At 40.8% G+C, this 288,358-nt stretch overlaps 9 protein-coding genes, 1 long non-coding RNA gene and 1 pseudogene across 23 annotated transcripts in view; 5 read left to right on the plus strand and 6 right to left on the minus strand.

Moving 5' to 3' along the window:
* LOC119495336 (transmembrane protein 26-like) overlaps nucleotides 1-804 on the minus strand; it is a 14,355-nt gene extending 13,551 nt beyond the window's left edge. Inside the window, exon 1 of the mRNA XM_037781697.1 lies at nucleotides 374-804. Within this exon, the coding sequence (XP_037637625.1) occupies nucleotides 374-567 (194 nt within the window). The 5' untranslated portion in view covers nucleotides 568-804. The remainder of the gene's footprint in view (nucleotides 1-373) is intronic.
* A 12,330-nt stretch (nucleotides 805-13,134) lies between these two features.
* On the minus strand, nucleotides 13,135-42,861 carry LOC119495337. The gene is made up of 4 exons (XR_005208450.1): nucleotides 41,229-42,861; nucleotides 25,451-25,454; nucleotides 17,891-17,900; nucleotides 13,135-13,146 (listed from the first exon to the last, which is right to left on the minus strand). It is a non-coding gene; the product is annotated as an uncharacterized LOC119495337 (long non-coding RNA).
* On the plus strand, nucleotides 20,931-121,163 carry arid5b (AT-rich interaction domain 5B). The gene is made up of 10 exons (XM_037781696.1): nucleotides 20,931-21,071; nucleotides 21,407-21,661; nucleotides 35,403-35,637; nucleotides 64,607-64,837; nucleotides 93,086-93,243; nucleotides 94,778-95,057; nucleotides 102,182-102,234; nucleotides 103,287-103,384; nucleotides 116,611-116,821; nucleotides 117,017-121,163. Exons 1-10 carry the CDS (start codon nucleotides 21,051-21,053, stop codon nucleotides 118,997-118,999), a joined length of 3,525 nt encoding a protein of 1,174 aa, XP_037637624.1. The 5' UTR covers nucleotides 20,931-21,050; the 3' UTR covers nucleotides 119,000-121,163.
* Nucleotides 121,164-123,620: 2,457 nt separating this feature from the next.
* On the minus strand, nucleotides 123,621-136,016 carry rtkn2a (rhotekin 2a). Of its 2 annotated transcripts, XM_037781622.1 has the most exons (14): nucleotides 135,724-136,016; nucleotides 134,568-134,669; nucleotides 132,867-133,066; nucleotides 132,494-132,552; nucleotides 131,490-131,543; nucleotides 131,259-131,376; nucleotides 129,837-130,037; nucleotides 129,124-129,218; nucleotides 127,230-127,336; nucleotides 127,016-127,147; nucleotides 126,364-126,532; nucleotides 126,005-126,112; nucleotides 124,367-125,703; nucleotides 123,621-123,813 (listed from the first exon to the last, which is right to left on the minus strand). In XM_037781622.1, exons 1-13 carry the CDS (start codon nucleotides 135,874-135,876, stop codon nucleotides 124,997-124,999), a joined length of 2,205 nt encoding a protein of 734 aa, XP_037637550.1. In that variant the 5' UTR covers nucleotides 135,877-136,016; the 3' UTR covers nucleotides 123,621-123,813; nucleotides 124,367-124,996. The 2 variants fall into 2 exon arrangements, with proteins under 2 accessions (XP_037637550.1, XP_037637551.1); XM_037781623.1 differs by lacking the exon at nucleotides 134,568-134,669 and having other exon boundaries at nucleotides 135,724-135,876.
* Nucleotides 136,017-139,769: 3,753 nt separating this feature from the next.
* Nucleotides 139,770-206,148, plus strand: cep170aa (centrosomal protein 170Aa). 9 transcript variants are annotated; one of them, XM_037781613.1, is made up of 24 exons: nucleotides 139,770-139,939; nucleotides 153,705-153,905; nucleotides 154,208-154,267; nucleotides 155,418-155,554; nucleotides 164,654-164,743; nucleotides 166,948-167,026; nucleotides 168,040-168,098; nucleotides 168,227-168,461; nucleotides 171,088-171,225; nucleotides 178,368-178,532; nucleotides 180,129-180,434; nucleotides 188,782-189,129; nucleotides 190,131-190,411; nucleotides 193,655-193,747; nucleotides 195,444-195,561; nucleotides 195,743-197,287; nucleotides 198,873-198,923; nucleotides 200,528-200,801; nucleotides 200,987-201,218; nucleotides 201,611-201,778; nucleotides 201,900-201,988; nucleotides 202,117-202,210; nucleotides 202,312-202,363; nucleotides 203,331-206,148. In XM_037781613.1, the coding sequence occupies exons 4-24, from the start codon at nucleotides 155,450-155,452 to the stop codon at nucleotides 203,651-203,653; spliced, it is 4,845 nt and encodes a 1,614-aa protein (XP_037637541.1). In that variant the 5' UTR covers nucleotides 139,770-139,939; nucleotides 153,705-153,905; nucleotides 154,208-154,267; nucleotides 155,418-155,449; the 3' UTR covers nucleotides 203,654-206,148. The 9 variants fall into 9 exon arrangements, with proteins under 9 accessions (XP_037637541.1, XP_037637540.1, XP_037637546.1 ...); XM_037781612.1 differs by lacking the exon at nucleotides 153,705-153,905; XM_037781618.1 differs by lacking the exon at nucleotides 153,705-153,905 and having other exon boundaries at nucleotides 200,987-201,167.
* A 5,405-nt stretch (nucleotides 206,149-211,553) lies between these two features.
* hint1 (histidine triad nucleotide binding protein 1) lies at nucleotides 211,554-216,360 on the minus strand. The gene is made up of 3 exons (XM_037783151.1): nucleotides 216,203-216,360; nucleotides 212,116-212,220; nucleotides 211,554-211,878 (listed from the first exon to the last, which is right to left on the minus strand). The coding sequence occupies exons 1-3, from the start codon at nucleotides 216,284-216,286 to the stop codon at nucleotides 211,714-211,716; spliced, it is 354 nt and encodes a 117-aa protein (XP_037639079.1). The 5' UTR covers nucleotides 216,287-216,360; the 3' UTR covers nucleotides 211,554-211,713.
* A 200-nt stretch (nucleotides 216,361-216,560) lies between these two features.
* Nucleotides 216,561-219,748, plus strand: lyrm7 (LYR motif containing 7). The gene is made up of 5 exons (XM_037783152.1): nucleotides 216,561-216,700; nucleotides 217,041-217,113; nucleotides 217,540-217,610; nucleotides 219,040-219,121; nucleotides 219,287-219,748. Exons 1-5 carry the CDS (start codon nucleotides 216,683-216,685, stop codon nucleotides 219,355-219,357), a joined length of 315 nt encoding a protein of 104 aa, XP_037639080.1. The 5' UTR covers nucleotides 216,561-216,682; the 3' UTR covers nucleotides 219,358-219,748.
* A 1,838-nt stretch (nucleotides 219,749-221,586) lies between these two features.
* On the minus strand, nucleotides 221,587-232,568 carry LOC119495316 (peroxisomal N(1)-acetyl-spermine/spermidine oxidase-like). The gene is made up of 10 exons (XM_037781677.1): nucleotides 231,723-232,568; nucleotides 227,717-227,893; nucleotides 227,391-227,521; nucleotides 227,116-227,297; nucleotides 225,037-225,218; nucleotides 223,914-224,110; nucleotides 223,077-223,126; nucleotides 222,835-222,947; nucleotides 221,911-222,065; nucleotides 221,587-221,775 (listed from the first exon to the last, which is right to left on the minus strand). Exons 1-10 carry the CDS (start codon nucleotides 231,898-231,900, stop codon nucleotides 221,623-221,625), a joined length of 1,518 nt encoding a protein of 505 aa, XP_037637605.1. The 5' UTR covers nucleotides 231,901-232,568; the 3' UTR covers nucleotides 221,587-221,622.
* A 7,227-nt stretch (nucleotides 232,569-239,795) lies between these two features.
* On the plus strand, nucleotides 239,796-242,610 carry LOC119495309 (annotated as a pseudogene).
* A 12,027-nt stretch (nucleotides 242,611-254,637) lies between these two features.
* Nucleotides 254,638-270,943, minus strand: LOC119495303 (NLR family CARD domain-containing protein 3-like). Of its 4 annotated transcripts, XM_037781655.1 has the most exons (11): nucleotides 270,906-270,943; nucleotides 268,936-269,026; nucleotides 268,261-268,401; nucleotides 267,165-267,287; nucleotides 265,226-265,304; nucleotides 264,812-265,040; nucleotides 262,767-264,570; nucleotides 262,486-262,659; nucleotides 262,243-262,416; nucleotides 260,623-260,669; nucleotides 254,638-255,482 (listed from the first exon to the last, which is right to left on the minus strand). In XM_037781655.1, the coding sequence occupies exons 2-11, from the start codon at nucleotides 268,992-268,994 to the stop codon at nucleotides 254,881-254,883; spliced, it is 3,432 nt and encodes a 1,143-aa protein (XP_037637583.1). In that variant the 5' UTR covers nucleotides 268,995-269,026; nucleotides 270,906-270,943; the 3' UTR covers nucleotides 254,638-254,880. The 4 variants fall into 4 exon arrangements, with proteins under 4 accessions (XP_037637583.1, XP_037637584.1, XP_037637585.1 ...); XM_037781656.1 differs by lacking the exon at nucleotides 267,165-267,287 and having other exon boundaries at nucleotides 254,670-255,482; nucleotides 270,906-270,942; XM_037781657.1 differs by lacking the exon at nucleotides 262,243-262,416 and having other exon boundaries at nucleotides 254,671-255,482; nucleotides 270,906-270,942.
* An 8,848-nt stretch (nucleotides 270,944-279,791) lies between these two features.
* dync2li1 (dynein, cytoplasmic 2, light intermediate chain 1) overlaps nucleotides 279,792-288,358 on the plus strand; it is an 8,589-nt gene continuing 22 nt past the window's right edge. The window contains exons 1-13 of one of the 2 annotated variants that reach the window (XM_037781665.1): nucleotides 279,792-279,949; nucleotides 280,057-280,165; nucleotides 280,279-280,313; nucleotides 281,132-281,201; nucleotides 281,597-281,685; nucleotides 281,929-282,127; nucleotides 283,003-283,071; nucleotides 283,288-283,365; nucleotides 284,245-284,324; nucleotides 284,417-284,487; nucleotides 284,668-284,765; nucleotides 285,341-285,433; nucleotides 288,139-288,358. The exon at nucleotides 288,139-288,358 is cut by the window's right edge and continues 22 nt beyond it. In XM_037781665.1, the coding sequence (XP_037637593.1) occupies nucleotides 279,807-279,949; nucleotides 280,057-280,165; nucleotides 280,279-280,313; nucleotides 281,132-281,201; nucleotides 281,597-281,685; nucleotides 281,929-282,127; nucleotides 283,003-283,071; nucleotides 283,288-283,365; nucleotides 284,245-284,324; nucleotides 284,417-284,487; nucleotides 284,668-284,765; nucleotides 285,341-285,433; nucleotides 288,139-288,201 (1,197 nt within the window). In that variant the 5' untranslated portion in view covers nucleotides 279,792-279,806 and the 3' untranslated portion in view covers nucleotides 288,202-288,358. The remainder of the gene's footprint in view (nucleotides 279,950-280,056; nucleotides 280,166-280,278; nucleotides 280,314-281,131; nucleotides 281,202-281,596; nucleotides 281,686-281,928; nucleotides 282,128-283,002; nucleotides 283,072-283,287; nucleotides 283,366-284,244; nucleotides 284,325-284,416; nucleotides 284,488-284,667; nucleotides 284,766-285,340; nucleotides 285,434-288,138) is intronic. The other variant, XM_037781666.1, reaches the window with a different exon arrangement.

Consider the following 288,358-nt stretch of genomic DNA (forward strand, 5'->3'; position numbering starts at 1 on the left):
TAAAAAAAAACTAGAATGAAATACAGACTATTGTTTTCAGATTAAATGTAGACATGGAGGAAGGCTGTCTGGGGCAATTAAGGGGGACCACCCCATCCTCACTGTCCCGGAACAGGACCGGTTGAACAATAGCAGAGGAGGGACAAGCAGGATGCAGGGGAGCCTACTGAGGGCGGTGGGGGAAGGGATATATATATATATATATATATATATAAAAAAAGCTTAATTTATTCATGCATTGTACTTTAAATCTATCCAGCAAAGACAATATGTCCAAACCAGGGTGTTGAGATTAGTTTTAAACAACAAATTTAAATTGCCATTCCATTCAAGTTTCCCCCCTTTACCAACACTTCCATGCAGCTCATCTTACCATTTGTAATCTTTTCCCATCCGACTCTTCAGCGTTATTATCATCTCAACGAGCAGCGGCAGAAAGAGGAAAGTGAGGAACCAGTAGTTGTAATCTTTCTTCACCTTTGTGACCCTCCAGACGCTGATGAGAGAGATGAGGAGGAACAGGGCTCTGGTAATGACCGCACACAGAGACTTGAACAGGCACATCATGCTGCTGGCTGCACGGCGGGACAGATGTCCCCGTTAGTCCTGGAAGTTCAGGTCCCAGAGAGAGACAGAGAGAGATAGACGGTGGCTGCTGCCTCAACAGTCAGAAAACTGGATGGACTTTTTCGAACAAAGTCCCCAAACTTTAAGCCCCGCCTAGAGAGACAAGCCGTCCAGTTGTACCTGACAGAGGAGCAGTGAAGAGTGACGGGCTGCAGGACTCAGTGAGCTGCTCTTATACAGCACAAAGCTCAGAGCTCAGTGAGATCATTCACACATTACTCAATGATTTACATTATGGATCCATCAAAACAATCTCTGAATGTACAGGAGAGGGCAGCATCACATCACATCACGAGTTCATTCATTCACCAGGAATAACAACATGAAGCTGCTGACACTGGAATTTACAACATCAAACTGTACCTTGAAGCAGAATGAGTAATCATTAGGGCTGTTTAATCACGATTAAATGTTTTAATCGTGATGAATCGCATGATTGTCCATATTTATTTTCTTTATGGTTTATTTTTTTTAGATTGTTTTTATATATGCAATTTACAGTTCATACTTACAAAAGTTTATACACAAACTTTGAAGTAATGAGCAAAGAGACAAAAGAAGATGTACACAAAAGAAAACATCAGCATAAAAAAAAATAGAAAAAAATAAAAAATAAAAAAGGGGGGCAGAGATATAAAAACTAGGTTAGACGCTGTATTCAAGTTTGTACATTAGATTTCATTTACATATACCATGGATACCGACATATACTGTACATTTCACACTTATACATATACATTTATATTGTATTTGATTGTCCATATTTAATCGCGATTAATCACAAATTAATCATACATTTTTGTATCTTTTCATAATGTACCTTAAAAGGAGATTTGTCAAGTATTTAATACTTTTATCAACATGGGAGTGGACAAATAATAAAAATAATAATAATAATGATAATAATAATAATAATAATAATAATAATAATAATAATAATAAATTGGACTTATATTGCGCCTTTAAAAAAAAAACAAGGACGCTTTACAAAGAGGGCACTCAAAATCATACTTTGCTTGTGCTTTATGCAAATGATTGTATATATTTATTATTGGAAATCAATTAACAACACAAAACAATGACAGATATTGTCCAGAAACCCTCACAGGTACTGCATTTAGCATAAACAAATATGCTCAAATCATAACATGGCAAACTGCAGCCCAACAGACAACAACAGCTGTCAGTGTGTCAGTGTGCTGACTTGACTATGACTTGACCCAAACTGCATGTGATTATCATAAAGTGGACATGTCTGTAAAGGGGAGACTCGTGGGTACCCATAGAACCCATTTACATTCACATATCTGGAGGTCAGAGGTCAAGGGACCCCTTTGAAAATGGCCATGACAGTTTTTCCTCTTCAAAATTTTGCATTGGAGCGTTATTTAAACTCCTTCTCGACAAGCTAGTATGACATGGTACCAATAGATTCCTTAGGTTTTCTAGTTTCATAACTAGAAACTGAGTCCGCTACAACCTAAAAATCGCAACTTTGACAGCCCTACTAATAATAAATAATACCTAATAGGCTGCATGTTAATATTTCTAATGTAGTGCTGATTTATTTTGGTGACATCACGTGGAGGCAGTAATGGGAGAAGTATTTAGATACATTCAAGTGGCAGTAGGCAGTACATTTTTGACATCATTGGGCAAAAATTCCATAATAACCCTTCAGCATATTGTAATTCAGGTGTTCTGAGAGAAAACTAGACTTCTGCTCCTCCTCATGGCTCTGTTTTCAGACTTTAGAAAATCTAGCCCATGACGGGAGACTTTGACCAATCACAGGTCATTTCAGAGAGAGAGCATTCCTATTGACTGTTCATTCCACAGGGGCAGTTGTCAATCATTCGCGTACTCCGATAAAACGGTCAAACTAGGCAGCGCTGATCAAATATGAATCAATATTGATCAGCGCCGCTTAGTTTGACCGTTTGATCAGAGTTTGCGAGTGATTGACAGCTGCTCAGAGACGGCAAGGCTTCAGCTCGGCTCTGATTGGTTGTTTTCCTCCGGTCTGTGAAATCCTGCAAATGCCATTAGGAGCACCGGAGGACACAGAGGAACATGATTTTTTTCAGATTACCTGTCTCATGCACTACTGTCAGGATATAGTGACCATTTAATAAAAATATCTCTTTTAATCATATTTTCTCCATTTCTACCCACTGCAGCTTCAATGGTAAAGATATTACTTGTAAATCTTAAAGAAATTGTTTGTAAAGCATCTATAAACATTACATAGATAGATATTTGTAACACTTGGTTAATATGGTTAATAATTGTTTTTTAAACCATCTATAAACATTATTTGGATGGCTGATGATTATAATACATTGTTAAATGGTTAATAAATATTTTGTAAAGCATCTATAAACGCTATTCAGATAGGTAGTTAATAATTTGTCAATGGTTAATATCTGGTTTTTGGTCCATCTGTCTACGTAATGTTTATAGATGTTTTACAGATGGTTCCTTAAAGGTTTACAAATCATTTTATAATCACTAACAAATACCTAATATAGTATATTATATAAATAGTATAGTAGTATAGTATAACATAGTATATTAAAATGTGTGCAACAATAAACTCATAATAAATATATCAGCTATGATTTCATTTTACGCAAACTAATGTAAAAATAACAGTGTAGCATTACAAATAATTAGTAAACATTATTAATAATCATTGCATTGTTTGTTAACAGTAATATAACTATTAATTAAGTTTAATTAACTATCACTTTGCCATTTATAAATGATGGTTATTATAGCGCCGCTGTGGTCTATTTTATTCTATTCTACGCTACAAAGATCATTTTTTTTGTGCTGACACAGCAAACAGCGCAGCTCCACGTGAGCTTTGTAGCGGTGCTGATTGAAGAGGCAGCGTAGAGGGGAATCACTGTTCTGTGATCAGTGACCAGAGTCCCTCGGCCATCTCTTTCATTATCATCTCCACACAGCCTGAACAGCACCCCTCACACAGACTCAGTCTGGGGTATGATGTTGGATGGCCTTTCTGTCCCAGTCAACAGAGGACGGTTTGTTTCCCTTTATGACCGACTCTCACTCTCTGACAGAGTAAGCTGCTGTTGTCAAGAGGGACCACTCCACGAAAATTGGTTTGATTTTTGTTTCGGTGCCACTTTTGTGTTTATTCTAGACATCAATCACTTGGAAAGCAGGAAACGGGATAAACACCAGGGACATGTTTCACAAATACACCAGTGGTTTCTTAAAAAACTCAACCCGCAATGTTTTTTGACGCAGGATGTAACAGAACTCCTTTTTTCCCCCTGCATGCGGCTGGATACTCTCTCCCCTATTTGTTTCACTGTCTGAAATTCTCATTGTGATTTCACGTGATGCAAACCGAGATGATGATAGACATTTTGGAACAAAGACAGGAAAAGTCTGTCTCCTTTCCAAGGTCACAGGCCTTTCTACTGTTTCCTCCCTCCTGCACTGGCTGGCTAGGTTGATTTGAATAGAAATCTACTCAGTATTCAGCCAAGTAGGGCAAAATGACTCGAGAGAGAGAGACTGTGTGTGTGTGTGTGTGTGTGTGTGTGTGTGTGTGCGTGTGTGTGTGTGTGTGTGTGTGTGTGTTTTAGACAGGGCGGACTTGGTCTGTCGTGTTATTTCCTGCATGGGGAGATAATAAGATATGTGATTAGACTACATGATCTGGGATTTCTGTTGGACAAACCCTAATGACTGATGAGAAAGAACTGAGTTGTGTATATTTATATATGTTATTAGAATGTATTAGTTAGTTCAATTTAAAACACTTTAATTTAAAACCAAAGAATGGATAGACATGTTGGTTAAAATGATACATGTGTTTTTATATTTCATTTAAAGGTGCTAGATACGATATTGAGAGCATTTCTGTTGCCTCTAAATGGCTCTCAACATGGCGACGGCGATCTGTGGCTGGCAGCGAACGGTTCTAATAGCACTAAACAGTGCAAACAACGGCGAAAGTGCTGACAGAGATAACAGTGTTTACCTCAGGGGGAATCGGGGGTTAGGGTGCTACACCAACACGTTCTCACTCCCAACTCGTCAAATACCGCTGCTTGGTCGGTGCCCCTCGGCATCGGAGACCAACGCATGGGGTATCCCTCTTGCATTACTTTTGAATGGACCGGGGGAGGCGTGTCAATATACACACATTACCTGCATAGTATCCTTTCAAAATAAACTTCCGTTTTTACAGGAAGTTAGGTTTAGGCTGCGCAACCACTTAGTTAGGGTTAAGAGACGGTCTTGGTTGACGTTAACTTCACTGACTAGTGACTCACGGAACTGACGATACCGACGAGTCACGTGACCAAGGGCTGACGGGACAAAATAAGTCAATGTTTATTTTTAGTTCACACGGGACACGAACGGCGGTCGCCTGGTTGAAAGTCTTGTGTTTGTTTGACTCATCCACCTCTTACTACTACGTCACTTGCTTCAATAACGCCGCGGGTGGGTTCACATTGGAGTTAGTTAACATACAGTCGCTAAAGGGTGCCTCCGTGTATCGGCATCCGATGCCTCCGGTGCTCCTGATGGCATCTGTAAGATTTCATAGACTGGAGGAAAACAACCAATCAGAGCCGAGCTGGAGCCTTGCCGTCTCTGAACAGCTGTCAATCACTCACAAACTCCGATCAAACTGTCAAACTAGGCAGCGCTGATCAAATATGAATCAATATTCTGTTACTGTAATGCCTATTTCTCACATAAAATGTTTTCAGAATCATCTCATAGTGTACTGTTTAGCTGTAAAATGAGAAAGTTTGTGACCATTAGTCAGAAACATGTTGAGATCAGTTGAGGAAATACCAAGCACCGCCAATCAGTCGGAGCAAACTTTCTAATTTTACAGCTAAACAGTACACTACAAGATGTCTCTGAAAACATTTGAGGTGAGAAATAGGCATTACAGTAACAGAATACTGAATCATATTTGATCAGCACTGCCTAGTTTGACCATTTAATCAGAGTTTGATTGACAGCTGCCTACGTTGAATGAACAGCCAATAGGAACGCTCTCGCTCTCTCTCTCTCTCTGAAATGACCTGTGATTGGCTAAAGTCTCCCGTCACTGGCTAGATTTTCTAAAGCCTGAAAACAGAGCCATGAGGAGGAGCAGAAGTCTAGTTATCTCTCAGAACACTTGAATTACAATATGCTGCAAGGTTATTATGGAAATTTTGCTCAATGATGCTAAAAATATTCCGCCTACTGCCGCTTTAATGTTGCAACGATAAATGTGGAGCTAATTTTAATTGCCTTATAGTAGCTTGTGAATTTACCCCGAGGATCAATAAAGCCTCATCTCAACCTATAATGATACATAATTTTTTTGTTGATTATATTTTGTGTTATTAATCTGAAAAGTAACTAAAGTTATCAAATAAAAGTGGTGCAGTAAAACAGTAATATGTCCCTCTGAAATGTAGTGAAGTAAGTAGCAGAAAATGCAAATATGCAAGTAAAGTCCAAGCATCTAAAAATTATTGAGTAAATGTACTTAGTTACTCGCTCCCCCTGCTTACTTGCACATGCATTTTGTAGAGCAGGAAGCTCCAGTGCAGCTTTTATCAGCAGGCTGTGGCCAACAGCTACACCTCTCCAAAGACTGGCTAATTAATAACTTGGCTATTATGTTACACTGTGAATTACCCTCTGTAATCCTGTTTAATACAGCTGTCACCAGCTCCATGTCATTACTGCTGTATCCCAACAGGTGGCACTCAACACCACAGCTTCCACGCGGAGCCGAGCAGCTCTGGGAGTCGCACCTTTATTAGTCAACCTGACATTTATGCTAATGAACAAAAAGGCTCAGCTCACTATGTAGAGAAGGAGAGGCAGAGACTGAGGAGGTGTTATTAAAATTAGCAGCCATTGCTTCTTGTGTGTCTATTTTTAGGGATGAAAAATGTTTTCACACAGTTGCCACAGCTCAGTGGATATACAGTAACTCATATTTTCCAAAAGAGGGACTCCTTTTAAGGAGAAACCACACAATCCATTCCTCCTTTGTTTATTCATTTAATTTCATGGCAGCTGCGCCTGCTTTAATGCCATGTCAGAAACAACACGAGTGGATTGTTTCCCCAAATATAAACTTTCTTTAAACAGTGCAGGTCACGGGTGAAGCAGGTGGCTAAATGGTCACACAGCTCTGGCCTTGATTCTCTCTCCCCCGTTTCAAAAATACTGTTTCAACTCGGGGCCCTGCAGAGTCACACATGTCAGGCATTTGCATGGGAGAAATTGGACTTAAATGGGTAACACATGACTCATTCTGTCTCAGCCCCAACAGCTGCAACAGGCCAAGCAGTTATTGGACAAATATGATTCGCCTCAGAACAGAGCGAGTCTTCAAAGCTTTTCCAATGTGGAATCTTTGACGTAAGCCGACAAATAAAGAGATATTGAAGGGGATTTAGTGTGAAACATATTGAGTTACGTTCAAACCATATCACGAGTATTCATTTTCCTTTCACTCGCTGGGTTTTTTCTGACCTTAACCTGACAACTGTTATGAATTCTGCATTAGCAATCAAAACAAAAGACTATTATGCAGCGCCGTGCTGGCCCCCGGTTGCTACTTGGCTCATATTCCCCGTACAGTAAACAGCCCACAGATGTTTTACATTGATATTAAGAACCTTAATTTGTCCTGTGCAGAAAAAGGCCAAGCATAGCGTGGGGATTAAGTTCTCAGCCATGTATCACACACAGCACAGACAGCAATCTCATTTAGCTTGAGTGAAGTTTACAGTGAGTGGGTTTTGCATAGGTCATTAGTTGTCTCAAAATACCCCCCTGTCACCATAGCAACTTCAAGTGACTGCTAAATTGCCTTATAAAATGAGATAAATTATTAATGCTGAGAGTTTTTTTTTTCCTCTTTAATATGTGTGCTCAGGCTCTGAGCTCTGAACAAAATACTGTATTTCCTCTCCTGCGCTGCTGTAATGAAACAATTCAGCAGTTGTCAGTCATATTTCAAAACGTATCCATCGTCTCCATTCATGAGCGGGCTGATTGCTGTGTCCCGACTTGCAGATACATCACAGGGATTACACAGATTACAACAGTGTTGCACACATGACAACTGAAGCTGTTATTCAAATAGAATACATTATGACGAATCTTGAAAACTACCAGTGTAAAACAAGCCGATTAGACTGTTGTCAGGCTATTAAATAGGCGTTGTCAGTCGCTATAAGCCCCATAGATGTGGGTCAACAGGGGCCTACTATACACACTAGTAGGTTTTATATTTATATATTCACATGGTAGATCACAGAAAGAAGGTATAAAAGAACACGACAGCGACCTCTAGCGACCGTAGTAATAGGAGCCGAAGCGGAAGTCAGGTGCTGTAGTACAGACAGTGTGAATCTTCATAATGGGTGGACGTCAAAGACGATGGATGGCACACAAAACACAGGGTCTTCACCTAGGAAATCGGAGTTCACATCCCATGTGAAACCAACACTGTGTAGTTGTCTTTGTGTTTCTAGTTATTTTCACCCAAAACACAATGTTTTTCCCTAAACTTAACTAAGTGTTGTTGTTTTTTTGCCTAAACCTAAAGACGTTGTAGTTTTATTACCTAAACCTAAAGAAGTTGTAGTTTTGTTGCCTAAACCTAAACAAGTTGTAGTTTTATTGCCTAAACCTAAAGAAGTTGTAATTTTATTACCTAAACCTAAAGAAGTTGTAGTTTTGCTGCCTAAACCTAAAGAAGTTGTAGTTTTGTGGCCTAAACCTAAACAAGTTGTAGTTTTATTGCCTAAACCTAAAGAAGTTGTAATTTTATTACCTAAACCTAAAGAAGTTGTAGTTTTATTGCCTAAACCTAAAGAAGTTGTAGTTTTATTACTTAAACCTAAAGAAGCCTTTTTGTTTGTGTTCAAAACTTAATGTTTCATTCAGTTTTACAACATGTTAGAAAGTGTTAAGTTTCACTTTCCCTTTTAGAACGTAGTAGGCATAGTAGGTCCATATTGACCCACATCTATATTGCTTATAGCGACTGATAACGCCTATTTAATGGACTGTTATCAGTCGAATCGGGTGGTAAAACGGCTGCATTGTAATTGCCTATACATGCAGTTATTTCACATATACATAATGCCAGGGCCGGCTCTAGCCCTTTTGGAAATTTGGATTCGGAGCCTTCCCCCGCCGCCGCTCTAGGTGACACCGCCAATCTAGAGTTAGGGTTCAACCCCTGAGGACCCTAACCCTAATCCCGTAAACCGCAACACACATCTGACATCGCAATTGTTTTAAGACAAAAATTAAATGGTTTTCTTTTCATAAATAACTGTATTTATTATAAATAGGACTGTCAATCGATAAAAATATTGAATTGCGATTGATCGTTTGAGTGTCCATGATTAATCGTAAATTAATCGTTCATTTTTTTTTTACTTATTTTCATTTCTTTATGCAAATGTATGTACTGTATATATTTATTATTGGAAATCAATTAACAACAAAAAACAATGACAAGTATCGTCACAGGTACTGCATTTAGCATAAAACAATATGCTCAAATCATAACATGGCAAACTGCAGCCCAACAGGCAACAACAGCTGTCAGTGTGCTGACTTGACTATGACTTGCTCCAAACAGCATGTGATTATCATAAAGTGGGCATGTCTGTAAAGGGGAGACTCATGGGTACCCATAGAACCCATTTACATTCACATATCTGGAGTTCAGAGGTCAAGGGACCGCATTGAAAATGGCATGACAGTTTTATCCCGCCAAATTTAGAGCAACTTCATAGCGTTATTTAACCTCCTTGTCGACAAGCTAGTATGACTAGTTGTCTAGTTTCATATGATGCCAGGATCTTCACTCTAGCTTTAAAAATGAGCTTGTTACAACCTCCGAAAGATCGATTGCAATAATGCATTAAAGAAATTAGTGGTGTTAAAATTATTTTGCAATAATAACACATTAACGCATTCATAACGTTGAAAGTCCTAATTTGTTCATTTGCTACTTCTATGCAAAAAATTAGGAATTTATTTCCTATATGGCCTATGCCTTAAACCAGCCCTGCAAAATGCAGTACTCTCAGCCCAGATAGGAGGGAGACACGCACCAGTGAATAATCTGATCATAGATGTCTGCTGACATTTATAGCCATTTTATAACAATTCAGTGTTTGACAGAAAAGACAGTCGGTGATGCATTACCCAGATGATAAATGGTGAGGTCACTCTCCTCAGCGACTTCATAGTCAATGATAGTTTGACCGCTGGGTGTAATAACCTGACTGATGTTTGGAATGCACCGAGAGAAAAAGGTTGCATATTAATGTATTCCTCAGATATAGAGGTGACTCTGTGACCTCTTTGCTTCCAAAATACAGCTTTTTTTTTTTTTTTTAGATTCCTCTCTCTCTCCCTGCACTGAAAACATCCATAACTCACAGGCAGTAACTCAATCTAACAAAATGCCTTTTCAATCACTCTCATCTTTTATAGTTATACCCATCAGACATTTACATAAATACATTATTCATGGTTCTAATCCCGGTTTCAGATGGGGAGATATAAAATGCGAGTCTGTGTGTGTGTGTGTGTGTGTGTGTGTGTTTGTGAGTCTTGATGTGTATGCAGATGGCAGAGGAATGAAGCAGCCTATTTTGTTTGCGGTTTGCACATTTCTGATTCAGCTGAGCACTCTCCATCAATGAGGCAAATTTACATTTGCGGCGGCGGTAATAACCTAAAAACCCATAGTGATATTAACACTTGTATACACTCGAATTCACGTCGCCCTGCCGCATGATTACATTTGCGTGGCGCTTAATAAAATGACTCACTTGACATTATCAAACAATTCAGCTGTAATAGTGGCCCATGAATGTGAAATTGTGTTTTGCAGGCAATTAGTTCATTGTCGTGGCAGTCATTCAGACTGGGCCAACCAATGTTTGCCTCGTGAATTACGGCTCCTAACATACATATAAATATACGATATTAGGTGTGATCAATAGCCGTGGCCATGAATGGATACAATAATTGGCTTGTTGGAACCTCAATGTTGAATATTGGAATTGAATAGATTGATTGCAGGAAGCATAAATTATGCATAAAACATGATGAAGTATGGTAGCTCAGATAAACAAGCGTGATAATAGATAAGAACAAAAAGAGATGAATGTATTCTGCTGTGAACAGTAATATTCCACACAGTTCAGTGCATGCTGCAACTCCTTTGATGTTCTGAAGATATCACTGCATCACAGATATTTATGAGCTAAGTCAGTTAATATTCAGCCAACAGTACACTGGCTGACACCTGCTAATACACACAGAAATCATCTCAAATAGCCTCCAGATGAACATATCAGACTTTAAGTCCTGATTAAAAGCAATCCTTTCACTAAACTAATTGGATTTCTTGTGTGCATGTGCTGTCCACTGTAGGTGGACTCACACGTGATTGAATGAAGAGAAATGTTACACCGCGTTATAATGAGTCTAAGAGGCTAAAATTAGCCCAGCGACATCGCTCAGATCTCCTGTTACCTTTCCTAAAGTCACGCTGCAGACGGGGGCCATTGTCATGTGATTACAGCGGCACAAAGACTCAGGTGTAAAGTTACTATTGAAACGTGTTCCTGTGGACAAATTTATTTGATGGATTATTAATGTCCCAGGGCTTTCCATTGATGATAGATGGATATCCACTGGGTAGTGCAGTTGTGCATGTGGAATGAGCAGGAGACGGAGTGTGTTGCCCTAATTTCTCAGAAGCTTTCTTGCTTTAGTCATCTGTAGATTTTCATAATGCCTGGCAGCGCTATTACAAATGTGGATCCTGATATCACATTGAGAGAGAGAAATGAATGAGGGAGAGAGGTTAAAAACATATCAAAAATATTAAAGTAAAATAAAGTAAAGTACATCTTCCCCCACTGTAGATTTGTTTTACTTAAGACTACTTGATTGAGATATCTCTAGTTTTTGGTTTAAAGGGGAACTATGCCCATTTTAAAATTTCATACATGTTATTCTTATGGTCTAAGACAGTCAAAAAAATATTAGTAAACATGAACAACTCTCTCCCAAATCCAAAAACTAGAGTGCTAAACTCAAACTTGTGATGTCATAAGGTATAAAGTGTGGAGCTGCTCCATAGACGATGAATAGGGAGAGATGTTCTAGATGACACTGAGAGCACCCAGGGGAATGATCTGACTATATGGGAACATTTTCTGTTTCACAGCTGACAACACTACAATGGTATAAAGTTAATTTAGGTATAAAAAGAAATCAAACATTCCGTGGGTCCATAAAATCTTCCATTCATTGTCTACGGAGCAGCTCCAGACTTTATGACATCACAAGTTTGAGGCTTACTTCTCTGGTTTCTGGCTTTGAGAGAGAGGAGCTTATGTTCACAGATATTGATTGACCTTTACTTCAGGCCTTGGAAATAACATATTGGAATTCTTAATTTAGGTGGTGATCCCCTTTAAGTGTGTTAGACCCAAAAACATTCAGGCTCACTGAACAGAATGAGGTACATGAATACCCACAAACAGTCAAATATTTTGTCATAAAAAAGCTCTACCAATTGGTACAAGTGTCCGTTAATGGTACAAAACTGAATATTAGCATAGAAAATATTTTTTTATTGTTTTTGGTTATTGTGATTGTAAATTAATCTTTTTAAAATTTTTGGCGGGTCCAAAATTCATGTTTTGTTTATCTCTTTGGAAGATATCTGACGTTCAGTTCCCACTTCTAACAAGGCTTGTGAGCCAATAGCATAACAACGTTAGTATCACGTGGTATCTCTGTGTCGTCAGCGATCAAGTTGCCAGTCAGTGCGGAAAAAACGGATAAATGTCTGAGTTTGACAGTAAGCGCCCGGCTTCACTCCGGTACCAATCCCGAGTGCTCAGCAATAAAAGGAGGCTGCCTCCATCAGGTTGCAGAATACCTGACTTTTTACCATGGCAACAAGCGACAACTGACGTAGCATAGCACATATTATCTATCATAGCTTAAAGCTTCAGTAGGCAACAATTGTTTGGCATCATTGGGCAAAAAATCATATTATAAAGTGTTCTGAGAGATAACTAGACTTCTGCCCCTCCTCATGGCTATGTTCTCAGGCTTTAGAAAATCTAGCCTATGATGGGAGACTTTGACCAATCACAGGTCATTTCAGAGAGAGAGCGTTCCTATTGGCTGTGCTCTGGCAGGTGGGCGGTGCTTGGTATTCCCTCAAGAGATCTCAACATGGCGGTGGTGTCACAAACTTTCTCATTTTACAGCTAAACCGTGCACTACAAGATGTTTCTGAAAACATTTGAGGAGAGAAATAGGCATTAACGTAACAGAATATTGATTCATATTTGATCAGTGCTGCCTAGTTTGACCATTTGGTCGGAGTTCACGAGTGATTAACAGCCGGCTCTCATAGACGGCAGCTGGACGGCAGACTCCAGATCAGCTCTGATTGGTTGTTTTCCTCCGGTCTGTGAAATCTGTAGATGCCGTTAGGAACACTGGAGGACATCGGAGGACACAGAGGGACATGATTCTTTGTCAAGTTAACTGTTTCATGTACTACTGTCAGGGTATAGCGACCGTTTTATACAAATAACCTTTTTTAATCATATTTGCTCCAGTCTCGCCTACTTCAGCTTTCATCTTCCGAACAACAATAACCCATAAAATTACAATCCAGCATTTTAAAACTAAACCAACAACAACTACTGTACCTACAGTCATAGTCTTATACAACCTTAACTAATGTGTTGTCACCGGTTAGACTGTCGAAATGAGAAAAATAACAGCTTCAATTGCTGAGGACCTACGTTAGCATCTTAGCAATCGGGACGGTTACGCCAGTTATTTAACGTTATAATTCCCTCAAACAATGTATGACGAAGATGCGCATTAGATGGGGGGGAGAGGGTAACCAACACACACACACACACACAAACACACACACCCTGATGTAGGCCTATAGCTACATGTTGAGAAATGACTTCATTACTCCACCACTAAAGATTCATCACTTGACATGACTGTCTGTCTGAGTCACTCCACTTGACCACAAAATATGCCGGTTGTGCAACAAACTGGCAACCACTTGTTGTGAAGTGAATGCAATGGAACGGGGGAGGGAGAATGCGACATCTAGAGGGTGAATGTTATCAATGTTATCGATTGCACCTTTAAACTTGTAATAAATGATTCTGTGTCTACTTGAGGGCAGTGGAAACAAGCTGACATTCTTATTATCACTTTTTCAGTTAATATGACGAACTTGTACTGAACTGTCACCTAATTTCACATCCAGCAGATTTTGAGCAACATTATCATTCATTTGGAGTCGTGTTTCTGGCCACCTGACCAATGTAAGTCCAATATTCTCTGTCTTTTTAGCTCAGTTTTGCTCTTTACTTCTGAGGGAAATTTCTGTCTCTAGCTGCTAAATGCTATGTTCACCAGCTAGTTGCTAACTTTACAGTGGGTTTATCAGACCAAAACACTAGAGTTGTGGGCAGAAAACCAAAAATATTTGCTAAAAGAAGCTAAACGCTCTGTAGAGTTGTGGGGAGCTGCAGAGTCAAGTGATAATTCTCTGTGGGTTTGTCACTACAAGTGACCCCTTTCAAATACACATAGTAATGTTATTCATTGTTGATGTAAAAAAATTGAAAAATATTGCACAATAACAGTTGTAGACATTGACGACTTCACTTTGATGATTGGCCGCGGTGCAGTTTATGTGTCCAGATTTAACTACACAAGAAACACTTTGATTTGTTTTGCTTGAATCAAAGCCAGCAATCTTTGTAGATTGCATGCTTATTTAATGACGTTTGTTGTTTTATTACAATCATTAGTTAATTTAATTTTTTTGTATTTATTCATCTAAAAAAAAAAAAAAGACATGTTTATGTTATATTTTGAATGTTTTATTTATTGGGTTTTGCATATTGGTCTTGTCCATAAAAAGATATGTTAATTTAAAAATATGAAATCCCTCCTTCTGGTGGACCACCATGGGTCCTTATTTCAGAAAACATATGTACAGTAGTCAACGGTGAGAAAGAAATAATGTTTTGATCCCGTTTGAATTGTGGCATGAATCACACATATGATGTTCGCCAATTTAAAAGATCATGTTGCGAGTCAAGAAAGTCTCAGTTTGTCGTAGTATCATTTAGTTTTGTGTGAAACCGCTCAGTGAACTACATCTCTCGTCTCAGACAATATACGTCACCAACACTAGCTAGCTAGCTAACTTAGCTGTGACCACGCACAAACGTAACGTTATCTGACCTGATGTGTTTTATCCAGCGACTTCTGGTCTTTTTATCAGCCGGGAAGAAAAAGAAGGATCAGACCCGTTGCTGGTGTGAGTTCATCCCTGTAGGAAACACACAGGCATCGTAGCTTCAGAGAGAGAGACGACAATAAGGAGACTTTTGGTTGTGTTGTCTTTCTAATTACGTATTTTCACAGTCTGATACTTCAACAGTTTTACAACAAACTGAGACTTTCTTGATTTGCAAAATCCTGTTTTGAATTGTTGTTTTTTCTCATGGTGGTCCACCGGAAGGGGAGGGACTTCGCCTCTTTAAACCGGCTGGTGGGCAGTGCTTGGCTTTGGCTTGACTGTCACAAACTTTCTCATTTTACAACTAAACAGTACACTTAAATATGTTTCTGAAAACATTTGAGGAGAGAAATGGGCATTACAGTAACAGAATCTTGATTCATATTTGATCAGCGCGGCCTAGTTTGACCGTTTGGTCGGAGTTTTATTGTTATTCACAGCTGCCCAGAGACAGCTCGGCTCTGATTGGTTATTTACCTTTGGGCGCGGTGAAATCTTGCAAATACCATTAGGAGCACAGGTAGACACAGAGGAACATGCTTTTTTCGCATATGATTAATCTTATGTACTACTGTCAGGATTTATAAAAGTTTTATAAAAAAAAAAATGTTTTTATAAAAAATAACTTTTATCATATTTGCTCAAAGTTACAGCTTTAATGGGGACTGTTAAAAATGTACTTTTACTGTCAACGTACATTTCTACCGTTGTTGGAGGCTCACGAGCTTAATTAAAAACTGTGTGGTAACTGTTTTTCTGTTCACAGGAACTGAGAAATGCAAATAAATCATTTCCCTTTGCTTTCTTCTGTGCTGGACCATCAAAGGCTTGATTTAAATTGATCTCTGCAGCTCTCTCTCAGTTGATTTCTTACCTGTAGCTCTGCGGTGGTTCTATAAATAAATATTATTTTGAAGCCATTCTAACTAACATTCATATTCATCAGTAAGACATGTCAACATATGGTCAAAATTATGGAGGAATATGCTATTTTAATGGCTTTTGTGTTGCTTTGCTGTGGTTGAAACTGTAAACCCAGCTCTCTATTTTGAGGTGACTTTCCAAACTCATTTGTGGCTCCCTGCTGAGGCTGCCTCATTTCGGAGAATGTGGAACACCTGTGCTTAGAAAAAAGGAAGGTTTTACCACTTATCCACTCATTTCTGCTATAGGCAACAAACAAGCAAGTATCTGCCTCGAGTTTTCCTTCAGAGTATTTCAAGGCCTTTTTAGTGCCTTCATTTGTGGAGATTTTTCAGGCTTCTTGGCTCGCTCATGCAGTCAACACAACACATAAACAGTGGTAAGAACAAGTTTTGTGTCAGAGCTTTGAAAATGAAACAAAGAATATTCATGTAGGGAGTGATCTTATTTAACTCAGCGACTCAGCGAAATGCCCTGATAAACAAATGTGTGTGAGCAGTGATTCCAAATCTGGGAATTGATGAATATAAACTGAATAAAAAGGAAACCCTGAAAGATTCGCAACCTACATACGAGTCTGGACTTAAAGAGGGTTACTTTCAGATTTACTTAAGGGGATTTAAGCTATTACCGGTGTCTGAAATTAATGTTAAACTTCAATATGGCTTACAGTGTATTCCTCAAGCTACTTATTTGTCTATAGACTAATGTAGAACCCATATTATTTAAATTAATTTATGAATTATTTTCATGTTTCATCACTCACAGTGTTAAACCATGTAAATATATCTTATTGATGTCCTTTATTCAAACATATCTAATCTCAGAGACATTGTGAAAAGGTTGCCTCTCTTCCTTTTCACTGGGCCGGTATCATATGAAACTACAAAGCCTAAGGAATCCATCGGTACCAACCGTGTCATACTAGCTTGTCATGAAGGGGGCTAAATAACACTCCAAACTTGTGCTAAATTTCAGCAAGGAAAAACTGGCATGTCCTTTTTCAAAGTTGTCCCTTGACCTCTGACCTCCAGATATGTGAATGTAAATGGGTTCTATGGGTACCCACGAGGCTCCCCTTTACAGACATTTCCACTTTATGATAATCATATGCAGTTTGGGGGCAAGTCATAGTCAAGTCAGCACACTGACACACTGACAGCTGTTGTTGTCTGTTGGGCTGCAGTTTGCCATGTTATGATTTGAGCATGTTTTTTAATGCTAAATGCAGTACCTGTGAGGGTTTCTGGACAATATTTGTTATAGTTTTGTGTTGGTAATTGATTTCCAATAATGAATATATACATATATTTGCATAAAGGAAGCATATTTGCCCACTCCCATGTTGATGCGAGTATTAAATACTTTTTTTTTTTACATTTTGAACAGAAAAAATTTGCGATTAATTTGCAATTAATCATGGACAATCATGCACGATCATAATCGCGATTAAATATTTTAATCGATTGACAGCCCTAATTTTGACATTATGTCATCACATTTGTCCAACGACTCTCTCTTTATTATCAATAAAGATCTCTCAACATGTAGCTCCAGTCACACCGACCCACATCAATATCTGCATCACAACTTTGCAGTCGTCGTGCTGCAGGGGTCTCCGGCTGTTGACAAGCAAACACTTGCAATTGCCAGATAAGAGCTCTAGTGGTGCCATTGATTAACCAGGGACTTCATTATAGTGGCTGCCATTAACAATGCAACCCCATTGATTCAGCCACTGAAATGGCTGGGAGAGAAATCAGGGGAGATAACACTGAGAGCCGCGGTTTATATGAGATTCACTGCAGGATCCCAACACTGCTGCAGTCGCATGTAAGACAACGAGCCTCTGTGCAATGCACCTTTTACTACGAACTGGTGCACTAAACTGGTACTTAAAATATCTGAGTGTCACAGAACATTGCCTCAGCTATTTTAGTATGAATACATCATGTTCTGCTGCTCCTTTGAATAGAGGGCAGCGAAGAGAAACTCTGCTGGTGACATTTAGAGGACTGAAATGATGATCTTGTTACCAACTGTTTTATATTATATTATATTATATCATATTATATTATATTATATTATATTATATTATATTATATTATATTACATTATATTACATTATATTATACTAACCAAATTCAGAAATACTTCATTGGTCCCGGAGGGGAAATTGGGCCATTACAGTTTCTCTTGTATAAACAAAAAGAAATGTAAAAATAGAAATAAAGCAGTATGTAACATGTAAATTAAGTATATAATGATACACTATAAACACAATATATGTAAAGAAATATAAGTAAGTACTAAAATTAAAAATAAGAACATGAGAATATAAGAAATATGAAATATGTGCAAATATTTGCATTAAGACATGCAATATATAACAAATAACCACAGTGCAAATAAGTAAATACAAAATGCTAAGAAGTGGGATCTATTAAGTGTGTTAAATAAATAAATGCCAGAATGGTATAAATAATAAATTAATATGAATATTTTTTTAAAATGTACAGTAGTATTACATTATATTATATTATAATATATTAATCAGAATCAGAAAAAAATGATTGATCCCAAGAGGAAATTGGGGCGTTGCAGTTATTCTTATATAAACATAAAGAAATGTAAGAAAACAAGAAATAAAGGCATATGTAGAATATAAATTGTGTACATAATGCTACAATATAAACACAAAATGTGTAAAGAAATATAAGTACTAAAATTAAAATAAGAAAAGGAGAATATAAGAAATATGAAATATGTACAAATATTTACATTAAATGTGCAATATATAACAAATAACTAAAGTGCAAAAAAGTAAATACAAAATACTTATAAGTGGGATCTATTATAGCAGCAGTAGGCAGATTGGAGCAAATATGATTAAAAAAAAGTATTTTTTTACAAAACTGAGACAGGTAATCTGAAAAAAATCATGTGCCTCTGTGTCCTCCGGCGCTCCTAACGGTATCTGCAAGATTTCACAGACCGGAGGAAAACAACCAATCAAAGCCGAGCTGGAGCCTTGCCATCTCTGAACAGCTGTCAATCACTCGCAAACTCTGATCAAATGGTCAAACAAGGCAGCGCTGATCAAATATGAATCAATATTCTGTTACTATAATATAAATTTCTCGTGTAAAATGTTTTCAGAAAAATCTTGTAATGTACTGTTTAGCTGTAAAATGAGACAGTTTGTGACCCCAGCAGCCATGTTGAGATCAGTAGAGGAAATACCAAGCACCGCCCACCAGCCAGAGCAAACTTTCTCATTTTACAGCTAAACAGTACACTACAAGATGATTCTGAAAACATTTTATGTGAGAAATAGGCATTACAGTAACAGAATATTGATTCATATCAGAGCTGCCTAGTTTGACAGTTTGATCGGAGTTTGTGAGTGATTGACAGCTGCCCCTGTTGAATGAACAGCCAATAGGAACGCTCTCTTTCTCTGAAATGACCTGTGATTGGTCAAAGTCAGAATGCCAGAATGGTATAAATAAGAAATGAATAAGAATAATTCTGGAAATGTACAATAGTAGTAATATTATGTTATATTATATTATATTATATTATATTATTGAACCCCATTGACATAATAGTTAAAAGTCATTGTCTCTGAGCCTTGATGCCACTGTATATGTGTTTAATATATCTACCAGACAGCCATTCATAACAGCAGCAGAACCAGAAGAGAAAGAGAAACATGTCCGTTTCACAGGAAAACACTTTTCTGGCTGTGAATCAATGCGCCTGTATGCTCCGGCCGTCATTTCAGGAAAAGAAAGCGCATTGCGTAATAGTGTACTTGAAATAGCTGGTGTCAGAAGTAGGCCTATGTCGCTGTTTCATGCTCTGTGATCTGAGTAGTGGATAAATGCAGGCCAAAGGCTGCAGGAGGAGGATGATGACAGCAGAGGAGAAACAGCGCAGCGCTGTGGACAGAGCCGGGTACTGCAAGCAACACATTCATGAGTCCAGACAGCCCATAAAATACAGCTGACACATTCAGCAGCCGAGACTGAAGGCACAATGAGTCCACTCATGTAAATAGAAAGCGTGAAGTTTGTGTAACTCCGTATAAATATCACAGCTATTATTAATAATTCAGAGTTTTATATCGGTCTTCCTAATATTTGTGTGATCCGCAGCGTTTATGGCAGCCTAATAAATATTAATCAACATAATTATATAAGAGGCTTTGATCGTGCCAATGTGTTAAACCATGTCACATTATATCCCGCTGTCTTCACAAGGTCAGCGCGGTGTTTCAACATGATTTATGTCTGCGTAATGGACCGCCTCGTGGATTCTGTCTCGTGACGCCCAGCTTTCCAACTCGGCCAATTTTGTCTTTTCATGCTCGCCTCAAAAAAAAAAAAAAAAAAAAAAAAAAAATACATAAAGGCCATTATTATTTTCAGCATTAACGCCAACCCGCGCGTGCCTGAGCCATAAAGCATGGCGCGTTCCGTTCAGAGCCCAACCGGCACCTCACGAGCCCCACATCGCCTTTTGAGGAATCATTTGATAGCCCTATTAACTTTCATGTAACATTGTTTCTTGAAGGCATCCACAGCAGCGCCTCAGTGTCATTACTGTGAGAAATGTGCTTTCATAGTGAACGTCTTTTACACAAGTCCTGGAAGGCACACGGTGTGAGAACAGCACATAAACACAATATATGAGCACAGGTTAAGCTCCTGTTGGCACATCATTCTCCCAAAACAATATTTAGTATTTTTAAACACAACAACTATCTGCTGATAATTCAAAATGTGTATAATTATGATTATATGTCAATATTTTGTCCAAACACACCATTACGCTCGATAGAAATTCGCCGAAAAAATCAAAATCACCGATTTACTCCAATAAATAAATACGCGGATTTACACAATATTTAATCCTGTTTATTCACCGCAAAACATATTTTTCCCATTACTCTTAACCGGCTAATACGCGATGTTTTAAACTCCACAGGAATATGTCCCTTCCAGGACCTTCGTAGATCCATTCAAGCCAGCAAGTTTGGAGAGCGTGTTGAGTTTAATCAATTCATAACGTCGAGATGGAGCCGAACTCACTGAAGGTAACGTTTCTTATCAACCGTCTATATTTGTGTTTTATATTTATCGCATTGCGCTAATCGACACCTCCATGTAAAATGCGCTCACGTGCCTCATCCACAAAAGTTTGACACATTGCATTTAGCGCGAGCACATCTGTGTCATATGTTGAACATCTAAAAATAGTTCCATGATACTGATTGTGTGCAGAAAACCAGAGATCTCCTAATGTGATGTTGGCCAGCCGTGCGTAATTACGCATGGATGGTTGAAATGTTTGTGTCCTCTTAAACGATGATTTGTTTACCAAATGAGTTGATGAGACATACATTAATTTCTCCCATTTCTTCCTCTCCAGTGGGTGGGCTCGTCTTGCGGTTTACATGGACCATATATATTCTATAAAGCCTTTAAATGTCACCGGGACGGTAAACCGAGGATTCTGTCTCTGGGAGACTTCTTCTTCGTCAGATGTAAACCGGAGGATCCTATTTGCATAGCGGAGCTTCAGCTGCTCTGGGAAGAAAGAACAAGCAAGCAACTTTTATCAAGCTCCAAACTTTATTTCCTACCGGAGGATACTCCCCAGGGACGCACGGGCACCCATGGAGAGGTAGGCATGTTAATCTGCTGATGAATAATGAGGAATGATTGCTGTTTATGTCTCTGTGTTCTCGCAGCATTTTTTATTAAGCAGCATCTTGAAGAGTTGGCAGCAGCGGATGTTTTTAGTCTCCGGTGGCGGAAACATTCATATAAACACACCGCATCAATAGTGACATTGATGTGCCAGAGCAGTTATAAATGATTGACCTAGAGCTCTCCAGCTTTACTTCAGCCTATTGTGGTGTCAACTGCTGAATGTGCACTTGTCCAGCTGCGCTCAATCAGGCAGCCGCTGCGCTCTATGAGGTTAATTGTGTTATAAAGAGGGAAAATCCGCAAGAATCCTGCGCCTATATAAGGATCTGTCATTTCATTTCTCGGTAGAAAAGCGTGTCAAATACTGACATACGAGCGGAAATTGCGCAAACGGTACTGACTGCTTGGGGTGAACCAGCTCAGATGGTTCTCTGCGATAGATATTAGATATTTGGTAATGCTGATGTTGAAAGAGGCACAGAGTCATAAAGCGTGTCGGAGCTCAGCCAGCTCTGACACGTTTTAAACTCTCCACCTCTTTGCATCATGTTTCCATGTGGATGTTTCCATCCACAACACAATGAGAGATTGTCGGCTCGCGTTTTTTTGAGGCAGCACTTTATAAAAACGCCTCCGTGTTGCATTACGCTGTTGTTGGCACAGAAAGGCAATAGTTGTGATTGACTGTGGCCATATGTGGCGCTTGTGATCCGGTTCCATCGCTGCTCTGAATGCCATTACTCACAGATATATTGAGAGAGCTTGTTGGGTTTGTGTTTTTTTTTTTTTTGTTCGCACCAGGCTGTAAAACAAATGATGTGTTGTTTTCCCTCTCATATTCCTCAACAGCGCTTTAATTACTCCTCTCTGCTTTTGATCACTTGCGGCTGGATGGAAATGCTCCTCCGCTGCTGTTATATTGTTTATATGGTGAAGGACAAAGCCGTGTTTGTGCTCCACTCTTCTCTTCCGCTCATGCTTTACTTGCATTCTTTCCTCTTGAGTAATAGAGAGGCTATCACGTTTCCCTTTCATGAGAAAAGGTGGCTATTTATGGGCTGCCGCTTAGACAAGCTATCATCTTTTTCTTCTTCTTCCTCTTCTCCTCTGAACGGGTATCATCTCCTGGAGCCCTCTCCCTTTAGCCTTTAACACGCTGCAATTATTTAGTAATTACTTTGAGTGCATGCATCGCCGATTCTGAGGCCACACTTGCGCAACGACATGTCAGCTCCGCCCCTTTACCCAAAGACTTTATTTGCATTGCAAAGTGCTTGCATTCCAGTCCATTGGGCATATCTGGAAAATATTATATTAACTACCAAGAGAGAGGGGCTGCAGCAGTGCCAATGCAAATGTGAGAGAATCAAGGAGACGCAGAGTGATTCGAGAGGAAAAGCAGCTGCTGTAGTTTGTGTATTTAATAACAGAGTACAAGAGGAATAAAAAGCCATTTCCCTGCATGAATTATGCAGCAACTTGCATCAATCCTGCATCGCCAGAGACACATTGCACGTGCTTTGAAGTTGCAAGTCTGCTTGTAGAACAAACCAGACTATGGGATAATATCATTTGAGGATGATGTGTTGAAGGTGTCTGCAGGCTGATCTCAATTAAAGGGCTTGTCAAACCTCCATGCTCTCTGCAAATCGGACTACTTACTGTATTACACAGTGGAAATTGCCCTGACAACTTCAAGTCAGTTTTATGACCTTCGCTTCAGATTCTCGCTGACTTTGCCCCACAACACTAATCTGCACTGTGTGAGTGAGCTAGGAGCGCTTACAGATGCAACCCATAATCCCAAAAACAAACAAGAAGGGTAAACCAGCCTCACAAAAAGAAGCTGTGATATCAAAACTCACTGGCTGAGTGATAGAAGTGTGAAAAGAGGATTTGTGTTTTTTAAAACGTAAACACTAGAGGAGAGTTCATTTTCAGCTCTGCTGGGAAGTGGAGTTCATAAACCGCACATTAGTCATTTTTCTCCGGGACTCTTGAGTTATAAAGGCAGATTAATGACTGTGGAGTAACTCTGAATCTGCAGTTGACTGGCTGAAAATCAGGAGTTCAGATTAGCCCAGTGACTCACACAGATATGAACCTGATAAGCTCTCAGGAAGTGTGCTGTTTTCACAAGGTTTCAGTGCTAAAAGAGCACATCATGAGGTAAAGCCACAACACGGTGTCAACATGGAGGCTCATGACATTTATTCTTCAATTTACTTTTGAATGTTATTCACCAGCCCAGTCTCTCAGCAGTTTGTGAAATGCACACACATTTAATGTATTGATTTGTGTGCATAGGCATAAATTTCAAATTTTTTTTTTCCTGATGGTTTGCATGAAATCAAGTCGTCTCGTGTGAAACCACAAGTCAAAGATGATTTATTTGTCAGGTAACTTCCTTACGTAAGTTACAGCACTTCTGGAGTTATTTTAACCTAAACCACGCTAAGTAGTTTTGTTTCCTAAGCCAAACCAAGTCTATTTTTTCGCACGAAAACGCACGAAAAATACGTTGTTGAAAGTCATGCTGAGCGTCACAAAAAAAGGGAAGTTCGTGTCTATGTACACGAATCAAATCATTTTCGTGACTAATTCACGAACTGCCGTGAGACTGTGTCGTATTCACACAACATAAAAACCAAAGCGCGGTTTGACATTTGACATGTAAACAATCAGTGCTGTGTTTCTCTCTGAGATCACACCTCATGCTGTGTTATCTTAAGCCTGAAGCACAGTATCCTCCAAATACCAAAAACAGCACAACTTTTCCAAGACATCAGAACAGGCTCATATTGAACACAGCTCACTTGGAAATTGGATTACTGATTCACTTGTGTTCTCAGCGCCGAGGCATGATGTAATTTCCTGGTTATTTCTCAGGTATTTGTTTGCTCTCAGCCCCTCCTGCCTGCGCCGTGTTTGCCGTGTTTTGCTGTGCTGTGCGGCGACGTGAGGAACCAACCCCATGACCTACTGTGCTTGTTTTTCTTCTGTCACAGGGTTGGAGGTCAATTCCTTTTTAAACGCTGCCAGCTTTAAATCCAGTCAGGCTTTGGCTGGAAATAGAAATATGATTCATTGAATAAACTCCCCTCTCTGCACTCTGTTTGCTGAATAGTTGATGAGCAGATCCAGAGAAAATGTATTAATCTATTTATTCTGGGTTAATTATTAAGTCCATATGTGGAGGAAGCTGTATTTTTCATTGCATCTCAGCCCCGGCGAGCAGTGTTTACCCCCACCAGTTGAGCTCTGCTGGCTCTTTAAACAGGCTTTGTGTCGAGTTGCTCACCCATTATGACAAACCCTCTATTGGGGCCTCCGCTCTATTTGTCTGCCTGCAAACTGCCACTGACTAAACAGTCACATGTGTTTTAAAACTCATTGAGTGACACATTATTTCTTCTCACTCCAAATGGCCTGCCTCTCCTGCTGGTATACCGCTCGCCGGCTTTAATACTTTGTTTTTTTTGGACCCCACATTTCAGGAGAGAGCTGTTGTAGATAACAGCTCACACCGCGCGCACACACACACAACACCCACTTATTGTATACTCCGCTTCAGGCGCTTAATTGCTTATGCTTATCTTATACTATATATCCCACTTTAGTGCAAATACAGCAAGGCGCTCTTAATGGGAATTCACAACCGCTGAGAATATTTCTGGATCATGTTATATTAATGTGCTATTATCATCACCTCTGATTTCATCTGACCTCTCTTCTCCTCTATTCTGTCCCTCTAGCTGACAGGGCTTTGGCACACACTCACGCATTCATACACACACACACACACACACACATACACACACACTGACAGGCCGGGGACTGCAGCACTAGGCCAGTATTGATTGCTGTGGAAAACACTTTGGCATGCGTCCAGAGCCATTTCTTCAGTACATGGCAGTAGTCCATGCATGTGTTTCAGTGCTTGGGAAGCCAGCTTGTAGGGAAATTAGATTGTATTCATTTGCTGCTTCTTTGATTTTTCCTAAGGGAAAAAACCCTGAATGGGTAATTCAGGCATCTGGGATGCTAGTTGAGTTAAGTGTAAGTGGCTCAGATATGCGAGCAGCATTTTTGATGGATAAGGTCGTCGCGCTGAATGACTCCAGTGCAAATGTGATACGGCGCATTTTTACAGTGATCTTTTTTAAGAACGTCAGTGCTGCTGCCTTGTCTTGGCCAGTCTGTGCATTATACCAAATCTCCCCATTCACACAACAATGGCAGGAATTTAGAGGTGGAGGTGGTGAGGGTGGGGGGGGGGCTTTTAGCGTGCACATGTAGCGTGCGCGCATGTGTGCCTCCTCCTGCCGCAGAACAAGTCATTAACTCTGAACACTGCCCTCCAGTGAATTCCTCACCATTGCTGAAATAGCATGTAAATTATTACCAGCTTTTTAGGATAGTGTAATTTAAAACCTTTAAAACTGAATACCCTGGACTTCAAAAGGCTATAAAAAGCCCCCACTAATATTTCCCATTTGGTTAAGGAGTTGTCATTCTTCTTGATTCTTGATTCCTGTTTTGTGTCTTTGCAGCCCTTAAGTAATGATATGTTACAGCAACGACCGCTTTGTCAACACACAAGAGACTTTTGATGCTCTTTAGCTCGGCTTTTTTTTTCCACTTTGTCATTGACTAACCACTTGAACAGGCAAACATTTGCCTTGATGCATGACTCCAGCGCCCCCAGCTACAGTGGATCGTTACTATAACCTTTGAGGAGAATACAGCCACAGATGAGAGAGCCAATATTTCCCGTTCTCAACCGAGTTTCTTAGCATGTGGAATCGTCATGCATCTCAGTCTGCTTTTTGTCTCCTGTGTGCTATTTGTTAAAATACAAGAGTACAAAAGCTGCTGTGATCCAGAGGGAGCTGACGCAGCTTTATTCGTGTGGTGTCACCTTACATGATGGATGCCTCACCCACTTTCAGAAAGCCTTTGAAAAAACTCCTGTTATCTCGCCATTTTTTTCTCTACGTCGTTATCACTGCGAAAGAATGCTAAGTTCATACATCACCCCGGCTCATGTAAGCGCAATCTCTTAATGGAATCAGTGAATAAAAGATGAGTTCGGCACCCCTGCAGATATTACGGCAACTTTTATGCATATGAATAAACTGCATGCGTTAAGTGGCAGAACATTATGCACCAATAATTCTCACCTTTTAAACGTCGTACCTTGAACTCTTTCTATTCTTGAGTCGCTCTCAAAAAAAAAAACATATTCTAATTCAATTGTGCCTGGCTTACTCCCCAGAGCTCCCTTTTTAATTCCTAGATAAGTTTGTTTTGGGACACTGAAGCCAAGGTCAGTCATGGGGAGGGGAGATAGATAATGAACTCATATTGTGTTTCATACCTCTCTCTCTCCTTCTTTCTCTCTCCTTCCCCTGCTCTGTCTCCTCATTGTCCATGTCACCATGTCCATTACTCAATTACTAATCTCCTTTGGCCTTAGGAATTCCAGTGCTGACCTCTCTGAGGCAGCAGGCTGAAACCTTCCCAGCATGACAGGAGCACTGTGTGTGTGAGTGTACCCACAATATAGAAAGACACCCACCCACCAGGAGCGTGCACCCCTTGACTCCCGAGCTGAAAGTCCTGTCCGAGCGATGAGACGCTCCGCCGCAGAACGCTGACAGTCAGGAATGTCCTCCTCACTGTACGAGCACAGCGGCGTGGATTTCTCGCGGGGCATTGTTCGGAGTGATATGGAATATTTCAGGGTGCATTGTCTCTAATTGGATCACCGAATATAGAATTGGGAATGTCCCTTATGAGCTGTTTTGCCACCACCGCGTCCATATAAATTGAATGATATGGATTTTAATTTCAATGAGAATGCCGGAGTCATGTGTTGCTGGAACAGAGTTATCTACAGTTTCACAGCTGAAGTCTGTTTTTTCCCCCCACTTCCAGTCCATTATGTGCAGTCATAGCCATAAATTCACTCAGTAATGTTTTTGGAGATATCACGCTGCTGCAGTAATAACATGAATTATTGATAGAAGAACGGAGAGAGGATGTAACATTCAGCTGTTAATGTGTCACCTTGCATTTTAACTCAATCATAAAACAAGCAGTTAGAGAGTATGGGCGTTTATTGACGCACCCGAGGTACAATTCTGGCGACACATTAAGACGTTCAGCGTGGGATCCAGAGTGTATAAATGCTCCTAATGCATCTGTGTAGGAAGTGTCAGTGAAATGACACCGGGCTGTTTGGTATGTTGCTGATGTGGAGTGTCACCTCTTGGCTGGGGGCTTGCGGTCCTCCTGACCTATATGATCAAGTGGCCTGCTGGCTGCATCTGCCGCTTTGCTTAACTATCAGCTGCCTAACTGGAAATGACAGGACAGTGTGGATGGGCAGCATTTACAGAGGAGCAGGTTTCTAAAGTGCATCTTTGAAACCGAAAATCCAAGACCCATGCAATGCTGACGAATGCTGCTGGAATGATTGATCTGTGTGTGTCTAAAATAACAACTCGATTAATTGATATTACAGAAAATGAATTGACGACAGTTTTAGTACTAGATGAATCGTTTAATGGTGCAGTGTGTAGGATTCTAGGCTACTGTAGTAACATGGTGGCCGGCTCTGTGAAGAAGACCCGCTCCATATGTACATATAAAACTAGGGCTGTTAATCGATTAAAATATTTAATCACGATTAATCGCATGATTGTCCATAGTTAATTGTGATTCATCACAAATTAATCACACATTTTTTGTACCAAAATGTACCTTAAGGGGAGATTTGTTAAGTATTTAACACTCTTATCAACATGGGAGTTGGCAAATATGCTGCTTTATGCAAATGTATGTATATATTTATTATTGGAAATCAATTAACAACACAAAACAATGACAGATATTGTCCAGAAACCCTCACAGGTACTGCATTTAACATAAAAATATGCTAAAATCATAACATGGCAAACTGCAGCCCAACAGGCAACAACAGCTGTCAGTGTGCTGACTTGACTATGACTTGCCCCAAACTGCATGTGATTATCATAAAGTGGGCATGTCTGTAAAGGGGAGACTCGTGGGTACCCATAGAACCCATTCACATATCTTGAGGTCAGAGGTCAAGGGACCACTTTGAAAATGGCCATGCCAGTTTTCCTTGCCAAAATGTTGTGTAAGTTTGGAGTGTTATTTAACCTCCTATGTGACAAGCTAGTATGACATGGCTGGTACCAATGGATTCCTGAGGTTTATCTAGTTTCATATGATGCCAGTATCAATCAATTTGCATTAATATGTTAAAGAAATTAGTGGCATTGAAACAAATTTGCGCTAACACGTTATTATCGCATTAACTTTCACAGCCCTGATATAAACGGCTCATTCTAAGGTAACGAGAACACAATGATTCTTAGTTTCAGGTGATTATACACTAAAGAAAACATACTTATTAATATTATATTCCATTTCTTCCAATAAATCCCCCTAACAACAAAAATGGGAGACCAGACGAGTTTAAAAATAGTAACAGGCATTTATTTAACAAACTAACAATCAATAACTAAATAAACGTGGAAAGTCAGTAATCAGTAATGTAGGCATGTGTGGGTGTGTGAAAATGTCTGCTGCAAACAAAACCAAAACAGGTGTGCCAGCCAAGGAAGAGAGAGCGACATCTGTTGAAGGGTAGAGAGCTTTTATCCCAACCACACCAAGCCCAGGTGTGGCTCATCAACCTGACGACCCTCTCCTGCAAAACAAAGGAGAACCAGCAAAAAGACACAGGACACCTAGTGGAGTGGAGGGGTCGTCACAATGCTACACACTGTTCCTTTTAAGTCATTTATTAAACAAAAAATGTATGGCTACAATTAACGGTTATTTTGATTATCAATCAATCTGTCTCTTATTTTCTCCCATTTTCATTGATTGGTTTATAAAATACAAGAAAACTGTTAAAATGCCACAATCATATAATAGTTAAGTCCATGTTGATGCCTTTTAAATTTCTTGTTTTTCCAACCAGCAGTCCAAAACCCAAAGATATTCAATTTACTATTACAATGGACTCAGAAAGCTGGCAAATCCTCACATTTGAGAAGTCGCAACCTAGAGAATTATTGTCCCTTCTGATTAAAAAACATATGACTTAAACAATTTACGGACTATCAAAACAGTTGAATTTGCAAATTGACATTTAATGTGATTGTGAATTGAATAGCTTTGAGTTTTTGGATCGTTGTATCGAAGTCTTTGGGCTCATTTTTCACTATGACTCTTCAGACAGAAGGATGATATTGGATCATATAATAATGAAAACAATAATTTGCTGCAGTCATAGTTTTTGTCTGAAGTCTTGGTAGAAATTCTTCTGTTTTGTATTTTTTCATTTCGTGGTGGCAAACCAGGCTGCGATGCTGTTGTTGTGCTGGTTTCTCAATAACCGGTTCTCTGAAACCCTTTCTATGGAAACACATCACATTTCTCAATTCTACAGTATTTGCCTGAACATTTCTCAATCAAATATCGTGATGTATGCAAACCACAAGCCGGTATTCGGCTTCCTGACTGTACATGCTGCATCACACAGCAGCTCAGCCGCTGTAAAGTCGGCTAGTAGGGGAGTAAAAAAAACAAAACAAAAAAGAAGCTAATGGATGTAGCCTGTTGTGGCTCCGTTCATAGACTGATTATATTCTGGACTGTGTTGACAGCTGCTGAATTGCCCTCACCTGTTGTGTTTTGCTCTCGAGCCGAACAAGTCCCCAAACAGGATCTGTTGACACTCACACGAGGCAGCATGTCATTCAGCTGATTGATACAGAGCGAATGGCTGTGTGTTTGTTACGCTTTGCTGTTGCTGTGTGTGAATGCTCTGGTGTGCTATTGAATTACCTGAAGTATTGCTGTTTGACTCATACATCAGCAGCACAACAGTCAGTGCATTATTTCTGTTTCGAACGGAACTGAAATATTTCATGGTTCTGTTTCTCTGTGTGCTGTCAGCAGATTGCATCAAACTACAGTAGCTAATTCTGTAGAGATAAAGTACAATGTGGTTTCTGGCTGCAGGCGGAACGCTATTTACTGTTGCTCTACATTATTCAAATGGCCTGCTTTTTCTGAAGGCAGAAAACAGCAGTCAGTTTTTCATTGCATGGAAAGCCGGTTACAACCACCCGCCACCACTTGACAGCTGAAGACAGCTCATTATAAGGAGACCGAAAACCCATGTTTGATGTTTCTACTTAGTGAGGGAGGCACAGCTATATCAAGCTATCCCTCGCAGGCTTTTCCTTTATAAGGAAATGCTGTCTCCAACTGGTTGGGATTTGATATGCCTGTAGTTGCAGATGATGTGAGAACTGAATGTGGGTAATTGTATAGACAGAGCACTCGGAGAGAGAATCTGAGACGCTGAAAAGTCACGTGCTCGTGTGTTTGTTTTTAGAATATGGCGACAAAATAAGTTGAAGTAATCCATTAAAACACAGCTTAAACACCAAAACTTGACATTTTAAAGCAGCAGCAGCAGTAGGTGGGAGTTAAAAAAAGTTATTTTTATAAAACGGTCACTATATCCTGACAGTAGTGCATGAGACAGTTAATCTAAAAAAAATCATGTGCCTCTGTGTCCTCCGGTGCTCCTAACGGCATCTGCAAGATTTCACAGACCGGAGGAAAACAACCAATCAGAGTCGAGCTGGAGCCTTGCCGTCTCCGAGCAGCTGTCAATCACTCACAAACTCCGATCAAACGGTCAAACTAGGCAGCGCTGATCAAATATGAATTAATATTCTGTTACTGTAATGCCTTTTTTTTCACATAAAATGTCTTAAGAATCATCTTGTAGTGTACTGTTTAGCTGTACAATGAGAAAGTTTGTGACCCAGCAGCCATGTTGAGATCAGTTGAGGAAAATATCAAGTACCGCCCACCAGCCGGAGCAAACTTTCTTATTTTACAGCTCCACAGTACACTACAAGATGTTTCTGCACACAGCATTACAGTAACAGAATATTGATTCATATTTGATCAGCGCTGCCTAGTTTGACCATTTGATCGGAGTTCACGAGTGATTGACAGCTGCTTCCGTTGAATGAACAGCCAATAGGAACGCTCTCTCTCTCTCTGAAATGACATGTGAAGGTCTCCCGTCACTGGCTAGATTTTTTAAAGCCTGAAAACAGAGCCATGAGGAGGTGCAGAAGTCTAGTTTTCTCTCAGAGCACTTGAATTACAATATGCTGAAAGGTTATTATGGAATTTCTGCCCAATGATGCCAAAAACATCTTGCCTACCCGCGCTTTAATCTTCACATTGGAAGGATTTACTGCAGAGTTGTCCTTTTGGATTTTATTAGCTCGTATAGGTTTAGCTTTTATTACGTCCACCCTGTCTGCCTTCATACATAAGGTGCGTCATAAATATGTCGATATAGAGTAAATGAATGTTATTTTAATGTGAGTAATATGCTCTTTGAGGGGAAATGTGTACAGGCAGACTGGTAAATTGGAGATAACCAAGGTAAACATCAGAGACCCACTCAGAGCGTCTGCGTTTCTGCCCTTACACATCTGTCCTCCAGATTTCCCTGTTTCTGTAATAGCCATCTTCGAGCGCACTGCTCCACTCTGTCGGTAACAAGCACTTCAGCCATTAGCCCTTCAAATGGAAACACATTTAAGCATCTCTGCTTCCTTACCTCTCCATTGGACTCGTAGTTCTTCGAGTATGAGAGTTATTAGACGAGGTCATATCAAACTTAGGAAAAAAAAGAAATAGGTTGAAGCACATACTGAGAGAGCAAATCTTATTAAGCAAGCCAACTGAACAGAATAAAGTATGTACACAAAGCCAGCAGCTTACCCATGCACATCACTGCTATAGATTTACATTTATAGTCCTCTGACAGTGTCACATTAGCTTTATTGTGTGTCAGGGAGACCGTTGGCTCACAGCTTCTTCCTGCTCAATCATTACACTCTCACTGTAACAAATTATGTCTCCTCTACTCCTCTACACTTTGAAGGTGTAATCATAGCCGCTGTGTGTGTGACTCGCGATCTAAAAGCTTAAAGATCTCAACATTCAGGGTGAATATCTGGAGCCTGACTTCCTAAATGCTAATCAAAAAGTCTAAAAACATCTATGTCCCCATTGACATTGATTTAACTGCTGGCGTAAATTCAACTCAGCAATCATCCACATCATCCATATTCATGGTGCCGTAATTGACTTACATTAATGTGCATCCACAGCCGTAATGCTACTTGACTCTCATAGCAATTTAGTTGATAAATAAGGACGTCCTGTTGTTCGTCCTGTTTCTTCTGCTGGCTTCTGATTTTGATTCTGATTCTGATCTTTATCCTTATTTTAATCCTGTTTTTTTCTTTTTTTTACCCTGATTTTGTTCACCTTATACCGCCATATGACTTATCAGTGGTGGGATGTAACTAAGTACATTCACTCAAGTAATGAGTATACATTTGAAGTACTTGAACTTCACTTGAGTATTTATTTATGCAACTTTATGCAACTTCTAGTCCACTGTATTTCAGGGAAATAATGTACTTTTTACTCCACTACATTTATTTGACACATATAGTTACTAGTTACTTTGCTGATTAAGGTTTTACATTAAAAAAACATGAGATACACGTATAAACTATACTATTACTACTACTATATATATATATATATATATATATTATGATACAATACAATATATAATATAATACAATATAATAATACAACACTCTGAACGGAATACTTTTACTTTTGATATTTTAAGCACATTTTGCTAATATAATTTCTGTACTTTTATTTAAGTAACATTTTGAATTCAGGACTTTTACTTGTAAGAGAGTATTTTTAGATATTTCTACTTTTAGTTAAGTAAAGGATCTGCATACTTATTCCACCGCTGTTACATACTGTGTGGAAGTGTGGGTAAACACTCATAAAATAAATCCAAGTTTTTTTTTACTTCTAAAGACTATAGGCTATAATTGTAAACAAAACTACTCATTACGAACCACCTAACCCGCTGCTTATTGAATTAAAGGCTCTAAAATTCAGAGACTTGGTAGATTTTAAAACAGCGCAAATCATGTATGAAGTCAAAAAGAAATGACTTCCTGAAAGCATCCAAAAGATGTTTAAAATAGGGAGAAAAAGTCCAAATGATTTGAGAGCAATATGTATGTTTAAGAAACAAAGGGTCGGGACTAATGTAAAAAAAAAAATCACTGTATTTCTGTAAAAGGGGGCACATTTATGGAACTGAAAATATCAGGTACACTTTGTAAGTTTAAAAATGCTTAAAAGAAATAAAATGTATAGATGTAAAAATGTATCAGAATGGCATGTTTGGCATTAGTATGGTATAGAGATAGAGTAAAAATGTGCTCTTTTAATCCCAAATTGTTTGTGAAATAGATTTCCATCATGTATAGCCTACTGTACCTGCAGATGTGGTGTTTTTAGAATATGTGTCTGTATCAGTGGGCTACCTCCGTGTCTGAAAAGTGAAGCCAATGCGGAAGTACCTTAAACTTACATTCTTTCTAACAGCCAGCAGGGGGCGACTCCTCTGGTTGCAAAAAGAAGTCTGATTGTATAGTAGTCTCTGAGAAAATGAGCCTACTTCTCACTTGATTTATTACCTCAGTAAACATTGTAAACAGTTTATGGTCTCAATCGCTAGTTGTCTTCTGCAATACAGCATGATGTTCATTTAGTAAATTATGGTCCCATTTAGAGTCAAATAGACCAAAAAGCAGGGGATGCTTTAGGGCGGGGCTACCGTCGCTACTACGGCTTGTCACAGTGTGTTTTCAGCTCATGAAAGTTAAAGATAGGGTCGACGATGTTGGAAAGCTAGCATAATTTGAAAGTAGCATAGCCTCAGGAGCTCCATCTAAACCCCCCCCCCCCCCCCCCCCCCCTCTCCTCGGGGCTCCTTCCAAGGCAACGCCCCCCCCACACACACATGCACGAGCACCGCCGCATCGTAACTACTTCACAGACACAGAGCGGAGAGAGGACCTCAACTCAACAACGCTACCTCATGACAAGTAACGGCGGCAGTGCTACTGCAGGGCTGACTTTTCTCTTCCATTCTCCAGGAAACTTGCGGTGGCGACGCGCTTTGAGTTCAGGCTGGTGCACGCCAAAGGTAGAATACGAGCAGGGAGGCAGGGAGGCATCCGATTGGTTCTTTCCAAGCGGACCGCGAGGCAGTGATTGGTAGACGTTTTTACAGGATTACAGCAGCTATAGATGACGGTTCTTTTCCGGTCCTTTTTCAGAGCTCATCAGTAATGGATCGCTGTCGGGGTGTAAAGACCATTTCAACCAATAGAACAAATAGTGGAGACTGGAGAACATCGTCAACCCTGCCTTTAATTGTAACATTTTTGGTCACCTAAAAATGTCTTATTCAGCGTTCGGTTGTACTTAGCTCCACACTCTCGTGTCACCTCTGGGTGCAAAAAAACAAGATGGCAACGGCCAAAAAGCCGAACTCCAGGCTTCCAAACGGCAGTCCACTTCTTATATACAGCCTATGATCTGTTCAACAACACTGTTTCAAACATAGTCATAAAATTGTTGCAAAAGTAAACGATCCATGACCTTGATACAGTTGCATTTATGTAACTCCCTTCATGCGCTTCTGATTGTAATTGGGATTGTGCCCCGCTTCCTTTCAGCACGAGGTAATTGCGGTGTCGGAGAAGGTGATTGTGCGGCTGGAGGACTTGGTGAAGTGGACGGTACCAGACTTCTCAGGATGGACCAACTGTCTGAAGGCCGAGCCTCTCAAACCCTCCGTGCTCCGAGAGCTGGGGACCAACGGGAGGCGGGAGGCCCTCCACCGCTACCGGGAGAGCACCCTGACCAGCGGGCTCAACTTCAAGGATGTCCAGCGGGAAAGGGCACAGCTAGGTGAGCGTCAGCAGAAACCTCAATTTCTTTTTTTTTAAGGTTATTTTTAAAGCATTTCTTCCTTCCAAAAGGTTACTGCAGTGTTTCTCTGCGCTGCTGTGTTGAATGTTTATGTATTTGTGTCCTGTCTCTGCCATAAATCAGCTTATGTTTATTGTCCTTTGGTTGGTTTAACAAGTGTTGTCTTGACTGGAGTAATTCATCAGTATGTAGTTGGAATTCCTCCCGCTATAATGAGCTGAGAATCACACTAATAGAGGCAGGATAGAGGTAATGGCAGCGTGTTTGCCAACGCATTAACATCCTACCGTATAACAGCTCTGTTCCGAATGCGACAACAACAAAGGCAGCGTTTGCAAAAATCGCATAATTCAGCTTTAAATAATTGAGTCACATCAAACTGCAGTCTGCGGCACCTCTGACACCTTCTTATCCATCAGTTCAGATCATAATTGGCTGTGTATATCTCCGGAGCTTTAAGGATCATTGCTGTTTTTGTCTGAATGGTTGTCTGGCGTATTCATCACGTATACGGCGCCATTAAGTGTCGGTGATTGTTTGATTCTCGCACCGGGCTCTTGGGGTCTCACGGCAGCGTTACCTATGAATCAGGCCCAACATAAAGCTGGCTGTCTCTGCGGATGACTCATCCGATGCAAATAGGAAACTCTGGCATTTGAGCCTAATAATCAGAAAGAACATAATGTTCCCTTTGAAGCCGTTTCCCAGTTATTTGCCTCCCTCTCACATGGCTGTGATGTAATGCCTAATGCTGATTATAATGGTATAATCAAATATGCTAAAAATACCATCGCGTCTTGTCAGGTTATAAGTATGTATCCGGGTGATTTAAAGCCAGAAATGTAGCTTTATATAATCCTCAATTAATTCATTTTTAATAATCATTTTATGCCTAAAGCCTTTGTGGAAGTGAAACTGCTTTAGGCTTAAAAACACGAGCCTGTTTTTCCTGTAGAAAAGCGTGGTTTATTGATGAGCCTTGTACTGTTTTCTGCTCGGGATCTTCCAGGAAGAGAAGCTGTGCTGTGTTTCTGTGTGATGCCGTAATGCCCTTGATTACCTGATATTGCTTGAATCTCATACGCAAAAAGGACAAGAGGATCAATAATGGATGCTTTGTTGTTATTCCTGTAATCAATACGGTTTGATTGTGCTTGTGCGCGTGTGTGTGATTGCTCGCTTTCACAAATAGATGTGTCAGCCTGCTTCTTAAATGATATTATGTTCCATATCAGGGCTTTCTATAAACGTGCTGCATCGTCGGGATTTTATAGATTTATCTGCTGCCAGAGTAATAACCTGACGGTGACGCTATTGTTACTGAGCGGTTATGTGTGTATGTATGTGTATGTGTGTGTATGCGTGTGTGCGTGTGATTATGTGTGTGTGTGTGTGTGCGTGCGTGCGTGTGTTGCTAATGAGCAGCGCTGCCGTTAATGACTCCATCAGGCTGTTTCTAAATGCACTTGTCACTCCGATGGGACACTCCGCCAGAGAATCTGCCCACTCAGCAGAACGGGCTCAGACTCTGGCAGTGCACCAGAGACACGCACACACACACACACATAGATGGACACGTGCACACGTGCTACACACCGACAATCAGTGGTGTGCACTCACTTATCCATTTGTTTGTTTGCTCGCTACGTCTTTGGCGTGTGTCAGTTGTTGACAGTCTAACAATATGAGCGGGGCAAAGAGTTTGGGGAAAGAGCGAGAGAGATCACTTATTCTTCAAATGCAAATGCACGTTACTCCAAGCAAGGGTTTGCATAGAAATATGAAATATGCCACTGCAATGCTGCTGACTACCGGAATGAAATATTCATGCCACAGCAGCAGCAGATCAGATATAAAAGCACCCGTAAAGCATCCTGTAGCAGAATGTCTGTAATTCTGTGTAATATTGGCTCATTGACTAGACTGACTTTTTTATGATGCAGCTAGTCTATATGCTCTTTTTGTCGGATTGTATTTATGAATAGAACAGCCCGAAGTGGCTGCTCTCTGTTTTTACTTGAATGATGTATTTGCTGATTGTTATTCTCAGGCTGATCTGTAACTATGTCAGAGGAATTGGATTGTTCCCCATAACAGGATACTGCAGCAATACCACAAGCTGCACAGAAAACCATTGTGAGCTAAAGAGCAATAAAGTGTGCCATTGTTATCGAGGGAAACTGTTCTTCTTTTCTTTTTCTTTTTTTTTTCCAAGTGCATATCCTAACTTTTCCTGGCGCGCTGCCAATGTGAATTAAGCGCACTGTTATGTATTTGTGTCTCACAGGCAACATATGAAAAATATTACGAGACAAATGTGTCGGAAATAGCAGAGTGGCAATTGTATTGTTCTTGATCTGCGTTACATGCATGGAGCATTATGGTTTGTGAACAAAGCTCCATTCTGTCCTCGGAAATGCATAAAGAGTGAAACCAAAGATGCCCGCACAAAGTAGAGGAATTAATTAGAGAAACAAGTGACCTTTGCTGCTGTCCTGCAGCATCGACAGCTGTGACTCTGAAACCTGTGAGGCAGAGAGATGATTGGTATCATCATTTATATTCCAGCTTTCGCCAGGCTTTGAAACGCAGTGTTTTAAAAAGTGCGGCTGACCTAAGCGGGCAACATTCCCATAGACCTTTAGAACTAAAAAAATGTTACTCTATAATGTAACAGTCTGTTTTTGCCGCAATTTAGATGAGAAGATTGAGATCACCCTTGTGTCTGTACAGCAAATATGATGCTACCGCCAGTAGCTTAGCTTAGCATAAAGACTGGAAATGGGGGGAAACAGCTAGCTTGGCTCTGTCTATCAAATGTAAAGCAACACAAATGTACGTGTTCTATCCTGTTTGTTTAATCCCTGCAAAATGTGGGGGACAATTTCTTGACTGAGCTCAGTAACGTCTTCCTCTTTGTCGTAACTGTCACAAGCTAAGCTAACCAGCTGCTGGCTGTAGGCTATAGCTCATATCTAACGTACAAACATATAAGTACGTATTGTTTTTCAAGTATCTAAAAATAGAACAATCAAGTCTTCTTGTGGTCTCCATATAACAAACACAAAGGACATTTAATCCCATTGAACACACTGTAGTTTCCCACATACAGCATTCCAAGCCAAGAGGACAGTAATAACACATTTCTACGAGTCCATGAAGAGTGATGTATTGTATTTTTCAGTCCTTACATAATCTGTAATGTGATTCACTTAATCAGGTAATGCAAACTGTCCACTCAGTTTATCTTGTATTGGAGTGAGCATTAGAGCTTCTTTTTTACTGTTCAATCCACCAGGGATGGCTTGCCAGGGAAGTTTACATTCTGCCCCTCTATCTCTCCCCAGAGAACTGGCCTGATTCTTTTTTTTTTTTTTTTTTTCATTGCTGCCTGCCGAAATTGGTTTCTGGTCGTATACTAGGAGGCCGAGCGTCGGAGAGCTGTATCTGCTGATACAGTTTGTTGGCTTTAGCCGGGAGAAACAGAGAGCTGTAGAAAGAAAATAATAAAACAAAAAGCAGAAAAAGAAACACAGGGTTGCTCTTGCTCACAAAATAGCTCAATAGGTTTTCTGTCTTGTCTTTTTTCAATTGGAGCCTTCAGCGCAGAGGCCAGTGAGCAGATTGTGAGTTGAGATGATGTGGAGGATTATACAAGGTCAAAGCTTGTGACTCCTGCATTCAGAGAACATAGATGGTGTTCCTGACTCCTGCCCTCACCTGTAGTATCATCAGTAGATGGTTCATCCCTCAGCACGGCGAGGATCAGCGCTGTCTGAGAAAACATCTCATATAACCATGCAGGCGGAAAATAAATATACAGTGTATTACAAAAGTAGTCAACCCCTCCCCTTGACTTCTGATATTATTTTTGTGCTGCAGCTCATTTGGAAAATTAAAGTAAATGATACCGTAAAATTAAAAAAATAATATCTTATCTCTGACAAATATTTGTTTAAGATATTAGATGCTTTCTGCAGTGCTGCATATTAAAACGGTTGTACCTCTGTCGATTCATCCGACCAATTTATACAGTGAATCACACTAAAGCCCAGGGCGCATGATGGATTAGATAGCTGAAAAAATGTGAGCATTTTCATGGAATATTCAGTTAGTGATGGTAATGAAGGTCAGTTATTATTATTCAAGGAAAGACATGTTATTCATGCATCTCTTTCCGCTATGAAAAGCTAAAAATGGTGTGCTTTGATTGATGATTTCCATCCAGTGTCTCCATCAACGTCCAGAGTCAAATTGTGGTGGACGTGATGGATTTTGAATCCAAATGCACTTGAGTTGAATGTATAAAATGAATGACATTATGGCATTTTCCTCCTTTAATCCACAACTGACCTTTATTACTCTGCATGTTGTATATTTTAGGTGAAGTGCATTACATTCATTTTGTCCAGAGCAACTTATATTTCCATACACATACATCAGGAGCAGTTTGGGATGCAGTGTCTTGCTCAAGGACACGTCAACATGTGGACAGGAGGGGACAGGGATCCATCCACCAACGCTACGATAAATGGCCGACCTTCTCTACCAACTGAGCTGCAAAACTGCATTATAAGCCGTGTCCTAATTCCATAATACATGCTAATTATAGAGTATATAGTTGTGCTATATACTGTAGTTTATATACTGTTTTTGCATATAAAAAGTCAACAAACTACACCAGTTTATACTTAACAGGAATGAATCACACCGCAACTTTGGAATTAATTTGTTTTTTCAAGTCTGTCATTAATTTAAAGGTGCTATCGATAACATTCAACTACTAGATATCACATTCTCCCTTCCTCGTTCCATTGCATTTACTTCACAACAAGTCGTTGCCAGACACTTACCGTCAATCTCAGCCATTTATCTGTTTTTTCCACTCTAAGTGACAACCCAGAGACACCACATGATACCATCGTCTTTTAACTATTGGCTCACAAGCCTTGTTAGAAGTGGGAACCAGACGGTAGATATCTTCCACAGAGATAAACAAAACATTCATATCGGACCCGCCCAACATTTTTAAAATGATTAATTCGCAATCATAATCATTTTTTTAAGGAAAAGCCACACTTTTATTCGGCACCTTTCTAAAGGCTCTGTAGATGTATTATTATTTTGAAAATATTTGCCTACATAAAAATGTTATCAATAAGACCTTTTAAATGTTTTTCAGCTGTGAGCAGCATCACATTTTGACTTGTTGTTACCAATAACACTAACGATGGCTCTGTTCTATTCAAAGTGTGAGTGACAGTGAGCCAGCATGTACAATACCTGAAATCAAAGCAGCCAGATGGAATTCAGCCAACGTTAATATTATTGTTTAGTGCTTTTCCTACTGTGACAAGTCAACATGTCTGATGTGAGAAAGGCCTGTTTCTTTGTGCGTTGCATTGTGGAACAATTAACAGCACACTCCAAAATTAAGCCTTTTTTTTAAAGTCTCAATACTTTAATTTTGTCACGTTTCCATGGCGCACACACTCTACACTGCTCAGAATTATTGTGTTGTCTGGAATTGGGACACAGCAGTACATTACTTTATGTGTTCGGAGCTAAACGAATACAGTGATTGAGCTGGAAGGTGCAGTAGGCCAGTGAGGCACGGAGCGATATCGCCGCATTTCAAGATTCTTTACAGCCTGGCCCGCTCGGGGATAGAACCACTGTATTTCCCTCTGATGCAACATCTGATCTGGATGCCAGGCTTGGCACACATACCCCGAGTTGATATCCCGACAATATTTCAGTCGGAACATTTCAATTTGATGTAGAGGGTAGATTCTGTCCCTTTTCAGAGACTGTTCAGAGCGTCGCTGAATGTTTATGCGGGCAGGAGCTGGTGATAAGGAAACAGACAGATGCTGTCTTCTCACGGCTGATTTGTCTTGGTGACAATACAGAACAATATTTGACTCACTATCACACATGAAAATGTTTTATGTTCCGACTGCTACGTGGGAAGGAGTAAAGCGGTTTCTTGGAAAAGATAAAGAGGAAGTGTCGTGGTGTTACAAGAGTAATGGTATGTTGTGACTCCGGCAGAGAAAGAATGCTTTTGTGAGACACGCCACACTGTACTCCTCCATTCAGAATATGTGGCAGATTGTAGCATTTGCACTTGTTTGCTTTCCGCCCCTCGAACATATTTGCTTCCCCATCTGCTTTTTTTTCCGCAGAACTAATTCTACAAACTGTCCAAAATCCCTTTTTGAAGTAATTTAATGGAGTGTTTGTATTGATTATGTGCCTCTCTCACCACCCTCCCCTCTCTCTCTCCTTCTCTGGTATGTTTTTTTTTTCTTCTTTTTGGTGGTGTTGGGAGGGTTTATGGCAGTATCTTCTTCATTATGCTCAGACCTGTAGGAGAGAGAATCACAAGCTGTTTTTCCTCGCTGATGTGCTCATATCATTAATTCACTTCTGACTGGCCGGAAGCCAGAGAATTCTAAATCTGTAAGCAGTAAATTGTGTGCCGGGGTGGAAAAATCTATTAGATGTTTGAGCATGCCTCGAATTTGAATGGGAGAAAGACACACTGTGAGAGAAAGAGAAAGAGAGAGAGAGACCACCCTACAACCCGAGCCATATCCTGTTATGGCTCGCACCGTAATCAAATTCCGATTCTTCGGATAGCTATATTCATTAATAATTTGTGTTATTTTATTTCTGGAATGTCACATAATGTGTTTTCCGACAGGGAGGGGGCTGAAGGCTGGTGTGGATGGTTAAACAATGAGAATGGCCTCGGAGGAAATGAAGAGCTCCGTCTCTCCATTAGCGAGGTCTGAAACAACAGTTGTGTCTCTCTTCTCTCCATTAGTCAGGTCTGGAACAACAGAGATGCTATTGATGTGACCTCTTCCAGGCATCTTAAATAGACAGAAAGGGAGTGCGCTTCTTTGATAACACGTTAGCTCGTCTGCTTCTAAGACAAATCTCCTGATGGATTTATTTAACGATATTTTTTTATTATTCTTTTATTATGGAAAAGCCTTGACATCGCAATGAATCAGGAGGTTTTTTATCTGAGATAGTGTGTTTCTTTTCTTAAACAAATTGCCTGCTCGTTCCAGTTACACTCTGACTCACATTTAAGTGTTACCCAACCAGCAGCCTTTCTGGAGAGATTTCTATATTCGTCTTTGTCAAAATGATGCTCATTTCAAGTATGACTGCAACATTAATATTTCAGTGCTGAACTGCCTTTTGTACACGTCTCCCTGATATGTTATGTTGACATTCTATGGGTGATTCTGCGTGCTGTGCAGTAGGCCTCCTAGACATCACAGATTGTACAATTAATAACTGCATATTTTATGAGCGTGCCGGCCCATCTGCTTTATGAATGCATGTAAGACTGCATTTGATCTTCTGGACGCCCTGTTGGGCGTATAGGGGGACACGACATAGTGAAATGATCGTGAGCAGTTGTGGAATGTAACTAATTTACTCTGTACTTAAAGCTGCAGTTATTTTTATAAAACTATTACTACATCCTGACAGTAGTGCGTGAGACAGATAATCTATGAAAAAAATCATGTTCCTCTGTGTCCTCCTGTGGTCTTAATGACATTTGCAAGAGTCCACCACTCCTAAAGGAAAACAACCAATCAGAGCGAAGGAGTCTGTAGCCTACAGGAGCTGTCAATCAAACGGTCAAACTAGGCAGCACTGATCAAATATGAATCAATATTCTGTTACTATAATGCAAACTTTCTCATTTTACAGCTAAACTGTGCACTACAAGATGATTCTGGAAACATTTGAGGAGAGAAATAGGCATTACAGTAACAGAATATTGATTCATATTTGATCAGCGCTGCCTAGCTTGACAGTGTGCTCGGAGTTCGCGAGTTTCCCGAGCAGTGATTGACTGCATTAGAGACTGCTCGGCTCTGATTGGTTGTTTTTGTTTGGGCGCTGTGAAATCTTGCAAATGCCATTATAGGCACAGGAAGAGGCAGAGGAACATGTTTTTTTAAGATGACCTGTCTCATGCACTACTGTCAGGATATAGGGACAGTTTTATTCAAAATATTTTTTTTTTATCATATTTGCTCAAAGTTACCAACTGCAGCTTTAAGTGCGGATTTGAGATACTTGTACTTTACGTGAGTATTTTATGCTACTCTATACTTCTAGTTAGGGCTGGGCAATATATTGATATTATATCAATAATGTCGTCTATTTTGGATATCGTAATATGGTATAAGTGTTGTCTTTTACTGGTTTTAAAGGCTGCATTACAGTAAATTGATGTCATTTTCTGAACTTCCCCGACTGTTCTACCTATTCTATTACTTGCCTTTATCCACTTAGTCATTATATCCACATTACTGATGATTATTTATTCAAAAATCTTATTATGTAAATATTTTTTAAAAGCATCAATTTTCAAACCTACAATATCGTCGTAATATCGAGGTATTTGGACAAAAATATCATGATATTTGATTTTCTCCATATCGCCCAGCCCTACTTCTACTCCACTTCCTTTATTTATCAGTTGATTTTACATACACGTCATTAAAACTCAGATATGATGCATTCTTACAGATTACCCAACAGTGTATAAAATAGTTAAAATTAGCTCCTCTTCAAGCAGCTATAGTGAAATGCTACTTATACACTAATGCATCAGTAATCATAATCCATTAATATATGAGTATACTCATAGGAGCAATTTTGAGGACGAGGAGGCCTATGAGTACTTTTCATTGTGATACTTATAATACATTTTGTTCATAATACTTAGGTACTTTTACTTAAGTGACATTTTTGCTTAGACAAAGGACCTGCATGCTTCTTCCAACCGCTGAATATGAACAGCATGGACTCAACTATTTCTGATAATGCGGATCGTGTTCATGTGCCTTTATCTCGGACAAGAGAATCTAGAGAGTGGAGATACATTTTCATTTGATATCAACAATAAACAAAAGATTTACGTAGTCTCAGAAGGGATACTCTGTTGTTGTTGCTCTCTGTGCAGTTGCTTCATATTGTGAGTTTCCAATTAAATGTGAGTGTAAGAGATCCAGTTCCATCTCTTAGAAACTTGAATCGTGGCTCACTTTTTTTACAAGCTTTGTGGGAACATGATTCAATAAGACTGAGCTGCGCACATTGATAATAATAGCCTGAATTCCACAGTATGTGAGGGTGTGTGAACAACTGCGCTCTCACATTAAATACCCATTTAATTCTACCTTAGCATTACAGTGTTGGGAAAACACTTCCAGTCAGACCTGTGCCAAGGTGAAAAATATAGCTCTCGCCGCCGATTGCAGATCAGCTTTCTCAACATCCACTTAATATCTGTCGTAATGTGAAAGGCAGCACTGATGCAAGAGGGTCACGTAGCCAGCTGCAGGATGTACACTGTAGTACACAGTGTGGAAGATCGACTTATGGCCTTGTAGGAATAACATAGCGTTCATTTCACAGCACAGAGGTAATGCGTTTTGCCCGCATTGAAAGGTAATTGCAATGGGGGCTTTGATAGATTCCAGACCTTTGGTGGGAGCAGTGTGTGTGTTTGTGTGTGTGCATGCTCACACATACTTGCTTGGGTACATAACTGCTCTTAATGCTTTTATTAAGCCAAAGAAACACAAATGACGTCATTTGTATTTGTAAAATATCTCGGTGCAGATGGTGTAATATATTTTGGTTCCTTTGATATATCGACTGCCAGAGGAGTTGGAAGGAGCGCCTTGGCTGCAAACAATAGATCATTGATGCCTCTCTCTGTCCTCTTTCTCAACCTGTCAGTCCATTTCCTTGTTATGTACTGGCCTGAGGAGCACTTGGCAAAATGAGAGGCATTCAGCCAGTCTTGTTTTTTTCCCCCTGATTTTCCCCTCAGCCATAACTCAGGGGAAGCTGTTGTTTCATCCGACGTGTCAGAGGATAATATCTAAAGTTAACAATAGCTGAGTCACAGAGTCGCTATGTTCCAATGTCGTAGGTGCAACCTTTACTAATCCTTCTAAAGATTATTATTATGAAATGTGAGAAAGAACAGCTGAGTAGACGAAGATAAATATGCTGTAAACTGATAATTCATTATTCTGCCGTCATGAGGAGCTAATTGATTCCAGTTGTATTTTTGATCCTTTATAGCCTCATCACTATGACTGGCAAGTTTTCAGACAACAGAGAAGAGCGTTGCCAAAGAATTTCTATGATTCATGTTGTTGTCATGAAATGAAATGACAATAACATGCAACTGCGTTATAATACTGTATACAAAAAAACATAATCCGTGGATGGGTTACACAAAATAACGCGATAATAACATGATAATAACACGATAATAACGCGTCAACGCAAATTCGATTTAATGCCACTAATTTCTTTAACGCAACTTGCGATTTTTAGGTTGTAGCGGGCTCAGTTTTAAAGATAGAGTGAAGATCGTGGCATCGTATGAAACTAGAGACCTAAGGAATCCATTGGTACCAACCATGTCATAATAGTTTGTCGAGAAGGAGGCTAAATTACGCTCCAAACTTGCTTTAAATTTTGGTGAGGAAAAACTGGCATGTTTAATTTCAAAGCAGTCCCTTGACCTCTGACCTCCAGATATATGAATGAAAATGGGTTCTATGGGTATCCACAAGTCTCCCCTTTACAGACAGACATGACCACTTTATGATAATCACATGCAGTTTGGGGCAAGTCATAGTCAAGTCAGCACACTGACACACTGACAGCTGTTGTTGCCTGTTGGGCTGCAGTTTGCATGTTATGATTTGAGCATATTTTTAATGCTAAATGCAGTACCTGTGAGGGTTTCTGGACAATATTTGTTACTGTTTTGTGTTAATTGATTTCCAGTAATACATACAGTATATACATAAATTTGCATAAAGCAGCATATTTGCCCACTCCCATGTTGATAAGAGTATTAAATACTTGACAAATCTCCCTTTAAGGTACATTTTGAACAGATACAAATGTGTGATTAATTTGCGCTTAATCACGATTATATATTCTAATCTATTGATAGCCCTAAACATAACCCTAAAAAATATCTCCCACTGTACTTTTCATCTCATATTGGACTTAAAAAAAAAATATTACAGAGAGAAATAAAAAGCGACCAGTGAACATAAAGTTGTTATCGCAGCGAGTAGATATTCTCCACTGGAGTTCATATCTTTCCTGTAAGATGTGAGAGTCAAGCAGCTACAAACACTGCATGTGTGCTGCATTACAGTGATTACAGCTCACTGTTGGTAAAGCGGAGGTTTGCCACATCAGAGGTTGCCTTCTGTAATCTGGAATGAATAAGTTTAGAGCCAGGCTGGTCGCAGTTTATCAGAAATTACCTGCTTGTTTTAGCCAGATACTGTGTGTGTGTGTGTGTGTGTGTGTTTGTCACATGAATAACACTACGGCAGTCTTGTGAAAACAGTTGGTGCAGGAGCGAGCGGGGGAACTTCAAACGGAGATCATTAGGGGTTGCGGAGAGAAAACAATTGTTAGTGGTTGTTTTCTTCTTTTGTGGCGCTGTTAGAATGTGTAATCACAACTAAGTGCTCAGAGAGAATCCTACAGTTTGCATTTCTGGAGATTTTGCGTCTTCAATACGCTTCATATCAATGACGGCACATAAAGAAGAAATGTGAGCAGATGGTTGCTGGTTTTTAATGACATATTGCTATCTGTAAAGTCTCCCTCTAAGCCACAGACTAAAACGTCTCCCCTTGGGGAGCGCACCGCTCTAGTTGTTATCATCCGCTGCTAATGTCACTCTTTTCTTTGCCACATTGTCAAGTCCTCCAGCTAAATAAATGCAATGTAAATTGAGTATTGTGCTGGATGTAATTATTGAAAAGGGTTCCAGTTGGCTTAACTCGACGGGCTGTTTATTTAAAGCCTTCCTCCTCCGCACAGATCTGATGATAGAGAGAGAGAGGTTCTTATATAATGACAGGAATCCACAATGGAGCCATGCTGAATGACAACCCCCCCCCCCCCCCTCTCTCCCCCCAAACATCTCCAACACACCCCCCCCCCCCCCCCCCTTCTCTTCCTCATTACAGTTTTACCATTGGGAAACATGCCTGTCTCAAATAGCCTCTAGTATTATTCCTTTCCCCCCTCCTGCTCTATTTGTGCTTCATTCTTTTACTGAAAACATATTAAATCATGTTTCCTTTTACACAGCATACACCCTGAGAAATAAGTTGATAATGAGGGGCCCTTCTTCTTTTTCGAGGAAATACACACGGCAACTCTGATCTAGAATGGCATGTAATTCCTTCCCTGACCCAATTCCCAATCTCCTGATAAGATGTGTTTTTTTCTCTCTCCCTCTTCCTCTTTTTGCTCCCGCAGAACTCACTCAAATGGGAACTTGCTGTCCCATTAAAGATACATTTAAAGCCAAACATGTCATCCATTTCATTCTGCAAGGAGAGGAGGATATGTGCGGTTGGAAATGCTGTTCTTGCTACAGGCTGAGCCGAGGAAACCTCTCCATGTATCCCTCTTTCTCTCTGTCGCTGACAACCTCTGAGATCTCTGATCACAGCTGCTCAATTGAGTTTGTGTCGGACAGAGCCGCGTGACAAATGAGAGTGGCCGTCATAGCAGATAGAGTATCATCACCTGGGTGTAAAAGCTTTTAAGCTCGTTTTGAGGAGAGGGAGAGAGACATGGAGAGGGGCTTCGCTTGTTTGTGTAGTCAAAAGGCAGCTGTATTGCTGCAACCAAAGATAGTTGATTAAATTTGCTCTCTGTGGTATTTGCACATTTTGGGTTCTTGCAGAGCGACTTGTTTTGTACTTGCAGAATTGACTGCGCCATAAGTGGATTGACCCCCAAAACCCAGCAGTAGTCTTTCATTAGTCAGGATGCAGCCGGGGACCAGACAGCGAGCAGTGTTTAGGGCCGATCCATCACTACACAAAGGGGATCAACACGGCGCAAACTTGTCTTCCTCTTCTTAAGGGACAACGCGGCCTCTAACCCCGTAGTAATTACGGTTTCAACTTCTCTTCATCCAACACAGTCTCACGGCAGTTCGTGAAATAGTCACAAATCTATTTGATTCATGTACATAGACACAAATTTTTCGTGACGCTCAGCACGACTTTCAACAACGTATTTTTTGTGCGTTTTCCTACGAATGTGCAGCAACACGTGACGCATGTGTCAATTTCTGCCCCAGTCTTTTCAAAATAAAACTACTTAGTTACGTTTAGAAAAAGATTGTGGTTTGGGTTTAAACAACATCCAAAGTGGTGTAACTTAAGTACGGAAGTTACGTGACCAATAAATCAACCGTGACTTGTGGTTTCACACCGGACACGCACACCGGTCTTCTGGCCGAAAGTCCTGCGTTTGACGTTCAGCACGACTTTCAACAACGGATTTTAGTGCGTTTTCCTACAAATGTCCAGTAACATCAGCACGCGTCAATTTCGGCTCCAGTCTTTTCAAAATAAAACTACTTTGTTAGGTTTAGGTAAAGATCGACTTGTTTCGGTTTAGGCAACAAAATTACTTAGCTTCAGGAAAAGATCGCAGTTTGGGTTTAAATAACACCGGAAGATCCTTAACTTAAGTACGGAAGTTACGTGACAAATAAATCGACTTTGACTTTCACACGGGACATGGACACTGGTCTCCTGGGCGGAAGTCCTGTGATTTTTTTTGACCCACCCAACTACCCTGACCTACTCCCTACACAGCGTTTCGCCGCTCTCTATACTTTCCGGTTAACAATTACGTAGATTACATACAAATTGATTTCATGCTGACCATCACGAAAAAAAATTTAAATTCGTGGCTACGCACACAAATCTATACATTAAATTTTGAGACTATTTCACAAACTGCTGCGGGACTGGGCTTACTTCCTCATGACTCCGATAATTATGAGGAGCCAAAGCTGTACGTATAATTTCATCCACAAACACAAAAGGGGCCCTTTAGAGCTTTTCCTGATAGCTCATTTGTTACGAGGCCCCTGTTGTTTTTTGATAGTCAAAAGAACCAATTTGGGTTTTTGACAAGGAGCCCCTCTGAATAATTCCTTCATGTATTACAGGACCTATTAAATGCAAACTTTTCAATCTGGCAATCAATAAGGCAGGCAGCTTTCCCTGGCCCCGCGCCAGACACATTAGGGCTGCGAGCGATGGTTGCTAGGGAGCTGAGCCTGCTCAGGGGAAAGAATGTTTAATGTAATAGAATCACATAAATCAACTGGAGGAAAGTGCTTGTGTTGTTTCTTCTTCTCTTCTCTTCTCTTCTCTTCTCTTCTCTTCTCTTCTCTTCTCTCTGTTTAACTGAAAACATTTAATATGGGTGTGTGTTTTTGAAAATGTGGTACGGCATTTTTTTTTCTCCCCCCCTTCTGTCAACCGCAAGAACATCTGGGATGGAATTAAGCTGAGGGAAGTTGAATTTTCTCAGTGTGTGTGTGTGTGTGTGTGTGTGTGCGTGTGCGTGTGCGTGTGCGTGTGCGTGTGCGTGTGCGTGTGTGTGTGTGTGTGTGTGTGCATGCTTGTTTTTGTACGCATAGCTGTGTGTCCTCAATCCCCGCGCCGCACACTTGAATAAATTGAGGTGCAAATTATATAAATGTTTTTTTTTTTCTTTGTCACAGGCCACTGCCCCACCCTGCTGAAATGAATGAGGCACTTTAGTGCTTTACTATAATTAAGAACAGGAGCCAGCATGCATGGAGGGCTCTCTTTCTATGTATTACTGTGTGCGAGTGTTACTCTCCCTCTCCCTCTCTCTGCCCTCTGTACAGTTCCAGTAGAACATTTCCTCTGGGTGTCAGTGCCCTTTTGTGGGAATATGATTATCTTAGAAGAATTAGCGCACAGACATGGCCTGTGAGTGTAGGAGCCAGATCTCTCTTAAAGTCACACTCCGCTCATTGTATCTGATAACTCTGCATCTTTTTAAAAAGTTTGTCCAGCGGATGTGTTCAGCTTGAATCCGTGACAATCTGTAGAAACTCCGCAAACCAGTCCTGCAGCATAAACCACTTCTCCAATTTCCATTTATTTGTAAGCTCAGTGTGTTCCAAACAGTCATATTTTCACCAGAATATGACTAAATACACTGCTAGTGTCCCATTCTTCTGCTCCTGGTTTGCCACTTAAACAGTTATTTTCTCAATAAACTGGAAGTGTCAAAGTTAACGCACATTTGTTTTAACGCCACTAATTTCTTTAAAGCAACTTGCAATTTTTTGGTTGTATCGAGCTCAGTTCAGATACTGGTATCATATGAAACTAAAAAACCTAAGGAATCCATTGGTACCAACCATGTCATACTAGCTTGTCATGAAGGAGGCTAAATAGAAAATTATCATTTTCAAAGGGGTCCCTTGACCTCTGACCTCAATATATGTGAATGTAAATGGTTTCTGTGGGTACCCACGAGTCTCCCCTTTACAGACATGCCCACTTTATGATAATCACATGCAATTTGGGGCAAGTCATAGTCAAGTCAGCACACTGACACACTGACAGCTGTTGTTGCCTGTTGGGCTGCAGTTTGACATGTTATGATTTGAGCATATTGTTTTATGCTAAATGCAGTACCTGTGAGGGTTTCTGGACTATATCTGTCATTATTTTGTGTTGTTAATTGATTTTCAATAATACATATATACATACATTTGCATAAAGCAAGCATATTTGCCCACTCCCATGTTGATATGAGTATTTAATACTTGACAGATCTCCCTTTAAGGCACATTTTGAACAGATACAAAATGTATGAATGATTTGCTATTAATCACGATTAAATATTTTTACAGCCCTAGTATTAATAAGATAAAACTTTATTGATCCCTAGGGGGAAATTCACAAAAATGATGATAATATCATGATGTTGTTTTCAGCCATATCGCCCCATTTGATCCTCAGAAGATATATTTTAGGCGGAGTGTCCCTTTTTAAAGAGCCGTGTGTTGTGTACATTGTGTGTGTTTGTGTGTGTGTGAGAGCACAGCTTGCAGCTGACATGGTGAGCAGCGGAAAGGCGAGTCGGTGTCTGTGACTGATGTGTGATGTTGATGACGGACGGCCACTGAGTCATATTGCAAACGCAGTATGTTGTTCAATGCGGATCCACTAAATACATCTGAAATATTGTTCCAGCTATACTCCCTTTGAGCAAAAACAAGCCGAGTGTTCGTGACACACTGTGTGATCGCTTCTGCTTTGTTTTCCTCCAATACGGCGATTTATTGATGCCGCATCCTCCGCATGATTAATGGGATTTTGTTTACAGCACAGACTAGCTCGCAATTAGCGAAATGTTCTAGCACATTCTGTTTTATCCCAGATAGAGTAGTCATTCACAGATTGGACAAGCGATGAATCATGCAGATTCAATGAATTTATGTCATTGTTTCATTTCATTCGCTCGTCGTTAGGAAACACAAGTTTGCCGCCCTCGCCCCCCCCACGCATCATTTCCATTTGGTGTCACTGACAGATGCTGTTCCCTCTTTATTTGGTCAGGTTTCAATAACATGAAACCAATAGCCAGATCGGGCGCCTGCTGCTGCTTATATGGACCCCTCTCAGTGTCATGTCCCCTCATTGACAAGTGAGAGAGAGAGAGAAGGCGGATGAATCAGAGATGTGTTATATATTATGAGAAGAGTCTAAATGGAAACAGGGCAACCTCGAAGATCAATACAGAGCAGAGAGCCTGCAGGACGGAGTGAGAATACCAAACAAGAACCTTCTCCCTCTTTCTTCCTCTTGTCTCCCACTTTTCTTCACCAATATATTACTTTATGCCTGTTTTTTTTAAAGCTTTTAAATTTGCTTTGGTGTTTAAAAAAAAAAAAAAAAAACATCACATATGAAAGTGACATTATTGGCTCTGGGTTACATGCCTTGCCATTTCTCTCCAACCCCACAAAAGCTGCAGGGGGATCCAGTAAATTCCTTGGCCGAGCAGATAATGTGGAAATGTTGACAACAGCAAATTTGAGCCGAGTGAGTGATTTAAGAACTACAGCGGGTGACAGCGAGCATGAGAGTAATGGTTTTCAGCCTTTTCCTGCTCGTCTGTGACAAGAGAAATGAGCATACTTGCCTGAAAGATCTTGTCAGAGCTTGTGGGCAGCGTGAATATTTTTAAGCTTGGTTGAATGTAAATGACACAGTTTACATGAGTCACATTTGGGTTTTAATTAGCCAGCGCAGATCTGCTTTTAACTGTCAGCAGCAGCCCTCATATTACCACTATACTTTTAGTCCCAGCTTGCAGAGCCGCTGTAGAAATTCTCCCAATAAAAGCAGAGATCTGCAGCAGCGGATCGCCCTTTTTTATTTTTCTGGTTTTGAAATTCAATGATATCAATGATGTTTCATCTAACGTCGCAATAGCTATTCATCCAGCGGAGCAGCTGCTTCAACCACAACTAATGAGTTTCATGTCGTATGCACATTTCTGAGATATGATGAGTGATTTATTATGCTTGTTATGGAAGAGAAACTGATTTTTCTTTTTTTTTATTTGGAGTAATTACACTAAATATCCTTTAATTTTTTCTGGTATAATGCCGTGTCGGAGCTTGTACTCCTGTCTCTCTCATAAACAGCGTGGTTGCATTACTCAGGCTGTTCTCACACACTGTTTGTAGCTTTCTATAATTGGGGGAACATTTTTTTCGCTCACATTAACTACTTTTTTGATATTTTAAGGAAAAGGATATTTACCCATTGATCCCAGTAGGGTCACGTCAACTGTGTTACTCATGAGTTGGCCCTACTCTGGGTAACTTAGTTGACAAGTAACAGTAATAGTGAGATTTCACTATTTTTGCCAATAATTTCAATGGTAGGTATAGCATGGCTAACAACATGCCATTTTCTTTATCAGGTTAACCTTAAATTTACACATATATTTGAAGTAACATAATAAAAGAATTGTAAACCCTGACAATGTAGTTGAGAATGACTCAGCCATACCTACAAAAAGTAATGCACTGTAATTCGTATATTTTCTATAAAATCAATTCGTAGTGTATGTAATCCACGTAATCGTCAATAAGGAAGGGTGGGTAAAAAAGCACCAGACTTTCACCCAGGAGACCGGTGTTCCTATCCTGTGTGAAACGGGAAGTCAATGTTGATTTGTCACGTAACTTTTGTACTTAAATTATGCCACTTCCGGAGTTATTTTAACCCAAACTATGATCTTTTCCTAAACCTCACTGAGACGTTTTGTTGCTTTAACCCAACTAAGCTGTTTCCTGTGAAGTGCATTTTGAAAAGACTGTATTCATGTAATGAGCTGAAATTCACACATGTTGCTGGACATTTATAGGAAAACGCATGAAAAATGAGGAACAACTTTTCGTAAGATATACGAACGTTGCATTACTGTACAGTCTACCCATATCTCTTCCCTTTTGTTCTCAGCTTTCTCCCCTCAAAGGAAGAGCCGGCTCACTGGAATATTTCCCTCAAATATCAAATCCATCCTGCGTTGTATATATAATTCTGTCATATTTATGAACCAAATAGTGTGCGCATATATTACTTTTACTATGTTGGAGTAGATTGAGATCTGTATTTTATTGTGCGGAGTGTCTCGTGACAGCTGCTGTAGCTAATGACTTTACCAGTCTGCTGTGGACCACAGTGTTGCTTTCAGCGTAGTGTGATACAGTAGAGCAATATTTGTGTTTTTTAAAGGACTATATTGTTACTTTTTCATATTTTAGCACATTAACTATGAATCCCCTGGACTTGCCATCTATACCAACAAGATTTAGGTGTATTCTCCTGATTATTGTTTCATTCATCATTCTAGTCTGATGATTATTTTCCACGATTAATTGAACAACCTTTCCGGGCGGCTGTGGCTCAGAGGGTAGAGCAGGTCGTCCACCAATCGGAAGGTCGGTGGTTCGATCCACGGCTGCTCCGGGTCACATGTTGATGTGTCCTTGAGCAAGATACTGAACCCCAAGTTGCTCCCGAAGGCATAGCCATCGATGTGTGAATGAGTATTTAGATTAGATCTGGATGGGCAAAGTTGGCACCTTAGCAGCCTCTGCCTTCAGTGTATGAATGTGTGTGTGAATGGGTGAATGCTGACATGTAGTGTGAAGCGCTTTGAGTGGTCAGAAGACAAGAAAAGCGCTATATAAATGCAAGTCCATTTACCATTCATTAACTGTATGAAATCTCACAAAATAGTGTAAAATGCACTTCATGAGTTCGACTCCAAGTCAATTTGCCTTCTTTGTCTGTCAAAGATATTCAACAGAGGATATTCAATTATGAGAAAAACAGCAAATCTTCTCATTTGAGAAATTGGAAACAGGTGTTTATATATGGAATTTATGCTCAATAAGTGACTTAAACAATCCACAGAATAGTCTGTCAAACAACTAGTTGTTTCAGCACTTTCATTTTCATTGCAGTGCAGTAAGACAATCAACTTACAAAGACTCAAAAACCTGCTTTTATTGATATGCATTTGCAAGTGATTTTGAAATGCGATGATGTGTTCGAGGGAAATTCAGTGTCCAAGATGTCCAAGAAAGAGGAGTCAGCTGCTGAAAGCATCTAATTCATGAGCGGTTTTGAGAGGAAGACAGACAGGAAGCAGACACAGATGTTGCAAAAAAGGATGATTTCATTTCATCATGTTTCGCATTAAACGTTGCTGTTTGGCAGACGGCTCTCAATTTTCCTTGTTTCCTTAAACGCAACAAAGAAGAAAAATGCCCTTTATTCTCTGTGATGTATTACTAAATGTATTATTAGAAACTTTTAAGGTCTCTGCAAGTTGATTTTTAGTATGTTGTGAATAGAAAACAACGGCTGCCTGGAAGTAAATCAATACAATCAGAACTAGCAGTAAGGACTTTGACTTTTTCCTGCTGTACAGTTGTTTTATTTCACATCTTCAAAGATGTGTAGAAACAAAAGCTCTGCACTGTAACTACTCATTTTGTTCTCTGTTAGTGCTTTGCTCTCCATCTCTGCTTGTAAAGTTTTTGATTAAAAGAGGTGCTGGGAGAATAATATTGCTGCACCTGAGTGACAGATGTTTGTATGCTTTAGTCTTTAGAACATCAACAGATATAGCTTTCTTTGAGCTCAGTTCCCTTTCGTTTGTGTGGCATCTGTCTCGTCCCATGGGCCACGATTCATTACAAAGCCCAATCCTACAAAGCCACACCAGTAACATACTGTATTGATTCACTGTAGTTTCTTCAATGCCACCTTTGGTCAAAACAATACCAGAAACATCAGTTTTGTGTCTATGAATAAAGAAAGAAAGCTTTGGATTTTGAAGGTATTCCAGGCCACAGATGACTTTAGCAGACTGTCCATTTTATATAATTGTCTCAGGGGATGGATGGCTCAAACCTTAAGTAGAAACATACTGTTTAAACATCGGTCCTGACCTGTTGCACGAGCAGTTCAATAATTTCTGGTCTCTTGCTCTAGTCATGTAATGCCTGTGTATGAAAATATAAAAATTTGAATCCATGCTTGCATTTCAATTTGCATATTACAAAACTGGTTCAGTCATGCTTCTTTAATCTCGGGAATGTGAGTAAGATCCGCCGCATATCTTGTCATCTCTGAAAGTCATTCATGCCTTTGTCACATCCTGGTTACATTATTGTAATGCACTTTTTACTTGAGAAACTCAGTCACCCTTGAAGTGTCTACAGCTAAGTTCCTCTGCCAGACTCCTAAATAAGACTCGATGTATGCTAATATCCCGCCTGCTATTGTTTCCTTCCACTAACTATCAGTAGATTTTAGAATTGATTTTAGAATGGCATACTGTAAGGCCTCGCATGGCACAGATCCAGCCTACAGTATTTCACTGGAGTCTGGGAGTAGAAGCAGCTAGTAGCACACTGACAATAGCAACAATAATACAAGTTACAAGAAGAAGCAATAACAAGACATAACAAAACTGATCAAGGTCTTTTAGCCGTCTGTCTGACGAAACGCAAATGAAAAGGAGAACAGGCATTTCTATTTCTTAAAAAAAACAAAAAAAACTTGGAAATAAATAAATAGCTAAACATAGTTAAAAAGGACATAGATTTACAATGAAAATATTATCCAATAAATAAATAAATAAAATTAAGAATATGGTCACAAACTTAAAACAGAGGACAGCATACATTCCTCACAATAGGTGAGTCATTTTCACCTTAACTTCACACTTCGGTGCCTCTTCAATGTCATCATTTTTAACAAATTCCATTCCAACATTTCCCAGATGTCATAAAACTCAGAAGCTTTCTTCCCAACTATGTATGTGACTTTCTCAAGAGCCAAACTTGATGTTAAGTTTTTCAAGCAACATTTCTCCAGAACAAGAATTTCTATTTATGGCGCCCAAACTATTCATCAGTTTACTACGCAGTATAATGTCAGAAATCTGTCAGTGCTTTTAAATCATGGTTGAAAACTCACCTGTATAGCACAGGTTGTTTGTCTTCTTAACTTGTTTGTATTGTGTTGCGCTGTTTATTTTAGATGTCTGTATCTATTCTATTCTTTTTGTTCCCTCTTTTGGGGAATTTAAGACAAATTAAAGGGGACATATCATGCCCATTTTCAGGTTCATAGTTGTATTTTGGGTTTCTACTAAGACTTGTTTACATGCTTTAATGTTCAAAACAAACTTTATTTTTCTCATCCTGTCTGTCTGAATATACCTGTATTCACCCTCTGTCTGAAACGCTCCGTTTTAGTACCTGTCTCTATAAGACCCACCTCCCGAAAAAGCCCAGTCTACTCTGATTGGCTTGTGAGAAAAATATGGTGCACCTTTGCAAAGGCAGTTGTGTCAAGCTGTGGGTGGTATATTCTAATGAGCCGGTATATGACATAGGAAGGGGAGCCAAATCTGATTGGCTTGTTGAATCACATGTTTTCTGATCTAGGCAGTCCATAACAAATTGACCGGGTCGTCTTATTTCCCAGTTTGTGGGTTGGTAGGCACTCAGATACCCAAATGTATGTGCACAAGCACTGAAAAAGTGAGTTCTTCATATGTTCCCTTTAAAGGGGATTCCAGCAATCTAGCATTGCACTTACACAAAGTTGGGGAACTCACACGAGACAGATTTAAAAAAAAAAAAAAAAAAAAAAGAACGTTCCAAATTGAAGCAGCAGAGTCTGAAATATTCTGACATCTAACCCTTAGTGTGAGTCAAACTCAAAAAAACGCTGGATCCTACAATTCCCACGATGCAACTTGATAGTGTCTTTTATTAGGGCTCTCTTGGCTCGTAAACCTCCATGTCTTTTATAATCCATACTGCCCCCCACCCACACCCACACAGGCTTTCTGTCATAGAATACATTTTTCAAAGCTCCTCCTGAGGAACAGAACACATTATTGAATTAAATTAGCAGAGTGCCCCTTTAAATCCTTGTAACAGAGCATCATTTATACAGTATAGTACTAAATATTGTGCTTAACTATTAGTATTTCTTTAATGCATTAACACAACATGTCATTTTTAGCTTGTAGCGGGCTCAGTTTTAAAGCTAGAGTGAAGATACTGGTATCATATGAAACTAGAAAACCTAAGGAATCCATTTTCAAAGGGGTCCCCTTGACCTCTGACCTCCAGATATGTGAATGTAAATGGGTTCTATGGGTACCCACGAGTTTCCCCTTTACAGACATGCCCACCTTCAGGTCCTTCTGTACATTATTCCAGGAAGAAGGAGCAGCGTATTTATTAAATACTTGACAAATCTCCCTTTAAGGTACATTTTGAACAGATAAAAAAATGTGCAATTCATTTGCGATTAAATATGGACAACCATGCGATTAATCACTATTAAATATTATAATCGATTGACAGCCCTTATTGTTATATTAAATTAGTGGCGGGCCTCTATAACGCTTGTACAGAGCATCAAATGTGCAGTACAGCACTAAATAGTGTACTTAACTATTAGTTTACTGTATGTTGTATTGTATTAGAGTTTATTGAGTGCTGCACTGACTGAGCGGTTATAACGCCAGCTGTCCTGCAGAGCAGTTATGACCCTGACACTATTGTAGTTTATGAGGTCAGGAGCTTTACAGCGTGTTCTGAAAATAATCTGCCACACCACAGCTGTTTGATCAACACACTGCTCTGAGAGGCCTGACAGACAGACAGACAGACAGACAGAGACAAAATAGAAAAGACACCCTGAGAGAGGGAGAAACAAATTGCATAATGTTCTCCCAGTGTCTTCAAGCTCTCCAGTGATGTAGCCACAGCCCCAACCAATTAGAAAGCTTTCGTGAAGATAAGGACGCCCTTTGTTTTGAAAGGTTGTGCTGTGAGAACAAAAGAAATGTTTAAAGTGTACACTCAATGTACATCGCACGCACTAACGCGCGCACACACACACACACACACACACACACACCGACGTGCGTACTTTACAACGCCTTTGTACAGTTATTAATGCCCTGCGGCTCGCTCTCCAAATTGAATCTAATCAAGTGAAATGCTGTGAGGGTCCTCGGGAGAAAGAGCAGGTCTGACGGTGACCGCTTACAATAAAATCCCTGACATTTGGAAACAAAGCTTGCTCTACCTCTGAGCTGTAATCGCGTATGACAACTGCCGCAATCTTTGATGAATGTGTGTGTCTGCAGTGTGATATGCATGCAGGAATATGTGTGTTTATACATCTGTGGGCTTAATGGCAACTACCTCCGCATATAGGCTGTGTGTGTGTGTGTGTGTGCTGGATGAATGGTTTTAATAATGTCTTTTGAAGTGGTCGTCATATTGGAGCACCGTGGAACTAATTACGCTGATTGTCGGGAAAGCAGCTGCTGTAAATATGTTATGAATGGTGTCCTTCCTGCCCTGTTTCTGCCTCATACTTATCAGCCTCCAGCTTGATAAAATAACACCAAAGAGGGAAAAAATGCATTTTATTAAATGCCTGTTTTGTCTTTAGAGTGGCAAGGTGAAAAGCTCGCTAGTTAGCCACCCCTGAAATATTAACTTACCGGCAGAAATTCCCATGAATGTCATGTCCAAGCCAAGGGCTTTGTAAAAGCAGACAGGACAGTGAATAATTCATGTAGAAATAGTGTTTCAAACTGCCTGACTCTGCTTCATCAACTGTTGAACCGTGTAGTCGGCTTTGTAAGCTAGAAAAATATTAGCACTCTACTTTCAAACAGCAGTCTCAGAGCAAATGAGTGTACAAGGTGTGACATTGACTGAAGCTTTAAGGAACAATGCACCTGCATAATTTGTCTATGTATTATGACTTGGCCAGCTTCCAGTCATTGTGCAGCGCTGTATTGTGTTGCATTACCTCTGCTGAGGTCATGTGTCATTTTATTATCACATAATCACCATAGAAGAAGATTAGAAGCAACACTGCACCCATGGGAGCTTTGGACCGGAGACACCATATCTTATCGTATTGTCTTTTGGGTAACACTTTATCATAACCATCATTTTAAATGGTAACGATAGTTAATTCACCTTAGTCGATAGTTATTTTACTGTTAACAAATGATGAAATGATAATTAATAATGTTTATTATTTATTAGTAATGCTATAGTTTCTGTTATTTTATCAGTAGTTTGTGTAATATGAAATAATTTGTTTATAAATTATATATTGTATCATAGACGATAAGATACGATAACAATTACATTATGATTACATTAGTAAACTAATCATTAACATTTTATTGTTGCACACATTATAACATTTTATACTATATTAAATATTCGTTAGTGATTCCCAAATTATTTGTAAACGTTTATGAAATTGTTTGTCAAACATCTATAAACATTACGTAGTCAATGATTAACCATTGAAGTATTAACTATCAGTCTAAATAGTGTTTATAGATGCTTTACAAAGTATTTATTAACCATTTAACAATGTGTTACAAATATTTGGTATATGTGTGTGTATATATATATATATATATATATATATATATATATATATATATTCATTCATTTATCATGCTATATAAGAGCTCAAACAAGCAACTATTTTTTTTATAAATGTTTAACTATGCAAGTCATTTTTTTAAACAAATAGGCCAAAACATCAGTGGTTTCAGCTTCTCAAATGTCCATATTTGCAGGTTTTCTTATTCTGCTATGATATTAAAAGGAATACTTATGGGTTTTGGACTGTTGGTCAGACAAAACAAAACATCTTTGGGAAATTGTTAGATGTTACAAGTTGTACTATGTAACCCCTTCAGGGCGATGCAAGGGGTCCACATTGCCCGGTCAGGGTTTATTTTCACAACAATGACCCGCTAGCTGTACATTATCCTGCTTATTACACGGCTAATTACTTAAGAAATCTATAATTTGATGCAAAAATTGTCCTCCAGAGTCCGACATGATAATTGCGTCCATAGCAACGGTCTGTTAGACATAGCAACGGTCTGCTATAAATAAATAACAGACCATAGAGCGGCGTGATTGACCAATCAGAATCGAGTATTCAACAAAGCCGTGTAATAATTCCTGATATTTTATGGACTGAACAATTAATCAAAAATAATAATAAATTGCAGACCTATATGATATTATGTAAAAATATCTCTTCATGTATATTGTTACATTTCATGTCAAGTCATAATGCATCATGTCAATACTTGTTCAGATCATTTCCTGTCAGAGTGTTAAACATTATAGACAGATAAAACTGAACGCAACTGAACCGCAACGCAATGGCCCCTGTGAAGTTTTGTGACTGCATCTTACACGGTTGTGGCACTATCGAGGTCCCAAAATGTGTCTGCAGACAGACAGACAGACAGGCAGACATATTATTATATCATATAAACACCTGGCACAGTACTCAAAATTACTTCTGTGGTTGTTCCCGCAACAGTAGGTGTCTCCAGGAACTCATTTTGCTATGATGACACACACAGACTCACAAGGTGAAAACAATACCAGTATCGCTCTCACGGTTAGTGAATAACATTCCAGAGCATGAGTTTATCATCAAGTCCGGTACACCTATCTGGTAGTTTTTAGTGACTTTACAGCAACCTTCACATATTTTAATTCTCTTCTCTAATTTATGACGTCAGTAGTGACTTGTGATATTTTTATCATCTGGTCAAAATTTCTGTTTGTCTAATACTTTTGTTTCATGATCAAATACCTGCAAAACTAATGAGACACACTCCTATCAGCCTACTACAGCTGTACTTTGTGTTCAGTGCTAATTAGCAAATATTAGCATTAGGGCTGTTAATCGATTAAAAATATTTAACCACGATTAATCGCATGATTGTCCATAGTTAATCGCGATTAATCACAAATGAATCACAGATGAATCACAATTTTTCTTTTGTATCTGTTCAAAATGAACCTTAAAGGGAGATTTGTCAAGTATTTAATACTCTTATCAACATGGGAGTGGGCAAATATGCTTGTTTTATGCAAATGTATGTATATATTTATTATTGGAAATCAATTAACAACACTAAACAATAACAAATATTGTCCAGAAACCCTCACAGGTACTGCATTTAGCATAAAAAATATGCTCAAATCATAACATGGCAAACTGCAGCCCAACAGGCAACAACAGCTGTCAGTGTGTCAGTGTGCTGACTTGACTATGACTTGCCCCCAAACTGCATGTGATTATCATAAAGTGGGCATGTCTGTAAAGGGGAGACTCGTTGGTACCCATAGAACCCATTTTCATTCATATAATATCTTAAAGGTCAGAGGTCAATGCAACCCATTGAAAATGGCCATGCCAGTTTTTCCTCGCCAAAATTTAGCGTACGTTTACAGCGTCATTTATCCTCCTTGTTCATTAGATTTTCTAGTTTCATATTTCAGTATCTTCACTCTAGCTTTAAAACCGAGCCCGCTACAACCTAAAAACGCAAGTTGCGTTAATGCATTAAAGAAATGAGTTGCGTTAAAACAAAGTTGGTGAACATGGTATAACAATATACCTGCTAAACATCAGCATGTTGTCATTGTGAGCATGTTAGCAAACTCTGGAGCACTGCACTGCACTGCTGTACCTCAGTAGATGTAGCTAGCCATAGACTCTTAGTCTTTTCTTACATGGTGAAATATTAACAGTTTGATTTGTCTATCAGCATATCCTCCTGGCTTTTATGGCAGTTTATGGTGTCAGCTCAGTCTGTACTTCCTGTCCAGAGGTTCCTTTGCCAGTTGTCACAGGTGATTACGCATCAGTCAGACTTAAATGCTGTCAGTGGAACATTAATTACACACCCACATCAGAAACAACACACCCAATGTGGTGGTGAAGTCTGGCTCTATTGGGAGGTTTAATACTACCTGGGTATAACAATGTGCTTTGTTATCAACTGTGCCAGATCATTATTATCGTCATTATTAGAGGCCATAGATATATTATTAAAACAAACTTCCTCCTGTCACTCCAACAGCGATACATGTCATTTCAAACACGCAGCCCAACAACAGCATTGTACAGTTGACATGAATGAGTGTACTGTCAGTTGGGGGAAATGTGTTTATTACCACAAGGAAAGGGTGTGAAACTTTAATGAACAACTATTTGAAGTCACGGTGATACAGCAAAATTAGAGCATGTTGCTTCCTGATGTGATGCATTTCCTGGAACATGCAGTGAGATCATCGGTATGGGATGTCAGGTAGCAAGAGAGATGAAAATATATATATATATACTAGCGCCGTCAAAGTTAACGCGATATTAATGCATTAACGCAAATTCGTTTAAACGCCACAAATATCTTTAACACATTAACGCAACTTGCGATGTTTTGGTTGTAGCGGGCTCAGTTTCAAAGCTAGAGGGAAAACTGGCATCATAGGAAACTAGAAAACTTTGGCGAGGAAAAACTGGCATGGCCATTTTCAAAGGCTTCCCTTGACCTCTGACCTCAAGATATGATATATCTATGGGTACCCACGAGTCTCCCCTTTACAGACATGCCCACCTTATGATAATCACATGCAGTTTGGGGCAAGTCATAGTCAAGTCAGCACACTGACACACTGACAGCTGTTGTTGTCTGTTGGGCTGCAGTTTGCCATGTTATGATTTGAGCATATTTTTTATGCTAAATGCAGTACCTGTGAGAGTTTCTGGACAATATCTGTCATTGTTTTGTGTTGTTAATTGATTTTCCAATAATAAATATATACATACATTTGCATAAAGCAAGCATATTTGCCCACTCCCTTTAAAGTACATTTTAAATAAATGAATGAATAAATAAGGTGTGATTAATTTGCGATTAATCAGGATTAAATATTCTGATTTGTTGACAGCCATAGTATTAATTATATATATATACAGTGTGTATAGATAGATAGATAGATAGAAAAAAAAATTCAAAAGGTATTGCTTCGTACTGGACAAATAAGCATTTAGCAAAGATGTATTGCTTTCCAGGAATGATTGAAAATTCATGAAAATAAAACAAATGTTTTGGTATCTCTCAAAGCAATATGTTCATGAAAAGGTTTTGTGTTTTTGGATTTTTTGTATCGCGTATTTACCTTCTTCAGATTTATATGTAACTCACCAAAAGTGACAGTACAATAAATGTAAACTGTGAGATCTCAAACATTACAGGCAACCTTGCAATTTAAGGCCAATAGTGAGGAGTAAAAGGATCATATTCACAGCACACTGGCAGTAGATGTGCCAGAATATAATAGTAGCCAAAGAATGATCTATGAGAGGGAATAAAGTCATAAAATCTGAAGAGAAATGGAAGAGTGAATGTGTCATGTAAAATGAAGTGCTGCCATTCTCTATAAATCTTACAGGAGCACTTGGAAAACAAAACATTCTCTATTTCCCTACAAAGATTTCCCTTTTTAAATGTTGAATTTATCTTTGTATCTTCTCTCTTCTAACTTTGTGTCTGTATTTTGTGTGTTTTTCAGGCCAAGAGGAGGATGGGCGGAAGGTTTTGGTCCTCAGTTACCCCCAGTATTGCCGTTTCCGCTCCGTCTTGGCGCGGCTCAGAGAGCAGCCCTCCTCTCTGCTCATAGACCACACGGTGCTCGCGCTGGGCGGCATCGCTGCGTTGGGCGGCAGCACGAGGATCCTGTACTGCCGGGACACCTTCGAAAATCCCGCCCTGCTGCAGAACGAGAGCATCTGTGACGAGTTCGGTGAGTTTGGCAGATGGCGATTTGATTGTAGCCTTTAGATAAGTTATCATATTAGCTAATCTGCGATGCCAACAGCCATTACAATGGCAGTTTATGGCATTTGGAGTGTTGCACATTGAGCCCTGAAACATCAAATGCTCTAGAGCTTGCACTTCAAAGTCATTCTCACCGTACGGTTCATCTCAAACTTTCAATTATGTCATTGTGGTTGCCATGACCGTTTGTTCAAGTCTGCTTTTAGTGGAAAATGGACAGTGTTTGCTTTTTTCGGGCCAAGCCATTTGACAACAGCAAATGTACTTGAGTCCATTTAAAATTCTAATTTGTGTGACGGCTGGCTGTCCAAATGAAGACCATCAAAGGGCAAAGAAAAGGGAGCTACTGTAACATTCGGATCCTGTGAAAAACATGCATCTCCAAAACAACAGCTGAGAAAAACAGCCCTGTTTCCAGTTTTCTGACAATGCATTGAGCACTGATTTTACGCCTCAAAGTATTATTATGGCTAATCAATAAGGTTATGAATAATGTGTACGCTAGCACTAGCTGAGTCACAGTTAGCTGCGCTAAGTTTGGAAATACCTGAAAGGGTTGGTTTGGATTTTTTGAAGTGGGGTTGTGTGTATACCCCCACATTCTGTGATGTAAAATGACTGTTTTTGTGAATGGAGTCTGGTGGCTTTGAAGAGAGCGATGTAACGGCTTCTGTTCCCCATCAGAAAGGGCTGTCAGGGAATTGAAGCCGTCATATCGCTGTCTTCAAAGCCACCAAGAAAACAGTAAGTTTACCTTGCAGAACACAGGAGTTGCTGGTCTACCGCTGCATCGATGGGATAGTTTGTTTGTGTTATTGTGTGACTAACGTGGCGTCCACAGCAGTTTGCTTAGCTTCCATGCCGGTACTCCTGTCTGCTTCTCCAAACTGGGAGCATGCCGACCGCCATCTAAGTTACTGTCTGTAACATTAGTACGGATGTATACTAAATGTATATACTGTACTTGTAGCAGTGTCATCATGGAGAAAACTATGTCAGGTGACGTGGGAAGAAGTTATTAGAAGGAAAAAATAGCATTTTGACGCTATAACATACATACTTTGACCAAAATTTGAATTTTTCTGATTTGAATACATGAAGAACACCACTGTGATGCTACAGAATGATATAAAAACACACCATTTCATTAAGACTAAATTTCAAATTTAAATTAAATACAATTAATCATCATTTCCTTCCAATGTGTTGTTCATTTAGCCTCAGTGTGTTCATCCCCAGAGGGGTCGTTCTGTTTACGAACACAAGTGACCGCCATTCAAACACCCTCACCAGTCACACCTATGAAAAGCATTCTGTGGTTCCAGTGAGGAATTTCGAAGTGCTGGAACATGTCTATTTACCATTCACTGTGCTTTCCCTGCCGCTCATGAATCCACACATTTTATTAACCCCGAGCTGGGCTAAAACAAAGGAGTAATGTGATTCATCTCTCTTTATATTTCCTCTGCTCTGTAGCACGGTGGAGCTCAGCGGGCTCTTGTGCAGCATCAATTTGACATTCACAGTAACGGCTCCTCTGGTCAAAAGTCATTGTTTTTCTTTTCCTGTAAATTTGCCAGTAGGTAATTGCATTTTAAGAGAGCAGCAGAGGTGAGACCAGAAGGGAAAGCGGTTTTGGGCATTGGAAAATAAGTTATGAATAGTAACGCTAACATCCTGTGGCTGCTATTGCTCATTCACTTGGCTGAATAATGCCATTCCTCTGTGAGCCACATTTAAGCTAAAGGTTTATTTTCAGAGCCTAAGGGAGTTTTTTTTTTTTTTGACTAAGGCAACCAGATTTCTAATGTTATTCACATAAAGGTTTACTAGGTTTGAAGCAGGCTTTTATTTCCGCCTGAATTGCTGCTAGGTGATTTGTTTCAAAACAGCAAAGCTAAGTAATTTCCATCACTCTGCCAAGTGAACTAAGGCCTCGGGGGCGTCTTACTTTTAGTCACAAACACACACATGAATGTTTGCACATATGTGCTTAGAAACATAAAATGCTGAGCAAAGTTCTCCAGCCTTTTACAGGCTGCATATGAAAAAAAAGCAGCTATAAACGCCATATTAAATCCACCTTTATTAGGATAAATACCAGCACTGTGGACGCGTTAAGGAGGAATACTGTGCAGCTGTGAGATATTAAAAAGTTCAAATTGATTTGGGGAACAATTTTAGGACTTTCTTCTATGCTTCTTTCGATGCTAATTCTGACCTTTTGGATTCAGCCAAATGTGCTGTGGCGGCTCTAATAGCCGTCCGTCTTGTCTAGGCTAATTCATGAAAGTGTGTCAGGCTACCTCAGGGGGTAGAGAAGACGAGAACGCTCAGGGAGGAAAAAAAAAAAAAAAAAGAAGTGCTGTCGCAGAATTTCAGCATGCCTGTTGGTACAGTATTGTGTGATATGTAGCCATCAGATGAAAGCCTGCTGGGGAAATCCAGTCTATTTTTGATAGTCTGGTTATGGTTTCAACACACTAGTGCAGTAGGTGTACGTACAGCATAATCATGTACAGATTTGTGATATAATCACAACACAGTCTCACGGCAGTTCGTGAAATAGTCACAAAATTAAACCTATTTGATTCATGAACATAGACACGAACATCCCTTTTTTTTTCTCGTGACGCTCAGCACGACTTTCAACAATGTATTTTCCGTGCATTTTCCTACAAATGTCCAGCAACACGTGACGCACGTGTCAATTTCTGCTCCACTCTTTTCAAAATAAAAGTACTTAGTTAGGCTTAGGAAAAGATCAACTTGGTTAGGCTTAGACAACAACCTACTTAGTTAGGTTTAGGAAAAGATTGCGGTTTGGGTTAAAATAACACCGAAAGTGGCGTAACTTAAGTACGGAAGTTATGTAACAAAAACTGCTTCGTTAGGTTTAGGAAAATATAGACTTGGGTAGGCTTAGGCAACAAGTAGGTGTATGTACAGCATAATCACTTACAGATTTATTATAATCTAGATTGTGTCTAATATAGACGCAGTCTCATGGCAGTTTGTGAAATAGTCACAAAATTGTATCTTTTTGATTCGTGTACATAGACACAAATCTCTTCTTTTTTTTCGTGATGCTCAGCAAGACTTTCGACAACGTATTTTTTGTGCGTTTTCCTACGAATGTCCAGCAACACGTGACGTACGTGTCAATTTTCGCTCCAGTCTTTTCAAAATAAAACTACTCATAAGGTTAAGGAAAAGATCACGGTTTGGGTTGAAATAACTCCAGAAGTGCTGTAACCTATCTACGGAAGTTACGTGACAAATAAATCAACTTTGACTTGTTGTTTCACACGGGACACAAACCCCGGTCTGCTTGCTGAAAGTCCTGTTTTTTCCGACACACCCGTCCAACCCGACCTCCTCCCTACGTAGCGATCGCCGATCTCTGTACTTTCCGGGTCACAATTGCGTGGATTACATAGGAATTGATTTCGTGCTGACCATCACGGAAATAATGTGAAATTCGTGTTTATATACACAAATCAATGTATTCAATTTTGTGACTATTAATTAATTCGGGCTGGTAATCAGCAGCATATTTTCATGTGAGCATGTACTCTCATTCTGTATTTTGGAGGTGAGTAATGAAACAGCAGCATGCTCCTGGGTACATAATGACTTTGACATCTTCAGTATTTTGCTCTCACTTTACTGGATGATGTAAGGTGGTTGCTGTTATGACAGCGGCAGTCGTCTGGGCTTGTGCTTCATCCAACTCCATCTATATTCGTGTGTTTTTCGTCCACCGTGCTTTTGAACCAGCTTGAGCAAAACTGCAGTTGCGTCAGATACCAGATCTTGAGTCCTGTGATCCATATTCATGTTCTGCATCGCCTGTCACCCCTGCAGCTGCCGTCCTCGCGGGGAATGACACAGTTTTTGTTTATAATTATCATGCATTCTCCGCCAAGCGTGGATTGATTATACCCATGCTACTTTGTGTCCCCAATATCATTCCTTGCCAGGAGGAATGTAATATTAACCGCTGCACAATCGCAGAAAAAGGAAATGTGAGTTGTGCGGAAGACCTGGCACACAGTGTGCACACTGAATGAAAAACAAGCCCTTATATAAGGACAAAGGTCTTACATACTGTACTGTACTATAATAATATTGGCACTACTGATGTGAGAAAAAGCCAGAAATAGTTTGAGTGGGCCCGGCCTTCGCAGCGCTGAATGACAGATGACAAGGTTCAAGGTTTTGTTATTAGCTGTCGCGGTTCTGTTGGGTATTACTCACATTCATCTGGCACGGATACTACAAAGCAATAGCATCAACATTTGCAAGCTCGACCTGGAGGTGCTGCATATGATATATTTAAACAAGATGTACATCGCGGAGCGTCCTGACAGCTTCTCATTTGGGCGTCTGTTAAGGAAAATATTATGACCAACATATTTTCTCTTATTCTGAAGTTATTCTCCCAAACTGCTGACCTTCCTCTTCCCCCACCCCTTCAGAAACCTGACACTCCTTATGTGCACATTGCTTAAATCAACAGTATTTTGAAAGTTAGTGAGGCAATCATGTTTGAGGCAAAGCAGTTGAGAAGAGCCCCCCCCTCCTCCTCGTCTTGCTCGTTCTCATTTGTCCTATATTCCCCAGGTCTCTCTCCTTGGCACAGAAACTATATATTTCATGCTCAGCTCGGTGTGTTTTGTTTGAAATATCTCTCACTCAGTGCTCGTTTGATTTTTATTAAAAAGAAACATTTTCAGTGCAATCCTTCGGAATCCTTTTTTTGTACTCCTCCAGAGTGGGAGGAGTACAAAAAACACAATTCATTGCTTCAGTATATTAACATTGTCCAGATGCACTGATCATAAACAGAATGATACAGTCTATTTCTGTAATGTGGTGCGTGTGTGCTCGTTCGGTACATCTGTGGCTGCTCTGTGTGTATTTACGAGGGTGTTTCTGTGCGTCAGAGTTAGTTGCATTTGTGTTTGATGGAGAACAAAAAAAAACAGATTTCCTGTTAAGTGAATGAAACTGATACTGAAACATATTTTACTGGAGGTGAGGAAAAGGAAAATCTGAAAACATGCTCAAGTCTGAAACCTGTACTTTGAGATAATATCTTTAAAAACATGCAGTCCTGCTAGCTTGATTGGGCTGGGTCACCAGATGAACGTACTGTATGATGTCATTGTTTCCACAACTTGAACCACTTTCTCGCTCGCTCTTTAAACATGAAATCAGATTAGATGTAATATGCATACGGCAGTGTCGTCCCATGACAGCCCCGTCTGTTAATGTAATAGGCAAACTGCTTGCTAAGCTCGTGTTTTCCCATCTCCTCTGCAGATTTGTGTTAACCACCAGCCCATGAATTTTTCATCGTCCATATGTCGATGGTATACAGAGGCCAGAGAGGAGAAATTTAGAGGAGAAAAGAGCACACGTTGTAGCTATAGTCACATTTCATAATCAGGACATGGACTCTTTATAACAATAAAGTGAACATCTGGTGAAAGGCCGTACATTGTCGTGTACTTACATATCTGTAAAATGATGTTTTTAAACAAAATGAAAGATACATATTTTTACACTCAGCATACAGTATAGCTTAACATGCCATGCCTCAACACACAGTGGGCAGGCAGGATGTGTCTTATGTATTGCTCCATACACTCATGTATCAGTGGTACCCAACCTGGGGTCCGGGCCCCCCTTAAGGCCGTGACACACCAAGCTGACTGTGTGAGTAAAGTCAAAACGAAAATGGTGAAAATGGACGGCAGACGCCGCTTTATTTTATGTACGTATCGTAACACTGGCTTGTATATCCGCCGTCCTCGGTCTTCCAGTTTCCCTTTTTGAATGATGAATACAGACTACCGCCACCTGCTGGTGTGAAGAGTTATTTAATCTGATTAAAGCCAGTATTTGGGCGCAGCTGCAAGATAAAGATCAGGCCACACTAATATTACTAGTATTATACTATTTGTAGATTTAGATTCAAGAGACGGCTGCGTAGGATTGTTTCAGACTCGTGTTATCCAAACATTTCCAATAACCCCAGAGCGTTGTAAAGTCCAAAAGTCAAAATTTATCGAAAAAAGATAGATGTAATCATTTCAAATTCACAACATGTTTTTAATCTAATGAAATATTCTGCTTCAATCCATATTTGTTGTCTTTTAGCCTTTCAAAAACAACATTTTAACTGCGGTAAAAAACTGTTTGCTCTCCTGCTCGCCGCGTGGCACGCACCTATATTAACGGGGCGGTCTAGCAGCAATCTAACAGCACCATAAATTACATTTTTCCAACCACAATAACAAAAAAAAATCTATTTTGGCTTTAAATTAATGTAATTAATTGTAAAATTAATCTTATGTATCTGTATTCACTTGGCGAATCCGTCAAGACGTCATCACTTTATTTATTTTGACAAAACTGATGACTTAAATTCATTAAAGAAAGGTGATTTAATAAAAAAAAAAAAAAATACCCAGAATCAGTGTAATCTCATCTTTTCTTAAATACAAGTAGGGGGGGCTTCAGGGAACCACTGTACTACATGATATATGCACAGGCAGGATTGATGCCACTGTGCTATTTTAACTAAATGCCCTTTCATCAGCAGCATTAGCACGACTCTTGGGCTGAATAAGGTACAATCTTCCTGATTATCCCTATTATGTCATCAGCAACACACCAGCTCTGCACATATTGCTTTACATTGCTGCTTATCTATTTCTAGCCAACAGCGCAGTGAGATAAATAAGCATCTGGCAACAGGAGAAGAGAAGCTTTTCAGAAGTCTGGACCTGTTATTTACAGTGCAAAGGTTAATTGACTAGTAGAGGAAGCAAGAACACCCAGGTATCTTGCTTCAGTTACAGGGTCATAACATGTCGTCTTATTTTTGTCTCCCATAACGGTTTTCACTTTAATTTCCTCACTAAAGTCTCTCCACAGTCCAGCTGTCGAAATCCAGATGAGAGAAATGAGGTGTTGATACTCAAAAAAGTCGCCTTCAATTATATATTACTACCACACGCTCAACAGCAATAAGCTCAACAGCAGCACTGACTCATTTTTTGCCCTGGGTTTTGCCTCTCAGGCTACATACTCTGTACCCTCTGATATGCAGAAGATGTGCCTGCAGCCTGACAGGGAGACTGCAGTCACTGCTCTAGGCTGAAAAAAATATTGCAACCTCCTCAGCTTGTTTTGGGGGGTAAAAAACAATATCATTTGTGTATTTTTATATAGTCAATATTTTTCTAAAAAATATGCTAGAATTGAAAATGCATCAAATATTAGATAAGTCAGTAAAGGACAGTACTCTTTTTAGTGAATATTATGTGTGATTTTAAGTAATGTATTAATGGTACAATAATTTATTAATTAATTTCTATTTCTTTTTTCTTTTATGAGACTATTATTAATGATTTAATCATTTAATCATGGAAAGCTGAGTATTTCCAATGTCATGAAAATGTGTTCCAGATTTATATAATCATGTAAAGTGCAGGAAATAGCATTGGCACACTTTTCATCTGAAACCAAACCTACGCCCTTGAATATTTATTTATAGCCTTTTTTTTTCATTCCACTACAGTATGAAAATCTGTTTTCAATAACATTAAAATCGACTTTATATAGGTGATTCAACACAGTGAAACATTTACTCGCCTTTTTAATGTCACACTATCATCACATGTTATTTCAGCTGGGAGTGTTTTGAAATGTCTCCCTGCTGCTGCATTCAAGGATACTCCGACATGCAAGGTTTAAGAGTCATCTGCCAAACCAACCCGGCCTCACAGGAAGGCATATTAATACCACGACACTACACGGACATTGTGCGTGTCATAAGCACGCTTTAGAGCATTTTTGCGTGTCATTTGACAAACGTCCGCAGTTTAGGCAAGAACATTGCAGTCAGTACAGGATACATAGCATAAAAAGACACATGGAAATCAAGAAAGGCGTACTTATTGCACGCTAAACGCCTTGTGCATTGTTGGGGAATTTATACTCCTTTTTGTGCGAACAGGCTGGCCAAACAGGAACCATTTTAAGGGGACATACTGAGTGATATCTGGAGTACCTACCAACCCACAAACTGTGATATAAGACAACCCAGTCAGCTTTTTGTGGGCTGCCTAGATCAAAAAACATGTGATTCAACAAGCCAATCAGATTTGGCTCCCCTTCGTATGTCACATGTAGCCTCATTAGAATATACCGCCCACAGCTTGACAACTACCTTTGCAAAGGTGCGCCATATTTTTCTCGCAAGCCAATCAGAGCAGACTGGGCTTTTTCAGGAGGGGCGTCTTAAAGAGACAGGCGCTGAACCGGAGCTTTTCAGACAGAGGGTGAATACAGGTATATTCAGACAGACGGTATGAGAAAAATAATGTGTCATTTGAACATTAAAGCATGTGAACATGTTCTTTTAGAAAATACAAGTATGAACCTGAAAATGAGCATAATATATCCCCTTTAAATGAAAGTAACAACCAAATTCCCATTATCTCATTTGATGTGTGGTTTTCTTCAGGGTACGTTTTTCTGTCAACACATTGTAGATCATGAATGAACTCGAGTGTCCTTGAACGCACCACCAAAGAGAGTCTTCAGACTTGCTCTGGCTTGCAACTGAGGTACTGCAAGATGTTAACATTGACAGATAATAATAATAAAGGTGTTAAAATGTTGACTGTGAAGGATAGTTCATCAAGTGCAGTTCACATTTCTGCATGTTGATTTTCACCGCAAACTGAAATGCCTCAAATGAATCCAAGAATTTAGGGCGTAGAAGTTATTGGGTATAGTGACCGTAGCTCCCTGAGAAGGCACAAAGTGATTAACCACTTTGACTTTGCCACGATGGTTACAGATAATCTGACAGGTCATTATCAGGCTCGGAGATAAAAAGCAGTTGTGTAATTTAAAACTCTGATAAACTGCGGAGCATGTTATTAATTACTTTACACTTCAGCTGACCAGGCCAGCTTGACCTCATTCATAATGGCTTAGATGATTATTCCATTAATACACTTGTCAAATATGGAAGAGCCGCTGTTGGTGAGCATGGTTTAAATCAAGCAAGATTATGATTTACACGATAAAAAGTAGTAGAGTAGGGCTGTCAAAGTTAACGATAATAACGCAAATTTGTTTTAACGCCGCTAATTTCTTTAACACATTTTGCAATATTTAGGTTGTAGCAGGCTCAGTTTTAAAGCTAGAGTGAAGATACTGGTATCATATGAAACTAGAAAAACCTAAGGAATCCATTGGTACCAACCATGTCATACTAGCTTGTCACAAAGGAGGCTAAATAACGCAAACTTACGCTAAATTTTGGTGAGGAAAAACTGGCACGGACATTTTCAAAGCGGTCCTTTGACCTCTGACCTCCAGATATGTGAATGTAAATGGGTTCTATGGGTACCCACGAGTCTCCCCTTTACAGACATGCCCACTTTATGATAATCACATGCAGTTTGGGGGCAAGTCATAGTCAAGTCAGCACACAGACACACTGACAGCTGTTGTTGCCTGTTGGGCTGCAGTTTGCCATGTTATGATTTGAGCATATTTTTATGCTAAATGCAGTACCTGTGAGGGTTTCTGGACAATATTTGTCATTGTTTTGTGTTGATAATTGATTTCCAATAATAAATATATACATACATTTGCATAAAGTAGCATATTTGCCCACTCCCCTGTGTATAAGAGTATTAAATACTTGACAAATCTCCCTTTAAGGTACATTTTGAACAGATAAAAAAGTTTGATTAATTTGCAATTAATCATGATTAACTATGGACAATCATGCATATAATCACGATTAAATATATGAATCGATTGAAAGCTCTAATTGAGTCGTGTGTATTTTCCACATAATCCCAGATGTGAGTTGTGATGCAACTCCTGAATGTCCCTGATACAAATGACAGAACAGCATGTTGCAACCTGGAGGGAACGCGTCTGACTCATCAGTGTAACTGTAGATGCTGTTTACAAAGTCTGTCTCTGCCGGTGAGGCTGGTGTAGAAACAGCTCCTGGGTTGCTGGGGTTAAGTGTCGAGCGTCTCTCCAAAACGTCTGCAGGTGGAGGCTTGTACCGGCTGTTGTTCCTGAGAGGAGCTTGTGTAATTTAAGTGACGTCGGAAGTCATTGTTACACCGCTGTTACGTGACGGCAACAAAGTGAAGATTAAACTAGAAGTGATGACTGCGGTTGATGTTTCCAGGGTTTTTTCTCCCAATGTGACGCAGACATTTCTTGGGAAAAACAAAAACAAAAAAACGCCTACAGTGTCACTGCTGGCAGCTGTTTTAGACATGTGTTTAATAAAGTGTTACATATTTTAGAATTTGCAGCTACTTTCGTGTTAATGAAAGTACAAAGAGCAGGAGAGATCTTGTGGTGTTCTTTCAATTATTTCTACATTATTGGAATACAATACATTTGCGTATAAGCAAGAAAAAAAAGAAAGTATCCATTGGCCTATTTTGTTATGGGAATGATGATTACTTATAATCACCGTGGCTTATTGCTGTGTAGCTTTTCAAAAAAATGATAAAGTCCCTATGATTGGGCTCATTGGCCGACTCAATCCCATCAAGTGTAACTAGAGCGTGATCTATTAGAATACATATGTTTTATTGATGTATGGGCTTCGTGTTTATCCTGGCATTCATTTATTTATAGGTCGATGCTGTGATTTTTTTTTTCTTTCCTTCAGTAATGAATAGGATAAGCCTTGAAGCTTATCCACTGCTCCCTTTCATCTCTCCCTCCCTCTCTCTCTCTCCCCCCATTCTCTCCCTCTATCTATCCCTCCTCCCTCCCTCCATCTCTCTCTGTCTCTCTCTCTCTCTCTCTCCAAAAGCCAAATTGAAATACTGTATTTTTAAAGCCCCGGCCCTACTGAGTTGTTGCTGCAGTCTGTCAGTATCAATGATGTGGAAGCGTTTGAAGGTTATCCCGTTTTTAGCAAATCCTCCACATTATGTAACTTTGACGATGTTTTACATTTGGCACTCTTGGAACAACAGGGCGTGTATCTGGGACAGTCCCTCTGCGTGCTCTTAACATTTCTTTTTGCAAAATGAGATTTATTTTTCAACGTCCTCTCCTGGAACAATAGCCATTAAGAGCTACTTGCCAACACTCGGGCACGAGCGAAAGCTGGAGGGACGTGTTCACTTGTCAGATATTTACAGCCCGTATTGTGTTGCAGCGTATTCGTTTATTTTTGTCTTGACAGCAAAGCTGAGTTATTAAATACACACAGAGAGATATTGTGCCTTGTTGGACTTTAGCCAACACAAAAGATTTTTTTTTCCCTGTGCATGTGTGTGTGTGTGTCTTGAGGGTGATGTTATGAAGTTCTCCAGGGGTCAGAGGTCATTGCATTCCTCAGTGTGTGTGTCAGTCAGTGGATCTGGGTTAAGCTTAAACCCGGGTCATGTCTCGATGTGATGTGTGTTAATAAGTACTTAACAGGCGTCGCTACCATCATGAGGCGATCACATGAGGCGGACAGAATGAGAAAAAAAGAAAGAAATGATTTTCTCCCCCTTTTAAAAATGGAAGCAACGCGCTCCTGCGTCCTTTTCTCACTGGGTTAAGATGTCATGTATTTTTTAACGCTAGAGAAAATGAAATATACACTTAACAGAAGGGTCCTCTCAAACCTTTAAGATATGGAAGCCCTTTCTGGATTTTTTACGACTCTCTGCAAGAACCCCTCGATAAAGAGCAGGGTGGGACCCCTCCATTTTATTTTACATTATTTTATTTTACATTATTTTATTTTATTTTATTTTATTTTACATTATTTTATTTTATTTTATTTATTTATTATTAATATTATTGTAATTATTATTATTATTATTATTATTATTATTCCTTTTACTTTGTTTGAGTAATCAATCTAATTATTTGGTAATCTTTTGTTTTTCCGTCCGTCACCTGAATGTGTTCTGTGACCTGTAATCCTACGGGTGGGTGGGTGAGTGGGTGGTCGGGATGGTAATGAGGACTTCAGTTTGTCAGTGTATTTTCTGAATGGTGCCTCTTTGTAGTTGGGGGTTGACTAAGTGAATTGAAATTGAAGTCAAATATCTCTGTTTTGTTTGTTCTACTCTTGTGGGATAAAAACTTTGAAAATCAACTGAATATATTTACAAAAAAATAATAAATAAATGATTGTCACCCTATAATCACAGCATATTTTGACTATAAATGAAGTTTGTGGAAATTCTCTTGTAAAACATGTGGCACTGTGTCTGCGTACCATAATTTTCTATTTACTCTGCAAATGGAAAGCTGATGTCGACAGCCTTTATGAGTTTGCGCAGTGTGGTAAAGCACACACATTCACACCCCTGTCGAAACGCACAAACCCCGATGAATCCGATGAGAATGATTTCATAATCCGTCGCAATAATAAACTTCTTTGAACAGTTTAATTGGCTCTTCCTGGAACGGCACGGCTTCGCTTCATTTGATCTGATGAAAGAGTAATGTTGCTTCTCCCCAGGGGGAGCATGCACAACGGCGCACAAATAATGAATTAAGAACACTACCCATTTTCTTTTTTTCTCCAAATGACTGCTGTAATAAAGCAGCAAAATTCATGCAGCACTTACACCACTTTCCCCCTAAATTGCTTTCATGTTTACTTGCTTATGTATTTAATTTGCAGGGCTTGTTTTAAGTGAAAATAATCCTGATTCCTGGAAGGGTAATGGATTGAGGTCACATGGAAATTGATTGTCATCTGAAAGCACCGTTGTCGTCAGAAGCATTTGGAAACGTTCCAGAAACATTCCTCATGTGTGATTCTGTGAAAAGTCACACTTACTGTACGCTGCTCTGGAAATACTTTGAATAGCCTGTATGGCAAGGAGTGAAATGTGATTTGAAGGCATCTGGTGTGTGTAAAAAACGAAACTAAAGTAGTCTATGCAAAGGAGGAAAAAGGAATATGTCAAATTGAAAGTGACAAAGTCAGGATGGTTTCTGAGAATGTCCTCTTTCCTCGGCTGAGGAGTATTAACAGTGACAGTGTGAATGGAGAGTCTGTGTACAGCAACAGTGTGGTCACAGAAATGAGCTCATTACTGGCAAATACATTATGTATGTGCACACATTTATCTTAATATTATTATGGTGAGAATATTCCATCTACATAACCATCTGCTAATTGTAACCCCTAACGCGCCTGATCCTGAAGGAGGAAATCGGTGTAAAACCAAAACCATAACCTCAACCAAAATTATCCTCAACTCTATCCCTGAAAAATCTCTCTCACATACACACACACACACACACACACGCACACGCACACGCACACGCACACGCACACGCACACACACACACAAATATACAAACATAGAGTAGATATTAACAGTGCTCATAGTCAAAGAAACTGAAAGAACGATTGATATTATAAGTGCGTGAAACAAATTCGGGAGAGTATTTTTAATTTCCTGGTAAACAACACACACTTGCTGAGATGTGGGCTTGTCTCCATGGCAACGCCAGTCAGAGCGTGCCCGGCGTAGCGTTGTGACAGGTTCTCCTGATGATGATTGATAATTACTACCTGACTTGTTGTCCCCGTCTCCACAAACATATGGCGGGAGCTGCCCTCCGCCATATATCTGCCAAAAATGTTCCCTTTTCTGATAATAGCTTTTTAATGTTGCGTTTTGTTGTGCATGCATAGCAATCGCCCCCCCAACCCTGCTTACACACACGAAACCCCCCCCCAACCCCACCCCTTTGTAATTACATTTACCGCCGCTCACATAGTTGTTACAGAAAGGAAAGAGAAATAGATAGCAGAAGCAAGAGAGTGGGAGAAAGTCATTTATTTCACTTTGAATTGATGTGTTCCTCCCAGTGCTGCTGGATTTAAATTTGACAAATTGTCAGGATTAACACAAAGAAGCAGCATCTTTTTTTTTTTTTTACAGCACAGTCACATATTAGAATATAAACAGCAGATAATAGCGCCGGTGTGGGGGGCTGTAGTTTAAAATGGCAAGCGAGACTCTTTATTCTATATCCATGCGCGCGGTATTTTATTATGCGGCGTGTTCGCGTGCATAAAGCTCATATTTAGATGCAATTGGAAGCAATCTTGTTATATTCACAGAGGCCATAGAGGAGGACATCAATCTATAAACATGATTTATCTACTGCGCACTATGTACCAAGGCATTAGCATAGACTCTCTACAGTGGATCTTATTACCTGACTGTATGCTGAAACGTCACACCTGAGCAGCATTTTAAACATGGAGCCAACTCAAATTAAAGATTAAAGGGAATTAGTATTCGTCTTATGGTTTTACTGAACTGCACCTGTAAATGCAACATGAGTACGGTACAGTAATGCACAGTTTAGATGACGAAGAAAAGATAGTGACTCCTGTTTTTCTTGTTATGTAAAGTGGATGAGTACATTTACATTCTAGGGGTGTCAAAGTTAATGCGATAATAACACGTTAATGCAAATTCGTTCCAACGGCACTAATTTCTTTAACGCAACTTGTGATTTTTAGGTTGAAACAGGTTCAGTTTTAAAGCTAGAGTAAAGATACTGGCACCATATGAAACTACAAACTACCCGAGGAATCCATTGGTACCAACCATGTCATAGCTTGTCACGAAGGAGGTTAAATAACGCTCCAAATTTACGCTAAATTTTGGCGAGGAAAAACTTTACCTTTGACCTCCAGATATATGAATAAAGATGGGTTCTATGGGTACCCACGAGTCTCCCCTTTACAGACATTTTCCCCTGTGAAATATTGCCAAATGGCTAACATTTTCCTCACTTTGACTACCGTTCACCGGCCGTACACTCTCCACTAGCACCGCACTGTTGCTGTTTGCTATCGTCACGTGACAAACTACCTGCAATCAGTTCTTCTTCGCTGCTCTAAAACAGTAATAGCCAGTGGCAGCCATGATACATCCAGGGCGACAACAGCACAGTGAAGGCTACCGTTTTGGAGTGGCGAAGAAAAATGTATTTCCGGTTATACAATTTTTGATTTTTTTGTTAAATACTTGACAAATCTTCTTTACATTTTGAACAGATAAAAAAAATTGTACGATTCATTTGCGATTAAACATGACTAAATATTTGAACCAGGTGACAGCCCTATTACATTCATTTTATTTGTATTTCTTTTCACTCAGCAGTTTATTGGCCTCAATGACCTCCGTTTCCAGGAACAGGAACACTATCAGCAACACTCTCACTCATTATGTCTTGGCTTCCGCGAGCTGAATCTAATGAACTTATTAGCTCCGAGTACCTGATTTTACATGTCTGTAGTTCCAGATGGGCTGGACAACTAGTCCACCATATATCCTATTGGTTCATATTAAATATGTGGCGCACCTGCAGCTGCAAAAGCGGCGCTCTGTGGAAAACCGAAGTCATTTCTAATACTGTGTGATTGAGGTCTGCCACAGGCTACGGCAACAGACAGGCTCTGTGAAGGAGATAATGATGCATGCACACACAGCTGTCAGTCAGCCAGCTGAGGGGAATCGTCTTGAGGAAAATAAAAACAGACTGTAGCCGATATAATGCGGTATTTGTATAGGAAATGATGGGTTTGGGAAATAGAGGGGAACGGGATGTCAGAGCTGTTACAACAAGGAGTGGAGATCTGGTGGGAATCTCCCCAGACCAGAAAATCTCACATGGATTCCTGTCTTTTAGTGTCAATATATTTATACATTCATACTGAACACATGGGTGCCCATTAGACAAAGTGAGTTTGATTAAAGGAGACGTATCTTTTTTTTTCTCTTGCCACTAGTGGAAATCTAACCATGCAGATAGTTTGGATCTAATTTGTTCAGAAGTTTCTGTCTCACCCCAAAACAATGGTGGTCAATGGTGATTTGGTTTGTGGTGCTCACAGCCTTGAAACATTGAAAAAAATCATCAGCAGCATCTCTTTCCAGAAGGAGGGTCATGGTTATCCTGGATAATCCACAGATAATTGGGGGAATAATTTCTTTGGTAGAAAGTAGTACCAATGATTTGGACATCTGTTTGTTCAACGTATCCTCATACAACGGCTCGTATGATATCTTATGAAAAGTTATTCCTCATTTTTCGTGCATTTTCCTACGAATATCCAGCAACACGTGTCAATTTCCGCTCGCTACATGCTTAAAGTCTTTTCAAAACAATCTTCCTTTTTTACAGGAAACTACTCGGTTAGGTTTAGGCAAAGAAACTACTTAGTTAGGTTCAAGAAAAGATTGCGTTTTGGGTAAAAATAACTACGGAAGATGCGTAATTTAAGTACGGAGGTAGCTTGACGAAGAAATCAACGCTGGCTTCTGGTTTCACACGGGGTATGTCTTTGACCCACCCATTCACCCCGACGTCTTCCCCACGTGGCGTTTGTCGCTCTTTATACTTTCTGGTTCACGATTACGTGGATTACATACAAATTGATTTTGTGGGATATATACGAATTTCAGTTCATTACTTTTCATAGGTATAGATACAAACGGTGTATGAGAACTTTTTTTTTTTACTACACACAACTTTACTGTTTCGTTTCACTCTCACCACCGTTCTCATCAACCTCGTTTCAAGCAGCAGCTGTTTTCCTCTCCTTTTCGACCTGTTCAGCACCAAACAGCAGACAGACAGATTTGCGTGTCTGCCGTATGTAGAAATAGGCAACTGTTGTTCACTTAAAAATATCCCCATAACAATTGTATAAGTTCATAATAATGTCAGTGTTGTGTTTTCAGCTTGTTCCTCTAAAAAAAATCAATTGGTGCAGTTTTATGTTACATTTTTTTATTGGTACAAAAGGTATAGTACAACAGAACAACTATAAAGGGACTGGGAACAATGTTATCCTAGAGTCTAGGATATATATAATAATATGGGTCAAGGACCTAACACCCCGCTCCCCCTCAACATATGGAAGATTTGGCAACTTACACATAGAATTAAAATAAGTAATCACAAACACAGTAAAGAAGGAAACACAAATATAGAAATAAAATAAATAATAATAATAACAATAATAGTAATAATAATAATTATAATTATAATAACAATAATAATAATAATACAAATAAATAAATGTATATCTATACGTGTGTATAGTATAGATATACATATGATTTTATATATATATAATAAAGTCATAATAATACAGACAGCGAAACAAGCATTAAAAAAGAAGAGTTCTTGGTTGCTGACTCTCAGGCTGTCATGTTGGTATGTGAGCATCACAAGCTCAATTAAATTCACCCCCATTGTATTGGGGTAGAGAAATCTCACAAACATGTCATATATCTCAAAACCTGAGCCTATGAGATATGTAAAGCAAACAAAAAACACCAATATTGGCTAAGTGAGAAAATGCCTTTTGTTTGTAATGTGGGTGGACTTGCCCTTTAAAAGACAGGCTGAGGCAGAGTAAATGAAGGTGCTGTGTGGAAAGACCTGTTTACAAGAAGCTGTTGAGGAAGTGCGGATGAGTCGGCTGCACCCCAGGGGGCTGTTGTTAGAGCTCTTTTAGTAACAAGCCGGACTAATCCCTGCCTTTCACTCAGGCGCATGCTCTAATAGCCGTGTATTACAGTGGGTTTTTTGTGTGTGTCAGTAGTCAGGACAAGAGTTCCTGACACAGGTGCTCCCTCCAAACACACAACTGCTCACTGACTCTGAACACCGGTGGAAAATTTAAATTGTCGCTGTTTTGTGGTGTTAACTGCTTTTCCCTCCGTCTATTTCTCTCTCTCTCTTTATGTGATTCTGTTACTGCTCTCTCCCCTCTTCCCTCCCTCTTGCTCTCCCTCTGTTATATTGGAAGGTGAGGTTGTGTTTGTGTAATAACAGTAACTAGTATCCATTGTCATGCCTAAGACAGAGCCAAATGCATTCCTCATTAAATTCAGAATAGCTCTCAGCCACAGCAGTGCAAAACATATCTTCTTATGTTGCAGTTCACGGGCGAAAACAGGCAAGAAAATAACAGCAGTGTTGAAAATATTTCAGTGTTATTGATGTTAAACCCCCCGAGGTTGTTAATATGTAACACTTACATTCTGCTGTGAAATGTTTTGCAGTTTATTAATGATGATCTCCCTCTGTATAATTATGAGAAATTAATTAACACTTGTATCATCTATCAACCTACGGAGGTTTTGATGATTAATAAAAACAGTGTACTCTGTCCACCCACGCACTCTGTCTCACTCTGTGGGCGCATTGTGTAATTTTTGATGATTGCAGTGATAAAGATGCTTCAAGTATTACTGTTCATTAAACATGTTTTTTGTGCTGTCAGTGTGTCTCAAATGACTGTGTGCGGAAACGTGCCTCGAGCGCAGGAACAGAGGAATAACTCTGCTGTCAGACGTGACAAAGTGAGAATTATGAGCACGTCAGAAATGCCAGATATTAGGACGTGAAATGCGGCGGTGGCTACAGTCAGTAACAAAATGATAGAGAGGAGGGAGCGCTTCATGCTCACTGCTAGTCTGTGGTTGTTCAAGCTGATATTTTAAATCCTGCCTTTTATTTACATTTACTAGCTTGTAGTCTTCTTCTTGGCACATTACTGCCACCTGTAGTCACCTGGGAAACACTCATGAAAAGCTCCACAGCACTTATAGAGGTGAACATCTCCCCTGGGAACCTTTAACCTGCAGTATAGCAAATAACAATAATGACATTTGTCCTTGTGTCATCCATACATCTAACAAAATCATTTGAAATGTGAACTGAATGTAGGAGTCCGACCAAAATTAAACAGAAATTAGCCACCTTGATTAGCTATTTTTTGCCTAGGGATCTATGCATGGAGGACAGAACCTACCAAAATAAATCATAAATAATGAATAAATATATAAATAAATAAATGACTTGATTGATAAAAAATAAATAAATGTGTCTTTAAATGTAGCAAAAATAATATAAAAAATAAATGTAGCCATTAATTAATTGATAAAATGTGAAATATGTTTGTTTTAATTTGCTTCTTTATTTATTTATCTTTGTATTACTTCCCTTATTTATTTACCCTTCTGTTTAATTTTCCCTCGTATTTATTTATTATTTTGATTAATATTTTAATTTATTTATTTATTTTTGCATTTGTTTTTATTTATTTTAATTAATTAATTAATAAATGTATTTATTTATTCATTCATTCATTCCTGCATGATTTTCCCTTTGCATTTCACCCCTTGCTGTATATATTCCATCCATCCATCCATCCATTGTCTGCTTATCCTATTCAGGGTCACGGGGGGCTTGAGCCGACCCCAGCTGACATTGGGGGCGAAGGCGGGGGGGGTACACCCTGGGCAGGTCGCCAGACTATCACAGGACTGACACATAGAGACAGACAACCATTCACACTCACATTCACCCTTATATACAGTATTCCCCCAAACTAATTTATAATTTATTCTTTTCTTTATGCATTTCTGCATCATTTGCAAATAAGGGGACTGTCACTCAACATGTGTCGTCATGGGGTCAGGGTGCATGACTATATGCAAGCTAGCTATCTAGCTAGCTAACAGTGTTTGCTTCTTCTTATCAACTCCAGTCTTCATTCCCGACTCCATAGACATATGCTCCGTACAGTGGGTCATCGGCCTGCTCCTGCTCCCCCATCGCCGCCTTGTACGTATCCCTGCGTACATATTGTATAGAACTATCGTTTGAAAGGCAAATCTTCCTCATTTAATATTCTAGTAAGTAAATGTAATTATAGTATACGATATGTGCTGCGTATAGCGTGCATGTGCTCAGGTATTAAATATTCCATCTTGTTTCCTTGATACTTTGTGCAAGAGAACCGTTTGATCAGAGAAACTTGTAACATGTTTCATAAACCTCGGATACTAACAAACCACCAGATGAGATATTTGCTTAGAAATAAGCTTGAGAAAGAAACATTAGCTCAGACATCTCCTCCCCAAACTGTGGTCAGAAACATGCCGTCCTTGAGCAGAAACTCTTGAAATCCCTCCAACCTCTGAGGTCTTTGATGTATAGTGAAGACGCGCCGTCGCCTGTCACTGCTGGCTGAGGAATCAGTCATCGCTGCCTTCTTTATATTCTCTCTGGTACTGTTAACTTGCTGCTTTGGAGCCTCCCTTGTCACATCCCTGCGCCTCCAGTGGAGTTAAAATGTTCCACCAAAGTGTAATATCACTTCACTGATCGCACATTTTATGCTCCGCTGCTGTGTCTCAGAGGCTGTTTTGTATCATGATTTGTCAGGTTTTATTGAGGTTTTATTTACTTTGCTTTATCTTTTTGCATTGTGACAGTTGCTGTCATTGTTCCTTATGAATCATAATTTGAATCTCATGAATCATATTCTTTTCAATTCTATTTTATTCTGTTTAAATTCAGTTACAAAACTCTGCTTCTGTATTCCATCTAATAAGTTCCCCTTTTCAGCCGCATCATGGCTTCATTATCAGGATCTACATGAAACTACATCTGCTCAGTGCTTACTGGGTTTAAATACTGTCTGTCATGGTGCCTCATGTTTTACGACTGGCTGTAAATTTCCAAGGCACCGCTGTAACCATGTATGCCAGACCAGACTGACCTTCTTTGTCTGAGCGTGGGCGTATTCACAGGTACAGTTTCATTAACAAATCCGTCCCAGGGGGAGGATTCCCTCTCACCTGTGCGGATACATATCCATCCTGAAGCTGTGGTCTTTGTGGACTGCACCGTTCGATGTTTTACAGACGACTTTACGCTGTGTTTGGTTAAAAATCCTTTAAGTTGTCTGCCCTTTCACCATGTAACTCATTAAGGAAGTGACTTCAAATTGACTGAGTGGATCTCTCTTGGAGAATTCACATCGATTACTGAGCTGGAACTTAACTCTACTTGTCAATGTCTCTCTGTGCTGCTTAGCTGAATTGTTACTATATATTTGCTCTAAAGATCTGGTTTGTTTCGACATTTATTAACAGGAACTTTTGTCATGTTATTTTGTGTTTATATGCTGCCCTTTTGGCCTTGACACTCTTCCATAAAAGATTTGTAAGCTCAGTGAGGCGTTACTTATTTATACAAAAGGAGAATTATAATTTAGAAATTGTATTGCATTATATTGTATTCTGTTATGTCCTGGGGGACATACTGTACTGTACAGACAAGGCCATGTATTGCAACATGAATGTTACCTTTGGCAGCGAGCTATGCTGATAATTGCTGAGTGGGTGTCAAGCCTGTAGTGAATTTGCAAGCTAGTGAGACGGTGAAATATGTCAAAACATGTTTTTCATCTAGTCATGCTTTACTCATCCTCCTCCTCTTCATTCACCTCCTTGAACTTGGACCTCATTATAGTGAGGAAGTTGAAGTTCAACAGCAGAATTAAGAGTTTGAGGAAAGGCAGTTGGAGTTTTGTTGAATGAAAGTGCAGATTGGTTCTTCAGTCAGTCAGTCACAGTTCATCTGCATGGGGGATGTTGTAGCTAACTTGCTAATAATTGACTAAATGTTAGCTTTGGTAACCTGATGTTGAACTACAGTTGTGTTGTATGTCATTAGTAACTTTTACACTCCCTACTACACTATTTCTCAACAACTTGTATAAGTGATTTATTTCAGCTTGACCTTTATCCCCATAAAATGAATGAACAACATTCATAACAGCCTCATTGCCATTTCCATAATACGATTACTGAGAAGATTGCAAAGATAGCGGCCCCTGCACTCCTCTTTTCTACAGTTTAATAAGACTACAAGTCTACAACAGAGTCGCCAAGTCCGCTTATTATAAGCAACTTTGAACTTGTTTTCCTGAAAAGTCGCTTACAAATACTGATAGTCACGTTCTTTTGGTGTAGTTGCTTATTTTGGGCTCGCTTCTGTCTCTCTCCTCTATACCTGCTTGTTTCTAAAGGCCTGGTTGTTTCTCTCGTGAGATCTGGCAACACTGGTCTACAGCCACGCTAGTAGCTCTGTGAGGCTGCATATGGTCGAGGTATAACCTTGTTTTGGGGCTAAATGCTAACATCAGCATACTAACATGCTCACAATGACAATTCTACCATAGTGATGTTAAAGGTGCTAAATGCTAGATTGGGAGCATTTCTATTGCCTCTGCACGGCTCTCAACATGGCGACAGCTGAGCCAGCGGGTTGCAACTAACGGTGCTAAAAGCGCTAACCGTGAAAACGACTGCTGACAGAGCTAACAGTGCTTACCTGAGGGGCAACCGGAGAGTGGGTGCTTTGCTCCCGTGACAACGGCGTCGGTCGGGACGCAGTTATCAGTTGTAACCACCGTATGAGAGCACTGCATAGCGGCGGCTGTGAGCCTTAGGCAAGCACATCCGCCCCGACTATGTCAACGAAGCACAGAGAAGCTCTGATTACAACACACACAGAGGGAAAGAGACTTCATTCTCTGCTTAGGTAGACATTACTCCTCTATATCTTTCCATAGACAATAGTTGTTTGTTTCTATATTAATGTTCTGGATATCGTATTGAGAACCTTTAAGTTGGTATGATGTTGACCATGTTAACTAGGTTAGACGTGACAAAGTATGCAAATGACGTGGCAAATGTTAGCATGCTAACATTTACAAGACACAAATGACAGGAGTTAGTATACCTGCACAACTATATTTTGAAGGCATTTGGTCATAAATAGACGATGTACGGGGTACCCCTCTTGCGTTATTTTAGGACGGACTGGGGACGGCGTGTCAAGATACGCTCGTTAAATGCATAGGGTCCTTTCAACATAAACTTCCATTTTCACAGGTTAGTTAGGTTTAGGCAACACAACCACTTAGTTAGGGTTAGGAGGTGGATGACGTTAACTTCACTGACTAGCGACTCACGTGATTCACGGTTCTGACAATACTAACGAGTCACGTGACTAACGACTGACGTGACAAAATAAGTCAACGTTACTTTTAGTTTCACACGAGACACGAACACCGGTCTCCTGGTTGAAATACTTTTGTTTGTTTGACCCATCCTCCATCCCTCGCGCCACGGGTGGGTTTACATTGGAGTTAGTTGAAACCCGATTCGTCACATACTGTCACTAAAGGGTTCCTCCGTGTGTCGGTTTCTGATTCCGACGGCTGATCCCTAATCAGTGGTATTTGACGAGCCGGTAGTGAGACCAGGTTGGTTTGACCAACCGACCAAAATTGCCATCCCTTGACCCATAAAAATAAGTAACCACTGCACACATCTGTAGTTATAGTTATTATTTCAGTCACAAGTGTTATCCCAAACTGCCATATGAAAGCATAATTTGGTTGCTATCTACTAAAATACATCAAGCATGTTTTTAATTTCATTTTAATAACATTCATTTTTAATTTCTGCCTATCAAACACAAAGAAATGTGCACCATCAGAGCGATAATTTCTCCATCTGATTTAAAGAGGATTTCTGAAACCACCCTCTTTTAAAGAGACAATCATTAAGTGAACACATGTAGATATTGAGCTCTTTCGGTGTGTGGGAGCGTTATCAACCGAGGCATCCATCAGCTGAATCCTCCAGTCGACTTGATATGTCTCTCCGTTCCCAGCAGCCTCTCAATCAATCAGTCCATTTTGTTGTGGTTCCCTGTGGCTCTACTCTGTTGATGCATAGAACCGTCAGAACCCTTCCTGAGCTGTCTCTAATGACTTTTTCATTATCATTGACATCAACTGAATGGCAGTGAAGCAGAGGTATTAGGGTTGTATTTAATTGAATCTGAGGGGGGTAGAAAATATTAGACAAAGCCGTGTTGTAAAGCTGCTAAGAGCTGAGGGCGTTCGGCTGCACCCGCAGATCAAGTTGTCAGGCTGTGCATCTCGCTGCTGAAGTCGCCGTGACTTCCATGGCTCGGGGGTTCGTGCTCTGTGACAAGACGTGATGGATTCACACCCCTGGGAATACCCCTCACCTGTGTGTGTGTGTCTGTGTGTGTGTGTGTGTGCGTGTGCGTGTGTGTGTGTGTGTGTGTGTGTGTGTGTGTGTGTGGGACTATAGGAAAGAGTCCTCTGGTCACTTCAAGGCTCAACTCCAAGTCATGCCAACGACCCAGATAAGCAGAAAGCCACAGACTGAGAAATAAGTAACTCGCTGGGAAGCAAAAAAGGAACTTGGCAGCTTGCTCTGCAGCCATTTTTGGTGTGTGACTATAGAGTCCATTTTTGGCTCGTCGAGGGAAGTATCATGTATACTTAAATGGTCTCTTTCTTTTCTAGTACATTGACAAAAGCACTTAATGCCCACACAGAGTTATAAAAATATCACATCTCCCAGGGTGCTGTAAAATCATTACCTTGTGATGTTGGCTTTGTATTTTTACAGACTGTGTTTCCATTGGAGAAAATCAATCTGCACAGAGCCAGTTTGATTTTCTTTGTGTTATTCTAAAGCTGATGACTCCTCCCTTATGCAACTGTGCCACGAGGAGAGCAGATCAGCAGTTCTGCACAACTCCTGCAGCACGGAGAGATCGCCTGCGTTTGACCTTGTGTGCCTTGTGTTTGTGTATGTTTACAAAAATACACTAAAATGCCCCCTGGTGACCCGTCGGTTTACAGTAATACCTGCTCGGGTTGTTGTTTAACCACGTTTAGTTTGTCCTTTGTCAATAAGTCAGTGACTTTAAACCCGCTCGCCGTCGTGTCACCATGTGTTATGCAGCAGCAGCGTTTTGCTGTAATTGCAGCATTTTCTAACGCAGCAGTATTTGACCTGATGAAATATGTAAACAGACAGGCAGGTTATGTAACTCAGCGCAGGGTGTCGGGGGGGTTAGTGATTGCACTAAAAACAGAACTGAGAGTGTGACCTCACTCAGACCTATGCGGCGTTTGTTTAAACTGATGTCACATGTTGAAAAATAAATCTCCCTGGAGTCAAACCTGCAAGCATTAGTCATCTGTCACATAATGTTTGTGTTTTGTGTGATTGGGTGTGTTTTTTTGTAATGCAGTGTATATACGTCTGGCATGCAGTCATCAGTTACTTCTTTTAGGATTTTAGTCGAAAAGCACATTTATTGTAATTTAGCATCTATTTATTTGGTTAATTACATATGGATTTCCTTCCAGAGGCTCAAGCATAGCAAATTAGCTCAGGCTATTAATGCTGTGATATGTGGCTTTAGTCTATTCAGTGAATATTTGTGTGGCTATGTATCTGTCCCCTTCAGAAATAAACACAAGTAAATAAATTAGGGCTGTCAAAGATAACGTCATAATAACACGTCAATGCAAATTAATTTTAACGCCACTAACTTCTTTAACGCATTAACGTAACTTGCGATTTTTATGTTGTAGCGGGCTCAGTTTTAGAGCTAGAGTGAAGATACTGGTATCTTATGAAACTAGAACACTGCTAGTCACTCGTCGCAAATGAGGCTAAATAATGCTCCGAACTTACGCAAAATTTTGGAGAGGAAAAACTGGCATAGCCATTTTCAAAGGGATCCCTTAACCTATGACCTCAAGATATGCAAATGTAAATGGGTTCTATGGGTACCCATGAGTCTCCCCTTTACAGACATGCCCACTTTATGATAATCACATGCAGTTTGGGGCAAGTCATAGTCAAGTCAGCACACTGACACACTGACAGCTGTTGTTGCCTGTTGGGCTGCAGTTTGCCATGTTATGATATGAGCATATTGTTTTATGCTAAATGCAGTACCTGTGAGGGTTTCTGGACAATATTTGTCATTGTTTTGTGTTGTTAATTGATTGCCATTAATAAATATATGCATACATTTGCATAAAGCAGCATATTTGAAGATCATTAAAGAGTATTAAATATACTTGACAAATCTCCCTTTAAGGTACATTTTGAACAGATAAAAAATGTGCGATAAATTTGCGATTAATTGTGATTAAATATTTTAATCAATTGACAGCCCTAGTTTAATTACATATGGATTTCCTTACAGAGGCTCAAGCATTGCAAATTAGCTTAGGCTGTAAATCCTATGATATATAGCTTTAGTCTATTCAGTGAATATTTTTGAGCTTATGTATCTGTCCCTTCTGAAATAAACACAAGTAAATAAATAAATTACAGGGTTTATGTAATTTTCTCAGCAATAATGAGTAATTGGCAGAATAAAAGAGGCAGCAGCAGAATGGGAAAACATTGGCGGAAGAAACACACCCAGTGCTTTCTAAGTAAAGATTACAGTGTTGAAAACTTGTGTTTTTTGTAGTGCCAAAGGGATGACAAATGCACCACAAATGCCCTTGGAATTTTCCCTGCGCTGTTCCTCCACGGCGTAGCGGTTGTGAAAATAACAACATGAAGTGATAGGTTGCTGAGTCGTGATCATTTTACCCTTTTTTAATGACTGCCTCTTAGTTTTTATTCACCTCCAGTGTTATTGTAACATTTTCATGATGGGAATTTGATCCGACAAAAATAATCACAGAGCCCTTTTGGCAGAGAACAACCTTGGATGTGATTTAATTGTCACTGCAGATGGAAAGAAAGAATGTTGACGCTGTGAAATACGTGACTGAACTTGGATTATTTGAAGTTTCTCTCTTTTTCTTCCTCTCTCTCTCTCTCTCCCTCCCTCCTTTGAGCTTATCTCTGTTTGTGTTGCTGCGTGGAGGCACGGCACTCTGCCAAGAAGTTACATTACAGTCGCGGGTTGACATAAATGTGGGTGTACAAAGGACTTGGAGGGCTTAAATACTTTATTGTGTGTGTAATGTGAACTGAGCAATTATATCTGCCAGCCTTTCAAACAAAGAGCTCCTATCAGGCAGGTTCATGTGTTTTTAATTAACAGCGTTCAGCTTTAAGACATGAGCAGGCTAACCAGAGAAATACAGCCACGATGATCGGTACATCTGAGGTGATTTAGTATGATGTGATTCTTTATGATGCTGACGGCGATGATGACATGACAACTGTGTGATGTAAAAAAAACAAGACAAAGCATAGCCACATTATATACATTGTTGTGGTGGTTTTTATCGCGTCTGAATCAAATATTTCTCTTAACAGAAACTGTTCTTCCCTCTTGTGGGTTTGCGGGTTAAACAGCATCTGTCATTTACAGTATTCTACTAATTGCTTGACTGTTACGACGCCTTCCTCTCAAATCTTAAAAATACATCTGTCTGAATTTAAATGCAGTTTCTCTTTTAGGCTGAGAGGGAACTTGAGGATTGTGTTTACTAGCACACTGGAGCAATTTGGCAGCCTGCTACCCCATTCAGCACAATGTTGCACTAATCCAGTTTAAAAATAATTAGCTACAGGCTAGCAGGCCTGTGAAATTCCTTTCCCTGATTGTAAATTGTTCCTGTCATAGCCTCCGTCCTCTTCAGCTAGTTCCCAGAGAGGAAATGCATCTAGAAACGTTTTCATATCTCTATTATTCTTTCTCTTAATAATAGTTTATTAAAAGGTTAACTTTGGTATTTTTCAACCTGGACCCTATTATCTCATGTTGTTGTTTCTGTATCGAACTGACTAATAGGGACAACAATTTCTGAAATTGGTCCAGTATTGAGGGATAATGCTTCAGACAGCAGCTGCTCACATGCTGCAATATGGTGCTATTGGGGCAAGCTGGCACCGTCATTTACGTCCACTAAAAGTACTTTTTTTTGCCATGACAGGCCCTTATTGTTATTATAAATGTCTGACATTATGGAAAGAGTCTCGCTCAAGGAGAAGTATCGTTTTGAAATGTGGCGAGGTGATGTGTTGCTGGAAGACAACGGTGGAATAGTGGAATACATCCACGGTGGAACGAGAGTGCCAGCTGGGCAGAGTTTGTTGTGTTGGAGAACAGAAAGCGTAGCTTAGTTTTTATCTAAAAGATTTACAATGTCATGGCTGAATATTAAGATGATTTCCACAATGTTGATGAGGTCTTTGAACTCATTGGTCGCCCGTATTTATTTGAGCCTCAATACTGGACCAATTTCAGAAATTGTTGTCCCTATTAGTCAGTTAGACACAAAAACGTGGTAAAATAGGGTTCAGGTTGAAAAAACCCAAAGTTACCCTTTAAGATTGTTTGAAGATAAAAATAGTAGACTCACACCAAATGTTGAAACTAGAAAGTGATTAAATCGCACAGTGCTGCAACAGTGTACACGTTCCCACCTAAATGGTTATTGTCATTGTCACCGTTTCCTCTCCCTCAGCGCCTAACCTGAAGGGGCGACCTCGGAAGAAGAAGCTGTCCATCTCTCAGAGGAGGGACTCCGACCAAAAGGGTCAAGGGTCATCGGGGTCAACCCAGGGCTCGACAGCAGTAGCAGCACAGGACCCCTGCAGCCCAGACAGCAAAACTACAGCCAAGGTAAGATAAGATAGCATTAGACAAGATAAGACTTTATTGATCCCTGAGGGGAAATTCATATGTTCACATAGAGCGCAACAGGCTGAGAGGTAAGACTTCCTCTTCCAAGCGCTGATAATTGCTTACAGTCCGATTAGCAACTTGACGCGAGACCGGAGTTTGAGTTGAGAGACGACGTCTACGGCTGTATTGCTTCACAAGTAGCCAGTTTACACTCAGTTAACAGTTTATTTCTTAAAACTAAATCATCGTCAGACGATAGCCAGCGGGTTCCTAGATTGCATTTTGGGCCGATGCGTTGCGCCTCTTTTGCTCTCCACTTGGACTGCATGCAACCAAATCCTGCTCAAACGTGATTGGTCAATACTACTCCAACTACAAATGGAAACCAGAACTTCCAATACCAAAATCTTGTCAGTTCCCGCGAGTTGGGGAAACTCCCGCAAGATGGTTCATGTTAGGCATTGGTGTCAAATAGGTTAGAATCAGGCAGCGAGTCTCGCAAGAGTTTTTGCAGATCTGATTTTGCAGTTTGCAGATTACCTTCTAGACACGACCCAAAATCTTGTCCCGTTGGCAACAGATTCCGCGTTCTCCTACTGTCACGATATCAGATTTTCACTACACGATTATCGTGGTCAAAAGAATTCACAATAACGATATGATCGCGATATCTATAGAAAATTTGAAAAAAAAATGGCAAATAAATTGCTCTCAAAAAACAAGTGAAGGGAGGTAAAGAGTAACCATATCTGTATATATATACAAAATGATTTAAGAGGCACCGGATTATTTACACAATATTATCATATGTGTGTTATTAACATGATATTAATATTTAATTTTGAAATACCATGGTTATCATCATGCATGTTGCAACACCCCTACAGTGCATTCATATGCAGATATCTGTTTATAGAGATTATGGTCGGCCTAATATGACACAAGTGTAGTACTTGTTTAGGCGAACTACATAAAACATTTTTGATAACAGATATTATCTTATTTTTGAGAAACTGATTTTATTTTATTGGATCACTTAAAGGTTTTCTAATATCATACATATGGTACACTTTAGATCCAACATAGCGCTGTAACTTACAATTCTTTACATTATTGAATAATGTTATTATTTTCTCAATGAATTATTTGGTCAATAAAATAATACTATATACTATAAAAATGTTAGTCTTAGTTTCCTAAACTCCAAGGCGATGTCATCAAATTTGATGTGACATTGGTAGTAATATTCAAAGTGAAGGAAATATCTATAAAAGCGCCTCCGCTGCTGTTATTCCGATGACCTTGGACAGATAAAACAATATTAGCAATTCTCTCTTGAAGCCAGAGTTAATCTGTGATGACAGGAGGAGCTGCTCCATTGATAACCAATGAGACGCCGCCAGCCAGTAAAAATATTTATTTGTGGTTGAACCCAAACACATCTCAACCTAACTGTCTGACATCATTTGAATAAAACTCTGTTAAAGGTTCAATTTCCATCTAAAGTCAAGCTCTCTCTCTCACTTCGCAGGTCAAACCCAACTGTAAAACGGTACCCAACGGAAAAATTACCCCGGCGGCCAAACACAGGGCCAACAGCCTCAGCAAGAGATCCTCAGCAGAGGAGAGGGAGCGAGGGAAGGATAGGGAAAGGGAAAAGGAGGAGAGGAGCGAGAAGGAGGACAAGAGAGAGGAGGAAACATCAGAGGAGAGCCGAGCGGAGGAGCAAGCTTTCTTAGTGGAGCTCTACAAGTACATGAAAGACAGAGACACGCCCATAGAGAGGATCCCCTTCCTCGGCTTCAAACAGAGTGAGTACAGCTTATTCTCTTATTCCCTCACTGGCAATGTTTAAACAATGGAGTACTCCAGGTTTCGTCTCAACAGCCTAAAATGTGTGGATACATTTTACCTGGTTTATTTTGGAGATTTAGGTCATAACATCACTAGTGGGGAAGGTTCACTGGCTGAGAGGGGCGTCAGAGTAAACAGGCGTAAAAGTACCAAAACTTGTTCAAAATTTATATGCAAAGAGAAAAAAAAACCCACATTATTTGAACTGTAAAATGTATTGTCTAGGGCTGTCAATCGATTAAAATATTTAATTGCAATTAATCGCATAATTGTCCATAGTTAAATATTTTTTATCTGTTCAAAATGTACCTTAAAGGGAGATTTATCAAGTATTTAATACTCTTATCAACATGGGAGTGGGCAAATATGCTGCTATATGCAAATGTATGTATATATTTATTATTGGAAATCAATTAACAACACAAAACAATGACAGATATTGTCCAGAAACCCTCACAGGTACTGCATTTAGCATTAAAATATGCTCAAATCATAACATGGCAAACTGCAGCCCAACAGGCAACAACAGCTGTCAGCGTGTCAGTGTGCTGACTTGACTATGACTTGACCCAAACTGCATGTGATTATCATAAAGTGGGCATGTCTGTAAAGGGGAGACTCGTGGGTACCCATAGAACCCATTCACATATCTGGAGGTCAGAGGTCAAGGTAACCCTTTGAAAAAAAGTTTGGAGCGTTATTTAGCCTCCTTTGTGACAAGCTAGTATGACATGGGTTCCTTAGGTTTTCTAGTTTCATATGATACCAGTATCTTTACTCAAGCTTTAAAACTCAGTAGCATTATCATCACGTTAACTTTGACAGCCCTAGTCTTGTGCTTTGAGAAAAGAAACAGAAGTATGTGTTAGTTTAGATATCAGAGAGAAACTGCACACGATAGTGAGATAAGCACGGAAAACCCCTGTGTGGATTTTAATCAGCAGCTCCAACCACGTTATCTATAGTGGCCCCCTGTTGTGATCAGAAGAGAAACCAGAAGCTGCTTTTCAGTCATGTCAAGGGCAGACTGCATGCTAACTACCCAGAATATTAGAGCTGTAGGGGAAGAAGTGAAGATGGCTGCCAACTGCTGCAGGCATTACGCCCCAAATCTCTAAATTACACTGCTGTTAAACCGTATAAAAAGCACACATTCAATCTGCGGTAATAATAAACTAAAAGAATAATTGTCTATGTTGAGAAAACTCACATCTGTGGTTAGTAAAAGACTCTGGAGGGTTCCTGTCAGAGCCCATTTTGGCTTGCTTTTATATAAGGAGAGAATATCTTCTCACAGTTGTCAAAGGGGTTTCCTGTGAAGGCCAAGAACGTCCTCTAACAATGTTAAAAAAGAACAACACATTGTATGCGGAACATGTCTGCCCAAGATGAAAGATTTTCCAATATAGGTCGGATGCTTAGCTTGCACTCGGCGTGCACGGGATGGAGAGGAAAAAACGTGCACATAAACATCATAAAGGGGCGCGCTCTGGTCTCTTGAAACCGTTCTCGGTGTTTGTGTTTGCTTTATGTGTTTCATCTCGACGCGAGACACATGGGAACGCCGGCTCTCGCCTCAAACTGTGGTTTTCAAATGCACTTCTTTCTCAGGCTTCATTTAAGGAAGGAAATCACATTTGCATTCGTGTCAAACGAGCCAAGAAAGACGTAGCCACTCACATCAGAGCGCGGCGCGACAACATCAGCAAATTAACAAGAAGCAGGAGAGGGAGAGAGACGTCTATTGAATGGAACAGTGACAGTTTATAGCGCAGTAAAAGCCATTACTCTAAACTGTTACATGAAGGTAAGCTGTGGTCGCCTCGACTCTGCTAACCTCACCGCGGTATTTTGACAATCCTGTCATCTTGACTGCCGACATGTTGTTGCTTAAATAGGTCATTGTGGTTGAGGGAGATAGAGAGAGGGAGACGTTGAGAGAGACGGGGAGAGAATTACATACCCAACGTGCTTTACTTTTAGTTGGCATTTTCTCGGTTCGAGCTCAGAATAAAGTCCACGCGCCAACTGTTTTACATACAGTACATGCTTTGAATCTCAAAAGCAGACACATCATAAGCAAGGCCCTCATTAAATGGTGAAATCATGCTGTTTAAACTTCGTCCTTGGCAGCGAGCACACATCAGCACATGTAAAGAGGAGGGAAAAAAAAGGAAAACACATCATAATTAATACAACAAACCCTTAGATGTAATCAGGCGCCGTTTTCATATTCTTCCCTTTAAACTGGCTACAAATGCATTAAAAGATCAAAGAGCTCGCTTTCCTGTAATGGAAATTGAAATTATGTTATTTTAGTTGCGTTTGAGTAATAATCTTTTTATGAAGTTCTCTGGAGTTTTAACAAAGCAACAGATGGTTGAATGATTTACCAGACTTAGCCATGCTTTGTTGGCTGCGCCACTTGAATATCCATTTGATTCACCTCCAAAAAAAAAAAACCCTATCTGAATCCGAACATGGACTATATTCCTCTTCATCTCCTGCTGTGGGTTCTCACCTGATTTCTCTTTTTTTTAAGAAGGGAATTGTGACTCTTTACAGCCCAGCAGAGACATATAAAGCCCCAAAATTCAGTCAATCTGCCTTTACCCCGAGTGGCTCGTAACATATTTTAAACGCAGTAATATTAATTTTGCTGGTTTAACACAGTTCCCTCTTGTTTGCCTGCTTCGCTCTCATGCTGAATTTATATTTCACTCCAGGGTTCGTATGCATAAAACATTTTAGAGCAAAGGTGCTGATCTGAGACTCCACGCCTGTAATAATCATAATATTCAGTTTACTATTATAAAAAAGGAAACTAGAGTTGTGGTTGTATGCCTCCGACAAACAGTCAAGTTGCTGTTTACATCCACGTCTGTCCAAAATGACATCACTTCATCATTTTATCCTGTTAGACGTTTGTGTGAAATTGGCCTAATTAGCATATGAATTCTTGAGTTAGGGCCAAAAACGTGTTTTGTGAGGTCACAGTGACCTTTGACCACCAAATTATAAACAGTTAATTCTTGAGTTTAGGTGGATGTTTGTGCCAAATTTGAAGATATTCTATCCAGGCGTTCTTGAGATATCACGTTCATGAGAATGGTCCGGACGGACTGAAGGACAACCCGAAAACATGATGCCTCCGGCCACAGCTGTCGCCGCTCAAATCGTTATATTTGAGAGGCTGGAACCAGATCATTTTTGCCATTTTTTGCTTGAAAACAGACATAAATGATTATCCTATTATCAACATCTAGGGCTGCAATTAACAATTATTATAGAAATTTCTCTTTCAAATTGTCCGAAATCAGCACCTGCATTGGCTATCCGGCACACTGGCGGGTAAATGTATGTACCAAAGTAGTCATGTGATCAATCAGTCATGTAATCAATCATTAAGTACATTCAATAGCAAATACTTAAGTAGAATTATTTTGAGATCAAGACTTCTTGAGTAGTATTCAGACTTTAATTGATTAATTGTTGATCAATATATTAAAATAATTTTGCTGCATACTTTATTTGGGGAGATAAAAAATATGCTTGGCCGGTGGATTTTTTCATCTACCAGTCCTCTTGTCTGGTTAATTTCGAACACTGCCTATGAAATGTCAAAAAGAGTGAAAAAATGCCCAAGGTGCAAGGTGACATGTTCAAATGTCTTGTTTTGTCCGACCAGCAGTTCAAAATCCAGAGATATTCAGTAATATTTCACTATTTCTGCTTAAAAAAAATTACTGAAATGATTAATTGATTATAAAAAGTGTTGCAGGTTATTAAACTATATCGAGTCAACTAATTGTTTCCACTGTAATACATTTTACGATTAGGGCTGTCAAAGTTAACGTGATAATAACACGTTAACGAAAATTCGCAATGCCACTAATTTCTTTAACGCATTAACTCAACTTGTGATTTGTAGGTTGTAGCGGGCTCAGTGTTAAAGCTAGAGTGAAGATAACGCGATTAACTATGGACAATCATGCGATAAATTGCAATTAAATATTTTAATCAATTGACAGCCCTACTCAAAACCCAAAGATATTCAGTCAAATTATTTTGGTATTTTTCACTATTTCTGCTTGAATAATTCCTGAAATGATTAATGGATTATAAAAAATTGGCGGAGATTATTTGACTATATCGAGTCGACCAATCCTTTCCGTTGTAACACATTTTTACACTCAGGATGGCTTCATTCAACAGTCCCAGACTTAGTATTCTTATAAAAAGAAAAAGGGAAGTGTGGCTCTAAATTACTTCAGTAAACCTATTCATAACGGCTGAATCACACTATAGCACCTGAATCACAGGAAATGACAGGAAACAGTTTGAGGAGCAGTACGGTTGGAAAGGAAAACAGTTTTGTGCAGCAGTTTATTCATGCGAGCTGCTGTCCTTCTATTTTTTATCACTTGGTTAATATTGACTTTGCTCTACAGCTGCTGCCATTGAAGTTGTATGGGGTGCAGTAGAGGTGCTGAAAGAAATGAGAGACAGAGTGGATCTAGGTTGAATAATGTGGTTACATTGTATATTCTGAATGCCCTTGATCTGCAAGATTAACTAGAGTGTGTGTGTGTGTGACACTATTCCTCATGTGTGCCTCAGTGCTCGGGCATCAGCATGTGATTGTGAACATCAGTTCCAATTTGTCTCCCTCTTCCAGCCTTGTTGTCTAATTGCCATGCCATCGGTGTGTCATTGAGGCTGCATTGTGTTCCTGTTTTGTCATCCTTATCTCAGTGATAATTGCCCCTGCCAAATAGAGGGGAATTAAGAAAAGAAATTGCTAATGACAAGACATCTAAGAAAAGGCATGTTCTCTCATTTCCTTTATCTGTTCTGTCCCCTCCCAGTCCCGCGTGCTATTGTAGTAATTACAGTCGATGCATAACAAGCTCGTTAAATAGACCGTCTTTCTGTTTCTACAGTCGGAAAGCACAATACGCCGGAGTGCTCAGTTCAAACAGAAAAACCTACCCAGCTCCCTTTGTTATTCCACCCGTGCATTGACAACGGTAGCAGAGAGGAGGGAAGGAAAAAATCAATGCTGTCAAATGCGGAGATAGGAAAATGTCATTTTGACAAATGCAAGGCTTTGTGTACGCACAGATTGAATTTTGATGGATTTCTCCCCAGGCGAGGCCTCCTTTTCTTATTTATAGGCCTTCATATAAAAATGTTAAACAATGATGTTACAGAAAGCAAATACAAATGTCATTGGCACAAAAAAAAAGTCCCCCAATGAACTTGTGCTTCTTTTGTTTGTGGGAAACATTTTTCTTTCAAAGATAGACAGCCATTTGAAGCCTTTCTGAAAGCTTACGTGGCTATTTTTAGGAGAACGTTACACAAGGTTTGTATTTCGATATGGCCTGTCACGGGGTATTTGCATGGGGAAATCAATGCAAATGAATTTGCATTAGTTCAAACAGAAGTTTGAGCATATTGCCAAGCGTTTGATGCTTGTAATGGTTTTCATTCATACCTGCAGGCTGCGGCCGAGGGTTAACAAATCTCTTTGTCAGGATGGAGCAGATTCTGTATTTTATCACATAGCGCTGATTACACGAGTACTCAATATTCATCTGCATCCTTTCAGCTGGAGTGCAGCGTTGCTTTGTGTGAAATTGATAAAAAGCTGTTTTCATTTCCATCTATCTATCTATCTATCTATCTATCTATCTATCTATCTATCTATCTATCTATCTATCTATCTATCTATCTGTCTGTCTGTCTGTCTGTCTGTCTGTCTGTCTGTCTGTCTGTCTGTCTACAATACTCAAGTACTGTATTTAAATATTTCAGTATGATATAAGTATGTATCATACTTCTACTTAACTACATTTCAAAAGGAAATATTGTACTTATTACTCCACATTCTACATATAGTTGCACTAATGACATATCATTTTTGTACTTTACATTTTGTGTGTTGTTTTTGTTTATTTTTGTACACACCACAGTCACTACCGCACTGGTTGTTCATCCTCTGAAAGGGTTCAATCTGCATAATGACTAGTACTTTGAGTGTATTTTGGTAGTAATACTTCCAGTAAATGAAGGACTTTAACTTTAAGGACTTACTTTTTACATTTTGCTATTTTTATGCTTTTACTCAAAGCTAGTGTTGGAAGCGTTCTTCAAAAACATTTTTTTGTTATATTTGTTGAACTTCTCATTAACATCCCGACGGCAATCAATGAATCAAATGCTCTGACAAAAAAAAGAAAAATCCGGTATCTGTGTAGAACTGTGATAAAGTGCTCCAGGGATGACGTCTTTTTGTAGGCCAACCACGAAGTTAGCATCGCCCTGGGTCTCCCTCGATAAAAAGCCAACGGGATTGTTCCATTGGGTTTTGGATTATTGTAGAAAATAAGTTCTGTGACAACCAAACGTTTATGATATTGTCATGTTTTGTTCAGCAAGATAATCTTGACAAATGAACACCACTTTTATGATTTTTAAAGAGTAAATGCAATCGCCAGAAGTAAAAACTCGCTTGTTTATGCTCGCATGACCGCGAGCATAAACAACGAGGCTGTAAAGGCGGACGAGTTGGCGTGATGACGTTTAGTCTTCTCATTTAGCCACCTGTTAGCAACCGCCTTTTTTAAGACATGTAAAGGCTTCAAAAGTGTGGGATATTTACTCATGTATTTTATCGTAGAACAAAACGTTATGTTGCCTGTGCACACTCTGACCGTGCGCTTATTTACGTTCATCATGATCATTTTGGGTGCGTGGCTTTGGAGGGAGGCCTGTAAGAGGGAGCTGTCAGTGTTGCCGACTTGGCGACTCTCTCACTAGATTTCGTGACTTTTGGAGCTAGTGCTAGAGGAAGAGAGGTGTCAACACTGGGCTGGGTTTTTGGGTTTGATAATTGTTTTAAATCTAGCATACTCGTTACTATAGTTTCTCAACATTACCGACCCTAGCTTTAACTAAAGGCTCTAAACACTTCCTCCAGCACTGTATTTATCTGTCTCTGGTGTAATGACTCTATGTGACGTCATGTGTTTCAGCTCAGTTCCTGACTGCCTTGTTTGTCTTCTGTCTCCCACAGTCAACCTTTGGACTATGTTTCAAGCTGCTCAGAAACTAGGAGGATATGAGCTGGTAAGTATTCACATATGTGGTGATATATTCCTTCTCTTCCGTCTAAGTCCCTCCCTTCTTTCTTCTTTCCCCCCCCACTCCGCCCCTTCTCTCTGTTTCCCTTCTTCTGCTCTCTTTTTCTCTATTATCTCCTCCTCTCTCGCTACCTCCCTTCTTCCTTCCTTGTCTTTTCTTTCTCTGCCCTCCTTTTGCCCCTTGAGGTCAGTCACTATTTTCCCAAGAAGAAAGTCTTGCTCAGAGCCACATTTAGCAAAAAAATGATGCCGTTGTTTCAAAACCCCCTTGGAGTGGAAAACACATGTTCCTCTGCTCTGAAACTGGTCAGAAGGAAATTGGTCAAATCGCTCATTTTTTCCCATGCTGGAGATGAAGTGAAATGCAGTATATACCCACACATGCTGCACGCACGCACATACACAACCAAAGGAACGAGCACGTATGAGGCAGAGAGGCATTTAACTTGGCAGCCCCACCTGCCGTTTATTCATTCACTATTCATGTGCAACGTGTTTCCAAAGTGAAGTCAATGTTTGATGTTGAGTCGTCAAGTGCATTGCTCATGTCGGTTTCTTCATTAGCTCGCTGGTTTAATGTCATCCAAACAGACAGCCCCGACCAGACCATAAACAGGATACAGCTCATATAATTGGGACTCGTATCCTTTTAAAACCCTCGTATCTGCAGCTGATTATCTCACGTTTCATGTCGGGGCTTTGTTAGCTATGTGGCAGCTTGGGGTTTTGTGTTTTGTGTTGTAGCCCGTCATCTGTTAGGGGATAAGGGGTTATAGCAGGAACAACTGACTGCATGATGTTAACAGAGCTTATTATGTTAGAAAATTGAGTGTTGAGGATTCAATAACTGGAACATCATGACTCACAAACTCCCCAAGACCTCAAAATGATGTCAACCACTTGTGTTTTTCTCTCTTTTTTTATTCTTCCTTCCTCTCATATTCTTTCAATTTCCCTGGCTTTATATTCATCTCATTGTCATCCTTTTGTCTCCCTTTCTTTGTCTTATCACTTTGTCCTCTCGTCCATCTCTCCCAGATCACGGTCCGCAGACAGTGGAAGCACGTATATGATGAATTGGGCGGGAACCCCAGCAGCACAAGTGCCGCCACGTGTACGCGGAGACACTACGAGAGGTGAGTTATCATGTTCGGCAGCTACATGCGACACATTATGCATACACACATGGAGCGGTTTGCATCGCCCGAGGTGAGTGAACTCCCTCACAGCTGCATCAAATATGATTTCACAGTGCTTTATTCATAACATCAGGACACCACAAGACAAAAAATTGATCTTATTCAAGGGGAAGTCAATGCACTTACACATATGTGAAGAATAATCTCTCACTGTTGGGGCATGCAGTTCTAATAGGATTAAAAAAATGCTTTCCTTATGGACCTAAATCAATTCATGATGAGATGAGATTCAGTTCTTTTCTCAGGATTAATTGATTAGTTGTGTGGCACTATGGAACCAATTATGCAGTAAACTCCACCCATGTTGCTCTACAAGCAGGCTAAAGAGGATTTAAAAGCTCAAAATGACTGCATCGTTTTGAATTATTAAGTGACCTACATGGATGCACATATATACAGTAACCACCCTCTCCGCTGTATATATGCATCGCCAGCACACAGAGCTGCAGGATAAAACAGCAGTTTAATGTATTCATCTAATCATTCAGTCAGATACTGCAGCATTTTCAACATCCACATTATAATCACTCAGATGGTATTACCAAACCAAAGCAAGCATATGAATATGATCCTGAGGGAGCTGTGAGGGTATTATGCAGGGCTGCTTGCACACACTCCGCACACAAACACACACATACACAAACGCGCACACACGCCCACTTTCCCAAGGTTAAACAAATGCCAAATACGATCTTCCCAACAAGAGATAACCAGTCGCTCATGAGGCAGGTCATTCCTCCGGGCCGGCGACCCTCTCCACGTCCCTCCGGCTGCTGCTGGTTCATGCATCAGCACAGCTCAGGCACACACACACACACACACACGCTCACACGCACACACACCTGTCAGTAATACAGCAATATGCCAGCAGTACCATACGAGGGAGCCGGGCAGCTTCATATTGTGTCAAGATTGCACGCTGTAAGCGAATTTGCAAGCACAGGCAGGAGAGGCTTTTCCAGGAAATTTGTGAAACCATAGGTGTGAGGGTGTATTGTTCAGTGTGTCGTATTCGTACACAAGTTGATGATGTGTGTTTAAAAGTTGGGCTCAGGGTGCTTTCAGTGTTTACGCTGCGTTCCTAGTTCTTCCTCACTGCCTCAAACAGGGATCTGTGTTAAAGGCGGAGTTCCTTATTTATACTGATACAGTAATTACAGTTGTTGTAGAGTTGGCGTTGAATCGGAAATGCGTCCGATACCGCCCAAAATTCGGGATCGGGTATCGGCGAGTACGCCAGTCTATAGAGAGGCAAAATCCTGCCCCATCCAGTGGACAACCGTGGGATATTATTTCGGGAAAAAATATGAACGATAGTCAACGGAGGGAGACAAAATATGTCTTTGATCCCGTTTGAATTGCGCCATGAATCACACATATGATGTTTGTCAATTTAAAATATAATTTTGAAGTCAAGAAAGTCGCAGTTCGTTGTAAAACTTTTGAAGTAGAAGACTGCTACGATGCCTGTGTGTTTCGTATCGGGATTTAGTCACACCAGCAACGGGTCTCACTCGTTCTTTCGCTTCCCGGCTGATAAAAAGACCAGGAGTCGCTGGATAGAACACATCAGGTAAGAAAACGTGTCACTTGTGCGTGGAACATAGCTAAGTTAGCTAGCTGGCTAATGTTGGTGACGTATATTGTGCGAGACGAGAGATGTAGTTCACTGAGCGGTTTCACACAAAACTAAATGATGCTACGATAAACTGAGACTTCCTTGACTTGCAAAATTCTGTTTTAAATTGACAAACATCATATGTGTGATTCATGGAGCAATTTAAACAGGATCCAAGAAATATTTGTCTCTCGTCGTTGACTACCGTACTTATTTCTCTGAAATTAGTTCCCATTGTGGTCCACCAGAAGGGGCGGGACTTCGCCTCTCTATATAATATAGAGACTATCTTTTATTAACCTAGAAAGAAATCAAAAAATTGTTTATCGAAATCAATTCTTCTTCGTCGGCAATATTTCACAGTGAAAAATCCAACAAGCTGTTTATTATTATTATTATTATTATTATTAATAATAATAATAATAATAATAATAATTATCATCATCAGCATCATAATAATAGCAACAATAATCATAATGATAATAATAATAATAATAATAGCTAGGGCTGTTAAAGTTGAAGCAATAATAACAGTTAACGTTTTAGTTTTAACGCCACTAGTTTCTTTAACGCATTAACACAACTTGCGATTTCTAGGTTGTAGTGGCTCAGTTTTAAAGCTAGAGTGAAGATACTGGTGTCCTATGAAACTAGAAAACCTAAGAAATTCATTGGTACCAACCATGTCATACTGGCTAAAGGCTAAATAACTCTCCAAACTTACGCTAAATTTTGGCATGGTCATTTTCAAAGGGGTCTCTTGACCTTTGACCTTAAGATATGCAAATGAAAATGGGTTCTATGGGTATTCTATGGTCCCCTTTACAGACACGCCCACTTTATGATAATCACATGCAGTTTGGGGCAAGACAGTCAAGTCAGCACACTGACACACTGACAGCTGTTGTTGCTTGTTGGGCTGCAGTTTGCCATGTTATGATTTGAGCATATTGTTTTATGCTAAATGCAGTACCTGTGAGGGTTTCTGGACAATATTTTTAATTGTTATGTGTTGTTAATTGATTTCTAATAATAAATATATACATACATTTGCATAAAGCAGCATATTTGCCCACTCCCATGTTAATAAGAGTATTAAATACTTGACAAATAAAAATGTGCGATTAATTTGTGATTAATCACGATTAACTATGGACAATCATGCGATTAATGGCGATTAAATAGTTTAATCGATTGACAACCTTAGTAATAACTAGTCAATACCACAAGTTCAGATATAGGAACATCTCTATTAATAATAGCAAATAATAACTTTTTAATACCTAGTGTCAGAGATGATGCCGGCCAAATATCATTTTATTCCAAAAGTCTGAATATGTCTTTGATCCTTGTTGTTTTGATGTGTCTCTGCCAAGAAATGGCTTTGAAGCCAGATGTGAAAAGCTAAATTGCCGGTCAGTTTAAAAGGTGTAAATATAACAGGGCGGTAGGAAGACAGGCGGTGTAGGACGAAACCGTGCGGGAGGCGCTGAGGTGTGACTGCTGCTGCGCTGGCCTTTCCTTCACCAGCCACCGAGAAGCAGCTGAGAGAAAATAATGCTGAATCAATACGAAGCAATAATATCCACACACTGCAGTGAATATCAGGCTGACAGAGAGAGAAGGTGTGAGAGGGAGGGGTGGAGGTGATGGGGCATGAGACAGAGAGAGAGAGAGAGAGAGAGAGAGAGAGAGAGAGATCAGCTGAAGCTGAGCAAGTTTCCATTCAGGGGAATAATTTTAGCTGAGCCTTGGTGTTTGGGCTGCTTGGAGGGCAATTAGCTTCATTGTATTAACTCAGCAAACACGGCCATTCTCTCCGCATGATGAATGAGGCTGTTTGTGGGCTCGCTGAAGTGTGTGTTTGTTCCCCAGAGGCGTCTTTGTTTCCACCTTTAATCATTAGTCAATGTGCTACAGAAATATAATTCACAGGGAAGAATGTACAAACTGGAACAGCACTTACGTTTTCCTCTCCTCTCAGAAGGATCACTTCTGATTTGTCTCAGCGGGCCAAAGTACAGTAGGGCAGGAAATATCACGCTAGTAGGGAGAAAGGAAACAATATTTCAGGGGCATAATTGCCTCAAATGAAGTGGATATTCTTGGCATTATTTGGGTTAAAGACTGTGAAAATCCACAAGCATTCAGCTCACATTTTAAATTACACACATTATCCCTTTACAGCCCTAATGGTAAAATCATATGAAATGGTTTCCTAGGAGATGTTATTGTGAACGATGGAGCCAGGGGCATAATCACTATATTTATGCTGTCCAGGAGCAGGTGGTAATCACTGGTAGTAATGGAGTTACATGGCGGGGAATTGAACAGGAGATAACCTCAGCTAATTGTAATTTCCAAAGTTACTGTTTTTTAGTCGCCGGGCGCCGTTCATTAGCGCACGGGGGGAAAAATCAATGCAGAGATGTCCAAGCCATGGTCTGCGGCTGCAGCTACGGGGAAGCTTTAATGATATTTATTTAAACCGTTTCCCGAGATTAGCTGTCAGGGCCCAGCGCTCTGAATTAAAAATGAGGTCATGAAAAAGATGGCATCAATAACCTTGAAATAGACTGCCTTTTGCTTCTGTGCTGTGCCATTTTCTCTGTGTGCCCCCCCTCTCTCTCTCTCCCACTCCCTGCCTTGCACTTCATGCTGTTTCTTTCATTATACAGGTCAGCGCCTTTTAACAGCTCCTACATATTTAATCTTCCTGGTTTCCTACGTGATCTCTTGTTACAGAAACATCACATTTCACTATCTCTGTTCATTGCTGCCTGTTACTGATTTTTAATACCTCACCATGCCTTGGCACTCTAATGTAATTGCACAACGGGGTTGGTATTGGGGGTATTGGAAGGGGAGGGGGGGTATCCATGGCAACAGAGAAGCAATTTAGAATAATTTGCTATTTAAAAACTCTTAGGTTTTGGGCAATAGCGGAGAGAGCGCAGATGAGGAGTTTTGGATTAGATCATTTCATCTTTAAAGTATTAGATGTTTGCCAGATGTGCTGAAGTCTGAGGCCTGTGAAATATTCCCCGGCTCAAATGCAGATATGTGTTTCTTTTTAAGACAGATGCACGCCCGCTCCAATTTTAGTCGACTAGATGTTTTATTGATTCAGCCGTTATTCATTCCTCCTGGTATCGATGTTCCTCGGCATTCACTAAAGCTGCTCTCCAGCTATAAAAATACATGTGTTGCACATAATTATGAGGAAACCTTGAGCCATGTCCTCACACTGAGAATTATAATAGAGTTCAGGTCTGGGGAAGGGAAAATGGACAGGAGATGTGTAGTTTAAATTTGATTCTGCTAGACGCTCAGTATCTTGCACTCGTCAGCATCTCTCTGCGTTGTCCTTGCTGTGTTGCAGATGCATCAAATGTGGCGCATTACACTTTAGCTCGCCTTGTCTAATGCTGAAGCTCAAACACAGATTTCAATTACGCCGGTCTCTAGTTGTAAAGCAGAGGGATTACATTAAGAGGAGATGGTGGGGGGGGAGTGAGTATCACCTCCCTGCTTTTTATCAATGTAGCAAGGCATACCGATACTAGCAAAGTCTTGCAATAGAGGTGATGCCTTCAGATGGGGTGGTGTTTACCGTGTTCACGAGAAGAGGCCATATGAACGAGTTTCATTTGAAGGCACCAAGTGCTACAGGAATGAATCCTAAAACCCGTAAATGAGTTAGCATTTTAGCACTTCTGGTTCCCTCGTCTGGATGTCAATGGATTTTTTTAAATTAGTTTTTAGTTAGGTGCCTGAAATAAGGTCTGTGGTTAACACAAGCTGAAGAGATTTTAATGTTTTGTTCTACGACATAAAATACATCAATAAATACCACACTCGTGAATTTTGAAGCCTTTATGTGTCTTAGGAGGTTGGTGACAAGGTTGGTAACAAGTGGTTAAATGCTGCAGTACCACTATCCGCCAGAACAGTTATTGATGTACTGGCGGGGGCGCTGTTTTACCAAAGAAAACAAAGCCTTATTAAACACTGTTTAATGAGTGGTGTCAGAATCAGAAATACTTTATTGAATACTTTATCCCCTGGGGGGGAAATTACTGGTGTTCCATTTTAGTATACAAATTAGGGCTGTCAATCAATTAAAATAGTTAATCACGATTAATCGCAAATTAATCACACATTTTTTTATCTGTTCAAAATGTACCTTAAAGGGAGATTTTTCAAGTATTTAATACTCTTATCAACATGGGAGTGGGTGAATATGCTTTCTTTATGCAAATGTATGTATATATTTATTATTGGAAATCAATTAACAACACAAAACAATGACAAATATTGTCCAGAAACCCTCACAGGTACTGCATTTAGCATAAAACAATATGCTCAAATCATAACATGACAAACTGCAGTCCAACAGGCAACAACAGCTGTCTTTGTGTCAGTGTGCTGACTTGACTATGACTTGCCCCAAACTGCATGTGATTATCATAAATAATTAAATTAAATATTTCAGTCACATATCTAGAGGTCAGAGGTCAAGGGACCCCTTTGAAAATGCCAGGTTTTCCTCGCAAATATTAAGCACAAGTTTGGAGAGTTATTTAGCCTCATCGCGACAAGGTAATATAACATGGTTGGTACTAATTCCGTAGGTCCAGTTTCATATGATACCAGTATCTTCACTCTAGCTTTAAAACTAAGCCTGCTGCAACCTAAAAATCGCAAGTTGCGTTAAAGAAATTAGTGCCGTTAAAATGTACAGTATTAGCATTTACACATTATCGCGTTAACTTTGACAGCCCTAATAAAAAAAACATATATATAAATATAGATCATTTATAAGAAAAATAGAAATAAGAATAGAGATGAAATGTATATAGTTCAAATATAAATACAAAAAATAAATGCAAATATAAAGTAATCACATAAATTCAAGTTTAGGGGACATCAGATTTCTGCATACCATTAAATTTTTTTAATTAAAACATTTAACATTTGAATTGTTAAAAAAATATATATTTCAAGCTCCATGTTCTGTCATCTATTATTCCATTACTTTTCCTGATGTTTAAGACTTTTGCCGTGGTATCATTTCAATATCGGTATCAACATATTTAAACAGGGTATCATATCGAAATCATAATGTAAACACTACCTTATATTCCAAGAGAAGCAGAGAGAGAGAGAAAGACCGAAACAATGACAGATTAGAATGAACAAGCAAACACGATTCAATATTTAGAGATAATGTAGGTGAGAACAAACAGGCAGAGAAGTTGCAATATGAGAACATGTTTTCTGTCAGCATTCTGTAACACCATAAACAATGTCTCAACATGTTGTCCACATCCCGGCCAGCGTGGCCAAATTCTTTGCATATGCACGACTCCGCTCCTGAATGTGGACTTCACATTCAGTGGGAATGCAGCCAAAGAGCTGCATGTTCTTTACACTGAAATAGCAGGCAGCTATTTTAACCTCTGAGAGCGAGAGATGGTTTCCAGAAGACAAAATGCTTCATTGAGCATTCGGTGATAAAAACTCTCTCTCTTTTTTTCTTTTTTTTTGCAGCGATCTAACAAATCACAATATTGGATGATTTCTTTATGCGTGGAATTTAATCAAAAGGTCCAAGGTTTCTTCCCCTAGTGGCAATGAGAAACCACAAATTACAGCACTGACGTGTGACAGCCAATCGACTGTATGAGAATCTATTCAAGTCTACTGAGATTAATAACTAGTTCACTGTAGCAAATTAAATTAATGACATTCTTGCAGAGACTTCAGTCCACTGTAGGGCAGCAAGAGGGAGCATATGCTGTATATTTTAGGGTATTAAATACTTGAGTGTGTCTTTATGCAGAATGGCGCACATTTATTTTAAACAGTTAGCAGTCTTGGCTCACACCTGCTATGGCGAACATTTACCATGAGCTGCAGCAGCAGCAGCAGCTAATGAGAGCAAACCCCGGGGGAACAGTAGAGGTCATTTTAAATCTGGTATTTTCAGACTTGACAAAGGACTTAAGTTTTTCATACATTCCTGTGCTGCCCTCCTGTTTTAACTGCATGAATGAGGGTCACCTCAAGTGGTTTGGCTTCGAGACAAAAGAAGGGCTTTGAGGCATGAATCCAAAGCAGAGGGACCAGCTACAATGTCTGTTTATCCCTCCGCCGGCGTCTTGTCTCTCCCTTTCTCTACAGCACTTATTGTTTCCTCATCGCCGTCGATGATGCTTAATCACTGCATTTAGATCCGATAAAGATTTGATTTTATCTGTTTTTATTTTATTCTCTTTTCCTCGCAGGCTTGTAAAAGTAAGTCATTTTCTTTCCTCCGAATCTTTCTACAGCCCCCCAGGGGGCTTGTCCACCAGCACCAGCTCTTTAAATAGTTTCTTTTTTTTTTTTAAACGCATGAAGCAGCTCTTGTGATCTTAACACAACACCAGTTAAAATTAATTTCAGCACGGATGGGAGGGAAATTGTTGAAATGGAACAGCCCGCAGGCTTTTTCCCCCCATTTATTTGGTGACTTAGGCATTTCTTGGATTCTAGCACTCTGCTTGTTCCTGTAACACAAAACTGAGATGAGAGCAGCACATTGCTGGTAAAGTCACCTTGTTTTTGCCAAGTTGTGTTTTTCGGGGGGGAGGTGCTTTGTGTGCAATCCATTCTTTCAAAGGCACAGACGTGCTTAGTTGACAGTTGTGGTTTGGTGTTGTGCTGTTATTGATCTTAAGAAAGCTCACACAGATATAATGTATTATATATATATATAATAAATGGGCTATGAAGCAATATTTTTTTAATGTAATTACATCTTCTATCTGTGCCTATTCAGTGTTTAATCTCCTCACTGCATACTTGCTTGTTATCAACATGGAAAACGGCTGCTTAAACAAAAGCCGGGTGATAAATTGGCATGAGAGGAAGTTAAGTATTTATTGACCTCATAAAAATGTTGCCTCTCCTGCCTTAATGAAATTCCTTCCTGGAATCTGTGAGTGTAGCACACGCCCCCTAGTGGCTGTAATGATGAAGTCCAGCTGGCTCTCTGTCAGTTAATGCAGAGGCTGCCAAGCTCAACCCTTCCCCTTCCTTGGAGGAAATTGCTACTTATATAAGTGGTATTGTATTATGAGTGCTATATTACATGATCATGACTAAGTTATATATACACTGCTTAAAATGACTCAAGTTCACATTGAGGTGCTCTATTGTGATTTTACACTTCTTTTTTATCAGAGAGTTAATAATAGAAAAAAATGGAGTGAGTGCCCTCTAGATTGAATCTTATTTGCTTATTCAGCCATTTGTGTAAATTTACTAGAGCTGTCAATCGATTAAAATATTTAATCACGATTAATCGCATGATTGCTCATAGTTAATCGAGATCTAACGCAAATCAATCGCACATTTATCATCATTTCAAAATGTACCTTAAAGGGAGATTTGTGGCACAGAGGCTCCATGCTGATGCCCAAAAACATCCCGAACACAGCAAAATAAGAACAAAAGAGAAAATCCAAGCAGAGGGCTGCAGGGTCTCTGTAGACACCAACACACTTCTAGTGGGTCATAAGTGATGATTGATTATTTTTATTAGGGCTGTCAGTCGATTAAAATATTTAATTGCAATTAATTGCATGATTGTCCATAGTTAATCGTGATTAATCACAAATTAATCGCACATTTTTTTATCTGTTCAAAATGAAACTTAAAGGGAGATTTGTCAAGTATTTAATACTCTTATCAACATGGGATTGGACAAATATGCTGCTTTATGCAAATATATGTATATATTTATTATTGGAAATCAATTAACAACACAACACAATGACAAATATCGACCAAAAACCCTCACAGGTACTGCATTTAGCATAAATAATATGCTCAAATCATAACATGGCAAACTGCAGCCCAACAGGCAACAACAGCTGTCAGTGTGTCAGTGTGCTGACTTGACTATGACTTGCCCTAAACTGCATGTGATTATCATAAAGTGGGCATGTCTGTAAAGGGGAGACTCGTGGGTACCCATAGAACCCATTTTCATTCACATATCTAGAGGTCAGAGGTCAGGGGACCTCTTTGAAAATGGCCATGACAGTTTTTCCTCACCAAAATTTAGCGTAATTTTGAAGTGTAATTTAGCCTCCTTCACAAACTAGTATGACATGGTTGGTACCAATGGATTCCTTAGGTTTTATAGTTTTATATGTTACCAGTATCTTCACTTTAGGTTTACAACTGAGGTACAAATTGCAAGTTGTGTTAATGCATTAAAGAAATTAGTGGCGTTGAAAACAGACTTGCGTTAACAAGTTATTGCGTTAACTTTGACAGCCTTAAAATGTACATAAGACTGTAAAAGATGTATGTCTTGGAATATAAAGTCCTACTTATAGAAAGAACTGCTTTTATGGGCTACATTTTTGGTAAATCATCTTATAATTAACAAGTGTAACAAAGCAAATCATTGTGATGTAGGGGACTTCCTGACACTGATTTTTGGTTTCTTTGCCAACACAGCGTCTCAGCCTTTCCATTTGGAACTATTTAAGGCTCCAGTAATTTCCCGGGCTCAGCTCTTACATTATCCGGGCCTGTGACACCCCACCCCCCACTCCATATTGACATTCCATAAAGCTGACCCAGGCCAAGGCAGCCGTCTCTTTCCCACAGATCATTGTGATAGCCGACAGTGCAGCCTGGTATACTGTATATACTGTATATATATATACCACTTTTCTAGCCTTTTGATCACTAACAGGACAGCTGATGAACACACATTTACAAGCCTGAAGAAATCCACAGTTTTATAACAGTGAAACATTTAATACCTGCCTTTTCTGTGTGATAATACCTATTTATAGAAAGCCTGAGAACCACTTCTCTATTTGTAATCAAATACCGCTGCTGCTATTTTTAAAGTAAAAAATATTGCGTGTTTTTATCTCCGTTTTCGAGGATTCTTCGCTCCTTTATCCCAAATCATTTTTGCTCTTCATTAACATGTCATTATCCCCTCTTTCACTCCCTCTGTTTCTTTTTCCTTTTGCTCTCCTTCCCTCCCTCCTGCTCTTTCACAACCCCTCCGCTCTCTGTCTTTCCAATAAGTCACATTTAATAGTACATTTCCTTTCTTGGCCTGGGGCCTGGTGCCAGACCAGCTGTATGAAATGTAGTTTCACCGCTTTCCCTGCCAGCACTTTTGTTCAGAGGAAAAATAACAAAAAATCCCACAGAGCCTCTTGAACTCTCTGAGGCTTTTTTTTCTTCCTTTTGAAGAGGAGGCGAAACGGCTCTTGATTCATTGTTTGTTTTACCGCCATGTCCCTTAAAAGGAATACTGCAACCGTCTCTTGTCGTTACACGAGAAGACCTTATTTTTTCTCATGACTGAGAAAGTCATGTTTCTGTCTGGCTTTTATGGATTGTTATTGTAAAAAACCTGACAGAGGAGCTGGATAGACTTTCAGAGGAGCTTATTGAAGTTTGGAGTGATGTAGTTTTTCAGTTGTCTTGGTTTCCTCTTCCACAGCGTTTCTTATTTCTGGTCTAGTGCCAATTTCCATTTTCTTTTTCGGAGCAATAAAAGTCTAAAAGTTTCCCTCGCTGGTTTCTTCGTGTCATTATTTTACACATGGGTATTGTTATGTTATCCAGATCTTAATGTTCCCATTAGTTATGACATCAGATACGGAAAATTGACTTGAGAAGCATTCAGCGGAGAAATAACAGAAGTCAAAAATAGTTTCATGTTTTCTCTACAGGATGGTCCTTGTCACTTAGTATGGACTTAATTAAGTTGGAGCTCATGCAGCTATCCTGTGTTTAATCATGTCAAATGGACGGTGTGTTAAAAACTAGAGCGTACTGTTACCAGCTGAAAGATGTTATTACCGTATAGCCACTTTAAGGGCTTCTGTGATTAATCATATCTGTGTATTCAATTAGATATTATATGCTATGACAGTCCTTTTAACAATTTGATTTCAATTCTTCCAGGCATTTTCCTCCTTTTCATTCCCAATAACATTAGCGTTACACACCCACAAACACAACACGCACACACACATTCTTTCCTCTCAAGGCTTAACTAATATCAAATGTGATCTGTCTCAGCAGGAGATGACAGGTTACTCACATTCTCTCTCTCTCTCACACCCACACACACACATTACACATACACTCTGGCACACATCTGAACCTGGATTTCCCCTAACCTAGATTAATTACAATAGGATTGTTAAAGCTTGCCACATATTAAAACAAGGAGGTTTTTAAAGCAGGCTATTTGATACTCTGCGTGCCTGTGGCAAAGCTGCAGCTCATTGCTATTACCAGACAAAACACTTATGTGGTTTACTCTTTAGTAGGGACACCGAAACAAGCAAGGTTGCTTAGAATATGCTTCAGCTACCTCACGTTAGGGTGTGCAAATGTATCAGGGTTAGGGTTAAACCTGCAGTAGGCAGAATGTTTTTTGGCATCATTGGGCAAAAATTATAACCTTAATAACCTTTCAGCATATTGTAATTCATGTGTTCTGAGAGAAAACTAGACTTCTGCACCTCCTCATGGCTCTGTTTTCAGACTTTAGAATATCTTTCCCATGACGGGAGACTTGGCCAATCACAGGTCATTTCATTGAGAGAGCGTTCCTATTGGCTGTTCATGCAACAGAGGCAGCTGTCAACCACTCAGGAACTGCGAACAAACGGTCAACTTAGGCAGCGCTGATTAAATATGAATCAATATTCTGTTACTATAATGCCTATTTCTCGCATAAAATGTTTTCAGAAACATCTTGTAGTGTACTGTTTTGCTGAGAAATGAGAATGTTTTGCTCCGGCTGGTGGGCGGTGCTTGGTATTTCTTCAACTGATCTCAACATGGCTGCCGGGTCACAAACTTTCTCATGGCATAGGCCATATAGGCGGTGGCCTAGGGCGCCACCTTCTGGAGGGTGCTGGTCGCCCTCTAAAATGAATAAATAAATAAATAAAAATCTAAAAAATGCCGTTGGGCGCCCTTCCTCATTTTCTGCATTGAGGAAACAAATACATAAATAAAGAAAGAGATACACCTTTCACCCTTGGTACTCTCTTTCTCACACTTATTCATCTGCCTTGATGCACTTGAACGCCACACTGTGGCTGTGCGCATTGCGCGTTGGGGGGGCGGGGGTGGGGTTTGCGTGCCGTGCGCATCACAACAGCCCGAGTACGTGTCAGGATGTAAGATCGCTAGATGGACAGATGTCAAGCGCTGCAGATATTTAGTATTTTCACATTTTATTTTATTTCTTTGCAAGGAAGAAAACGGAGAAAAGAGGATGAGGAATCTGAATTCCGTTTAGGGCACCGAAAGGGCTAGAGCCGGCCCTGAAATGTATAGTTCTGTGTATGTATTTTCCAATCTAAAATTGCTGTTTGGTTAAAAATGATTTTTGCTCGTATGTGATGAATCAAAACATAGATTAATAAGCGTGACATGACATAACGTGATCATACCACAAACTCATGTGCGTTCCTTTGCCTGCATTCTTCCTCAGGCTCCTCCTCCCCTACGAGAGGAACGTTAAAGGCGAGCATGACAAACCCCTCCCCTTGGCCAAACCCAAGAAACAGGAGGGCGGCCAAGAGAAGGCCTCGGGAGCTAAAGCCAAAGGAGTGGGGGCCAAGAAATTCAAAAGCCTCACCAATACCAAGCTGGGGAGTAAAAAGGACAGAGGGGAGACAGTGAAAGGCCAAGAACAATCACAGGTCAGTCACAGCCTGCTGCTGCCTCATCACCATTCCTTCTCACGTCAAATTGAATTTCCCTGTGCTTTCTCATCAGTGCTTCACCCTCGGTCTTGAATTCCTGTTGTCTTTGCCAAATAATAAGAAAATATAGAAGTGTATTATTTCTTTTATTCTGAGAAACAACTGTAACAACTATAATTTTTCTGCATGCAGGACGCCAAAGGGGAAGAGGAGACTCACGAGCTGTCCGCAGCCATCAAACAGGAGGTATCTCTGAGAGATGAACCTATCGTAATAGAGGAGGAAGAGTTACATGTTACCCTAAAGAAACAGGAGTCCTTAGCGGTGGAGCAGCCATCTTCACTCTGCCCCAAAGAGCCAGACTGCAGAGCCCCGCATGCTGGTCTACACCTCCACACGGGGCCCGGCCCCCAGCCTGAATGGAGGCAAATCAGCGAGGCCCTCCGAGCAAAACTCTTGTGTGAACAGCAAACTGAAGGGCATTTCATTCCTAAAAACCCCTACCTGCCTCACCGCTGGGATCAGAACAGACCTGCTGGACATGTTGCTCTGCCCGAGCCCTCCTCCAGGGTCAAAGACTCATTAGAAAGTCACGGTGGGCGAGTGGGCAAAGTGTTACCAATGTGTAAGCAGGCAGACAGACAGTGTATAGACTTGAGCACAGATTCCTTCCCGGAGAAAGAAGACTATGGGGTCATTAAGAAGGAGTCGACCGCACAGATGGCTGCCTACTGCAAAGCAAGCCAGGGGGTCATGTCTCCTTTAGCCAAAAAGAAGCTCCTCTCCCAAGTGTGCGAGTCCAACCCTTTCTCCTTTACTTCTCCTTCTCTTCAGCCTCCACCCCCCACAGCGACTTCCTGTCTCCCCGTCATATCGCTTCCCGAAAGGGAGAAGGAGAAGAGAAAGGGTGAGGAGGAAGTGGTAGGACAGAGGCACGGGTGCGTGTCGGACAACACCCCGGAGGTAGCGCCCATATTCAGGCCATCAGTCATCCAGCACGCTCAGAGCAGCAAGCCTCACCAACAAGCCACCGGCGGCCCGTCGGAGAGGAGCGCCGCCGGGGAGCTCTCCGAACCTTACAGCTGTCGGACGAGCCATCACCTCCAGCCTCAAGTCAATCCGCCGTGGCAGCCCTATCTCCCCCGAGCCCACGCCCAGGAAGGCCCGGAGAACACCGGGGAGACGCTACTCCAGGGCCCCGCCGCTCACCCACGGAGCTACACCACTGACTGCTACTCCTCGCCTCACCTCCACAGTCTGTACCGGCAAACTGAGAGCTGCCTGAGCCAGGAGAGTATGGTCGGCTTCCCCAACGGAGATCGAAGAGAGCGCTACACCAGGGACCACGAGGGCAGCCAGGGCTTCGTCTGCGGCGGGTTGGAGCAAGAGGGCTTAGCCTACAGATCTCACTACAGTGACAGGACTCAAACACACCGCGAGAGGAGAGAGGCAGACGATGAACCCAGAGACTTTACCATCTCTAAACCTCTCTCTCAGAGGGTGTCCTTCTCCAAGCCCTCTTTCTGCAGTCTCCCATATCCCATCATGCACCAGGGTTTGGATTCCCACCCTAAGGCGTGCAGAGTCCCTCCCATGACCATCTCCCCCCCCAAACAGAGCCCGGTGGAGTCGTCGCAGCCGTTTCCCAGCCCAAAAGCTTCAAGCGATTCGTGCCTCACCAGCCCCATTCGACCCAGTAAGCGGAACCTCGTGGAACCCGAGAGCGAGGACGCCCCAGAGAGGAAGGTGCGCGTGGTGACGCCGATCCATCCCGCCTGCTCAATCCGACGCAGCGACCCAGAGGAGCTGAAACCGGCCGAGCCGGCCCACGCCATTCACCTCAACAGCCATCTCCCCGAGGGCCACCCAACGACTACCTACCCCCCGCACCTCTACACCGCCATGTACTCACCCGGCGGCCTGGACGGGCTCCAGCAGCACCCAGGTCTGCAGTACCTGAAGAGCCAGTCCGCAGTGTCTCCCCTCGTGCCCCCGTTAGCCTTCCACTCCATGATGCTCCACAGGCAGCTGCTGGCCGCCAGCCCCAGCCCACACCACTTCTACAGGCACCCGGGTGGGGCGGCGCTGTACGGGGACCTGCTGCAACACCTGTACCCTCTCTCTACCCTCCAGCCACATCAGCTGTCCTCGGTACACCCAAGCACCAGACTGTGAGAGGAGGATTTATTCCTCCCCTCTCCCTCTTCATCCTCAGAAACTTTTTCAGCTTCTCTTTCTGTCTCTCTTGCTCGGGGATTGTGGCTCAGTCGAAAAACAAACACTGATTATAAAACTTATTGCAGACTGATAAACTCATCTTTCAGGCAGACTGAAAATTCCATTTTCTTTCTTTTTTTTTTATTTGTGTATGCATTTGTTTATATCCTTTGCACTGTATTTTTTTTTATCACCACTTACTGTATCTTTTTGTTGTATCCTTATTTGCACAATGCTCATGTGTATGTGCTCACAAATCAGTTTGCCGCTCTCAGCCACCACGAGTCAGGTTGTTGCTCCGAGCGTGTGAAACGTGGAGGGCAACAGAGAAAAGCCATTTGTTTACTGCGTCTGAGGGCTAAACTTTTTTGCTTAAAAACACTACAAGTAACATGACGACGTAAATGAAATTCTTTATACAACCAGAGGTGCATCGCAAAACAATGTCCAACAGCTGTCATAGTGCATTAACACACTTTAATGCAGCCGGTGGTGTTGCGTCTGTTTACATGTCTCCACGCTGAAAGCTGTAGCCAGTGTGTGCCACAGTAAATCCACCTGGACATTAATAACACTCACTGCGGTGCCGAACGACATGGAATAGTTTTTATCATAACATTCAGAGGTGCTGTGTATAACAGATGTACTGTAGACTCACGTTTTACTCCGTTCAGGTTTTTACCCGTTATGTATTTCAGTCCAACACAAGCAGCTGTCATGTTCAATCTGTTGACAAATCACGAATGTTTTTCAGATAGCCGTTTTACTTTCTAAATCGAGAGTAATTTGATCCCAGAACCCCCTTGTGATGAGTAGACTGTAGCAGCTTGTTTTTGTCTGTAGGACCAGCATAATGAAGCAGCCGTCTGCTGCGGAATGCTCACCACAAAGAAATCAGCATTTCATCTTTTTTGTTCTTGACTTGAAAAACGCTTTTTTTTTTTTTTTTTTTGGCGAACAGACTCTTTTTATTCAACACGCTGAAAAGACTCACTGTATGATTTGATAGGAATGTTGTCACTTAGGATATTACTGCTTTGCAAATATCTGTGCCTTTTCGCAGTCTTGGATTAGAGCTAGCACTACAGTCGTTAAGGTTTATCTCCTGTAGCAGGGTAGAAATATCAATATTACTGTCACTCTTGTCTGAAACGCAGCGCACAGACACTCATACAAATAGGGCACACTTGGCTTTCAGACACCAGACTTCATAGTTAAGGCACAACATTTAAAGTTTTTAAAACAGCTATGCTTCAACCTGATGGTTAATATTTGTGCTTAATGACTCTATTTACTTTGCTTAACGGCGTCAATTATAGAAGAACCTGACAAGATTTACTGCTAGCTGATATTGACACAGGTCTGGTGTCTGTCATCCGCAGGGCATGTGCGCTCAAGGTGTTTTTTCTAGCAGTGATGAAAAGGTACCAGACTCCATAAAGTATGCCGACCATGCTCCGTAGCCTGAGGTGGGAAGACAACACCTGCTCTGGCTTTTACAACCACTATAATTGCGATCCGAGATAGTCGAAATACACAGTCAAACATGTCTGGTGTTTCAAAAGAAGAAGAAAAAAGAAGCTGTAAACGTCTAAGTGTAAAGTTTTACTGATAGATAAAGACATTCATTTCTGATTAAGTACTGTACATTGCTGTGTGTAGGTAAAACTGGCATTAGTGCCGGCCCCTGTACAGAACATTCATATGGGATCAATCCATGACAACCCCTCTCTCTTGTCTTATTTTCTGTGTAAATAGCACTGTAGATAGTACCGCGTGGTTGTTATCATATAAACTGTTATAATCTGTAAATAGTATAAAAAACAGTATAAAAGTCGGTTACACAATCTAGCTGTGTCCTTGTTTGCTCCGTTTCAAGGTCACCGCGATCACGTTAGATTTTAAACAAACACTACAATTTAAGAATTAGGATACTCGTTTTATTTGTTGTCGTTTCACTTTATTTTTTCCACGTTGTTTCCATTATTGTGCATCCTGAAAGTGTTTTTGATACAGTAGCCATCTGTTTACCAATCACCCAGCTGGCGAGCAAGACAAAAAAATAAAGACATTTTGTATGATATGACCTCCTGTATATTTAATTAAAATATTTTACTATCTATACATGTTTCCTCAGTTGTGTTCTTGAACTGAAGTGGAGATAAATAGCGAGGGGCTGGATAAACTGATATTTAATGCCAGTGCTCTAACGTCAATGTTCTTTTTCCCCCTCAGTAAATGCAGTGTGAATGGGGCTTTATTATTGTAATACCATTATCTGGCTATGAGATTCCATCCGCCTTAATCTTCACAACAGGCTACCTCTGGGCTCGGAGCCAGGGCAGCCTCTCCAGTATTTGCTGCAGTAGAGAAATGTGCCAGTGCATGTATCTCTATGGGATGTGCGTTGGGCTGCAATAAAAGCTATGCTTTTGACTTTTATTGCCACCCCCTGGTAAACCTTTACCATGAAAAATATTCAGTAATACTTCCAAGCTCAGCAAAAATATAGCAGCCTCACCAGGGTAGAATGTAGGCCGTTTTATTGCAGATCAGCAATAATAAAAAATACAGTTTGCTTCCAAGACAACAGTGAACAGGGTTGAGGAGAAAATTGCACTTCGAGAAACAAAAATAACTACGACATTTTTTTACATTACACTATACACAAATTATTCTGCAATATGATTAATGTAGCCCTACTTACTAGTACATAAACACAGTGCCACTTAAAGTCTAAATAATTCATATGCTAAAAGAAATATTGAGATGACATGGCAGTATTATACTATAAAAGGAATTACAGAACATTCAATCAAAAACAATACAAAAAACTACAAATTATTGCTGTCATGTTTCATTAATAACTGAAAAGTATTTTAAAAACACAAATTAATATCAGTTTGGCTCAGATCAAAACGTTCAGTCCTTGTTTAGTAATAAAGCAGTTGTACATTTAGATCACATGCTCTCCCTCAAGCTTAAAGAGGACCCATTAGGCTTAGGCGCATACTATAAACTATTTTGGGTTTCTACTCGAGCTTAGGACTCCGCTCAAGCTCCGCTCTAACTAGCTTTGCTTGAGGGCGTGCAAAACTAGCCTTTATGCAAATTGTATTACTCGGTGACATCACCACGTTACAGAAGAAAAGGCGTGACTTCAAATGAGGCGTTTTAGGCAGTTCAGAAGCAGTGTTTCTGTGGGGAAGCGTATGATACCGATGTTGCAATGGAACGAACAATTGACTTTCACTTCTTGGCAATATACTGTACATTCTTTGACGTAACTCCCTTTGGCGTGGACTTTGGACTTTGTAACTTTGCAGACCTTTTACATGCACGAAAAACTACATAACACACTAAAGGGAAAAAAGCATAATAGGTCCCCTTTAATATCCACAGGGGCAACATTTCCTGCTTTCACCAGGGCTACACAGTTAATCTGAAATACTATGCAGAAATGTTAGCTTTCACCGCAACGGTCAGTAACATTTTATGTTCTTCAGTCTCTAGCATGCTTAGTCTAACTGAAAATGGCCAAGATGTTGATGGACAATACAGGAAGTGCAATATAATTACTATGATGAGTTTAGCCATCATCATACAGCCCAAGGTGTAACCACATCAGCATCAGTAAAACGCTATGAGGTATGATCCAGGAATGTTCCCTTGTTTTTCAAGATATATACACAAAGTACATCAAAGTGACTAATATATTGGTAATACACACCAAGCATAGAAAACATTTTAACACACTGCTAATATTGAGCATCCTCTTTTGTACAAACCATTCTCAGTTCTTTCAAGGCTTAAACTAAATCCTCCTGTAATCCGCCTCCCCCCACCCAAACCTACAATCCCCCTCTTGATTAAACTGAATTTTAGATGGTGAGATAAAAAAAAGGGGATTGTAGCTTCCACCATACTGCTTCATCTGGCTTGGCAATTTCAGAGAAAGTAGCTAAACCTAATGTTTTGTACACTGTGTGTAATTATGAAGACCATTCAACATGTGACTGCTAAGTGGTTGAAATATTTAGTGGCTGGCAGTATTGGATATGTTCAAAACACAAACACAAGGGCATTCATTATTTTAGCCACTCAAAAGACTCATTCATTCGATTATGTTCATAGCATTTATACGCTGCAGTGAATTATGTTGGACATACTGTGTGTAGTCACTGAAAACCAAGGTCACTCCATTATTAAGACCTCTGGGAAATGGAGAAGTCACATTAGTGCTTGCAATTGCTCCTAAAATCCTGTTCCCTTAAAATCAGCTATAGTGGTCATAAAGTTGTCACAGTAAGTGGAATAAGTCAATAGTTCCAAAAGGAATGACTCGTTCGCAGTCGGCCAATGGATCAATTCCAATTTGAGTGCTTTTGCAAAGACTCTTTCTTCGGTCCATGTTCCAGTGGCAGAGCTGAGAAATAAGCCTTTCCATTTTAGTGGGATTGATGATGGTGGTGGTGCTCAAGCCAACATACAGCTCTCAATTTCATCTGTGGGTTAGCTGAAAGAGTTTAGAAATGGAGAGTGGAGCTGGAGATGTATCAATACAATATTGATATTGTGATATGAGGTGTCAACTGGGATTTGGGTCGTCATGATGGACATTGTGAGGATCTTTTTTTTTGAGAGACCAGGTCACCCACCGTCCTTTAGGTTAAAGAAATAGGTCGACATTTTGGGAAATACAATGAGAAGATCGATAGCACTTTTTTAAAATCCATTATCTCAATATGAAGTCGGAGCCCGGAGATGGTTAGCTTAGCTTAGCTTAGCATAAAGATTGAAAGCGGGGGAAAAGCTAGCCTGACTCTATCCAAAGGTTAAAACCAGGAGCTTTAAAGCTTACTAATTAATATGTTATATCTTGATTATTTAATCTGACTATTTTAGCTTGGAGTCTTATTGTGACTGGAAGACTCTAACTGCTACTCCAAACTAAGAAATGATCTTGCCCATAACCCCCTTAAGGCTGAGCTCAAACGCGAGAACGACGCCGTAGCAAGTGTACCCAAGCAACTATTCTTCAGGGTGCGACAGATGCGCCCCAAGATAAAAATAGTTCAACTTTTGGAAACCTCCAGCACGCAACGCATGTCATATGACGAGGAACAACCGATCACAGCCGGCATATATCTTTTCTTTCTTCTGTAAATATCGGTCTATGGTAAATATATGGAGGAGAAGTTAATCATTTTAGTGCAGGGCTACCCAGAGCTTTACAATCCATCCCACAGACTATTTCACTTGTTTCACCCTTTCCGTCCGAGAATATCACAACATCCGGTTGAAAGTTCAGCCACCCTTACAGACAAATCCAGCAGCTTACTGCTAAATTACGGCAACTTCATCATCATCATCATCATCGCAGCATACAGGTTTTGGTTGCTTAGTAATGGCAGGCGTGACACCTTGGATGAAAGCAGCACGGCTACCATTTTCCACGCGCTTTTAAGCGCGGCATTTGAACAGCTAATAAAATCGCAATGTGTAATTTTTACAGTTCAGTTTTTGGATTACAGAAATGAGATATGTGTTAATTAGTGAAATTTAGAGGTGTTGGTAGGTCGATTTTACTGCCTTTGGACAGAGCCATGCTAGCCGTTTCCCCCTATTTCCATGCTAATCTAAGCTAACCGTCTCCTGGCTCCAGCTTCATATTTAGTGGACAGATGAGAGTGGTATCGGTCTTTTCATCTAACTTTCGACAAGAAATCACATTTTCCAAATTGTTGAACTATTCCTTTAAATGTTGAAGACCCACACCATCAGTCAAGGCCAAAATATCACATTATTGCTATTAGAGGTGCAGTCAAATATTTTGTGATATCTGATTTCATCAATGAGCCCAGTTGGAAAGTTCTAACTGTTATTGTGGTTATTTGTATTAGTGGTAAGGTTAGTGGTTAGTTGGTTGAATCAAGTTATTGTTGAAGGTTGAGGTCACAAGGCTTTAAGGTTCATCCTCTCTCTGAAAGACTTCCTCAGTTTGCTCCTTGGTGCAGGAACAGGACCTGGACCGTGACTTGGTCTGAGGAAGCCGTGCTCACCTGTGGCTTCAGTGTGCTGCTTCTGGTACTCCAGCTGCTGGAGAGGAGGCTGCGGCTGACTTTGTGGTTGTACATCGAGGACGCCCAGTGGAGCGTTTTTGCGGCTGAGGGCTCCGGCTCCTCCGGCGTTGCTTCTCTGGAGCTGCTGGATCATGGCAGAGAATTTGGCATCCAGAGATGGTCTGCCCGTTTTGGACCTTGTGGCCGGGCGTGAAGTGCAAGTGCCGGAGTTCTCCTTCTCCTGGTATGAGGGAGGAGGAGGAGGAGGATGATGAAGAGAAACAGGGAGGGGAGGTCTGGTAGGGCGGCTGGGAGGAGCATAAGGCTCTCTGTCAGGGGGAGGTGGTGGGGCGCGGCGCTTCTTGTTGCCGATGGATGTAGAGCTGGTGTTGGGGTTGGGGCTTGAACAAGGGGTGGAGGTTTTGCTCTGGGACAGAATACCCTTCTGCACTACCACTGAATGGGACCCGTCAAACAGAGTGGACCAATTTGGCGTTTCCTTCTCCTCTTCAGGACCAATCAGAAAGCGGCCATCCGTCTCCTCTATCTTGTTGTGGATAATGTCTGTGATGCTCTCAAACTTGCCAGGTGAATTTATACCTGCACGGCAAACAAGATGAGCAGACATTGAAGTCAAGTCAATTTCCCATTTTGATTAAAATATAACAACATTACCCAAAGAACACATTCTAATATTCTAATTTACATGTAAAATGGTTTTAATTACATGCGTCACCACTGTAATTAAAACCATTATGCGTGGTTAATAGAATATATTTATTTCATTGAGGTGTCCCGTTTGTTTTGAGCATCATATCTTCTATAAATAATCCTGTAAAACAGCGAATCATCAACCTCCGTCTAACTCATTTCAACCACCCGCTCCAATTACTCTACTCACTGAGGTCATTGTAAACAGAGTCAGCCTGCTTGGTGAGGAAGAGTGATGGTTTCCGTGGTGACGCGACCTCGATCTTCATTAGCTGCTTGCAGCACTGCAGCCACTGGCCTGGTTGTAAACAAGGAGAGGTACAGATAAAGGTTATACTATCTTTTCTTGCGAGAGGAGTTTAGCTAAATATATTCTTTTCTTGCCCAAACAGACTGACGTAGACACACTCCACCTTCTCTTTAGATATTCTCAAACACACACAAGACCTTTTTAGGAAACATACCTGCTCTGTACACACATGTGCTGTATGTCACCTATACTTTTTATATACACACTTCTGATGTATGTTTACACAGAAACACACTCACTCTGATCATAGAGGTGCTGGTGGAGGGCTTCCAACCAGTCCTCCAGCTCCTCGCTGCTTTCTGTGGTGAAGACGGTGGTCTCAGACCCCTCTGGTGAAGGGTTGATGATGGCCAGACTCCTGGATTTTTGGCCTGCTGACTCCTTCTCCATCACACGTATCCGGGTGTCCTGCAGAAACAACACAGATAACTTATCGTAAGCTGAAAATGAGCTCCACGGTGTACAAATGAGAGCGCTGTTTGATATATTGCACTAAAAAGTACATCGCTGAGATTGCAGAAAAAAAAATTAATTCAGCAGCAAAATGCCAAAGATGCAAGCAGGATCTCAGTGAGTAATGTGGCATTTTGTATTCTGGTTATTTTGCAAATGTTAGGGGAAAAATCTGAACTGAGATTTAAAGCAATTATAATGAATGTGACGTTTATATTTAATTAAAAAGTCCACTAATCAGACAGCGCAGCTAAAACAGAGATAATAATAGCAATAACAGTGACAGGGGTTACAACAATATATATTCCCTTTGTTATTAACATTTTTACTTTTCTGCCTTTACATTTATTTATCTAATAATAACATTTAAAAAAGAAACATCAGTGGAACTTCTTCCCGTACTGTGTGTTTTATTATGTTGCCCTGTAGTAGAGATACCTTGTTGATGGGTACGTTGAGAGTGGGCTGCACTTTAGCATCAATTTCTTCTGGGGTGAAGTAACAGGACAAAACGCCAGCACTCAGCACACAGTAAAGACGGCAGCAGCGGTACATCCCCTCCACACTTTGCTGAAATACAAAAAGGAAGTGAAGTATTTAACCCAGGAATCAGCTATAGAGCTAATGTTAACGATAACAGCGGTCGACGCACCTTCTGACTCAGGTAGCCGGTCATCATGCTCTGTGTCATGCACACAGGCTGGGCCGCCAACCGGCAGCAGAGGTTGCCATAAAGCGGAAGCCAAGATGACCACTCAGCTGCGGGGATGAAGAGCAGCAGACACTAATCTTAATAAAGTAATACATGCTTTATGTAAAGGTAAAGGTACTCATTAAGAATAATTCCAGTCTAGAATGAAAGGGTAAAACCACATGATTAAACAACTTTTTCAGTTAAAGAAGGTATACTGTTACACATCAAACACACATGAGCGAGCTTCACATAACTTCTTGTCATATGAGCCTTTATATAACAATAACTCATAATATGCACTGTGGATCTGAACACTGATATACCATGGTGCAAATTCATACCAGAACTTTACTCCTGAAATAAGAGCTTGATAACAAAAAATCTGCCTGAGCAATCACTTTCTTATCCATTTATTCACTCACGCAAAGTGTTGAGCTAAAACTCAGAAGATAGACTACTCAAATAACATCAAGGAGAAAGGAAAAAATCATCCATCTGAATCTTTAAGTTTCCCTTTGCTTGAGCTGTTGAATTGGTGCACCGTTGGAGAGAGAGGAAAACAAATCAGGTGGAAAGCCAGCTCATTAAAGTCAAGTCAGAAAACCCTGCATGGACACTTTGCGTCCCAGCAGAGAACAAAAGAATGTTCAGCTCGTGGCTTAACCAAAACAACGCTACTGGTATGGAATTAATGATTTGATATTGTTGATGTAATTGCAAATGATGATCAGTGATGCAAAGCAGCATACATATCAGTCTAGCTGGCTTGCTTGATTCATGGTTTGTAGCCCTGTTTTGAGTTGATTTGTCTTGGTTATGAGTGTGTATATTATTGTTTAAGCATTGTTGCAGACAAAACCGTTTACAGAATTAAGTTTATTTTCTATTTTGATTACGTATAATTAAATGGAGATACTGTAAATATATCAGGGCTGTCAAAGTTAACACGATAACGTGTTGATGCAAATTCGTTTTAACGCCACAAATTTCTTTAACGCTTTAACGCAACTTGCGTGGGGCTCAGTTTTAAAGCTATTTGTACCATCGGTACCAACCATGTTATACCAGCTTGTCGTGAAGGAGGCTAGATAACGCTCCAAACTTACGTTAAATTTTGTCGAGGAAAAACTGGCATGGCCATTTTCAAAGGGGTCCCTTGACCTCTGACCTCCAGATATGTGAATGTAAATGGGTTCTATGGGTACCCACGAGTCTCCCCTTTATGATAATCACATGCAGTTTGGGGCAAGTCATAGTCAAGTCAGCACAATGACACACATGCACGCATGCTTAATCTGCGATTAATCACTATTAACTATGGACAATCATGTGATTAATCGCGATTAAATATTTTAATCGATTGACAGCCCTAAATTATATATTTTAAGGGAATATGTAAATGAGAAACTGTCCAATTTAAAGAGCAGATGTCTTCGTTTTGAAAGTAATGGTATTTGTGTACATTTCTTTGTTTAATTTAAAGTTTATCAACCCTAATTAACTCGACTTTTACTAAAAGTAAACTGGACTGTAACAAAGTAAACAAAGCGAAGTGGATTGAAAATAAAAGGGGAAAAGAAGAGTGACTTTTCCTGTGCGTCCTTTAAGGTTAACCAGGCCATTTTCTTGTTTGGGCAGGAGCTGAATAAAACTTTGCATAACTTAACATAACGGAAGAAAAGTAATCCAGGGTGAACTTCAATCACTGTTTATTTTGTTTAATTTTAGATTTCAATTTTAATGGTGTAAAAATAATGTATCATTACCACTGTACCGATTCAAATCCGTGACTAAAAAGCATAATCCCCTTTTATATCCCCAGATATTACATTTCTGTGCCTTTGCTTCTTACCATCTTGGAGGACCATGAGTGAGTGAGACTGGAAGCTGCCTTCAGCCTCGGGCAGACACAGCGTAGTGTAGGCCAGCAGGCTGTACTTGGCTCCACTGGTACAGGTAGAAACACACACAAACATACACAGAGTTTAGAATTATTTCAAGTATACTACATTGACTTATTTTCATTTCTTCACTTCCCTAAAAGATTCATGCTCAACTCCAACCCTGACAATAAATAACAATAAAGATACATGAGTATACAAAGACTCTAACCCTTTAACACCAACATGTGCCCTACAGTATTTTGCTTTGTGTAATTTATCTCCATGTTCAAAGGCCTAATGATCCCGATGTTTCTTCTCTCACTGAACAGGTGGTCTATATCACTTACAGATGTTCACTTTGAGAGATTCACTTGATGCTCTAAATGCTGTCAAGTACAAATAAAATACAGATGGGAACATTAAAAGCAGCACTTTTTTTTTTTTAAATAGTTCAATTTATTGCCACAAAAAAATCTGCAATGCAACCAATATCCGAAGGCTAAATGTATCATAACCCCAAATATTGGTTTAAGTCAGTGTGATTTGTTTACCAAGCGGTTGTGTGAGCCTGCAGCTACACCTTCCAGTAATAAGCCATAATCCAGTTTGTTCCCGACTGCAAAAGTCTTAAATCGAGAGCCAAGAGTCTGTAAAGGGTTTTATGGGATTGCACAATACATACATGGGTATGGGGTTGTACTGCAGGAAGGTGTCGGGGTCTGGGCTGTCCAGCAGAGGGCACAGCTTCTTCCCAGCTGTCTTTCCAAAGGAGCTGCGGAGCCTCTTGGCCAGTTTCTTTGGTGTATTTACCAACGTGAGCTCTTCCTCCAGGGCACAGCTCCACAGCTCCACCTTCAGCTCAAACTGAGGAACTGCTTCTTTACTATGAGAGGACAGAGACATTTCAATTAAACATTCAAATAAAAGTATAAAAACGTTAAAAACAACCAAAAACACTAAAGACTCATAAATACTAAATTCTGTTGCACAGCAATTGTGACCAATAACACCCCTAACAATAGATGTGTCAGTGTTTGTAGAAAAAAAGAACACATTACTCATTATTCTGCATATTTCTAAATAAAGAAAACAATTCCAGCAACATATTCCTAATATAAGTCCACATTTTTTCCTCCACTGTACAGCAGCACCGAAAGGGATTCCCAAAAGTGCAGCTGTTTTCAGTGTATTACTGGGCTGGGCAATGTGATATAAATCGGCAAAACAATATAAACATGTCTATCGTATATATTTTTCTATATCGTTTTTTTTCAAAGTTCAGAAACTTGTGTTTGGAGGATTAGGAACAAGACATTCCCCCACATGTTCAGCTTACATTGTCTGTGTTGTCAACACCAGCGCAAACGGGCCTGACGGTGAAGGGCAGTCATTGCAGGCTTCCTGGTAGCCTTATGAGAATACACTGTTTACCATTGGCAGAGCATTTTGGCAAATTTTTCTTGGGCGTTATCCACATAATCAGCTGTGCTGCTCATCCCACAAATGCATGATCCTTACAAGTTGGACATCATTGTGAAGGTAAATAAACAGGCTTTCCAACCATGTAAAATACAATGACCATTAGCAATGTAACAACAGAGAAATAATCCACCAATGACAAGTTTCCGAACTTTTTTTCCCCAGTTTATATATTGATTTAATTTGTTTATTGTACAGAAAAATAATCATCATTCATCCATCCTTCATTCTCCACCCATTATCCTCACTCAATAAATGGTTAAATGGCTCTTGGATCCTGGTGTTTAATGTGCATACCAGCTAGAGGTTATATGGTCCAGTCTAAATAATACTCCCAAACAAGGCAATAATGATTTAACTTCACATTAGAAAGTCTTTTTTTATTTATTTATTTTTTCTTGATAATTTCACTTGAAACAGTTATGTTCATTTTGTATTCAAGTTCCTGAAATTAGAAAATACTCAGTACTTTTCATTATGAATTACCAGAAAACATGCTATATTGTGCTATATATCGTTATGGAGATATGAAATGACCTGTATCGTTATAGAGGATTTTGGCCATATTGGCCAGCCTTAGTGTATTATACTGCATGCATATTGGGCATGTACCATAAATACTTACAAGACGGTGATTCCCTCAAAGCAGATGTCAGTAACTGATCTGTCCACCACCACCATTTCTGTGTCAAACACCTCTGAGCCGATCTGCATCACACAGAACACCGCCACTCGACGGGAGCCTAATAAACACAGGGGATGAGTAGTATGTGTTAGTACAGCAAGTATCCTCAAACTAAAATGAGGCAAAACTAAACACGAGGCATGGATGTTAGCAAAATAAGGACAAACTTACTCCCTCTGTTGTTAAAGTAGGCTGAATCCCTCCACATCAAAGGAATGCGCAGCCCTAAATCAACACAAGACAAAAGTAAATTAACAAAAACACTCTTTAGAGTTGAAAGGTAACTTAGGTATTTTTTAACCTGGAACCTACTTCTCCATGCTTTTGTGTCTAACTGACCAATAGACAACAATTTCTGAAGTGGTCCAGTATTGAGGGAAAATGCTTCAGACGGCTGCAATATGGTGCTATTGGGGCAAGCTGGCACCATCATTTCCGTCCACTTTTGCCATGATATTGCCACTTTTGATTGTTATTATAAATGTCTGACATTATGGAAAGTCTCGCCCAAGGAGAAGTCTGGTTCTGAAATCTGGCGAGGTGACTTGTTGCCGGAAGACAGCGGTGGAATACTGGAGTACATCCATGGTGGAAACGTGAGATGCAGCCGGCAGAGTTTGTTGTGTTGGAGTACAGAAAGCGTAACTCAGTGTTATCTAAAAGATTTCAATGTCATGGCCGAATATTTAAATGATTTCTACAATGTGGATGAGGTCTTTGAATTCGACCCAATAACAAACAGACCGGATCAAGCAAAAGGTAAGGAAAATGTTTTACTACTCTGTGGGGTTCTTTCCATAATGTTGTCAGACAATTATAATAACAATCTGAGCCTGTCAGTGGTAAAAACAAGCACTTTTAGTGGACGTAAATGTTACATTGACGCTGCTCACTTGCCCTCGCCGCTCATTACTCGGCTGCCGGTTACAGCGTTGTCCCTCAATATTGGACCAATTTCAGAAATTGTTGTCCTCATTAGTCACAGAAACATGAGAAAATAGAGTCCAGGTTGAAAAATATCAGTAACCCTTAATTTTTTAAAATGCTCTATATCCATTTTGTGAAAATAAGTTACTTTGAAAACAATTAAATAATTTCATTATTGTGGATCAGTGTTTTTCTGCACCGACACTCAACAGTAATGAATTATTCTGGGCAAAGGGGATCAATCTTACCAGACATTGCAATAGTTCCATTACAGGGCACATGGTCATCTGAAACTGGATCTGAAAATCTGAAATTAAATTTTGAATTTACCATTAAAATTACATACATTAAAAGTATCAACAAAAATAACAAAACAGACCTTTAAATTTTAAACCCTATTTTCAAAACACAGTCAGACTCGTCTTAAGTCATGCCTCACTTTTCCCCCAAATATAATTACTTGATTGAAGTTGAGATTTATAAAATATTACAATTTGATCTATGTCTATATATCTTCTGTGTGCGGAAACTGAATGCCAGGAATTGCAACTGTGCAACTTGGAAAAACTTTTACAAGACACCTTCCACACCCGAGAACACACTAAGCACACAATTCCTCACCTCATGACTGCTCCCATCATGTCCTGCTCCTCTTTCTTCCTCCGCAGCTGCGTGAGATAAGCCTTGATCCTGGTGTTACAGGTCAGCAGGTTCTTGGAGGCGTTAAGAACCTGTTCTCTCTTACTGCAGGCGAGCAGCAGCTTGTAGGCGCCCTCCCGCATTCGAATCTCAAAGTCAAGCTTTTCTTGTATGTTGGTGTTCTTTGTGGACAGAACATACAAAGGAGAAAGTGACAAAATGATGATCCATATCAAAACACAAACCAGCAGCTTGCAATTTTGAATTGTGTTAGTCCATCGAACAATAGGCTCTAATCATGAAACCAGAGACCACAGTGGAGTTAGAGTGAAGTTGCCCTTGAATGTTGTTTTTGGCAAACAAAAAAATCACTTCCAGTGTTAAAGGTGTTACATCACTCTGAGTAATGCACATAGATTTTATGTACCGACAAGAACACTTAAGATGTCCTGCAACCTCTTCCTGGCTCTACAGTGCACTTAACCTTGCGTGCCACTGAATATGAGTTGTTGTTTTTTTTTTTGGCAAAAAGGAAAGAGTGCAGCACAAAACAAAAAGGCCTAGTCTTTCTGGCACAAACGTAGCTAAAGCTTTCAGAGATCCTTGTGAATGACAGACATACTACAATCAAATATTACAAGGCTCTCAGGAAATGTGATCTTCTGGCGCCACTGGTAGCTGCCACCACAAGAAGGTAGGTCCAACCAGGTAGGTAAAAATGTCAGACTTGTGGCAGTGAAGCCAATTTCTTTTCATCACTCAAGAGCAACTTTTTGTGGTGAGGTGAAATGATGCATGCAGAAGGGGAGAAAAGGTTACGAAAAGCACTAATAATACTGTATAGGCCTATGCTAGATGGGACGAAATAGTGATCACATGACTTTATGTAGATCATACACAATTTGGATTGCATGGAGTATGGAAATGTATGGATGGCATGCTGCAAAGAACAAGTGAACTGTGGCAGGAAAAATTAATGTGTATGGGTAGTTCTAGCTAACATATTTATGGCCTAAATGGAGTATGATGATGTCTGATTTAATCTGGTCTGAAACTAGGGATGCACCGATATACCAGATCGGATATTGGGCAGATACTGACTCGAATAGCTGGATCGGGTATCGGTGACAATGGGGCTGATCTATTCAATTCAGTTTTATTTTTATATATTATATACACTATATAGTGGAATTTTCATTCTTGTTTAAGTTTTGACCAATTTGTTGCTCCAGTAAAAAGGTTTACACTTGAATTGTAATTCATTAATTAATTATAAAATAATTAATTAATTTTTTGCCAAGTTGTTGGTGTACAATCTATTATTTAATAATAAATAATTCAGTACATTTATATCAATGTATTTATTTGTTACATTTTGTTTTATACAGTTAGGAAATCCATGTTTAAGTCAAGCCTGATGTTGACACTCACATAAAAGAAGGATCCCAGTCACTTCCACACAGTGAGGCATACAGCTTAATTAAACACTGGTATCAGATCGGTACTAAAAGTCCGATCGGTGCATCCCTATCTCAAACTAAATTCAAAGTACCACCTCTTCAATTCGGTATGGAAATTTGGTCTTAGAGGATTTTACATGGTCAAGTGAAACTCAGATATACATGCACTTGTTTTAGAGACACAAACATCATCAATCTCCATATTGCAAACTAAAATCTGCACCTGTAGCTTCCTAGAAATCTGTCGTATGTACAACATATTCATATCCTCTACTATCTGCAGACTGTCATTCAGAAGACTTGGGCATCGCCTCATGCTTTTGGTCTGAAATGACATTAGTTTGAGCGGTGTTAGAGCAAAGAGAAGAGAAGAGCATTATTACTGCACATGCTTAGTAACATTCAACAATGCAAAGAGGCCGTTACACAGCTCTGGTTTCAGGGAGCTAAATGACGTTAAAAGGGGCGACTCCAGTACTGGATAACTGGTCCATCCAGCTAGACAGCTAGCTTTGTCCCAGGGCAGGGGTCAGCAACCTTTACTATCAAGCGCCATTTTAGGCAAAAAAAAAAAAAAAAATCTGTCTGGAGCCACAAAACATTTGATTATTGTGATGAAGGTAACACAGTTTATAGTCTAAGTATATATTATACTATAGTATATAAGTCTAATGCAGAGAGGGCCAAAGAGACAATGTACTACGGAGTATTAGGGCCACATTGAGGGAAAAAACATCTGAGATTTACAGAATAAAGTCAGAATATTACGAGAAAAAAAGAAAATAACACGTAAAATTACTATTTTATAATATTGACTTTATTCTCAACGACTTTTTTCTCTTAAACTTATGACTTTATACTCATAATATTACAACGTTTTTTTCTCGTAAACCTATGACTTTATTCTCGAAATCTCAGATTTATTTTTTCCTCCATGTGGCCCTAATACTCCGTCGTACCGTCTACCTACAACAATGATAAATAAAAATGAAAATGTAAAAAAAGAACAGTTATTAATTTCCATTTTTATAAATCCACAGGGAGACACTGGAGAGGAGCTACAGAGCCGCATGTGGCTCCGGAGCTGCAGGTTGCTGACCCGGGAGGAACTGAGAGCCAGTCGGTGTGTGAATGCTTGAGACAGACGTTAGACAATTCAAGTTATTATTATTAGCAAGTTATCTGAGCACAGCCTGTCGAATGAGCCAGCTGTTATTGAAGATGTCTAAACTACAAAGAACCGTCTATTAATATTAGCTCGTTGTTACGGTAGTATCGTTGACCTTTGCCCTCCAACGTCAACTGACATGTCACATCATAATTCGTGTTGACGGCAACACACAACATCTAACTCTGTAACGGTATCCCTTCACCCATACCTCTGTCTGCAGGAACAATGTGCTTTGTCTTATTTTCTTCCGTTTAATCTCCATAGCCACCGAGGAACCGGCCGAGAACAACGACCTGCAGCTCCCGTTTCTCCCGTTTCTCCCGGTAGTTTGAACGGTTTGAACGTCCCGCGGCTCCTCCATGATGTCCGTCTATTCGCTACTAGCAACAGCACGAGCTGCACATTCCTGCTCCAACTGACAACGCCCCTCCAACGGACAGGGGGGGCTCGATTTGTGACACAAAGTCTGCCGCCATGACGATACTGTCAGGTAAATAAACAAGTAAATCCATTCAAAAGACCAATATATATCCAGAATACATATTGTTATTAACCCCTTTGTGAAAGTTTAAAATATAATACAAATGAAGAAGCAGGTTACACCTTACCCATGATGTTTATACAAAAATGACGTTACTTCTAATAAAGACGCAACACATTTTAAAACAAACACAAAAATGGTGAATTTCGGTGTTCCAGATTAAAAGCCCACTCTGGTGAAGTAGCCTATAATAGCTAAAATTACAAAATAAAAGTGCATAGGGTCAGATGTTCGAAAATAAATATCAAACCAAAGCCCCGCCCTGTCAGCCGGTACTTCCAGATATAAAAACCGAGTACTTTCACGTCGACAGTGAGGGAGCGTCATTACGTCATGACGCCAGACAAATTACGGGAGCAGACAGTTTTCGATTTTGAATTCGTTTAGATGGAAAAAAGATAATGTTGTTTCACACTCTTTTTTTGTGGGGGTGTATGTTTAAAAAATATTGAAGATATTTAAAAACTTACATTAAATTGTTGGCAGCATATAACACGTTTAATTCTCAATTTTGTAACCTTAGCATGGTGCAGATTTCCTCAGATTCTCTTCATCTATAGCTACATGTAAACAAACCATTTCAGTAAACTCCAAATGTATTAATTATGCTGTCTCTTTTCAGATGTCTGTAGGTTTAATAAGCTCTTAATCACTGCAACAGTAGCCTATATAGTCATAAGCTGTTTAAAAACTGTTTGTTTTAGCAGAATGAGCCAAGTAAAGGTAATGATGTAATGTTCCTGTATTGCAACATCCTCATTTAATTGGCTCGTTTCTGTATTTGTTTGGTTCCCGGGCATCCTCCGACAGTTGAGCTGCGCATCGTGCAGCAGCCACTGCCTTTATTCAGCATCTATACTATCTATACTATCTATCTATATTCAGCATCTATACCATCGCCAGCTGCGCAGCCCAGCTGATGCTACAGTCACAAAGGACCCTGAAACGTGACCAGTGAGTCCAGGAAACCCGCCCTCCCGGTTCTGGCTTCTGGTCGAGTTGGAAGCATCCATGGTTGTTAGTGTAGACGCAGGCGCTGCTCAGGATCAACTGTGTCAAGCTAAACAGAGACGAAACGTAAAACCCCGGAAGTTACGATATCTGCTTTAAAAATTAAAAGCTATATTTTTGAAAATTAAAATGACATAAGATGCATATCTAATCATCTGATCCAGTCTGTGCACAGTGAGTCAGTTTTGCCATCTGAAGGGCATTTTCTTTGCTGATTTATCTGTAGGTTGTATTTCATCCTGTACAATTTATCCTAACATTAGGAAGTACCATTGCAGCTGCAGCTGATTTATTTTAGTCCAATCAACATGATCATGTTAGTTGAAACCCATATGAATACATAAGTTAAGCTTCAGTTCTTGTAACCTACTTCAGTCAACGACCATCCTATTTTCATGATTCACACTTACTACAGAATACCCTATTAAGAAATCAAACTTAACAAACAAGTTATAAAAAAACAAAATTTATTATGACAAGCATATTTTGGGTAACAACAGTGTACTTTTACAAAACATTTCACCCGAGCTATAGACAATTTAACAATGATACATGGTAACAATAACCATTTTTTGTATTTTTTTATGCTTTAAAGGTCCCATATTATAAAAAAGTGAGATTTTCATGTTTTTTCATTATAAAGCAGGCTTAACTCCTATATAAATATTGTGAAAGAATCAAAACACTCAATCCACAAGGAAATACACACAGCCCGTATTCAGAAACTCTGCATTTGAAACAAGCCGTCAGGATTTCTGCCCATTCATGATGTCACGAATATACAATATTTAGACCCTTGACATAATTTTAAACGTAAACAAATTCTAAATGTGTCCCAGTTTATTCCTAGTTGCAGTGTGCGTGAATGTCATCAGCTGACAGGAAGTACACATGGACCCAAGCTGTTGCCTAGCAACGCATTTCTGTTGCAATTCCGTTGCAATTCCGTCAAAATGCGCTAAAACAGAGCGTTTCAGACAGAGGGTAAATACAGGCATATTCAGGCTGACAGTATGAGGGAAATAACGTTTTTTTTAACATTACAGCATGTTATCATGTTCTAGTAGAAACACAAAATACAAGTATGAACCTGAAAATGAGCACGATATGGGACCTTTAAAGGAAAAAATACAATCTTTTGTGTTAATGACATATTTTCATATAAATATAAAATAAAATAAAAAATCTGCACACTGTTGTTTTGAAGCAATATGAACACTGTTTGTTTATATGAAGTGCTCACACAAATGTGGTCCACATAACAAAGCCGCCTAAAATGTTCTATTTAGATGCAATAATTAAGACATATGCCTTAATTATGATGACATTTCGGAAAGAAGTGAATATGTTAAAACTGTTATTATTTTAATTTTCTTTAGGGACATAGTATTGTAGCTATTTTTGAATATATTTTTCATTATTGATGAGTTATATTGTTATCTATATTATATTTTTAGTTGTGGTGGGACTAGAGGTGCACTAGCTCCCCAGCTAAGCCCTGTACATTCACATTTATGTTTTTATAATTTTATAGTTAAACTGATCAATATCAGAATCAGCTTCAATAGCCAAGTATGTATACATAAACTAGGAATTTGACTCTGGTTTTTAAAGGTCCCATATTGTAAAAAGGGAGATTTTCATGTCTTTTATATTATAAAGCAGGTTTAAGCGATATATAAATGCTGTTAAACTATCAAAACGCTCAATATACGGAGAAATACACACAGCCCGTAGTCAGAAATTGTGTGTTTGAAACAAGCCATTAGGATTTCTGTCCATTTATGATGTCACAAATATACAATATTAAGGCCTTTACACAGTTTTAAACTTAAACATTCTAAATGTGTCCCAGTTTATTTCCTGTTGCAGTGTATGTAAATTACATCAGCTGATAGGAAGTAAACACCCAAGCTGTTGCCTAGCAACGCAACTCCATTGCACCTCCGATGAAATGCACTAAAACGGAGCATTTCAGACAGAGGGTAAACACAGGTATATTCAGGCAGACAGTATGAGGAAAATAAAGTTTTTTTTAACATTACAGCATGTAAACATGTTCTATTAGAAACACAAAATACAAGTATGAACCTGAAAATGAGCACGATATGGAACCTTTAAGTTGCTCTCCATGTACTTACAGTACACACAGTTTACAGCAAGATAGCGATAGGCATACAATTAAAAAACAGGGACAACAAGCTGCAAAAGAAAGGTTAAAATAATCATAGAACTACAGTATTATGTACAAACAAGTAGGTGGAAAATATATTTGTTTATTTATATGTACGTATGTATATAAATATATATATATATATATATATACATGTATATGTATATGTATGTACAGTATGTATGTATATATAACACCTAAACATCTAAATCATATTTTGTCCTGACGTTCATATCACTGTTGTCTAGATGCTAATCCATAGAAATACATGATATTTCCATGTGCTAATCTCTCCCCATATATTTAGTTGAACTACATTTTTGCTTAATCTGTGGTCACATGACTATTTGTGCACATGGTTGCCTAGATACACAATCTGTCACTTCAAGGAAACATATCACTCACAATAAACCTCTGCATCGTGTTTGCTGATGTTATTCTGAAAACCGTGACCGGATGTTGTGATTATCCATCTCCGCCGCTTTGCCGCTTCCTCCAGGATGTTGGTCTGGTCCGCTCGCCGCTCTTTAGCAGGGAGAAGCTGAGTGTTATTGCTGAGCAACGGAGCAACGGAGGGAGAGAAGGCCGACAGAGCGCAGAGAGCCAGACTGAACTGCAGCAGCGGCGGCAGGGCTGGGCTCCACACACACACACACACACACACCTTCTACTGAGACACACACACCGGAGAGGAACAAGGTAAGCGAGGAGAACACTTCACTTGTATTTAGTGAGCAGTAGAATAAGCAGCTAACAGTAGGCTGGTAGCCAGGTGGTCGACCGTTACAAGTTAGCGGCAGAGGAAAAAAGGAAAGAGTCGGTGTTGTGCTTTTGTGCCCTCCCTACCCTTCTAGTGATGTCAATGTGGGCTTTCAGTGTGGATACTAAATCCTCCCGAGGTCACACGGCAGAGCTTCTCACATTAAAACCATCAAAACAGGATTCATATTGAATGTATAAAATGTAATAAACAAGCTCGGGAAATCCCCTGTTATGTTTATAACGGCTAAACACTCTGGTGTGACTCCCTATCGGCTAACTGGATGATGGCTACTGTGGTCTGTTGTCTGTTGTCAGCAGCAGCAGCATGAGCAGCCTGGGTCTGCCCTGCTCCGCCGCTGGAAAGCCACACAGCCTCGACACTTTGCTGCCTCTGTAAAAACACCGGCCACGTTATCCTTCTATGCTACTATTATCTATTATTAGTTATTGACTTGTTCTTTACATCAGTCGCATCCTTGTGTAGCCGCTTGGAGGCTATGGAGACAGGATGCCCATCAGTGAAGGTCGGTTACAGTGGACGCTTTGTGTTCATTTCATTGGAAACAGATTATCCCCAGTGGCTCCTCTTTGACTCTATGTATATTGTCTGAAGGGTATATAATATAGCCTACCGTATAGGCTATGTGGGTATTTCACTATGTAATGTAGGTGCAGAGTGTTTCCCGATGTCGGACCCCCCCTCCTCCTCTTCTTCTTCTGTGTGGAGGCTTTGTTTTCGTGGGGCAGATGTAGCTGGCCTACATGCATCCGCTCTCTTTGTGTTCAGCTTGATTTTTGCTGTCATCATCACATAAGATGTAAAACTTGGGGAAATAGCAAAAGATGAGCTATAACTGCATATACTGACATGTGTCATCACACATTGACAAAGATGCCTTATTTGTATGCATCTTACAAACAAAATTTAAATTTGTGTAATATATTCTAATTATCAGGTGACAGACTATTGAATGAATGATGAATTGAGCTAAAATGCCAGAAGAAGATGCATGGCAAATACTAAAGTTACACAACTGTTCAAAACATTTGAAAGCAGCAGCCTGATTGTATTTATTCATCTTGATCATTTCCCTTAATTGCATCTCATGGTGTTAAAGGTATATCATTGGAGACTGCATGCATTCCTGGTTGGGGTTTATAACACAGTTCCACTGTTGTTCTACTGGACTGATGCGTTCTTGAAAAGCTGGACAGCTATAGGCTGCACATCAGCGAGTCTTGTTAGTCTCCTCCTCCCTCAGCTGTAAGAATTCAAATTTTTTGGGTTTGAGCCATAGAATGTGCAGATGATACCATCCAGTACGGCTTCGCTCCTTTCCCTTCTCCCTTTCACTCTGCCTTTTTCCCACTCCTTCCTGTCCTCTCCGCAAATGTGGTTGCCGGCAGGCTGGATGGCTCAGCGGTTGCATTTTTGAAAACTGTGTCAGTGTCACAGGACGGACTCTCGAAGAGGAAGCAGCAGCAATGTCCTAGCTAGACTGCAGCCCAGCCTGCCTTCATACGTGTCCATTATGGAAGCTTTTCTCTTAATAGTCATAGTAATATAATCTCTCCAGCCTGGCAGGCTGGGAGCTCCGCATTTGCAAATGTGAACCCTGTTTATTGCAATAAATATCTGGGGGAAAAAACAGAGCCTCTCTGTGAATTCATGTTTGATATTCTATTAAGAGGAAAGCTTCCACTACAACAGTTACAGTGCAGATGATAACACAAGCAACCATGTGAATTAATAGAAAATAGTGCACTCACACTTTTTATATCTCTTCGTGTGTTGTTCTGCTTTTGTTCTGACGAACTTGAAAGCTCAACAATAGATTCCTACAGTCACCGAGCTGATTGGTCATAAGTCGACTATTAAGGTTGAGCAGATCAAATACAGTTAAATCCTGCTTCTTCATCCTTCCTGAATGACTTTAAAGATGTTTCTGGTTCAGTATCATGATTCTTATGATGAATGAGCATTGTGTACATGTATTGTAAGGATTGGTATAAGAAAATATTGATAGATACACATGAGTACATGATATTATGTTTTGCGATACTGTATCTATTCTCCAAAACGGCGAATCGATTTTTGGCCCGCCTGCTCTGTTTTTCGGGAGGTTGTAGTGGGCTCAAAACCTAAGGAATCCATTAATACCAACTATGTCCTACTTGCATGCTGCGGAGGAGGCTAAATAACGCTCCAAAGTTACGCAAAATTTTGGCGAGGAAAAACTGGCATGGCCATTATTTTTAAAGGGGTCCCTTGACCTCTGACCTCAAGATATGTGACTGAAAATGGGTTCTATGGGTACCCACGAGTCTCCCCTTTACAGATATGGCCACTTTATGATAATCACATGTGGTCTGGGTCAAAAACCATGCAGTTTTTTGAATGCAGTATAAATTTGTTATTTTTGCCTATTCTAAAAATGACGTGTTTGAATATTTCTGCATACTGGGGTCCCTAAACAGTCTTGGAATTACATAAATTGGGTATTACTGGAAAGCTGAGACTCTTGTGGATCTAATGAGTCCAAGCGTGTTCATGTGTAACAATGTTGGTCCACATAGTAGTCATTTCACATAGTGACTTTTTTTTACTCAGAATTTATACTGACAGTTTCCCCAAAATTAGATTTGAAAAAAATCTCAATATATCGCCTTTACAGTATCGCAATATATTGAATCATTACGCCAGTATCATAATACGTATCGTATCGCCAGAATATTGCCAATACACAGCCCTAATACTAAGGGTTTCCTTCAACAATACGACTCTATTTTCTGTTCTAGTCTATAGTTGGGATTGAGTGATTGTTGACTTTGTTGACCGGACTGCCCACGGCCATTGTGTATAGTAGGAAGTTTAGGAAGTGAGTTCATTTTACTTCAGTGGTCAGGGAGTGTTATTTGTGACTGAAAACAACCTATCATGGAGCTTAATATTCTATTTCATTCTTTTCAACATGTTTCTAAAGTGTTTTTGTAGTACCAGGGTGACTGTGGTTAAAAATAGCAGTGAATCTCACTTCAGTAATCTGCCAGAGTAGAAACTTTAAAAGGGTTATGAGCGTCAGATGCCTGGTGAAGCTCTGGCTTGTGTGCAGAGTCACAGAGAGAAACAAGGGAGGTGAATAGAAAAGTATGCGGTAAGAGAAGGGAGAGACAGGATAGCAGTGCAAAAAATAAGAAAAAACGCATGAAGAAATTTATATACATAATCATCAGCCTCTCCCTTGTTATGGAACATAAAGGGCGTGTCTGTTTTTTTTTCTGCATATCAATCCTCAAAATGAGAAATAAAACAGAGTGACCTTCACATCTGTTTTGGGGTGTAACATACTCTGAGTTTCTGGTATTTTGTGCTTCTTTCCACTGCAGATATTGATCTTGTATTTGGGCAGTTTCCTTTCCCATCTCTCTCTCTGCCCGGCTCCCCCTGATTGTCCTGTTATGCTAACGTTGATGTGTTTTTTTTTTTTTTCCTCCTAAGTGCCAGTGTGGATTTCACTATTTTTGTCTGCTGCTGAGTCTGTTGCTGTGGGCAGTATAAATGCTGGTGTCATAATCAACGTGGCAGGGTTGGCCAAATAGGCTACTAATGTTCCTGTTAAAGGGCCACGGGTCAGTCATTATCTGCTCAGCAGGGGCCACGCAGGGCCGTAAGAGCTCTCACCAGAGCAATCCTACAGTAAACCAGTAGACCACCTGACACACTGGGTGCTTTGGCTTCTGTTGCAATACAGTCTCACGGCAGTCCGTGAAATAGTCACGAAATTTAATCTATTTGATTCGTGTACATAGACACAAAATTTTCCTTTTTTTTTTTTCGTGAACGCTCAGCATGTCTTTCAACAACATGTTTTTCATGGGTTTTCCTACAAATGTCCAGCAACACGTGACACTCGTGTCAATTCCCGCTCCAGTCTTTTCAAAACAAAACTACTTAGTTAGGTTTAGGAAAAGAGAGACTTGGTTAGGCTTAGGCAACAAAACTACTTAGTTAGGTTTAGAAAAAGATCGACTTGGTTAGGATTAGGCAACAAAACTAATTAGTTAGGTTTAGGAAAAGATCGACTTGGTTAAGATTAGGCAACCAAAACCAGTTAGTTAGGTTTAGGAAAAGATCATGGTTTGGGGTTTAAATAACACTGGAAGTGGCAAAACGTAAGTACAGAAGTTAGTTGACAAATAAATCAACTTTGACTTGTGGTTTCATTTGGGACACAAACACTGGTCTCCTGGGCGAAAGTCCTGTGTTTTTTGACCCAATACATCCACCCTGACCTCCTCCCTATACGTGGCGTTCGCCGCTCTTTATACTTCCTGGTTCACAATTACGTGGATTACATACGAATTGATTTTGTGCTGGCCTTCACGAAAAAAAATTGAAATTTGTATCTTTGTACACGAATCAATACATTCAATTTTGTGACTATTTCATGAACTGCATGTGCGACTGGGCTGTCTGTTGGGGGCTGAGGCTCATTTTCATTTGGGATTAATCTGCAGATTATTTTCCTCATTAAATGTTTGGTCTATAAAATGCCAGAAAATGGTGAAAAATGGCCATCACGATTTCATTATGGCCAAGGTGTCATCTTCAAATTGATTATTTTTTCTGACCAGCAGTCCAAAACCCGAAGATATCCGATTTGCAATGATATGAAGCAGACAAAAGTAGCAAATCTTAACATGGCAGAAGCTCGAACCAGATAATGTTTTGTGTTTTTGCTTAAAAAATTACTTTATGTAATCCAGTAATCGATTATCAAAATAGTTGTCGACTAATGAATTAATCAACTAATCTTTTCAGCTCTAGTATAATATATATTGCTCTAACATTTTGATGGTTAATTAAAGTTTGCATATTAGTTTACTACATTGTTTCTTCTGCTCTCATGCCCCGTTGAGAAAACCGCCTCCAGAAGTGAGTTTGTTTCAGCGTATTTTCTGGAAATTGTACTGCACACACGCTTCGGAGAATGAATTACATGCACTGAAAAAGACTATGCTGCAGGGCATGTGATTCATTAATTCCCCTGGATTATTAATAATCTATTTTTTATTATCTCTTTATCAGTACAAGCTTGTTCAGAGACTCCACTAGAATAATAACTTTACTTTCTCACATAATGCTGGAGGGCAGGCTGTGCCGTAGTTATTAACATCCGTGAAATGTAAATGTCTATATGTAGGTCTGTAGGTCATGTGGAACACCGGGGTCACCGAGCAGGTGGTGGGTTTATGTCTTACGGCTAGGGTGTGCTGGGTTGTGTATGATAATAACAATGAAGCAGGCTGTACGGATGCTGGCTAAATGGAGGTGTTTGCTTGTTTGTTCCTCTCGCCAACTGCTCATGTGATGCGTGTGGCCGCCGTTCTGCACCATATGGTCTTTTCTGCTGCATGGGACAGTTTTTTTTTTTTCACCCACAATGCTGCATGTATAAGCCACTTACCACACATAAAGCCACACATGCGCACTCAAGCTTCTGCAAAGTGGAGGTTGCTATACTGACACCATAATGATTTATTACCTCCCTGCATGGTGCTATGGTCCTGTTCATTAGAGATTAATGCTGGTTTATAGTCTTTATCTGGCTGCATAAATTATAAACTATTCAAAATGCACCGTTCAATAGAATGAATTATATATCGATTTTTATTCATGATATAAATGTACATATGATCTTACTGCAATTGCAGGATCCAGATTTACAAAAGCATAGAGGGGATTGTCAATAAACAGGAGAAAAAAGGCAAATGATGCAGTCGATCATTTTGTATGTATGTGTGTATACTGTATGTGTGTCAAAATGTTCCTCCATCCTCACCTCCAAGTAGTGTTTGGAAGCTGGAGGAGCATCCTTGGCTGGGATACACTGTCAAACCACATTCAGCCTCGTGTCACTTAATGAACCTTTACAATGTTAAACCGAAAGTACAGACATGCTCATCATGGATTTTAGCCTCCAGTTGTAGTTGAGGTTTTCTCAAAAGGAGGTCCCTTAAACAGAACATGGCTTGTGATTGTTTTGCTTTTTTGTGGTCTATTCGTCATTTATGAGGAGAGGTAAAGTAGGCCAACTTGATTCAAATGTCAAATGGAATCAAAGACTTGAAGACTGATATCCCTGGAACAGCCATGGCGTGCTCCTTTGTGCTCTCTCCATTTTAGACCAAGAACATTTCATATATACTTTATTATTTATCAAACACTGCTTTTGTGATTGACTGGCTGCCATGTAGAGCTATATATTTGTCACTGAAAATGTGATTTTAAAACATAATGTTCACTGCAGAAAGAGCCACAAAATATAGCTCATGTTAACAACGTGATAACGCAAATTTGTTTAACGCCACTAATTTCTTTAACGCATTAACACGATCGATCTTTCGGAGGTTGCAGCGGGTTCAATTTAAAGCTAGAGTGAAGGTACTGGCATCATAGGAAACTTGAAAACCTAAGAAATCCATTGGTACCAACCAACTGGCTTGTCGTGAAGGAGGCTAAATAACGCTCCTATCTTAGGCAACATTTTGGCAAGGAAGAACGGTCATGGCCATTTTCAAAGGGGTCCCTTGACCTCTGACCTCAAGATATGTGAATGAAAATGGGTTCTATGGGTACCCACGAGGCTCCCCTTTACAGATATGCCCACTTTATGATAATCACATGCAGTTTGGGGGCAAGTCATAGTCAAGTCAGCACACTGACACACTGACAGCTGTTGTTGCCTGTTGGGCTGCAGTTTGACATGTTATGATTTGAGCATATTGTTTTATGCTAAATGCAGTACCTGTGAGGGTTTCTGGACAATATTTGTCATTCTTATGTGTTGTTAATTGATTTCCAATAATAAATATATACATACCTTTGCATAAAGAAAGCATATTTGAGTATTAAATCCTTGACAACATCTCCCTTTAAGGTACATTTTGAACAGATACAAAATGTGCAATTAATTTGCGATTAATCACGATTAAATATTGAACTGATTTATAGATTAATTGATTGAACCCTAGCTCATATATAACTGACAACATTTTGATTCAGTTTGTTATAGGTGTCTGGTATATCATTATCTGCGTCATAGAAAAAGCCCAGTCTCTCTTTTTGTCTGAAGTTTAGAGAGGAACAATAGATTGTATACCTCTTCTACTGTACACTTTCATGTCTGTAAATCTACTGTAGACTCATTGGGGACCAAAAGCCTTTTGTCTGTCTGTCTGTCCGGTTGTCTGTCTGTTTGTCCAGAGGTTGCTAAATTTTTTGCCTGGTTTGTTCTTTACCCCCCTCAGGGTCTGGAGGCTTCCCTTCTCCCAAAACACCTCTAGGATTGCAAGACCGATTCAGACTCCCTGGTCTATTACTTATTGACTGACTGACCTCGGCTTACATCAGCATTTTCAAGGGAATAAGCCCTTGCTTTTCTATTTGTCTTGACCTTCAATGTACTTTCCTTTCATTCTTTTATATACCTCCGAGGTGCTGTCTAGCGCAAGCACCACATACCCTCTTTTCTCTTTGTTTCCATTGTTGCAAAGCTGCAATATTTATTATAATATTTATAACTAGTGCTGTCGATCGATTCAAATATTTAATTATGATTCATTGCAAATTAATCACACATTTTTTTATCAGTTCAAAATGTACTTTAAAGGGAGATCTGTCAAGTATCTAATACTCTTATCCACATGGGAGTGGGCAAATATGCTTGCTTTATGCAAATGTATGTAAACCCTCACAGGTACTGCATTTTATCATAAAAAAAATATGCTCAAATCATAAAATGGCAAACTGCAGCCCAACAGGCAACAGCTGTCAGTGTGTCAGTGTGCTGACTTGACTATGACTTGCCCCCAACTGCATGTGATTATCATAAAGTGGGCATGTCTGTACCCATAGAACCTGTTTCATTCACATATCTGGAGGTCAGAGGTCAAGGGACCCCTTTGAAAATGTCCCTGGCAGTTTTTCCTTGCCAAAATTTTGCGCAAGTTCAATCCAAATCTAAAAATCACAAGTTGTGTTAAAAACAAATTTGCGTTAACACATTATTATTGCTATTATCACGTTAACTTTGACAGTCTTATTTATTACATTTCAGGTCCTACTTAAATTGTTAATCTACAAGAGTCATGTTTTTTCATTTTTTCATTCTGGCAACATCTTTGATACTAAGCTGTCTTTGCTGTGGTGTTTTTGCGCTCCACTTCCAAGAAATAATTCTACAATGAGTTAGTAACATGATATTCTCCTCAGATTTCTTTTGTGGAAAATGTAATGCAGTTACTGCTCTTTTCTTCCTGTTCAGCCAAGAGGGCTACTGCTGCTCTGGCTCCTGTAACTACTGAGTGCTATTTATATCAGAACAATCAGCTTTTGCTGCTGTTGTAAACATTAAATACATCACCTCCTGTCTGCCAGAGGATTTCTTCTTGGAAAGACCAACCAGACATGGAACTTTAGAGCAACAAAACCTTGTCAATTTATTTACTTTTTTGATTTCTCAATCGGTGAGTAAAAAAATATGACATTCAACAATATCTTTCTTTTGTCATTGCTACTTCCATTGGAAGCGCTTCACATAGGGTGTTATCTAGCCAAGCTTAACTTTTTGAGTGTTTTTTAGCATCAGCTGTAGCTGCTGGTGAGTTTTAATGTCGCTACACTGAGATAAAGCTACATTTTTTACAATGTAGGCAGACAACCACACCCTTAGGCTAAGTTTGGCTCTCATCATAAGACCACATGGAAATGTGTGTGACGAGACGTATGAGTTGTCCGTCTGACTCTTTCTTCTCTGTTCTTCCTCCCCTGCTGTCTCTCTCACTTTGGTTTGCTTAGCATGTGTGTGTTTGTGTAAATCTGTGTGTGGAGGCTACACACAGCATCTGTCAGTGTGTGTGTGTGATGCGGTCTGAGTCAGCTCTCAGGGTCGCTGTGGTGATGTGACGGTTTGGGTGGTTAGGCAGATGAGTAGTGCTGTTGCATCATCCTGGGATACGCACTGGAGCCAGATGCTATGCGGAGAGCAGCGGCCATGTGTTGGAGCAAAGAAACCTGTTAGATGATGATGATGATGGCAGTAAATAAAGTGGCGCTCATTGATATTCCTGTTCACTTTCAGCTGTTGTCTGTGATTGGCTGGTTCGGCGTGGAGGGAAGAGACAACAGAAGAAAACTGCTTATACAACATTTAGCTGGAAAACGGAAACATGGCTGTAAGAGCGATTAGTCACAGCTAATAAATCAGATTATCCAGCGCTGCTTTATAATCACCCCGTTTATTTTCAATGTCTGAACATTTCATTATATAATGAATAATAATAGCAGTGCTCATACTCATTCGCTTCAAATCTGCGCCTTTGTTAGTGTTTTAAGATGATTTTCCTCATGACAGCGTGATTCTATTCCTTTGAGCTGTGAATGAAACGAAAGCCTCACTATAGATGTTTTTTTCATTCATGTCACAGTCATCAAATGAATATCAGATCTACCGTGGCCTCAAAGATGAGTGAGTCCACTACTCGTGTCCACTACAGGAGGTGCAGTGCATGCTTCCTGTTTCTTCACTGCCATCTCCTCCAGACAAAGCATTCACAGTCATCTTGGAATAATCCTCCCCTTTCACTCCTTAATTCTCTCTCTCGCTCTCTCTCTCTCTCTCTGTGTGTGTGTGTGTGTGTGTGTGTGTGAGACAGAGAGAGAGATAGAGATAGTGTGGAGGTCTGGGGGTTGGGGAATTCCTGCCAAAACCATGAGGTCACTATTCGTCCTTATTAGAAGAAAGGCACTTTATTAATCCCAAAGGGGAAATTACATTTTTTCACTCTGTTATATTTACATAGTACATAGTACACACAGGCCCCAAATACACACACATGCACAAACAGGACCATTATACATGCATTGATTGAGAGATGGCAGAGCGAGGGGGCTGCCTCTGACAGGCGCCCCGAGCAGTTGGGGGTTTGGTGCCTTGCTCAAGGACACCAGTTCACACTCAGTACTTGGTCCATAACCCCAGAATGAATGTTGCTGAAAGAGTGGAATGGAGATGAGACCGACCCTTAGGTGGTAACAGTTTGAAATGATGTATTACCAATATTTAGAATCAAGCATTTTTTGCATTTCAGATGATAACATGTAGGGTTCACTGCTGTCTGTCTGTCATTGTAAGTTAGTAAGTAAGAAGCAAACAATGTTTAAGCACAACGGTTGGAATGAACGCATTACCCAAATTACAAAAAAACAAATAAACATATGTTCTCATATTTTCCCGTTTTTATTGGAATTACTTGTGCAAATAGTAATGATTATTTTCTAGAGCTGTCAATCGATTAAAATGTTTAATCGTGATTAATTGCACGATTGTCCATAGTTAATCACAATTAATCAGAAATCACACATTTTTTTTATGTGTTCAAAATGTACCTTAAAGGGAGGTTTGTCAAGTATTTAATACGCTTATCAACATGGGAGTGGATAAATATGCTGCTTTATGTAAATGTATGTATATATTTATTATTGGAAATCAATTAACAACACAAAACATTGACAGCTATTGTCCAGAAACCCTCACAGGTACTGCATTTAGCATAAAACAATATGCTCAAATCATAACATGGTAAACTGCAGCCCAACAGGCAACAACAGCTGTCAGTGTATCAGTGTGCTGACTTGACTATGACTTGCCCCAAACTGCATGTGATTATCATAAAGTGGGCATGTCTGTAAAGGGGAGACACGTGGGTACCCATAGAACCCATTTACATTCACATATCTGGAGGTCAGAGGTCAAGTTTCCCTCGCCAAAATGTAGCGTAAGTTTGGAGTGTTATTTAGCCTCCTTCACAGCAAGCTAGTATGACATGGTTGGTACCAATGAATTCCTTAGGTTTATCTAGTTTCATATGATGCCACAATCTATTGAATTTGCGTTAACACGTTATTATCATGTTAACTTTGACAGCCCGTATTATTTTCATTATTGATTAATTTAACAACAATGGAAAAATATGCATTGGAATTTCCCTGAACCCAAGGTGACATTTTCAAATGACTAATTTCTGACCAACAGTCCAAAACCGGAAGATATTTCATTTACTATTAAATTCGACAAAGAAAAGCAGCAAATCCTCACATTTCAGAAGCTGGAACCAGACAATAGTTGGCATTTTTGCGCAAGAAAGATTCTGATTAATTTTCTGTCTTCTGATTAATCAAGTAATTGTTTGAGTTCAGTGGGGTTTTTTTCTTGATTATCCAGATGGAGGGACACTATCTTTTGCTGTTGAATTATCTAATTGTACTTTTTCAATGCTGTGAGCCCCACAAATTTGATTCTATTCACCTCCATTGTATTGAGGTGGAAGCAGAAATCTAATAGATATCTCAAAATCTGTCTCAAGCTATCTGTATGGCTAGACACCGCTAGAGTTAAGTGAGAAAATATGTTTTTTTGTATTTTGGGAGAAGTGACTATTTAACATCAGGACTGTAAGGAGCACATGTGAAGCAGACAGTATATCCTTCTCAGCTGTATCCCCTTCATCAGACATACCACTGCATGCCTCCAGCTGTGCCATGTCTTTCATGTGTGATAGCAAGAAGGTTTTTTTAATGGCACCACACAGGCTGGTATGCATCGTATTCAGGCTCCTCAACCACATTCTCGTTAACGTTGAATTCTGCAGTGAGTGTGCAGCGGTTATTGAGACGGCGAGCCTTCAGATGCTTCGGTTACAGCGGGGAGGGGGAACCCACACATAATTATAGTGTAATGGCAATGCTGCTGTTGTTCTTTTGTTGGCTTTCTCTGATAATGTGTTCATAGTGTGTTGTTCCAGTGTAGCATCTAAACACAATATCTGTTCTATATCCATAATATCTATGTGTGTATACTGTATGTGTTGCCATGGCTGGTGAGCACTGTTATAAATGGTGTAACATGTTAACCAAGCAGATGATATAAGAATGAGATACAGAGTCTGGCCGGTAGGGCTGCACAATTAATCGAATATTAATCGCGAATCACAATTTTGGCTTCCCACAATTAAATGAACGTGATCGCCTGAGATATTGACGTTTAAAATGTGCGTTTTGCTCATAGAACACTCTGCTGCATATCAAATCAAGTGCTTCCTAAACAGCCAGCCACCAGCTGGTGGTTGAGATGTTTGGGCTTCGCTTTAGGGTATAGATATTATCTATACAACCGGTGTGTTTATGATTAAATTGAGAACACAAAAATGTTTATCTAGCTCTTAATGTTGCTAATTTTGCTCTCAAAGTGCACCAGATTGAAGCATTAAACTGTAAAATGTAGCTAACAAAGGGGTTAGGGTAAATATTCCTGTATTTTTCCATATTGCAATATATATATATAGCAGAAAAAAATATTGCAATGTCAGTTTTTTTCCAACATCGTGCAGCCCTAATTTTTACATGAGCAGGAATGTAGCACAGCATGGAAGTGAAAGCAGTGCTCTGTTTATTTTAATGTCAAAGTGCAATAAAAATATGTTGCCGCTTTAAAACTGAGTCTGTTACAACTTCCGAAAGATGGAATAGCCGCCGGGCTCGACAGCGGGCCGTTGGATTTTTAAGAGGTCAATTAAAAATCGATACAGTGTTTCGGAGAATCGATATAATATTGCACAACATAAAATCGCGATACTCGTGTGTATCTATATTTTCTTACACCCTTAGTCAAAAATGTTTTTTTTCTCCTTTTCACCCAGGCGTATTACAAGAGTAATTTTTGTGAAGGATGCATACATTATTCTGGTTAAAGTTAGGAAATTTAATTCAGTTAAGATTAGTGTGTGCGTGTGTGTGTGTGTGTGTGTGTGTGTGTGTGTGAGCCTGCACTTGTTCCAGGATCATTTCTTGTGAGGGTACACACTAATTACATAAGTCTGGTCAAGTTTGGATGCAAAACAAAAAAATAACAAATAAGAAATATCTTCAAAACACATTTATCTATGAGAACATGCTGCTGCAGATTTCTTCTATCACACTGTTTTACAACTGTCTAAAATTTCCTCATTAAATGTTTCACATGTCATATAAATCGTTGGATATTCTGAGCCGTTACTGTGATGAAAACTGATCCCATCATACATCAGAGACAGCTGTTGCTTTGGTGCAGTCATGTTCCCAACAGCGCCGTGTGAGCTGTCAGAGGTGTGCAGTTGATTAAAATTTTACCCAGAGGATTATTGAGTTGGTATACCAAGTGCTTATGAGGTCAAGTGATCAAGAGCTTAGCTCAATAATCTTTAATTCCCTCTCTGACGGGCTTTTCTTGGCACTTTCGACACACGACAGAGCGCCTGTTATTTTAGCGCCACTTGAAATTACCATGAAAAGCGTCCATTTGAAAAAGCCATGTTTGATTTTGAAATTATGAAGAGTATTAAAATTGTCTAAACCTCGGTATAAACGTCAACATTAAGGTGTAACCAAATGCAGCAGTCTTTTAAAATGTGCTTCATAACAGAGACAACAGAGGCTCCACTCTGTTTTGTTGTCATCTTTTGACAGCTGGAAAAATTCAATTATGAAAAGGTGCTAAAGTTTACAACTAGTGGCTCGTCTAGACACCATCAATTTTATAGCCAATCAGTTAGAGAACAGATTAGAGCCCATAAGCTAGTTCTGCTTTATCTGTTGTTCTTCCAGGCCTGGGCGGTTGGGAAGTCAGCGTGGCTGGCTTTGACCTCCTTTCCAGCTCTTCTGGAAGAGAGCGAGGGGAGGAGGAAGGCAGGAGGGAAAAATAAATGTCCTGCTGGGGAGGCCAGCCAACATTCCTACATCACTTCCTCCTCTAACATCTGGCAATGATCAGGGCAGGCAGAGAGGAAGAGAGGATGCTTCTCACTGGTTGGCTCAGTGTTCATTTCCAGGCGTAGACAGAGAGATATCACATTGCAAGACCACTCAACCTCATTCCCCCTACCAGCAAAACAAAATGAAGCGAGATGGAGTGTTTTGAGTCAGCGTATCTCTACCAATGTTTACACTTTGTCTGTGATTATACTGTCTTCCTTTATTGCTTCACATCTTCTGTCATACATCCTGGCTATTTATATCATGTTGCAAAGAAATAAATTGTATATGTTTGCCTGCTTCTGTGAGTATAAATGAAAAAAAAAACAAGCCTTTCCTTTCTTCTCCTTCCTCAGGATGGCCTAGCTGTGTCGTGTTGTCAGCAGTCGATCAGCAGTGAGCTATCTGGACCAGAGGTGTGTAATAGAACTCACTACTTTATTTCCCAATATTTAAAGTGACAGTAGGCAGAATATTTTTTGGCATCATTGGGTAAAAATTCCATAATAACCTTTCAGCATATTGTAATTCAAGAGTTCTGAGAGAAAACTAGACTTCTGCACCTCCTCATGGCTCTGTTTTCAGGCTTTAGAACATCTAGCCTGTGACGGGACACTTTGGCCAATCACAGGTCATTTCAGAGACCGTTCTTATTGGCTGTTCATTCAACGTAGGCAGCTGTCAATCACTCGCATTTCTGATCAAATGGTCAAACTAGGCAGCGCTGATCAAATATGAATCAGTATTCTGTTACTGTAATGCCTATTTCTCACATAAAATGTTTTAAGGAACATCTTGTAGTGCACTGTTTAGCTGTAAAATGAGAACGTTTGCTCTGGCTGGCGGGCGAGTCGCAAACGTTCTTGGTCACGAGTGATTGACAGCTGCTCATATGACTTGTTGTTTTCCTCCGGTCTGTGAAATCTTGCAGATGCCATTAGGAGCACTGGAGGACACAGAGGCACATGATTTGTTTCACTTATTATCTGTCTCTTGCACTACTGTCAGGATATAGGGACTGTTTTATAAACAAAAACTTGTTTTAATCATATTTGCTCCAACCTGCCTACTCCAGCTTTAAAACAACTTGTCACTAAAACAAGGCAAAATAATTGTTGTCAAACCTCAGAGCGACCTTTGCAAATATTCAAATTTTCTCTCTTCTAAAAAAACTATTATTTGATTGACTTTTACATATTGCAAGGTTGACTCTGATAATGGAACAACAATGGAACCGCACAATGTGCAACCAAATAAATTATCTTCTTTTACTTGTTTCGGCAGAGAGACTTGCTTTTATATTTGAATCCCTCCTTGTTACAGTCTGTTTTTTTAGAGCACTGCGTATGACTGGACTTAATTGGTACAACATAACTACTATTCCTGCTGTCATTTTCTATATTATATTCAAGACGTCCTGTTTCAGAACTTCTGTAGATGTGAGTTAGTTTACATGATAAACTAAGAGCACTTTAGATTCTGAGACGGAGGATCATTCTCAGAACTGTTCAACTTGTTGACCTACCGATTAGCTGACCTACTGCTTATTTTCTTTTGTCCCGATAGGTGTGTAGCAGAGGCAGCAGCGGGTTGCAGAGATGAGCGTGACCTCGTGGTTCCTGGTGAGCAGCGGAGGGACTCGCCACAGACTCCCCCGGGAAATGATCTTTGTTGGCCGGGATGACTGCGAGCTCATGCTACAGGTGAGAATGTTTTGGTTCTCCGCTGACAGCGGCTTCGGTAAACCTGAACGGGCGAGATATGTTTGCTGCCTTTTCACCCACTCTCTCTCTTTCTGTAGACATTGCTGTCTTTATTAAAGGAAAATAGCAGTCTGATAGCACTCTGAGTCTTAGTAAGTTACTAAGTTTTAAGATAATAATAATAATAACCAGAGAACACACAGAGCCTGACACTCGTGCAGGGGGTTCCTCTCAGTCATATAAATAACCTGCTGACCTCACAGCAGTCTGTTTCATAAGCTAACTGCTTACTGAGTCTGACTGAGGACACTTCAAATGAGCCTTCAATGCTCATGCTGTTGCTCTTGCAGTAGCAGAACATGTTTATATGTCAACATGTTGGTGTGTGTGTGTGTGTGTTTGTGTGTGTGTATACTGAGGTGGTGTCTGTGCAGCTGTGCATACATCCAGGAAGACCATGTGTATGCTAGCTCATGTGTACCTCTGGTCACTGCACTATTAATAGAAAGTGGGGCAGATACCTCCTGAGTTAGATCTTATCTGACTGAGTCGGTTGTAGTGGGTAGAGTGCGCATCCATGGCAGCGGTCTCTGTTATGACATTACTTGTTGAGAACAGTTTTTACTGGTACCAGTGTCTGTCTGAGAGTCTGATTCTGAAGAAGACATTCAGGACTCTCACTGATGTTTATTCATTTTACCGTGTTGGTGGAGAGTAGCCTCACTTTTCACATTGGCCTCTTTATCTTATGAAATCACTGTGGCTGTTTACAATATTGTCACACTAAATTAGATTTATTTTGTGGTTTCTCTCTATACATGCTTTTTAAACATATTAAAACATTTATTTTTTATAGTAGAATTGTTATTATCTAAAATAAATCTCGCTCCATGCCTTCTCGATATCATTTAGTCCCATTGGGGGCATTTATCCTCCAGACTTCACGGATATATAGAAATGTAATCCATTTATGGGTTTTCTGGGTTGAAGAGGCCGAAGCATAAAACAGAATAATAAAATCACACAATATATATTTCATTTGTGAATGAACAGTAGTTCATGACCGATTAAAGTCCCATTTATGTTTAATCCGAGTGCACAGTACAGTGACCTTTTTTATACAAAACTTTCATTTTCACTTGAGAAGTTTTTAAGCTTTAAGCTGTTCATCTGTGAGACAGAGTTTATCAGCCTTAAAATAGTCAGTGTGGTACCTAGTTTTTTTAATTTTTTTATTTAAAACCTCACGTAAGGCTGCATAGTTCTCAGGCCACATATATACAGTACAAAACAAACCATTTCCTGTTGTATTGTTTTTAGCATTTCATCATGAAATAGCCATTTGAATACAGGCTTTTATTATTTGTCATAAGAGTGTCTTGGACTCCCCCCCTTTTTTGAACCTTTGTGTACCTCACCAAAGAGCACCTTCATCACACTGATTTGAACTTCCGAGCACTCTGGACTTTTACCCTTTTTTTAACATAAATAAATAAGTTTGGGGAAACAAATAAGGAGTGAAATGCAAAGGGAAAATTAATAAATAAATGCATACATACACACGTAGGCAAAATTGTTGGTACCCTTCCGTTAAAGAAAGAAAAACCCACAATGGTCACTGAAATAACTTGAAACTGACAAAAGTAATAATAAATAAAAATTCACTGAAAATTAACTAATGAAAATCAGACATTGTTTTTGAATTGTGGTTCAACAGAATCATTTTAAAATTGATGACAAATCGAAGAGACGGATAATACGAATGGTAACCAAAGAGCTCAGAACAACTTCCAAAGAGATTAGAGGTGAACTCCAAGGTCAAGGTACATCAGTGTCAGATTGCACCATCCGTCGCTGTTTGAGCCAAAGTAGACTTAATGGAAGACAACCGAGGAGGACGCAAATCATAAAAAAGCGAGACTGGAATTTGCCAAAATGCATATTGACAAGCCACAAAGCTTCTGGGAGAATGTCCTTTGGACAGATGAGACAAAACTGGAGCTTTTTGGCAAGTCACATCAGCTCTATGTTCACAGACGCAAAAATGAAGCATACAAAGAAAAGAACACTGTACCTAATGTGAAACATTGAGGAGGCTAGGTTATGTTATGGGGCTGCTTTGCTGCATCTGGCACAGGGTGTCTTGAATCTGTGCAGGGTACAATGAAATCTCAAGGCATTCTGGAGCGAAATGTGCTGCCCAGTGTCAGAAAGCTTGGTCTCAGTTGCAGGTCATGGGTCTTCAAACAGGATAATGACCCAAAACACAGCTAAAAACACCCAAGAATGGCTAAGAACAAAACATTGGACTATTCTGAAGTGGTCTTCTATGAACCCTGATCTAAATCCTATTGAACATCTGTGGAAGGAGCTGAAACATGCATTCGGAGAAGGCACCCTTCAAACCTGAGACAGCTGGAGCAGTTTGCTCACGAGGAGTGGGCCAAAATACCTGTCGACAGGTACAGAAGTCTCACTCGATTGAAGTGATTGCCTCGAAAGGTTGTACAACTAAATATTAAGTTAAGGGTACCATCATTGTTGTCCAGGCCAGTTTCATTAGTTTGTTTTTTAAAATGATTCTGTTGAACCACAATTCAAAAACAATATCTGATTTTCATTAGTTAATTTTCAGTGAATTTTTATTTATTATTACTTTTGTCAGTTTCAAGTTATTTCAGTGACCATTATGGGTTTTTCTTTCTTTAACGGAAGGGTACCAACAATTTTGCCTACGTGTGTACATACATTTAAAAATGAATATAAAATAAATAAAAAAGAAATGCATAAATAAATAAATACAGTTTAAAAAAATGCAAAAATAAATAAATACATTTAAAAATGAATAAAGATAATACATTAATAAATAAATGGGAAAATTAAACAGAAGACTAAAATTCAAATGAATACAAAGATAAATAAATAAAGAAGCAAATTAAAACAGAAATATCAATTTATGTCACATTTTATCAATTAATTAATGGCTACATTTATTTTTAATATTTGTTTTGCTACATTTAATGACATTTATTTATTTATTGAGTAATTTATTTAATCATTCTTTTGTTATAGAAATTATATAGAAATACTACTTTATTTATGATGACATTTCACAGTTATGGACAGCAGCCTAAATCCTCTCACAGCCCGGTTCTGTGATGAGGACACTTCAAACACTCTCTCTAATGTGTCTCCGATGACCTGAGGATCTTCTCCTCCTGCATGTGTGTGTATGTGTTATCCTTTTGATGTCTTTGGAATGATAGTATGATAAGGGAAATCTTCTTTTTGTGTGTTTGTGTGCCACTTTGTGTAGCTGCTTACAGTTGTCCTCCATGTGACTGCTTTAGCTAGCCAAGGCCTGATCACATGGCTAAATGTTAGGGGCTGCTTGTGTCATGCACCAAATAAAACACACAAACACACTCAAATATGAAACTTCAAATGATTGTAGGTGATTGTTATCACTCTGTTGCTCACTACAAGCTCTGGCCTCATGATCACATAAGATTCCTACTTTATTTATTTGTTGAAAAGAGGAAGGAGTGCAATAAATACAGGAACACAGTCTCCATGATGTCAGCCTGATTCCTGTAAGAGTCAATGAGGCTCTTTCTGTCTCTCAGAATGATACGCTTTGGCTCCTCACTCAACTCATCTGCATTGTGTGTGTGTGTGTTTCTTCTTTCCTTGATGAATCACATTTGCCTAATGTCTTTATCTCTTCCTCTTCTTGTTGTCATTTTGTCTCTTTAGCCAGGTTTTCACCAAAAGAACTACTTTTCAAGGAACTAAAAGGTTCCCTCAGCCCACTGTTATGTGGTTTCCACCGCGGTCTAAAGACCTGTGAAGATTAGGCAAATTAGTCCGCTGACGTATGAAAAAGCAACATGACATGTGATGAGGGCTGCTGGTGGTCACAGTGGTAAACACACTCTGTAGCCTGCAGTTCAGTGTGTCCGCCTGTTTACTCTAAAAAACACGTTGGAAAAAAATGAACGGTATTGTCTCACTGCGACAATGATATTTACTGCTGCATATACTGTATTTACTGATGCACGTTGGATGTAATTAATGAAATGCAGAAGAGGAAAATGAAACTAAGAGCGTCTGTGTCCACAGAAAATCAACTGTAGAGTGTTTTAGGGTTATTCATTTGTGCTTTAGAACGTTAACACCGTGAAACAATCAGAAAATAACTTTTCTTTCTGTCATTCACAGCACCGCCGCGCTACGTCTCTCTCTCTTCTACCGCTTGTTCTCTCAGCTCGCTCGCACAATCTCTCTCTCTCTCTTTTTCTCTCTGTCTTTTTTTAAATGAGTCTAGAAGCCGACAGCAGAGCCTAACTTTACTTTTAATGTTATCAAACAGAGAGAAATGTTCTCCCCTCGTCCTAAAATGATTCTAAATCAATACTAGAGTTCTTCCTTGTTTTATGAATGAAGTGGTACAGTTGTAGCAGCAGTGCTGTGTGAGTGTTTAACCAATCAGCGACGAGGATCCCTGCAAACTCCACCCCAAAAGTTCCGGTACTTTCAGAAAGTACCACCTCCCGACCAGGGCTTTTCTGGGGGGTAAAAAGACCACGTAAAATGTCCCCAGAACTTAATTTAGACCCTGGTCCCTGCGGTCGAAATGCAGTGAGTTCCTCAAAAGGTTCTTAGTTCCTGGGGAAAGTTCCTGAGGAAAGTTCCTGCGGTGGAGACGGGGCTTTTCTCTTTCACTCTATGCACAAAATGAATTCAACTCCTACAAGCACTTTTTGGGAACGTTTTCTATATCTGCTCATTTTGAACACTTTGTTTTCACTTCAGATCTATTTACTTAGCTGACACTCACTTTTTTGTCATGTTGAGCTACTCCACATCTGTATTCTAATTTGCCTCTGCACATATTCAGTTGGTCAGCAGTATATCTGTGTTTAACAGCATGAGTGTGCTCTATCCTGTGATGTGAGGTACAACAAGCAGCTCAGCTCGTTTCTATCCTGTTTAATCTGGCCTAATCCCACTAAGGTAATCTGTTTGATGGTTGGCTCTCTGGAGTGGCTTCCCTTGGCTTTACGTCAGCAACACTTTAGCCATTTTCTTGAGATTTTTATTTCAGCACGTGGCTGCAGTCCGGTTGTCTGCAATTGGGTTGTAGAAAAGATTCATATGAGAAGTTATACAAGATTCAGCTCCCAGAATCAGCATTGACTGACTTCAGCACAATAATCTCATTCTCGCCTGAATCTAACTGTACTTATATTCTGGTTATTGATCTTTTTTATTTTCACTTCCATGTTGTTGAAAGTGTGTGAAACATGAGTGAGGCGACGCTTCAGCACAGTTAATGGATTTGTTAGATGGACTTGTGTTAAAGAGGACCTATAATGCTTACTTTCAGGTGCATACTTGTATTTGGGGTTTCTACTAGAACATGTTTACATGCTTTAATGTTCAAAAAACGCTTTACTTTTCTCATACCGGCTGTGCTGCAGCACCTCTTCTCACTCTTGGTCTGAAACGCTCTGTTTGAGCTCCTGGACCGCCCTCTCAAAAAGCCCAGTCTGCTCTGATTGGTCATCTGGCCCACTGTTGTGATTGGTCAACTGAACCAAACTCTTTGGACTCCGCTCCAGCTCTGTTCTAACTACTTTTGTTTGAGGGCTTGCCAAACTAGCCGCTTGGAAGGTATTATGCAAATGGTTACTTGGTGACATCACCATGTTACGGAAGAAAAGGCGGGACTTCAATCAAGGCGTTTCAGGCCGTTCAGGGACAGTGTTTCTTTCGGGGAGAGGAACTCCCTTTGTCCTGGACTTGTGCCTTTGTAACTCTGCAGACCTTTTACGTGCACAAAATATATATAATATAACACACTAAAGGAAGATAGTGATAGATTTTATCCGTGTTTGGTCACCATTGGAAAAAATGAAGGCTGAAATTTGAAATCCAGTCGCTCCATGTAATGAGCTAATCACTGAGAAATGTTGTACCTCACTGAAACATCAGGCAAGCAGCTGCTAAACACAGCAGACTTTTGAATCACCACAATTAGAATAGGATCTGCTTGTGCCGATATAAATCAAACAGTTCCATGACAAGGTGTCACTTTGTTGCTTGTGTTTTATTGATGTGCCTTATCTGAAGGGCATTCCAACACACACTTGGAGACAGCAGCAAATTTGCTTATCAGTCAATGTCAAATACATGCTTCTAGATATGTTTTGAAATTCAGTGACATATTTGTGACATATTTGCCAAATACCACAATAACATTCTATCTGAGGCTAACACTCACCAGACAGAAGGTTGCAGTGTTTGTGCTGAAAACTATTTATCCTCAAAACAGCTGATAGGCTCATATCTGAACACCACAGAAAATCAATACTTTTACCCGCAGTCCAATTTGCTCCACTGTTTTCCCTGCACGTGAGTATGTGTGTGTGTGTGTGTGTGTGTGTGTAGGGGTTCTACTGTAGTAGGTTTTGGTTATTAGCAAAATAATTAATAAATAATAATAGAATTATTAATATTAATAAAGATTATCAATAAACATCAATAATAAACGGGGCACCACCCTGGAATCAGGGACCAATGACCAAAACGTTAATATAGTCTCATTATATATGCTAAACTATCAATTTGGAACGTTGATTAATAATTAAATTAATAACTATAACCAAAATAGATAGTAAAGGTTGAAGGATATCGGAGTTCTTGACATAGCAGAGGTTGGCATTATTCACTCTTGTGCAACATTAAAGAGACCAGCATGTATATTCCACAAACATTTATTTACAAGATAATAAAGGTTCAAAACACAATATTAATCTAACTAAATAACTAAACTAAACAAACCAAACACAGTGTGTAAGTATGTGTGTGTGTGTGTGTGTGTGTGTGTGTGTGTGTAAGAGAGAGAGAGGGAGAGAGAGGGGGGGGGGAGACAAGATGGGTTCTTGTCTCAAAATGTCTGTATGGCCTACAAACAAAATGGCGGGCACTGTAAAACTACAAAGATGGCTGAATCAAAGATGGCGGAATCAAAGATGGCCATCAGCATGTCACCACATGACCTCTTTGTTCTTCTGAGAAGAAGGACAGAGAGGGGGGTGATGTGGGGGTTAAGATTATCTGAAGCTGTATGTTTATGTTTAACTAATTCACAGTTTCTGTATGTGATCTTAATGTGTGTTAGATATGCAGTGGGTTAGAAAAGATGGTTAGTTGCATGCAAGACCTTGTCTATGTGAAGCATAAACTAAACACATCAGATGTGGCGAAGCCAGTTACCCAGAAATCAAATACAGATAAATCACCGCAGTCAAACTCAATGAATAACATTAAACCAAATCAATACAAATACTTTCTAGAAATCAAAGTTGGACAATCTTGCTCAGCCCTGTGCGATTGCTAATGCTAAGGCCCAGTACGTTACCGATCCATGGAAGAACAGGGTTCGTGATTCCATGTGTTGAAGTTGTGGTTCCAAGTCAAAGAGGTCGTCTTTGCTGTTAGTTTGGTGCTAACTTCTTTGCTTGATAGCTTGAAGTTAACTGGTGAAAAGGGCAGAGCACTCGCGTCTTCTGCCGTTTGGTTCCTTGTGGCTATGTCTGTTTCCTAACGGGACATAGAATCAGAGAGCAGAGCTGCTTCCGGTCTGAAGCGCAGCATCTCACCTCCAGCAGGTCAGCTTGGATGAGAAGGTGAAGCAGAAAGAGTCGAAAGAGGAGGAACAAAGAACATTCCTCTGGTTTTGTTCTGTGTGAATTTCACACCTAGGTGTGAAATGTTACTGTAGCCAATGAGGACTGAGATGAGTCCTGTGGTCAAGGATCAGGTTACTGAGGTCATGAGGTCACTTGAAACCAGCCAGATGCTGGGTCCCTACATGTGTGTGTGTGTGTGTCTGTACAGCTGTGGAGGTGTTAGTAGGTTGTGTGCAGTGTCAGCGACATTGAAATACCTGCTGATATGCTTCAAATTGATAATATAGTGCATATCATACATAGTAACATTGAGGCTCACTATCAGAAATACATTCTTGACATTGGATGCTCATACCTCCACAAAGATGTCACATAGCACAGTCTGCTCCAGTCACACACAGCCCTCTAAGGGTTTGTGTAAGAAACAGTTGCTATTCTGCAATTCACAGTCAGGCTTAAGCTTCCTGCAGTCTGGATCTGCCTATTAGGGGTGTAAATCACAAGTTTCATCACGATACATATTATGTTGATTCTTTGGACGACAACTCAATATTTGATGATATCACAAAGTCTGCCACGATTCGATTCAATTCCGGGGCCTGCGATCAATATAAGACAATATTATATTTCATGTATATTTAACACTACGAATGCACCGATCCGAGCAGTCCTGATAACGACACCTTTGGGTATCGGCCGATACAGAGTACCGATCCGATACCAGTGTTTCATTAATAAGCTGTATGCCTCACTGTGTGGAAGTGACTTGGATCGTTCTTTTATGTGTCGGACAACATCAGGCTGGATTTAAACATCACTTTCCTAACTTTGAAAATGTAACAAATAAATAAATTATATAGATATAAATTTATAGAATTGTTATATTATTATTAAAATAAAAAATCGTACACCAGCAGCTTAGTAATCTTCAAAATTAAAGTGTAAACCTTTTTAGTGCAGCAACAAATTGATCAAAACTTAAACAGGAATTCAAATTCCACTATAATGTATATAGTATATAACCATAGAAAAAATAAATTATGATTTGACAATATTAGTACTGGGCTCTTTAAATCTGGGACATTTAAATGAAAAACAATCTGTTTTTATTTTTTTTTCAATGAAGATAATATAAATAGACCTCCTATGGTCCACATTTCTCATATTTAAGTGCAAATGTTTTTATCAGTTGAGAATTTCAAAATAAAGCCTATCTTAAAGATGACGATATTTATCGATGTTTTCACTTTGCATCGATGATACTGGATCATTGATCACTGAGTCGATATGTATCGATCCAGATCGATGTATCATTACACCCCTAGTGCCTATATAAGAGCAGCACAGATGAAGAGTTACCACTGGGTTAATGCTTCATGTGTATGTATGTTTTTGTTTGAAGTCCCGCAGCGTGGATAAGCAGCATGCAGTCATCAACTACGAGGCCGGGACAGACGAACACAAGGTCAAGGACCTGGGCAGCCTGAATGGGGTGAGTACACAGATAGAAATATGCAAAACAGAGAGCGGTTAGGACAAAGGTAAAAGGACAAGAGAGGACAAAGGGGGAGAGATAAGGGAATGAGTTCAGTCAGCTGAGGGAGGAGTAAAGGGGTTTACAGGGAGATGGACAGGGACTGCAAAGACAGAGAGAAATCAATCGAACACAGAAGACATTTAAGGTAAAAGTAAAGGGAGCTGAGGTTCTGAAGGGTTAGAGGTTAACTTGATGTTGACAGTCAATAGGACCATCTGGTTTACCGCAGCTAATCAATCCCCCTGTCAATGAAGATTTGTATCAGGGCTGAGGTCAATAGAAATCTAATCCTAATTATGCAAATAACAACTTCTGTGATCCAAATGTAAACAAAGGGCAACATAAACTCTACATTTGAACTGCGATCATTCCCATATTTTCTCATGATTTGGGAACAATTGATTAGCATTCCAGAAATGGAATTTCAGCTGATAATCGCAAGCAATAATGTGATAGTCATCACTGTACGCAACATAATAGATAATAAAGGAAAAATGGCGAGCCGAAAGCAGTCACAAGTGTGGTATCACTTTTCGGTCACTGAACGGTCACTGCAATATTTTTAATGCTAAATGCAAAGCTGGCTAGGGTAACATGTGTTGCATGTGCTTCCTCTGAGACACACACAACAGCGTTCTCACACTATACCATGGTGACGGACCGTGGCAGGCTTGAGGTAGTAGGGACGGGTTTGGGAGGGGAGAGGGAGGCAGGGAGGGGTTTTATTTTGTGTGGTGTGTAAAATGTTCTAAATAAATAACAATGTTAAAATTGAGAAGTTTGGACTTATTTTTTACAACTGAAATACATTTTTGTTATTCCAGAGAGAATACTGAAAAAAGGTACCGTTGTGTTCCGGTTCAAATGTGAACGGAACCCAACCCTAGTGTAGATACACTTAACTTCTGTCCTTGATACTGTAGCTGCGCCACATGCCGTTAGTCATGCGTAGTGATTAGCACTCAGTCACAGAACTCACATCCTCTCCAGCTCTCAGACAGGAGGCGGGAGTCAGAGCCACTTCCTGCTGTGTCATTAACCATCCAGCTTCTTTGGCTGGATTCAGAGGAAGTTTTCTTCTGCTGAGTCAGCGGATATAAACAGATTTGCCACAGTGGAGAGTAAAAAGCTGTGTTTGAGCAGCGTCACCATTTACTGTCTTTACTGGAGGGGTTTGTAAAGCTGTCATGAATTCATCTCACTAGAGAGGAGGCAGGAATGTTTTATTACAACAGCGGTGCGAGTATGATAGAATTTCATTTGCAGTTCAGTGGAACCTGATCTGTCTCAGAGCTGTGTAGCAGAAGGAGAGGTAAAGGGGGTGGGGGGATGGGAGTGGGAGAAAGCAAGAGATGGGAAAGAAAACAGTCAGGGACAGACATGCATCGTCATGCTTCGGCCTTTAGTCCTGGCTGTGCAGGCTGATTTCTTATGAAGAGATACCAGGGTCAGCTGATTCAACTGTTGGCATCATGCTTTCTATTACTCACAATGATATTAAACTCATGTGGTCACATGTGTCTGGCAGTGAGAGTTTCTTCTTACTGTTACAGCTTCAAAAATCTGAACCCAGAAAAAAATTCCAGTTTCTCAAATGTGAGGATTTGTTTTTCTTTTCTTATACGAGTAAACTGATTATCTTTGGGGTTTGGACTGTTGTTCAGACAAAACAAGCACGTTGAAAATGATGCTGTGAGGGGCGCCGGGTAGCTCACCGGGTAGAGCGGGCGCACCATGAATCAAATAGGCGAGTTCTTGCTGCAGCGGCCCAGGGTTCGAATCCGACCTGTGGCCCTTTCTGCACTGTCATCCCCTCTCTCTCCCCATTTCACCACTATCACTGTCAAATAAAGGAAAAAGACCAAAAAAAAAATCTTTAAAAAAAAAGAAAAGAAAATGACGCTGTGGAAAGCTGCTGAAACTCATATTGGCATAATTAATAGTTAATTGAGAAAATAATTGGCATATCAATCAATGATGATGACTATAATTATTAGTTGCAGCCCTAATAGCCACTTGGAAGCAGAGACACTGCCATTTGTGACACAACTGTGCAGCAGCTTAATCAGATGCCTTTTTGCGGTGCTATCTTCTTTATCATCACATCTGATTTAATATACTGTCTTGGTTTTTGTCTTGCCTTTTCCTTCCCCCTGCAGACCTTTGTAAACGATGTCCGCATCCAGGAGCAGATGTACATCACTCTGAAGTTGGAGGACAAGCTGAGGTTTGGATATGATATCCTTTCACTTGTCTGATCTTTTAACCTCTTCAGCCCTCACACATCCATCAGGGGGTTAGTCATTTCAAAAACATGTTGAGCAGCAAAGCATTGTTCAAGCACAGATATTATTATTAGGACTGTCAAAGTTAACGCGGTAATAACGCGTTAATGCAAATTTGTTTTAACGCAACTTGTGATTTTTAGGTTGTAGCGGGCTTGGTTTTTAAGCAAGAGTGAAGATACTGGCATCATATGAAACTAGAAAAAAATTGAAAGAATCCATTAGTACCAACCATGTCATACTAGTTTGTCGCAAAGGGGGATAAATAACGCTCCAAACTTGCGCTAAAATTTGTCGAGGAAAAACTGGCATGGCCATTTTCAAAGGGGTCCCTTGACCTCTAACCTCCAGATCAGTGAATGTAAATGGGTTCTATGGGTACCCATGAGTCTCCCCTTTACCGACATGCCCACTTTATGATAATCACATGCAGTTTGGGGGCAAGTCATAGTCAAGTCAGCACACTGACACACTGACAGCTGTTGTTGTCTGTTGGGCTGCAGTTTGCCATGTTAGGATTTGAGCATAATTTTTTAAGCTAAATGCAGTACCTGTGAGGGTTTCTGGACAATATCTGTAATTGTTTTGTGTTGATAATTTATTTCCAATAATAAATATATACATACATTTGCATAAAGCAGCATATTTGCCCACTCCCATGTTGATAAGAGTATTAAATACTTGAAAAATCTCCCTTTAAGGTATATTTGAACAGATCAAAAAATGTATGACTGTGGACAATCATGCTATTAATCATGATTAAATATTTTAATCGATTGCTGTAATTATTATATTAATTTTTAACCAATAGGCCCATTTTTTTACAGTGTACTACATGAAGATAGTAGAATTCACAGCTTGCAGTTGTAAATTGTTTCATGCACCTGTGTGTATAAAGGAGGTGTGTATGTTCATGTATCATAATTGTGCTATTGTGGTTGCCAGTATTTCCTTAACATGTCTCACATACCAACCTGTTCACGGTGGTGAGAGGAGAGCTCACTGTGCCTGAGGAGGCTCTAAAGGTAAGAACACACACACACAACCTGTGCCCCTAACACACTCTCTCTAGTATCAATGATCACCATGATACACAGTAGTATTATACTACTGAAATCTCTAAATATTATTTATTTTCTTTACCTTCCTCAAGCATGAAAAGTTCACCAGCGGCCTCCAGCTCAGCAAGAAACCGTCCAACGGTGAAACCACTACCATCACAACCACAACCAAGTCCCCCACTAAGACCCCAACAAAGACGCTGAGGTCCCCCAGCAGCAGTGCCCCAAGGCCAGGGGAGAGTAGAGCAACAGACGGGGTCGCTACTTCCTCCAAAGAGCCGCCAGCCAAACCTGTGGATACTCACAAAGCAGAGGAGAGGTTAGGAGGTGAGAGAACCGCAGATCGTAGAGGAAACTGTGACTGTATAAGAAAAGTGAAGCTGTCTCAGACATTGTATGAGTTTAGTGTCTGTTGTGCATTGTTAATACCTGATATTTTTAATGTGAATTAAGGCAATTTAGATTTGGTCTACTGTTTACATCCTTTCTTTAACATTTAGATGTATTGACTTCTATCATAAGGCCTGTTGTTTCTCATTTTTCTTTAAAATACAAACAATACCTTAAAGGGATAGTTTGGGTGTTTTGAAGTGGGGTTGTATGAGGTACTTATCCGTAGTCAGTGTATTATCTACAGTAGATGACAGTAGGCACACCCCTAGTTTAGAGAAACAGGAGGAACCGCATGAAACCAAAGCAATGTACTGCTGTGGACGGAGCCGGCAGCAAAACATACTTTAGCCACCTAAAAGAAAGGCTTAACCAAAAAATATAATATATATAATAATATAAAATCAGTTTAAGTGTATGCTATATTTAGAATATTTTCACCATCACCATGCCATCAGACAGCCCTTTCCGACGGGGAACTGAAGCTATCTATCTATGCTCTCGCCAAGCCACCAGACTCCATTGAAAACACCTGTCACGGAGCACAGGGTTTCTGGTCTACCTCTGCCTCGATCGGTTAGTTTGTTTGTACCATTGTGTGACTCTGGTGGATCAGAACTAACCAAAGTCACACAATAAGACAAACAAACTAACCAATTGAGGCAGAGGTAGACCAGCAGCTCCTGTGTTCTGCGAGGTCAAATTACAGGTTTTTTCAATGGAGTCTGGTTGCTTTGGCGAGGGCATAGACAGCTTCAGTTCCCTGTCGGAAACATAGACTGTATAGCTGTCTCACGGCAAAATAAGCCGGGGGAAAATGTTCTAAATATAGCGTACACTTAAACTGATATTGATTTTTTTTAGTAGGGTCTTTCTTTTAGTTGGTTAAAATACGTTTTGCTGCTGGCGCCGGCCACAGCAGTACATTGCTTTGGTTCCAGACAGTTACTCAAGCTGGGGGCATGCCAACAGCCATCTACTGTTGGTCGCCTTTTGCAAATTTTGTTAATCTAAGAATGGGGTTAGAAATGATAACGGAGCACAAACACTCAACTAACACTTTATAACGTCTTTATTCCTGTATATTAACCTACAGAAAAGTATTTTAAACAATGTACTAATACTCCGTAAGGACTAAAATCCCACAGTTTCAATTGGATGTATTGTGACTTTCTACAACCCCCAAGAGAGCATGTTTCTATGTTCTGCGTCCATATACTGTAGAAAGACACATTTCACACAAAATTTCAAGTTACACACATATATTTTTGACATGTGTTTAAGCATTTTCTTCACTAAGAAAACACATTTTCAGACAGTATGGTGAAATATGAAGTGTGGTGGGGTTTTATCTCAGGCCAGTAGGGGGTGGGCATGGTCACCAGGGAAGGGGCTTTAACCTCCCACCAGCATGCAGTCGCTCTGTTTCAGCTTAACAGCGGTTTAGGTCTGAGGGCATCCCTAATAATCGACATCACTGACCAGGCTGGGGTGCTAGCAGGGGTCTTGGTTAAGCCCCAGATGTTGAAACAAGGCCACATGGGGCTTGTGTTATTGCACAGATTAAGCAGTAACAGGGTCAGAGTGACTGCATAATGCAAACCCATATGCCAGCACTACTTTTTTTATTCATCCATTCACATTCACAAGCGTGCGCGTACATTTGCACATTTGGACCAAAAACAGGCAAACATGCACATACGGTGTTGGATGTCTTCCCATCTGCTGCTCATGTTTTTAATGACACCCTCTCTGTGGTTCTGTGGCTGCAATCCTTCCGTGTTACTGCTGTAATACCAAGCCTCGCCCAGATAGTACACCTCATAGTGAGCATACATTCAGTAGCTTTTATATAGAAGGCCCCTTCTTACCGCACGCAATTTGGCTCACTGCATCTATAATTATCTGCATATACTGTAAACTCACACAACTCAGGATAAGGGATACTTAAAGGAAGAGGATAGAGCAGGAAGAAGTTAACACATGAGGAGACTTCCTCCGGCACAGCGGTTGTGAGCCGCAACATCGCTGATTCAAATCCGGCTGGAGACCTTTGTTTCATGTCTTTCTCTTCTCTCTCAGCTATGTTCCCTGTCACGTTTCTACTAAGCTGTCCAATTTTAAAAGAGAAGTTACCGCAGGATGCTCGTCCCATGTCAGCTTTCATTCTGATGGGGACAGGGAGGCTGACGGGAAGTCCCTCTTTCATTTGAACGGCGTGTGTCTGAGAGAGAGAGAGCACGACAGAGAGTGTGCACGTGTGTGTGTGTGTGTGTGTGTGTGTGTGTGTGTGTGTGTGTCCATCCTGCTGGCTAAAGTTCTGAAAGTAGGTCATTGGTGCAAGACCCGAACCAGAGGGGAATTAATGCACCAAAAACACATACACAGAGAGCAGCTGGGTTCACTTTGTGTCGTCCTAACACAATCAACAGCTTATGTCGACGGTAACAGAGCATGTAAAGTACATAATAAACATGTTAGACATGACAGGCCGCCGTTAAAGCTACATTAAATAGTGCACAGGCTTTGTTAAAATGTGTCTGCATCTGTGCATCTGTCTCAGGGGATGCTACAGCGTTGCCACGTGGGACCCCCCTGTACGGCCAGCCGTCTTGGTGGGGGGATGGGGATGCAGACGATGAGAACTCCTTCAAACAGGAAACCAAGTCATCCCACAAAAAACATGACAGCTCCATCTCAGGTAGGAGGTGTTTCGATTTTGAACTTCTAACTACCATCACACACACATCTTCACCATCTCCTCATCACTACAATTCAAACATGCAGTGCAGAAAATAATGGATACAGTGGTTTAAACATACAGTATATCATATTGCCAGTGTAAATGGAAGAAAGCTGGTTGACTGTCAAATGATGCCTCTGATTTTGTCACATTTTACCATAGATTATTGAGTAGTTTTGGCTTGGAGTAAAGGCAGTAAAAGAGTTTGCACTGCACATAAAGTAGAAAGTAAATTGTTGTAGAGAGTTTAACATTTATAAAAAGACAATTAGACAGTAGGGATGTCACGAGAACCAATATATCTGTACCAAGTCGATGCCAAAATTCTGAAAATGTGACGGTACTCGTTTTTCTACAGTACCGTAGGGCTAGAGACTAACGGCGTCCCCGCAACCTGGGGATGATAGAAAATGTTCCTGATAGTGCTACATTGTGAACAACACATCCATGTTGAAATCGACATGAGGAGAGCTAGTAGCGTTAGCTGTTAGCAGCCGGTGGGTAGCACAGTCCTGCTTGGCTGAATAACGGAGCTAACAGCTAACGTACGGAGGTTGCATTGAGTTACATTATGATGCATTCAAGCTCTATTCTGTAAAAAAAAATGGACGAAAGTAAATTATAACGTTATCATGATGTGTTTAAATGTAATATTGTAAAATTTATTTTTTTACAAGAAACTCGTGGTGGATCATCAGGGATTGATAATAAATTCGCAAAAAACAGGAGTGTATGTTGACGTACATGGGATTTATTGTTTCGGGCTGCACAACATTGTTTTTTATTTTCATTTATTGCGATGTCAACTTGCGCGATCGACACATTGTGAAAGACTGCGATATTACAAGTTGAATATAGTAACAACGTATTAAATGACATTCTGTCAGTAGCCGCTATTTTGTCTAATGCTGTATGCGCCACGCTGTTAACTCTCTGGCCAATCAGACAGGGAGCCCTCGCCGTTAGGCATCGTCTGATTGGGTAGAATCTGCACGCATGCGAGTGAGGTTTATTAGACTAGTGCTGCTATACTACTCTGCATGGTTGAAGGAGGAAAATGTGACAAGATGAAAGTGAGAGGAGTGAGAGTGCGAGAGGAACTGGTGCCTGGAGTTGTGATGGAGAAATCATTTTTAAGTTATTGTTTTGAACGTTTATTGTGAACATCCAGATGAATTTTCTAAGTGAGTTGAAAGAGTATTAGTAAAAAACTGCACTTCAAAATATAACTGTCTGTCTGACTGTTTGTATCGGTGCCTTTTGTGTTCCGTTCAGTGTTTTAGTTTTTTTTAATTCAACAAGCAGTTTGTTGTATTTTAGCATAAACTGAACACAGCAGAAAGGCAGAACTGAGTACATTTTAATATCTGTTTATTTATTGCAAGTAATATTGTTATTGCAGTATTTAACATTACCGCACATATTGCATATTTTGCTCATATCACGCAGCCCTAATGACAATGGCCACAAGGCACAGATTTCCTACCGAATTTGATATAATATTGAAGTTTAATGTTATTGTAGCCGTGCATTGTGTGTAAAAATAGCACATTTAACATTTCAGGATGTCTTTTAATATGTATTTTCAGCAAAAAGAAAGTACGTTATTGTGCAGTAGGTCTTTATTACTGTATGATACAAACAGTATGCTATTGATAGCCCACAGATGAAATGCAATGCTAAATTGAGCCATGCAGTGCAGATGATTTTATCTCCGTAGTGAAACAGCAGCTTGATCTTAATGCCCTCTAGCTCAGTTGATTTGCTCTGTGTTGAACGAGTAATACTCAGCCAGACTGTGTGTTTGTGTGTGTGTGTAACAATGTACATCCAAGTGCACACAAAGGGTTTTTTCAGAGCCTGTGTGTATGACTGTTTGCCTACAATATGTGTGTGTGTATAGTGACCGTTGGACTGGGGGGGGGGATCCCGTTAACTGGTGCTGGATAGTCAGAGTAACAGGATTAGAGGCTACACCAATAGTGAAACAGCTCGGCGATACAAAATCGGTCTGTGCCAGGCTGCTTTAGTGTGGACTAGTGTAGTCAGAGAGGAGTGGGGGGAGGTTAATCACACACAAACATTGGAGCAGACTGAAGCGTCCTCAAATCTCTCGCCACATCTGGATGGACAGTCTGGGAGCGTCTTCGCCAGCCTGAAAAGGAATACTTTGTTTTTTCAGATCTTTTAAATAATCGGTTAGAAATAATTCCTGTGCTATATAAGTATTTTATTGTTAGAATGAGATTAGAAAAGAGTGTAATTTTGGCGTAAATCTGTGGCAGGGTGATTTGAAAACCTAAAAGCGTTCCAAAAAAATCAGGGGAATGGGATTGGCTACTTCAGTCATGGAAGTGGGTGAGTGGAAGGTATTTTGCCCTCTTGGAGCATTGACTTTTTGACTGAATAGATGTTTTGATGTTGGATTTGTTGTGTGAAGCAAGCAGCATGCTCCCGGGGGGGTGTTGCACAGTGTATTTATGTAGGTTACATGGATATCAGCATCAAAAGAAGATCTTATCAGTGTACATGTCTTTAAAAAAAGTGTGATCGCAACCTCTAGGCCTATATCTGCTCTAATAAACTGTTAACATCAGATATACAGTGAAGGGGAAGTGAAAGAGAGGTTTTGGACAGGAAGCGATTTTTTTGTTGCATGCATGTGAATGTCAGTTAAGTTTAGTGTGTGTCCTTTTCTCCTTCCCACTGAATAGGCTGTGTTGTCAGAGCCCCCCACCCCCTTTCCTTGTGTATTGTCACTCAAGCCGATTGGGTTACGCCATTGCACCAGCTCCCCCACTCCTCCCAACACACACACACAAACACACTCATGCACACACAGCGTTCAAACAGACCACGCTCTCACTCTGCACTGCAGCGATCATTAGCTAACCGTTCTCTAATTCTCCGGTAAGTATTGCTCTCGATTCCATATACTTTGGCTAATGGAGCTGATAAAGGAGCTGTCAATTTGAATCAACTTTTTATTAGTCTGACCTGATTTATTACCTGTGGATCTTTCAAGAAATGTTCGGTCTAGAGGCCGACAGATAGTGGATTTCTAAAGGTCGATATAATAACGATAGTTATATATATATTATATATATTCGTAAGAGAAAATCCTGAAGTGTGATTTGGGGGATTCAATTTTTATTTTCAATGGGCGCTGCGCTGTGCTGTGGTTTACAGTATGACTGGCCAGGATGACTTCTGTTCAGTTCCCATTACATTGTTAAATGACATTCTTGCAAACCATTAATGTTGGTGCATATTCCCGGGGTAAGGAGGATCCTAAAGCTAGTGATTTCTTTTCATGAATGAATGGTTACGTGGCCGGATTACGTGGAAGTTCTCTCTTCCAAATAATCTTCTTCAAAATAATTGTGATTATCATTTTGGCCATAATCGTGCAGCCTTAGTCCAGGGTATCATTAATCTATAAGGCTGTGTCTGTCATCAGCTTTAATCTTTGTATGTATTAGACTCTAATGGAAAACATGACAGCTGATTCTATAAAGCAGGTTTGCATGTTCATGGTAAACTGACAAATAAGAAAATCCTGCAGCACAGTTTAAAGCATTAGTTTAAACTGTTTTGTCTTCACATGAACGCCATTAAACTCATTCATGAATTACTAGGTGCTTCCCAGACCAGTCATGTGATTTATGGTGACGTCAGTGGAATGCTTTGAGAGTATTCACACTTATTTGCACGTATTTCATGTGTGAGATCCAGGAAGTTTAGTCAGTCATCATTTCAAGGAATGAGCAAATGGAGAGACGGTACTTACTGTAGTTTTTTCTCTGATTAACACGTTTATTTTTGAACTTGTCAGTCTTGTTTGCATGGTATTACTTTCTCAGTTAAGTCATTGGATCTTAAGCATCATTCACCATATTTGATCTCTCTTTTTTTTTGTTCCAAAATTTTATTTTTTTATTTTAAATGCAGTACCTGTGAGGGTTTCTGGTCGATATGTGTCATTGTTTTGTGTTGGTAATTGATTTCCAAAATACATTTTGCATAAAGCAGCATATTTGCCCACTCCCATGTTGAGAGTATTAAATACTTGACAAATCTCCCTTTAGGTGCATTTTGAACACATAAAAAGATAACAAAAACAATATACACAAACACAGACAGGGCAGGTTATAGCACATTAAAGCCCCTGCACCCCGCCCACCCACCTACACACCCACACACTCACACAAAGACAACAAATAGACAATGGTAATGGCCTTGTTCAGTGAGGCAGGCACTGAGCACCTGACCGGCTACTCAACAACAGGCACATCAGAAAGCCATTTTAAAGCCTGTCTACAAAAAAGATCTTCAGGGGTGGGAAGGTAACCATCAGGATCCTTGTGTCCTGGTGATTACCACTCACTGCCATGGCTTCAAAATAGGGTTATCAGAAAACTCCATACAAACATAAATCTATGATACAGTGTACACCAACATATACCCATTTAATTGCCATATAATTGCCCTCATCGTCTTTTATTCAAAGCTGACATAATTAAACTCAAAGAGCCTGTGTGACCACTGCCAAGATCTTGAAGAAACAATGCTGCCTACTTCATAAATACCAAAGTCCAAATAATCATTAAGCCGGCTGTCTATATTAAAACAATTTGCTTACCTCACCTTCCATTTAATAAGTATTGTCCGTTTCACTGAGAGAAAGGCTAATGCATTCAAGTGTTGTAATACTTTTGACGTTACTCCGTCTATCTTACTTCCCAGTAGACTCGCTGTTGGACATAGTCGGAAATTTATAACCAATATGTTGCCCAAAATGTTATTACCTCTGGACAGTGCCACAATTGATGCATCATATTTGATCCGTCTCATGTTTGCTCTCAGTTTAAATCCACGTTGTAAATCTTCCCAAATTTGCAGAGCAGCTTATGCTGGCAAGCCCAGATCTTGCTTCAAAGATGAGTCCAAAGAGATTTGTTAGTACTTCTGTTTAGTTGATAACACTGAAGTGGAAAACAAGCCTTTTAATTCAGATATTCTAAACATCATATTGATAAAATATTATTATTCATGAGAAATTCACTCTCTATTCTTACTAGTAATTATATTCTGCAAAGTCAATTCCCGTATCTTGTTTTTTTTGTCAATTGCCATATGTTCCTACATTTGCTGCCCAACATGAAGCAGATGGCCGCTGTAATTTCTGAAAGTATCATTTATCATATTCACATCCCACAGAGGCTCTGTCTGTTAATAGGAACAGATGAGAAAATAAGTGCTCCATATTGTGAGCGCCCCAAAGAGCTGCACCAGCACTTCTCGTCCTGAGTGACTGACATGACTTGTGTGTGTTTGTGTGTGTGTCTATGTGAGAGAGAAACACAGAGACAGACATCTGTGCATGTCCTTGCAGTATTTGTAGTTTATAGGGCTGCGTCCTCCCCTAGAAGGAGATGGTAATTCTGATAAATGGTGAGACACACTTGCTGAAGAGAGGACCTTGATTGAATTGGTCCAATTTGAACTTAGCTTGACCTTTCACTTTCAACTTTTGATAATGAATCCTAGTATTCATCTCTCACTGTGACATTGAAGCATTGGGATGTTATGCTTTTAAACCAATAAATGCTCAAGATTTAGACAGAAGCTGTGGCAGACTGTAACTGCATCCACTCCTGTATGACATCAGTGAAGATGAACTGAACTGATGAACAGTGTTCTTATGACAACTGGAAACATACAGATTATCTATTGTGCTTTATGCAGTATACACAAAATGATATATCATTATATAACACTAACTGTCATGTTATATTATGTGTTAATGTTACGTGAGGAGATAGTTTAGCCTGAACTAGCTAGAACTAGGTTCTAGCTAGCCAAATAAGTTTAAGGCAGTTAGGTTAACGCTAAATTCACATTAACACATTAACATTTTTGACGAGTAGTTTGGGTTGTTAAATAAATGTATTTGATATATCTGTTGACATTTCTAACATTTGCTGTGAGAAAAACATCTGCAGATGTAGGTTAAAGGGACTATTTGTAACTTTCAGAAATGCTTGTTAACAGCGACACCTGTGGCCATGAAATCAACGAAAGTCAGCGTTGAGCTCGCGCTTGCTCGCTCTAAATAGACATGGACGAGCATCGCTCAAAACAGTGAGGCGACACACGTCAGCTAATAGCACAATATCACTCTATATTTCAGCTGCTTGGCAGTAATGTTAGCTGACCAGACGAAGGTCTCTCCATGAATCAATGCTGATCCTAGTGTTGGCTTTTCCTGCCTCAGCGCAGGCTCAGGCAGCGGGGCTACTCAACGAGTTACGTTATCGCCTCCCGACCGCAGCCGGCCGCCGCAGGGAGACACCGGCACCCGGTCGGTAACGAGACGACAACGTAACACGTGGAGGAGCCCCGTCACTTCACAAGACACGGAAAACCTCTGTTGGTCTGGAGGAGCTGCAGCATTTATTTCTGCACAAACGTCCCCTGTACATTCACTATATTTTCTCAGACCTAAACTAACTCTTCTGCAGTGTGGAGTGAGCGCGCGTTCACGTCTAGTAGAGGTGGAGCGAGTACGCGAGAACGCGCGCTCTGTCTGAGTGAAGGTAAGCAGGCAGAGGAGACGAGGCTCTGGCCACACGCGGGCGCGCATATGCGAACGCGCATGTGTGGCGACCCGCTACATTTATACGCTTAAAAAGTTACAAACAGTCCCTTTAAAAGTAGCTAAGTTATCCGTCAACAGTGCCACCCAACCTCCATTATTTTGCCTTTGTGTGCTTTTGGAAATTCCAATAAAGCAAATTTATTACATATAACGTTATAAGCTAATACATGTATTTGTTATATAAGCTGTTTTATTTTTAAGGACAATATCTCAGACAATAGTTTTAGAGATAACACCTCATATATCACTTTTGGTTATGGAGATTATAGTTTTGCTATACTAGTCATACAGATATGTTATAATCTGTTTCAACTCAGAAGGACTTATTGAAAGATTGAACGATTCTCTGAGCATCAAGTTTTTTAACATTAGTGTTCATAAACATCAAAATTTGAAATCATTAACCTTAGTAACATCTTTATGTGTTTTTCGACCTCAGACAGCAAAGAGGCTCGTCGAGGGGAGAAAGCTAAAGAGGACGGCCTCCATGCGTCCACCGCTCACGATTCCAGTTACTTTGAGATGCCAACTAAGGAGGGTCACATGGTCAATAACGGCATCCATGAGATTCCCACCAAGGACACAGAGGGCACCGCCGCTGCAGGTGAAGTATACATTTCATTTATTTGGATTTATGGTCAATAAAAATAGTCTCTTTTAGAGTTTAAAGAGAATGTAAGGTTATAGTGTCTGCGAAGTAGTAGCTCATAAATACTGATAGTAAACAACTACTACATTCATTTGTGACATTCGTACAATTTGTACGGATTTGAGTCCCATCAAGTCAGCCTTTGTGAAACGTGTTCTAAACCTTTATGGCACAAAGAGACGTTAATTTAATAAACAGAAAACAGGAAGTGGCCACTGTTTGTCTAGCACAAAGAGTAGCAATCATTCTGTAACAGAAGCCATCAGCTTATTTGATCATATTTTGATAAATATCCATGTACTGTATATTTCTATAATTTCATTACACCATAGACTGTATATAAAGATGGAAGATATGTCTCACTTCCTCTCACTGTACAGAAGTGAAACCAAAATATCCTGATACGGGAGCTGCCATCATGAGATTTTGACAGCATTTAGAGCCAGAGTCTGCGCAGTATTGATCGGGCGGTGGAGCTGCGATATGGAGGTCACCTGCCCGATAGGCTTGCCGCGGTAGTCGGTGTTACTGGTGTCACACGGTGGTTGGGCTTACACCGATTACATTACTTGCCCGCCGCCCCCACCGTCGTTTTGCTTTTTTTTTATAGAAATAAAACCCATTTAGTTCATTTTGCCGTATCAGCGCTGTGTAATCAATACATAGTTGGACGACAGACGCTGCAAACTCAAAGTGAAAGTGTCTCAGCTCAGAGTAGCAGGAGTCATATTTCACACACTTATCACGGGACAAGAGAGTTGACAGACAAGACGATGGCGGAGGATTTGGTGTCAAAGCGAAAAGCAAAAGCGCCTATTTGGCAGTACTTCGTGCGGAGGACAGAGTGATCACAGCTGGTGTGCGTGGCGCAGGTGGAAACCTGAGGCCCCACAGCAAAAGCTCGACCGGAGAGGCCAGACACACAGCCATCCAGCGGTAAAGATCAAAGGAAGCGCTCTGCATATATTGAGCGCCGTCTTTTCTTGTAAAATGTCCGGTGTAATCGGTAACACCGGTGTCGGTGAGTTTATTAACCGGTGTGAAAATGTCCTCACCGTGACACCACTACCGCCTGAACCAATCGCGAGCCGAGCACGGCCGCAGCTTGTCAACGAGAGAGACTCACAGCTGTCATCATGACGTCCCACCCCAATTTTATAGCATCAAATAACTAATTAAAACCAAACTTATCCAAAAAATGAACACTTGAACATACATCAGCGTACTATAGAGAACTACCTAAAATGACAGAAACCATCTTTGGGAAAAAATTATTTGACGTGACTTTTTAGTTTGGCCCATGTCCCATCCACCAACATGGAGGAGGCGGGATTTATGACCTATACTGCAGCCAGCCACCAGGGGGCGAGCGAGAGGTTTTGGCTTCACTTTTGGGGAGCTGTCATGTCGTCCATCTTTATATATAGTCTATTGATTATACCAAGAAGTCAGAGTTATAAATTCATTGTTTAAAAGTGCCTCACCCAGGACCACTATATTTAGTACTACTTAATGACTGACAGTAACAAAACTGCCATGTCTGCTCCACAGCTCAAGGCCACGCCTCCTTCACCATAGAGTTCGACAACACTTCTCCAGGGAAAGTCACCATCAAAGACCATGTCTCAAAGTTCCAACCCGACCACCCGAGACCTCGCTCCAAGAAGAGTGGAGCAGGAAGTGGAGGAGGAGGAGGGAGGGACTTGAGCACACTGCAAGCCGCTATGATGGCATCGGAGAGCAAGGTGGCTGATTGGCTGGCCCAGAACGACCCCACTCTAGTGCGCAGCGAGTCAACGGAGGACGACAGCAAGAGCATCAAGAGTGACGTGCCGGTCCATCTCAAAAGGCTAAAAGGTGGATGTTGTTTTCTGTTAAAGGGACGCAATGTAAGAATCAGAAATAGCTTGTTAACATGACACCTGTGGCCGTTAAGTCAACGTCAGTCAGCGTCCTGTTGCTCGCCCTTGTGTTCACACTACGTAGACGCGAGCGAGCATCAGTCAAAACAATGAGGCGACACACACAAGACTGAACGTGATTGACGGGCATCATGTTGATTAACGTTAGCAACATTAGCCAGCTAAAACCACAGTATCACTCTATGTTTCACATGCTTGGCAGTAATGTTAGCTTACCTGTCCAACAGGAATTTTAACAGCTCGGGTCCGTTTTGATACCCAAAACCATATGAAGGTCCGGCTTATGTTGATACTAGTTTCCCCCCCGACGTCGGTCACATTCCGGTTTTGTAAGACGGGCTTCACGAGATATAACTTTGGGTTTTTTTGTGCTTCTGTGGACTTTGTGCTGGAGTCTGAGTTGTGGCGGGCGTTGGTTGTTTGTTGCCGTCAGCGGACTCCATTTCTTATCGAACGTTAGCTATCATTGCACACTGTCTTTTGAGATCTGTTGAGGAAATACTAAGCACCGCCCACCAGCCGGAGCACAGCCAATAGGAACGCTCTCTCTCTGAAATGACCTGTGATTGGTCAAAGTCTCCCGTCACTGGCTAGATGTTCTAAAGCCTGGAAACAGAGCCATGAGGAGGTGCAGAAGTCTAGTTTTCTCTCAGAACACTTGAATTACAATATGCTGAAAGGTTATTATGGAATTTTTGCCCAATGATGCCAAAAATATACTGCCTACTGCCACTTTAAAAGCAGACTACAGGCTGATAGAGGAAACCCAGAAAGTCACGGAAGGTCTTATTTTTTAGGTTAGGTTACAACCTGGTCACACATTGGCAATAAAAAACAATTAAAAAATGTTAATTTGGTAAAAACTTGCACACAGTCCCTTTTAACATTTCTATGTGTGTGGAAGTTTTTGTTGTACCCTTTTCTGGTTCTCTACCTCTTCTTTGATCATTTCTCCTTCCTTCCTTCATCTCACAAAAGAGCCTTATTCACACTGTTTACATTTTCCATTGGTCTCTTCCTCTACTATGTGAAGACCGGGTTACTCTTTGTTACAGGGGTTGTTGGCAGTGGTAACCAAGCCAAGGGATTAGCAGCTAGCAGACAGAAACATTTAAACCCCTATCTACTGCTCTGACATCCAATGACGAGGCTTAGCCTGAGTAGTACACCCCCCCCCCCCCGCCCCCGCCCCATTGAATTTAACTTTTTCACCATTTACAGACATATTATTTAGTGAGGAGCACATACTCTATTCATATACTACTCCAAGGCATGCATGACAAGAGCTTTAGATGTGGCTTTGGGTTCTGTTTTCTTTTGCATTGTTAGTGTGGATATCTAAATCATCTCTTACCTCTGTGGGCTTGTTGCTATGTATCCTTGGGGTTTAGGTTTGAGATTGCTGTGACTGTAAATTGCATGCTTCTCTGCATTTCTTTGTTCCCTTTACCTGCAAGCAGCCAACTGCTGAGTAGGCTCCTGCTGCCAGGGGGATCTGTGAGAAATGGCCACACAAGGCGAGGCTATGTATGTACTGGCAGTAAAGACAGTTTAAGTTGGATGCTCTGCTATGGTGGACTACATGCTGGTCATGAGTTAATTAAATGGAGGCCAATTTATGATGTTGTTGACATGTGTGGGGGGGGAGGGGCCAGCAGACAGGAGCTGATGAAAATGGAAATCTATGAAGCAGGAGTGTAAAGCGGGGAAGCTAATTCATTAGATGGAGTAAGTAGTACTACATGCATGTCAACTGGCTGACAGCATGACTCACCTGATGGATGATTATGTTGTCTGACTGACTGCTAGACACTGCATTTTCTCCAATCGAAGCTGTGGCTGATTGACACTTGATGAGCAATATCTGAAGGAAGAGAGGGAAATTAGACAAAACCAAGGTGGTTGTGACTTGACTTAAGGGAGGAAAACCAAGAATAACCGCGGAAGAGAGAGAGAAACAGAAGGGGTGGAGTGAGGAGGAGGAGGAGGAAGGGGAGGGATAGGACAAAGAGGGATGGATAGAGAGCAGGTGGACAGCTGGATGGAAAGCTGTCTATTGATGCCGACTGTGGACATGTGAGGTGTGCAAAAACAGGTACAGTGGGGAGATGGGTGAGAGGGTGAAGAAGAACCTCACTGTTACGCTGAGAGCAGCAAACAGCAGAGGTGATTGGACAAAGAAAGGCAGGAAGGAGAGAGAGAGAGAGAGAGAGAGGCTTGTTGCCTGGACTGCAGTGAAAGCGGAAAGGGAGGCGGTGATAGGAGGAGAGAGCAGTTTTTGGCAGATAGTTGTTATAGTAACAGAGATGCAAATGATGGCAGGGAAAGAGACTATACAGACATGCATTTACAAATAGCACATTACTAGCATCGTTGTGTCTGTGAGTGTGAGGCTGCAGGAGCATGTGTGAGAAACGCATTGTAGTTTTGACTGAGGGCGCGTGTGAAGCATGTGCTGCTCGCATGTGGACGTGCTTGGCTGAAATCCATCGTGTCTGTGTTTGCTGCATGTGTGTGTTTGAGACATGCTCAGCACTGATCTGCAGACAGTAGCACGTGTGAGGAGAGGCGAGAGTGATGTTTCTCAGGGTGTGTCGTAGAGGTACTAGGCAGAGAGAGAGAGAGAGAGAGAGGGAGAGGCAGAGGTGGTTAGTGAGGAAATTGAGAGGAGGCAACTGAGCCAAAGCTTTTGATTTGTGAGCATCAAGGTGAGTGTTTGTCTTCTTGCTGTAAGGAGCAATGTAGAGGATACATCTTTATACTGCCTGTTATCACTAGCAATGTTGGAATGTGAGCTGTCATGTATTATCTGAAAATCTGTGCATTTTCTGTGCCAGTGAGATGTGATTCTGATCAGTGTGAGGCTGTAAATGTGGGATCTGAAATGTTATTGAGATTGCAGGATTATTTTTTGATTCATGATGAGTACTTCATGTGCATTGATATTAATTTGCAGTCGTAGTAAATGCCTAACAGATACACAAGGCTTCAATATTGTGTATGCATATTATTCTATGCTCTTATACAGCACAATTGTATGTGTGTTTGGGGTTGCATGTTTGCTTGTCTGTGGCCGTTCATGCATGTAGAGTCAGTGCATGCTTGTGTCTGGTGGTCAGTTGTGTGTGTGTGTGTGTGTGTGTATGTGTGTGTGTGTGTGCATGCGTGCAGCCAGCGGTGGAGACAGAGTCCAGCTCCCCTGTGAGTCATGGCGGGGCGAGCGGGGCAGAGCGCTGGACTCTCACAGATACCTCTGTTCTCCTCCGGCCCTGCCAACGGCCTCTTTGTCCGGAGCACACAGCATGAAGGACCTGCCCCTCTCCGTCAGCTTTATCTGCTGATCTGCTCCAGCAACTGTAACGCTCTGCTGCTTTCCTGTCTCGTTCCATTTATGCTTCAGTCTTTTGTTTCTTTTTTAATGAAACGTATGCTTTTATTAAATTTCAAACAGTGATAACAGACAGGAAAGATGGAGGAGGTGAGTGGTGGAATGTGACAAATGAGCCGCAGTCTCCGAAATATGCCCGAGGCCACAGAGCTTTTGTGATACCCCGCTGTAGAAACAGTACTTAAAGGAGCACTCCAAAAAAAGAAAAAAAAAGAAGGAAAGAAAGCAGCAGAACCTCAGACAAAGAGTATAGAAGCAAAGAGACGAAACTCCTGCTGCCATTTTGGACTGAAAACGGCAATGAGTCTGTGGCCATGGATGTATAAAGAGACGTCTGTAAATCAGAGGATCATTTTTTTGAGGTAATTCAACTTCTCAGTACGAATACTTAAATAGTCCTCATTTAAATCATTGAGTCCTAAAAGTTGTAAAATTCACTAACAGCTGAATCCAGAGTTATTTTCCTCGGCATAATGAACGTGCATCAAACCCACGGGAAGCACCGCCCTGCACGCTCATATGACATATCCAGTTCTGCCAGCTTCCTGCTAGCTGTATGCGGCTGTAATAATGGATATATTGGCTGTAATTCATCACTTTGATTATCTTATAATACACCCATGGGCTGTATGCTGTCAGCCTGTACCGTGGTGGATGTATTAACATCTCTGTTCCCAAACAACCGGCTATCGGCCAGTAGCTAGTAGTGCTAGTAGCATGACATCAACATTATTTAATGTAGTTGTAGGCTATTCACTAACACGCAGGGCAAAAGCACAGGACACAACCTCTTCTACATCCATGGTCTGTGGTCTGTTGGACCCTCTTCTACATCCATGGTCTGTGGTCTATTGGACCCTCTTCTACATCCGTGGTCTGTGGTCTATTGGACCCTCTTCTACATCCATGCTCTGTGGTCTATTGGACCCTCTTCTACATCCATGCTCTGTGCTCTATTGGACCCTCTTCTACATCCATGCTCTGTGGTCTATTGGACCCTCTTCTACATCCATGGTCTGTGGTCTATTGGACCCTCTTCTACATCCGTGGTCTGTGGTCTATTGGACCCTCTTCTACATCCGTGGTCTGTGGTCTATTGGACCCTCTTCTACATCCATGCTCTGTGGTCTATTGGACCCTCTTCTACATCCATGCTCTGTGGTCTATTGGACCCTCTTCTACATCCATGGTCTGTGGTCTATTGGACCCTCTTCTACATCCATGGTCTGTGGTCTATTGGACCCTCTTCTACATCCATGATCTGTGGTCTGTTAGACATTGATTTTGGATCCTTGACATGAAAAAGTTTGAGATTGCTCTCAAAATCTGTGTGCTGGATTTTTCTAACTTCTATTTATGTCCATTATATGCTCCTCTGCAGTAAGTAAATAGTTATGATAGTATGAAGTATAAATATGACGATAAAATATAAATAGTTTTGTTTTACTTTTGTACGGCACTTTGTAGGTGGATGTTTTACTGGCGTCCGGTCGTCTATTTCCGTCCAAAATGGCGGAAGCATAGCTTTGCTGCTGGGCGCTGATGTTGCAATGGAACGACCAATTGGCTTTCACTTCTTATCAATATACGTTCTTGAGATATCTTGATATTCAGTCCTTAGTATGGGTCAGGCTCCAAAAATATTGGATCCTACAATTCCCATAATGTAACACCATATTGTCTGGCTCTTCCTGTCTTTCAAGCTACACCCCCCATTTGTAACACAAGCTTTCTGTTTTAAATGTCAAGTTTCCAAGGCTGAATCGAGATAACCCTCCGTGACATCACTATGACATCTCCTCCAGAGCTACAAAAGACATTATATACACCTGCTTTCACAGGCTGAGCAGTACTAACTTGACCAGTAAACTGATCCTCATGTATGAAGTCAGTGGAGTGCCCCAGGACACATCACCTTTGTCTATATTGGACCAGTGTTGCACTTGTTGTTGTCATTCTCCAATGTGCAATATCTAAATAGTATGGCTGTCAAAGTCAACGCGTTAATGCAAATTCGTTTTAATGCCACTAATTTCTTTAACGCAACTTGCGATTTTTAGGTTGTAGCGGGCTCAGTTTTAAAGTTAGAGTGGAGATACTGGTATCATATGAAACTAAAAAACCTAAGGAATTAGTACATACCATGTCATATTACCTTGTCGCGAAGGAGGCTAAGTAACTCTCCAAACTTGCGCTAAAAACTCAGCATGACCAGGGACAAGTCATAGTCAAGTCAGCACACTGACACACTGACAGCTGTTGTTGCCTGTTGGGCTGCAGTTTGCCATGTTATGATTTGAGCATATTTCTTATGCTAAATGCAGTACCTGTGAGGGTTTCTGGACAATATTTGTCATTGTTTTGTTTTGTTAATTGATTTCCAATAATACATATATCCAACATTTGCATAAAGCAGCATATTTCCCCACTCCCATGTTAATAAGAGTATTAAATACTTGACAAATCTCCCTTTAAGGTACATTTTGAACAGATAAAACATGTATGATTCATTTTCGATTAATCGTGATTGATTATGGACAATCATGCGATTAATCACGATTAAATATTTGAAGCCTTAGTAAATAATTATCCATCATTTTCATACGGTACATACTGTCCATAATATGACTTTGAGCGCAGATCACAGTAAAGATAAATCTAGAAAGAAAGACATCAGAGCATCAGACTGATTCAAAGTCACCGTGTGTGGACAGTTCCCCAGGCAAACCACTATAGTCCACTCAGCCATGGAAGCACTTTGTCCTCTTTCCTCATGGAGTCCACCTCTAGCACTAGATTTATCTCTTGCACAGTGTAGCTATGGGGAAAACAGCTTTAAACATCACCACTTGGATATTTCACTCCAGTGAAATAAATTCAAAATGTAACTTATGTATTTGTCAAGTATTTAATACTCTTATTAACATGGGAGTGGACAAATATGCTGCTTTATGCAAATGTATGTACAGTATATATTTATTATTGGAAATCAATTAACAACGCAAAACAATGACAGATATTGTCCAGAAACCCTCACAGGTACTGCATTTAGCATAAAACAATATGCTCAAATCATAATATGGCAAACTGCAGCCCAACAGGCAACAACAGCTGTCAGTGTGTCAGTGTGCTGACTTGACTATGACTTGTCCCAAACTGCATGTGATTATCATAAAGTGGGCATGTCTGTAAAGGGGAGACTCGTGGGTACCCATAGAACCCATTTACATTCACATATCTTGAGGTCAGAGGTCAAGGGACCCCTTTGAAAATGGCCATGACTGTTTTTCCTCACCAAAATTTAGGGCAGGTTTGGAGCGTTATTCAGCATTCTTCCTGACATGGTAGCGTGACATGGTTGGTAATAATGGATTCTTTAGGTTTTCTAGTTTCACTCTAGCTTTAAAACTGAACCCGCTACAACCTAAAAATCATAAGTTACGTTAATGCGTTAACACCTTATTATCATGTTAACTTTGACAGCCCTAGTAAATATATAAACTTACACTATATAGGATGTATAGAAATGAATTGATTAAATGAATTTGCTGGTGAGCTGGGACAGATGTAGACTCTATGGAGATTATGGAGTGATGCTGTAGTATGAGTTTATTTTCATACCATAGTTTCTGTTTTGCATTTATTAGTAGGGAGATAGCATGAGAAAATGTATATGCATATTCCATGATCCAAAGCTGTGCAAAATAGTTGTGAAAGTGAAGTGTTTTCCGATGGTCTTCCACAACAACAGTGTTGTGGTGTTTCCTCCCCTCCTCTCTGATACTCTGACGGGCTGCCTGCTGGCTCCTTAACTGACTGGCTGATAGTGTGAGTGGCTGTCAACTGTAGTGGCAATATACTATATCATTAGCCTCCTTAAATTAAGGATTCACTCTCTTTCTCTCTCTCATTCTCTCTCTCATTCTCTCTCTCTCTTTTTGGCTTTTTTTCTTTTCTCCCAATTAATTCAGTTCCTCTCCTTTCCCATCCTCCCGTCCTCTTTTCCTCTTCCCCCATCCTCCTTCCCAGTTCAGCCTCCCCTTTTCTTTCCCACCAGTCTGACCTCTCCTCCTCCTCCATCCCTGAAGCCCCCCCCCTCTCATCCAGCTTCCTACTCTGCTTTCCCCCTCCACGTTCTCCTCCTCCCCTCCCCCTACCACACTCTCTCTCTCATTGGCAGTAGGCAGGGCCAGTAACCGTGTGGGTGGCATGTCTGGATTAGCGTGGCACACTGTCTGCCTTCGCACAAAACTGAGAGGACATGCTGCTTCGACCCAGACCGATCAAAATGTAGAAATAGCAGTAATGTGGTAGGTAAAGCAGGTGTTGTGAACTCTGGGTCTGTTTGGATGGTTGAATGATTAGATTCAGGCCACAGCTGAGAGTTCATAGTTCATTGAGGCTGTAATGGTTTGTTTCTTGTTGCGGTATCCACCATGGATGGGCTTTCAGGAGGATGTGGTTCTGTGCTGTGGTCTATATGGGACTTTTTTTCTTCTTCTTCTTCTTCTTCTTCTTCTTCTTCTTCTTCTTCTTCTTCTTCTTCTTGGTCGCTTAATTTAAGTAGACATCGGAACAGCCACACACATGGTTGTAATGTACATGGCACTATACTGCTGTATTGTATCTTTATGGATGCACAACAGCTGTTGTTACACAAGTTATGAGATGGATTTAAGAATGTTAGTTGATGTACATGCTACAGTATAAGTCAGGGGTTGATTGAAACCTATCCCAGGGAAGCAAACAGGTCTATTTGATTGTGAATTGTAAATATTAAACGTGTTTATACAGTGTCATGTGGAATACTGTCAGAGAAAATTAGTATATTGTTGTTGAAAAATAGGAATGGTAAAAACTCAACTGTGTTCTCTCTTTTTTTGTGTCCTGATAGGCAGCAAGCATGAGGATGGCACCCAGAGTGACTCAGAGAACGGAGTGGGCCTACGTTTTGCCAACCGCCGCCACGCCCTCGAGGAGCGCCTGAAAGCAGCGCACGGCTACGCGGGAGCAGGAGGGGGGAACGTGACTGTGAGTGGGTCCAGAACAGGCGGCAGCCGCACTTCCTTCATGATCGAGTTCTACGACGAGGAAAACCATCGCAAGCGCCGGTCATATTCGTTTTCCCAGACTGCACCCCTACAGGGGATAGGAGCTGGCGGGGAGGCCCTGTTTCCCCAGCCTCCCTCTCACCCTAAGGTGTTCAGCATTTCCACCTCTGCTACGTTAGCCTCAGACTCAGGTAATAAAACTGTTTTATCATATCTCATCTGATACTCTTTCTATAAACAGTTTTGTGTGTTTCCAAAAGAAAATGTTCAAAGTTAAAATCAGTGCGTTTTAAAGAGAGACAGAGAGACAGAGAGAGAGAGAGAGAGAGAGAGAGAGAGAGAGAGAGAGAGTGATTCATGAGATTAAGTCAAAGACACCTCAAAGGCTCCACCGTCTTTTGTTTGAAAGTATTTCTCTTTGCATGAAAAGTGAAACTAATAGGGCTGTCAATCGATTAAAATATTTGATCGCAATTAATCACAAATTAATCACACATTTTTTATCTGTTCAAAATGAACCTTAAAGGGAGATTTGTCAAGTATTTAATACTCTTATCAACATGGGAGTGGGCAAATATGCTGCTGTATGCAAATGTATGTATATATTTATTATTTGAAATCAATTAACAACGCAAAACAATGAGAACCCATTTACATTCACAAATCTTGAGGTCAGAGGTCAAAGGACCCCTTTAAAAATGGCCATGCCAGTTTTTCCTCACCAAAATTTAGAGTAAGTTTAGAGCATTATTTAGCCTCCTTTGCGACAAGTTAGTCTGACATGGTTGGTACCAATGGATTCATTAGGTTTTTTAGTTTCATATGATCTCAGTCTCCACACTAGCTTCAAAATTGAACCCACTACAACCTCCGAAAGATCAATTGTGTTAATGCGTTAAAGAAATTAGTGGCGTTAAAACAAACTTGCGTTAACAAGTTATTATTGCGTTAACTTTGACGGCTCTATTAGAAAGTATTTCTTTGCATGAAAAGTGAAACTAAACAAAACTTCAGTGTTAATCTGCAGAAGTGTCAGTAAATCTGTTAATCAGGGGCTGTTGTCATTCATTCAGCTATTGTTGTCACATATTAATAACAGTCTTTAGATAGACAATAATCTGTTTCTACAGCAACTTGTTTCTGTACGTCCATTTTTTGTAACAGCTTTATTTCTGCTCTACGTTACTTGTAGGTAAAGTCCCAGCTCCGATACCAGCCACAGTGACTGCAGGTGCCCCCACGGCTGCCCGCGTCCTTCTCAAGCAGAGGTCAGAGGACCCCAGTATCGGTCGCAGCTCAATCAGCACCGGGCTGGCGACGGGCAGCCCCACCAGCCCCAGCGAGGACGCCTCGGTCGTGGGGAGAGGAGCTGGGGGGGAGGCAGAGGACGACCACAGCGATAAGGGGACCTACACTATCGAACTGGAGAACAGGAACGCAGAGGAAGAGGAGGCCAGGCGCATGATAGACAAGGTAGGAATGTTCAGAGATGTTTTTAACATCTTTTAAATTTTCTTTTGATTATTTTTCCGTTTAGATAACATAACTACAGCTGAGAAACCCAGAATCTCTATTTTTCTCAGTTTGTGCTACAAAATGATGAATTTATGCCATAAACACCACCAACGTGTGATAAAAAGAAACAATTTGCTGACCCTGTCTGCTCTGCGTAGTACTGCAACAAAATACAATTCCCTTTGAAGCTCAATCCTAGAGATGGGAAGAGCCACACACATCATTGTTCTACAACACTGCAATATAGTGTTGTATCCTTGTGGCCACAGCTCTGTTTTCTTTTGCGATTGTAACTGTTGTACGTCATGATATAGACTATTGACTAGGGCTGTCAAAGTTGATGCGATAATAACTCTTTGACGCATGTTCGTTTTAATGCCGCTGATTTTTTCAATGTACTAGAATTACACTCGGAGAGCGCAGACCTCCGCCAACGCATGATTTTAAAAACAGATCACAGCTCACAGCTGGCGGTACCGTGAGGTGTTCGGCTTATTATTAATACATTGTGTTTCCGTGTGCCTCTGTCATTCAGCAGCCTTGCTATGTCTGTATAACGTTACGCTACGTTGTCTGTCATCCCATCGTCTACCGCTTTTTTCTTTCTCACCGCGGACGGCCAGCAGCTCCACACATCCACACACATATCTCTCTGCTCTCAGAAGGAGGCGGGGTCACGTGTCATCAACGCGTCATCAACACGTCATAAGTTACACCCTGAGGTCTTAATGTTCTGGTTGATCGGAATCTGTAAAAAAAATGAATCATGATCCGGATCGCCACCAAAATCGAATGGATTGTCCATTGTGCCACACCCCACCCCTCCAAAACTTTTGGTGTAATCCTGCTAACAGACAGACAAACAAACCAACGGCGGTGAAAACATACCTCCTTCCTAGGCCTTTGGCCTTGGCGGAGGTAATTAACGCAACTTGCGTTTTTAAGATTCTAACAGGCTCAGTTTTAAAGTTAAGGTGAAGTTACTGGTATCATATGAAACTTTAAAACCTGAAGAATCCATTGGTACCAACCATGTCATACTAGCTTGACACGAAGGAGGCTAAGTAACTCTCCAAACTTGCGCTAAATTTTGGAGAGAAAAAACTGGCATGGCCATTTTCAAAGGGGTCCCTTGACCTCTGACCTCAAGATATGTGAATGTAAATGGGTTCTATGGGTACCCACGAGTCTCCCCTTTACAGACATGCCCACTTTATGATAATCACATGCAGTTTGCCATGTTATGATTTGAGCATATTTATTATGCTAAATGTGTTTGTAGTTCATTGATTTATAATAATAAATAAATACATACATTTGCCTAAAGCAAACATATTTGCCCACTCCCATGATGATAAGAGTATTAAATACTTGACAAATCTCCCTTTAAGGTACATTTTGAACAGATAAAAAAATGTGTGATTAATTTGTGATTAATTGCGATTAACTATGGACAATTATGCGATTAATCGTGATTAAATATTTTAATCAATCTCTGGTATTTACTAATGTCACATTAATGTAATCACACTTTGTGATTTTTCTTTTTTGCATTGCTTTATGTAGTTTAGATAGTTGACTACAGTTGAGTAGACTGTAGACTGCATGGAGCTGGGTACTTTTTGTCTGATTTGTAATTCATAAGACGTTGGCATCACTTGCATTTATTAAGTACAATCATCCTAAAAGCCAGTAAAGTTTGACACAAACTGAGGGAGATTATCTTTTTCTATTCATGTTGCTCTGCAAAAATGCAGCAACATAATGCAATTCCCTTTGAATCTCATGCCCAGAAAAAGGCTTTGGAGATAAAAAAATAAAAATAAATAAATACTTGACCTTACACACTAAGTTTGACATTTCAAATGGAGGTTATTTAGAGAACTATTTTTTATTTTTTTTACTGTTACTGTAGGTCTAATCACCCCAGAAAACATAAAATCTTCCTTAGTGCCTTCTTTTGCTTATTTGTGACCGTAAAAGTAGCAAGTACAGTAGAATGACAAGAGCATCATTTAAACTTACTCTGCAGTGACTCTAAAGAGGAGAATTTGACAGAGCACAAACAGAGCAGAGCAAGGTTAATCGTCTCTTTATTACTTGCTGCGTTGGCACTTTTAGGGGTTAGAAAGTCCTTTGAGACTGGCTTGTGTTGTTGCCACTAAAACAAAGCTATCGTCTCTCAGTTGCCTCGCTTGACCACCGCTCCATCCTCTCTGTCCCATTGGTAAAGCTAATGCTTCTGTAATAGCCCGCGGAGAATTGCTCCATCAAGCACTGCCGTGTTTTATTAAACGATGCTCCGGGGAGGCTGAAGAGTCGTCATCTGTTTCTCACTCTGTCCTGTGGCACAGAAAACAAGTCTGAAAGGGGCTGAGCAGCACACTTAGAGAGAGATGGTTTGATGTTAGTTTCAGGGTGGGAAACTAAAAATAGAGGACAAGCTATTATTTCTCATGACCAAAAAGTACGAAATAAAAAGACTTCCTTTAAATAGGTACAACAAAAGCAAAGAGTGCTAAACCGTTCCAGACGGAAGTTCACTCCACTTTTTAATTGCCACCTACCAGATTCGGAATATATTTTTAGGAAGTTAAGTTGTTGCCTATAAATGTTTATTACATAGATATACATCATTTAAACTTGACTAAACTTGTCCCTTTAAGAGTTGTATACAGGTGTTATCTTAGGAGGAGCAGTGATTATAACCAGCGGGGTGTATTTCTAGTCAGTCTGAGTGCATTACATTCAGAACTGGAAGTGTTGTTATGCTAATTCCTGTAATTAACTGACACACTAATTGGCACACTGCTCACAGTCTGTCCGCTCTCGTTCTCTCTCCCTTTTGTAAATTGTGTGTGTGCGTGTGTGTGATTTCTGTCCGTTGCCATGGTGCTCAACTATCAAGTGCAGATCGGTGCTTTAATTCAACAGCACCTTCTTCTGTCCGTTCAGTTCACTTTTGTTCATCAAGAGAGCGCTAGAATAATATTACCATAGTGTTTATGTATCATGCAGGTATTTCATTATCATTACAAAGTGTTGCTACAGGGCTTGTATGCTTCGGGAGCATATAGAGAAAAAAAAAAAGATAGTGAAGTATGACAGTACATAATGTCATAAGATTTGCATGCATTATAATTCAGCAAAATGTCCATCTATTGCCACATTGTCAGCTCCTGCTTTTTCAAACATGTGTAGGTGTTTGGTGTGCAGCAGAACCAGGAGTCCTCTTGTCTGTCAGACCTGAACAGAGAAGGAAAAGGAAAGGAGACAGGAGAGACGGGGAAAGAGGTAGAAAACCGTACTTTAACAGCATTTTTGTCTTTTGTATTTGTTTTGTTTTTAGTTCCTGTTCCTACTTTTCTTTTTTCTCCGAGTTTGCATATGGTTCTCCCTTGTTGTCTCTGTCTTTCTTTGTCTGCTTTTCACTACTTCTCCTCATATGTTCACCGATACCAGTGGTTCTCAAACTGTGGGGCGGAAAATGTGATGCACAATAAATGTTTTGACATCTGAATGTTTTTCACGGCGGATACATACTGTATACAACCATGGTGTGCAATGGTGTTCATTCAGATAGGTAGACTGTAGGTTTACAGGATGGACAGATATTTGACAGGGACAGGCACGAACAAGACAACGTGCTCATTATGACGAAGTAGGGCTGCACCGAGCGGTTCGTTCCATAACGTTGACATTCTAATTATTATTAACTTACAGAAGCATTAGCCTACCTTCCACCTTCTCTTCCCCTCCTCTCTCTCAAACACACACAGAGCGAGCAATGTGGTGCTCCATCCCTATCTGTAATTACCTCAGTCCTCAGTCCAAAAGTCAAAATGTATTGAAGGAGAGATCGTAATTATTTCCAAAAATTGACTGCATGTTTTTATCCAACAAAATATTCTGCTTCAGTCCATATTTTTCGTCATTGTGCCTTTCAAAAACAACAGTTTCTCTGTCGTTAAAAACAGTTTTCTCTCCCGCACGCATCTGTATTAACGGGGCGGTCTAGCAGCAATCCAACAGCACCATAAATTACATTTATATAAATATAAATAATAATAACGATGAAGGCGGTGGGAGATGAGATGTCTGAAAACTCTGGCAGCTGACCGTATGAGATCCAACAAATGGAGAAGACACTTAGAAACATTAGCCTACATCCCACTCACCTCAATAAAAAAGGTGGTTTGATAAAGTTTAACCCTCATCCTACTCATCCTATTTAACAAACTAAGACTACCAACTAAACTATACGAAACAATTTTACTATTACTCCAATATTGATGTTGCTCACGGTGACTCATTCTTTGTTCATTTTGTTTAGATCAGGTAAAAATCCCACTATAAAAAAATGACCTGACGCCTATTGTTTCATTATGCCTCTCAGGCCTGTGTAGTATAACAGAGTCGTGGCTGAGTTTCATAATGTGAGTCACTCCCATGGCTTGACCGCTCTACTCCCACAGCCTGCTCATGGGAGTAGGCTAGTCCTCCCAGAGACTGACCTAGATCACACTAAGATGTGGAGACACACGCTCAGCCCTCCAGGCTATTTCATAGGAGGGAGGAGACAGCATGTATGAGCATTATCTATCTATCTATCTATTTCTAAGTCTGTTATACCATTTAGATAGACAACATTTTCCAAGTAAAATGAAGAACAACTGTTCAGCTTTTCTTAAAACTTGCTTGTTAAGATGACTGTGGGGTTTCTTTCTTCGGCATACCAGCAGCCTCAAATCAGACATATTTTGATTTCCAAATAAAATACAAATACAGGAATTTGTCTTAACATCATGCCCTTCATTCCCACAAACCTAACAATCTCCGTCATCATGTATTACATTTCAGATGAACTCATAAATGCTAATCTCCAGATCTGCATTTTGTGCCACCACTAATTGACTAAACTGCTTCTGGTTTTCTCACTCCTGTTGTCCTTCTCTCTTGTCCTCTCCACCCCCCTCTCGTACCCCCTCAGGCTCTCCCTGGCGACTCGAGTTGGGTCTCTCAGTGGGCCAGTATAGCTGCCAATCACACCAGGACAGACCCAGAGGGCTCAGGAGCAGAAACAGCCGCCTTCCTCCACAAAGAGAGAGGTACATAGTCACTTGACTCTCAGAGAATGGATAGCTGAATGAATGAATGAGCTGGAGTAAATTCTTGTTAAATACAATACATTTTCCCTTAAAAGCATGTCGAGTAGAACTTGAAATCACTTGAATGAGCTTTTAATTAATATAAAAAAAATCTTAAGTGAGTTTGTCCTTTGTTTTTTAGGAACCGATGCCTTTGAGTCTGCTGCTTCCCTCAGCAGAGGCGAATCCTCCTCCAGTCTGACCGACCGTAAGCGCAGGACCCTCCCCCAGCTCCCTGTGGATGACCCCCGGGCTAAATCCAGCACCAAAGCTCTTGGACTAAGGTCCGAGATTGGGGAGAAACAGGACACTGAACCCCAGGAAAAAGAGAACAAGGGAGACGGGGAGTCCCCGACTCCCACGAGGGACGACGAGATGACCAGTAAACGGAAGCAAAGCTCCACATCCTCCCCATCCAAGGCTCCCCTCCGGTCCTCTGGCAGCGCTGAGCGGAGGAAGAGGTCAGAGGAGAGGAAAGGAGGAGGATCAGGAGAAGGAGGAGAGAAGTCCGGGAAGCCCCTTGTGCGCCAGGGCAGCTTCACAATCGAGAAGCCCAGCGCTAATGTCCCCGCGGAGCTCATCCCTCGCATCAACAGAGGCGGCGGTGGGCGCGAACGCAGTGACTCCACGGGCAGCATGGATACTGCTACGCTCCTGAAGGACACTGAAGCTGTCATGGCATTCCTTGAGGCCAAACTAAAAGATGAAAACAAACTAGACCAGAAAAGTAGTAAAACTGGCGTCTCTCGGACTGACTCCATCTCTCCTGAGTCAGATGTCGACACGGCCAGCACAGCTAGTCATGTGGCGGGAGAGGCAGAGAGGAAAGCCGGTGGCGAGCATAAACGACGTTCCTTCAGCAGCATGCACAGGGAGAAGAGCAACATCAGCACAGCTTCCAAGACCAGCGTCACTAACGCAAGTGCCCGTGACCGCTTGGATAGGAAGACTAAAACAAGAACTTCGGAAGCGACGAGCCGGACTGATGCGCGGCGCTCTGTTCAGCCGTCCTCTGCTTCCTCCAGAGGACGCCAGCCTTCTCTGGATCTCACCGACGATGACCAGAACTCTTCCTTCCCCATCTCTGACATCCTCTCCTCAGACCAGGAGACCTACTCTGGACCTTTGGGACGCTCAGCACACGGACGTGGCTCGGATGATGTTCTCCATTCCAAACTCGATAACAGGTCTAAAACCTCCACTAGTGGATCCTCCAAAACCAGGAGCACTCTCCAGGCAGCCACAACCGCCTCCCTGAGCAAGCAGGCAGCGCTGCCTCAGCCGCGGCCCACAAGAGCCTCCCTTCTCCGCCGTGCCCGGCTGGGCGATACCTCTGACACGGATCTAGCCGATGCAGACAGGGTGTCTGTGGCCTCTGAGGTGTCCACCACCAGCTCCACCTCTAAGCCGCCATCCGGTCGAAAGGGATTGTCACGACTGGACATGCTGGCTCAGCCGCGTAGGACCCGTCTGGGCTCCATCTCAGCCCGCAGTGACTCAGAGTGTACAATGACACGGAGCTCCACCTCCTCACCCCGTCTGTCAGCTGAGACCGCTCTGCGTCTGGGCCTGCGCTCATCAACACCAACAGAGAGCAGGCTGACACCCAGGATGAGGGCCAACAGCGTGTCCAAACTGAACGAGGCCAAGACTAAGACCACTACATCTGGATACTGCTCACCCACAGGTGAGCACATCATTTCTGGTTTATTCTGCTTTTCTCATAAAGTTTAGGAAAAAAGAGAAGAGGGAAATTTCTTATGATATTATTTCTGTTCTTATTTTGTTATTTCTAATAGCGAAACAATAATGTTGTGTAAGGATCAAGTCCATACAGTCTACTCCAGGGACCACTTACAGGGGAGAAAATGTTCCAAGAACTAGGGGTGGGGAAAAAATCGATTCACCTATGTATTGCAATTTTTTTTTTTTTTACGATTTTGAAATAGATTTTTTAATGCCAGAATCGTTATATTTGCTTCATTTGAGTCTATACGGAGGTAGAAGGAAGTTACTGCTTTTATTGTGGTAGTCAGAGCGATCAAGCCGGCCGTCACTCTCATCTCCGTGGTCAAATCGGCCGACGCTACAACTGTAGAGCAACCATATACTGACATTTATGTTAAATGCATTCAAACGGCCCGATGGAGCTGACCATGGATGTATAAAGAGAACGGAGCTGACGGGAGAGCTAGAGATGGACTTGGAGAACTTAGCGGAAGTAGACACGTGTGACTGAGTCCGATTTTCAAAATAAGGTGTTAACAAAGGGAACTGTATATTCAAAATACATATATGGAAATAGGATTGATTGGATTATATTCACCAGAAGTATAACACATTACATGTCCCTTATGATTTAAAAAGAAAATACCACTAATTTGTGAGGGAATGTATTAATAAATAATGCCTGACCGATATATTTGACTTCAGGACATCTCTGACTACATACATGCTGAAATCAAACATTTTTACTGTATTAATTTCATTATTTTCCAAAATAAAAGCCCCTAGAAGTGTATGATTCAACTTTTTCCCCCATGGTCTAGTGTTACAAAAGTTCACAAAAATTGCAATAAATCGTAATATCGAATTGCAATACTTGTAGAATCGCAATACTTTTAAAAAAACGATACACATCGAATCGGCACGCAAGTATTGTGATAGTATGGAATTGCGAGATAGGTGTATCGTCCCAGCCCTACCAAGGAACCCCTCAGAATCGTACCATTTGCACTCTTAGATGCCGTTGGAACTATTTGTATTCTTAAACTTTTCAACCTAAATACTTCAGATCTGTTTGTTAGTGATAAACAGAAACATTTCAATTTGAATCATGTTAACACCACTTTGTTCTTTACCCTGATATTCCAGGTGCTTTATAATCAGATGTCGCTTTAGCTTGGCCGGCTTCATGGCTTCGTTCGCTAGCTAGTTTGGGCTTTGTGTCACTCAAACGGTCCGTTGCACCCTGACTGAAGTGACTGATTCATGACAGATTGACGTGATGTGTCACAATCAGAGTTTCTATTGGTAAAGCTAACATGGATGGTAGTAATGGACACAGTATGCTTCTTTTATTGCCGCAAATGGTCCCCATCTGTAGATATGTACTTTATAATGATACAGCACAATGTTATAATTCATTCCTCCGGACCCCACTCTGAGAATCACCGGTCTACACCATTGCATACCTCATTATGTGTAAACATTTGTCTGTAAACATTTCCACTGTGTTGTGACCACCTTGTGCGTTGGTTGTCATCGTCCAGAGAGCTCTCAGCCCGAACCCGAGGGCGCTGATGCAGAGGAAGAGCTGATGGGTACTGTACCAGACCTGTAGAGCCTTGATTAGACAGTGTGTGTGTGTGTGTGTGTGTGTGTGTGTGTGTGTTTGTGTGTCAGACCTGGGTCACATCAATAGATCCGCTCTATTCTGTCAAAGTCCTTTGTTAAGGAACACACACACTTGGATCTTTTACATTTTACAGATTTCAATTTTGGAATACAATTCTAAATAAAGTTGAAAAAAGTAAGTAAAGTTGAAGTGCGATGACCCAGCTCTAGCATGTGTTGCCATGGTAACTCTGTGTGTGTGTGTGTGTGTCCCCCTGACATTCATCAAGTGATGCTGTGATGAAGACCCAAATGCTCTACTCACACTCTGTCAAAACCTTTTTCAACAATGGAGCTCAAACTGGAGCTAATGGTTTTGGAATAGTGCTCCACCTTGTGGACATTTGTATTCATGACACCTCGGCTTTGTCCCATTGTACCCTTGAGAGACTGATAGAGCATGGTGCTGTCTCATCATGGTGCAGCTCCATTAATGCAGCTGGTGTGTGAGACCATTTTGAAGCAGTTTAACATATCTATGGAGATATGTTGTACCTTGCATTTGTTGGCTGCCTGGAGCTTTTTGTATAAACTTGAGTGTTTTTGTTGCTGTTTCTGTTGTTTTCAGTGTGGTTTTAACATCATAAATAGACGTCAAATAACAACAACTTAACACACTAAGATACAAAAAAAAAAATCAAATGCTTTGCTTCACCAATCTTTATTATTCACAGCCCCCCCCCCCCCCATTTGTCAGTTCCAGAAGGATGTAAAGTAAACTGCAGAGAACAACATGTTATTGGAACATAAAGTTCATCTTTTTTATCTTTGTAAAATCAAGTTTATCTCAGGGCTGTCAATCGATTCAAATATTTAATCAATAATACAATAGAAACCCTCACAGGTACTGCATTTAGCATAAAAACATATGCTCAAATCATAACATGGCAAACTGCAGCCCAACAGGCAACAACAGCTGTCAGTGTGTCAGTGTGCTGACTTGACTATGACTTGCCCCAAACTGCATGTGATTATCATAAAGTGGGCATGTCTGTAAAGGGGAGACTCGTGGGTACCCAGAGAATCCATTTTCATTCACTGATCTGGAGGTCAGAGGTCAAGGGACCCTTTGAAAATGGCCATTCAACTTTTCCTCGCCAAAATTTAGCATAAGTTTGGAGCGTTATTTAACCTCCTTCACGACAAGCTAGTCAGTATCTTCACTCTAGCTTTGACAACCGCCAAAAATGATTTTTTTATGGACCCACATAATGTTTGTTTTCTTAAAAATCACAAGTTGCGTTAAAGAAATTTGTGGCGTTAAAATGAATTTGCATTTACGTGTTTGACGGCCCTAGTATATCTATATTTGTTTAAGTCCATGATCAAAAAGATCCACACTCCTCCATGATCTACTACTTGCACAATATTTGAATTTTGTCTGATGTAAGCAGGATCAGCTGGGGGCTGCCTCAGTAACAAAACCTCATGTTCACAAGCTCTTTTATTAACTTCATGAATAACACATATTGTAACGGAATAAAGTACAGTAATGCTGACTGAACATGTCGCCTTTCCAATACCTTCACAGTGTCCAGTAGCAGCAGGTGGAGACGTCTGCCGCCGGAGTACGGCTCCACCTCGGAGGAAGAGTTTGGCTCCAACCGGAATTCTCCGAAGCACGGAGGACGCTCCCACATGCGACCTCATCACCTCGCCCCGCATCGCAGCTCGAGGCTCGGCACCGCCGCGAGCCCAGGCTCCGCCGTGGTGACGGGTCCGGGTGGAGGGGCGATCAAACACCGCATGAAAGAGCAAGAGGAGTACATCAAGGACTGGACGGCTCACAGCGAGGAGATAGCCAGGTATTGAAGACTGATAAAAGAATTTCATCTTTCATGATCTATGTCATGTTTTAATATGACGCATGATTACGCTGATGTATTTCAAGTGTTCATTTTTCTGATAAGTTTGGTTATTGTGTGTGTACATGTTGCATGTGTTCACATAGATGTCTAAAGACCTCCTTCATCTGTCTGATGGTTAACAGGTTATTCCCATGTGTGCGCAGGATCAGCCAGGACCTGGCTAAGGACTTGGCCATCTTGGCCCGCGAGATCCACGACGTGGCCGGCGAGATCGACTCGGTCAGCTCATCCGGCACGGCGCCCAGCACCACCGTCAGCACCGCCGCCACCACCCCGGGATCGGCCATCGACACCCGGGAAGAGGTAGGCCCTGCACGTCCCACGCAGCCGGACATACAGGAGAGCATGAGAAAGGTGCCCGTTTCTCTTCTTCTATCGCCTTACACTGCTTCCATTGCGCCCTTCGCCATCCCTCCTGTGTTGCTTTGTGGCTTTCATCTGCTGTGAGAGGTTCTTCATTTATTCACACTCCCATCTGCTCCACTTTCATTCCTTTATTATTTTTGCCATTAGAGGATTTACTTATTTTAATACAATCGGATTAAATCTGACTTTTTTTGGCCGGACAATTAAAGCTTTAGAGCTGCTGAACTCTCTCTAAGAGAGTTCTTCATCCCTTCATTTCTCACACATCTCAACTTCACTCTATTAAACAAAGCTTGAATTACACTGTGAGAACATATCTTTAAGGTTTTTTTTCATTTTAATTCCCCCTCCCTTCTACATGTCTCCCTGCCTTTGCCCAGTTGGTGGATCGGGTGTTTGACGAGAGCCTCAACTTCAGGAAGATCCCGCCTGTGATTTCAACCAATAAGGCACCAGAGATCAACGGTAAGCCGGTGGAGCTCCGCCCCCGTGCCCCTGACAGCCTAGAGCCCCGAGCTCTGAGGAGACGCACCTGGAACCGAGAGGAGGTGAGAAGCATCGCAGAGCGCATGACATCAAAAATATACCAACATGCAGGCTTTCACAAGAACACATCAGTGATCACCTTCAGGTTGTTAACTTCTTTTCTTTTTCCCTCTGTGTATTCAGGCGGTGTTGGACAGCCTGCTGCTCCATTCAGTTTCTCAGCTGTCCACCAAGATCAGAACCTCTATCGACAAAACAGCAGGAAAAATCAGGTAATGATACTTCTGTTTACTTAGATTATACTATATAGTCAGGTAATGATTATCCCTCAGTGTGCCATTGTGTTGTTTTGTACAGCCACTGTGAATGAACTCATGTCCTGTTGTGATTTTTTCTCCAGGATATTGTTTAAAGATAAGAACAGGAACTGGGACGAAATTGAGAATAAGCTGCGATCGGAGAGTGACATACCACTCCTGAAAACCTCCAACAAGGTACGGAATACAGTCTGTCTGACCAATATTTGATAACAGGACATTTAAGTGCAGAGAATTATTGGGAGCTAATGGTTGTCTTTTTGTCCTCCTTTCTGCAGGAGATCTCCTCAATTCTGCTCGAACTGAAGAGAGTTGAGAAACAGCTTCAAGGTAAAGATACACACCTCCAGTATAATCACACTAGTACTAATAACTAGGGCTGTCAATCCATTCAAATATTTAATCAGATTAATCGCAAATGAATCTCACATTTTTTTATCTGTTCAAAATGTACGTTAAAGGGAGATTTGTCAAGTATTTAATCCTCTTATCAACATGGGAGTGGGCAAATATGCTGCTTTATGCAAATGTATGTATATATTTATTATCGGAAATCAATTAACAACACAAAACAATGACAGATATAGTCCAGAAACCCTCACAGGTACTGCATTTAGCATAAAACAATATGCTCCAATCATAACATGGCAAACTGCAGCCCAACAGGCAACAACAGCTGTCAGTGTGTAAAGTGGGCATGTCTGTAAAGGGGAGACTCGTGGGTACCCATAATAGAACCCATGATATATTATATGTAATATAAATGATCAAATTCTGATAAGATGATAAAATATGCATCCCACGAACGCTTTTTACTTCCCTCTCCTCTTTTATCGCTGGTCCTCCGGAGTTTTAATTCCTCTGATTCCCTCCCAGTCCCTCCCCCCAATCACATTTCAAAGTCCATCCACTATATTTATTAGAAGTAGCCAAGCGTCACTGCTGTTTGTGATCGTAGGTTTTAAATTACATACTTATTCCACATGTGTCAGTTGTGTCTAAACAGAGAGCGAGAGAGACGAGCGCACACACAAGCATACAGGTAGAGAGAGAGAGAGAGAGAGAGAGGGAGAGAGCTCTATACTAAACAGCAGAGGAACAGAATCGCTTGTTGACCGGCACGGAGAAATATGCTTCTGGTGTGAAGAGCCATGCTTCAGCTCGTGTAACGATTAACATAGCGCAGCACTTCTCGGCCTATGTGAACCCACCTTAAGAAAATAGGCTTTCAGGGCCTTTAATACAAACTAGCTGTGAATATACATTTACATTGATTCTCTCCTTGTTTCTGTCCCAGTGATCAATGTGATGGTAGACCCAGATGGGACTCTGGACGCCCTGGCCAGCCTCGGCCTGACCAGCCCCACCACCCCTACCAAGCCCCAAACCGCCAAAACGACTGCCACCAGCCCTGGGTCCGCGCCCCTAGCCAAAGAAGCTCTGCCGGAGATCCTCCCCGGGCCTGGAGGATCAGCAGCCTCCGCCAGGGTTCAAGCTTCCTCCGCCAGCACGGAGGAGACGGCCCGAGAGCCCGGCTTGAGTCTCGGGTTAGCGGGAGTCGGAGGACTGCCCTTCAACCGCATACGGCCGAGCGGAGAGGAAGCCATCGCACAGAAGTGAAAGTTTCCCCTGACGTCGATGTTATGTGAATAAAGTCTGGATTGGAGTGCAGGTGGCTGGTGGTCCAATATCCACAAGCAGGTGTCGAACAGTTGCCATCCTACTACCACCAGTCTAAGATTATGGGTATAATACATATAAACTCAATTTAGCTGACTTGGCCGGAAATGAAGTGCTTCAAACTGACCTAAACCCCGACTGATGCATCATGGATAAACCCCTGGAACGGAGTCATATTATGAGCTTTTCAACTTCAAGCTGTTCATGCTTACTGGCCAACCTGACTTCCTGTCCTGATGGACTGAAGGTTGCTCTCTCAGTGGACACATCTCTGTGGTTGTACAGTCTCCTCCAGTCTTCTCCTCTTGCCTTCTCCACGTGTCTGGACCCTACCTACACTAAGGACATGCCTTAAAAACACATCCTCGATAGTAGCAGCCCTCTGTTCCCCCTCAAAGAATATACAGAACAACTTTTCATACAGTACTTTCAGACAAACAGAATGCATTGTAAAATAACACTTATGTTCTATTATAATACAGCACACTGCAGTGATTTATTAGCTCTTGTTCAGTACAAAGAATATTTCCGCAGCCTTAAGTAACCACCCTGACAAACCACGCAGTCATACAGACATGCCTGAAACTGCTCACAACTCTAACCGTCCATCGATGCGTCTCTGAAACTGACTCCGTTGAAAAAGGATCTGTAGTGCCTCCCCATCTCTTTCTCCGTCACCCATCATGTTTTACTCTTTCCCCTCCCTCTTTCTCTCCCCAGTAGTTGGAACAAAGTGTGTTACTCCCAGTAGCATGTACAGGACAGAGCTGAGAGATTTCTTCCTGCAAGTTGGTGTCTGTGTTGATCTTACTAATAACCGAATGGTAGTTTTACACAATAGTAACAGCATTTGGGAAACCAATGATCATTTTTCAGACACTTACCAAAGTTAACAAGTTTGTTTATATTTTCAAACAGTCGAGCCATCTTGAAATTCATCTGTTGTGCAAAAGCCGGAGAATCTGTATTTAAAATATGGCGGTTTATCTTATGTGTGGTAGTGGCTAGAAGGGAGCCCGCAAACTTAACGAGATCGTTAAGGTTGAGATAGGTTGTCTGGCAGCGATTTGCAGGCTCCATTCTAGACATAACCCTTATATGTCTCACCTTCTGCAGTTCACCCTCTTTCTCTGAATGTCAAGACCATTTTTCATTCAAAAAAAGCTTATTTATTATAATGAAACGTTAGTTTGAATCATTGCTGCCATACCTTTTTTGGCTAGTGCGACATGACCCGTGAGAATCAGTGCCCTTAGCTATTTGCTACTGTACATCCACTCAAGTGTCCTATGATTTCCAATTGGCTTTTTTTTTTCTACTTTTTCCAGTCACGGGTGATGTTTTTAAACTAGCAATGATGAGCAAAGAAAATAACTGTTTAAACTAAATATTTTCTAATATTTAGATACTGGTATTGTAGATATTGTAGACCTTTACTTTGTAATGCTTCGAACCGCCTCGCAATTCATTTCATTTTCTTTGTCTGTCACTCACCGGTTTGAGTACACACAAAACCTGAACATGGAAAAGCTGCTGGCATTAGTTTTAAAGATCACGTGTGACTTACATGGAGGCATTTTGTGCTTCGAAATGTGTCTCTGAGGAAGTTCAGTGAGTAGAAATGAACACACATTTGAAAGTAAGCTCCCCATCTACTTTAGGAGTTTTGTTTGTAAAGCGGCTTCATATCAGTGTATATAGGTGCGTTGTTCCATTTCTACCAGCGGGGGGGTCCAGCGTACTGATACTGTAATATTGCATACAGTATAGTTAACCTCTTTCTCATTGACTTTGCTGCTTTTCTAGTTACTTTATGGGGACTAACCATTTTGTGAATCTCTCCTCAGCTTCTAGTCAGTGTTCTTGAGGCAGTATATTAGTACTTAGAAACTCTTACAATAGTGAATTTAGGTACCAGAATACATGTTCATTTCCTTCTCGCTCTACTGTACTGTACAGTGTTTTTCAATGCCTCAAAGTGCCCATTTTGACTATAGAAGGGCATTGATTAAAAGAAAAGGACGTAGCTGTCGAAAAGATTTCTCTTATTTTGCACATCAGATTGTGGCGTTTTTCATACAGAAGCAGTGAAGAAGCGGTGGAAGGCCGCGTCAAATGTCAAGTGACTGCCTTGCCTCTCTGGAACTATTCTGTCTGTACAAACGAAACCTCAAATCGTAGTTTTGTTTTGTTTTTCCTTCTCCGTTTTATCAAAAGAAATGAAATTAGGGGACTGTGATTGCTAGGTACATGTTTATTTTTTAAATTCTACATGTGTCATCTGATCAGTGTTCTTTGTCATTTTTTGTAAAGAAGAAAAACACCATTTTATTTATTTTTTTTGTTTAATATTTGTGGATGTTTCATGCATTTTATATTTGTTCAACTATCTGCATTGTTTCTTACTGTTAATAAAAACAGAGCCATTCACTTTGTTTCTCTGTCTTCATTTGACTGGGTATTAAACTGGACTGACTTCAGATTATAATTTCTATGCGATTCTGCTTTTGGAAATTGTCTCTTTACAGCCGATGTCACCACCACTGACAGAAGGAACCCATATTTATTTATTCATTCCAAAACTGGACTTTCAGCAGGGACCTTTTAATCAAAGAAAAGGCAAAGGGATCATTCTATATTCAGATTGAATTTCCATAATTCTTACTGAATAAAAGTAGACCTGTCTAATCTCTCGACCATTAATCATGTCTCAACTGAAAATGCAAATGACTCAGCTTCCCCCCCTTTGTGATGTCTGAACTCTGTTAAGCATTTGCATGATTAAGTGTTTGGATCTTTTTAAACTGAGAAATACTAACCATAGACTGCACAGACTATTAATGTGGTATTACATATATAAGCACCAATGAACATATTCAAAGTACAGCGTCAGCTAAATGCTGTGCCTAATACAAAGGATCAAACTCTATAAATCGAGTGTCTACATGACACCTTGGCTAGCACGTGGGCTGGTCCAAGGCTTGCTCAGGCTGCCTTGGACCAGCCCCTAGTTCTGCTGCTATAGGCCTAGACTGCCAGGGGACTTCCTATGACACACTGAGCTCCTCTCTCCCTCTCTCCCTCTCCCTCTGTATATATTCATGTCCCATTAAAGCTGCAGTAGGCGAGATGGAGCAAATATTATTAGAAAAGGTAATTTTTTATAAAACGGTCACTATATCGTGACAGTAGTACATGAAACAGGTAATCTGAAAAAAAAATCATGTTCCTCTGTGTCCTCCGGTGCTCCTAATGGCATCTGCAAGATTTCACAGACCGGAGGAAAACAAGCAGTAAGAGCTGATCTGAGGTCTGCTGTCCATCTGCCGTCTATGAGAACCGGCTGTCAATCACTCACAAAGTCTGACCAAACGGTCAAACTAGGCAGCGCTGATCAAATATGAATCAATATTATGATACGTTAATGCCTATTTCTCTCCTCAAATGTTTTCATCTTGTAGTGCACGGTTTAGCTGTAAAATGAGAACGTTTGTGAGGCGGCAGCCATTGTGGAATCTGCTGAAGGAACGCCAAGTTACGGTCACATTACTGGAGCCCAGCCAATAGGAACGCACTCTCAATGAAATGACCTGTGATTGGTCAGAGTCTCCTGTCACGGGCTAGATTTTTTTAAAGCCTGAAAACAGAGCCATGAGGAGGAGCAGAAGTCTTGAATTACAGTATGCTGAAAGGTTATTGTGGAATTTTTGCCCAATGATGCCAAAAATATACTGCCTACTGCCACTCTAATGCATGGTATTAATGTCTTTATGTTTTCTCGTCTTGCAGGTATTCATGGATCGGGGTTCCTTCGGCTGCCGCATCTGCTGCCTGCTTGACACCCACTGCCACCATCATTATCAGCCTTATTATTGCTGCTACCATTACTGCTATTATTAGTAGCAGTAGTCATATTTCTATTATATTCTCTCTCTCTCTCTCTCTCAATTCAATTCAATTCAATATGCTTTATTGGCATGACTGTCAGGTGAACAATATTGCCAAAGCGTCAATTCAATAATAATAATAATAATAAAAAAAATAACAAAATAAAAACAAAAACATATATTTACACATAAATACAATTCATTAAGCAAATTACAATATATAGATATTTAAAAAGAACATGGAAATGGTAGAAAACAATACAGAAATAATTCAAGTTTGTTGTGTCAGTAAAACAAACAGATAAAAACAATTAATAACAATATATTGCAATATCAAATGTATATATATAAAAAAAACAAATAAAAACAAACAAACCATGAAGTAGAGGAGTAAATAAAAGGCAGAGTGTGAGTTCCATCTATTATGTGTTGTTGTGGTTGTCTCTCAGGCTGTGACTTGCACTGATATATCCTGCAGCTTCTATGCTGATGACACTATTTTCTCCAAGTAGATGTTGTATTTTATTTTGGTCAGAGAGGGAATCGAAATCTTGGAGTTTACATTTAATTTTTGTGAAGAATTTTTCCCTAATTTCGTCATATGTGCTACATTGAAGCAGGAAATGTTGCTCCGTCTCCACCTGTCTCTGTGGACAGAGCTGACACAGCCTGTCTTCTCTAGGCAGCCAGGTCTGCCTGTGTCGGCCAGTCTCTATGGCCAGGCTGTGATCACTGAGTCTGTACATAGTCAATGTCTTTCTCTGTTTCTGGTCAGTCACGGTGGTCAGATAGTCTGCCACTGTGTACTGTCTGTTTAGAGCCAAATAGCATTGAAGTTTGTGTTGACTTTTTGTGGTAGATTTGGTTGGTCCAGATAGTGTGAGGGCTATCCTCAGGCCTGGTGCTGTTAGAGGAGGTGAGCCTCAGGACCAGCTGGCTGAGGGGACTCCTCTCTATGTTCTCCTCTTGGTGATGGAGAGCTTTGTAATGGTAGGAGTTGGGGTCACTTGTTTTTAGGTGGTTGTAGAATTTGATGGCTCTTTTTTGTATCCTAATTAAAAGGGGAAATTGGCCTAATTCAGCTCGGCATCCATTGTTGGGGGTGTTCCTGTGGACTCTGAGAATTCTCTTGCAAATCTCAGCGTGTAGGGTTTCCATTGGGTGTTTGTCCCATTTATCAAAGTCTTGATTTGCAAGAGGACCCTACACTTCACTACCATACAGTAGAATTGGTTCAATTATAGAGTTGAATATTTTGAGCCAGATTCTTACAGGTATATCTATGTTTGAAGACTTTTTAATTGCATAGAAGGCCCTTCTTCCCTTGTCTCTGAGATCATCAATGGCCAGTTTGAAATTCCCTGTTGATGTTATGTTTAGTCCCAGATATGTGTAGCTGTGTGTCTGTTCTATATCAGTGGAGCCCAGTAAGAACCTGTTTGGCACCTGGGTCGTTTCTGGAAGACCATAACTCTAGTCTTTTCCAGGTTAACTGTAAGGGCCCAGGTCTGACAGAAGGTCTGCAGATGATCCAGTTGCTGTTGTAATGTCTCCCTAGATGGAGCTAGCAATATGAGGTCATCTGCAAAAAGTAGGCATTTAATTTCTGTGTCAGAGAGGGTGAGACCAGGGATATGGGATTGTTCTAGTGATTTTGCCAATTCATCAATATAAATGTTGAACAGGGTGGGGCTGAGACTGCAGCCCTGCTTCACCCCTCTACTTTGGGGGAAGAAATCGGTTTCCATATTGCCAATTTTCACAGCACATTTATTATTTGTATACATTGTTTTAATGATATCATAGGTTTTCCCTCCTGCACCTTTTTCAATTAATTTCAGGAACAGACCATTATGCCAAATTGAATCAAATGCTTTTTTGAAATCTACAAAACAAGAGAAAATGTTGTTCTTGTTTTGATGGACATGTTTATTAATGAGGGTGTGGAGGGTGTATATGTGGTCTGTAGTTCGATGTTGTGGTGTAAATCCAATCTGACTCTTGCTCAGGACATTATGTTCACTGAGGAAGTCTTGCAGTCGGCTGTTTAGGATGCTGCAGAATAACTTCCCCAGGTTGCTGCTGACACATATGCCTCTGTAATTGTTTGGGTCAAATTTATTTCCATTTTCAGCATTTCATTTAAAATTGCATCAGGACCACTGGCCTTCCTTGGTTGCAGGGCCTGGATCTTAGCCAGTAGCTCCTCTTCAGTAATGTGATAGTCTAAAGGGTTCTGATTGTCTTTAACGACTGATTCTAGGGTTTGGAGTTTGTTGAGGAGATCATTTTGGGCCGAATTCAGTGTGATTGTGCTGTACAGGTTTTCAAAGTGTTTTTTCCATATTTCACCATTTTGAATAGCCAGTTCTTCTTTGTGTGGTTTGCTGAAAGAGTGCCATTTTTTCCAGAAAGTATTTGAGTCACTGGACTCTTCCATTATATCCAATTGGTGCTGTGCATGTTGTTCCCTTTTAGTTCTGAGTGTTCTTCTGTATAATTTCAGTGTTTCCCAATATTGGAGGTGGAGCTCAGGATCATCAGGTTGTCTGTGTTTCCGATTAGATAAACTTCTGAGTGTTTTTCTCAGATGTTTGCAGTCTGTGTCAAACCACTTTTCATTGGCTGACTGTTTTGATCTGTGATGTTGAGACTGTTTCAGATTGGATAAATTTGCCACATTGTCAAATATGTTATTAATATCCTGTACAGCCTGATTCAGGCTGCCATTACTGTGGTGGTATGAGGTGGAAAGAAAATGGTCTAATTGAGATTGAATTGTTTGATGTGTGATTGCTTTCTGGTAGTTGTCGTTGCTTTTGTTTGTCCATCTATAAGGTTGTTTTGTATAGTTCAGTTTACTGGGTTTTGCTGCATGAGGGTCTGTTACTGTCTTTCAAATGTACAGTGTAATTTGACTATGATCAGATAAGGGTGTTAGGGGACTGACTGTGAATGCTCTCAGACAGAAGGGGTCTAGGTCTGTAATGCTATAATCCACTGTGCTATTGCCAAGAGGAGAGCTGTGTGTGTAGTGACCAAAGGAGTCTCCTCGAAGTCGACCATTGACGATGTACAGACCCAGTGTTCGACATAGCTGCAGGAGTCGGTGCCCACTTTTGTTGACAGTTTTGTCAAAGTTGTTCCTGTGGGGATGTGAAGGGAGGGAAATGCTGATTTGGTCAGGTATACGTTTGTCTCCCTGTGGGTTAATAAAATCTGGTTCTATACCTGTCCTGGCATTAAGGTCACCACAGATCAGTACACTTCCCTGGGCCTGGTAGTGATTGATCTCATCTTCAAGAATGGAGAAACAATTTTCATTATAATAAGGGGATTCTGATGTGGGGATATATGCTGCACACATGAATAGGTCTTTATCTGTGGCAATAACGTCTCTTTTTATTTTGAGCCAAATGAAAAATTCACCTTTTTTGATTAATTCGATTGAATGTAAAAGGTTTGCCTTGTACCAAATCAACATTCCTCCTGAATCCCTGCCCTGGGTTACCTGTTAAAGGGAATTTGTTTTCATTCCACTGTCACATAAGAATGCATGCGGGATCTCTTGTTGGGTCTCTAAATTATAGAGTACGGTCTAGACCTGCTCTATATGAAAAGCGTCTTGAGATAACTTCTGTTATGATTTAACGCTACATAATCAAAAATAAATTGAATGACAGTCAGTATCTCACTAATTGAAACTATTCTGCGAGACCTACAGCAGCAGTTCTGACGAGTCTCTTACTGCGGACACAGAAACTGTACGCAGACCCTCGATTCCCATCGTCAACTGCAGTGATTAGATTTAGTTCTGGCCTCCACTTATATGCTTGCAAAAGGCACCGAGGGATAAGTGAGCAGCGGTTTCATTGAGATCACAATTAAGTTTTCTTCACATCTTCAAAAAAAAAGTTTGGTTTGGTGAATTTAATATAAAGACAAACTCTCTATTGTTTTTGAGCGCTTTTTTATTATCGTTGATGAATTTCCACATTTTGTTTGACTTGCACTTCCTATGACAGACTGGTTTGGTCAAAATTGAACAGCACTGGTTGTCGGACAACAGACGTGAACACTGATGGCAGGACGATCTGTGCTGGGAGATGGAGTTTAGCCGGGGGGCCACTTCATACTGCGTCCACCCAGGACGTGGAGGTGGATGTGGTCGACCGTCTGGCCTCCGTTCTCCCCGTCATTGATGACAATCCTGAAGCCTTTAGACAGGCCCGCATCTTGAGCACACTTCTTCGCAACTATCATCAAGTGGCCCAACAACTAAGAGACAGACAGAGGGAGTTAATGAATGACACAGAAGTGAAAATACATACAGTACATGTATGTATAAGCATGAGTAGACAACCCCTGGCTTACAATACAGCGTTCAGAGACAGCAACAAGCGTTAAGTTGTGTAAAGGGTTCCATCTAGTGGTCACTGTTGTTGGACAGATCACTGAAAGGGGGAATAAGCCATGTTCCAGTCTATTATAAAAGCTACAGTAGGTCATACTTACTGCAGCATCGCTATCCTCCGCTTGTGACAGTCGAACAATTGGCTTTCTTGGGACGACGAGGATATGAGTGGGAGCTTGAGGATTGACATCACGGAAGGCCACACACTGAAATATAAAAAGAACGCATTAAGAAGAACTTTGCCTGTGCAGACAGCTGTGACATTGGTTTACCTGAGTGACCCGAAAAATTAGAAACATCTATATGTTACAATGCAATAAAGGCTATTGTGACTTCCACGTTAGTTTAGTCCATTTCAGCAAAGATGTTGCTAATATATTGTCCACCTCATCTACTGTACATATATGGAGATACTCTGCTGTTACAGCATCAGAATCAGCTTTATTGCCAAGTACATACATACAAGGAATTTGACTCCTTTTATGCATGTCTCTAAATGTACATACACAGAAATAGAAAAACTTAATAAAAAAATTAAATATATATATATATATATATATATATATATATATATATAAATAAAGCACCAATGACCAACAATAAGAAATGAAAAAACCCATCTATATACATAAAAAAAAACTGGAAAAACAAAGTTCGGAAACTTGTGTTTAGTCGATTATTTCTCTGTTGTTACAATGCTAATGACATTGTATTTTACATCGTTGGAAAGCCTGTTTATTTACCTTCACAATGATGTCCAACTTTTAAGGATCATGCATTTGTGGGATGAGCAGCACAGCTGATTATGTGGGTAGCGCCCAAGAAACATTTGCTAAAATGCTCTGCCAATGGTAAACAGTGTATTCTCATAAGGCTACCAGGAAGCCTGCAATGACTGCCCTTCACCGTCAGGCCCATTTGCGCTGGTGTCGACAACACAGACAATGGAACCTGAATATGTGGGGGAATGCAGGTTCTGTCTGCCAAAGTTGGATGGCAGGGTCAAAGTATGGAGACGACGTGGAGAACGCTATGCTGATTGTTGAACTGATGGAGTAACAGCTTTTGGTGGGGGCAGTGTCATGGTGTGGGGCGGCATCTCCCTCACTGGCAAAACAAGGCTTGTCATCATTGAAGGCCATCTCAATGCAGTGAGATATCAGGATGAGATTCTGCAGCCATTGGCGATCCCATATCTCCACAATCTGGCACCTAACTTCATCCTCCAAGATGACAACGTTCGCCCCCACAGAGCCAGGGTTATCACAGACTACCTCCACAATGTGGGAGTAGAGAGAATGGAACGGCCTGCCAAGAGTCCACACCTCAACCCAATTCCACACTTGTGGGATCAGCTTGGGCGTGCTGTAAGTGTTAGAGTGACCGACGGGTGCCTTCTCCAGACTGCATGTTTCAGCTCCTTCCACAGATGTTCAATAGGATTTAGATCAGGGCTCATAGAAGGCCACTTCAGAATAGTCCAATGTTTTGTTCTTAGCCATTCTTGGGTGTTTTTAGCTGTGTTTTGGGTCATTATCCTGTTTGAGGACCCATGACCTGCAACTGAGACCAAGCTTTCTGACACTGGGCAGCACATTTCGCTCCAGAATGCCTTGATAGTCTTGAGATTTCATTTTACCTGCACAGATTCAAGACACCCTGTGCCAGATGCAACAAAGCAGTCCCATAACATAACCGAGCCTCCTCCATGTTTCACATTAGGTACAGTGTTCTTTTCGTTGGATGCTTCATTTTTTGCGTCTGTGAACATAGAGCTGATGTGACTTGCCAAAAAGCTCCAGTTTTGTCTCATCTGTCCAAAAGACATTCTCCCAGAAGCTTTGTGGCTTGTCAATATGCATTTTGGCAAATTCCAGTCTCGCTTTTTATGATTTGGTGTCCTCCTTGGTCATCTTCCATTAAGTCCACTTTGGCTCAAACAGTGACGAATGGTGCGATCTGACACTGATGTACCTTGACCTTGGAGTTCACCTCTAATCTCTTTGGAAGTTGTTCTGGGGTCTTTGGTTACCATTCGTATTATCCGTCTCTTCGATTTGTCATCAATTTTCCTCTTGCGGCCACGTCCAGGGAGGTTGGCTACAGTCCCATGGACCTTAAACTTCTGAATAATATGTGCAACTGTAGTCACAGGAACGTCAAGCTGCTTGGAGATGGTCTTATAGCCTTTACCTTTAACATGAAGGTCTATAATGTTCTTTCTGATCTCCTGAGACAACTCTCTCCTTAGCTTTCTGTGGTCCATGTTCAGTGTGTGGTACACACCATGATACCAAACAGCACAGTGACTTCTTTTGACCCTTTAAATAGGCAGACTGACTGATTACAAGTTTGAAGACACCTGTGATGCCATTTACAGGACACACCTTAGTTTTATATGTCCCTATGGTCACATTATTTTCAATCTTTTCTAGGGGTACCATCATTTTTGTCCAGGCCAGTTTCATTAGTTTGTTTTTTAAAATGATTCTGTTGAACCACAATTCAAAAACAATATCTGATTTTCATTAGTTAATTTTCAGTGAATTTTTATTTATTATTACTTTTGTCAGTTTCAAGTTATTTCAGTGACCTTTGTGGGTTTTTCTTTCTTTAACGGAAGGGTACCAACAATTTTGCCTACGTGTGTAAGCAGAGGCGGGACCACATGCCAGCTATAAATCACTTAAATCACCACCGAACACAAAGCAGTGAAACCTGTTTCACAGACAGTGGTGTTGTTCGCTGTGAATCGTCTGCGTTATCTTCTGACTGGCTACGACAGGCTGCACTCTTAGAAGTAGAAGAGCCTCTAGGAACCGTTTGGGGTTCCTCACCATTGCCACTGTGTAGGAACCTTTTTAATTCAAAAAGGTTCCTCAGGAGAGGTTCCTCAAGGAACCCCTCAGAATGGTTCTTCAATGAACCACTTTGTGGGGATTGGGGTTCAATTTCAAACTCATTAAAATAATATATATATATATATATATATATATAAAATTTGTATTACTGATATTCATTGTTATTTATTATTAATATTAGGCCTATTATTGACATTGCACTATTTTCTCACAGATATTTATATTTAACCTGAATATAGTGAGTGATAATACATGCCATTCATTGAAACTGTGGCTGTGTATTGGCAAGAATCTGCCGATACGATACGTATCATGATACAGGGGTTACAATTCAATTTATTGCGATATATTGCGATACTGTAAATAAGGCGATATATATTGTGATTTTTTTAAATCTAATTTTAGGGAAACTGACAGTATAAAGAACACACCACCATATGCAGAAAATTGAGTAAAAAAGTTGACTTTTTTAAAGCAATCAGAACAGTGAGATCTGCATTTGCATTATCACAGTCCCTGTAACATCCAACGTTATAGCACTACTTTGAGAGGACACACACACACTGAGAGGGTGCATCTCTCTGCAAATGAAATAAAATGCTGACCGAGTTAATCGTTGTAGTTAAACTACAGTGTTTTTGAGAATCGATACAGAATCACAAAACAAAATATTGCAATTTTTTGTCAAAAACTGAGTATGAATAACAAAGGAACATTCATAGACATAGTAATAATAATAATAATAATATTAGTAGTAGTTGTCGTAGTAGTAATGTATAAATAATTTGTGTAAATTTATATTTAATATATATTCTTCACATTTTGAGGGTTTTCTATGTGTTAATAGTTCACACATGCTGATTTCATTATCCAAACCACAGCAACACTAACATGAATATTCAGTGTGTAGTGGCTCCACATTAACAGGATGTGCAGCAGTAGCAGCAGTGGATCTGGTGAGTACATATTAACAGGATGTGCAGTAGTAGCAGCAGTGGATCTGGTCTTATTGTCATATCGCCACAGCTTGGTAGGAAGCCAACTGGCTGCAGATGCCAAGTGACAGCAAATGCAACACGAGCAATGACTTAACTTATAAGATGCAGAACCGCAGCACAGAGGGTTGTGTTTTTGTTTTATTCTGTGCTAAACTACCTACACACAACACACGTGTCTAAAGATTCACTAAAGTACAGTAAAGGAGCAGTTTCTGCAGAGCTAGCGCAGAGCTAACGCAGAGCTAACGCAGAGCTAAACGTCACCTGCGAGCAGCAGCGGGACTTCTTGCACCTAAAGTGTGTTCATGAGTGGAAGTGTTTAATCATACCAGGTCGTCCTCGTGGACTAAGTCGGCAGGAATCTCTTTGCGTATGATTTTTCCAAATATTGTGTCTCCGCCCGTCTCAGCCATGTTGGTGCAGATGAGCCCCTGTCAGGTCTGGTCTAGTATGGTACTGGTCTGGTCTCTGGTAGTGTCTCAGTGTCTTCTTATAGCGCAGTGAAGTTACAGCGGACGCTCATTGGCTACAAAAACGCGTCACTGTAAAGTCTGCGCGGATTGGTCGTAAGTACTTCCTCCAAACCAAGGCCTATGGAAAGGAGGCTAGATTACGCGTCATCAACGCATCATATTTTAGGGGTTACACACATGCGCAGTAAAATCTGGTCTGCACTCGCCGAAATTGAGCCAATCGCAACGCAGGATCGCAGCTTCAGACACACTGCGCATGCGTTACACCCCCGACCCGTGACCAAGCCTCCTTCTACAGGCCGTGCTCCAAACCGGAAGTGAGCTAAAGAAGTCAAGATGGGGTCTCGTTTGAAGGTGAGGACGGGATATGATCATGCTTTATAAAAAATAACATCATTAAAACAATGTTTCTCTTTCGTTTCTTTAGCTGGTTTGATTATAAAAGCACATGATTACATATTGTAGGAAGTAGATCGCTAAAACGGCTGTAATTGTTAGTCTACAGCTGCTTCAGTTCAACAACTGTCAAGGTCCTGATGTTGCTAACAGCTGGATGTTTGTATAGATACAGGTCCTGATGTTGCTAACAGCTGGATGTTTGTATAGATGCAGATCCTGATGTTGCTAACAGCTGGATGTTTGTATAGATACAGGTCATGATGTTGCTAACAGCTGAGTGTTTGTATAAATGCAGGTCCTGAGCACGTTTAAAGCGCTCCACAGGACCCGGATGGCTGTATTCAAAGAGGATGACAGAGCACTGACAGGTGAGTTATGTTGGTTTGACTCCCAGCACAAGAACATCTTGGGCCAAATTTGTGTTGGGTGATGGGAGCCATTTATGTTTATTGTTGGCATGACATATTATTTTGTTTATGTTGCAGTATTATTTTGTACACTTGCTGGCACAGGGATTTGTATATGTAGGGGCATAGGTAGAGGGAGGGCATACAGTTCTCAACAGACCAGGAACGGAACAACACGATACAACTTGCAGGATTGGGAAAATGTACATTAAACCTCAATAAATAACAAACTAAACTGAATCTGTTGCATTGGGTCTGTGTATATCACTGCTACCTGTGTATTAATGGCAACTGGAAAAAAAGGACATTGAAAAAATTGCCATGACAGCTGATGTTTACCTCAACCGTAGATAACTTAATAATGCAACTTTCTTTTCACCCACAAAGCTGCAAGATTAAAGATCAACGAGGAGTTCCGGAAAAACAAAAATGAAACGTCAGAAGAAAACATTGAGAAGGTACATTGAAAGTGCAGCAGAATGTGACATTGTTTATATATAGATTGCATAAACTTCATCAGTTATGTATTTTAATTAGGGGTGTAAGAAAATATCGATACACATGAGTATGGCTTTATTATGTTTTGTGATACTGTATCGATTCTCCAAAACGCTGTATTAATTTTAATTTATAAATCCGACTGTTCTGTCTTTCAGAGGTTTTAGCAGTTTTAAAGCTAGAGTGATAGAACTGGTATCATATGAAACTAGAGAACCTAAATCCATCGGTACCAACCACGTCAAACTAGCTTGTCGCAAAGAGGGTTAAATAACGCTCCACAGTTAGACTGGCGAGGAAAAACTGGCATGGCCATTTTCAAAAGGGGTCCCTTGACCTCTAACCTCCAGATATGTGAATGAAAATGGCTGCAGAGTTTTGAATGCAGTATAAATTTGTCGTTTTTGCCAATTCTAAAATGTTGTATTTTAATAGTTCTGCATACTGGGGTCCCTAAACAGTCTTGGAATTACATAAATTGGTTATCACTGTAAAGCTGAGACTCTTGTGGATCCAATGAGCCCAACTGTATTCATGTGATGATGTGCTTTCCGCCTAGAGTTGGTGACCATTCTAACAAGCCTTTTTTGTAATAAAAAGATGGACTAGAGACTGGTTTTATATGTGCTTGCCCATGCTATATTGCTATAAGATATGAAAAGATAAATTATAGAGTAATATAGATCTTGAAAAAAAAATTGTGACAAGATATGTCCTACTCTGTAGAATACCAATATTTTTTGCAACTTTGTTGGACACATAACAGATGTGTTTTTTCCAGTTAAGCTGATCATCAATGATTACACCGAAGAACTTCACATGGGAAACATTCAAGCGCATTATTCTTCTAAATCCTCCAATTGAGTATCTGCAGATACAAAGTCCAATCCAACATTTTTTTATTGTATTTTTTCCTAGATAATTCAGCTACACAGTGACGGCTACAGTAAGCATACAGTAAAATAAACAAAATGATATAAAGCTGATGATAGCAGAATAGCTCTGCATTACAGGTTTCATTTGACGCTTTCCTAAAACAAAGAAAAACAGCAAAACAATGTCAGTGCGCTCTCAGACAGCGGCTTTGTCTCTCATGAGATGGTGCTGGATACTAGGATCTAGAATTTAATTGAAAAAAGAGAGTTGCACTATATTGGAGTGTCAGTGTGGATGTGCTGTGGCAAAGCATTGCAAAGGATTTAGAAAGCATCTCCAGTGTCATCAAATATACTGAAGTTCAGGTGCAGTTTTCGAGCAAAGCAGCACTTTAGCTTCATGTTTGACGTGCAAAAGATGCAAAACAAAGGGGGTGCTGCCATGTGCAAAGAGGGGCAATTTACATGTTTGTCTCGTAATCTGTCAGCGCTCATTACCCTTCTGCTTTTACAGATGATCAAAATGGGCTCAAGTGTGGAAGCTGTTCTTCGAGAGGCTACGATGCAAATGGAACATGTTGGAGATAAGACACTCCGTACGTTATTATATTTATCCTGTCATATTTCTAAAAATGTGATACCATGCTAGAAAGAAAAAAATGCAAGGAATACACAACAGAAGTCCTGACTTCTCTCAGACGTACCACATATTTTTAAACAATATGTACTTGCTACATTTATTTTCTCTCTTCCTCTCTCAGTGCTTCGACCCAGAGAGAGTCTTCTACTAGAAAACGTACCCTATTGTGACCAGCCCAGGAAAAAGTCATGACAGACCATCTGATTACATCTTTTTCATCGAAAAAAGAGACTCACTGTCATCCATTACTACTTGCCTGCATTTTAAAGGATTTAAACCAAAACAACATTTCAAGTTAATCAAAATCTCCTGGATGGAGAACATGTTAAACATCATCGCTGCATGGGGAAATGCCTTGTTTGGATTCACTGAAGATCTCCGCTGTTCTGCTTTCAGAAATCTTTGCTATGAACTGGATGCCGTAATTTATGTACAGTAGTTTGTCAAATGTAATTTAAATGTGTTTTCATTTCATTTGGGAGTTTTCTGCCTATTTTTCAGTATCTTTTGATTCAACAGAACTGGGGAAAATGTTACTTCGCTGCTACTGAGAAAAAAAAATTATTAAAGAGGAGTATTCTTAGACTGTCTCAGTTTTAAATTATTGTTCAAATTGCTAAAAATGATAGAGGGATCCAACATGATGGTGGTCAATGCTTAGTGCAAAAAAACACAACAGCTTCCCATTACCCTCCTCCACTCCTTGGCCGACTTTTTTCAGAGGCTGTAGCGAGCTCATTTTAGATCTAGAGCTACGGTACTGGTATCACATGAAACTAGAAAACCTAACAAATCCATCGGTACCATATCATGCTAGGATGTTGGGAAGATGGCTGATTAACAATGAAGTCACTCTAAATTTTGGCGATGAAAAACTGGTATGGTGAAACTCAAAGGGGTCCCTTGACCTCTGACCTCCAGATCAGTGAATGAAAATGGGTTCCATGGGTACCCACGGGTCTCCCCTTTACAGACATGACCACTTTATGATAATCACATGCAGTGTGCGACAAAATCCATGCAGTTTTTTCATGCAGTATAAATGATATTTTCGCCTATTTTACAACGGCGTGTTTGAATATTTCTGCATACTGGGGTCCCTAAACAGTGTTTGAATTACATAAATTGGGTACCACTGGCAAGCTGAGACTCGTGTGGATCCAATGAGCCCAACTGTATTCATGTGTGATGATGTTAGTCCTACAGTTATAAAACTTAAAACTAACTTCTTCAAAAATATTTTGGTTATATTTGTTGGAATTGAAATTCAGTACAACCCAACAGCAATCAATATATCAAATGCTTTGATAAAGAAAAAAAAAAAAAATCTGACGTCCGTCGCTGTCGCGGGACGATCATTTCATTCGGCCTGAATGAAATGGATGGGACCACCTGCCTGCCTGCGCACACTACCTGTGCACTCATTGCGCCTCACCGGAGTCTTCCACGACCTGCTAGCTTGACAGCTGTGAGTGCTAACAGTTGCCATGTTCGTTGTTAACATTACATCTCTAGTGATTATTTTGGGGGAGTGGCTTTGGAGGGAGGCCTTAAGGGACGGGCTGTCAGTGTTGCCAACTTGGCGACTTTCTCTCTCGATTCAGGGATTTTTGGAGCTAGTGCCAACCCCAAGTCCCTGATCGGCTCACCACTGGATATACCTACAGCCGGGTCATCAGTCTCCTCAAGACTCTGTGGCCTTCTTCCAGTGTGGTCCCGCCTCCGTGGTTGTCCTCCTGAGGGGTCCCGCCTCCATTGTTGTCCTCCTGAGGGGTTTCGCCTCCGTGGTCGTCCTCCTGAGGGGTTCCGCCTCCGTGGTTGTCCTCCTGAGGGGTCCTGCCCTCGTCGATGCCCACCGCTGAGGTCCTGCGTCCAGGCCGTCCGCCTGAGATTCCCTGCCCCGCCTCTGCTCTGCCCCCCGGCCGTCCGCCTGCTTCGCCCCTGGCCACTTGCTTGCCATCTTTCGTTGTTATTGTACGTCGGCGGCTGACTGTGTGGTTGTCTCTAATTTGTTTTTGTTAATACTTGTAGTCTGACTCACCGTAGACTGTGGCAATAAGCCGCCACGTACTGTATCTCACGCTGCACTCTCCTCCACTTCTGCTATCTGTGCTATCTATTTTGCAAGGGCACCGTCGCTGCATCCTGTGCTTAGCGCCACCCAAGATTGTGATTTGTTTAAAGAAATAGAAACAAGCCATAGAAGTTTTTCCCCTATAGCAGAGATAATGGGCTGAGCCAGACCTTTCTTTAGCGCTGACACAGAGCTGTGGAGACAGGTCTGGTTATGTAAGATTACACATGGTCTGTGATTGGAGCAATATGATCAATTTTACACTTTCCATTGTTCCGCTGTACCATTTTACGCTTGTTCCCTTACTGCATGATTTTTCCACAACTGGAAAACAAATAAAAATACAGTTTTTTGGGGAAAAACTTTGTTTAATGCATATGTGTTCATCTCTTACAATTTTTGATCTGGACATGGACTGGTGGATAGTAGTGAGAGATGAGTCTGTCAGCTTCTCTCCACCCAGTGAGAAGAGCTCCATGGACGGTGGAGTAGTAGTAGGGATGAGTAGCCTCTCCAGCGAACAACAGCTGCAGGGGCTGAAGACCAAAGCAGTTAGAAATGAGAGCAATTTCGCTCAAAGTCATATTTTGTGAGTCAGAGTATGTACTCTGTATGCACGTGTGTGTGTGTGTGTGTGTGTTTGAGTCAGTAAAACATGTTCATCTGTGTACCTGTGACTGTGATCCCTTCATAGGCAGGGCCTCCATCATGTTCTCCAGGTCCTGCACCGAACAGCCTACTGCTGTGTGACTGTAAGATCCACATGTCCAGGGGTCATGAAACCACTGGGTGCGCAGGATTCTCCTCGGGGTGATGGTAGGGTTTCCTAAGTACACACACAGATATGCTGTCACTCAGGCATCATCCTCAAAAGGCTCAGAAACATTTTTAGAAAATACTGTATATAAAATCTCAAGAAGTGCTCACACTGAAAGAGTAGTTGATTTAGCCAGTGATAGTCTACACAGAGTAGTAACCAGCTAAGCAACAGCAAGCTAATCATTTCATTATAGTGCAACTTTTTTTCTATGCGATGACGATAAAGCTTTGGATCTTGAATCTTAAATCTAGTACTGGCTTCCAGTTTAAGTTTATAATCAGTTCAATAATTATGGATCAATTGTCAAAGCAGTACATTGAGCACGAATTACAGGATAACTATTATCTCCTTATGTACAACATCTTAAGATCCTCTAACACATCAAGATTAAAGCGATCCCACACAGTAACTGACAACTCTTTAAGGCTTAAGCCATACTTGTGGCCCTCGAGGTTGTAACACTCACTGTATACTTTGCTGAAAATGGAGACACTTCTCTGCTATTCTCACATTAATGAGTCAGAACCTGAGCAGTTTGGCCAGAAGATGGCACTACAGGAAAGGCCGTATTGTTTCCCAATATCAAAAAGGGCTATCTGCCAATGTAGGACATCTCACACTCAGTTTGCCAGGCTTTTCTGTGCATTTCCTGTTGTTAATTGTGATTATCTCGGTAAAATAGTTTGTGTCTCTACATTTAAGTGAAACAATAAAGTATTACTATCCATTTTTATTCATACCAGCAATTAGGGGGCAGCTATAGGTTGAGACTCACCTGTGAATGTACGGATGAGCTCCGTGATGGCAAGTCTGACCTCCTGCTCAGGAAGTGTCTCCATATACTCTGATTCGTGCCCGGCGATCCAGCCGCAGAGAACATGGCTATACCTGAGAGTTAACCATAATTATCAAAAAGAGTCACATGGCTTCATTGCTCTTTGAACATGAATTATCCTGGAAACTTTAAACAAGGAAGAACGAGCATCTGTCACAGCCCAGGTGCTGTATGTTGCTGACCTTTCAGAGGGTTTGAGCACATCGAATGTTGACATCTTTCTTATCCAGGACTTGTTTGACACCTGGTCCAAAACATCCCCTTGAAGAGACAAAGGATTTAAAACAGACAATGTGTGTGCATTTATAATCAGGTTTTGTTTATTTACCAGTGATATACTACTGCTGATGGATTTACCGCTATTTTCAAAGAATGGAAAACATTTAGACTTGTTCTGTGCATGCTTGTAGGCGTCATCAGTCACTAGAAGCGCTATAGATGTGGGTCAATAGGGGTCTACTATGCCTATGTTGTAAAAGTGAAAGTGAAAGTTAAAAGCAACATGTTCTAACATGTTCTATAAACTGAATTTAAATGTTACATTTTGAACACAAACAAAAATGCTTCTCTAGGTTTAGACAACAAAAAAACTTAGTTAAGTTTAGGGAGAAACATTGTGTTTTGGCTTAAAATAACTACGTTTCTAAAGTGAAAATGAAACTTACGGCTTGTGAACACAAAGACAACTACACATTGTTGGGTTCACACATGGGATGCTAACCCTCGTCTCCTGGCTGAAAGCCCTGTGTTTCGTGTCTCATCCATCACCCCCGATCTCCGATCTCCAACCTCCAACCCTTATGGACCTTCATGCTGTCTATACTAGATCGCCTGACTTCTGCTTCTGCTCCTGTCATAATTACTACGGTCGCTAGAGGTCGCTGTTGTGTTCTTTCATACCTTCTTTCTGTGATCTACCATTTGAACAGATGATAAAACCTACTATTGGGTGTAGTAGGCCCCTACTGAAGCACACCTATGGTGCTTATAGCGACCGATAGTGCCTATTAATAGCCTGCAAATTTATTCTGTGGTTCATGGCTAACCTCATCTTTCCACACCAGGTAGATGACCTCACAGTCAGCATCCCACCACGGTGATTCAAACTCTACATATACTTTGTTGCATGTTCCAAATCCTAGTCTCTGGATGGAGTTCAGCTTGTGTGCCGGCAGAGGAGGACAGAACAGGGTTGAATGGTGCTTCTTAAGGTATCCTGACAAAACAACAAAAAGTTCATGCTAGTCAGTTTGGGCAGGTGGGGTTATATTGTTTGCCATATCGCATATACTGAGGTAACTCCTTTATATCTGGCTATTACACGGCGTTCTGCGGTCCGTCATTTCTTTATAGCAGACTGCTGCTATGTATAATAGACCGTTGCTATGTACAACAGACCGTTGTTATGGGCGCAGTGCTGATGTCAGACTCTGATTTCTTTAGTAAGTAGCCGTGTAATAAGCAGGAAAATGTACAGCTAGCGGGTCATTGTTGTGAAAGAATCCCCTTCAGGGCGATGAGAGACTGCAGCTGTTGGGGATCCTTTCACGACAATGACCGGCTCGCTGTACATTATCCCTTACTTATATTAGGCCATTGTGGGCAATGTTGCAAATTAACAAGCATGACTGTTTGTGCATCAATGTGATGAAATAACTTGGTTTGTCAGATATTTAATTAACTGAATAAGCCAATCATATTATTTCATACATTTGCAATTTCTTGACTAATTTTTCTGAAAAATATTATATATCACAATGTATATTGATGATATAATATGGGCGCCTGGGTTAGCTCAGTTGGTAGAGCGGGCGTCCATGTATTAAGGCTTGGTCCTGACCGCGGCGGCCCGGGTTCGAATCCGGCCTGTGGCCCTTTCCGCATCCACTCTCTCTCTCCCCCCTTTCACGACTCTATCCACTGTCCTGTCAATAAAAATGGATAATATAATATAAAATTGCATATACCGTAATAGAGGATTTAATCCATATACATATATATATGTATAGCCAAACTAGTATTGCCTAGCATAGCCCCACAGCTAATAAACTCCTCAGCCTTGACAGAAGTCCTAATGTCTCATTTACAATCATTCTATTTCACTGACATGAACAATAGTACAGTATGTGTGCAGAAATCTACCCAGAGGTACTGTGACGATGACATGATCAGCAGCGATCTTCTCCCCGTCATCACACTCAACCGTGACAGTGTTTCCTCCGCTCTCTGTGTTGTTCCAGTGGACACAGCGAACAGGCCGACTGTAAGTCACTAAACCACTGGGGAGCTCCGACATCAAGTTCTCGATTAGGCCCTCGAAGCCACTGGAAGAAAAAAGCATAAATAAAAGTTACTTGGATAAATATGTGTAGCACTCTAACGTACATAAATAGTAGTTTATACTGTAGTCACAGCACCCCAAAGAAGATCAGTTCATGGTGAACATTACTTCTCTGCTAAACGTATTTTACATTACGAGAAGGCAGGTCAGTGAAAAATAGAGCCGACATCGTCCTAAAACAGGGGCTGTGTCTGAAATCACTCCCTCTTATTATAACTATATAATGCGCTTACATGAACTGTCTGCCATTTTATTTGAGTGTCCAAATTCTGTAATTCCACAATTTAGTTGCTTGATTCTACAGCTGTCATAATGCATTCACAAATTAATGGTGATTAGTCAGTGTCTGAAATCTCAGTATACTGCAGGTCATATCCATGTGTTCCAACATCAACATTTGAGGATGACAACGTTCTTTTTGTCAATGGCAGGGTGCTTAAGTGTCTCAATTACCTGGAGGGCATCCAGGTAGCCTAATACCATATAACTGCAACATCCCTGTTTAAATTCAAGCCAAGGACTTTTGTTGTATGTCATACCCCCTCTCTTTCCCTCTTTATGTCTACACTGTTGGCTATCAAACCAATAGCAAAGAGGGCTGAGTATATGTTTATACCATAGACTGTATATAAAGACGGACGACAAGTCAGCTCTCCAAAAGTGAAGGTTGTGTCGAGAAGGTAACCCGCAAATTGTGAAAACTTACAAAATACTCTTGCGAGACTCGCTGCCCGACGATCTATCCTAACCTTAACCAAGCCCCTAGGAACTGCGCCGGTTGTCGATCCCAACTTTTGCAGTGGCCAAATGGCGGTACTGCAACTTCTGTGTCCGTCACGTGATGCATTGGGCCCAAAAATACTTTTTCCCATAGACTTACATTGGGAAAGAGATGTCTGTAACTCAGTGGCGAATTTTTTTTGAGGTGAATCAACTTCCCAGTACGAACACTCTAATAGCCCTTATTTAAAAAAATACGTTTTTAAAGTTGTGAAACGCACTAATAGCCAAAACCAGAGTTATTTCCCTTCCTCCGTTCATGGGAGTGAGACCCAGACCGAGGCTGGAGCGCAAGCCCTGACGAAGGCGTGACGTTAGGACCCCGTGACCAAGTCATGTGACTGAGCGGACGCTACTTCGCCAATCATATCGGACGCTACTCCGCCAAGATCCGGGTACTTTTCCAGATGGAAGTCGAGCCATTTAGGCCTCATGTACCAATGAGCAACTCTCATAGGAATGACCGGGGCCCCGTCTCCAACGCTGTATCCAGTTCTCCAGCCCCTCCATGTTAGCGGATGAGAGACATAGGCCAAACTACAAAGTCAAAGTACACGTCAAATTTGTTTTTTCTTTTCTGTCATTTTAGGTAGTTCTTATCACGCTGATGTATGTTCAAGTGTTAATTTTTCCAATCAGTTTGGTTTTAATTGGTTATTTGATACTATAAAAAGGTGGTGAGACGTCATGATTGACAGCTGTGATTGACAGCTGCTTTGAGTGAAGTAGTCGAGGAGGCTCGGGAATTGTACGAGAGAGATGTAACTGTAACTTTCCATAACCGTCATGAGTCTGTGTAATAGAACATGTGTAAATTTGATCATAAAAGTAGTTATAGAGATATTATGGTTAGTTGTTGTGTCTTTCTAGCCAAACAGCTACCGCGGTGCTAATGTAGCAGCTAGGTGGCTCACGCTAACAAGCTGCGGCCATGCTTGGCTCGTGATTGGCTTGGGCGGGTGTGTGGACAAGACCCCGATACAACGGCTCCAGCCTGCTGGTCACTGCTGCGTGTGACACGTGGTCCATCTTTATATACAATCTATGGTTCATTCCCTTTATTTGGTGTGAATATGCTTATGAGACGGTTTAGTATAGACCCTGGGAATGCGCAGTCCAGTCCAGGTAGACCCTTGTGGATATTATATCCCGCCAGGTCTATCTCATCCATGGAGGCAGTCGCAACGTCGCAGCACTCTATCTTCAACATGGCACTGATCGCACACAGTAGCAGCTCCCTGGTGCTTTTATCTGTCCACCTCGCTGCTGCTCGCTGTCGTGCCTGCACACAGTATCAACCCACCCAAACTTCCGTTTATCATCAAGAACTTCTCAGATCTATAGCAGCAGGAAGAAAGAAAGATAAATAAAATACCTCTGATCGTATGTAATGTCCTACGCTGGCCCAGAGCGTTTCTCCTTGATTCTCAAATTGAAAAATATCATCCAATAGCTCAGCAAACATCTCCAGAGCAGGTTTCATGAGTTCAGCACTGAGCTTCTGACCTGCATATCACCCACAGAATATAAAATATGAATAACAATAACAATCTGTTTTTGCCTAAAGTAATCAATAGTCAGACTAGTCGACACATTATGTCATGACAAAGGATCATGCTAATGCACACGTAGCTGCAAAACTTGAATTAGAAAACGTGATGTGTTAAAACAGGCTGGTGTTGCATTTCTAGATCTGGTGACCTGAACTGCTGAACCAGTTGGGAACCTGGGGAGGACATCCATCAAAGTTCCCTGCCTGGTTCTCTGGGGTGAGGGCCTCTGGATACAGGAGGCCATAGTCCCGAGCCAGACAAAACACTGGGTTCCCCTCAGATGGACCGTGGATATAAGTTGCACCTATTTCTGTAATGTTATGACCTGTGGAGGAAAATCAAAATTGTGTGGTTACAGAAAAAAAAATAATAATATTGGTAACAGGTTTCACTCTGCAACAGACATTTGTTTTAACAATTACTACACAATTACACAACTATCATAATCATGGATGTACAGTAACTATTAGTTCCCATCTACTCTAGCCGAGCCCTATACTAGATGACTAACTCAGCATATTGTTTTTAAGGCCTGCAAAACCTCCATACTTTTAACATTCAAAATATGTAAGTATTTCACATTGTTTAATGTCCAACTGCATCATTTTTGTGATTTCCTTATTTGGAGAGTGTCTGCCGCTTTTGCTGATACAAGCACAGTTGAAAATATATAAACATTAGCCTCTGAACGACAAACAAATCGATGCTCTAGATTCCCCATTCACTTCAATAGAATATAAAAAAGCTCCATCACAATTCCCCAACAAGGAAGCACCAGGCGCAGACAGATACCCCATAGAATTCTATAAACACTTTTTGGAAACTATATCACCTCTTTTCATCAGAATGGTAGACAACGTCAAAAATGCAATCTCATTACCACCTCATATGAACACTGATTTTATCTCAGTAATAACCAGACCAAATAAAGACCCTACAATAAGCTCAAGTTATCGTCCCATCTCACTCATCAATGCAGATATCAAAATCATCAGTAAAATATTAGCAAACCGGCTACAACAAGTCATCCCAAATCTAATTCACCCGGACCAAACTGGATTTATTAAAGGAAGACACTCTGCTAGCAACACATGACGCCTCTTCAATCTCTTGAATCACCTTGAAAATTAAAAAAATAGAATCAATCATGGTACCACTAGATGCAGAAAAAGCATTTGACCTGGTAAATTGGAACTTCCTCTTCTCAACACTGAAAATATTTAATATCAGACACTCATTTATTGAATGGATAAAAATATTGAATAACTCACCACTGGCCGCTGTCATCACCAATGGAATAACATCACCAAACTTTAGATTACTCCGTAGAACAAGACAAGGTTGCCCTCTTTCACCACTACTGTTCGCCCTCTTTCTAGAGCTATTAGCAGCAGCAATCAGACAGAATAATAACATCACCGGCATCTCCGCAGCTACTACAAATCCATAAAATAAGCCTTTATGCAGATGATATCATTCTATTCCTCCAAAATCCAACCAAATCTCTCACTGAAGTAACAACAACTCATCAACTCATTCTCTAATATATCTGTCTATTCAATCAATTGGACCAAATCAACTATTTTACCAGTCTATGGCAATACAGGAAATATCAGATCTAATACAGGAAATTTTCTCACCGGCAATATCACCTACTTAGGAATTAATATATCTCCTCAACTATCAGAATTATTTCATCTAAACCATACAACTCTGTTAAAAAACATAAAAGAAAATCTCACACGCTGGACAACGCACCCCTTAACACCAATCGGACAAATCAATACCATAAAAATGATAATCTTACCAAAAATCAACTATCCATTTAACATGATCCCCATCCCACCAACATCCAACTGGTTTAGAAATCTGAACACACTCATCACACAATTCTACTGGGAAAACAAAAAAATAAGAATAAAACTGACAACCTTTCAAAAAGCCAAATCCTTAGGAGGACTAGAAGCTCCAAAGTTTAACAAATACTACATAGCTAATCAACTAACATACATCACCACATGGCTTCACTCAACCCCATCCCACCAACCATGGCTAGACATTGAACAAATCCATCACAAAACATAACTGCTTCACCATCTCCAATACTCTCCAAGCCTGGTGGAAAGCAAATAACATGATATATTTCACACTTACTCCGTGCACATTAACCCCACTTTGTCAAAACCCAGATCTCAAAACGAACAACCAACCAATACAGTGCAAAAAATGGAAGGACAAGGGCATCACACATCTCCATCATCTCTTTACAAATAACTCCCTATCATCCTTCGAACAGTTAAACGTCAAATTCAACATAGGCAAAGAACAATATCTGCAGTGCATCCAAATAAGGAACTCTATCAAAGCAAAAATGGAAATAATCAATAACCCCCTCAGACCATCCCCATTAATAAAAAATATTGCAACCATAGTAAATACCCCAAAACAACTCTCCAAATTTACAAAATCGTATCTACATCAGACTCCACAATATCCCTACCAATAGAATAATGGAAAAAGGACCTCAATATCCCAAAAATAAAATAAAATAAATGAACACATCAGAGATAAAGAAGAGAAGAAATCTGCTTTTATAACAGATGATGTAATTTTAGATGCAACATACAAAACTAGTTGTGCTGTTTCAGTTCACCTATTCTTTTCAGGGAAAGGTAATTCTTCCCAGAACTCTACTTTCTATTTAAAAAAAACTGTTCACAGACGGCTGTGAATTGTAGTTGTTTTCCAGTTTTTCTGATTTGTTGTAATCTGTAAAGTTACTTTTGTAGAATTGAGGAAGATTATTGTCTCTGACACCACAGGGTTTTTCATTTGGAAACAGTTTTTAGCTGCTGTGGAGAAGGCTTTGAAACCTGCTAGGCCTGCTTTGGCCATACCCTTCACCTATATAGCTAAATAAATAGCCTACCAGATATACTGATGCAGATATGAATTATTATTAAATGAATAACCTAATAATAAATTGCTGGGAAACCAGTACAGGATTAATTCACCTATTAATTAAAAAAAAAAGACAAAGAATGTGCATGAAAAATCAGAATGGCTTCCTAAATTGTAATTTAATCTTTTTATGATTTTTATAATAAAATAATTTATATCACATATCCCCTAGCTCCCAGCTGGGACATACCGTGCTGTTGTAAATTTAAGTGTAACCATGAGCTCTGAAGTAGGCCTACTTGAATTTAGTAATTCCCAGCAGATATATGTGACTTTATATTTTCATACAGTACAGTATGGCCACTTAGTGGTTTGTGGTCATTTAAAGGGACTGTTTGTAACTTCCTACAGGTATAAATCATTGCAGGTCGGTGTCCCATGCGCGCTCGCGTGTGGCTACGCTGTTCAGGCTCAGACTCCAACACAAACTACACGGAAGCACCAAAACCTCTTGTTTGTATCTAGTGAAGCCCATCTGTTAAACAGTGTTGGCCGCGGTCGGAGGACGCGGGGGAGACCGTAGCTTTGGTCTCCAGGACCGGAGTCTCTGCTGTACTCTGCTCCTCTGCCTGCTTGCCTTCACTCACACACCGCACTCGTTCTCACTCTTTTGCTCCACCTCTCACGTGAATGCGCGCACACTACACACTACAGAAGAGTTAGTTTAGCTCTGAGAATATCTAATGAATGTTCAGTGGACGTTTGTGCAGAAATAACTGCTGCAGCTCCTCCAGACCAACAGAGGTTTCCCATGTCTTGTGAAGTGACAGGGCTCTGCAGAGAGAAACGTTATCGTCTCCGACCAAAACTCCGGTGTCTCCCCTGTTCTGTCCGGCTGCGGTCGGGAGGCTGAAGCAGGAAAAGCCAACACTAGGATCAGTATTGATTCATGGAGAGACCTTCGTCTGGTCAGCTAACATTACTGCCAAGCAGCTGAAATATAGAGTGATATTGTGGTTTTAGCTGACGTGTGTCTCCTCACTGTGTTGAGCGATGCTCGTTCATGTCTATGTAGAGCGAGCACAAGCGCGAGCAACAGGAAGCTGACTTTTGTTGACTTAACGGCCACAGGTGTCGCTGTTAACAAGACATTTCTGATTCTTACATAGAGTCCCTTTAACGAGAATCTCGTCTTTGTAATTTTCTAAAAGACAGAAAGAGATATTATATATATATATTATATCGTCTCTCACCTAGTCTGCCGGTCTTTATTCTTCCTCCGCTTCTTGCAGTCGCTTCAAGTATCCTCACGTGATGAAATCCCGTGTTAACGAGCCGGTGAGCCGCTGCTAGACCTGATATCCCGGATCCTATTATCACTATCCGTGGGTCACTCACTGCCATACTCGCGCCGCATCCAACACAACTCATTAGAATGGACCTGTATAAGAGCAGCTCCAGTCAGAGCCCGGGAGAGTTAACTTATGTGCAGCTGTGCTTCTCATGGACGAGTGTGCGTACGTGTTACTACGGTCTGCCTGGAGGTCTGTGTACATTTGTCTTTTAACTTCGTAGTCGCACAAAGCAAACAGCCTCCGGAGGTGGGATCGCATGTGTGGACGCGGAGCAGAGTTGCTCCCTCGCGAGGAGGCTCTGATCACACGCACGCGCCTGGTTTTAATGTGCGCAGGTTTTGGTTTTTATTATCATTATCATTATTATTGTGCACATTAATTACAACGAATCAGTCGACGGCTCTTGGACAGCATAATGCTCCTTAAACATGGAGGCCAATAAAACACATTATTGACGTAAAGGGACAATATGTTGATGACGTTCAGAAGTCTCAGTGTTCTAAACGTGAACGTCACAGAAGAAACTGGACAAGCAGGTTTATTCTGACTGGATGCTGTAAGAGATCTGAATAAGAGGACAACCGCTGTTTCAAAGAACAGACTGACAGACTGACAGCGCATTAAAGCGGTCACTTCAGACAGTCCTCAGTAACAAACTAATATCTTTACATTGTGACATGAACCTCCGCTGGATATTGCGCTTCGATACGGACTGAATGAATGAGGAGATTAAACAGCGTAGCTGCCATGGTTACCATGGTGGTTACGATGGTTACGATGGTTCCGTGTTGTTATTCCGAGCGTCACAGTGCGCAAGCGCGTGTGATCCGTCTACGGCAACTCTAGAGGGCAAAAATACAACGGCAGAAGGAAAAGCGAACCTTCTTCGTCTTCTTCTTCTTCTTTGGTGTTTATTGGCGGTTGGCAAACCATCTTAGAGGTGCATTAACGCCTCCATCTGGACTGGAGTGTGGAGCAGTAGATTGTGCAGACCCAAAATAAATAAATAAAATTAATTAAAAAAATAAAATTAAAAAAACTAATGAGGAAAACTCTAGATTCGTTTAACTAAATCAGTTCCTCTTAAAAACTGAATAATTTCACAGTATATGTGAAAACATATTTTATTTGATGATCTTTCCTCTGGAATCAGTAACGGAGGCGCACGGATCCGCTGCGTCTTGGGCCTCGACTGCTGAGGTCACTAATGAGGTCCATTGCTCACTAACGCTGTGCTGGAGTCACAGAGAGAGATTAATACAATGAAGGATATATGCAACCAATTAAAAGAATGAATGATGTTCTTGGTGAGATAAGTCAGACATTAAAAGACCTTGTTAAAAAATAAATGTTTGTCTCAGCTTACCTCGTTGCTTTACATTCTGTCTATTGCATCTAAGCGGCGCTGTATAGCTGCTGCATTTGGCTCATTGTTAGGTGGGCCAGGGTCCGGTTCATCCATCTGTAGCTCCTCTGGGGCACAGGCTCACCACGTTGGTTTGCCACATTGTGCAGCATGCGATTTTGGTTTCGGCACAGTGGTTAAGGCATCAGTCATCTCTGGGAAATTAGTTTAAATGTGTTTTTGTTGTGCCTTTCTGATGTTAAACATTATGCGCAAACTAGTTAAGAAATATGTGGGTTTTTTTTATCCCACTTCATAAACAAAGCTCAGTAAATTCAGTGGAAAAATTATTTTTACACATTTGGCGGGTTTCAGTACTTTGTAGTTTGACACTGCCAAATGACAGAGTTTGCAGGACGGCCCGCACATTTTCACGTCTGGTCTAGAGTTTGCGGCACGGTCCGCACATTCTCACGTCATGTTGATTTTTATACATTCCGGCGTGTGCGTGAAACACAGTGTACGCAACATTTTAGTACGTGCGCACCGTTTATACATGAGGCGCCTGGTGTTTTGCCTTCCTTAGTGACTGTAAAAGGTGATTCCTCTGGATAATGTAATTCTTGTAGTGTATCAGTACATGTTCAACAGTTTCTGGTTGGTTACAGTGTGAGCATTTCCCAGTTGGGCGCTTGCCTATTGTATATAATGTGTGGTTAAGACCTGTACGTCCAATTCTCAGTCGAGTGATGACAATTTCTTCCTCTTCTTTTCCAGCCCACCTTTCTCCCTGCCCCAACATGTTTCTGTATATTGTACAGATGCCTTCCAGTTTGCTGATCATCCCAGTATTCCTGCCATACTGTTTGTGCATAATGTCCTGATGAATGGTTTAGCCTCAGCTTTACTTAATGGAACTTGTAAATCTATATTCTTAATTCTGAGTGTTTGTTTGGCCAGAATGTATACCTGCTCATTTCCCTCCACACCAACATGAGCAGGAACCCAGATGAATCGTGTACCTGTGCCTTTCATTTCCATCCTATACATTATGAGAACTATTTCCTTGATGATATCTGTTCTGACTGATGATCTACCAGATCCTATGCTTGTAAGTGCTGAAAAACTGTCAGATGCAATAACGGTGTTATTTATTTCCCTCTCCTCTATCCACTGCAGGGCCAATAATATTGCCAATATTTCTGTAGTATATACTGACACATGATCTGATACTCTTTTCCTGATGTAGGTCTAACTCACCGGGATATAAACTGTTGCACCTGCACACCCTGTCTCAGGATCTTTGGAGCCGTCTGTAAATAAGAACACAGAGTCTGAGAAGTGCTGATCAAAATAGTTCTGGACTATGCGCTATGCTGGAATTTGCTTTGACTTCTCCTTCAATTTCTGCTGTATATTGAGGTCTATATATGGTAAGGGGAATAACCAGGGAGGAATGGAGGAAACAGAAACTGTAGAGCAATACTGGAATTGACATAACCCTATGTTTTCTGCCTTTGCATCACCCACCCACCCAAAGCTTATGACATTTGTTTCATTATGTTCCCAGCAGTCTGTCAAAACACTTTTGGTAGGGTGAGTTTCATAATGCCCCTGGAGATTAACCCAGTATGCCAGCATTAATTTTACTATTCTAATCCGTAGGGGCATTTCTCCCACTTCCACTTGCATTGCTGATATCGTAGAGGTTCTGAATGACCCACTAATGGTTCTCAAAGCCTGAGCTTGTAGTGCATCCAATTTCTTGAGGTCAAGGACAGATCTCATGAGAGCCCAGTATATATGTTGTAAAGATGCTCTACTTGCTCCCCACTCCTGTCCTGTCAAACAACGAAGTATATTGATGACTTTTTTTTACATTTGCTCTTGATTTTATCTAAATGAATGTTCTATGTGAGCTTTTCATCAAACCAAATCCCCAGAAATCTAACAGCTTTGACTTGCTCCAGAGGTTGATCATACAGTTTTAGGGAAATGGAACTACAGACACTACCTTGTGGAGTTTCATTATCCAATGTATATACATTTGAATATTCTGCATCTACTCTTACCTGTATTTTCCTGTCAAATAAAAAGTCCTTCACCCAATTATATTCTCTACCACCAATTCCCAATGAATTCAACTTAATGAGTAACCCTTCTTTCCAGAGCATATCATATGCTTTTTCCACATCAAAGAAGACAGCTAATACTACTTCTTTGTTGGTCTGTGCTTTCCTGATGTCTGATTCTAAGCTTAAGACAGAGTCCATAGTATTGCGACCCCTACAGAACCCACTTTGATGTGGAGATAAAAGAGCTTTACTTCCCAGGAAATACGTTAATCTCTCTGTGACCATTCGTTTCATAATTTTGCACAGATGAGAAGTTAGGGCAATAGGTCTGCCCGAAAACGAGGAGAACTGCCTTCGAAATAGGAAGAAACACCTTTGCTCATTTGGGAAATTGCGACATTTCTCTTTTATGTCAGACTGACAAAAACTCACTGTCGGGCATGTTTACTGGTCTCAGAGCAAATATTTATTAGCAGCAGTCAGTCAGTGTATTTGTTGCCAGGAACATTTGTCGGTTTCTCAAACTCTATCTTGAGAGTCGGCACTTTGCCTGAACATGGGCCCGTTTTCGACTAATCCTCCATTCCGCTGTTAAAAATAGTCCACATTGTGCAATAAACCCTGTTAATGCTTGTACAGTAATAAACTCAAAGTTTAGCTAATCGAAAAGTTAAGTAGCCTCCAGCTTGATGAGCATTTATTATAAAAGCTAGTAGGCTGCAGATATTAAAGGGAAGCTGCTATCACCGTGAAGGCATTTGTATTAAAGGATTATTATGCTATCATGGTAATACAGGAGAAGTGTCGTTATGATATGATAAAAGTTATAAACTTGAATTGGGAACACATTTTGCAGTACATATTAAGTGTACACACAGTTTAATTTAACACTTGCTCACTACACACAACAGGAAAAAGGCTGTAAAATCATAGCTGCTGGGTGTTCTATATCTATATCTAAATCGTGACGGAAGACTTTGACCAATCACAGGTCAGTTCATTGAGAGAGCGTTCCTATTGGCTGTGCTCCTGTCATGTGACCGTAACTTGGCGTTCCTTCACCAGATTTCACAATGGCGGCAGCGTCACAAACTTTCTCATTTTACAGCTAAACAGTACACTACAAGATGATTCTGAAAACATTTGAGGCGAGAAATAGGCATTACAGTAACAGAATATTGATTCATATTTGATCAGCGCTGCCTAGTTTGACCGTTTGGTCGGAGTTCGCGAGTGATTGACAGCCGGCTCTCATGGACAGCAGACCTCAGATCAGCTCTTACTGCTTGTTTTCCTCCGGTCTGTGAAATCTTGCAGATGCTGTTAGGAGCACCGGAGGACACAGAGGCACATGATTTTTTTTTCAGGTTACCTGTTTCACTACTGTCACGATATAGCGACCGTTTTATAAAAATAACTTTTTTTAATCATATTTGCTCCAATCTCGCCTACATCAGCTTTAAAGGGAGATTTGTCAAGTATTTAATACTCTTTTCAACATGGGAGTGGACAAATATGCTGCGTTATGCAAATGTATGTATATATTTATTATTGGAAATCAATTAACAACACAAAACAATGATAAATATTGTCCAGAAACCCTCTCAGGTACTGCATTTAGCATAAAAACATATGCTCAAATCATAACATGGCAAACTGCAGCCCAACAGGCAACAACAGCTGTCAGTGTGTCAGTGTGCTGACTTGACTATGACTTGCCCCAAACTGCATGTGATTATCATAAAGTGGGCATGTCTGTAAAGGGTAGACTCGTGGGTACCCATAGAACCCATTTTCATTTATATATCTTGTTGTCAGAGGTCAGGGAACCCTTTGAAAACGGCCATGACAGTTTTTCCTCGCCAAGATTTAGCGTAAGTTTGAAGCGTTATTTAGCCTCCTTCATGACAAGCTAGTATGACATGGTTGGTACCAATGGATTCATTAGTTTTTTCTAGTTTCATATGATGCCAGTATCTTCACTCTAGCTTTAAAACAGAGTTATTATCGCGTTAACTTTGACAGCCCTAAAGTTGGTAGAGAATAATCTGTTGGTTTAGGAGCCTATTATTCAGTGGTAATTATGAAAGGAGTATTCCACCAATGTTTGCAGTTCCATAAAGTTGGGGATTAAAAAAAGATTGGTCAAAATTTGATGTAGCAGAGGCTGAGATATAGCAAAGAACGTATATTGATAAGAAGTGAAAGCCAATTGGTCGTTCCATTGCAACATCAGCGCCCAGTAGCAGAGCTACGCTTCCGCCATTTTGGACAGAAAGCGAATAGCGGACGCCAGTAAATCGTCCGCCTAAAAAGTACCGAAATGGCCTGTGTTGAACAATAAAAAATATTATAAATATGCATACTATTACAACTATTTGCCTACGCACTTGTTTAGTTATTAATAAGGTGGAGGAGCATAAAGTGAGTGTTGGACATAAATGGAAGTTAGAAAAATCCAGCGCACAGATTTAGAGAGCAATCTCAATTTCTTTTATGTCAAGGATCCAAAATCAGACCACAGACCACAGAGCATGGATGAAGAAGAGGATGTGTCCTGTGCTTTTGTCCTGCGTGTTAGTAAATAGCCTACAACTATATTAAATTCTGTTTATGTCATACTAGCACTACTAGCTACTGGCTGATAGCCGGTTGTTTGGGAACAGAGACGTTAATACATCCACCACGGTACAGGCTTATAGCATACAGCCCATGGTTGTATTAGAAGATAATAAAAGTGACGAATTACAGCCAATATATCCATTATCACAGCTTCATACAGCTAGCAGGAAGCTGGCAGAACCAGATATGTCATATGAGCGTGCAGGACGGTGAAGTCCTGTCGGTCTGATGCATGTTTATATGCCCAGAAAAATAACTTTTATTTTTAGGACATAATGATTTAAATGAGGGCTATTTAAGTGTTCCTACTGGGAAGTTGATTCTACCTAAAAAAAAATGATCCTCTGATTTACAGACGCCACTTTATACATCCATGGCTATGGACTCATTGGCGTTTACAGTCCAAAATGGCGGCAGCGCTACCGCAGCGCCATCTAGTGGCCCTTGTCAAAAAAGCATCATAGTTTCATCTCTTTGCTTCTATACTCTTTGGATATAGGCTATTGACTTTTAGTTCCTAGTATGAGAGCAGTTGAACAGTTGAATTACACCTACATTTCCCATAGTGCAACTTGATAGCGTCTATCTAATTTTTTTTTTTTTTTCCAGACTTTAGAAAGCTTGTCCAGAGCCACAGAGGACTCATGGCGTGTAAACTGAACTTCAAATGTAAAATCAGTGATCAGTACCATCTACTTGAATTGTTTGGGTTTGAATGTGACGAGAAGGCGAAGTAAACTTTAAACTGACTTATAAATCTATCTCCTCAAATATTAATTATAATAAAGTGTAATAGTATCTGATATGGCAGGTGGGGGGTGCAGCGGCAGTAATAATCATTACAATATGACACATTCCAGTTATTAGCTCAAGGAAAACATATCAACTATTCAAATGGAGCTTTATTATGAAAGCTCCTATCAAGCATGAATGGTTGTGTACTGAGCGGTGTAACACTGAAGCTGACCCAGTGAACCATGAACCTGCCAAAGCAAACAATCGGACACAGTTTCCCTGTTTTCCTACGTACCTTACTAAATCCTCACCTGTCCTCACTTCTATTTGCACTGCTGAGCCAATGCAACAACATCGCATCCTTTAAGCTTTGCTAATTTTTTACTTTCTCTTTGGACAGCTCGTTAGGACGAAGACAGTATGTGGACACTGGCTCTTCAGCTGGTTTTCATTGGTTTTCATTGGTTTATACCTACAGGTATGTGTATAACACTGAGCTCAAAACGGATTGTTACTTTGTTTTTCCCAAACGGAACAGATAGTAGAAAAGTAACCAGAAATGAATTTAAAGGATGTAACATTTCAGGGGATCTATTAGCAGAAATCCACCCATTCATCCATTATCTGTGACTGCTTATAGTATTCAGGGTCGCGATTCAGGATCCCAGCTGACATTGAGCGAAGGCGGGGTACACCCTGGACAGGTCGCCAGACAATTTAGAGTCAAGAATTAACCCAACCTGCATGTCCTTGGACTGTGGGAGGAAACCGGAGAACTTGGCCCCAAGCCGGGTTTCGAACCTGCAACCCTCTTGTTGTGAGGCAACATTGCTAACCACTGCACAGTATCTATTAGCAGAAATGGATATAATACTCACAACTATGTTTCATTAGCATAAGAGTCATTGTGTTTTCGTTAGGTTAATATGACTCCTTCATATCTACATAGGGAGCGGGTCCTCTTCCCGGAGTCCGCCATGTTGCTCCTCCATGTTTCTACAGTAGCCCAGAACGGACAAACTAAACACTGGCTCTAGAGAGATTCTTTTGCGTTTTTACGTTACCCAAAGGCCACCATAGTTCTCCAACACACTTGTGAAACTTGTGAGTGCAAAACCGTGGTACCACCAGCCGCAGTCTGAATTCCGTTGCTACTAAAGTTGTGTTATTATGGTTATGAAGCGAACAGCGTAACCACAGTTTTGCCCTCGGCGTCTTGCGTTACTGCAGTCTTGGAAAGGGAGGAGTGAGCTTAGGGGTACTCAATTGGTTGCAATCTGCAACCACACCACTAGATGCTGCCAAATCATACACACTGTACCTTTAAAAATAAATCTAAAGTTTGTCTGATATGCTTACTCAAATTAAAAAGATGCTTATTCACTCTCTTGCTGAGAATCAGATGAGAAGATCGATATCACTCTCATATCTGTATGGTAAATATGAAACTACCGCCAGCAGTTGGTTAGCTTAGCTTAGCACAAAGACTTCAAACAGGGGGAAACAGCCTGGCTCTGTCCGACAGTGACAAAATCTGCCCACCAGCACTTAACGCTCACTGGTTATGTTTTGTATGGATTTAACAAATGCTTAATCATGGTCTTTCCCCGTTTTGAGTTTTTATGCTAAGCTAAGCTAACCGGTTGCTGGCTCCAGCTCCATATTTACCGTACAGATGAGAGAGTGGTATCAATCTTCTCTAACTACTTCTCTGAAAAGATGAACGATTCCTTTAACTATAGCGTTCAGTCATTTTTTCTGTTTACAGAAATAATGTAATCTTCCTACATGCATGCCTACCTACATGCTACCCATCATGCACTTTGAATGGCCTTGTGGCTGATTGCGCATCACGGCACCACTACTGGGTTCCTGCTCTGCCTCCCAACATCACCCACCTCTACCTGGAGATGAACTACATCAGTGAGATCAACAGCAGCTCGCTCAGAGGCTATGACCAGCTGCAACTATTGGATCTCAGAAAGCAGAATGTGCCGCTCGTCATACGGAACAACGCTTTCCTCAGGCAGAGAAAATTGACAAAGTTGGTCCTGGGCTTCAATATTGGCCTTCAGATGGAGCCAAGGGCATTTGCAGGACTGTTCAATTTACAACACCTCTTTTTGGATTATTGCAGTCTGGCAGACTCCATACTAGCAGACAGCTATCTGCAGCCACTCTTGTCCTTAGAAACGCTCGATCTCTTTGGTAATAAAATAGCGAGACTCCAACCAGGACTTTTCTTTTCACGACTTACAAAGTTCACACAGCTGAACCTCAAATTGAATCAGATTGAAAGATTATATGAAGATGAGCTTGTTGGTTTCCAGGGGAAACACTTCAAACTCCTGAACTTGCGATCCAATCACTTTTATATTGGGTATAGTGTAGGTTTTGACTGCGAAAAATGCGGGAACCCTTTCAGAGGGATGACCTTTAATATCCTTGACTTATCCAACAATGGGTTCAACGTGAACATATCAAGACAATTTTTCAAAGCAATACAGGGTACCCGGATTGATCACCTTATATTATCTGGACACATGGGCAAAAGCTTTTCACATGACAACCTTCCCGATCCGGATGAAAGCACTTTCGAAGGCCTCAGTTACAGTTCAGTCAACATTTTAGATCTGTCTAAAAACTATATATTTGCTCTGCATAAGGCTTTTTTAAGTCCTCTGAAGTATGCAAAAATTATTGACATTTCCATGAACAAAATCAATCAGATTAACAAAAATGCCTTCGATGGTCTCGAAGGACATTTATGAATGCTCAACCTGTCATTCAACCTCCTAGGAGAAATATATTCTCACACATTCACAAATCTGACAGACCTTCGGGTGCTGGATTTGTCTTGCAACCACATTGGCGCACTGGGAGACAAAGCATTCAGTGGTCTTCCAAACTTACGATTTTTAGATCTGACAGGAAATTCACTGCGAGACCTGAGTTCTCCTGCGCCATTACCAAACTTAGAATATGTTCTTTTGGGCGACAATAAATTGAAATCGCTAAGGAACATCGTTGAATTGGGCAAGAACAGCATCCACGTGAACGTTGCAGACAACAGATTAACAAACTTGGATGATGTTTATGATATTTTAACTAATTTAAATCGTCTCCAGAATTTCTTCGAAGGCGGCAACGTCATCAAGTGGTGCACACTAAGTCCGAAAGTGACAGTACCTTGGAATAATAGTTTGCAAGTGCTGGATCTTCATGGCAGTTCCCTGCAAATATTTTGGGCGCAGGGGACGTGCCTTGACCTGTTTGATCCTCTAGAGAGTCTGCTCAGTCTAGATTTAAGCTTCAACTCACTTGCGACTCTACCACAAGGGATTTTCAGCGGTCTAGGCTTGATCATAGAGATCGACCTCTCATCTAATGCCTTAACCTATCTGCAGCCGGATATCTTTCCGGTCAGCTTGAAAACACTCAACCTCTCAAACAACTTTTTAGCCTCCCCGGACCCTATGACTTTTCGGTCTCTCGGCTTCCTCAGCCTGGCTGCAAATCGGTTCTTCTGCGATTGCAATCTGGAGAGCTTCCTGAAGTGGCTGAACATGACGAATGTAACCTTCCTGAGCACAGTTGAGGAATACAAGTGTGAGTTTCCAACTGCTGTCCATAATCTTTCTCTGCTCGAGTACTCCTCGATCATCGATCATTGTTAGCAGACACTTGTATCTGTCAAGGGATCACATTATTTTCATTACTGTTCAAGTAGTCTGTGAGTAATAAGACACAAAGTTCCGCGCCGTCAAGTGGACCAACTAATTTCGGAAAAAATTAGACAAATATTTTTTTGATCCTGTTTGAATTGCGCCATGAATCACACATATGATGTTTGTCACACAATTTTACAATTCAATAAAGTTGCAAAATGTTGTAAAACTGTTGAAGTATCAGACCGTGAAAATACATAATAAGAAAGACGACTAACCCAAAAGTCGTGAAAGTGGCGTCGCTCTCTCTCTTCCTCTCTTCATTTCATGGTTGTTTTGATAGGGACGAATACAAAGTACCTAGACACCTTGAAGGGACTGTTTGTAAGAATCAGAAATGTCTTGTTAACAGCGACACCTGTGGCCGTTAAGTCAACGAAAGTCAGCGTCCTGTTGCTCGCGCTTGTGCTCGCTCTACATAGACATGAACGAGCATCGCTCAAAACAGTGAGGCAACACACGTCAGCTAAAAGCACAATATCACTCTATATTTCAGCTGCTTGGCAGTAATGTTAGCTGACCAGACGAAGGTCTCTCCATAAATCACTGCTGATCCTAATGTTGGCTTTTCCTGCCTCAGCCTCCCGACCGCGGCCGGAGGGAACAGGGGAGGCACCGAAGTTTTGGTCGGAGACGATAACGTTTCTCGCTGCGGAGCCCCGTCACTTCACAAGACACGGGAAACCTCTGTTGGTCTGGAGGAGCTGCAGCATTTATTTCTGCACAAACGTCCACTGTACATTCACTAGATATTCTCAGAGCTAAACTAACTCATCTGCAGTGTGTAGTGTGCGCGCATGCACGTGAGAGTGGAGCGAAAGAGCGAGAACGAGTGCGGTGTGTGAGTGAAGGCAGGCAGGCAGTGGAGCAGAGTACAGCAGAGACTCCGGTTCTGGAGACCAAAGCTACTGTCTCCCCCGCGTCCTCCGACCGCAGCCAATGCTGTTTTGCAAGACGGGCTTCACTAGATACAGCTTTGTGGTTTTGGTGCGTCCGTGTAGTTTGTGTTGGAGTCTGAGTCTGAACAGCGTAGTCACACGCGAGCGCGCATGGACACCGACACGGATTGATTTATACGTGTAAGAAGTTACAGACAGTCCCTTTAAAAAGGGCTATCTGATGCAAGTATCAAAGTGCTTATAGCGGCTGCTAATTTGCGACATATGTCACTAGAAGGGCTTTTTGTGGAAAATAAGAGATTAAAACAGGAATGAGTACAGGAAAAAGAAATAAATACAATAAAGCACACATTTAAAAACTACACATGAGTACACACAGGTTTGTCACTGAATTAACCAGGATTTGGTTGCTCTCTTAAAAGTGGTAAAGTTTGCAGCAAATTTCAAGTGATCAGGTAGCGAGTTCCAAGACTTCGCTCCTTTCACAGAAAAAGTTGTCTGAGCAAAAGATGTTTTGCAGAATTGAACTTTACAGTCGCCACTTGAAGCTGCACTGGTGGATCTGCTACAGCCCTGTAGTCTCATGATGTATTTGCAGAAAGGCAGAGGAGCAAGTCCGTTCAAACTTTTAAACACAAACTTTACATAATGAAAATCATTAAAGTTTGCAAAACGTAACATCTTGTATTTACTCAAAATGCGGCAATGATGGTACCTTACAGACTGGTTGGCCTGGGACCAGGCAGCCAAACCATAGGACATATGTAAGAAAATCATTGAATTTAGAAACAGCATAGCACAGTCAAATGTCCAGCAATTTCTTATCATCCTAAAACAGCTAAGGTTAGTCTTTATCGTTTTACAAATCTTTTTAGCATGACTTCTAAAGTCTAACTGAGAATCTAAAATGATTCTTAAATACTTCACCTCTGTTACTTGTTCTCATGAACTCACACCAGCAACGGGTCTAATCCTTCTTTCTCTTCCTGGCTGATAGAAAGACCAGGAGTTGCTGGATTAAACACATCAGGTAAGATAACGTTTCACTTGTGCGTGGTCATAGCTAAGTTAGCTAGCCAGCTAGTGTTGGTGACGTATATTGTGCGACACGAGAGATGTAGTTCACTGAGCGGTTTCACACAAAACTAAATGATGCTACGACAAACTGAGACTTTCTTGACTTGCAAAATTATGTTTTAAATTGACAAACATCATATTTGTGTGATTCATGGTGCAATTTAAACAGGACCAAAGAAATATTTGTCTCTTATCGACCGTATGTGTGACCGATACAGGAGAGCACCAGCCACACTCTCACATTTGTTCTGGTTTTGTCCAAAACTAAATAGTTTCTTGCAGTCAATATTTAAAACCTTTTCCGATGTTTTGGAAGTACCCATAGAACCTTCTGCTATTACTGCAGTATTTGGAGTAGCACCACAAGACATACATCTTAGTCGCCAGGCAAAGAATATTAAAGCTTCTGCATCTCTCTAAGCTAGACGACTTCTACTTCTTAATTGGAAGGAGAAGTACCCTTCAACCTTTAGGATGTGGATTAAAGATCTCATACGTAATTTGGTGTTTGAGAAGATTCGCTATACTAGAAGAGGGTGTGCTCAGAAATTTGATGCTATATGGAGACCTTTTTTAATCTATAAAGAAAAAATGGATACCACTGACATTGAAGTTTTAAACTGCTGACCCCATATTACATATAATTCACAACTTATAATTAGGTTTTTTGTTTTTGTTTGTTTGTTTACTTATTTTTTGTTTTTGTTTTTGTTTTTGGTTCTTTCCTCCTTTTTTGTGTGTGTCTCATCTTCGTTTCTATCGGATTGAATTCATTTATATGTATAAATGTAATTGTTTGTGAAATTAACTCTGCCTTTTTAATGGTGCAGTAATATTGTTATAGGGATGGGGCTTCGTTGGAGCAAAACATGGGGGGGGGGTTATAATGTGTTTATACAATTATTTCTGTGATTTATTGGATTTTGTACAGAATACCAATAAAAACACTTTGAGCAAAAAATATAAATATATACTGGGAAAAAAAGTTCGGAAACTTGTGTTTGGTCGATTATTTCTCTGTTGTTACAATGCTAATTGGCATTGTATTTTACATCGTTGGAAAGCCTGTTTATTTAGGCAAGGCAAGGCAGCTTTATTTGTATAGCACATTTCAACAACAGGGCAATTCAGGACAAAGTGCTTTACATAAACATTCAAGAACATTGCGACAAAGTGCAAAAGAACATTAAGACATAATTAAAACCGTTATAAAAACATTAAAACATTAAAGATTAGAAAAAAAACAAGCTAAAAATAAAAGCTAGGATAGAAGCTAAAATTAAATAAAACACAAAAGAGTAAAAGCTCTAATTAAAGGCAGTAGCAAACAGGAAAGTTTGAAGCTTTGTTTTAAAAGGACTCAGAGTTGAAGCGGTCCTGCAGTTTTCTGGGAGCTTGTTCCAAATATTTGGTGCATAAAAACTGAATGATGCTTCTGCATGTTTAGGTCTGACTCTGGGGACACTAAGCAGACCTGATCCAGATGACCTGAGAGGTCTGGATGGTTCATAACATAGCAGAAAATCAGAAATATATTTTGGCCCTAAACCATTTAGTGCTTTGTAAACCAGAAGGAGTATTTTGAAATCAATTCTCTGAGAGACAGGCAGCCAGTGTAGAGACCTCAGAACTGGACTGATGTGATCCACTTTCTTGGTCTTAGTGAGGACTCTAGCAGCAGCGTTCTGAATCAGCTGCAGCTGTCTGATCCATTTTTTAGGAAGACCAGTAAAGACGCCGTTACAGTAGTCAAGTCGGCTGAAGATAAATGCATGGACTAGTTTTTCCAAATCCTGCTGAGACATCAGTCCTCTAATTCTTGCTATATTTACCTTCAGAATGATGTCCAACTTGTAAGGATCATGCATTTGTGGGATGAGCAGCACAGCTGATTATGTGGGGAGCGCTCAAGAAAAATTTACCAAAATGCTCTGCCAATGGTAAACAGTGTATTCTCATAAGGCTACCAGGGAAGCCTGCAATGACTGCCCTTCACCATCAGGCCCGTTTGCGCTGGTGTAGACAACACAGACAATGGAACCTGAACATGTGGGGGAATGTCATGTTCAGTGATGACTCCAGGTTCTGTCTGCCAAAGTTGGATGGCAGGGTCAAAGTATGGAGACGACGCGGAGAACGCTATGCTGACCGTTGCACCGATGGAGTAACAGCTTTTGGTGGGGGCAGTGTCATGGTGTGGGGCGGCATCTCCCTCACTGGCAAAACAAGGCTTGTCATCATTGAAGGCCATCTCAATGCAGTGAGATATCGGGATGAGATTCTGCAGCCAGTGGCGATCCCATATCGCCATAATCTGGGACCTAACTTCATCCTCCAAGATGACAACGCTTGCCCCCACAGAGCCAGGATTATCACAGACTACCTCCACAATGTGGGAGCAGAAAGAATAGAACAGCCTGTCAAGAGTCCAGACCTCAACCCAATTCAACACTTGTGGGATCAGCTTGGGCGTGCTGTACATGTTAGAGTGACCAACACAACCACCGAGGCTAACCATAGTGGCTAACCATAGAGGCTAACCCAACCCCCCCATCCTCCTCCATGACATGGCAGCACATGTTTTGGCCCAACGAGCTGGCTCCAGGATTTAAGAGTCCTCAGCCTTCAGCCTTTTTTTTCCACCAGGAAGACAGCTCCCCCAACAGCCAAGGTAACTGAAGACAAAGAAACATGATTAATAGAACTAATAATACTATGTATAACCCTACAGTGTTAATGTGTGTATCTAAACTATGTAAGGTTAAACGCATTAAACAAATTCAAAATCAAAACTACTATGTGATGTTAATTGTTCAGGTGTGGTTGGCTGCAAATGAAATGAACCTGTGTAGGTAGCAAACTAATAAGGTGAGAGAGGGTGAGCTGGAATGATGCCTGTGCTAGGCGAACTTTGGTAAGAGGATTGTAGGAGTGAGGTTACCTCTGTGTTCAGAATGATTAACACACATGGTGTTTGCTGTTTTAAGAGAAATGCCAAGTGAATGTTGTTTTAGATGTCATAGTTTTAATCCTTATTTTAGTCAGTAAAGTGTGTTTAGCATTTAACATGCAGCGAGTTACACTTTGTGATAACTGTGATCGCGGGCAATCCCGACTGACTTCACTGTCTTTCAGAGGCTCTAGTAGGTTCAGCTTTAAAGCTAGAGTGAAGATACTGGTATCATATGAAACTATAAACCTCATGAAACTTTACAGCAACAAACTAGAGACCTAGAGCATTCAGAGGATGGATGGATCAGACTAGAGACCTAGAGCATTCAGAGGATGGATGGATCAGACTAGAGACCTAGAGCATTCAGAGGATGGATGGATCAAACTAGAGACCTAGAGCATTCAGAGGATGGATGGATCAAACTAGAGGCCTAGAGCATTCAGAGGATGGATGGATCAAACTAGAGACCTAGAGCATTCAGAGGATGGATGGATCAGACTAGAGACCTAGAGCATTCAGAGGATGGATGGATCAAACTAGAGACCTAGAGCATTCAGAGGATGGATGGATCAGACTAGAGACCTAGAGCATTCAGAGGATGGATGGATCGGATACCATGGCGCCGTAGAGACAGGGCGACATGCCAGGAGCCTCGTACCTGTTTAGGTTATTTTAGTGTTTTTTTTAAAGATTAATTTGTATTCTTAGGCCAGTTTTATGTTATTTTGTTAAGTTTTGCTAGTTTTATGTCTCGTGATCAGTTAAGTAAAGCAACATCAAAGAATGGACGACGGCGACAATAACAACAACAATAACAAAGCCCCCAGGATCAGTTACAACAGAGAGACACTTCTGAACATCAGAGAGAGGAGCACTCACCACCTCCGACCGAAGTCCGGGTCCCAACAGAGAAGGAGAGGCCGGCGAGCCGGGGTCCTGGTTCGGCTGAGACGGCGCGCTCATCGCCCCCCACCCCCCACCATGTTACTGGCAAACGTGCAGTCTCTCGACAATAAACTGTGCGAGCTGCGGGCGCGGATATGTTTCCAGCCGGACATCAGAAACTGCAACGTTATCTACCTCACGGAGACCTGGCTATCAGCTGAGGTACCGGACCATGCCATCGAGCCCCCGGGTTTCACCGTCCATCGGGCGGACAGAAACCAGGAGCTCTCCGGGAAAACAAGGGGAAGAGGGGTATTTCTGATGGTTAACCGGACTTGGTGTGTCCAACAGAACATCAGAACCATCGGCACCTTCTACTCCCCTGACTTGGAGTACCTCATGCTGCAGTTTCGGCCTTGTTGGCTCCCCAGGGAGTTTACATCGGTTACCACTGTTTATATCCCCCCCAGTTTGACACGGAGAGAGCGCTCCGGGAATTACACAGAGCAGTTAACGTGCAGGAGACCGCGCACCCGAAGACCGCACTCATTGTTGCGGGGGACTTCAACCGGGCCAATCTGAGGAACATTTCCCCAAAACTGTATCAGCACCTACACTTCAACACACGGGGGGACAACACACTGGACCACTGCTACACACCCTTCCGCAACAGCTACAAAGCCCTCCCCCGCCCACCTTTCGGCAAATCGGATCACTCCTCCATCCTCCTTCTCCCCGCCTATAGGCAGAGACTGAAACGTGAAGCCCCCGCCTATAGGACCGTTCACTGCTGGTCAGACCAAACAGACGCCATCCTTCAGGATTGTTTTGATCACGTGGACTGGGAGATGTTCAGGACCGTAAACGACAGCATCAGTGGCTTCACAGACACAGTCACCAGCTTCATCAGGACATGCACGGAGGAAGTAGTCCCCACAAAAACCATAAAGACAAAGCCAAATCAAAAGCCCTGGATAAACTGTGATGTCCGTGCAGCCCTCAATGCACGGAACACAGCCTTCACCTCAGGCTCACCAGACGACTACAAACATTCACGTTACTCATTAAGGACAGTAATCAAACAGGCAAAGAGAGACTACAGACAACGGGTGGAGTCCAAGCTCACTTCCAACAACCCAAGGCACTTGTGGCAAGGACTCCAAACCATGACAGACTTTAAAGGACCCAGACAACAGATCACAAACACAGCACCCAACCTCCCAGACGAACTCAATCATTTTTACGCCAGGTTTGACTCCTGTGTCAGACCCTGTGTCATGTCCTGCCCCACCCCCACCACTGCAGACAATCAGAACCCCCCCTTACCACCACTACCATCCTACACTGACACCCCCCTTCCCTCTACCCCCACCTCAGCTGAAAACCTGGATTGCCCACCATCTCCACACCCCTCCTCCACGACTGTTGCAGAACAGGACCGTCCCCTCTCCATCACAGAGGTTGATGTTCGCCGGACCCTCCTGCGTATCAACCCACGCAAAGCGGCCGGCCCAGACGGCATTCCTGGACGCGTCCTGAAGTCCTGCGCACACCAGTTGGCGGGGGTTTTCACATCAATTTTCCACCTGTCGCTCTCTCTCCAGACTGTCCCCACCTGCTTCAAATCCACCACCATCATCCCCATCCCCAAACAACAGAAAGAGACTAGCTTAAACGACTGGCGCCCCATAGCCCTCACCTCCATAATCAGCAAGTGTTTTGAGAAGCTGGTTAAATCCCTCATCTGCCCCATGCTTCCCCCCACACTCGACCCCCTATAATTTGCATACCGCCCAAACAGAGGCACAGAGGACACCATCGCCCACGTCCTACACACCGCCCTCTCCCACCTGGAAGGAAGGGACACCTATGTGAGGATGCTGTTCGTGGATTACAGCTCAGCGTTCAACACCATAGTGCCCTCCAGGCTCGTCACTAAGCTAAAGGATCTGGGCCTGAACTGTGTCACTGTGTGACTGGATCCTGGACTTCCTGACGGAACGCCCCCAGGTGGTGAGAATAGACAACCTCACCTCCACTTCACTAACTCTAAGCACAGGAGCGCCACAGGGCTGTGTTCTCAGCCCCCTCCTGTACTCCCTCTACACCCACGACTGTGTGGCAACAAGAGCTTCAAACACTATCGTGAAGTTTGCGGATGACACAGTAGTTGTGGGGTTGATCTCCCATGGCGACGAGATGGCTTACAGGGAGGAGGTGACCACCCTGGAACAGTGGTGTCAGAACAACCACCTCTCCCTGAACATCTCAAAGACCAAGGAGGTCATCGTGGATTACAGGAGGGGGGGTTGCACTCACCCCCCAGTCACCATCAACGGCACAGCGGTCGAGAGGGGGGACACCTTTAAATACCTGGGTGTCAACATCCATAAGGACTTGACATGGGCCACCCACACCACTGTTGTAGTCAGGAAGACCCAACAGAGACTGTACGCTCTGAGGCGACTCAAGACTTTTAGACTGAAACCACAAATCCTCAGGGACTTCTACCGGGGCACCATAGAGAGCCTCCTGACAGGGTGCTTCACCACCCGGTACGGCAACTGCACCAACGTGGACCGTAAGGCGCTGGGAAGGGTGGTGCGCTTGGCCCAACACATCACCGGGTGCAAGCTGCCCAGCCTGCAGGAGCTGTACACCCAGCGGTGCCTCAGGAAGTCCCTGAGGGTCATTAAGGACACGACACACCCCCACAACAGCCTGTTCTCCCTCCTGCCCTCTGGTAGAAGATACAGGACCCCAAGGACTCACACCAGCAGACTGAGGAACAGTTTTTTCCCCCAGGCCATCAGACTTTTAAATTGATAATTCATTCGACACATTCTTACACAAAAATATATCTTATACTGTATATACTGTATATATTCTTAATACATATGTTCTTAATATGCCTGTATATGTTCTTAATATGCCCTTGTATAAAGTATTTCCTTTTATAATTGTAATGTAAATGTAATTGTAATTTAAATGTAATATAATTTATTATATTATCAAAAAGTATTTCACACGTTTGTACCTGTACAACAGGCGTGACAATAAACATCTTGAATCTTGAATCTTGAATCAAACTAGAGACCTAGAGCATTCAGAGGATGGATGGATCAAACTAGAGAGGATGGATGGATCAAACTAGAGACCTAGAGCATTCAGAAGATGGATGGATCAGACTAGAGACCTAGAGCATTCAGAGGATGGATGGATCAAACTAGAGATCTAGAGCATTCAGAGGATGGATGGATCAGACTAGAGACCTAGAGCATTCAGAGGATGGATGATCAAACTAGAGACCTAGAGCATTCAGAGGATGGATGGATCAAACTAGAGACCTAGAGCATTCAGAAGATGGATGGATCAGACTACAGACCTAGAGCATTCAGAGGATGGATGGATCATCTTGTGATAACTGTGGTCGCGGGCAATCCCGACTGACTTCACTGTCTTTCAGAGGCTCTAGTAGGTTCAGCTTTAAAGCTAGAGTGAAGATACTGGTATCATATGAAACTATAAACCTCATGAAACTTTACAGCCACAAACTAGAGACCTAGAGCATTCAGAGGATGGATGGATCAAACTAGAGAACTAGAGCATTCAGAGGATGGATGGCTTTCCTAGCTAGATTGACAAAAGGGGGTTTCTGCTCGCCATCCAATTGCCGAAAAAATGCAGATATCTCCAAAATGTCAAAAGTTTTTGATCCCAAATCACATCATGTCTTTTTCTCTGGTGTTCCTCAAGGTCTTTGTGTCTTAATGTGGTATTTTGGAGGGATTATTGATCATTTTGATCAATTCTCCAGTGGTAAAAAATGGTTAAATTTAGCACCAAATCTGTGTAACAAATGGTATCAACCCAAAAAATTGCTGCAACAACTTATGAGACATAATAGAGCATGGGGATGACCATCATATACTTCTATCATTATGTTCTGAACCCTTATACACTTTCACTATTTATTTTAATGAATGAATTAATGATGGTTTATTTGTGATTTATGACTAGAACAACTTGACCCACAGTGCTGAGCAGCATCTCAAATTAATCTCCAGGTTCCAGCTTTCAGATGATGTACACCATTTCTATGTGACATCTAATGTTGACCTGCTATCTCCCCTTAAAGACCCCCTGGACCCCCCTAAAGAAGAGGACTATAGTGGGTGTCAGAGGGTTAGACTACTGCATAGTAACATTACTGTTTATTTTTGAGCTAACAGCAGCAGACTCGGTTGTAGCAGAGCAAGCCTGTGAGAGTTCAGAGTGTCTGCTGTTTCTGCTTTGTGTCTACCGGAGAAGAGCTGACAGTTGCTGCTACACCAGTGGTTCCCAAACTGGGGGGCAGGACCCCTAAAGGGGTCCCAGGGTTAAAACACCCACATTTTGTCTCTATATAGAGCTCTATATATGTCGGCTACATTTTAGTTCTGCTGGCCAGCGTTTCATTTCCTAATCTACAGCATAGTCCTGTTGATTTATCAGTTGTTTTCATGAGGCAGATCACGCAGAGACCTGACTACTGTACTGTGTTCTTATCTTGCAGGATCCCAGATTAAAGAGGAAAGTGGACCAGACGAGAGGAGGAGCTGATGAATAGGACCTCTCAACAGGTGTGTATTTTTATTTGTGATATTTTACTCCTCTTCCATTGTAGATCAACGTGTTTGACCCTCATAATCTATTAAATACAGAATAAAGGTAAACTGTCCCAGACCCAGCAGATGGAACAGGACCAACACACAATATAACACATTATCATATCTAGGTGTTTCTGCAACTACGGTCATTTTTAACTCTCCAAAATTAAAAAAAAAACCTCTGTGAATTTTAATTTGAACCGTCAGAGTATTAAAACATATAAACCGGTACACAAGATTACATCTAGTGGTTCAGACTTTAATCTGTAACATGTTTACTTTCTACGGTTTTCATCACTTATTCATACTAAATGTGCTCACCGCAACATTATCATAATGTTCATTTCATACATTTTGATTTTTACATTTCTATGTTTTTAAGACATTTAAATTTCATCAAGCTTTGTGCATCATTGTAAATATTGATTTAAAAACATTTTTTAAAAATAGGGGATTTCATGAACTACAGATGTCGGTCTTCATACACGAAAAATATAAAATGTTGTGTTTTATGACAGATGTTGTAATTCTAATGTCTAATGTCTTAAATATAGATGTCAGCTAGCGAGGTGTGTTATGTTAGCTTTGACTCTTAGCATCTAATATCCATGAATTCAACAGTAATATGAAGTTATTGTTTAAATGTTACTGAGCTGTACACTGAGAAGAAGAAGAAAAGGTGATATTCAAATTAAGATAAGATAAGATAAGAAAAGATTAACCTTTATTAATCCCCGGAGGGAAATTCAGGTGTCAAAGCAGCAACATCAGCAAACAGAGTGAATCACAGGAGAGGTAAAGGTATTCAAAAATTATAAAAACAATAATAGAGATATAAAAGATACAGAGTGAATGGGTGAACATAGTGTGTACAGTCCATCAATCAATAAATGTAGTATGTGCAATAAAGAAATGTAATATGTACATGTGTGCAGTCTATAAAGTGGTATAAAGGATGTATAGTGTAAGTAAGTGTAAAGTGCGCCAGTGGTTAGAGTCCAAGATGGTTGCAGATAGTGCATGTTTAAAAGGTAGATAGTGCATGTTTAAAATTCTTAAAGTCCTAATAGTTCTCATGTGGGGGTCAGCCTTGGTTGTGGAGCCTGATGGCTACTAGCATAAAGGACTGACCCCAGGCGCTTTGTATTGTGCCGAGGGGGGATGAGTCTGTGGCTGAAGGTGCTCCTCATCTTGACTAGCTCATCGTGGAGGGGGTGGGAGGGATTATCCAGGATAGCGTCCAGCTTCCTCCTCATCCTCCCCTCTGCCACCACCTCCAGATCGTCCAGCTCAGATCCAACCACAGAGCTCGCTTTCCTCACCAGCCTGTTCAGTCTGTTGGCATCCCTTGAGTTGGTGTTACCCCCCCAACATACCACAGCAAAGAAGAGTACACTGGCTACTACAGACTGGTAAAACATCTACAGCAGCCTATTACACACACTGAAAGACCTGAGCCTCCTCAGGAAGAACAGTTTGCTCTGTCCCTTCCTGTAGAGGGCCTCGGTGTTGTCAGTCCAGTCCAGTTTACTGTTGATATGTACTCCCAGGAACTTGTAGGTTATACTGTAGTGTTTATATAGTGTTGCTATAATGTGTCCTGTAGTATTTATCTAGTTTATTGAGAACTATAGGAATTTAATAAAGTTATACTATAGCGTTTTATATAACTAGTCCTATAAGATCACCATAGCCAACTCTGTAGTGTTACTGTAGGAATTTTCTATAGTGAGTTCCAATCACCGTAGAAATAATATAGAAAATGCTATAGTGATACTATATAAAACTCTATAGTATAACTATGGAGTTTTATATCATGACCGAAAAAAACATAGAAATACTACAGGAAACACTGTAGCGATAATAAACACTATAGTTACTATAGTAATACTCATAGTTTTTTGTTGTATTTTTATAGTAATTCTTAATGGTAATACTTTTGGGTTTTTTTGTCAGGGGGAGATGGTTTAGTTGTTTAAAACTAAATGGATTGTGTCCTGACGATGGTCCAGTGGAGAATGACGCCGCCCGACAGATGAATGATTTGTGTTTGAGTGAGTGTGATGCTGAACACACTGAACTTTGACTTCAGTCCACAGGAGACACTCGGACCTGCAGAGGACACAGAGACACTGAGGAACCATAAGACCTGGACCCAAACCCAGGATAAAGAGGTTCAGTGAATGTGGTGCTGAAGGTGTGGAGGTGGATCAGGGTGTCAGAGGAGACTCTGTAGAAGGACAGAGTGCCAGCAGGACAGTCCACATACACTGCTACTCTACCAGAGGAGGAGGAGAAAGAGGAGGAGGAGGAGGAGGAGGAGGAGGAGAAGAAGGAGGAGGAGAAGGCGGTGGTTGTTCTTCTCTTATTGTGACAGACAGAGTAATCGCCACCATCAGAGCACCACAGACTCCAGGACTGATCATTCCTTCCAAACACACAGTCACTACTGTCTCCTCTCCTGATTCCTCTGTAACTCACTGATATAGAAACCTCTCCTCTCCACTCGACCTCCCAGTAGCAGCGACCAGTCAGACCAGTTCTACACAGCAGCTGAAGATGGGAAATAAATCTGTCTCGATGATCAGGATATGACTGATCCTTCATCACATGTGTCACCTTCCTGTTGTTGTCAGACAGCTTGAGGTATCTGTGTACTGTGTTTGCGTCCAGTTCCAGTTGACAGACATCTGATGGAGAGAAGAAGACACAATGCAGCTACAGGTTAACATCTGGTGATTTATTAACAACTCTACTGACAATTACTGAAAGAAAACTGACATCTGATATTCAACTGTGAATGACGTTTAACAACCTTTAAATAGAAACTCAACAATCCAGTTCTAACAGCATGAACGGCTCCTCAACATGAGAGTCAACATGTGGACGGTGGTCTGCTGTTGGTCCTGGTGTGGACCCGAGGACGGCAGCTGATGATCCAGTACTGAATAAAGTCTCACTAATAAAACTGGCTCATCATCTTCCACTGCAGCACAAAGCAGCTCTGAACCATCTGCTTTCTCAAACGCTGATTAGCTCCACCAAAGAGCTCACATTCAGCACAACGTTCACACCTTTGAACATCAAAGAGTAATTGTACTTTTACTTGAGTGAATATGTTCAGTCCTCTACCCTCCGCTGGGTTTGACTTCTGTAACATGATGTGATTCTATGTTGTCATGATTCAACTGACCGTGCTGATGACTGCTGGACATCGTGTTGCATTAATTGTCTGCATGTTATTCTCCTTATTCTCGGGGCGTTACTGAAGACATGATTATGTGTGTAACTTCTGGTGAGGCAGCGGAAGTAGCAGTTAGCTAGTTAGTCCCATAGAGGCTAACCATAGTGGCTAACCATAGAGGCTAACCATAGTGGCTAACCATAGAGGCTAACCATAGTTGCTAACCATAGAGGCTAACCATAGTGGCTAACCATAGAGGCTATCCATAATGGCTAACCATAGAGGCTATCCATAGAGGCTAACCATAGTGGCTAACCATAGAGGCTAACCATAGAGGCTAACCATAGAGGCTAACCATAGTGGCTATCCATAGTGGCTATCCATAGAGGCTAACCATAGAGACTAACCATAGAGGCTATCCATAGAGGCTAACCATAGAGGCTATCCATAGTGGCTAACCATAGAGGCTAACCATAGAGGCTAACCATAGTGGCTAACCATAGAGGCTAACCATAGAGGCTAACCATAGTGGCTATGCATAGTGGCTATCCATAGAGGCTAACCATAGTGGCTATCCATAGAGGCTAGCCATAGTGACTAACCATAGAGACTATCCATAGTGGCTAACCATAGAGGCTCACCATAGAGGCTATCCATAGTGGCTAACCATAGAGGCTCACCATAGAGGCTAACCATAGTGGCTATGCATAGTGGCTATCCATAGAGGCTAACCATAGTGGCTATCCATAGAGGCTAGCCATAGTGACTAACCATAGAGACTATCCATAGTGGCTAACCATAGAGGCTCACCATAGAGGCTATCCATAGTGGCTAACCATAGAGGCTCACCATAGAGGCTAACCATAGTGGCTAACCATAGAGGCTAACCATAGTGGCTAACCATAGAGGCTAACCATAGAGGCTATCCATAGTGGCTAACCATAGAGGCTAACCATAGTGGCTAACCATAGAGGCTAACCATAGAGGCTAACCATAGAGGCTATCCATAGTGGCTAACCATAGAGGCTAACCATAGAGGCTAACCATAGTGGCTAACCATAGAGGCTAACCATAGTGGCTATGCATAGTGGCTATCCATAGAGGCTAACCATAGTGGCTATCCATAGAGGCTAGCCATAGTGACTAACCATAGAGACTATCCATAGTGGCTAACCATAGAGGCTCACCATAGAGGCTATCCATAGTGGCTAACCATAGAGGCTCACCATAGAGGCTAACCATAGTGGCTATGCATAGTGGCTATCCATAGAGGCTAACCATAGTGGCTATCCATAGAGGCTAGCCATAGTGACTAACCATAGAGACTATCCATAGTGGCTAACCATAGAGGCTCACCATAGAGGCTATCCATAGTGGCTAACCATAGAGGCTCACCATAGAGGCTCACCATAGTGGCTAACCATAGAGGCTAACCATAGTGGCTAACCATAGAGGCTAACCATAGAGGCTATCCATAGTGGCTAACCATAGAGGCTAACCATAGTGGCTAACCATAGAGGCTAACCATAGAGGCTAACCATAGAGGCTATCCATAGTGGCTAACCATAGAGGCTATCCATAGAGGCTATCCATAGTGGCTAACCATAGAGGCTATCCATAGAGGCTAACCATAGTGGCTAACCATAGTGGCTAACCATAGAGGCTAACCATGGTGGCTAACCATAGAGGCTAACCATAGGGGCTGACCATAGAGGCTATCCATAGAGGCTAACCATAGGGGCTGACCATAGAGGCTGACCATAGAGGCTAACCATAGATACCCCCCCCAGGAAACTACGATCCTCTGACACTGGTCTGCTCTCCACCCCCCCACCCGGCTGAGAACTTTCGGTGACAGAGCCTTCAGCGTCGCGGCCCCCCCCCCCGCCCTCTTGAACTCTCTCCCTTCTGAGATTAGAAATGCTTCATCCCTGGACACTTTCAAAAAACACCTCAAGCACGACCTGTTCATCGAGGCCTCTGACCTCTAACTCTTCCTACACATCACTCGTTTAATTATCTAGCTACTGTTTTGTTTTGTTTTTTTCTTTCCTTTTGTTTTTATTTATCAGTACGATTTTGTGTGGCCTCTTTGTAGAGCATCCTTGGGTTTCTTGAAAGGCGCTATATAAGTCAAATTTTTTATTATTATCATTATTATTATAACTAACGTTAAATTAACATTTTCTAAAATGTCCTTGCCGAGCTCTGGTACTTGTTGTGTTGTTGGCGGCTATACTAACAACAACCAGGCAAAGCTAAATCTGTGGCTTCAACAACAGTGTGTTGAACATGCACCAAAACAAAAAGGGTTTGTTGTTGTGACCAACAGAACAGTTTCCATCGCCGACCTACAGACGAGGAATCCAGAGAATGTGGCTGAGAAACCTTAACTTGGAAAGACCATAAACCCTTGTTATGTGAGCTCATTTCATTTAGTGGACTAAAAGCCAACAGAGTAAAACTTGTATCCTACTTTGTGTTTGGGCGATAAAGAGCAGCGGAGAAGATACGTCAGGTCCTTAAAGGTCACCTATTATGCAAAATGCACTTTTCCATAAATGAAAATGGGTCTGAAAGAACACTGAGCAGCACTTCCTTACTTCTGGGACAAATTTCATGCCATATAAGGGTTTCCTGTTAGAGCAACGGAGAACCTCCAGCTAGGTGACCCCGCCCACAGAGAGGCTCTCTCGCCGTATGCCTCGTAACTATAAGCAAAGTAGCTCCTACTTCTGTTAGTCTGCAAGAACCAGCAGAACAGTCTTCATGTACTCCCATCATCTGAATATAACATGTTCTTTCACAAAGGCTTTATGTAATTACACTGTTTCAACAGGTGATATGAAACATTAATTTGATGTCATGCATAGAAGAGTACAGGTAGTAAATAGTGACTGTAAGCAACACAACACATTTCTGTTTCACAGTCAAACTTTATTTGAGTAGACAGATGACAATATTAATTATACACAGCATTTTTAATTCCACCTGCAGTTATGTTGACATGGTACACGATAAAGTGTTTCAGCTACGGTAGACTACAGTAAGCTACGGTAAGCTAAACTACGGTGAGTGTAACGTTAATCGGTCCGTAGTCTCTCTGGTAACAGAGACAGCTCCTACAGTAAATAATACCATTACTCTGATCACCTTCATACGTTTATCAGGTGTCTTCTCCCAGAAATAATGAACTGACTACTGTTTCACATCTTCTATTTTCCACCCTGATGTTCGCTGTGTTTACACACCGTCACATAGCGGTAGCATGTAGCTACATGCTAACATGTTAGCTCTGTAATGTAGCTACATGCTAACATGTTAGCTCTGTATCTCCCCTCTGCTCAAAGCTAATGTTTTCTTCTCCTCTGGGATGATTCTGTCAGTCATTTCTCACAGATGGATCTGTAAAGACAAACGTAAAACAGAGTGTATGTTTACGGTTTACAGAGTTTATACATAACGTAAATACTGAGGTAACTAACAGAGCTATAAATAGCATATAGTTACCTGAGAAAAACCGTCAGGAAAGCCTGGAATCTTGACTGCAGATGTTGTTAATTTCTCTCCGATTTCTGATCAGATTCCTCCGGTAACGTGCGCTGTGTGAAGTTTCTGGTTTATAAACTTTTAAGTAGTTTATAAAGTCTTCCTGCTGCCTGCTACAGGCTACAGTCTCTAACTCAGGGAGAGGTGAAGGGGAGGGGAAGTAAGTGACGCTGTGTTGAGGGCGTTTGATTGACAGCGGACAGCAGGAAATGCTGACCAATCAGAGCAGATTGGGAGGAGACAGGCGCTGAATCAGGGTTTTCAGACAGAGGCTGAATGAGGTTCTATGCAGGCAGACTGAGGCTGACAGTATGAGAAGAATAAAAGTTTTTTTGAACATTACAGCATGCAAACATGTTCTAGTGCAACATTAAAATACATCTATGAACCTGGAAATGAGCATAATATGAGACCTTTAAGGACCGACAGCAGAGCCAGGAGAACATCAGGTATGATGTCATGTGTAGGGAGGACACAGCATTGTAGCGTTGGTTTAATGACAGCCAGTTACATTATCTACTTTCTGTACAGTTTAAAATGTAAGGCGGTTTATGGCACGGAGTACAGGGCAGCATTAGAAAAAAAATAGTTTAAGTACGGTTATCTGTGTGTAAAAAACTAAACCTTGTTACTGTGGAAGTACTGATCTGCCCCAGAGCTTTTCAGATTGTTCATCTCTTCACCGTCTGTAGCAACGGAGTCAATAAAGTAGCTAAATATGCTAGTGTAGGTTATCTGAGGCCACTTCTTCAGGTCGCCCCCATCCCTCCATAGTAGAAAGCAGAGCTATGATCACATGATCCTGTTTGAACTGTAATAGGTGGTGTTCACACATGTTTTACTATAGTTTTACAATCGCTCTAGGTGAGACGATTAGCGTAGCGTTACCATGGAAAATGACGGTTCCGATTCAGTGAAATGACGCGCCGTATTCATGGGGGCTAGGAATAAGGTGGATATGATGATGCCTTACTCCTCTAAATTAGTTTTACATGTTGACGTGTTTTAAATACTAATTTAACATCAGGCTGACGGACAACAGTTGAAAACTAGCCTTTTGGCATAAAATAAATAAATCAAACTTAAAACACACTCACACTTCCTCAGACCAGGTCTCAACCACTGCTGTCCACCATGGTCCGTCCTGCAGGAGGAAACACAGTCACAATCAACTTCATACAGCTTCACTCATATCCTAAGATATGGTATTAAGGGTAAAATGAGGTTGAGATCAATATGCTGATTGGTGTGACATCAGCAGTAATGGAGCCATTGTACTGGACTGTTGTAATGAGCCTGAAGAAAACCTCTTCATTTATTAGTTGATCTACAATCCAACTCTCACCGATGACTCGTTTCGTTAGTTTTGGGGTTTTATTCTCTTTAGACCACACGTTGAACTATATATATATAACCTTTATTTAACTAGGAAGTCACATTGAGATTAAAACCTATTTTACAAGTGAGACCTAGCTAAGACAGGGTCAAATAGCAGCAACCAACACATAACAAGACAACATTGAATCACGACAGCAACTTTTGGTATGACAAAATACATTACATCATCATACAGTGCATTAACAGGTTAGCATGTTGGTCATGTGTTTTCTGTTTAATTGAAACAACTGCAGCTAGCAGTGACCACTTCCTATATTCTGTTTAAAATCTACAGATTAATATGATCAAAGAACCGTAATAAACCTGGGTTTTATATATCCAAGTCAAGTTTCTGTGTCGTGAACAGACCTGGAATTTCATCATTTTAGGGGTCACTTGGCCTTGAAGGAGGCACGGCCATCACTTAAAACACTGATTTTAAGTCCACGGAAATAATGAATTTAAAGGGACTGTTTGTAACTTTTTAATCTTATAAATGTACCGGGTCGGAACACATGCGCGCTTGCATATGCGCGTTCGCGTGTTGCCGCTGCCTCTCCTCCTCTGCCTGCTCGCCTTCACTCAGACAGAGCGCGCGTTCTCGCTCAGCTTGCTCCACCTCTAGACGTGAACGTGCGCTCACTCCACACTGCAAAAGAGTTAGTTTAACTCTGAGAATATCTAGTGAATGCACAGTGGACGTTTGGGCACAAATAAATGTTGCAGCTCCTCCAAACCAACAGAGGTTTCCCGTGTCGTGTGAAGTGACGGAGCTCTGCAGAGAGACACGTTGTAGTCTCGTTACCGACCGGGTGCCGGTGTCTCCCTGCTCTCTCCAGCTGCGGACGGAGAGAGCAGGGAGACACGCTGCAGAGCCCTGCATTCCAGCGGTTAATACCAGGCTCGAAATCAAACCAACTTCTGGTTTTCTGGGCTTCATGTCGCCCAATAGGAATTCAGAATCTCAACAAAAGACACTGTTGTCTAAAAACCTAATCAACAGGAAAGAGACGGCCATGGACACCAGTGCCCTACTCGTGAATCGACACACTATACTGGTGATAAGCTCCTGAGTCAGCAAACCCCTTCAGTACGATATTGCTGCTACATTAAATACAGGATCATAAAATGGACTAAAAAGCTTAAATATTTAACTTACAGTTACTCAGATCCAGGTCCCTCAGACTAGAGGACTGGGAGCTGAGAACTGAGGACAGATCTTCACAGCTTCTGACATCTGACAATGTACAGCCTCTCAATAAAATGTCCATCCAATAATACATTTTAAGTAAATAAGAGCTCAGAGGGTCATCATTTTTCAAATAGTAATATTTTCCAACCTGAGACTTTCCAGTGTACAGTGGGGACTCGTCAGTCCAGCAGACAGCAGTGTCACTCCTGAATCCTGCAGGTCGTTGTTTCTCAGGTCCAGGTTTCTCAGACTAGAGGACTGTGAGCTGAGAACTGAGGACAGAGCTTCAAAGCTTCTCTCTGAGAGGTTACAGCCAGGTAACCTAAAATTATTACATAAAAAGTAAATAACAGCTCAAAGAGTCTTCATTTTAAAATAGTTGAACACCAACCTGAGAGTTTCCAGTGTACAGTGGGGACTCTTCAGTCCAGCAGACAGCAGTGTCACTCCTGAATCCTGCAGGTTGTTATTTCTCAGGTCCAGGTCTCTGAGACTGGAGGACTGGGAGCTGAGAACTGAGGACAGAGCTTCACAGCTTATCTCTGAGAGGTTACAGCCACCCAGTCTGAAGAAGAATCAGCAATACATAAGAAACAATTACAAACAATGGTTGTTGTTGTTTCTGAATAAAGAAAAACAACATTTAATGTGGATAGTTATGTGTCCACATACAGAGCTTTGTTGGAGACTTTGACCACTGGCATCAGCCTCAGAAGAGCCTCCTCTGAAGCAGAGTATTTCTTCAGGTCAAACACGTCCAGATCTTCTCCTGATGACAGTAAGATGAAGACCAGAGCTGACCACTGAGCAGGAGACAGTTTATCTGTGGAGAGACGTCCTGATCTCAGAGACTGTTGGATATCCTCCACCAGAGAATGATCATTCAGTTCATTCAGACAGTGGAACAGATTGATGCTTTTCTCTGCAGAGGAATTCTCACTGATCTTCTTCTTGATGTACTCGACTGTTTTCTGATTGGTTTGTGAGCTACTTCCTGTCTGTGTCAGCAGACCTCGTAGGAGAGTCTGATTGGTCTCTAGTGAAAGACCCAGGAGGAAGCGGAGGAACAAGTCCAGGTGTCCATTTGGACTCTGTAAGGCCTTGTCCACAGCACTCTGGTAGAGATGTGTTGGCTCAGGTTTGACACTGAAGAATATAGACCACCAGGTTTTTTTTTGTTCTTCTGCCATCAGATTGACTCCAGAGTTGATGAATGTCAGATGGACATGAAGAGCAGCCAGAAACTCCTGAACACTCAGATGGACGAAGCAGAACACCTTGTCCTGGTAAAGTCCTCTCTCCTCTTTAAAGATCTGTGTGAACACTCCTGAGTAGACTGAGGCTGCTGTGATATCGATGCCACACTCTGTCAGGTCGGATTCATAGAAGATCAGGTTGCCTTTCTGCAGCTGATCAAAAGCCAGTTTTCCCAGAGACTCAATCATCTTCCTGCTCTCTGGACTCCAATGTGGATCCGTCTCAGCTCCTCCATCATACTTGATGTTCCTCACTTTGGACTGAACCACCAGCAAGTGGATGTACATCTCAGTCAGGGTCTTGGGCAGCTCTCCTCCCTCTCTGGTCTTCAACACCTCCTCCAGAACTGTAGCAGTGATCCAGCAGAAGACCGGGATGTGGCACATGATGTAGAGGCTTCGTGATGTCTTGATGTGGGAGATGATTGTGCTGGTCTGCTCCTCATCTCTGGATCTCTTCCTGAAGTACTCCTCCTTCTGTGGGTTGGTGAAACCTCTGACCTCTGTCACCATGTCAACACACTCAGGAGGGATCTGATTGGCTGCTGCAGGTCGTGTGGTTATCCAGAGGCGAGCAGAGGGAAGCAGTTTCCCCCTGATGAGGTTTGTCAGCAGCACATCCATTGAGGTGGACTCTGTAACATCAGTCAGGATCTCATTGTTGTGGAAGTCCAGAGGAAGCCGACACTCATCCAGACCGTCAAAGATGAACACAACCTGGAACTCTTCAAACCTGCAGATTCCTGCTTCTTTGGTTTCAGTAAAGAAGTGATGAACAAGTTCCACCAAGCTGTACTTCTTCTCTTTCAGCACATTCAGCTCTCTGAAAGTGAATGGAAATATGAACTGGATGTCCTGGTTGGCTTTGTCTTCAGCCCAGTCCAGAGTGAACTTCTGTGTTAAGACTGTTTTCCCGATGCCAGCCACTCCCTTTGTCATCACTGTTCTGATTGGTTTATCTCTTCCAGGTGAGGCTTTAAAGATGTCTTCTTGTCTGATTGTTGTTTCTGGTCTGTGTGGTTTCCTGGATGCTGTTTCAATCTGTCTGACCTCATGTTCGTCATTGACCTCTGCAGTCCCTCCCTCTGTGATGTAGAGCTCTGTGTAGATCTGATTCAGAAGGGTTGACTTTCCTGCTTTAGTGATCCCCTCAAACACACACTGGAACATCTTCTTCAGGTTAGACTTGAGTTTACGTTGACACATTGCAGCAACAGTTCCTGAATAAACAAAAAAGAAATGAAATCAGTGATTGGATCCTACAGAAGATCAGAGAATCTAAACATTTAATTGTTTCCTTCTCCATCAGTTTTATTCAGCTCATCAGTGGAGGACACAAACAGCCTCTGATCTGATGCAGATGTGTGCAGCATATTAACAACAGAGTTTTAAATGTAAACTTCTCCCATGCTGTCTCCATTTCCTCTTTCCATCATGTTAAATCCATTAAAATCCTCTTACTGCTCTGCAGACAGTCTGCCAGCTCCTCCTGCTTCATTCTCCTCAGGAAGTTCAGTGTGATCTTCAGAAAAGCCTCTCTGCCACTCTTCCTCTGCTCCTCATCCTCACCATCCAACACCTCCTCATCCTCACTCTGACTCTCTAAGCATTCTGGGTAATCTGGACTCAGAAACTTCTGTATCTTCTTCAACTCGTTTTTCACAAAAGTGATTATGTTGTCCTCCAGCAGCTGGAACAGAAAGATAAACTGAACATTTAATTTAAAGAACACAACATGTGAGTCATCTGTCAGTCTGAAGGCCGGCTGATCTGAACAGAGCAGCATGGAGACTACTAGGACCTGAATGGTAGTTTAGCATTTAATGTGTGGTTGATGTAGTTAATAGTGAAATGTTTGTTTGTACATGTACACACCAAAAATATGGAGTCCAGGTCTGTTTGATGCTGCTGGGCAGACTGACCACCGAGGCTCTCTGAGCTCTCCTGACGAACTCTGTGGAAAAAAACATCAAGTTTAAGAACATTTAAGGACTTAAATCTGAAGCTAATTAAAGGTGTTCAGAGATGACGGCAGAATGACAGGGCAACTGTGGCTCAGGAGGTAGAGTGGGCGGTATAAAAACACCAACATTACTAAGGCCTGAAAGCGTCCTACGGGGGGGGTCCCACAAAAGAAAGAGGACCTAATGTCAGGAGATGTCAGAGCTGTGTCAGAGGCAGGGATGGAAAACTTGCTGTGTAACTGTGGATGTTGGATGTAGAGACTTGGCTGGTCATCATCGAGCCATCAGCATCACATCAAAGGCTGCTGAATGATCCAGTTGGTGATGGTTCAGAGAGAGTGATCTATGGTGTCTGATCAAGGTGGGCTGGGTCGCCTGGGAGAGGGTGTCCAATGTTGAAAGATCACATCACTGCTGATGCGATGAAGTGTACCGTTGGGTATATCTCAAAACCACCAAGCCTGGTTTAGCCAGTGATGCCTAGGAAACGACTTGGAGATGATCCAAGAACAGGTTGGTGATGGCTGGAGAAACAGCTGGGAGTTCAGGAAGATGCCGCCAGGGGCAGGAAGGCTGATCAGCCCAGCCTGCATATTCAGTGAGGAAGAATTTAAGCTAGCTACAGACGGACCTAACAGATAGTCCCAGGGGTGCCTGAGACGGGGTAGGATGACCACCTCACCAAGATGGACCACAGGACAATGATCTTGACAAACAAATTAATGGCAACAAGTGTGACATGCATTTACAGTAAGGCCTGCAGCTGTGGCTCAGGACGTAGAGCGGGTCGGCACTAACTGCATGCATAAAAGTCCATACCTCACAAACTGCCCTGAACCCACATTATGTTATTGGACTTCATTCTTAACTACAGTAACTTCAGCCTGAGAGTCACTTCTGATCAATGTCTTCACACTGGCATCACTTCAAGGAGATAACAACTGGTTGCACCATCACAGCCGTCCTTTTGTCCTTGTGACAAAGTTGGTCAAGGCAGCTGAGACAGCAGATGGATCTAACAGGGTTTGAAAAAAACTTGTTTTTCAATCATGATTTAATCTGGTACTGCATAATGGCAGATCTGTTGTTAAATTCTGCTTCTCTCTGGATCAATGACGTAGCATGGGTGTGCCAGGGTGTACCTGTGCCACCAAGAGAGGCAGCTGGAACACCCAAAACTCACAAGCAGAATTCATTTTTAGTTATAGCTTTACTTTACAAGTTACTATTACTAAAAAAAACACCACTATCCATCTGCAGCCGTTCTTTATTTCTACTAGTGGAAGTTGGCAACCCTACACACATCATGAGCAGTCGATGCGTGCGGCCGGGACCGGGAGAGGCTGCACAAGAAGCTGCCAAGGCCGGTAGAAAACGGAGCAGCAGCTGGCAGCATCATCTCTTGCTGCATTCACTTGCACTCGGACATCAGAGTTTCGCTCTTTTAAATTTCTAACCAGCCGCAACTTTTCATATATCGGCTGTATGCTGAGGTGGCAGCTGGGGTGACTGTATTCGTGTTAAAACTGCCTTCTGGGCGCTCACGTATAGGACCTCTCCATCAAAAAATTCTGTGCTCCATTTCAGTCCAAGTCCAACTCTGGAACATGTGGCACATGCAGTTTTTCTGATGCACATCCACAGATGTTTTTCTGGCTACGTTAGTGCTCTGGATGGTACCCTAACCCAATCTATCTCTGAGAAGCTAGTCATGAGCATTGGACAGATATTTGATTGCAGTCTTCGGGATTTATCTGCTGTCCAGTCTACTATCAAGGAACTCAAGGCCCAGTTCACTAGCGTAAAGCCTGAATATACCCATGTTGGGACCCAACATTCAACATTATTACCTTTCATCAGGAGCTTCTCCAACTTTAAAGTTGAAAGGCTGATCCATAGACCAGTCACTCTTCATAGACACACAGCTGGCTTCAGATCCAGATTCAGGAGAGTCTGGTCTCTGCTGCTGGATCCTGATAAAAACAACAACTAACTCATGAAAAAATGAAAAAAATATTTTTGACCAGATTCTGTTCAGATATCAAAACTAATATAATATAAAACTTTTGGTTTCAGTTATTTTTAACTTTGTTTCAAATGTTCATCGTTGGAGACAAACGGACTCAACAGAGAGCGACACCAAATTCAGATTTGATCAAATCAAATCAAATCAAATCAGATCAAGGGTTCGACAGTAACCAGGACCTGATGGCCCGTGGCCACAAAAACTTACTCTGTGGCCACCAAGTTGTACCAGGTCTCTCTTGAGAATGAGACTGCGTATCTCAGTGAGATCACGGTGTTACCGTGTGCTAACTGAATGTGACGTGAGCAAAATCTGTTTGATTACATTGTTTTCAAATGGAATGAACCTGGAATGCACCGTTTTGAGCTGAACTTCTGTCGGACGCCGTTCTATGCGATTTATTCATTTAATTAAGCTTACATATGACATACATTTCTAATGTTTGTAAATGTATACGTTTGATTTTTTTTGTAGATATTGATCAAATCAAATTGTTCACACATATAATAGGTTATTGCATATATGCTACAATAAAACAAACTTAAAATATGACATCTGTTGACCTACATATTAAACTGGATAATGAGAAGGTGTACAACGATCAACTCGTTAGTTCACAGAATTCATATAACAAACATTTTAGTTATTGAACATTAACTCGTGTGTTTTCACATGAATGTGATTAAATAATGAAGAGAGATGTTTGATAAATGACTCAGTGGTGATGAAACTTCATGGCTCTCCCCTGTACGTCAGTACATCAGCTGTTATTAATAATAAACATATCAGCATCTGGCTGGTGGTTCTGGTTCTGGTATCACTGGGCATCAGATCAAAACCACATTCTGTAGCATCGCCCACCTCGACTATGAAGCTCTGAGAGAGTCAGATAATAACAAAGTTCAGTTTTAAATTATTACCTTCCATCAGCAGCTTGTCCAGCTTTAAAGGTGAGAGGTTGATGCATAGACGAGTCACTCTTCATGGACACACAGCTGGGTTCAGGTCCAGATTTAGATCCAGGATCTGGTCCAGGACAGTCTGGTTTCTGTTGCTGCATCCTGACACAAACAAAGACAGTGATGAGTAATGTTTTCCTGTTCATCAAAACTTAATCTGAAGAAAGAAACCGTCTCCTCTCAGTTGATTAGTTGACAACTCTTTGTTCACTAATAAAGGTAGTAGTTAATATTATAACCATTCAGTAGTTAATAGTTAATATTATAACTATTCAGTAGTTAATATTATAATCATTCAGTAGTTAGTAGTTAATATTATAACCATTCAGTAGTTAGTAGTTAATATTATAAACATTCAGTAGTTAATATTATAACCATTCAGTAGTTAGTAGTTAATATTATAACCATCCAGTAGTTAATATTATAACCATTCAGTAGTTAGTAGTTAATATTATAACCATTCAGTAGTTAATATTATAACCATTCAGTAGTTAGTAGTTAATATTATAACCATTCAGTAGTTAATATTATAACCATTCAGTAGTTAGTAGTTAATATTATAACCATATAGAGTAGTTGAGTGTGTGACAGTGAGTGTGAATAATGATGGTGGACAGTTAGAGATGGTCATCTCACCTCTGAGCTTTGCTCAAAGTGGTTTTAGAGGGGGGAACTCCCTCCTCATACGGATCCATAGCAGAGTCCACCCTGCTGGGAGAGATGCACTCTGGACATTTAGAACAGAAAAAACATGTGTCATTAATTTGAGATTAATCGGCATTAAGTATTTTAATCGATTGACAGCCCTAATATATGTACATTATATCGACATCTGTTTGTGTATATATACAGTATATAAATATATATTTTACCACTTTACTCGTTCATTAGTATTGTTCTGTTTTAACAGTTACCTTATTGTTTTACTTCATTTATATGCTTTTACTGTCTGAAACACTTTATAACATCTGTTTTGAAAAGTGCTATATAAATACATGTATTATTATTATTATTATTATTTTATAAAACCGTTCAAAACAGTGAAATGCAGCTTACACCTGAATGCATCAGTAATAATAATCTCTTCATATCATGTATTATAGTACAACACTTTAGACTTCTTTAAATCCTGTCATAAGTTTGAAACATGAATAATCAGTGAGTGTCAGTCATGTTTAATGTGTCACACTTATTGTCATCACACTAACAGATAACCTTCAGTCCTGTCACACTGTTTCTCATTTGATTTATTATAAACTGGAAAAACAAAGTTCGGAAACTTGTGTTTGGTGGATTATTTCTCTGTTGTTACAATGCTAATGGTCATTGTATTTTACATCGTTGGAAAGCCTGTTTATTTACCTTCGCAATGATGTCCAACTTGTAAGGATCATGCATTTGTGGGATGAGCAGCACAGCTGATTATGTGGGTAGCGCCCAAGAAAAATTTGCCAAAATGCTCTGCCAATGGTAAACAGTGTATTCTCCTGTTGGTGTTGACTCTTGTTTTAAGTTGTTTGGTGGATTGGATGATTGAACTCTCTATCAGTAACAAGGAACAAACAAGACATATTGGCAATTTTACACTTTATTCATTTAATACACCGTCAGGAGCCTCAGTAGCGGTGGAAGATCCATACGCAGCCACAACAGCCTGGCACCTCCTCCTCATGCTGCAGGATTCGTTGCAGGTCAGCCAGCGTGGTTGTGTTGGTCACTCTAACACGTACAGCACGTCCAAGCTGATCCCACAAGTGTTGAATTGGGTTGAGGTGTGGACTCTTGGCAGGCCGTTCCATTCTCTCTACTCCCACATTGTGGAGGTAGTCTGTGATAACCCTGGCTCTGTGGGGGCGAGCGTTGTCATCTTGGAGGATGAAGTTAGGTCCCAGATTGTGGAGATATGGGATCGCCACTGGCTGCAGAATCTCATCCCGATATCTCACTGCATTGAGATGGCCTTCAATGATGACAAGCCTTGTTTTGCCAGTGAGGAAGATGCCCCCCCACACCATGACACCGCCCCCACCAAAAGCTGTTACTCCATCGGTTCAACAATCAGCATAGCGTTCTCCACGTCGTCTCCATACTTTGACCCTGCCATCCAACTTTGGCAGACAGAACCTGGAGTCATCACTGAACATGACATTCCCCCACATGTTCAGGTTCCATTGTCTGTGTTGTCGACACCAGCGCAAACGGGCCTGACGGTGAAAGGCAGTCATTGTAGGCTTCCTGGTAGCCTTTTGAGAATATACTGTTTACCATTGGCAGAGCATTTTGGCAAATTTTTCTTGGGCGCTCCCCACATAATCAGCTGTGCTGCTCATCCCACAAATGCATGATCCTTACAAGTTGGACATCATTGTGAAGGTAAATAAACAGGCTTTCCAAAGATGTAAAATACAATGCCAATTAGCATTGTAACAACAGAGAAATAATCGACCAAACACAAGTTTCCGAACTTTTTTTTTCCAGTATATATTGAGCTAACAGCTAACTGTTAGCACAGAGCTAAACTCTTCAACACAAACAGCTTTTTACAGTTTGATGAAACTAACATGAGATCAGCTGAGAGTCATTCAGCACTGAAAAGTGTCACTTACCAAAAGTTTAGCATGGAGGTAACATCTGAGTAACAAGGGACAAAGTGAAAGTAAAAAACTGATTACACAAGAAGTCACAAGAGAGAGTGAGAGAGAGAGAGAGAGAAAGACAGACACAGAGAGACAGAGAGAGAGTATACCAGCCAGTAGGGGAGAGTGGGGTGATTTGAACCAGTTTTTACTTGAGGTGTTTTTAAAGAGAGGGAATGACAGTAATGTCTCCAACTAAAACATGTTCATATGTACAGTTTACATTGATATTTACACAACAAGTTGAAGCTACAATCTCATTATATAAGTTAAGGACCAAGCAGTGAGGCAACCAGGAAACAGGAGTTGTTGAAGTAACTGGGCTTTTTATTTACCCAAAAATAACAAAACATTATAAACCAAGAATTTAATAACTAGGTCTATAAAGGAGGTTAAAGCAACCTAACTATACTTATTACCACAACTAAACAAAACTGAGCTGACACAGTGACACATGAGGGCACATACTGTACATAGGGGCTTGGCCAAACCAGATAGCACACAAGGGGTAACCAAGATGGACACTAACTATAACTAAATACAAAGCAAAACTAACTAAATACAAAGCAAAACTAACTAAACCCAAATTCCCCCCCAATGACATGGAAGCACATGCTTTGGCCCAACGAGCTGGCTCCAGGATTTAAGAGTCCTCAGCCTTCAGCCTTTTTTTCCACCAGGAAGACAGCTCCCCCTACAGCCAAGGTAACTGAAAACAAAGAAATATGATTAATAGAACTAATAATAGTATGTGTAATCATACAGTGTTAATGTGTGCATCTAAACTATGTAAGCTTAAACGCTAGTAAACAAATTCCAAATCAAAACTACTATGTGATGTTAATTGTTCAGGTGTGGTTGGCTGCAAATGAAATGAACCTGTGTAGGTAGCAAACTAATAAGGTGAGAGAGGGTGAGCTGGAATGATGCCTGTGCTAGGTGGACTTTGGTAAGAGGTTTGTAGGAGTGAGGTTACCTCTGTGCTCAGAATGATTAACACACATGATGTGTGTTGTTTTAAGAGAAATGCCAAGTGAATGTTGTTTTAGATGTCATAGTTTTAATCCTTATTTTAGTCAGTAAAGTGTGTTTAGCATTTAACATGCAGCGAGTTACACTTTGTGATAACTGTGATCGCGGGCAATCCTGACTGACTTTACTGTCTTTCAGAGTCTCTAGTATGTTCAGCTTTAAAGCTAGAGTGAAGATACTGGTATCATATGAACAACCTGATGAATCCATCGGTACCAACCATGTCATACTAGCTTGTCAGGAAGGAGGTTAAATAACGCTCCAAACGTATGCTACATTTTAGCGAAGAAAAACTGTCATGTTGATGATGTTAGTCCCCATAGGAGAGATTTCATTGACCTCCCTGTATAAAATGACCTGTGGTGACCTCTAGGATAATCACATGAAACTTTACAGCCACAAACTAGACCTAGAGCATTCAGAGGATGGATGGATCAAACTAGAGACCTAGAGCATTAAGAGGATGGATGGATCAAACTAGAGACCTAGAGCATTCAGAGGATTGATGGCTTTCCTAGCTAGATTGACAATAAGGGGGTTTCTGAGCAGTTTACACAACACAAGTGCTTGCCATCCAATCGACGAAAAATGTAATTCTTGCAGAAATCTCCAAAATGTCAAAAGTTTTTGATCCCAAATCACAGCATGTCTTTTTCTATGTTGTTCCTCAAGGTCTTGGTGTCTTAATGTGGTATTTTGGAGGGATTATTGATAATTTTGATCAATTCTTCAGTGGTAAAAAAATGGTTAAATTTAGCATCAAATCTGTGTAACAAATGGTATAAACCCAATAATTACTGCAACAACTTTTGAGACATAATAGAGCATGGGGATGACCATCATATACTTCCTTCATTATGTTCTAAACCAGCCATTCTCAACCAGTGGGCCGTGGCCCACCTGTGGGCCTCAGAGCGCCATCTAGTGGGCCGCAGAGGCAGTGGTACTAGATTATTTTTTTATTATTATTTAGCAAAGTGAACAGGTAAAACCTAAAGGAGGTAAGATGCCAGCTGCCGTAAAACCAAAGCCTATTGAAGGAGGCTGTGACACGGGCGGACACGGGTCTTGTATTGGGTATAACACATGCGCAGTGTAACTGGAGCTGCGGTCGTGCGTTGCGATAGGCTCAATTTCAGCGAGTGCAGAGCAGATATTACTGCGCATGTGCGGTACCCCGAAGACGCGTTGATTAAGTGTGACCCAACCTCCTTCAATAGGCCTTGTGTAAAACACCAAACATCATCAGGTAGAGACAAACGTGTTTGCCACTGTTAGTTAGCTAACATTCTCGGATGCAGTGAGACAAAATGGATCGGTTTTTAAAGCGAAAAAGTGATGTGGGAGACAACCCTGCGCCAGTAAAAGCTCCGAAGCGTGTGGTGAGGAAATATGACCCTGAATACATTAAATTTGGATTCGTAATGGCAGGCAGTGATGCTGAGCCCAAGGCACAATGTGTTGAATGTGGTGAAATCTTGTCAAATGAGGCGCTAAAACCATCGAAGCTCCAGAGACACTTAAACACAAAGCACCCAGGATGTGTCGAGAAGCCAAAAGAATATTTCCTAAGGAAAAGGGACGGGCTTCAGGCACAACAGAAAGTCATCACAACATTAACAACTCAGTCAAAAGCCACTTTAAAAGCTAGCTACATGGTTGCTGCTCGTGTAGCTCGTAGAATACAAGCAGTCACCGAACGAGAAAAACCTGCAGTCTCTCAGGGCTGCCAGGAGTAAAGTCCAGCAGACTGCCAGGCGTTGCGCCAATGAGTACTGGACACAGCTCAGCGAAGACATCCAGGCAGCCGCCCTATCAGGCAACATCAGGGGGATGTACAACGGCATCAAGAAAGCGCTTGGACCAGCCCAGAGCAAAACAGGTCCCCTTAAATCCTCCACTGGAGAGACAATCACGGACAAGAACCAGCAGATGGAGAGATGGGTGGAACATTACTCCGACCTCTACTCCAGACAGACCATCGTGTCTTCCTCAGCCCTTGACTTCATTGCGTGCCTACCAACTATGGAGGAGCTAGATGCAGAGCCAACCCTACAGGAGCTCAGCAAGGCCATAGACAGCTTGGCCGCAGGAAAGGCACCAGGGAATGATGGGATCCCCCCGGACCTGATAAAGCACTGTATGACCACCCTACTGCCTCCACTGCACGAGGTCCTGTGTCAGTGCTGGCAAGAAGGCGCTGTTCCACAGGACATGAGAGACGCCAAGATCATAACCCTTTATAAGAACAAGGGTGAGAGAAGCGACTGTAATAACTACAGAGGCATCTCCCTCCTCAGCGTCGTTGGCAAAGTCTACGCCCGAGTCATCTTGACTCGCCTGCAGAAGCTGGCCGATCGCATCTACCCAGAGTCACAATGTGGCTTCCGAGCCAAAAGGTCAACAGTAGACATGATCTTTTCCCTCCGCCAACTCCAGGAGAAGTGCAGAGAACAGCAGATGCCCCTGTTTGTCACTTTCATAGACCTGACCAAGGCTTTTGACCTGGTCAGCAGGGAAGGCCTTTTCCAGATTCTCCCAAAGATAGGGTGCCCACCAAAACTGCAGAGCTTAATAGAATCCTTCCACAACAACATGAAGGGGACAGTGCAGTTCAACGGCAGTTCCTCCGAGCCCTTTGACATACACAGTGGTGTCAAGCAAGGCTGCGTCCTTGCTCCCACACTCTTTGGGATCCTCTTCTCTCTGCTCCTGAAGCATGCCTTTGGCGCCGCAACAGAGGGAGTCTACCTCCACACCAGATCAGACGGCAAGCTTTTCAACCTCGCCCGCCTTAGAGCGAAGACCAAAGTCTGTGTAGCCCTCATTAGAGACATGCTGTTTGCCGATGACGCAGCTGTTGTTACCCACACTCAGCAAGAACTTCAGACACTGATGGATCACTTTTCCCAGGCCTGCAAAGACTTCGGATTGACCATCAGCCAGAAGAAAACAAATGTCCTGGGACAAGACACCGAGGCTTCACCAGTTATTACCATCGACAACTATGAACTGGATGTTGTCCACCAGTTCACCTACCTCGGGTCGACTATTAGCGACAACCTTTCCCTGGACATGGAAATCAACAAGAGGATTGGGAAGGCAGCAACAACACTCGCCCGCCTCTCCAAGCGAGTGTGGGAAAACAGCAAGCTAACAGTTAAAACCAAGATGGCAGTATACAACGCCTGCGTCGTCAGTACACTGCTGTACGGCAGCGAGACGTGGACAACCTACAGCAGACAGGAGAGACGACTCAACTCCTTCCATCTAAGAAGCCTCCGCCGCATCCTGGGCATATCCTGGCAAGACAAAATAAGCAACACCGAGGTTCTGACCCGCGCTGGCCTCACCAGCATGCACACTTAGCTCAGACAGCGCAGGCTGCGCTGGCTGGGCCACGTATGTCGCATGGAGGATGGTCGCATCCCCAAAGACCTCCTCTATGGAGAACTTGCAACTGGGAGCAGACCAACAGGCCGCCCCCACCTGCGTTTCAAAGATGTCTGCAAGCGAGACATGAAGGCCCTAAACATCGACACCAAGTCCTGGGAGGCTCTTGCAGTTGACCGCACAAGGTGGAGAAGCACCTTGCACCAACACCTAATGACAGGGGAACAAAAACTTAAGGACACAGCGGCAGACAAGAGGGCCCGCAGGAAAGAACACAGCAATGGAGGCGTACCAGAAACAACACACAGATGCGACCTCTGCGATCGAGACTGCCACTCTCGCATAGGGCTTTTTAGCCACAAGAGACGCTGTACCAGACAGCCAGATCCGTAGGATGCGCCAACCATGGTCATACCCTGACTGACAGAGGCCTATTATAGCTCGTAGCAAGAAACCCTTTACGATTGCAGAGGAGCTTATTTTGCCAATTTTTTTTTCCATTGTGACTGTCACAAAATCAAAGGCAAAGAACAAACTGAAAGCAACTTTGAATGCTACTCTGCGTGTCAGCCTGTCACCCATCCCACCACGACTTGATCTCATTATTTCCCAGAGGCAAGCCCAAGTGTCTCACTGAGGGTAAGCAGAATATGTATTTTGGTCATTACAGCTGACAGTGGCATAACACATATCTACAGCCCAGTTTATTATTTGTTGTATAAACATGTTAGGTTTTTTACTCATTTATTTGGGAAGGTGGTCCTCAGAAATGTTTTGACAATCACAAGTGGGCCTTAAGTTACAAAAGGTTGAGAACCCCTGTTCTAAACCCTTATACACTTTCACTTTTTATTTAAAAAAAATTAATTCATGTGTATTTCTAATTTATGACTAGAACAACTTGACCCACAGTGCTGAGCTGCATCTCAGATTAATCTCCAGGTTTCCAGCTTTCAGATGATGTACACCATTTCTATGTGACATCTACTGTTGACTTGCTATCTCCCCTTAAAGACCCCCTGGATCCCCCTAAAGAAGAGGTCTATAGTGGGTGTCAGAGGGTTAGACTACTGCATAGTAACGTTATTGTTTTTTATTGAGCTAACAGCAGCAGACTCGGTTGTAGCAGAGCAAGCCTGTGAGAGTTCAGAGTGACTGCAGTTTCTGCTTTGTGTCTACTGGAGAAGAGCCGACAGTTGCTGCTACACCAGTGGTTCCCAAACTGGGGGGCAGGACCCCTAAAAGGGGCCCAGGGTTTTAAAAGGGGGGGCAGGGTGAGGCTAAAAGGGGGCCCTGCAGAAAAGGTTTGGTGCTACACAATCTCCCAGACAACTTTGAGTATTTGCAACCAAAACACCCACATTTTGTCTCTATATAAAGCTCTATATATGTCGGCTACATTTTAGTTCTGCTGGCCAGCGTTTCATTTCCTAATCTACAGCATAGTCCTGTTGATTTATCAGTTGTTTTCATGAGGCAGATCACGCAGAGACCTGACTATTGTACTGTGTTCTTATCTTGCAGGATCCCAGATTAAAGAGGAAAGTGGACCAGACGAGAGGAGGAGCTGATGAATGGGACCTCTCAACAGGTGTGTATTTTTATTGGTGATATTTTACTCCTCTCTATTGTAGATCAACATAATTGACCCTCATAATCTATTAAATACAGAAAAAAGGTAAACTGTCTCAGACCCAGCAGATGGAACAGGACCAACACACAATATAACACATTATCATATCTGGGTGTTTCTGCAACTACGGTCACTTTTAACTCTCCCAAATGAAAAATAAAAACCTCTTTGAACGTTTATTTCCTACGGTTTTCATCACTAATTCATACTAAATGTGCTCACCGCAACATTATAATAATGTTAATTTCATACATTTTGATTTTTACATTTCTATAATATTTTTAAGACTTTTAAATTTCATCAAACTTTGTGCATCATTGTAAATATTGATATGAAAACATTTCTAAAAATAGAGGATTTCATGAACCACAGATGTCAGTCTTCAACCACAAAAAATATAAATTATTTTGTGTTTTGACAGATGTTGTAATTCTAATTTCTAATGTCTTAAATATAGATGTCAGCTAGCGAGGTGTGTTACGTTAGCTTTGACTTTTAGCATCTAATATCCATGAATTCAACAGTAATATTAAGTTATTGTTTAAATGTTACTGAGCTGTACGGTGAGAAGAAGAAGAAGAAGAAAAGGTGATGTTCAAATTACAGTTATACTGTAGTGTTTATATAATGATGCTATAAAGTGTCCTGTAGTATTTATCTAGTTTATCGAGCACTATAGGAAATTAATAAAGTTATACTATAGAGTTTTATATAACTAGCCCTATAAGATCACCATAGCCAACTCTGTAGTGTTACTGTAGGAATTTTCTATAGTGAGTTCCAAAACACCTTAGAAATAATATAGAAAATGCTATAGTGATACTATATAAAACTCCATAGTATAACTATGGAGTTTTATATAGTATGCAAGGAAGGAGCTGTAACGAGGGAGCTGTGAGCAGGGAGCCGTGAGGAGGGAGCTGTAAGGAGGGAACTGTAAGGAGGGAGCTGCAAGGAAGGAGCTGTAAGGAGGGAGTTGAGAGGAGGTAGCTGTAAGGAGGGATCTGTGAGGAGGAAGCTGTAAGGAGGGAGCTGAGAGGAGGGAGCTGTTAGGGGGGAGCTGAGAGGACAGAGCTGTGAGGGAGTTGAAATGCTGAAATTCACAATTTATTTCAATTGAAATTCAAAAACACAACTGAGTCAACGCACAAGCAACTTAAAGGGACTGTTTGTAACTTTTTAAGCGTATAAATGTAGCGGGTTGGCACACATGCGCGTTCGCATATGCGCGCTCGCGTGTGGCCGGAGCCTCGTCTCCGCTGCCTGCTCTCCTTCACTCAGACAGCGCGCGCGTCGTCCACCTCTAGATGTGAACGCGCGCTCACTCCACACTGCAGAAGAGTTAGTTTAGCTCTGAGAATATCTAGTGAATGTACAGTGAACGTTTGTGCAGAAATAAATGCTGTAGCTCCTCCAGACCAACAGAGGTTTCCCGTGTCTTGTGAAGTGACGGAGCTCTTCAGAGAGTTCCGTTGTCTTCTCGTTACCGACCGGGTGCCAGTGTCTCCTCTGCTCTCTCCGGCTGCGGGCGGAGAGAGCAGAGGAGACACGCTGCAGAGCCCCGCTGCTTCAGCCTGCACTTAGGCAGGAAAAGCCAACACTAGGATCAGATCTAAATCATGTTCATGGAGAGACTTTCGTCTGGTCAGCTAACATTACTGCCAAGCAGCTGAAATATAGAGTGATATTGTGGTTTAGCTGATGTGTGTGGCCTCACTGTTTTGAGCGACGCTCGTTCAGGTATATTTAGAGCGAGCAAGCGCCGACTTTCGTTGATTTTACGGCCACAGGTGTCGCTGTTAAGAAGCATTTCTGAAAGTTACAAATAGTCCCTTTAAGTGTCAACAAAAACTGAACATGTATTACAGGACTATTGTATTTCATTTCATCACATCAACTTCCACGTTTCTTTTTTTCTAACCACTCAATGTATCTTACCCACAAGCTACATTCATGGTCCAGAAAAAAAGTAGTGTTGCATCATATTGAGAATTATATAGCCTATATTAGAGAACCAGTCAAACATTGTTGGAAATACACTTGTTTACATCTCACCCAGTCATATGAGAAGATAGATATCATCTCTGTGTCAGTACAGAGTTGGTCTGGGATGTGTTTAGCCAAGCTTAACATAAGGACTAAAAGCAGGAGGGAATCAAATGAACCATGTAAAGCAGACATGTACACATGACAAAGGCTCGATAATAGTATTTTTTTTTTAATTCTAGTAATATTGTTTCTAATAAAGACAAATGTTCATGCAAGAGTTTGGATGAAACGCCCCTGAGTGTGAAATGCATATGATGATGAAGTTGTGACATTTTATAGAAATGGGTGAGATTTTTTAAATGAATGAATAAATAAATAAATAAATAAATAAAACAAAGACCTATATTTTAAGACATGTTTGGCATACAACAGAAAGTGGAACAAACCCAAGGATACAAGTTAATTAGTTACATGGAAATGTTTTTTTCTTTTCATGGGACCTACACAACTATGCAAATATAGTGTAGTACTATCTGTACCTAGAGGAATAACAGTACAGTAGGGTATAGAGCTGATATTCTATTGTAGACACCCAATTTACAGCATAAAATACACACATGACATGTTTACTTTTTTTTTTTACAATACAAATAAGATACAACAAAATGCAATATAATGTAATGACGCTTATAAAAGTGAACTATAACAGTTTAACTTCTGTAACTGGAGCTATAAAACTCTATGGAGCAAAAAAAAAAGTCTTTCTTTGTTCAGATGTAGTCAGTACAAAGCTGGATCTAAACGAAGGTACTACATTTCCCAAAATGCTCACTAAGAGTGACAATTATTACGTCATCAAAATGCGCCGTTACCCTGGCAACGCTTTTCACCCTTCGGTTATAGCCATTTTGCGAGCTTCTCAAGTCCTCAAAGCTCGCAAAATATCACATTTGATGCCAAAAATAAGGTGAGAATCAGTTTATGTGCCCATTCTCTTATGTGTAACACTGTCTCCGACATAATAGCATGCTTCTTTTTGAGAAAAACGTGTCGCTTTTGTGTTGTGTCTGTCAGCTCAGACACGCTGTGGGAGCAGGCTGCGGCGGAGGTCCACAGTCTGGAGGCTGCAGGTGAGGAGGAGGTCTGCGAGAGGACCGTGTTCCTGATGGGGAGCAAGGCGGGGGTATGTTCACCGTCGGGCCAACACTGCTGCTACATGCATTGCTTTCTAATGGAAACACTCTTCTCTTGATATTAACTAAGTTGTAGCTAATAAACTCACCTTTGCTTTTTCAGGGTAAAACGTCCATTCTGCTCAGATGCCTCGACAGGTGAGTCTGTGTGTGGGTGAAGTTAGGTGATCAACTCTCATCTTAACTCATGATAACCCTCTTTATATTCTGTATCTAAAGAAGAACCAAAACACATTTAAACATGTCTGTTATTAACAATAATGACATGAGCATGGATGTTCAGTCTTTACCTTCAGGAACAGGATGCATCATTTATAATCTGCATTTAATAGCTGTGGTGGCAGTTTCTGTTAAAACTAGACACAAGCCAAGGTCACAACTTGTCTTTCAAGTAAATTTAATAAAAAAGCATCTGCAGATGGACTCACGAGCACAGTCAACTGAGTGAACTGAAACAAGTGAGCCCTGAAACACAAGAATAGTCAGGCCTTTATACATACTAATACATAACACATAGATAAGTGCAGAGTCATGAAAAAATAGTAAAGTGAATCATTATCCTTAAGTCAGCACAGAACAGACAACAGAGCATCACAAGACATAACGAGTACTTCAGCCATCCTTTGTTTACAGAGGTTATCCGTCAGAAGACAAAACTGTTGGGTCACTGTTTTAAAGCTTATGGTGACAAGGTCTGCTAGGTCTCTAAAAGTACAGTGTTAACTTTGGCCTACTCCTCGGGAGTCTTGGGAGTGTCTATTGCAGATATGAAAATTTCCATTACATAGCTCTCAAAGCTTTCAGCTGCATCTCACACCTGACACCTGAGCCAGCTCCATTTGATAGAAATTAAAAACACAGCAAGTTTAGGTGGCAAGCACTGGAAGTTCTTACATTGATCCTTTTACTTTTGTTTTGTTGTTAAACAACAATAATACTGTGTTTTTATCCACCAGGGATGAAACATCCAAGCCAACTCTGGCGCTGGAGTACACTTTTGGCAGACGGGCCCGGGGACACAACACAGTAAGGAAGCCCTGTTAGACTTGGACACTTTGGAAAAAGACACACACACAACTGATAATCCTGATAAGTTGTGACCTCTTCAGACCAACAATTTTTTTTTATTTCTAAGAAAGAGTTGTGTGAAAAGTTAACTCTTGTAAAGAGCTACAAAAGATTAAATTCATTCACCACAACTTCCAGTACTCCAGCACATTGAGCACAATGCACCAGGCTCACTGTGAGAGTTGGTGTGTTTATGTGACATGATATGCTATTCACGTAAACCCACTGGTGTTCTATTACTCCAGTAAATACCTTACTTTGTTTGTACTAAATGCTGCAGAAGTGTAAAATGGGTGTACGATTGCACATAACTTGTAATGAGATGGTGTGATAAAACTGATTTCCTCTTTCAGCCCAAAGACATAGCACACCTCTGGGAGCTGGGAGGGGGGATCTCTTTGTCAGACCTGGTCCAGATCCCCATCACTCCTGTCAGCATCAGGTAGGTTACATCCACACATTTCACAGTTCACTGTTTTAGAGTAAGGGGCCGGGTTTGACATGTTCTGAATGTGAGTATTGTTTATGTTTCTATTCAGATTATTGTATGTGAATGTTTTACGTCAGTATGGTAAGAACAGCAATGCCATGCCAGTAAAGAAATGGGGTTTTCTTGGTGCTGTAGCAACACCTTCTTTTATGTATCCTCCCGCCATAGCACAAAGTCCTTCCTGTCTTTTCCCAGGTCTCTCTCTGTCATCCTCATTCTGGACCTGTCTAAACCCAACGCCCTGTGGGGAACCATGGAAAAGCTGCTGCAGGCAGCACAAGCTCAGTTGGAGAAAGTCTCCTCCCAGGCACAACAAGCACAGAAAGCCAAACCTGGAGCCAAACACCAGACCCCTGTCCACTCAGCAGCACGCGTCTTACCTAAAGACTATCCTGTAAGACCTCAGCTCATTATATCAGCATAGTCTTTTTTTTCAGTGCAGGGCAACACGTAGCATATTTCAAGAAGTTTTGAAATGCATGAACTACCTGAGGAATGCTCATCCTTCATTACAGGCTCATAGAAAATGTCACAAATTAAAATGTGAAAAGACTAATGTTAAAGAGGACCCATTATGTTTATTTTCAGGCTCATACTTGTATTTTGGGTTTCTACTAGAACATGTTTACATGCTTTAATGTTAAAAAAAATGCTTTACTTTTCTCATAACAGCTGTGCTGCGGCATCTCTCGTCACCCTCTGTCTCTCTTCACCCCCCAACCCTCCCACGCAAAGCCCAGTCTGCTATGATTGGTCAACCGAACCACTCTTTGGACTCCGCTCCAGCTCCGCTCAAACTAGCTTTGTTTGAATGCGTGCCAAACTAGCCGCTAGGCAGATATGATACAAATGTGTTACTTGGTGACATCACCATGTTACGGAAGAAAAGGTGGGACTTCAATCAAGGTGTTTCAGGCAGTTCAGGAGCAGTGTTTCTGTGGGGGAGAGTCACTCCCTTTGACGTTGACTTTGGGCTTTGTAACTTTGCAGACCTTTTACATGCACAAAAAAACTATACAACATACTAAAGGAAAGGGAAAAAGCACAAAAGCATAATATGTCCTCTTTAACAAACTAAACCAACATGGTGAAATCCAGCTATTTTGATATCAAAATGAAAGTTTATCAAGTCTCACCTCACAGTGCACACAAAGTTGAAATAAGATGTGTAAGGCTTTTTTTGTAGATGAAATGGGAATAATTTTTTTTAGTCCAGTGCAGATGTAAGATGGTATATGTATCCTGAATTAACTCTGACTTTGTCAACAGGACAGAGAGCTGATCAGTCCCTTTCCTGTTCCTCTGCTGATCATTGGCAGCAAATATGACATCTTCCAGGTAAAACTCATGCGTCAACCTAAATGTTACCTATTGAGGTGGTCTCATTGTGGCTAAATTACATACATTTTATGATATAAGTCTTTTAGGCAGAGAATTTGTTAAAAGATTTGGTGCGTTATAGTCACAGTTACATTGGTGTAACAGCTTGGATCCTGGTATGATTTGTGTAACACTTTATTGAGGGAGAGTTTTTTTGTTCCATATGTGTTGCAGGAATTTGACTCTGACAAGAAGAAAGTGGTTAGTAAAACACTGCGTTTCGTTGCCCACTACTACGCAGCCTCTCTTATTGTAAGTGTGCTTTTACTATACATGAAATACTTACATTTAACATAACTTTTGATTAAAACATACTTCAATTTGCACTTTTTAATCTTTTTTTATTTGTCTTACTATTAGGGCTGTCAATCAATTCAAATATTTAATCACAACTTAATCGCACATTTTTTATCTGTTCTAAATGTACCTTAAAGGGAGATTTGTCAAGTATTTAATACTCTTATCAACATAGTAATGGACAAATATGCTGCTTTATGCAAATGTATGTATATATTTATTATTGGACATTAATTAACAACACAAAACAATGACAGATATTGTCCAGAAACCCTCACAGGTACTGCATTTAGCATAAAACAATATGCTGAAATCATAACATAGCGAACTGCAGCCCAACAGGCAACAACAGCTGTCAGTGTGTCAGTGTGCTGACTTGACTATGACTTGCCCCAAACTGCATGTGATTATCATAAAGTGGGCATGTCTGTAAAGGGGAGACTCGTGGGTACCCATAGAACCCATTTACATTCACATATCTTGAGGTCAGAGGTCAAGGGACCCCTTTGAAAATGGCCATGCCAGTTTTTCCTTGCCTAAATTTAGCGTAAGTTTGAAGCGTTAATTAACCTCCTACATGACAAGCTAGTATGACATGGTTGGTACCAATGAATTCCTTAGGTTTTCTAGCTTCAAAAACTGAGCGCGCTACAACCTAAAAATCACAAGTTGCATTAATGCGTTAAAGAAATTAGTGGAGTTAAAACTAATTTGCGCGCATTAACTTTGACAGGCCTACTTACTATTGAATCCATCCATTCTATCAACTGGTGCTGATCCACTTGTCTTTTATTCCATTTTTCTTTCTGTTTCTGTGTCTAATCTTTTCACCAGTTCACGAGCATCAAGTCGGAGAGCCTAATGTCAAAAACCAAGAGCTTCTTCTCCCACCTGGCTTTTGGTCTGGACAGAGGGTGAGGAGGATAACACAGCATTGTACACCAACTAGCAGTGGAATGTAATGCATTGGTTGTATTTTTTATTCTCTTTGTAATGTTGTGATCAGGAAGAATGTGTCCTGTGACTCCACCAAGCCTCTCATCATTCCAGCTGGCTCTGACTCCTTCAGTCAAATAGGTGAGCACAGCACCACCCGGTGGCCAAAAGCAGTAATGCCTTTAAATGGAATTAAAATGCTATTGCTGTGCTGTGTTGTAATAAATACACATGATTTAGAGCCACCTTCTTCCTTGACATTTGTTAATGTGAACAAAATTGTGTGATATCGTGTTTGAAATAATGTTCCTATTACTTTAGGTTCCCCTCCTGCCAGTGATGTAGACATTTCTTCTCTGCATGCCAAAAACCCAAAAGACCTCTGGAGGAAAGTCTACGAGCGTGTCTTCCCCCAAGAGGTAGTTCAAACACAGGCGGCACCTTTGTCTTTATCCTAATTGCAAAGTGCAACTGATTTGGCCTCTGATATTTAAAGGTCTTATTGATAACATTTTTATGTAGACATCCACAGAGCCTTTAGAAAAGTGCCAAATAAATGTGTGGCTTTTCCTGAAAAAAATTATTATGACTGTGAATTAATAATTAAAAAAATTTTGGAGGGTCCAAAATGAATGTTTTGTTTGTCTCTCTGGAAGATATCTGACGTTCGGTTCCCACTTCTAACAAGGCTTGTGAGCCAATAGTATAACGGCGTTGGTATCTTAGAGTATCTCTGGGTCGTCAGTTAGTGTTTAAAAAACGGATAAATGACTGAGATTGACGCTAAGACTTGTTGTGAAGTGAATGCAATTGAACGGGGGAGGGAGAATGCAAAATCTAGTGGCTGACTGTTATCAATGTTATCAATAGCACCTTTAGGAAAATGAACACCTTCACACTGGACAATCATATCCACAGCATTCCTTCTTATAAATATGCATGTTTACATGAACAAGGAGCTGTGTAAACAGTCCATTTGACTTTGTCTTTACAGAATACCAGTGAGCAGAGGGAACTAAAGGATCCAGCCAAAGACCAACAGTACAGTGAGCCTCAGATTGATGCCATGAGAGCCCAGAAAGACCAGGTAACACATCTTGACCAATCACACGCTTGTTTTATTACGTTATAGCCGCACAGTTGTGAAAACTATGGCAATACTCATCATTCACCTATGATTCTGGACAGACTATGCTATCAGTGTTATGACTCATGAGTTGGCAGTACGGCGATCAATCAGTGTTCACCAGAAATTCCTGTTCACTTATCTGTGCTTTGTGGCTCTTACTTTAACCTCCCTGTGAAGAGGAGCAAGTATTGAGGAAGATTACAGATTTTAGGAAACATTAAAGGGGAAATGAAGAAGATTAGTATCAACGATACAGCGCTACATTTTCTAGTTGATTAAGAGGTCAGATTTAATAGCCTGGGCAGGGTGACATTTCAGAGTGCTCAAAATTCGTAATGATAATTATTTATAACATTTTATTTGATATATAATGTGAGTAATGTAGTTACTTTGGTTTATTGAGGTCACATAAAAAACATCGGTTGTTACCCTTCTACTGCCCAATCTAAGCTGAATTAAATATGAATTCAGACTTTATCAGAGAGACAAATAGATTGAACACTTTCTTGTGCACTTTGGTCCACACCTGTCTTAAACCAGGATAATGATCCAGAGTAACCTTCTGTCCTACAGCAGCCTGTATGCAGCAGTGTTTCTGTCATGCTCTCATTAACAGGCTGTAATAAATTCTGTGGTTCTAACCTCAGAGATCAGTAGTGTTCCTGTTGGCCTGTCCTGTTGAACGACAGTAACCTCACAATGCTGCTATCGCTGTCTGAATCACCTGATATTGCTCATCTGGTTCTGCTATTGGACGGCACATAGTGTAATTAGTCTGGGTAACCAATAAGAGATAAAGGGTAAAGGTTTAGTCCAACAGACTACATGTATAGAGGAAATGGAAATGTGTAATACACTTAACATATTAAAAGTTATATTTAAAAATAAAATGAATAACAAAAACAAAACTGAGATGAACACTAGTGTGCATATTAATTTTTGTTTGGGATTTTTGGGTATATAAAAAGAACATTTTATTTTGTTTCTTTCATTTTCACTGAATACATTTAAAGTGAATTTTTCAAAATAATGAATGTTAAAAGGGTAGGTGTAATAAGCTAAGGCTCCAGCTTACACCTTTTTTCAGTTAGTATACACTTTCTTTGGTTTGTCAATACTTTCAAAAGCAATGATTTATTGCTGTTTTTATTATTTATTATATGTGCATTTGAGATGAATAAGATAAAAAGATCAAAATAAACTAAACTAAATATTAAAGAGGAAAAGTGTGTGAAGGCCTATTTGCATATCAGGGCACTCATCTGTCTGAGTTTGTGTTCCCTTATTAGACCCAGTTTGTGCCTCTTATGTGTTATTATTTCATTTGTGTCACAAAGCTAAACATCTTTTTTTTCTGGAAGATAAATCCCTGCCATCTTTCAAACATCCAGAACATAATTTAACAACAAGTAACGCAGTGTTGAAGGCATTTCTAGAATCCTCAAAGACTCTTCTGCCCATCTGGATCACGAAAAATTTCCCAACAAGAACAAGGTCAAACAAATGAAAGCATTTCCTTCCTCCGTAAAACAGTTGCAAAGCTGTTTTTTCTTAAAAGTTTGAATCCTGCATTGTTAACTTGCATAATTACTAGCAAAGAGCCTTTTTCTTCCCTGCATTTGCTGGCATATTGTTTCATATCTTGGCCCATTACCACGTTGACATTACCATTGGCAGGAATTTATCGACCATACTATATTACACAAGTATGGCTATATCAAAAAATAACTCAGAAGAGCCGAGAAAACTGCATATTCCTGTGCAACCTTTTCAAAGTAAGAACATATGACTGAATCATTCCTACATTTTAACATTTTTATGTAGACAAATATATATATATATATTAAAAAAATAAAAAAAATACATCCACAGAGCCTTTAGAAAGGTGCCAAATAAAAGTGGCTTTTCCTGAAAAAAAAAATTTTGACTGTGAATTAATCATTTTAAAGATTTTGGCGGGTCCAAAATGAATGTTTTGTTTATCTCTGTGGAAGATATCTGCCGTCTGGTTCCCACTTCTAACAAGGCTTGTGAGCCTGTAGTAAAACAACGTTGGTATCTCAGGGTCATCAGTTAGTGTTGATTGTTAACTAGCTGAGATTGACGATAAGTGCCTGGCAACGACTTGTTGAGAAGTGAATGCAATGGAACGCGGGAGGGGTAATGCAACATCTTAGTGGCTGAATGTTATCAATAGCACATTAAATGCAAAATCTTATTAAAATGGCAAAATCTGAAAGAGGTTTTTAACACTTCTGTCGAGTTCTCCTTTACATGGCGCTAGCCTGCAGACCTACTTTTCCAAAGTATAGACCAACTGGAGGAAATACCAAAATAGCCCAGTTGACTGGCTCATGACAAAGCCTGAATTCATGTTTGATGTTTGGAGTCCATGAACTGTTAAGACATAATTCAGTGTTCATCTAAATGCATCACATGTTGCTGGTGTTGTAAACATCATGTTATCTGTACTCTATATACTGTATCTACATTTACATGTCTGTGCAGGAGAACAAAACCTTCTTTACTTTTATGAGTTTGCAGGCATTTCTGCATTATAGTGTATGTCCGTGCAACCGCCTGCACTTTTTCATAGTACTTCATTGATGTAGAAAAAGTGTCATGTTTTTCCTTCTCTCTTTCTCTCTGCATCTGTTCTTCAGGAGTTGGAGCAGTATAAGAGGAACGCAGCTAAGTCGTGGAAAGGACTGGAGCTGGAGACATGAAAGATAATCGGCTTCATGGTCACACACACATAACACCACATATCATATTAATGTAAATACATTATACACTTTGCTTTATTTATTTCATTTTGTGTCTATTTTAAACATAACAAAACTACTTGTATACTTATGATACAAATGTGTTTTAAAAAATAAA

Source organism: Sebastes umbrosus, chromosome 10 (assembly GCF_015220745.1).
Source record: "Sebastes umbrosus isolate fSebUmb1 chromosome 10, fSebUmb1.pri, whole genome shotgun sequence".
NCBI classification, from domain to species: domain Eukaryota; kingdom Metazoa; phylum Chordata; class Actinopteri; order Perciformes; family Sebastidae; genus Sebastes; species Sebastes umbrosus.

Excerpts from the sequence above, each read along its gene's own strand:
- arid5b (XM_037781696.1), top strand. The coding sequence starts at position 21,051 with ATGGAGCCGAACTCACTGAAG. Across the intron at positions 21,662-35,402 it reads GCACGGGCACCCATGGAGAG|CACGAGGTAATTGCGGTGTC; the intron begins GTAGGCATGTTA and ends GCTTCCTTTCAG. Across the intron at positions 102,235-103,286 it reads AACTAGGAGGATATGAGCTG|ATCACGGTCCGCAGACAGTG; the intron begins GTAAGTATTCAC and ends CATCTCTCCCAG.
- rtkn2a (XM_037781622.1), bottom strand. The coding sequence starts at position 135,876 with ATGGAGGAGCCGCGGGACGTTCAAACCGTTCAAACTACCGGGAGAAAC. Across the intron at positions 134,670-135,723 it reads CATTGTTCCTGCAGACAGAG|ACCAAAAGCATGAGGCGATG; the intron begins GTATGGGTGAAG and ends ATGTCATTTCAG. Across the intron at positions 131,544-132,493 it reads TGGAACTATTGCAATGTCTG|GGCTGCGCATTCCTTTGATG; the intron begins GTAAGATTGATC and ends GTGTTGATTTAG.
- cep170aa (XM_037781613.1), top strand. The coding sequence starts at position 155,450 with ATGAGCGTGACCTCGTGGTTCCTGGTGAGCAGCGGAGGGACTCGCCAC. Across the intron at positions 168,099-168,226 it reads TGCCTGAGGAGGCTCTAAAG|CATGAAAAGTTCACCAGCGG; the intron begins GTAAGAACACAC and ends ACCTTCCTCAAG. Across the intron at positions 197,288-198,872 it reads TGGATACTGCTCACCCACAG|AGAGCTCTCAGCCCGAACCC; the intron begins GTGAGCACATCA and ends GTCATCGTCCAG.
- hint1 (XM_037783151.1), bottom strand. The coding sequence starts at position 216,286 with ATGGCTGAGACGGGCGGAGACACAATATTTGGAAAAATCATACGCAAA. Across the intron at positions 212,221-216,202 it reads TAGTCCACGAGGACGACCTG|TGTGTGGCCTTCCGTGATGT; the intron begins GTATGATTAAAC and ends TTTATATTTCAG. Across the intron at positions 211,879-212,115 it reads CGGAGGATAGCGATGCTGCA|TTGTTGGGCCACTTGATGAT; the intron begins GTAAGTATGACC and ends TCTGTCTCTTAG.
- lyrm7 (XM_037783152.1), top strand. Across the intron at positions 217,114-217,539 it reads GGATGACAGAGCACTGACAG|CTGCAAGATTAAAGATCAAC; the intron begins GTGAGTTATGTT and ends TCACCCACAAAG. Across the intron at positions 217,611-219,039 it reads CAGAAGAAAACATTGAGAAG|ATGATCAAAATGGGCTCAAG; the intron begins GTACATTGAAAG and ends CTGCTTTTACAG.
- LOC119495316 (XM_037781677.1), bottom strand. The coding sequence starts at position 231,900 with ATGAGTTGTGTTGGATGCGGCGCGAGTATGGCAGTGAGTGACCCACGG. Across the intron at positions 227,894-231,722 it reads AATAAAGACCGGCAGACTAG|GTCATAACATTACAGAAATA; the intron begins GTGAGAGACGAT and ends TTTCCTCCACAG. Across the intron at positions 222,066-222,834 it reads GCTCATCCGTACATTCACAG|GAAACCCTACCATCACCCCG; the intron begins GTGAGTCTCAAC and ends GTGTGTACTTAG.
- LOC119495303 (XM_037781655.1), bottom strand. The coding sequence starts at position 268,994 with ATGGATCCGTATGAGGAGGGAGTTCCCCCCTCTAAAACCACTTTGAGC. Across the intron at positions 268,402-268,935 it reads ACTTTGAGCAAAGCTCAGAG|GATGCAGCAACAGAAACCAG; the intron begins GTGAGATGACCA and ends TGTTTGTGTCAG. Across the intron at positions 265,041-265,225 it reads ACCTGGACTCCATATTTTTG|CTGCTGGAGGACAACATAAT; the intron begins GTGTGTACATGT and ends TTTCTGTTCCAG.